Source organism: Cervus canadensis, chromosome 5 (assembly GCF_019320065.1).
Source record: "Cervus canadensis isolate Bull #8, Minnesota chromosome 5, ASM1932006v1, whole genome shotgun sequence".
Classification (NCBI taxonomy): domain Eukaryota; kingdom Metazoa; phylum Chordata; class Mammalia; order Artiodactyla; family Cervidae; genus Cervus; species Cervus canadensis.
In genome coordinates, this window is record NC_057390.1 from 68,431,028 (window position 1) to 68,646,972 (window position 215,945).

General features: G+C 46.8%; 15 protein-coding genes across 35 annotated transcripts; 9 read left to right on the plus strand and 6 right to left on the minus strand.

Annotated features, from left to right (window-relative positions):
- Positions 1-1,123: 1,123 nt before the first annotated feature.
- Positions 1,124-24,824, minus strand: GCKR (glucokinase regulator). The gene is given in 28 exon segments (XM_043469067.1): positions 1,124-1,377; positions 1,380-1,428; positions 1,431-1,470; positions 2,068-2,186; positions 3,129-3,140; positions 4,525-4,623; positions 4,625-4,675; positions 13,851-13,934; positions 14,027-14,065; positions 14,067-14,131; positions 14,330-14,426; positions 15,102-15,181; positions 15,501-15,585; positions 15,828-15,955; positions 16,631-16,731; positions 18,138-18,242; positions 20,530-20,624; positions 21,501-21,502; positions 22,104-22,155; positions 22,343-22,409; positions 22,718-22,741; positions 22,743-22,768; positions 23,124-23,173; positions 23,610-23,622; positions 24,026-24,100; positions 24,276-24,385; positions 24,388-24,430; positions 24,765-24,824. Coding segments are annotated over 28 exon segments (1,854 nt in total). The 3' UTR covers positions 1,124-1,294.
- A 3,357-nt stretch (positions 24,825-28,181) lies between these two features.
- FNDC4 (fibronectin type III domain containing 4) lies at positions 28,182-31,437 on the plus strand. The gene is made up of 7 exons (XM_043469068.1): positions 28,182-28,667; positions 28,840-28,984; positions 29,071-29,186; positions 29,434-29,638; positions 30,117-30,206; positions 30,534-30,658; positions 30,832-31,437. Exons 2-7 carry the CDS (start codon positions 28,864-28,866, stop codon positions 30,865-30,867), a joined length of 693 nt encoding a protein of 230 aa, XP_043325003.1. The 5' UTR covers positions 28,182-28,667; positions 28,840-28,863; the 3' UTR covers positions 30,868-31,437.
- Positions 31,438-33,257: 1,820 nt separating this feature from the next.
- Positions 33,258-68,850, plus strand: IFT172 (intraflagellar transport 172). 3 transcript variants are annotated; one of them, XM_043469071.1, is made up of 49 exons: positions 33,258-33,437; positions 36,032-36,175; positions 36,416-36,528; positions 36,971-37,010; positions 37,315-37,380; positions 37,592-37,671; positions 37,891-37,978; positions 38,979-39,193; positions 40,096-40,219; positions 40,638-40,733; positions 41,616-41,777; positions 42,135-42,188; positions 42,414-42,517; positions 42,693-42,778; positions 47,889-48,001; positions 48,858-49,025; positions 49,776-49,912; positions 50,150-50,257; positions 52,072-52,156; positions 52,455-52,547; positions 53,031-53,108; positions 53,324-53,572; positions 53,753-53,831; positions 53,995-54,115; positions 54,306-54,450; positions 55,662-55,751; positions 56,347-56,444; positions 56,608-56,743; positions 56,832-56,948; positions 57,285-57,427; positions 59,280-59,373; positions 59,535-59,599; positions 59,792-59,972; positions 60,204-60,313; positions 60,504-60,633; positions 63,190-63,288; positions 63,485-63,594; positions 63,721-63,784; positions 63,885-63,971; positions 64,259-64,375; positions 64,903-65,013; positions 65,208-65,327; positions 65,832-65,927; positions 66,148-66,207; positions 66,293-66,391; positions 66,697-66,850; positions 67,053-67,144; positions 67,365-67,493; positions 68,643-68,850. In XM_043469071.1, exons 1-48 carry the CDS (start codon positions 33,399-33,401, stop codon positions 67,452-67,454), a joined length of 5,250 nt encoding a protein of 1,749 aa, XP_043325006.1. In that variant the 5' UTR covers positions 33,258-33,398; the 3' UTR covers positions 67,455-67,493; positions 68,643-68,850. The 3 variants fall into 3 exon arrangements, with proteins under 3 accessions (XP_043325006.1, XP_043325005.1, XP_043325007.1); XM_043469070.1 differs by lacking the exon at positions 68,643-68,850 and having other exon boundaries at positions 67,365-67,505; XM_043469072.1 differs by lacking the exons at positions 64,259-64,375; positions 68,643-68,850 and having other exon boundaries at positions 67,365-67,505.
- On the minus strand, positions 67,584-69,284 carry KRTCAP3 (keratinocyte associated protein 3). Of its 3 annotated transcripts, none has more exons than XM_043469077.1 (7): positions 69,152-69,284; positions 68,828-69,012; positions 68,673-68,732; positions 68,276-68,482; positions 68,014-68,148; positions 67,797-67,910; positions 67,584-67,677 (listed from the first exon to the last, which is right to left on the minus strand). In XM_043469077.1, exons 1-6 carry the CDS (start codon positions 69,186-69,188, stop codon positions 67,803-67,805), a joined length of 732 nt encoding a protein of 243 aa, XP_043325012.1. In that variant the 5' UTR covers positions 69,189-69,284; the 3' UTR covers positions 67,584-67,677; positions 67,797-67,802. The 3 variants fall into 3 exon arrangements, with proteins under 3 accessions (XP_043325012.1, XP_043325014.1, XP_043325011.1); XM_043469079.1 differs by having other exon boundaries at positions 67,584-67,680; XM_043469076.1 differs by having other exon boundaries at positions 67,584-68,148.
- Positions 69,285-69,333: 49 nt separating this feature from the next.
- On the minus strand, positions 69,334-80,774 carry NRBP1 (nuclear receptor binding protein 1). 2 transcript variants are annotated; one of them, XM_043469074.1, is made up of 18 exons: positions 80,618-80,774; positions 77,513-77,742; positions 76,853-76,975; positions 76,562-76,663; positions 75,598-75,687; positions 75,415-75,455; positions 74,943-75,037; positions 73,357-73,440; positions 73,135-73,193; positions 72,879-72,977; positions 71,381-71,513; positions 71,087-71,192; positions 70,896-70,946; positions 70,664-70,799; positions 70,433-70,486; positions 70,281-70,344; positions 69,967-70,022; positions 69,334-69,878 (listed from the first exon to the last, which is right to left on the minus strand). In XM_043469074.1, the coding sequence occupies exons 2-18, from the start codon at positions 77,720-77,722 to the stop codon at positions 69,774-69,776; spliced, it is 1,608 nt and encodes a 535-aa protein (XP_043325009.1). In that variant the 5' UTR covers positions 77,723-77,742; positions 80,618-80,774; the 3' UTR covers positions 69,334-69,773. The 2 variants fall into 2 exon arrangements, with proteins under 2 accessions (XP_043325009.1, XP_043325010.1); XM_043469075.1 differs by lacking the exon at positions 70,281-70,344.
- A 14,856-nt stretch (positions 80,775-95,630) lies between these two features.
- Positions 95,631-113,937, plus strand: PPM1G (protein phosphatase, Mg2+/Mn2+ dependent 1G). Its single transcript, XM_043469073.1, has 10 exons — positions 95,631-96,006; positions 108,404-108,473; positions 108,926-109,011; positions 109,373-109,505; positions 110,210-110,625; positions 111,210-111,344; positions 111,680-111,914; positions 112,283-112,412; positions 112,922-113,024; positions 113,326-113,937. The coding sequence occupies exons 1-10, from the start codon at positions 95,887-95,889 to the stop codon at positions 113,527-113,529; spliced, it is 1,632 nt and encodes a 543-aa protein (XP_043325008.1). The 5' UTR covers positions 95,631-95,886; the 3' UTR covers positions 113,530-113,937.
- Positions 113,938-114,152: 215 nt separating this feature from the next.
- ZNF513 (zinc finger protein 513) lies at positions 114,153-118,074 on the plus strand. Of its 3 annotated transcripts, XM_043469086.1 has the most exons (5): positions 114,509-114,787; positions 115,030-115,188; positions 116,225-116,812; positions 116,903-117,579; positions 117,791-118,074. In XM_043469086.1, exons 1-5 carry the CDS (start codon positions 114,733-114,735, stop codon positions 117,845-117,847), a joined length of 1,536 nt encoding a protein of 511 aa, XP_043325021.1. In that variant the 5' UTR covers positions 114,509-114,732; the 3' UTR covers positions 117,848-118,074. The 3 variants fall into 3 exon arrangements, with proteins under 3 accessions (XP_043325022.1, XP_043325021.1, XP_043325020.1); XM_043469087.1 differs by lacking the exon at positions 114,509-114,787 and adding an exon at positions 114,153-114,501 and having other exon boundaries at positions 116,903-118,074; XM_043469085.1 differs by having other exon boundaries at positions 114,510-114,787; positions 116,903-118,074.
- A 105-nt stretch (positions 118,075-118,179) lies between these two features.
- Positions 118,180-124,097, minus strand: SNX17 (sorting nexin 17). 2 transcript variants are annotated; one of them, XM_043469089.1, is made up of 15 exons: positions 123,830-124,097; positions 123,293-123,367; positions 122,171-122,288; positions 121,469-121,533; positions 121,077-121,187; positions 120,869-120,959; positions 120,627-120,714; positions 120,323-120,392; positions 119,935-120,027; positions 119,636-119,839; positions 119,367-119,492; positions 119,125-119,202; positions 118,923-118,997; positions 118,788-118,829; positions 118,180-118,694 (listed from the first exon to the last, which is right to left on the minus strand). In XM_043469089.1, exons 1-15 carry the CDS (start codon positions 123,890-123,892, stop codon positions 118,581-118,583), a joined length of 1,413 nt encoding a protein of 470 aa, XP_043325024.1. In that variant the 5' UTR covers positions 123,893-124,097; the 3' UTR covers positions 118,180-118,580. The 2 variants fall into 2 exon arrangements, with proteins under 2 accessions (XP_043325024.1, XP_043325025.1); XM_043469090.1 differs by lacking the exon at positions 123,293-123,367 and having other exon boundaries at positions 123,830-124,036.
- On the plus strand, positions 124,051-128,759 carry EIF2B4 (eukaryotic translation initiation factor 2B subunit delta). Of its 5 annotated transcripts, none has more exons than XM_043469081.1 (13): positions 124,051-124,297; positions 124,680-124,723; positions 125,046-125,181; positions 125,361-125,567; positions 125,839-125,921; positions 126,120-126,211; positions 126,447-126,561; positions 126,759-126,835; positions 127,027-127,129; positions 127,365-127,492; positions 127,631-127,808; positions 128,214-128,394; positions 128,520-128,759. In XM_043469081.1, the coding sequence occupies exons 1-13, from the start codon at positions 124,267-124,269 to the stop codon at positions 128,717-128,719; spliced, it is 1,575 nt and encodes a 524-aa protein (XP_043325016.1). In that variant the 5' UTR covers positions 124,051-124,266; the 3' UTR covers positions 128,720-128,759. The 5 variants fall into 5 exon arrangements, with proteins under 5 accessions (XP_043325016.1, XP_043325017.1, XP_043325018.1 ...); XM_043469082.1 differs by lacking the exon at positions 124,051-124,297 and adding an exon at positions 124,311-124,472; XM_043469080.1 differs by lacking the exon at positions 124,051-124,297 and having other exon boundaries at positions 124,482-124,723.
- Positions 128,760-132,356: 3,597 nt separating this feature from the next.
- GTF3C2 (general transcription factor IIIC subunit 2) lies at positions 132,357-153,137 on the plus strand. Of its 3 annotated transcripts, none has more exons than XM_043469091.1 (19): positions 132,357-132,836; positions 140,001-140,271; positions 140,434-140,755; positions 141,347-141,626; positions 143,459-143,553; positions 143,977-144,054; positions 144,204-144,302; positions 145,423-145,650; positions 145,823-145,934; positions 146,132-146,240; positions 147,500-147,525; positions 147,710-147,839; positions 149,652-149,796; positions 149,861-150,052; positions 150,229-150,316; positions 150,575-150,703; positions 150,991-151,143; positions 151,294-151,401; positions 151,700-153,137. In XM_043469091.1, exons 2-19 carry the CDS (start codon positions 140,025-140,027, stop codon positions 151,916-151,918), a joined length of 2,760 nt encoding a protein of 919 aa, XP_043325026.1. In that variant the 5' UTR covers positions 132,357-132,836; positions 140,001-140,024; the 3' UTR covers positions 151,919-153,137. The 3 variants fall into 3 exon arrangements, with proteins under 3 accessions (XP_043325026.1, XP_043325028.1, XP_043325027.1); XM_043469093.1 differs by having other exon boundaries at positions 132,360-132,836; positions 149,891-150,052; XM_043469092.1 differs by lacking the exon at positions 132,357-132,836 and adding an exon at positions 132,913-133,314.
- A 1,977-nt stretch (positions 153,138-155,114) lies between these two features.
- On the plus strand, positions 155,115-165,739 carry MPV17 (mitochondrial inner membrane protein MPV17). Of its 5 annotated transcripts, none has more exons than XM_043469096.1 (8): positions 155,635-155,790; positions 156,267-156,339; positions 162,576-162,691; positions 162,909-163,001; positions 163,096-163,191; positions 163,442-163,474; positions 163,732-163,784; positions 164,793-165,739. In XM_043469096.1, the coding sequence occupies exons 2-8, from the start codon at positions 156,270-156,272 to the stop codon at positions 164,860-164,862; spliced, it is 531 nt and encodes a 176-aa protein (XP_043325031.1). In that variant the 5' UTR covers positions 155,635-155,790; positions 156,267-156,269; the 3' UTR covers positions 164,863-165,739. The 5 variants fall into 5 exon arrangements, 4 of the variants coding, with proteins under 4 accessions (XP_043325029.1, XP_043325031.1, XP_043325032.1 ...); XM_043469097.1 differs by lacking the exon at positions 155,635-155,790 and adding an exon at positions 155,794-155,850; XR_006269509.1 differs by lacking the exons at positions 163,732-163,784; positions 164,793-165,739 and adding an exon at positions 163,785-164,785 and having other exon boundaries at positions 155,115-155,790; positions 163,442-163,663.
- Positions 165,740-166,588: 849 nt separating this feature from the next.
- UCN (urocortin) lies at positions 166,589-167,762 on the plus strand. Its single transcript, XM_043469100.1, has 2 exons — positions 166,589-166,667; positions 166,934-167,762. The coding sequence occupies exon 2, from the start codon at positions 166,947-166,949 to the stop codon at positions 167,334-167,336; it is 390 nt and encodes a 129-aa protein (XP_043325035.1). The 5' UTR covers positions 166,589-166,667; positions 166,934-166,946; the 3' UTR covers positions 167,337-167,762.
- A 134-nt stretch (positions 167,763-167,896) lies between these two features.
- On the minus strand, positions 167,897-188,991 carry TRIM54 (tripartite motif containing 54). Of its 2 annotated transcripts, none has more exons than XM_043469099.1 (9): positions 188,460-188,991; positions 172,622-172,794; positions 171,927-172,098; positions 170,047-170,142; positions 169,133-169,366; positions 168,819-168,838; positions 168,579-168,703; positions 168,352-168,444; positions 167,897-168,049 (listed from the first exon to the last, which is right to left on the minus strand). In XM_043469099.1, the coding sequence occupies exons 1-9, from the start codon at positions 188,625-188,627 to the stop codon at positions 168,033-168,035; spliced, it is 1,098 nt and encodes a 365-aa protein (XP_043325034.1). In that variant the 5' UTR covers positions 188,628-188,991; the 3' UTR covers positions 167,897-168,032. The 2 variants fall into 2 exon arrangements, with proteins under 2 accessions (XP_043325034.1, XP_043325033.1); XM_043469098.1 differs by having other exon boundaries at positions 168,819-168,841; positions 188,460-188,989.
- Positions 188,992-191,127: 2,136 nt separating this feature from the next.
- On the minus strand, positions 191,128-193,045 carry DNAJC5G (DnaJ heat shock protein family (Hsp40) member C5 gamma). Its single transcript, XM_043470485.1, has 4 exons — positions 192,933-193,045; positions 192,219-192,432; positions 191,876-192,020; positions 191,128-191,180 (listed from the first exon to the last, which is right to left on the minus strand). The coding sequence occupies exons 1-4, from the start codon at positions 193,043-193,045 to the stop codon at positions 191,128-191,130; spliced, it is 525 nt and encodes a 174-aa protein (XP_043326420.1).
- Positions 193,046-207,341: 14,296 nt separating this feature from the next.
- On the plus strand, positions 207,342-215,636 carry LOC122442643 (zinc transporter 3). 2 transcript variants are annotated; one of them, XM_043470487.1, is made up of 8 exons: positions 207,342-207,682; positions 211,117-211,298; positions 211,896-212,042; positions 212,139-212,292; positions 212,984-213,182; positions 213,411-213,516; positions 213,820-213,897; positions 214,810-215,636. In XM_043470487.1, the coding sequence occupies exons 1-8, from the start codon at positions 207,588-207,590 to the stop codon at positions 214,956-214,958; spliced, it is 1,110 nt and encodes a 369-aa protein (XP_043326422.1). In that variant the 5' UTR covers positions 207,342-207,587; the 3' UTR covers positions 214,959-215,636. The 2 variants fall into 2 exon arrangements, with proteins under 2 accessions (XP_043326422.1, XP_043326421.1); XM_043470486.1 differs by having other exon boundaries at positions 207,348-207,682; positions 213,763-213,897.
- The last annotated feature ends 309 nt before the right edge of the window (positions 215,637-215,945 follow it).

A 215,945-nucleotide genomic window follows, 5' to 3' on the forward strand; every position in this document is an offset into this window, starting at 1 on the left:
GGGAAATCTGTGGGTAAAGAGAAACTGAAAGCCTTTGCAGGGCCTTTTCCTGACTTTACCCATCTTGACTTGTAGGGTTAGGAAGAGGTGTTTGTGGAGGATAAAAACCAAATGGATGACCATCAGAAGGCCCTATAGAAATGATGTTGAGGAAGGGGACATTGGTTAGAGACCTGAGGTAGCCACATAAATGTAGAGCAAGAAAAGGAGTTCAAATAGAGGCTGGAGGCCCACAGGTATAGAGCAGGCCCTTATGGCTGTCTTTAAGGGGTTGAATACTCTATTCTCATAAAACTGAAATCTATTTGGCTCCTTAGCATTCACCCTTGTGCCAAAAGTTTCAAGTGAGCTTCAGAGAAGTTTTGTCCCCTGAGAGTTCCTGGGTATCTAGCACCAAGGTACTCTCTGGCCACAAGGGGGAGCCAGCTCTCTATTACAGGGATCATACCTCATAGGCACTGAAGATCTGGCAGGGGTCTGGGATGGGCCAGGGTGCCTCTGGTTTGTCAAAACAGGTGATAGTTGAGGTCTAAAATGTACTGGGGTTTCTAGTGTGTGTTGGGTCCACCATCGAAAGGTGTTCAGCACTGTCAGAGTTTCCTACATTCCTTTGCAAACACTGGCTAGGAGATGCAATGCTCACTTCATGCTAAAATGTGTGGATGTAGGATTCATTCTAGTGATGAGGATCCTGTCATGCCTAACTGGGATTATTTTCTGGATGTCCTCTGTTGGGGACACAGTTTCCTCTCTCTTACCTTGGATTTATCTAAGTTCCTACTGCTCCTTCCTTGTGTGATCCTGTGTGGGAGTGAAATATATGTGTGTGTGTGTGTGCATACGCGCACTTTTGTACCTACATGCTGGAGATGGGGGGATATAAAGAAGCTGGAATAAGATCTGGGTCAGTGGCCACTGAAAATGGAATTGGGAGGTAGGTGGAGAAGAACAGAAACAAGCCTGTTATTGGGACCAACACATGCCATTCTTCCTGTTCCCCTCTGATCTATTGACTCTGATCAACTGAGAGTGGAAAGTTAACTTTTCAGAAGAAGACATTTAGTTTTACTTCTGAAATCAGAATATGCCAGGGGAAGTGGAGACCACTGGCTCCAGAACAAGCTCTCCCCAAAGGAGAGAAACCATCTCCCCACCCTGGACAGCTGGTGTTCCTGAAGAATGGGCCTCTCCTCCCACCACACTTGCTGCTGGCCCAGCAAGTCTCCAAGGGGTGGGCTGGGTTGGGCTGGGCTGGGCTGGGCTGTGCCCCCTCCACACGCCCAGAAACACCAATTCACGGCAGGGCAGGTTTTAGGCTCTCCAGCGGGTCTGCCTTGCGCTTCCGACTTGGCCCAGAGAGGGCGCTCCTGACAGCCCCACAGACGGAGCTGCAGCCACATGTGCCTAGGCCTCGGGGATGGAGCACTGGAGCACTGGAAGAGGAGGCTCAGCAAGGCTATGGGGATCACCCATAGGGAAGAGGCAGGGAGAACTGAAGCCTGGGAAGACAAGGTCATCTGAGGAAGAACCCTGGAGGAGCTTGCGTATTCAGTGTGGGAGTCAGAAGCTACCAGGTTGGATGAAAGAATAGAAGGGAGTTTCCAAAGACTAGAAATTAGAATGAGGTGGGTCAAGAGCAGAGAGAAGCCTTCATCCTGATCCAGAAAACTCCTATTAATCCAGGCCTGGTTCATGACCCAGTTCAAAGACCCCTTCTCCCTCTCTTTCCTAACTCCCCTCCAAGCAAAACTGAAGACTCCTTTTCTGCACTCCTATAGTACCTGTTTCACACTTCTGTGATACTTGTCACAACCCATGTTGCCTCCATGAGCAGGGAACTCCTGGCAGAGTGTCACTGAGCTTTGTAAATTCAGTGCCAAGTCAAGTTCCTGACACACCATAAGTACTCAGAGAAATGAAAGTGAAGTCACTCAGTCATGTCCAGCTCTTTGCGACCCCATGGACTGTAGCCTGCCAGATTCCTCTGCCCATGGGATTCTCCAGGCAAGAATACTGGAGTGGGTTGCCACTGGTGTTTGCTAAATGACTAGCAGTTGACGAGTTACATGTTCCTTCTCGTGTGCAACCTGGACATGGAAGATGGGAGCTTCCCGCATATCATCCAACAGTGGCTGAGGGAAGTGGATCACCTAAAGGAGGCTCTTGAACCATCATGCTTGGGCTGTCTGGAGAACCGCTGTGGAAGAAGCAGGAAGGTCAATGTTGGGCTAGAACGCCAGGGGAGCTGAAAATGGGGCCAAGGAAGGAAAAGCAATCAGGAGATGGGGAGGATGGGACCTCGAAGACCAGTCATAGAGTATTCATCCCTGTAAGCAATCCCAAACTCAAATCCCCAGATATAAAGGAAAATTGGGCTAAAAGCATTGGTGGTGGGTCTTGATTGGCTGGGTTAAACTGGAGAATTAATAGCAAATTGAGCACATTTTTGGCCATGTCCCACCAACCCCAGAGGCTGATCATCTTAAACTGAACTCATTCCCTCTGGTTTCCTCCCAAACCACTCCATCTTTTATGCTGCTGCAGGACTGTTCATCTGCAAACTTTGCTTCTATTTTTTTTCACCACCCTTCTCCTCTCTATGTAGTTCAGTTCTGTTCAATAGAAATAAAATGTGAGTCACATATGTAATTTAAAATTTTCTAGTACTGCATTAAAAAAGGAACAGGTGAAATCAATTTTGGTCATTTTATTTCGTCCAATATATCCAAAATATAATTTCAACATGTAAACAGTATTAAAAATTAACTATGAGTGAGGTATTTTATAATATTTTTGTACCATGTCTTTGAAATCCAGTTTTCATTTTACAATCACAGCACATTTCAGTTCAGGTGCTAAATTTCAATGCAAAAGTGAAATATAGTCCTACCAAAAGAATAAAGTTGTATTTCATGAAAAAAATTATACTGTTTCACTTTTTAAACAAAATGTAGAGTTCAGTTCAATTCAGGGCTCCAGTAGTCATGTATGACCAGTGGCTGCCATCTTGGACAGCCCAGATCTAGCTACATTTGGCAAGTCTAAATTCCTGTCTGGTTTTTAGTCTTCCACAATTGATCACCTTCCTGCTCCCGCATCACCCCTCACCACCACTCTGTGAAAATGACTCCAGATTGTTTCTCCTACATATCATGCCTAATCCCCATTCTGGGCCTTGGCTAATGTTTCTTCTCACAAGAATGCCCTTCTGCCTTTCACCTCTCCCGAGCTATAACCTGTAGGCCTAGCTCAAACATCGCTTCTTCTGTGAAGCCTTCTGCCTTGCTATAGTGCCTAGATCCTACATTCTCTGACATTCTATTGGACTTCAGTAAGGATCATGCAATTTGACACTTAATTGTTCTCTGTTTCAAGTACTGGCTTTGTCTCTCCTCCATTAGCTGGGCGATACTGGGGTGGCAAGGATTGGATCATATATACTCTGGCTCCCCTGACCTGCCCCAACTTTGGAAACAAGAAAAGCATGAAGGATTTTTTTTTTCCCAGTTGACTGGTTGGCTTTACTCGTTTTAAAAAGTTGTTTTGGGGCCCTGGTGGTTGCTCACTAAATGACCGTTGATTGATTCCTTTCATGTAGAGTTACCAGATTTAGAAAATTAAAATGTTGGAATTTCAGATGGGTAATAAATATATATGTGTGTGTGTGTGTGTGTGTGTGTATAGGGAGAGAGAGAGAGAGAGAGTGTAAGTATGTCTCAAATATTGCATGGAATATACTTACACTAAAAATTATTCTTTATTTATCTGAAATTCAAATTTAACCAGTGTCCTGTACTTTTCTTTGCTATATCTAGCAACCCTACTTTCAGGACCATCTGTTGTGCTATCTGCTCAGCATCCGTTTCTCCTCCTCCTGGCATCAGCACCTTGATTTTCCTCTGGGGAATTATTGTTCCCCCATTCTCATAGACATGTGTGACCTATGTTTGATTGATGCTCACTTCCTGCCCCTTCCTCCATTGGAACACATGACCCAGGCCTGGGCAGAGGGCTGCTTTCCCCTAAAGAACAGTGATTGGCTAAGGGATAGGCATGTGAGCCAAGACAAGTCAATGAGAACCCTCCCCCGGGTATTTGCAGGAATCACGGGGACAGATAAACACTCCTTCCACCAGGGTTGCTGGACGGGTAGGATGTTAGGCTGGCACTGCTGGTGGCCAGTTTGCCACCTAGTGGAGAACACCTGCCTAAGAGTAAGAGTGACCCAGAGGAAAACAAGCTAAGGGCTGACAGTTCTAGAGCACATCATTTTGCGTATCTGGATCTAGCTACCTTGGGACTCTTGCCTAATAGTTATAATTTCACAAACACGCATCCATGTGTGCACGTAGACTTCTTAGAGAGGATGATGGACTTGATAGGAAGAGGAGGAGAGGCACAGAAGAAAAGTCAGCCCTCACATCTACACATCTCCATACTTCTGAAACATGCTTCCTATGGCAGCCTAGGCACTGGGGCCAGGCCCCACCCTGCCCCACCCAGCCCCACCCCATCACATCCTACCTGCAGTATGGCCAGGGCTCACCAGAAGAGCTTGAAGTTATGAATGAGGAGGTCCAACATGTGGTTTTGGAGGATCTGCCCGAAAAGCACATGCACCCCCTGTACTCATTGCATTCAGCACCCACTTGGTGCTTAGCTCATGATGGAACTTCTAAATAGGGCAGCTATATGGGAATATGAAAAATGAGGGATCAGTAGAGCAGCAGAATAAACAGGGCCCTATTATAAGACAGGAATCCAAGGATCAAAAGTGCAGACAAAATTTGCTTTGGTAATGGCTAATACATCGTTACTGATCAATACCATGGTTACTGTGATGTTTATTGAATAATTAATTCAATTCTTAAAACAATCCTATGAAATAGATTTTTTTCTATACCCATTTCTACATATATGGAAACTAGAAGTCAGAAGTAAAATAACTTAATAGTGAAACATAGAATCAGGACCTAAATCCAGGTCTTCTGATTTAGTGATGAGCCACGATCATTTCCTGGATATGAAATCACAATGAAAATTGAAAAGTTGTACAAATACATGGGACTGTGTTAATTATCACCTGTTCCTGGTCCTCATATCTTGCATTTATAACATCTTTGAGGGTACCAGGAGTCCAGTAAAGGAACTGAGGGGATTAGGTACTTGGTTCTAACCAGGCTGAGGAAACAGGCTACTACTACTACTACTACCTCCTTATTCTGCAACTCTATAAATAGCTGGTCACACAAACCCCTGGCAAGGTCTATATTGAAAATACTTAACAAGTGATCAACAAACACTCTTGAGTTTAAGAAAAGAAATCTGACCAATCAGAATAAAGCTGGCCAGTATGCAGTACTGATGCTATCGGCTACATGTCAGACTATGCAGCTGGGGAGATATCAATCAAATCTGAGTTATATCACTAACCATTTGGAATAGGAAATGACAACCTACTCTAGTATTCTTGCCTGGGAAATTCCATGGACAGAGGAGCACGGTGGGCTACAGTCCATGGGGTCACAAAAAGTCTGACAGGACTGAGCACACACAAATAAACATAAAAATACTTTAAGTTTTACATATTTGAACCTAGGCAGGTTCATTTTAAAGTTCATGTGGAGGGCTTCCCTGTAGGTCCAGTGGTTAAGAATCTGCCTTGCAATGCAAGGGATGCTAGTTCGATCCCTGGTCCAGGAAGATCCCACATACTTCAGATCAGCTAAGTCCATGTGCCACAACTACTAAGCCTCCGCCCTAGAGCCCATGCTCTGCAACAAGAGAAACCACCATTAATGAGAAGCCTGTGCACTGCAACAAAGAGTAGCCCCAGCTCACCGCAACTAGGGAAAGCCTGCATGTAGCAACAAAGACCCACCATAGCCAAAAAATAATAAAGATAAATAAATCTTATAAAAAATTAAGTTCATGTGGAAAAAGGGCAGTAGTTATACAGAAGAGTATTGAAGAAAGGACTAGCCCTTATCAGACATTAAATATACCATAAGTATCTATATTTAAACAGTATGATATCAGCACATCGATAGACAGACACAAATTTCCAGAAATAAACCACTGCACCTGGGAACTGAGTGTTTGATACAGGTAGCATCTCAAACCACTTAGGAAAAGATTAACTTTAAAAATATATACTGGGACAATTGGATAGTCATTCAGAAAAATATAAAATTGAGTCCATACCTCACCCTATACATAAGAATAAACTCCTAATGATAGTTTGGGATTAACATTTAAGCATGTCTATATATAAAGCAGATAAGCAACAGGGACTTACTGTATAGCACAGGAAACTACATTTAATATCTTATAATGATCTATAATGGAAAAGAATCTGAAAAAGAATTATATATACTATATAATTTAATCACTTTGTTGTATACCCAAAACTAACAGAACATTGTAAAATAAACAGACTTCCACTTAAAAAATGGTTTTGATAAAAGAGAGCAAGAGAAAGACCATTTTTACTAGAAGAAAACACGTACTAAAAGAAAACACAGATGGAGTTCCTTTCCAGTCTGGGGGTGGGGGTAAGGTGAGGGGTGCTTTCTGTTCCTCAAGATACAGATTCAATAAAAGATAGACTGATAAGTTTTACCCCAGAAATATTAAAGCAAAGACTTTTGTATTGTTAAAACTCATAGAAAATATAATATATAGAGTCCCTTGAACAACATGGGTTTGAACTGCGAGGGGCCGCTTATACATGGATTGTTTCAATGGTAAATACACAGTACTACAATGTTCCTATCCCAGGAATGTGGATAAGGAGAAATCATGGATACACAGAGTCGACTATAAGTTATACCATTTTCCACTGTACAGAGGGTCAGTGCCCCTAACCACTGCCTTGTTCAATTGTTAACTGTATATCAGAAGTAAAGGACTAATATCTCTAATTTATAAAGAATTCACAATCAAAGGATCATCAAGACCACCAAATCATTAGAAAATGAGTGTATTTCATATATTTACAGAGCTTCCCAGGTGGCACTAGTGGTAAAGAACCTGTCTGCCAATGCAGGAGACAAAAGAGACTTCCTGGGTGGGGAAATCCCCTGGAGGAGAGCATAGCAACCCACTCCAGTATTCTTGCCTGGAGAATCCCATGGACAGAGGAGCCTGGCAGGCTACAGTCCATAGGGTAGCAAAGAGTCGGACAGGACTAAAGCAACCTAGCAGCAGCAGCATGTATATACATAAACACACAGTTCAAGTGCCCTGCAGAAGAGACTACCCAAATAACCTTGCACATGTAGAGCACACCTGAATGTGAAAAATAATGAGGAGGAGTTCTATAGGAACTTCCCTGGGAGTCCAGTAGTTAGGACTCCATGCTTTTCACTGCTAAGGGCCCGGGTTCAGTCTCTGGTCTGAGAACTAACATCCCACAAGCCGTACAGCATGGCCAAAATAGTTAAAAAATAAATTTATAAATAAACCACTTTCTTTTAAAAAATAAAAATAGAGATGCTTTTCAAAAAAGAGTTCTATAAACCAAAGTGCAGTTATTTTCAGTATGCCTCACAAAAGCACAGAAGAGTATATATAGTAAGCTGCCTCCTGTATAAGAAAGAAGTGCAAAGCATACACGCACACGCACACTTTTTTGGTAAAAAAAAAAAAAAACACAGGAGGAGAAATCAGTCACAAATGAAATTGTTACTTGCAGGGATGAGTGGGAATGGGAGGGAAGGAATAGAAAAGAAGACAACTTTTTAAGTTCTGACTTTTAAATCATGTTATATTTCCCTTGTGGCTCAGCTGGTAAAGAATCTGCCTGCAATGCAGGAGACCTGGGCTCAATCCCTGGGTTGGGAAGATCCCCTGGAAGAGGGAAAGGCTATTCACTCCAGTATCCTGGCCTGGAGAATTCCATGGACTGTATAATCCATGTGGTCACAAAGAGTCAGACACAACTGAGTGACTTTTACTTTCACATTTTACATATTCAAAAGACAAAATTAGATCAAACACTGAAAAAAAATCTGAAATTGAAAACAAATAAAAACAAATGAACCTAACTGTATCTCACATTAATAACATAACCACAAAGAAAAAAAATTACTACAAGTGACTTTTGAACATTTTATCTATCTTGAGTGGGATGTGACCAAAGGACAAAAAGAACTGCAAAAATCTTGACCACTTCTTGGTAAGTTTGTTGATGACAGTGGTACGAGGGTAGTAGTTCCAAAACTGGTATTCACTGCAGGACTGAACAGATGCATAAATATACTGATGATGTTGGAGCAGAGTACATGTATATATATGTGTCTTTGAAAACATATGTCTTTATATATTTCCTTTTCTTTCTACTGAAAGGGCTTGGAGGCAAAACAAGCCAGGAGCAGTGAGCATACCAAGTACCTAGCTCTCTAAATATCAGTTTCTACTAACAATCAGGGTTCCTTGGAAAATGATTGATTCCACGGCTGGAATCAGGGAAATTATAAGGTGAACTTGGGCCAACATTTTTGTGCCCCTACATCTTGTGCTCCTACATGTGGAGAGGGGCTTTCCTGGTGGCTCACTGATAAAGAATCTGCCTGCTAATGCAGGAGATATGGGTTTGATCCCTGGGTCGAGAAGATCCCCCAGAGAAGGAAATGGCAACCCACTCCAGTATTCTTGCTTGGCAAATCCATAGGACAGAGGAGTCTGGCGGGCTACAGTCCATAGGATCACAAAAGAGTCGGACATGACTGAGTGACTAATAACAACATGTAGATAGGGAGAAACCATGGATACAGAGAGTCAACTGTAAGTTATACTATTCTCCCCTGGGTACATAAACACACACACACACACACACACACACAAATGTAAATAATGAAGAAGAGATTTATAAACTGGAGAGATTTTCAGTATATCTTGTTAAGCAAAAATGCAAGGCATAAAAGAGTATGTATGTTGCATAAGAGAACAGGAAAAAAATTTTTTTTTGCAAAAAGCAGCACAGTAGAGTGTCTAAATGCTAATGTGGATAGATATGTCACAAGAACACAAGGGCCAGCTTGAATGAGCTCACATTTTGAGCATTAAAATGAGTAATAACAGGAATAGATTAAAACACACTGAGCAACAAAAATTCATGAGTTTACATCAATACTAAATAAATGTAGATAAGATGGGGAGAGGAGAGAGATTCTTCTTCACAGAAGAATGCCAACCAATAAATGTAGACAGAAGGGTAGAAATAGAAAAATCACCATTTGAAAACTGTCATAGTAATAATTGATTCAATGAAGAATCATCAGTGGATGCTAAAATCATGGGTGAAAGATGCTGAGGAATAACATAAAAAGAAGCCTAACAGATACCACCTTGACCAAATGATCAAACATAGCACCACCAAACAAAGGGACAAACTGATATCAGGAACCTCCCCATGTGATACACTGATAAAGGAGCAGCCACATTTATGCAGGATTCCTGCCCCCAAATTTAAGGTGAATATAATGAAAAAACAATCAGGCAAATCCAAAGTGAGGCACATACTGGGAAACAATTGGTCTAGACTTCTAAAACATCACTGTTTTGATGAAAAACATAAAAAACGACTGAGGGACTCAGCCAGATTAAAGGAAACTAAAGAAACATAATGAAATGCAATGCAACACATTGTTCTTGATCAGATCCTGGATCCGGAAGATAAAAACAATACAAGAATAATTGGGGGAATCTGAATATAGTCTGTATTGAGATAATCATGTTGTATTAATTGTCATTTTCTCGAGCAATAATTATGTGGTAATTATGGAGACAAATGCCCTTTGTTCTTAGGGAACACAGTAATTTGTGTCAAGTATCATATCTCCAATTACATTTCAAATGATTCAGGGGAAAAAAGAGATGAAGCAGATGTGGCAAAATGTTAATGACTGGTAATCTAGCGAAAAGCATATGGGGGTTCATTGTACTATTCTTGCAATTTTTCTGCAGATTTGAACGTTTTCAAAATAAAAGTGTGGGCAGATTTTACATCAAAAATATTTCTACAACTAAAGATTTATAAGCTTTAAAAGAAGCCTCTTTATTTTAAACAATGTCGGTACATGTAAAAGATAAAAAACCAGAATCAAGCAAAAGACAAAAACCACACAAACACACACAAAAAAACTGATAGATCTGACTATGTAAAAAAAGTGTAAATAAAATGTCTCTACATCAGAAACATAGAAATTAAAAATGATAAACCAGGGGAAAATATAGAATGGGAAAAAAGGGCTACCATCCTTGCTATAAATACTCCCTCTTATAAATTAGTAATAAAAAAATACCCTAAAAAAGAATGGGTGAATATGCCCAAAAGATATGAAGAAGCAATACAAAAAGATAAAAATATTCAGGAAGCAATAAAAATTGCTTCTAATGCAGGGGGGTGTGGGTTCAGTCCTGGTTATGGGAACTAAAATCCCACATGCTGCAGAGTGCAGTAAAAAAAAAAATATATATATATATATATATTCAAAGGCAACCAGATATCTTTAAGCAGCCAATCTCCAAAGTAATGAAATATAAATTCACACTTCAATGCCTTTTGTTTTTTCCTTTGCTGATTACTGAAGATTATAAAGAACAATGCTACCCAGTATTTTAAGGGTATGGGGGAACAACCAATTTTACCCTCTATTTACGAACCTTTTTGGAGATACCAGTATGCATCAAAAAGCCTTAAAATTTTAGACATACTTTAACCCAGTGATTCCACTTTTGGAGGTTTATACTAATGAGAGTGTCAAATGTGTGTATAAGGATATTCTATGCAGCATTTTAAGAAAAGCCATAATGTTGAAACCATAACATCTGATGACTAGGGTTAGAATAAAAAAATGATGGTCCACCCATTCCAAGGAATACTATACTGACATTAAAAATGATGAAGCAGAGAGCTTCCCTGGTGGCTCAGTGGTAAAAAATCCACCTGCAAATGCAGCAGACATGGGTATGATCCCTGGTCCAGGAAGAGTCCATGTCCCTCAGAGCAACTAAGCCCGTGGGCCATAACTACTGAGCCTGTGCTCTAGAGCCCAGAGCCAAAACTACTGCGCCCACATGCCACAACGACTGAAGCCTGAGTGCCCTAGAGCTGGTGCTCTGCAACGAGAGAAGCCACCTCAATGAGAAGCCTGCACACAGCAAAGAAGACCCAGCACAGCCATAAATAACTAAATAAGTAAATAAATAAAAGTTTAAATGATGAGGTAGGGACTTCCCTAGTGGTGCAGCGGATAAGAATTCACCTGCCAATGCAGGGGACACAGGTTCAACCCCTGGTCCAGGAAGATTCAACATGCCATGGATGCAGCTGGGCCCGTGGGCCACAACTACTGAGCCTGTGCTCTATAATCTGTGTTCCGCAAAAGGAGAGGCCACCAGAGTGAGAAGCTCATGCACCACAGCAAAGAGTGGCCCCCACTCGCCGCAACTGAGAAAACTCATTCAAAGGAACCAAGACCCAGCACAGTCATAAATAAATAAATGAAATTATGAGGTAAATAACATTAGTACAGAAAGGTGTTTATAATTTTAAATAAAGAGAAGCAAGTTAAAAACAGCATGCCGAGTATGATACTGTTTTTATATAACTATTTTACAAATGCACTAAAAAATAGAGGGATATTCTCTAAAATTTGTCTGAGGGGTTTTCCTGGAAGAAGATGGATTATGGATGTTTTTTTTTCTCTTTGATTTCTGTATTTCTGAAAGTTTTGACAATAAAAAAAACAAATTGCTACCATAGTTACAATATTCTTTAAAAATACAGTTCTTTAAAATATCACAGATTGTCATTCCCTACTATATCCCCTATCCCTGGGATAGTACCTGACATGTGACAGGTACTCTAAAACTATTTGCTGAATGAATAAATAAAAGAATCTCACACAACTCATGAACATGGTTGAAATTTATACCATATGGTGAAATAAACCACGGATTTAGAGTCACAAAACCTGGATTCAAACTGGGTTCAAATCCTGACTCTTGGACTTCCCTGATGGTGCAGTGGATAAGAATCCACCTGCCAATGTAGGGGACATAGGTTCGATCCCTGGTCCAGGAAGATTCCACATGCTGTGGAGCTTCTAAGCCCTCACACCACGACTACTGAGCCTGCACTCTAGAGCCCACACGCTGCAACTACCGAGGCCTACAAGCCCAGATCCTGTGCTACACAACAAGAGAAGCCACAGCAATGAGAAAGCTGTATATCACAATGAAGAGTAGGCCCCACTCGCCGCAACTAGAGAAAACCCACCTGCAATGAAGACCCAGTGCAGCAAAAAATAATAGTAATTGATTTTTAAAAAGCCTGATTCCTGTCTTAGTTGTGTAGTCATGATTACAACCCCTTAATGTCTTCATTTCAGCTTTCTCATTTGGGAAATGGAGACATTAAACACACAATCCTTAGGAGATTGTTAAGAGAACTGAGATAACATACATGACATATTTTGTAAAGTGCAAAGGCCTCTGTGTATGAGGTATTATGACTATGCAATGGAACCTATAAGTGTAAAGAAGTATATAACGTAAAAGGAAGGGGTCTAGACAAGGTGGGTGTAATTGGAAAAGACTTCTGAGAGATGTGAGAGCTCAAAAGCAACAGTGAATGTGGAAAGCATGCCAAGAGAAATAGGGATATGATGAATGAACACCATTTAGAAGGAAAGACAAAGATACACTTTGAAAGGGGTGTGGATTCCCTGCTCAGAGAGGGACCTCCTTTGAGTTCTGAGGGCAGGTAAGGAGCACGCCAGCTGTTGTCTGGTCAAGTTGGGAAGCTTCCTGGAGGAAGTGGTTTGAATAATGGATGAGACCACATCTCTCCAGCAACACCACCACTTTTCAGGAGCCTGGTTCTGCCCTTTGGAGGATAAGGGATGTTGTGTGTGAAAACTGAGGACCAGAGATGTGTAAAACTGCTTTTTCTTTTGGGCTGCAAAGCAGAGCTGAAGTGGCATCCAGACATCCTGGTGCTCACTCCAAACCCTAAACTGCAAAGTGCACCCAAAGTGATTACTATTTCTACAGTTATTACCAGTGCTTGTACTGATCATAATTTCATTAGTGAGCAGGGACTGTATCAGTGTACTGTTATCTGCAGTGAACTCATAGGACAACTTGCAAAAAAAATATGCCTCAAAGGCTTCTGCATAGTGTAGATGACTGTGGTATTGATAATTAACCTGTGAAAAAGGATAAAAGAGTATCTGTCAGCTGACTGGTGGCCCATCCTGTATTTTTGCATTTTTCTCAAGAGAACTGAGTGCAGCAGCCCATTGACTTGAAAACTCTGATTAGTGACCTGGTAACACAAGAACTTGCCCAGCTGGCTTCGTGGAAGTCAAACAACCCTTTCTACCCTCCAGCCCTGGGTTTTCCTTGTTCTTCTGGTTTTTTGGGGTTTTTTTGGCCATTCCACACAACATAAGTAATAAGTGTTAATGGCTCAGTCATGTCTGACTCTGCAACCCCATGAACTGTAGCCCACCAGGCTCTCCTGTCCATGGGATTCTCCAGGCAAGCATACTGGAGTGGATTTCCATGTCCCTCCCCAGAGGATCTGCCTAACCCAGAGGTCAAACCCACATATCTTACGTCTCCTATATTGGCAGGCGGGTTCTTTCCCACTAGCACCACCTACACAGCATGTGGGATCTTAATTCCTCAACCAGGGATCGAACCTGTGCTCTGCAGTAGAAGAGCAGAGTCTTAGCCACTGGACCACCAGGGAAGTCCTAGCGCTGGGTTTTCTAATTCCTGGGATCCCTCCTTTTCTGTGTCCCTCACTGTAGACGTTACCTCCTCATCCCTCATACCTGGATGAAGTTCCCTTGATATTCGAAGAAAAGCAGTGGCCATGTGATGCTGATGATGGAGGGGAAGAGCTTCTTCAGAGGGATCTGGAGAGAGAGAGAGGAGCAGGAGCAGCATCTCCAGGAAGACCTGGCTGTCACTGCTCCCCGGGGTCCCCTCCTCAAGGCTGGCCCCCCACTGACAGGGACTGCCCCACGGTGCTGTGTGCCAAGGCCTGGACGTTGGATGTTGGAGGTCTTCTCTTTCACCTGCTGCACCAGTGTCTGCACCTCTGTGAGGTTGTCTAAGGAGAGGGAGAGGCCATCAGAGTGGAAGGGCTGGCTCTTTGGCAGTTCTTCCTCCTCCCCTGGGGCCCAGTCAGGATACATACTGCTGCCCCCACCTCTGAGCAGGCACCCTAAGACCTGGACAAATGATAGTTCCTCTGAGTCACTCTGCTGCCTCCAGCCCCTCACCCTACCATTCCCACCTTCCCTCTCACCATCCAGGGTGAAAATGAAGAGCACAGTGTCAGTTTCTGTGAGGGACGGCAGGATGGGAGTCAGGAAGTCTTCCTGGGAGAAGGAGAAATGGGGACCCTGGAGCAGAAAAAGAGGAGAGAATGCCTCCCATGAAAAACTCTGACACACAGACTTGGAGACCAAAGAGGCCCTTAGAGGACATTGAGTCCAGAGCTTTTATCTACGGATGTACAATAAAAAACCAAGACTCAAAGAAGTAAAAAGTGTTTTGTCCAAGATGACGCAGCTGATGGAAGAGCTCTGGACTACAGCCAAGTTGCTGCTACTGCTGCTAAGTCACTTCAGTCGTGTCCAACTCTGTGCGACCCCAAAGACAGCAGCCTACCAGGCTGCCCCGTCCCTGGGATTCTCCAGGCAAGAACACTGGAGTGGGTTGCCATTTCCTTCTCCAGCGCATGAAAGTGAAAAGTGAAAGTGAAGTTGCTCAGTCGTGTCCGACTCTTAGCGACCTCATGGACTGCAGCCTACCAGGCTGCTCTGTCCATGGGATTTTCCAGGCAAGAGTACTGGAGTGGGGTGCCATTGCCTTCTCCGTTAGAGCCAGGTTAGAGGGGTGAATAAAGAGCTTCCCACACTGTCCCCATGCTGCCCCAAGCCTCACGACCTTTAACCCATTTCCCCTTCTCTAGAAAGGAATCCCATGGTATTCCCCTGTTTCTAACTTCCTCTTTTCTCCCACCCTCTGCACACTAGTTATCTTCCCAACTTCCCCACATCCCATCATCTTTCCACCTGGTTGATAAGCTCAGCCTCCTGGTTAAACATGCCACTGCGATCAGCAATGAGAAATCCATGGACATCCCGGAAATCAGGGAGAGAGGAGTGAGAGGCTTCATAGGACAGGAAGGCTCTAGGCTTGGGAAGGTGTCAGTGGGACTGGGAGGAAAGTGGCAAGTAGGGTGCAGGATGTGGAGTAACACACATGGGAGGCCATAGCTAAGCAAGGGATCAAGGACTGAGTAAAGGTTCAAAAAGAAGGAGCATTTGACTGAATGCCTACCTAGATAGAGCAGGATGAAAACTGGATAAGGAGCCCCGCCATGGGTTGGAGTAGGAAAGAATTTGGATAGCAGACCAATTGGTTTGGATCAGGAAGAATCAGGAGGAAAGTCTGGACAAGAGTCCCATCGGCACCAAAGGCATGCATGCACTCTACTCCATCCATGATGGCAATGATGCCCAGGGTCTGCCAGCCAACCAGGTACACTCGGCCTTTCTCGCCAGGCTGAGGGTGGGTCAGAGGTCAGGACGTGAAAGGAGAGATCACGGTGAAAAAAGTCCAGAGATCAGAGAAAAATACACATGGAAGAGCATAGGAATAAATGAACCAAAAGCCTATCCTGACCCTCCAACACACAGGCCCCCATCCCCAGACCTTCCCATATTAACATATCCCATAGATTCTCCCCTGCTCTCAGAATATTCTCTGCCCAGGCCACTTCCTCCCTCCAAATATACATCTACACACCTGGTGCTGGCCTGTTTCATCAGGGTGGCAATCTTGGGGCTTTGACCATAGGTCACTTGATAAGCCTGCTCAAATGTCTGCAGGATTTCCAAAAGTCATCTGGGAGAAAGGTGACCATCTCCCAGGGCAGGCCCAGTGCACCCTTCAGAAAACCAAGGTCCCTCCCACCCAATTCAAGGGACGGCACAATTCCCTTGAAACTAAGTTCTGCTGGTCCCTGGTGGAGGTGCAGAAAGAAGGGCCAGATTGCATTCAAGAGGGGCAGGAAGGGCTTTGGTGGGAAGAAGACTAAAGAGCAGAGAGTGGGAGAGAGCATCCAGAGCGCTGAGAGGAGGATGGGATCAGAGAGTTGACAAGGAGGTAAGTGAACCATGTGGAAGCCAGGCAAGAGACCCTGGGGAGCGGACCAGGCACACAGCAATATCACCTCTACCCCACATGGCCTGGACCATCCCCACAGCAAAGACTCTCAGAAGCCATGTTAGCTTTGGATGTCTCAGGTGGGCAAAGGGATCAGGTCTGGACATGAGGAACTCAGGGTCCACTGGGAACAAGTCAGATGCCTTGACTGTGTCATGGGACCACCAGTGTCCCCAGTCAGCTCCCTTCTCAGGGAAGGACCAGCAGGGCCTCAGTCTTGCTGCTAAGCCCAGTCTCCAGGTCTGGATCTGCCATTCTCCACCTGCACTGTCCCACCAACTGCCCAACTCTGATCTCTCTCTGGTCCAGATCCTCCCTACCTTGGAAATGCTGCAATGCCCCATCTACAATGGTCCAATGGTCCTGATGCTACAATGGTCCACAGTCTTGTGGGCTGCTGGCAACAGGGCTTCCAGAAGGATGTTGGTGGCATTTCAACCTTTCATCCAGAAGGAGTCACTGAGGCCCTCAGGTTGGGGAGTGATGATGACACCCCAGAGAATCTGGGAATGGAAAGAGGGTCCTAGAGTTTATTAGTTAGTGACCACTGTGCATGCAGTCTGGTTACAGTGGCTCTTGGACATGTGCTCTGGTTAGTGGCCACTGCACAGGTACTAGTAGGACTAGTGGCCCCCAGTGTGCTGTGATGAGGAATGCTGGGTTGAGAGTTTAACTGAGAGAAGAGAAGAGAGAGAGAAAGAGCCCCCCTTTGGTCATTTCTATGGTACATTCAGGACTTTGGAGACAAAGCCAGAATAATGGGTCTTCCGTTACTTGGGGATAAGGGTTTTCAAAGAGGGTTTTTCTTTTTCCCAAGAACTTTCTCCCTCCTACATCCTCCCCTTTTTAAATAGCAGTTTACTAATCCACATTTACTAACACACATTTACTAACCATTAGCATTTACTAACCACATTTCCTGTCCTTTGGACAGACCGATGAAGCAGCCACAACATGATATGTAACATGACACACCAAAGAGATAAAGAGATGACAGCAAAGAGAATGATAAAAAGCAGTGTTTGAGAATAGGAGATTAAAAGTAAATAATTGCAGAGAGGAGGAGAGATGAGTCCCTGGGAGATGAAAGATACAGAACTTTTGGGTGATATGGAATTCCTGCCTTCCAATCTCGCAGAAGGAAGGTCAAGGAAATGTCACTGATGTGCCCATCCCTGGCAGAGAGGATCAGGGATTTGGTTAAGATACTTTGTAAGGTGAAAAGAAGAGAAGATGATGCTAGTGAGATGCAGTCACAATCCAGAGACAAAAGGAACAGGAGCACAGGAGGCTTAGAAAGCCCAAGTCAATTTTGGAGACTTTTAGAAAGGCAGAAGAGTGAAACTGCATCCCATTGTTTTTAAAATCCCATATTTGAAATTTAAACATATAAAAGAGACATAAAGCAGTTCACCACTCTACTTGATACTTTCTATATGGTAAGATCCCCTGGAGAAGGAAATGGCCACTCAGTCTGACATTTCTGTCTGGAGAATACCCACAGACAGAGGAACCTGGCAGGCTACAACCACGGGGTTGCAAAGAGTTGGACATGACTGAAGGAACTTAGCAAAACACACACAGACATACACACACACACACACACACACACAGATGCAAAAGAATGTCTTTAAATAGAAACTTCCCCTAGACCATTTAGGTATTTAACAATTACTGATTTAAGCGACAGGGCCACAATGGAAATAACACATCTTAAGATGAAAAACAAAATGAGAAAATAGGATGTGATTTACAACATTTCAGTAGACACACAATGCCAGGAATTCAGACAAAATGTAACGGAAACTAAAATCAGAGGCCCGCAATGGCAAACCATCCTGAGTTGGGGGCAAGGGGTAGGGGCAGTGGCAGATCTCACCCCAATTGCAGGATTGAGCACAAAAGCTTCCTGTTGCTCTTGCAGTTTCTGCATCTGCTCCACAATTTGTCAGAATGTTGAACTCTAGTCTTCAATAGGATCATTTCTAGGGCCCAAAGAGAGACAGAGGGGGGATTGTCTGTAAGAATCTAAAGGAAGGACCTTAGATGGGAGTTGAGATCAAAGACCACATTGGGATTGGGGTCAGAGGTCTACAATTTCCTAGAGAGATGTGCTTTGATGCCCATAGGAGCACTGTGTCCCTGAACCTCAAGGATGAGGGTTAATAAAACATTCAGCAATTGAAGCCCAGAGCAAAACCGACACTCAAACGTAAAGTTCCAGCCTGAGACCAGAACTTCCTCATGACCTGGTCCTTGAACAGGTCTCGTTGCCATGACCACACTAGCTACACCCTCTGCAGGTACCTAAGGGAATGCCTATCAACCAAATGTCAAAGTCACCACCTATTCAGTTTTAGGGTCCGTCAGAAGCTTTTCGCATTCCTGGAAATATATTCTGGAAATTCTCCAAATAGTGAACCCCTCACTAGCTGAAGTTCCTACTGAGAGAACCAAGCTACAAGGTCTGAAGTGTAGCACCTAACAGTTGGGAACCTCCCTTGAATAAGTTAATCAGGAACATGACGAAGTGTGGATGAGGAGAGCAACAGGTGCAACCACGGAATCTCAAAGAATGGGGATCTTCTGTAGTTGGCTCTCCAGGCTTTGAAAGGGGATAATTTGGGAATTACTCACCATGGCAAGAGCTCAAAAAGTTATTTCTGTCTATGGCTTCCCTAACTTCCTCTTATCATGGCATTCCTACAAAAGTTCCATCCCTTCTTGAACTATTTTAATATGTTTTTCATCTGCATTACTTCTGGGTCAAACAAGTTTTATATGTTACATACCTACTGGGTAAAGTGTTTTCTATAACTTGTCCTCAAACTACTTCTGAAACTTTCTAGAGACCTCAGACAGAGGAGACCTAAGCAGAGAGAGGAGACAGTGTTTACTGTGTGGTTGAAAACTGAGATTCCCAGACTTGGCTGGTCATCAAAATCACCTGGGGAGCTTTGTTTTTTTTTTTTTAATAATTACCCATTTCTGGGTTCCATGCCCACTCTGAGAATCTGCTTCAGAAGTTCTGGAGTGGAGCCCCCAAATCTGTATTTTTAAAAAGCTTCCCAGACGATGCTGAAGATCAGCCAAGTTTGGGAGCCACTGATTTAAGGAACAACTGGAAGATCTCCACGCCTACATTGTTTGAAATCCTTCATTTCACTTAGTCACAGTGCCTGAAATTAGCATCCACTGCAGCAGAAACATTTTTGGTAAAGGAAGGTCCTCCATTAAAAGAGATCATTTATACCTTCATATTAATTACACCACATGCCTGGAATCTGAGAGTTGAAAAAGTCTCTGAAAGAATTCAGCTGTCCCTCTCCCCAAGACCACCACTAGATACACAAAGGAGCTGTTGAGTAATCAACAAGCCTTTGCCGAAATACCTCCAGTGACAGGAAACCCTCGGCTTCTTCAAGAGGCCCACTCCAATGGTTTATTTAGCAGAGTTTCCCCAGCCTGGCTGTACATCAGAATCTCCAAGGATGCTTCCAAAATTTGGATATTTCAGGACCTTACCTCAAGCCTACATCAGACCTCTCCTACAAAAATCTTTCTTACGTTTTTTTTAATACTCTCAAGGCAGTGCATCCACAGAATTACAATTAGCATTATTGGTTTAATATGCTGACCTTCTTGAGATCAAAGTGGCCATTTAGACAGAGAATAAGAGGGAGGTCATCTGGAGGCACAGGGATCTCAGGAAAGGGAAACAGGATGGGAATGTGAGTAGCCAGAGAGAGACCAAAGGGGCTCGTGGAATGAAGGAGAAAGGGCTCTAAAATAAGAAAAATAGGCAAAGGAGAGAGAGTAGGACGCCAGTCAGCACTCACTACTTCTTCTTTGAAAAGAGGCTTGGGGCCCATAGCAGATGAAAGTACTGGTCTTTGTGGGATCATTTTCCTGAACTCATTCTGTCCTCTGACCTGTGTTTTTCTTGCCTCTTCCCTCTGCTTTCAATGTATGCTTTTGTATATTTTATCTATCCTTTGTAAGCTGCCTTCAGTCCTTTCTGAAATAAGAGAACAAACCAACCAACCAACCAAAAGCTTTCTAAGCTAGAAACACCCTTTATTTACTTTTTTATTCTGAGATTTGGTGAACAAGGCTATATTCGCCCTGCCCTCTCTTTTGTGATCATCCTGTAATTTTCTTTTTTTTTTATTATTATTTTTTTTTTCCAGTGGGTCATCCTGTAATTTTCATAGGTTCCCTCCTAACCTCCTCCGGGGCTCTGGACATGACTTTTCACTACAGAAGGCTCACCTGGCCATGCTCAATGGGTTGAAACCAACCAGGACTGGCAAAAAAGACGTCTGGGTTATCCACGCAGTAGTCCATCTGGCCTGCACAAAGGGAGCCTAGAGAGGGAGGAGGGCACAATAAGGGGGTTACTTTACTGCTGCCCAGGGCCCATGTGCATCAGAATACCCCCAAATGCTTATTTAAATGCAATTTCCTGGGCCCATTTAAAATCTACTGGATCTGAATTTGAAGGGGAGAACCCCATGAACCTACACTTTTTTGTCTTATTATTTTTATTTTTGCCTGCACTATGTAGCTTGCAGAATCTTAGTTCCCTAACCAAGGATTGAACTGTGGCCCCCAGCAGTGGAAGCACTGAATCTTAACCACTGGACCACCAGGGAATGCCTTGGACCTACATTTTTTAAATTTTCTTTTTCTTTTAAATTTTACTTATTTATTTTTGGCTGTGCTGGGTCTTTGTTGTGAGGGCTTTTCTCGAGCTGCAGCAAGCAGGGGCTACTCTCTAGTGGTGTGCAGGCCCCTTACCATGGTGGCTCCTCCCGTTGGGGAGCACAGGCTCCAGGGCTCGCAGGCCTCGGTAATTGCAGCACATGAGTTCAGCAGCTGCGGCTCCCGGGCTTCAGAGCACAGGCTCAACAGTTTTTGGTGCACAAGCCCAGCCTCTCCGCTGCACATGGGATCCTCCCTGATCAGGGATCAAACCCATGTCTCCTGCATTGGTAGGCCGATTCTTCACCACTGAGCTACCAGGGAAGCCCTGGACTTAATATTTTTAACAAATTCCTCTGAAAAATCTGGAGGAAAGTCTGAAAATACTGAACTGAAAGCTCCATGAGGTCAGTGTCCTGCTCTCCTCACATGCCTCATTTCACATCCAGCCCTTGCTGGGGCCCAGGCTCTACTGAGTGAATGCTGAGTCAGAGTCAAAGCTGTGGAGCTGAGAGGAAACTCGGGGTCCTCTAGCCCACTGCTTCTCAAACTACCTGGGAATCTTGTTAAAATGCTGATTCAGGCTCAGGAAATCCCAGGTGGGGAGGACTGATATTCTGCATTTCTAACAAACCCCAGGTAATACTGATGCTGCTGGTGTAAGGACCACACTTTAAGTAGCAAAGGACTAATCCTGGGTCAGCTTTTTCTGTAAAGAGCCAGAAGGCAAATTTTTTAGGCTTTCTGGGCCCTATGACCTCTGTTGCACAACTCAGTCTTTAAAGCATGAGAGTGGCTATGGACAATATGTAAACATAAATGGCTGTTTCAATAAAACTTTATTTACAAAAACAGGCAGCAGTTGGACTGACCTACCAACATAGTTGGCTGACCCCTGGACTTCTCTGTTTTGGTTGTGAAATGGATTGGTACACAGTTATTCTAAGATAGGATCCCTTTCCCTTTAACCACATTCATACAACTGGATCCTAATTAACCATAAAATCAAACTTCCTTACGAAAAATCCTTTCTGTTTTCGAGCTAAATCTACATAAATCTTGTCAGCATCTCTTCCATGCTATTCCACTCCTATGCCTGCATTCCTGTAAAATTGATCCATATAACCCTTTTTCATATTCACAGAGTCCCACCAAAACACCAATGACAATCACCCTCTTCTTCCCAGCAGCCACCTAGGAGGGGAGGCCACCAAGAGGATTCCAGATACAAACCTACTGTGAGGATGTCAGGGCAGGGATTTGTGTGGGGGAGGGGTGGCAGAGGTGGGGGATGGGCTTTGGCTGGATGCTGGGGCTTTGATGTCCCCATGAGAAGGAAGGGACAGAGGACTCTGGCTGAGTGTCAATGGAAAACACAGACCTTCTTCAGTTCCTCAATCCTGTCCAGGGCACTATCTTCTGTCCCCTCCCTAGAGGCCATCACAGACCTAAAAGGACACATGCAAGGTCAGTGGCACTGCTTGGGAAGCAGAAGCCTATGGTTTATTAAGGCTGCTTCTGAGAGGAGGAAATGAAGGGAAAACTATCACTGAGGAGCACCTACTATTTGTTGAGCACCATGATAAATACTCGGTAGGGTTGAAAAACTTGAAATACCTATGAGGGTTAGTCAGGCAACATAAGAATGCAAAGCGGAAAGCAAACTGACACAATCTCCGCCTAAAAGCATTCAAATTCAATTTCTAAAAGAAGTTATTCAGGTCAAACACAGTAGTCATAGGCCAACTTAGCTTACCTGTCACCACCAACAACAAGGTAGACCTTTCATCAGCTGGTTAAAGGAGACCTGCCAAGGGGGAGAGAACATGAAGTAGTAAAGACAAGGAAGGAACAATTATCTTGGATTTTCAATACCTGGAAAGGAGAGGTTGTATAATGATTCTCTTAGGTTAGTGTTTAGCCAGTACTGCTTGGAATCTGACACTTAAAGACACTGCTTGGAGATGACTGACTAGGGGTGTGTGGGCCATAGAGACACTGGCAATAGACTGGTGGGGCTCAGATGGGCTTGGAAGAAATGGGGCTCCATAGAGTCAGAGCTGGAGGGGGTCTGCCTGGGAGCTGAGCCATGATGAGTTTTATGGTCCTGAGGGTCACCCCAAGAAGGCAGAGAGAGCAAAACCAGGGACTGAAATACTCACGGACATGAGGAATGCCATCCTGCCAGAGGTGCCCCCTTCACTCAGCACCACTCAGCCTCCCGCCCCACCCCAGGCTCCTGAGAAAAGAAAAATGCCTAGGTCTCCAGGCCCCAGCCCATTAGGAAAAGTATGCTTTCTTCTTTGTTGATAAGAGAACTCTCCTGTTATCACAAAAGTGAACAGAACACGGAGAGTGCAGTGCAGTAGAAAGAACCTCGGATTTGAAAAAATTAATTTTAACCCAAAACTCTTGCTTAGCTACTTATTCAAACCCTTACTTAATCCAAAAAAGGACTGAAAGCAGTTTTGTCCTAGATAGGTAGATAGATAGAAGTGCATTATCCAGCAATTATTAGTTGTGTATATTTGGGCAAGCTACTATGGGCTTCCCTGGTAGCTCAGTTGGTAAAGAATCTGCCTGCAGTGCAGGAAACTTGGGTTCACTCCCTGGGTCGGGAAGATTCCCCTGGAGAAGGAAATGGCAACCCACTCCAGCATTCTTGCTTGGAAAACCCTATGGACAGAATCCTACGGACAGAGGAGCCTGGTGAGCTACAGTCCAAGGGGTCGAAAGAGTTGGACATGACTTAGAGACTAAACCAGCACCACTATGATTATCTTAAGTCTTCATTTTCCCATCTGAAAAAAAAAAAAAATGGAGACAATAACACCCATTTCACAGGTTTTTGTGAAGGTAATGGATGTGAAAGTGCATGGTCAATCATAAAGTAGTATGCAATAATATTTATTATAATTACTATTGATTGATAAGATGACAATAAGGATCCAAGAGGGAGGACTGGAAGAAAGGAGGACTAAAGTCTATAAAAGTGAAACATAGAGACCAAGAAAAGAGAAATGTAGAGGGAAACACAGATTTAAGCAGGGAGGAGATGGAGAGCTGGTACTTTCAGCACTTTCTGAACTTTTTCAGCCACTTGTTCCATGGTGGTCAGAGTTGACTCATTGTAGAGTCACTGGAGGCAACAGGTGGGCATCAGCAGCCAAGGAAAGGACAATGGATTGGGGGTGGGGGTGGAGAGGCTCTCAGGGTTTCAAAAATAAGGAACCATGGCCTGAGAGGGCAGAGGCTGAGGTGGGGTTGGGGTTGGCATCTTTATTTGCAGTGTCCAGAGGATGGGTCTGGGTCACCTGGTATGTGGGCATGACTTGCCCCTCCTCCTGGGAAATCTCAGCATCACATTGCCCCAGCAATCGAACAATTTGCTCAGCATCAGCTTTGTTCATGTCCTGGGTCAATGATTTGACTTCACTGTGATTGGCAGGGCTGCCTCATACCCAGACAAGGAGAGGGAAGCGGGGACAAGGATAAGGGCAGGGAGCCAAAGCTTCATTCACGCCTGCTGAACTGGAGGTGGGAGTGGCTGCAGGCACAGTGTTGAGACAAACATACACACATGCACACACACACTCACACACACACACACACACACACACACACACACACACACACACAGCATTTAGCTTGCAGTTGGTACTCTGGGCCTATCCATGAAAGAAAATCAGGAAGGAAGATAGGAAGGAGGGCAGGAACAGCAGAAACTCAGGGGGAAGGGAAGCCTAGAACAGACAGGATTCTAGGAATCAGCACAGAAGGCCGACATGGAGAAAGTGTCTCACCTCCCACTTGCCAGGCTCCAGGGTCTCAATCACAAATTGAAACCGTTTTGTGCCTGGCATGGTCTGATGCTGTGGACACACGGTCTTGTGTGCCTTTTCAGCCACACAACCCCTTGTGTCACACTGACTGTGCTTCCAGTTGGCAGGGCCTTACCTGAGGCACAGTCAGTTCAGTCACTCAGTGGAGTCCAGCTCTTTGCGACTGCGTGGACTGCAGCATGCCAGGCTTCCCTGTCCATCACCAACTCCCAGAGCTTGCTCAAACTCAGGTCCATTGAGTTGGTGATGCCATCTGACCATCTCATCAGACACAGTGTTAATGAGGCACAGTGATGATTAACCCAAGTACCCTGGCCTCTCTGAGCACCACCCCCTCTGAACACCTCTGCCTGCATCCTTTCCTGATCACTAGGCCCCCAGCCCTCTGGTCACCCCCAGGGACCTCCCCAAGTCCCTCTCTAGAGGCATCCAGAGTCCCCAGCCTCTGCTTTGCTCCTGAAGAGGAAGACCCAAGGTTCATTACTCTTGCCCTTCAGACAATGGCCTCTTCTCTGGGAGGGCCTGGGGTCTGGAAGGACAATACTCAGGCCCAGGGCAGAGATAATCCCTGGGTATCAGTGCTCTGGAACTAGGATGCATCAGGAAGCCAGAGATCAGGGTCCTCAGGGTCAGCAAAGGTCAGAAGACCAGGTCACACAGTCTTCCCTGATCACACAGTCCTCCCTGCCCCACATACACCATTTCACCCTCCTCTCAGAAAGAAGGCAACAGAAGCTTCAGAGCCCCAGGGGTGCACACACTGAACTGGATATTACAGGGGAAAGGGCCACAGAAATAGAAATAGTGCAGTGAGACTTAGAAACCAAAGTATCTGCCCTAAATACAAGTTTAGCCAACATTTATTTACACTGAACAATGTACTTTTCACATAAAGCATCTCCTTTGATACATTAGAAGATGATATTAAAAAGAATGAAATAATTCCATTTGCATCTAGAGATTATCTTACTAAGTGAAGTAAGTGAAGTCAGACAAAGACAGATATCATTAGATATCACTTATATGTGGAATCTAAAAAGAAAATGATACAAATGAACTTACAAAATGGAGAAAGACTCACAGATATAGAAAACAAACTTATGGTTACCAAACGATAAAGGAGGGGAGGGACAAATTAGGAGTTTGGGATTAACAGACACACACTACTGTGTATAAAATAGATAAACAATAAAGATCTACTATATAGCACAGGGAACTATATTCAATATCTTGTGATAACTTAGAAAGGAATATATATTAGTGTGACACACACAGTAAAGTAATGTGATACACACAGTGAAGTTGCTCAGTCGTGTCCGACTCTTTGTGACCCCATGGACTGTAGCCTGTCAGGCTCCTCTCTCCATGGAATTTTCCAGGCAAGAGTACTGGAGTGGGTTGCCGTTTCCTTCTCCTGGCAACCCACTCCAATATTCTTGCTTGGGACAATTCCATGGAGAGAGGAGCCTGACAGGCTACAGTCCACAGGATCACAAAGAGTCAGATATGACTGGACTGAGTGACTGAGCACACTGGCACATATACATATGAATCACTTTGTTGTACACCTGAAACTAACACATTGTAAGTCAACTATAATTCAATTTTTTTTTTATAATTCAATTTTTAAAAAATGATGATTTTATTATATGTCAAGGCTGTATATTGTCACCCTGCTTATTTAAATTATATGCAGAGTACATCATGTGAAATGCTGGGCTGGATGAAGCACAAGCTGGAATCAAGATTGCTGGGAGAAATATCAATAACCTCAGATATGCAGACAACACCACCCTCATGGCAGAAAGCGAAGAACTAATGAGCCTCTTGACAAAGGTGAAAGAGGAGAGTGAAAAAGTTGGCTTAAAACTCAACATTCAGAAAACTAAGATCATGGCATCTGGTCCCATCACTTCATGGCAGATAGATGGGGAAACAATGGAAACAGTGACAGACTTTATTTTTAGGGGCTCCAAAATCACTGCAGATGGTGACTGCAGCTATGAAATCAAGAAACACTTGCTCTTTGAAAGAAAAGCTATGACCAACCTAGACAGCATAATAAAAAGCAGAGACATTACTTTGCCAACAAAGGTCCATCCAGTCAAAGCTATGGATTTTCCAGTAGTCATGTATGGACGTGAGAGTTGGACTACAAAGAAAGCTGAGCACCAAAGAATTGATGCTTTTGAACTGTGGTATTGGAGAAGACTCTTGAGAGTTCCTTGGACTTCAAGGAGATCCAACCAGTCCATCCTAAAGGAAATCAGTCCTGAATATTCATTGAAAAACTGTTGAAGCTGAAACTCCAATACTTTGGCCACCAGATACAAAGAACTGACTCATTGGAAAAGACCCTGCTACTGGGAAAGATTGAAGGCAGTGGAGAAGGGGATGACAGAGGATGAGATGGGTGGATGGCATCACCGGCTAGATGGACGTGAGTTTCAGCAAGCTCTGGGAGTTGGTGATGGACAGGGAAGCCTGGAGTGCTGCAGTCCATGGGGTTGAAAAGAGTAGGATACGACTCAGCAATTGAACTGAACTGATAATTCAATTTTAAAAAAAGGTGATATTGACATGCTCATTTTTCAGATGATGAAACTGAAGCTCAGAGAGGTTAAGTTAGTTGCTAAAGATTACACAGCTGAGAGAACTGGGACTCACACCCAGGTTCTCACTCCAGGCCTCATGCTCAACCAAAGCGTGAAATAACTTAAGGATTTACATGTTTATTGAATAAATGAAGTAACTAACAAACTGGTGCAAATTAAGAATAATCTCTCTTCACACAGTGTCATGAGATTTTTAAAGATCGTTCCCCAATATTGTGTCATTTGATCCTCACAGCAGCCCTGTGAGGTTTTGCATGCTCTGATTTACAGGTGGGAAACCTGAAACTTAGATTAACCTATTTGCCTAAGGCCACATAGTAAGTCACAGAGCTGAGACAGGTTGTCGCTCTTTAAATTTCCCCTATAAACCCAGAACCCTTAATAATCGCTGTATCTCCAACTATTAACATGCCAGACACATAGAGAAAGCTCTATAAATATTTGCCTAATAAGTGGAAGAATGAATGAGAGAAGGAAGGGAATGAATATCAGATCATGAATGGGGAAGAGAGTTAAAAGCTGACGCAGTCTACAAGTAGGAGACTGTCAAAATAATTATTATCTCCATGACTCTGTCCCCTCGCGCACCGGAGGTGGAATTCCTCTTCCCAACTTGGCTAATTCCATCTGGGGAGGAGGGGCCTCCCAGATCCCGAGACCCTCGCACCTGCGCCTCTCCGGACGTCCCCTCCCCCCAGCCCCCTGCGGGGGCTCAGCAGACGGGAGCCGGGATCAGGAGGGATGGGGGGCCCTGGAGGCCGCCAATGAGAGGGTCGTGGGAGGAGCCCCGAAAGAACCGGGTTGGGGGGGCGGTGATGACGGCGGCGAGAACCCCAGCGGGGCGGGGCGGGCCCGCACGTCCCGGCCGGGCTGCGGCTGAGCGACCGAGGCCAGCTCTGCAGAAGGCGGCGGCTGGCGCGCCGGGACGGTCACATCGCGCTGCAGGGGCCGGCGGGGGCAGCCGCACTGCCTCGCGCCCCGGGGACCCAGGCCAGCCGCCAGGCCGCGCGGGCACCGCCCCCTGCTCCTGGACAGACTGAGCGGCCGGTCCGAGCTCTGGGGGCTCCGGGGCCCCGCGGCCCGCACCCGCTACGCCTCCACTCTCTGCCCGCAGCTCGGTCCCGCGCTGCCCGCCTGGCCGGGCCCGCGCCGGGATGGGGTAGGGACAGCGCCACGGAGTCGGCGATGGGCCGCCCTCTGGGCACCGAGCAGCCCCCCGAGGCCTGACCCACCGCGAGGACCGGCGGAGGTGGGTGTGGGCAGAGCAGAGGCGCGAACTGAGGGCTGCGGGGGTGGGCAAGGCAAGGGGAAAGGGGGGTTCTGGGGCAGCTGTGGGCTGTGGGGAGCAGGGAGAGCGGCTGCCCGCTTGTGCTTTCTGGCAAGTCCTTGACCACCCCCCCCCCAACTCCTGCCACCTCCAGGAGCCCCGCCTGGATGTCAAACGGATGCCCCGGTGCCTCCCAGCGGACTCGGTGGGGACCATGGCTTCGCTAATGCCCCTCTCCCCATATCTAAGCCCCACGGTCCTTCTGCTGGTCAGTTGTGACCTGGGCTTTGTGCGAGCAGGTGAGTAAAAGGGGAGCGGGTGAGGAGTCACCAGAGCTAGTCTGAGGGTGGACCCTGGTAACCTGTTCACACACTGGCCCCCGCAGACCGGCCTCCGTCTCCTGTGAATGTGACAGTCACTCACCTCAGAGCCAACTCGGCCACTGTGTCCTGGGACGTCCCAGAAGGCAACATCGTCATTGGCTACTCCATTTCCCAGCAAGTATGAATCACCCTTCTGCTGCCCCAACCTGTGTCCTTGGATCTCTGAACATTCCCTCTGGTAGCCGCCCCCCACCCCCACCAGCTCCTCTCCCTGCCCTGGGAGACAGGGAGCTGGGGTTCCCTGGCTCAAGCTACCCTTTCCACCCCAGTCCTCTGGAGTGCTTGGGTGTTCAAGAATCCTGGGCTAAGCCTTGTGGCCTGGGACCAGGGTGAGGCTGTCTTCCTCTCTCATCATCTCCCTGCAGCGACAGAATGGCCCTGGGCAACGTGTGATCCGAGAGGTGAACACCACGACTCGGGCCTGTGCTCTCTGGGGCCTGGCTGAAGACAGTGACTACACAGTGCAGGTCAGGAGCATCGGCCTCCGGGGAGAAAGCCCCCCAGGGCCACGGGTGCACTTCCGAACTCTCAAGGGGTCTGACCGGCTACCCTCCAACAGCTCAAGCCCAGGTGAGAGTCTCGATTATTCCTCAACCCCTAAAGCTTTGGATTCTCTGACTGTTTACCTGGTCTTTGGCCTCCTGTTTACTTCCTGAAAGCAAGCAGCAGTCTAGCTTAGATGAGTAGAAGGATGATATAATTCATTGTACTGCCAGGAAAGGAAGGAAAGCAGGTTGGCAGGAGACTGAGTATAGACAGGCTGGTAAGGAATTGTTTTGGGGGAAGGGCTTTAAAGCTTCCTTTTACCCAGCCTCAGTTCATAGCAGCTGCAGCCTGCATGAGTGGGCACCTGACCTGCAGCCCTCCTGCTGTTTGGTCTCTAACCACCTGTCCACCAACAGCTTCCCAGAGAGGGGCTACCAGCAACAGTGCTGCGACAGGTCTACACTGGCTTTAGTCCCCAGCATCTCCATCCTGAACTGTCTGCACAGGCATAGCTCTCTAGTTGCTCCCCAGAACCTGGGGTCTGTCTTCTTTTCCTTCTCAGGTGACATCACAGTGGAGGGTCTGGATGGAGAGCGACCACTGCAGACGGGGGAGGTGGTCATCATTGTGGTGGTGTTGCTCATGTGGGCTGGTGAGTAAGCAGCTGGACGGGGGACCGTGGATTGAGTGGGGCTGAGTGAAGGCAGGAGTTGGTGAAGGTTGTCGGGAGAAAACAGGGTGAGAGCAATGGTGTGGGGAGATGTTCAGTTGTAGGAGATAAGCAGGAAAAGTTTGAAGAAAGGGAAAAGGAGGCTGTTGGGAGCCCAGAGAGGATGATGAAGAATATAATGTGCATGGGAAACAGGAATTCAAAGAGTTTCTTCTTTGATTTTCTAGAAACAGCAGGTATCTCACTGCCCTTCAGGGCTATGAGTGGGGAGGTCAAGATCAAGGCTCAGATTGTATGATTGTGTTTCAGCTGTAATCGGGCTATTCTGCCGTCAGTATGACATCATCAAGGACAATGACTCCAACAACAACCCCAAGGAGAAGGGGAAGGGACCGGAACAGAGTCCTCAGGGAAGGCCAGTGGGGACAAGACAGGTAATGTGGGGCCAGTGAGGGCAGGAAGGTGGGGGGTGGGGCTTGTGTCTAGAAGCATCAAGGGAAAGGGAGAAGGGTCACAGAGGGGCAGGAGAAGAGGGAGAATGGAAATTTGGGATGGAGGAAACTATCACTTTCCTGAAATTAGAGACTCAGGCCATCTTCTTTCACAGAAAAAGTCACCATCCATCAATACTATTGACGTATGAGTGAAGAAGCAGAACCAGAAGACGGATGCCCTAATAATCTGGGGCTGGGGCTGGGGTCAGGGAGAGCCCAAGATGGTGATCTGCCCAAGACTGAAAGATCCCACAGTCTCCCAGAGGGTAATGGCACTCCCACAATCTCAGGCCTGGTATCCATCCTCTTTCCACTGTGAGCAGGGCCAGAAGGTAGGTCTGTTAGGCTCTGAGCCCCTGGACCTGGGGAGTCAGATGGGATATATCCTTCCACCCCCCAGGTCCAGAGGAGGGTCACTTGTTCAACCCTATCCCATTAGGTCCCAAATGGGGCCCCCATTTCACCTACATCAGGACCCTTGGCATCCCCTGCTGCCCCCACATCTTGCCTCCGGGTCTCAGAGAGCAGTATTTCTGTGGGTACTCCCCCTCCCCCAGAAAATAAAAGGAACTGTCTGGGTCTGGAGGCAGACGCTGCACTGCACTACTCCAACGTCTTCCATGGAGCCTCAGGTGCTCCCCCTCTCACGGGCAGCCCCTCCAGCTGCTGGTGGTCTCACCCCTTGGACATTTTTCCAATAAAGGTTCTTGGACAAACTGCAGCTGACTGTATGCAATACTGTCTAGTATGCTGAAGACACTTCTCTACTGCCTCTCCCCTGACCACAAGGGCCTCTCACACCACCACTACCAACTTGACAGGAGCAGACTCTTATTTGAAGGTGTTTGCTTTGATTCTTCATCTAGAATGGGTGGAGAGGGGCCAGAAAGGAGCATAGAAAACTAGGGCCCTCGATTCTTTTGTTCGGTAAAAAGGAGGAACAGGGGAAAAAATGGAGGATATAAATTCTTTGTGCACCAGTGGAAAATAAAGTTATGTTACATGAGAGGGCCAGGAGCCTTTTTATCTCCACTGTCCACATTGGCAGCCCAACTTTTCATCATTTATTCCACTGACTTCATCAACCCTGAGCTAGTAATCAGTAAAGGACTGAACAGGGTTTTGGAACAAATGAAAGATTAATGGATCCCCGGGGGGCCAAGTGTTTCTCTCCTGTGCATTTCTGTGCCTATTCTGAATATCCCTGTCCTTGCTTTCCCTTTTGTCTGTCTGTATGTATCTCTGTTCACTCAGTCAAAGCCAATAATAATTATAAAGAATAAATGAGTTTATATTTACTTTCTGCCATTATATCCAGAGGAGCATTCTGGAAATAAAACTGGGGTTGGGACTCTCCTGTCAAAAGAATTATAATTTGGCCTCTGGGGCCTACTTGTTTCCTGTGAAAATAGGGACAGTCCTCCACTTTTCCCCAAGTTCCAAGGGGAGGTTGGTGCCAGTGAAAGAAATACCTGTTGACATCTGTAACACTAAGGGGGAAAGACTTCAGAACCCAGAATCTTTCTGGACAGCACAAGCTACACTGTCTGGAAGGTAACAGTTTTAGTGTGATCAGTCAATGTATGACCCTCCCAGCGGAGGCTTATGAATAACTTCCCTTTTCTGCATCTTGATCACTCTTACTTTATTATAAGAAATTACGTAAATAACTCTGAAAGGGACCCCAACCCAAACAAAGTCAAGAAGTATCGTTGATACTTATCCAAGCTCCAACCCCGGTTATCACAAGACTAAATTTGTGAGGTGAGCCAAGCGTTGGTCTGCCCTCTGCCCTAAACCATAAAAGCATCCTGATCTAAGCAGCAGTCTTAAACCCACCGTTTTTCAGTTCAAAAGTAGGGTGCTTTACCTCCCTCTGACCACTGGTTCCAAAGCACATATCTCTCAGACTCTGGATACATCATTTCTGGGGATGAGAGTGTCACACGATATACAGTAGCATGGCACGGAGATAAGGAGCTAGACACTGAGAAAGAATCCAAGGGTGTATAAACGTACCAGCTCTGGCTTGAATCCCAGTTCGTCCTTAACCCGCTGTATTAGGTTAGACAAGTGAGCCCTCTAATCTTGAGTCTCCTGTTATGTAAAGTGGGACTAATAATGCTATCCCCGTCAAAACGTGGCTTTGAAATTAAGTGAGACATGTACAACACTTCGCACGGTACCTGGCAGACACATGCTGAGTATTCATTATCAGCCTTGTGATCCTGTGCAAGTTATATAACCTATTTGGGTTCAATTCTGTCAACTGTAAAAGGCCTATAAGAGCAACTGCCCTGCTTTCATCCAGGGTTGTGAGGATTAAAAGAGAGCGCTCAACTGCGTTTACGTACATCAAACACCGAGAGAGACTACGATTACGTAGGACCCCGGAGTTTGCGGAAGGCTTGTGGGCGTGGCTGGAGTTTGGGTTTGCATGCCGCGACGGGATTGGTCGAGGAGAGAATTCAGCAAACCCTCTCAGGGGCCCGCCCTAGATCTCAACGCGCCTGCGCGCGCTCTGTTTGCTAAGCTGCGAAACTGCGTGGTGACCTTGCGACGCGTGTCGCGCTCAGGTCGCTAGTGCGTCAGCGGCCGTCGCTGCGGCTGCGTGGCGGGTTGTCCAGGTAACCACGGGAGTTGTCGCTGTCTGTAGGCATCTGAGAGACAGGTGTTCGTCATGCAGTTGAAGCACCTGAGGACGCTGCTGAGCCCTCAGGTGAGGAGTCGCGTGCCTCTTCCCTCCCTCTCCAGCCTTAGTGTTCCACGGAAAGTGGGGGGTTGAAGTTTAAAAACGGTCAGCGCCTACTGTGTGCAGAAGACCGAAGGCTTTAACGGTGATACGGACTCTGCTCCGTCGATAGAGTGTGAAGTAGGCGAGATGGGCTGTTGAGCACCATAGCTTTCGTTTCATTTCATTTAACGGATCAGTTGTGTACCAGGTCCCATGCTGGGGCTCCAGGGGGTCCAGAACTTCCTCAGTTGTTGCCTTTGCCTTCGAGAGGCTCGTACTAGAGAAGGAGGCGCGTGTGTAAACAACTAACAATAATCTACATCGCTTAAATGAGCGCTCAAGGTGCATGTCCCACCGAAGGGAGTGCAGGCGACCACACCGTTCGTTCTGATGGTGAAAATCTCAGATTCAGAAGAGGCTGGGCACTAGGGATGTAACCCTAGAACATGTTGAAGAAAGGCTGGGTTTTGGAGTTAGGAGACCAGAATTCAAGTCCTAGCGTCACCGCTACTTTAAATCAATGACCAGATACCCCTGACTTTAGCCTTTATCTCACAGGCTCTTTGAGCACTCACCCAAACTTTTACATTTGGAAAATGGGAATAATAGTAATCGCAGCTTTAGGGGATTAGGGGAAAGAGTTAAAGGCAGTAGAATACACAAGAGAACCTTGTAAACTAAAAAGCAGCATGAAAACTGTTAGACAAGAGAGAACGATATTCAAAATTCAAAGGACAAAAAAAAATTTCAAAGGACAAAATAATACAAAGCAAGAATATCTGTCATAACTGAATGTTTAATGTGTACCAGGGTGGCATAAATAAAGGAGTTGTGGATTATAGAATCAGATACACGTGGAATTAAATCTTGATACTGCCACTTAAACTCTGTTTGTAAACTTGAGCAAATTACTTAGCCTTTCTGTGCCTCCATCTGGAAAAGATGCATAAGAGTAGCATCTACCTCAGTAATGAGATATAGTGAGATAGTGCATATCATACACTTAGCAAAGTGCCTAATCTGTAGTGCTCATTAAAACTTAGCTATTATCCTCTTCTCTACTCATTTAATCCTCACAACAGTCCTGTGAGGTACATATTGTAGAGAAAGGAGAACTGATTGATTATGGGAATCAGGAAGGCTTCACAGAGCATGTGGCTTTAGGAAACTAGAAGGAAACTAGAATGAAAGAGAGGTGTACTCATTGCTTTGAATCTGTATTTTGAAAACTCCTTTACACTAATGGAATAATTGGAAATGAAATCTCCCTTCAATCTTTCAAAATAAGATGATGTCAGATGCTGGAAAGGACTGAGTGCCCAGGATGGGGCAAAATGATGAAGGAAGATGGTCAGCAACAATTGACGAGGAACCCTCAACACTCCTAACCTAATTTAGTCAAGAGTTGGAGAACGCTAAAGGTGGTGGGGTGACTATTTTCTGATTCTGGTTTGAGGATTTTGATGGGAAAAAAAGCCCTTTTTACCTCTGATGTTGAAAGTGGGTAGGTTAGGAGTAAAAATTAACAATGTTTTAAACCAGGGCTCTACAGCCCAAGTAGTTAATCAAACTGAGCAGAAACTAGATTTTCTTATTTCTAGGAGGGAAATCCTTAGTGCAGAACCTGCTGCATAGACCACCAGGGCTGGTGGTGGAAGGGACAGACATGGCAAGAATAATTCACCAGGAGTTGATCGCTTCTAATTTAGACCTCTGTGAAGTGGATTGTTAAGGGAAAAAACAATGACAGAAATAAAAATAAAAAACAAAGGCATTTTTTGAATCCTAAGTCTCAACTGTGATGATTTTACTTCCCATTCCAGAACTTTTACTGTCTCTCCCTTTCCTCCCAAATAAGCCCAAACTCAGCCTGGCTTCAAAGAGCCTTCCTGAACTGGCCTCCATCTGTTTTTCCTGCCTTACCCCTTTTGTTCTGCTATTTACAATATAGTGTCAGCTAAATTAAATGACTGTTTATTCACCAGAACTTGTTATCATGCCATTTCTTTTACCTCAGAGAATTTCCCTACTTAACTGTATCCATTCTTCAAAGCTTAGTGTTGATCATTTAAATGGAAAATTATCTCAGGCTTTTCAAAACTATTATAGTGCTTTGTATGTGCCTCCCTTATGGGTCTTTTCCCATTTTTAGATCTTTGGGCAGGGACCACATTTTGCTCTTTGTCTCTACGTCTCAGCCCTTGGCCAAGAGCCTTTTTCAGTATGGTACTCAAAAACATTAATTGAATTAGTGGCTAAAGACCAAAACTTATCAGACCAGTTGCATTTATTTCAGTAGCAGAATGAAGGAATAAGAAGGCCACTGCAGGGACACACTGGTACTTACTTACTGTGTCACCTCCTAGTGCATTTGCATTATGGTTTCTAGAAGCAGTTTGTTCTCGCTATCCAGGGCTCTGAGGCTTCAGAGACCTGGATAGATCATGGGCATCTCTTTGTTTTAAGGACTGTGCTAGAAGGAAAATTGACCAAAGTCACAGTAGAAGTAATGGAACTAGAAATGCTAATGGCATTCTCCACCAGCATCTGGATTATTTTTGCCCCCTCTACCTCTGCAGGATGGAGCTGCAAAGGTCACCTGCATGGCATGGTCCCAGAACAATGCCAAATTTGCTGTCTGCACAGTGGATCGCGTGGTCTTACTGTATGATGAACATGGGGAGCGAAGAGATAAGTTCTCCACCAAACCAGCTGACATGAAGGTGAAGGGAATACTCACGGGTACCTTAATCTGTTGATGGGACCTTATAAACCTAGAAGGCTTCCTTGCCTGCTTCCTAGCCACAGGCATAGGAAATGACCTGCCCTTCCTTTTCTTAGTACAAAGCCCTCAAGCCCACTACCATCACACATGCACCTTTTCTTCTTTTTTCAGTATACTCATTACTTCTTTTTTCTGTCCTTTTCTTTCTTATTTTTTTTTCTTCTTTTTTGACTCTTAGTATGGCAGGAAGAGCTATATGGTGAAGGGCATGGCTTTTTCTCCTGATTCCACTAAGATTGCCATAGGACAGACTGACAACATCATCTACGTCTACAAGATTGGAGAAGACTGGTGAGGATAGAGATTGAGAGATGGGGTGTCCCAGAGAAGAAGGGAAAGGCGGGAAGAAATGCCTCACTGGGAAGGGGGAATGGAGCGGATAAGGAGCCAAGCTGGGGCTTGGAAGGCAGGGGCCTTCTGGAGTCTGTTGCTGTTGCTGCCCTCCCTTTGCCTGCACTGTGTGTCCTGTGATCCCATCCCTGGAGGAATCAGTCTTGGATCAACAAGGAGGCCCTCTGAGATCCTGGGGAGCCAGGAGTGACATTCTGTTTTTATTATTCTTCCAAAGCTACTCTGGCTCCTTCTTACGCCTCCTCTGAGGGCTTCTGTGGAGTGACAGGCAACACTGGTGGGCCAAGGATGGTGTCTGCAGCTCCTTCCCCTCCCCCAGCATCATTTGTGGCAATTATTCGTGGATGTGGTTTTTAGTATGCTTCTCTCCTTTATTTGGCAGGGGTGACAAGAAAGTCATTTGTAACAAGTTCATCCAGACGGTAATGTTCTAACCAGTCCCTGAGAGATTAGGAGGAACAAACATATCAGCATATCTGCTTATAAATACAGCCAGAAGTTGGCATTTGTTAATATCTGGCTCTGACTTTTCCTGCTGCATGAATGGTGCTGCCTGGCTGCTTACCCCCTATGCCTTCCTCCTTAGAGCCCAGTCATGTCCCCTCCTCTCCTTCCCTATGGGCGGTTGGGGTGGTGGCATGTGATAGGCTGTTCAGATTTAGATTGTCTGTCCGTGTGCTCATACACATAGACAGGCTTATCCTTTTCATTCTTGCTTTCTTCCAGAGTGCTGTTACTTGCCTGCAGTGGCCAGCAGAATACATCATTGTCTTTGGACTGGCTGAAGGAAAGGTAAAGGAGGGAGAGAAACCAGGAGAGGTTGTGGATGAGGGTAATGGTTCTGGAAAGAGGTATATGGTTAATCTTCTCCCTGAGGGTCAAGTTATGTATTAGGGGGAGACCACACAGGGAACAGTTTTTGTGTTTTTATTTCTCGTTCCTTAGGTCCTGGGTCAAGTTGAAAGTAGCCTAACCTGACTTGTGTCCACTCTCCCATTTTCAGGTTCGTTTAGCAAATACCAAAACTAACAAATCATCTACCATCTATGGGACAGATTCTTATGTGGTGTCCTTGACAACAAAGTGAGTAAGGAAGAATGGTATCCCAGAAGCTTGGAAATGGTAGGAAAAGCTCTAGGGGAGTCTTGGCTTGGGGGACCATAGTGTGAACGATGGAGAGGGCTGGGAGCAGGAACCACAGGTAGGGTAGTGTCTGACGAGGAAGGGGACTTTCTTGGGGAGGCAGGATGTTCTAACTGCTTCCTTTATGTCTCTCCTTTCTTCCTTTTCCCCCCTTTTTAGTTGCTCTGGGAAAGGAATTCTCTCTGGTCATGCAGATGGCACCATTGTTAGGTATTTCTTTGATGACGAAGGCTCAGGAGAGTCACAGGTATGAATAAAGGGTGCTCTGGGAGAGGGGAGAAGGAAATCCCAAGCACTGTCCTAGGGGAGGTTGGACATCTCAGGAATTTAGATTATGGTGCTCAGGGAGGAGGCTGGAAGGGTGAGGCCTCAGGCAGAGAGACACCTGGATGTGGCTGCAGAAGAGGATTTGTTTTTAGGAGGCCAGAGCTTAATAGTTACAGGAAAGGATGAATCAAGTGGAAGGGACCTTGAGGCAAAGGGAAATAAAGACTCTGAGAGAAATGAAAATTGAAAATTATTCTCATTTATGTAAAATGTTTTACATAGGTATATAAATTCAAAGGAAAAAAGTTGTTTATGCTTGAAAGGGAAAATACAGAGGAATAAAGGAAGGTTCATATTTTAATCCTCTATTGTTTGAATAATTTACAATAAGAATTATTGGTGTAATAATTAAATGTGCCCTTCCTAAAATAAAGGAGTCGTATACTCCCTGTGGGCCTATACAGTTTTGGTTGATGTATAGGTCAGCTTCCTTTGGGGGCCTTATTAGGTGAATATTGAAGATCTCCAAACAAGTATTTTGAGGTTTCCTTTTAAACATAAGGGCTTCCCTTGTGGCTCCTCTGGTAAAGAATCCACCTGCAATGCGGGAGGCCTAGGTTCGACCCCTGGGTTGGGAAGATCCCCTGGAGAAGGGAAAGGCTACCCACTCCAGTATTCTGGCCTGGAGAATTCCATGGTCTGCATAGTTCATGGGGTCGCAAAGAGTCAGACATGACTGAGCAACTTTCACTTTGAACATAAAATTGATAAGTGCATATATATTAAAATGTCATAGATGTGTGTGTGAGTATAAGACAGATAATTTGTGAAGTCTTCAGATTAGGATGTATTATGGCAGGAAAATGTTGGGGAAAAGATTTCCTCAAGTAGAATGGTCCAAGGGAGAGTGTCAGATGCTAGGAATGAGAAATTTCTGAGGTGGTGTCCTCAGAGTGACGGAAACCCTCTTCTACTCTCAGGGAAAGTTGGTGAACCATCCGTGCCCACCCTATGCCTTGGCTTGGGCAACCAACAGCATTGTGGCTGCAGGTTGTGACCGGAGGATTGTGGCCTATGGAAAGGAAGGCCATGTGCTACAAACTTTTGACTACAGCCGTGACCCTCTGGAGCGGGAGTTCACCACAGCTGCAGCAAGTCCTGGGGGCCAGTCGGTTGTGCTGGGAAGCTATGACAGGTAGGTCCCTGTCCAGCTGTGGCTTCTGCCTACTTTCCCTGTGTACACTCTTCTTTAGCTCAGTTTTGCTTCCCAACCAGAGTGGAAGACTGGTTGAGCATCAGAATCAAGTGATTCTCAAGTTTTATTTCATGCACATTTTCCTCTTCCTGCTCCCACCATCCATTAGCATGCCAGCAGTTCCAAGATGCACTGTGCTCTGGTTGTGTGTCTCTGTCTCTCCCCAGGACTCCACAGCAGACTTCATCTCTACTTTCTTTGTATTCCCATTGCGCCTTTTCAGACTACTGGCTTTGTGTTTATCACACTGTATTATCCTTTGGTGTTTGTGTCTAACTGGCTAATTTGAAGAGCCCTTAAGAAGAGAGCCTCTATTACTTATTTTTTTTAAGTCCCCAGAGCCTAGATTAGCATCTAGTATGTCATAGATGCTCAGATGTTTGTGCATGAATGCATGAATGCTGGGACGGTGCATAAACAGCTGGATTCTAGGTCCTGTCTCTTCCTGGAGTGCTTTTAACCTCAGCTTTGTCAGTACTGTCTTTGACCCTTTCAGTCTCATGTATGTCTCTTCCTTTCTTTCTTCTCTGACTCCTAGCAATTCTCTTTTCTTTTTCTGTATTTCTCTATACTAACAGCTCATTTTTCTAAATACTCACAATCTCTTTTTATTTTTTCACTCCTATCTCTCTTACTCCATTTTACTTTTGACTTGATTTTCCCAGTTTACTTCCCTCGAACATTTTTGTCCTCTCCTACTAGACACCCACCCCCCGACCTTGTCTGTTCTTTTTTATTTCCTCTGTTCTCTGATGTAGCAAAACTCATTTCCTTCCATTACAAGCCCATTTTCACTTTTTCTCAGCCTCCATCTCTTCTAAAAGCCACATACTTAATTTCAGACTTCGGGTGCTCAACTGGAGTCCTCGGAGAAACATCTGGGAAGAGGCAAAGCCCAAGGAGATTGCCAACTTATACACCATCACTGCCTTGGCCTGGAAGCGGGATGGCTCACGACTCTGTGCGGTATGTAACTAGTAACCCCTTTCTGCTTTGGTGACTTTCTTCAAATTAAGAAAAATCCCACCTATCCTAAAGCATTCTCTCCTGGCACTGGAGAATCTCCTCTTCCCTTTTGATCACAGTCTAAAACTCTGATGTTCCAGGCAGGAAAGAGAAATCCATACTTTATTGGAGGTCACATGGGTCAAGAGTTTTATAGGCAGGGCTAGTTTCTTCCTCATATCCCATCACTAACTATGTGATGCTCTTGAGTCCTGCAAGTGCCACCTCTTTCCTGCTGGTACTTCTAAAAACTACCAGCCCTTTCACTGCCAACTCTTCTGTAGATTCTAGAACCTAGGGTTTGAGAGTATCTCTAAATACCCTCTTCACGCCTCTGTACTGTGTGTGTTACCCTTTATGCTGCCACTTTCCCTTCCAGGGCACACTTTGTGGTGGAGTGGAACAGTTTGACTGCTGCCTCCGAAGGAGCATTTACAAGAATAAGTTTGAATTGACGTATGTGGGACCTAGCCAGGTAAGCAGCTGATAGCCTACCACACTGAGGTCATGCCATGGCTCATTCATCCTTGTAGTACTACCCTGCGGTCTGGCCACAACATAGACTCAAATTTAACCTCTGGCAGAGCTGTTCCGAGGAACAGAATGTGTCTGACAACTTTCCCACTGTAGTTCTTCCAGCTTATTGTAAGAGAAGGATTAAATACCAGGTTTAAGGAATATAGAGACTGCCATTTACATCTTCCTGGTTTAAAACTTGACTGCCTATAGGATGTCAACTGGGGAAGTTGATAAATAGGATTATAATTCTGAATTCATTTGTTTTAGGGCCTCTGAACTCACTGTATACGATGTTGCAAGCTCATGCCTTAGTTCCTGAGCCCAGTTTTATCTTTTCTCTACCTCTACCCTCCTTTCCTTCATTTATTATTCATTGATTCCTTCAGTCTTTCCGTTTCTCCAGAAATATTTGTCTTTTCTTTATCTGTCAGCACTGTTAGGAGTTGAGAATTCAAAGATGGTTATCTGTAATACATTGTCCCTTAATCGAGAAGATCATTCTAGTGAAGGAGACACATGTATCAAAAAATAATATAACACACATGGTAAAATTATAAGTTTGTACAGAGAGCTACAGGAACACAGGGTGAGTGATTAGTTTAACCCAGTGGAACTTTCAGAATCATTTGTATTATAAGCATCAAAAGAGATAATAGATGAAAGCATTTTATAAATAGTAAAAGCATTATAAATGTGAGATGTCCTTTTCACCAAGAATATCCCAGGCCAGGCAAGGAAACAAGATGTGCTTATGCTTAGCATTGTGGCAGAGGGCAAAGGGCACAGCCCATTCCGCCCACTTTCGGACTGGGGGAGCTGAGACTCATCTCCTACCAAGGTGATTGTGAAGAACCTCTCATCGGGGACCCGAGTGGTACTCAAGTCACACTATGGCTACGAGGTGGAAGAAGTGAAAATCCTGGGTAAGGAACGCTACCTGGTGGCCCACACGTCAGACACACTGCTGCTGGGGGACCTGAACACGAATCGCCTTAGTGAGGTAGGAACCAAACAGAGAGAGGTGGGGAATGGGGCATCCTGAGGTGCTGCCCAGGTGAGCCAGGGTCCCTGGGGAAGGTCTCCATGGGATGCTCTAACATTCCTGTGTTGGGGACCTGGTTTCAGGGAGTGAGACCCAGGAGGTTTAGAATCCTGGAATATGAATTGCCGCTGTTGGACTTTTTTTTAACACCTTCTCCCAGAAGCACAGGGACCAAGGCAGAATCTGACATAGCATCCCTCTTGTGCAATGTCAAACCTCCCCAGATTGATCTCTCTGCATCCCACCCTGTTGTTCTTGCAGCATTGCCTCGGGTGGTTATCCATGGGTTCCTTATGTCTTCTTCCCTTTTAACAGGTAGCTTGGCAGGGATCTGGTGGCAATGAGAAGTATTTCTTTGAAAATGAAAATGTGAGTAGAGCTTGATTCACCATAAACCTCCTTCTAGCTTCTGTGTCATAGGATGGCAAGTGGCAAGGGGTTGAAGAAACAGCAGATAAAATGGGAAGGTGAAATAGAGGAACAGAATAAAGAGAAAAGTGGACTTTGCTGTGAACTCACAATGTATCTCCCTTGACTGTTTGTCTCTTTCTTCGTGCAATCTTTCCACCATATAACAATCCCATTCATCCCCAGGTATGCATGATCTTCAATGCTGGAGAGCTCACCCTGGTGGAATATGGGAGTAATGATACCCTGGGTTCTGTACGTACTGAATTCATGAACCCCCATCTCATCAGGTAACCCCACTTAGTTCTCTAAATTTTTGAAACCCAAAAGAATTCCTTTTTGACTTCTAACTCCTGTATCCTTGAGTTAATCTAAAGTCTTCATCCCATGTCTTGTTTCAGAGCTCTTGTTAAACATCCTAGCTACCTAAGCCCATTTTGCCTTACCTGACCTTTCGTATTTCAGTGTCCGTATTAATGAGAGGCGTCAGCGAGGAATGGAGGATAATAAGAAATTGGCTTATCTTGTTGATATCAAGACTATTGCTATAGGTGAGTAAGACTCCCTCATAATTGTAATAACAAAATTGATATTTATAAAGCACTTCCATATCACAGGATTGTGTGCAGTGGAGAATCCAAGAATCTGAGAGACAGCAGGTAAATGTGTGTCTTCATTCTTACAGTGGATATGTGAAATGTTTAAATTCCTTTGTGTGTCTGTGTCTAGAAGTCTTGATATAGATACCTTGATATGTATAGGCCTGCCCATATAATTATTCATGTTCTCTAGGCATTTATCTTAGGGCTGGAAAATTGTGAATTGTAGAGAAGAACCATTAGCAAATTTAAGAATTTTCCTGTTTAGACTTCATAGGATCACAGATTCTTAGAACTGGTAAATCCCCTTAGGAAGGGGACTTACTTTCTGTATAGTTTGTCATTAATAAGTAGTGATGACAAATTTTATGTACATTTCACAAGTGTTCACATTTATAAATTGTACTTTATATATTAATAGTTAATTTTGTATCATGAAATGTTTCAAGGATAGGAAAAAAGTACAAAAAATAGCATGATATTCTCTAAAAAGCTTATTAGAGAATAACGTATCCAGGTAGTGTAGTTGTTAACAGCAGAGCTCTGGAGTCAAACCTCCCCACTTCTTTACTTACTACCTGTGTGATCTTCAGATAAATTACTTACCCTTTCTGTATCTCAATTTCCTCATCTACAAAGTGGGGATAAAAATAGCACCTACCTCATATGAAAAGCACTTAAACTAGTGCCTGGTATATGATGAGTGCTTAATAAATGATAGCTATTCATAATAATAATATTATTATTACTTGTATACCCATAATAATATTATTATTATGAATAGCTAACATTTGTTACATATTTATTATATACCAAGCAGTAGTCTAAGTGCTTTTCTTATTATTATTACTTGTATACCCATGGGCTTCCCTGATGGCTGAGTGGGTAAAGAATCTGCCTGCAATGCAGGAGACATAGGAGACAGGGGTTCAATCCCTATGCTGGGAAGATCCCCTGGAGAAGGAAATGGCAACCCACTCTAGTATTCTTGCCTGGAAAATCCAGTGGACAGAGGATCCTGACAGGCTACAGTCCATGAGGTAGCAGAAGGGTCAGACATGACTTAGTGACAGGGAAGAGCTCTATACCCATACCAAATTCTGTCAAATCTTTAATGTTCTATTATATTTTCCTTGGATCTTTTCTCTCTTCTTTTATTGGTGGACATTTAAGTTGTTGGTTTTTCCCTGTTACAGTATTTCACTTCTCTAAGGTTCACACCCAACATGGAATTGCTGAATCATAAAAGAGATATATCCTCAATTTCACTAAATATTTCTAAATTGCTCTCTGAAGAGGTTGTACCAATTTACAGTCCCACCAGCAGTTACAGTTCCACATCCTCTCCAATGCTTGAAATTGCCTGACTTCAAAATTGGCTCAATCTGATGTATTCAATATATGAAAATATATTTAATTGTATTAAGTTTTTGTTCATTTGTTTATTGGCATTTTGGATTTCTTCTTCTGTGAATTGCCAGTTTATATCCATTGCCTCTTTTTAAAATTAGATTGTCTTTTCCTTGTTTGGGCTTCCCTTGTGGCTCAGCTGGAAAAGAATCCACCAGAAATGCGGGAGACCTCAATTTGATCACTGGGTTGGGAAGATCATCTGGAGAAGGGAAAGGCTACCCACTCTAGTATTCTGGCCTGGATAATTCCATGGACTGTATAGTCCGTGGGGTTGCAAAGAGTCGGACATGACTGAGTGACTTTCACTCAGTTCCTTGTTTACTTGAAGGAGTTCTGTGTGTGTGCAGGTATAGACTTTGATGGTTATTTGCATTGCAGTTATTTTGTCTCAGCCTGTGGCTTGTCTTTTCTCTCCTTTTCAGCATCTTTTAGTGTTTAGGCATTTTTAAGTTTAATATAATTCATTTCATCACTTTTTAAAAATTGAATATAGTTGATTTACAGTGTTGTGTATCATTTTTAAATAAATAGTTTGTGGGTTTTGAGGTCTTTTTTAGGAAATCCCTTTCTACTCCCTCCTATATTTTGGCACTTAAAATTTTTGCCTTTTACCTGGAATTTATTTTTGTGCATAATATGAGTAGGAATCTAATTTTATTTTTCCATATGTGTAACCATTTATTGAAAATCCATTCTTCACCCAATAATACACCTATGTCATCTCTCATAAATCATTTCCATATACATATGGGTCTATCCTTAAGATATTTTTACATTTCAAGAATTTTATATTACATATGAGGTTTCTGAGCTCAGAAATATAAGTATAATGCAAATGGTAACACAGTCCACTGGCCTAAGTTCTAATAGCAGTAGTGAGCCATATGACTTTGGACAAGTCACCTCACTCTGTAGGTCTCATCTTCAGTGTGCATTGACAGACTTTATCTCTTAACTTTTTTGGGTCACCAACCCCGTATTATGCACAAAAATAAATTCCAGGTAAAAGGCAAAAATTTTAAGTGCAAAATTATGTGTGTAGTTATTTTTGTTCCCAGAAAAATAACTACACACATAATTTTGCATGTAATTTCAGGGTGCTCATAGAAATAGGGTCCCCACAGCTTTAGCATTTTCTAATTGTACTTATAATTGAGGCATTAAAACATGGATATACTATTTTGCTTTTGAATTAAAGAAAAATTCATTTTTAAGTTGGTCTTCCCAGTTGTGGATATCAGCTGGCATTTGGTCTTTAGCTTAAGCGTATATAACAAAAGCAGGCACATTGCTCATTGATAATGTATAAGATAACTGACAATGTATGTTGCTGCTGTTGCTGAGTCGCTTCAGTCATGTCCAGCTCTGTGTGACCCTATAGACGGCAGCCCACCAGGCTCCCCCATCCCTAGGATTCTCCAGGCAAGAACCCAGGAGTGGGTGGCCGTTGCCTTCTCCAGAATTGACAGTGTATCAGTTCAGTTCAGTTCAGTTCAGTCGCTCAGTCCTGTTCTACTCTTTGCGATCCCATGAACCGCAGCACACAAGGCCTCCCTGTCCATCACCAACTCCCAGAGTCCACCCAAACCCATGTCCGTTGAGTTGGTGATGCCATCCAACCATCTCATCCTCTGTCATCCTCTTCTCCTCCTGCCCTCATTCTTTCCTAGCATCAGGGTCTTTTCAAATGAGTCAGCTCTTCTCATCAGGTGGCCAAAGTATTGGAGTTTCACGTTCAACATCAGTCCTTCCAATGAACACCCAGGACTGATCTCCTGTAGGATGGACTGGGTGGATCTCCTCACAGTCCAAGGGACTCTCAAGAGTCTTCTCCAACACCACAGTTCAAAAGCATCAATTCTTTGGCACTCAGCTTTCTTTATAGTCCAACTCTCAAATCCATACATGACCACTGGAAAAACCATAGCCTTGACTAGGCGTACCTTTGTTGACAAAGTAATGTCTCTTCTTTTTAATATGCTGTCTAGGTTGGTCATAACTTTCCTTCCAAGGAGTAAGCGTCTTTTAATTTCATGGCTGCAATCACCATCTGCAGTGATTTTGGAGCCCTCAAAAATAAAGTCAGCCACTGTTTCCACTGTTTCCCCATCTATTTGCCATGGAGTGATGGGACCAGATGCCATGATCTTAGTTTTCTGAATGTGGAGCTTTAAGCCAACTTTTTCACTCTGCTCTTTCACTTTCATCAAAAGGCTCTTTAGTTCTTCTTCACTTTCTGCCATAGGGGTGGTGTCATCTGCATATCTGAGGTTATTGATATTTCTCCCAGCAATCTTGATTCCAGCTTGTGCTTCCTCCAGCCCAGCGTTTCTCTTTTTTTTTTTTTTCAGCCCAGCGTTTCTCATGATGTACCCTGCATAGACGTTAAATAAGCAGGGTGATAATATACAGCCTAGACGTAGTCCTTTTCCTGTTCGGAACCAGCTGTTGTTCCATGTCCAATTCTTAACTGTTGCTTCCTGACCTGCATACAGGTTTCTCAAGAGGCAGGTCAGGTGGTCTAGTATTCCCATCTGTTTCAGAATTTTCCAGTTTATTGTGATCCACCCAGTCAAAGGCTTTGGCATAATCAATAAAGCAGAAATGATGCTGTGAAAGTGCTGCGCTCAATATGTCAGCAAATTTGGAAAACTCAGCAGTGGCCACAGGACTGGAAAAAGCCAGTTTTCATTCCAATCCCAAAGAAAGGCAATGCCAAAGAATGCTCAAACTACCGCACAATTGCACTCATCTCACGCGCTAGTAAAGTGATGCTTAAAATTCTCTAAGCCAGGCTTCAGCAATACGTGAACCTCGAACTTCAGATGTTCAATCTGGTTTTAGAAAAGGCAGAGGAACTGAAGATCAAATGCCAACATCCGCTGGGTCATCAAAAAAGCAAGAGAGTTCCAGAAAAACATCTATTTCTGCTTTATTGACTATGCCAAAGCCTTTGACTATGTGGATCACAATGTATAAGATAATATATAAGAACTGTGAATGAGCTTTGTTCAGGAGACTCCCTGAAAGCATCCTAGCCAACCCTGAGTGGTCTGTTCTAAGCATGATTGTTTCTTAATGTTGTCTACAAAATTCAGACCCAGCTAATATTTATCCTATGCACTGACCCGCCTAACTTTAGTCAGAAGTTCCTCCTATTGTGTCTGTGCTCCTTCTACACTGATGGACCCTCTATGTTTTCATGTCACCTGTACACTCAGGTGTACAGGTAACTTCTTGGAGCACCTGTGATCACTGATGTCATTTTGTTCATCAGCTTTCTCTCATTGGTATGCTTGCTGTAACTGGGGCTTATCATGAGTAACAGAAGCCATAGTTCTGACCTGCTATGAGAGAAGTCCCAGAGTCCCTGAGAGGAATCAGATTTCTTGGTGGGTCTGGATCTTCTAACTTAACTGCGGAGTTAAATGAAATCTCTAAATTTAGAAGAAACACAGCATCTGAAGCAACTTAGCAAAATTATATTATACTGACCATTTGTGCTCCTGAGTGACATGCTGTAGACTAATGCAACATTCTTTTTTTTCTTTTTTGCAACATTCTTAAAACTAAACTTTCATAAGCTACCTCATGCTTTGTATGTGATTATGTGGACGCTCTTTTTCACTCTGTTTCCTTTACTCTCTAGTGGACCTGATTGGCGGCTACAACATTGGCACCATCAGCCATGAGAGTCGTGTGGATTGGCTGGAACTTAATGAGACTGGGCATAAGCTTCTCTTCAGGGACCGGAAACTTCGTGTGAGAAGGGTTATTAAGGCCTTAACCACTGACTGGTCCATAAAGGATGTGGTACTAGTTGCCACTAGGGACAGTGGGAGGCAGAACGGCAAACATGATTTCTTGGGGCTGTGCCATAAGCATAGCGAACAGCACAGAAGGATCAACATTTTTTACGTCTAATATCACCACACATCCCATTTTACCCTGAGAGGTTGTATCATACAGGCACCAAAGTCACGAGGAGAATTTGGGAGTTGATGTGTCTCTCACTATTCACAAATCTGTGACTTCATGAACCATCCTCACCCCACACCCCTGCATTCCCCTTGCTCAGCACCCAGCTGACCTTTCCCACACCTACTGCTCCAGGGCTCTTCGACCACACTTGCCTGACTGCTGATGCTGGCCTGAGGACAGCCTCCCCCAGCCCTGTATTCATTCTGATCTCTGTGGTATCGCCCGTGAGTTTGACCTCAGGGACTACCTGGTGATTTTTCATTTCATTTTCACTGTGATGTAAAAGCCACATCACATATTTCCAGGCCATTTAATTTGTCTCATGACCTTATTTTTGTAATCCAGACCGATAACTCTGGCCCAGAGTTCTTCTAGGAATGAAAGTCTGACCTGCACCTAACTTAAATTCCTAGGGTGTAGCCCTTTGCTCTTTTGGTCATCTCTTATTTGGCCAGTGTCAGAATATACCAACTGAGCATGAACTTGAAGGGTTTATGGTTGAAGTTCAGTAAGCTTTGAAAGTCAGCATGTACCTGACCAGTGGGCTAGCTCACCACATTTCCCCATTAGGAAATGGTCCAGATGGGAAGATACCCACATCTTTTCTTAATTGTGTATCTACTTCTTCTTCCTCCAGTTGCATCTATATGATATTGAAAGCTGCTCTAAGACGATGATCCTCAACTTCTGCTCCTACGTGCAATGGGTCCCAGGAAGTGATGTGCTGGTGGCTCAGAACCGAAACAACTTGTGTGTGTGGTACAACATTGAGGCACCTGAGAGGGTCACCACGTCCTCTATCAGGGTATGTCAACATCAGGGCACCTCACACGTAGTGTGAAACTCTGAAGGCTGCTTGGTTTCTCTGCCTGCCACCCATAACCTCTCTGATGGAGTTGGCAGGTGATACTTAGACTGCTTCCCACAGTGGTCTGGGCCCCAGAGCCATCCTCGTTCAGATTCCTGACATTATATTAGATCCTCAGAGTACTGGTCCCTATTATAGTGGGAATTCACCAAGTCGAATTGTGGAGTTCCCTTAGACTGGAAGATCCCCAATTGAGGAGGAGTTCCATATCACACCTCCTTATGTGCTGATTCTCTGTTACAAGCCATTCAGAGTTCTGTTTTTTTCAGACTGCTGATCACACCCTCTGTCTTACCCCATGACAACATCACACACACAGTAATATCCCAAATCTGGGAGGAGCCTATGGAAACAGAAAAGAGGCCCCTGTGCTAGGCTAGGATGACTGCCGCGGTTTAAATAGTAGATTAGACAATGATGAAAGTGAATTGATGAACTGAAAGATGTATCTTAAGAAATTATCCAAAATGGGAGGGGAGTTTGGGGGAGAATGGTGTACTTTAAAGGATATTACCATAGATGGGAAATTTTTATCTGCCTGAGAGAAGTGTCAGAAAAACAGAGAGTACAGTCATTCCCTCAGGGTGTGAGCAGTAGGGTTGGATGAGGGTGGGTCTTTTCTGCAGTTGAGCCTGTGGCAACACTTACCTGGAATTCTGGTGGGGTGGGGGGATTGAATTTTTACAGGGTGATGTTGTAGGTCTCGAGCGAGATGGGGGAAAGACAGAGGTGATGGTGACCGAAGGTGTGACTACAGTTGCCTACACCCTGGATGAGGGCCTTATTGAGTTTGGAACAGCCATTGATGATGGCAACTACACCCGGTGAGACATGAGGCTGATAACCAGCACGGTGGTGGGAAAGTCTGGGTCTGAGGACCTGCCTGAGGTGGGTAGTAAAACCAGTCATGTCTGAAAAGGACTTGGTGGTCCTGGGAGGAGATTAGACAAAAAGGGCAAATAATTGCCTCCCCCATCCTCTTCCTGCCCCATCACCAATATTCCTTAGTGTCTTCCTCATCTTGGACTCATTCCTTGTGCTTTGCTTCCTTCCCTCTCCAGGGCCACAGCCTTCTTAGAAACTCTGGAAATGACCCCAGAAACAGAAGCAATGTGGAAAACCTTGAGTAAGCTGTCACTGGAAGCAAAGCAGCTTCACATTGCTGAGAGGTGAGCCGGGCTTTGGAACCTAGGTGCCAGGCAGCTTGGAGGGAGAGATGGCCACACAGTGTCTTCCCCATGGGCTGCTCCTCCCCAGGGTTAGGGCACCTCTTGCCTTCCCATGCCAACAGAGAACCCTTCCACAGTGCAGTTATTCCAAACATCCTCCCATCCTAGAGTATTAGAGTATGGCTTTTATTTATTAAAAAAAAATTTTTTTTTTAAATTTTATTGGACTATAGTTGCTTTACAATGTTGTGTTAGTTTCTTGCTGTACAGCAAAGTGAATCAGGTATTCATGTACATATACATAAATCCCCTCTTTTTTAGATTTCCTTCCCATTTAGGTCACCACAGAACACTGAGTAGAGTTCGCTGAGCTACAGTGGGCTCTCATTAGTTATCTGTTAGATTAGATCCATTACTAGTGTATATATGTCAATCCCAATCTTCCAATTCATCCCATCCCCTCTTCTTCCTTTGGTAACCATAAATTTGTTCTCTACAACTGAGACTCTATTTCTGCTTTGCAAATAAGTTCATCTCTACCATTTTCTAGATTCTACATATAAGCAATAGTATATGATATTTGTTTTTCTCTGACTTACTATAAGAGTATGTCTTTTATTGTTTTCACTCCCCCATCTTGTAACTAGGTGCCGCTTCCAAGTGTTTAACGCTCCTACCCTACAATCTATGTGTTGATGTGTATATTCCAGTAATGGTATAGGAGTGTAATTAACAGGAAAAACATGGGACTCCAGACTCTCCTATTTCAAATCTTGATTCCATTTACCAACTGTGTAACTTTAGAGAGATTAACTTAACCTTCTCAAGCCTTGGCTTCTCCATGTTCTCTATGAAATGAGGATAATAACAGTATTCACCTTACAGGATGGTAAAGAAGAGTGGCAGAGTGGCGGTGATAGGGGAGACTTAGTGAAAGGATCTGTGCAAAGAGCACAGACCGGAAGTGCTCATTAAACATCAGCTGCTGTGGCTTTGGCAAGGATTCATCCTTGGTCCCTTTTATCCCGTCCCCCAAGAGCTAGACTCACTGCAAGTCATAGGGACAGTGATCCAGGGTTTTTATAACATACCCCAAATCTCTTATTTGTTCAACCCTACTGTCTCCACCCTAGAACAGACCACCATCTCCTGCATACAGTGGTGCAAAAACCTCTTAATTCTTAATTAGAAACTGCTACTTAGACTCCTACAATCCTTACAACCATAACAGCTGTGGTAGTTTTTTAAAAACATAAATTAGATTAAATCATTTTCTTGCTTTTGTACTTTGTATAAAACACAAACTCCTAAGGCCCCACAAGATTTGACCCCGCTTCCTTCTCATATCAGGTGCTTGCCCATTAGTCTCCAGCCACACAGGCATCCTTTGTCCCTTTGAGCACACCAGGCTCACTCTTGCCTTGGGCCCTTTATACTAACTTCTCCCTCTGTCTGGAGTAATTTTTCTCCATCTTGCCATGCTCTTTCTTGGATTCAGGTCTCAGCTCAGATGACAGCTGCTGGAACAAGCCTTCTCTGACAACCAACTTAAATAGTCCCCTTAGTTTCATTTTCCATTATTTCAATTAATCTTTGTTTATTTGTTTACTAATTATCTGTTTCGACTAGAAAGTAAGTTCCCTAAGAGCCAGGCCCTCATCTTTGTTTTTGTGTCCCCAGTGGACCCCTTTGTGTCCCCAGTGGCAAGAACAAGTGCCTGGCATATAATAGATGCTCATCATATATCTGCTAAACCAATGAATTAATGGTGATTCTATAATAATATTATTATTGTTATTGCTTCCATACTTTAGGTGCTTTTCTGCTTTGGGACATGTTGCAAAAGCTCGGTTCCTCCATGAAACCAATGAGATTGCAGATCAAGTGTCTCGGGAATATGCAAGTATTCTCCTCCTGATTCGTTCACTTTTTTGAGCTGAGATTTCTCTTGGCACTCAGACCCATGACTCTTAGCTTTCCAGCCATGGCTAATTTCCTCTACTCTGCCCTCCCCATCACCACCTTCAAGTCAGGCCATTCTGGAGTTGTTTGCCAAACCTCAAGCCTCTAAGCCCCAAGTTTTCAGCTTCTTAAGCCTTTAGCCTCCACATCTCTCTGACCTTCCTGTCTCCTCTTACACAGACAGAATTGTTCCTGGGCACCAACAGAATAACCAGAACCTTGTTTTTTTCCACAGGGTGGAGAAGGAACAGACTCTTATCAGGTCCGAGCACGACTAGCCATGCTGGAGAAGAACTACAAGCTGGCGGAAATGATCTTCTTAGAACAGGTAATAGGAGCAGAGTAGCTGGATGGAAGAGGGGATCAGAGGGGAGAAAAGTGAGGCAAACTCAGAGGAAGAATGAGCGCTGATCAGCTGGGCTATCAGAGGCCTGGAGAGAAACTTTAAAAAGGTTTATACAGTGAATTTCACTGCTCCGTAATTTCCTCCTCTGGGTTCGTTCTGACAGTCACTTCTTTACTTCATAGAAAGTCTACCATCTCCTGCTGTTCTCCACAATTCTTGTGCATGGAGGTAGATCCCAATTTTGTGAGGCCCAAAGCTTATTCAGTTTGAGGAACCCTCTTGAAGAAAAGTTGCTTTGGAAGGAGCCTGTGCAAATAAGGTGCCCTGAAGTTTAAGCTTCTTTTAGTTTCATACTAAGGAGATGAGGCTTTCAACCCACACAGGCTGGCATCTCAGCCAGGCTGAGGAGAGCTTGCTCATTTCTGATCTTCGTGTCTTCCTGGTGTCCCTTCTCCCTCTGCCTAGAATGCCGTTGAGGAGGCCATGGACATGTACCAGGAGCTACACCGCTGGGATGAATGTATCGCTGTGGCTGAGGCCAAGGTACCAGTTCTGTCTTCCCCACAGTTGTTCAGAACTAGGGCCCACCAGTATCAGAAACCCTTCTTGTCAAGGGGCTGCAGGAGCTGGAACAGTGTCATAGTGCGGGGAGTTGGGCTGCTGGTGACTGGGAGGATTTCGGCTGTTACAGTTATGATGGGAAGCAGCAGGGCAGGAAGGAGGGGCGTGACTCCTGATTCTCTTCTGCTGCATGTCAGGGGCACCCGGCCCTAGAGAAGCTGCGCCGGGGTTACTACCAGTGGCTGATGGACACACAGCAAGAGGAGCGGGCAGGCGAACTTCAAGAGAGCCAAGGGGATGGGCTAGCAGCCATCAGCCTCTACCTCAAAGCTGGGCTCCCCGCCAAGGCTGCTCGGCTGGTGCTGAACCGGGAGGAACTGCTGGCTAACATGGAGCTGGTGGAGCACATCACCGCTGCCCTGATCAAGGGCGAGCTGTATGAACGGGTACCCTGGCTCCCAGTTCCCATCCCTTAGCCCCCAGAGCCCAGAGTCCTCTCCTACCCAGCGGCGTCTTGGAGTGCACAGCCCTCCCTGACCGCTGGCTGAATCCCCCGCCTTGGGGGTCTGACAGTTGATTTTTGTGTAGTAGGGGTATCTTTGAAGTAACATGGGATGTGTTAACAGGCAGGTGATCTCTTTGAGAAGATACGAAATCCACAGCGGGCCCTGGAGTGCTACTGTAAAGGCAGCGCATTCATGAAAGGTACTGGCCACTCCACAGTGTTGTGGACTCCTGCCCCAGCAGTCCCCCGACACCTGGCTTCAGGGATCCCCCATCCCTCCACCCTTCCCTTGTACTCCACGCCTCACTTCTCTGCCTCTCTGTGCCCGGAGCCTGTGCTGAGTGCCCTCTCTGTCTCTGGCAGCGGTGGAGCTAGCTCGGGTGGCCTTCCCAGCGGAAGTGGTGAGACTAGAGGAGGCGTGGGGGGACCACTTGGTGCAGCAGAAGCAGCTCGACGCGGCCATTAATCACTACATCGAAGCCAGGTGTGGTGGTCCAGGGGTGCAGAGGGCATTTGGACATGAGGTGAGAGGTGATGGGACAGGCAAGGGCACCAAGGCCTTACTAAAACAAGGGAAATCTCCGAATGTGGGTTGGAGTATGCTTGAGGTATCTCTACTTCCATCCATTTTTCTCTTTCCCCATACACATTTACCCCTTTTCCAACTACGCCAGGTGCTCCATTAAGGCAATTGAGGCTGCCCTGGGTGCCCGCCAGTGGAAGAAGGCAATTTATATATTAGATCTGCAGGACCGGAACACTGCGTCCAAATACTATCCTCGCGTGGCCCAACACTATGCATCTCTGCAGGAGTATGAGGTGAGGGACAGCCCCTTTCTGCAGCATGAAGCAGTACAGTACAGGAGGATGAGGAGAGAGCCCAGAAGAGGGAGTGGGGGCCACCTCACCAGATCCTTCTTACTGGGGCCCAACAGTGTTACCACCGTAAATGAAACACACCACCATTTCATTCTGACATGACACAGAACCCTCTCCCAGACATATAAACCAGGTCTCTAGCATGAGAGATGCTTCAAGAGTAACTTCCAACATTAGCAGATGCAAACTATTATATATAGGATGGATAAACAAGGTCCTATTGTATAGCACAGGGAACTATATTCAATATCCTGTAATAAACCATAATGGAAAAGAATATATATATAATATAAATATAATAACATAATATATATAATAAAAATATGTATATATAAAACTGAAGCAGAAATTAACATTGTAGATTAACTATACCTCAATAAAATTATTTAAAATTTAAAAAAAAGCATATCGCCAACATATTTACAGTATAGAATCGTCATGGACTGCAAAAACATGAAGCCATCTTAAGTTCAGTTCAGCTGCGCAGTCGTGTCCAACTCTTTGCAGCCCCATGGACTGCAGCACGCCAGACCTCCCTGTCCATCACCAACTCCCGGAGTTTACTCAAACTCCTGTCCATTAAGTCGGTGATGCCATCCAACCATCTCATCCCCTTCTCCTCCTGCCTTCAATCTTTCCCAGCATCAGGGTCTTTTCCAATGAGTCAGCTCTTTGCATCAGGTGGCTAAAGTATTTGAGTTTCAGCTTCAGCATCAGTCCTTCCAATGAATATTCACCACTGATTTCCTTTAGGATTGACTGGTTGGATCTCCTTGCAGTCCAAGGGACTCAAGAGTCTTCTCCAACACCACAGTTCAAAAGCATCAATTATCTGGTGCTCAGCTTTCTTTATAGTCCAACTCTCACATCCATATGTGACTACTGGAAAAACCATAGCTTTGACCAGACAGACCTTTGTTGGCAAAGTAATCTTAAACTCCCACTGTATTGTCCTCATACTGTTTGGGGGCTGGTCTTTTATCGAAACAGAAGAAAGCCTGAGACACCTACAGTCACCTTGTCTTCTCTCTGACTGTACGCTAATGGAGTCCCAGGTTCTGCTCCCTCCCAGCTGAGGTTTGTTCTTTCCTCCTCCAGGCTGCTTTCACTCTGTCACTCTGATCTTTTGCCTCTCCCTGTCTCATCCACAGATTGCAGAAGAGCTCTACACTAAGGGAGACCGGACAAAAGACGCCATAGACATGTACACCCAGGCCGGCCGCTGGGAGCAAGCCCACAAGGTGGGCAACGGGTGACATTCATGAGAAGAGAATGTCTCCTTCATGGCCGTGTTGTCCCTTCCCCTAGTCGCCAATCTCCCCGCTTCACTGGGCTCCCTGAAAGCTGAGGAAGAGTACCAAAGTACGGTCTGGGTAACTGATGTCTAGCCAAAAGGAAAGGCAAGGATCATGAGAGGCTCTAGTTCCCAAACCTGCAATTCTGAAGAGAGAAGATGGCCTTGAGAGCTGGGAATCTGAAATACCTCTGCTGGAGCTCTAGTCACACTGGTAACTGTTCTCGTTCGTGCTCCCAGAGCCCAGTGGGTGCAGTAGGAGTAAGTTAGTGGGATTGGGTGCCCCCACCCAGCACAGGGCATCTCTGACCCTCCTGCCTTAGCAGAATGTAGTTCTTACTCTGCTCCTTATGGGTTTGGGATCCCTGAGCTGAGTAGGAGAGTGGCAGTAAACGAACTCCTGTGCTTATTGGGAAAGTTCAGAGTTCCTGTGAACACAGGCTTCCTTGAAGAAACCCCACTTCCCTGTCCGCTCTGTGTTGCCCTCTGCTTCCCTTGGGAATTAGTGCCTGAGGCTGCCCTGACCCTGTGTGTCTGCACAGCTGGCCATGAAGTGCATGAGACCAGAAGACATCTCGGTGCTGTACATCACTCAGGCTCAGGAGATGGAGACACAGGGCAAGTACCGAGAGGCTGAGAGGTGAGCTGTGGCCCCAGGGGAGGTGTAGCGGGAGACAGGGCTTGAGGGCTGGGTCTGCAGATACGAGCCCTCTGCCCAGAAGGCAGGGACAGGATCCCTTAGGAATGACTCTCACAGCAGGAATCTGGGTCTAGGAGGCCACAGGTGTTTCTCCTGTCCCCAGGCTGTATGTGACCGTGGAAGAGCCTGACCTCGCCATCAGCATGTTCAAAAAGCACAAGCTGTATGATGATATGATCCGCTTGGTAGGGAAGCACCACCCAGATCTCCTCAGCGACACACACCTGCATCTGGGCAAGGTGAGCCCTTCTCCTGCTGCTGCCCATCTCTCCCCCAAAGCGGCTCCATCTGCCCCCTCCCCATCCTGACTTGCCTCTCCCTCCCCAGGAGCTGGAGGCTGAAGGCCGACTCCAGGAGGCTGAGTATCACTACCTTGAGGCCCAGGAGTGGAAGGCGACAGTGAATATGTACCGGTCCAATGGGCTTTGGGAAGAGGCTTACCGGGTAAGGAGGTCTTCCCCTTACTGGGTAAGGATGTACAGAGTCCATCCATCCTGCTTTCCCAGGCTCAAGTAACTATCTAATTTTAAACTGGTCATGGGTATGTTTGAAAAAAGTCCACACCTATACACAAAATTTCACATACAATTTTAATGGTTTATGAATGACCTGAAATCCATCCTTGGACCCTAATCAGGTGAATAGGGCTGAAATTTAGCCCTCTTCCTACTGCTCTGGGGGGTACCTGATCTTTTTCCAAGCTGAGGTCAAGTAAGTGATGATAAGGGAGCAGCCATGTACCCCTGTATCGGAGGGTTGCCAAGGGGCTTTGCCTTTCAGGTGGCCAAGGCTCATGGAGGAGCTAATGCCCACAAACACGTGGCCTATCTGTGGGCCAAGAGCCTAGGAGGAGAGGCTGCTGTTAGATTGCTCAACAAGCTGGGACTCCTGGAAGCTGCTATTGACCATGCTGCTGACAACTGGTGAGGCCCCAAGCCTTCTCTCTGGGGGCCCCATTCCAGACAGCCTCTATATAGAGAAAGAAAATTGTTGTATAACTGAAAAGCATTTCTAGAGGCTAAAGCAAGAGTGAAGAAATGTGGTAAGGAGAGATCCTTGGAAGAGCTTGATAGAGAGGCAAGAATGAATTAGTAATTCTGCTCCTGTTCCCCTGGGGGCTCAGAAGGGTGTTTAATCTTTGGCTGTTCTAAGGAGAAAGAGGGAAAGAGAACAATTTTTAAAGCTAAAATGCTCTAAGCCAGTAATTTACTGCTGAGTAATGTGTGATGTGAGTAAAGTGTGGGTCTCTCCAGTGGCTCAGATGGTAAAGAGTCTACCTGCAATGCCGGAGACTTGGTTTTGATCCCTGAGTTGGGAAGATTCCCCTGGAGAAGAAAATGGCAACCTACTCCAGTATTCTTGCCTGGAGAATCGCATGGACAGAGAAGAGCCTGGTGGGCTTTAGTCTATAGGGTCAGAAAGAGTTGGACATGACTGAGCAACTAAGCACATACATACACAGTGGAAATGTGATTCCATTAAATGCAAAATGAGCTTTTTTTTTTAAATTAAGTTAAATTATTAATTTTCTGCAGTGTAGTTGATTTATAGTATTAGTTTCAGGTGTCCAACATGGTGATTCAATATTTTTTATAGATTACACCCCATTTAAGGTTATTATAAAACATTGGCTGTATTCCCTGTGCTGTGTAATGTATCCTTGTAGTTTATTTATACCGAATAGTTTATACCTTTTAATCTCCTATCCCCATCTTGCCCTTTCCCCTTTTCCTCTCCCCACTGGTAACTACTGGTTTGTTCTCTATATCTGTGAGTCTGTTTCTGTTTTTGTTATATTCATGTTTATTTCATTTTTTAGATTTCATATATAAGTAATAACCTATAGTATTTGTCTTTGTCTGACTTATTTTACTACGCATAATACCCTCCTGGTCCATCCATGTTGTTGGAAATGGCAAAATTTCATTTTGTATTACTGAGTAATATTTATGTGTGTGTGACATCTTCTTTATTAGTTTATCTGTTGATGGACACTTGGTGGCTTCCATATGCTTGGCTATTGTAAATAATGCTACTATGAACATTGGGGTTCCTGTATCTTTAGTGTTTTTGTTTTCTTCAGCTATATACCCAGGAGTATAATTGTTGGATCTTATGGTAGTTCTGTTTTTCAGTTTTTTGAGGAACCTCCAAACTGTTTTCCATAGTGGCTACACCAAATTACCTTCCCACCAACATTGCATAAGGGTTCCAACTCTCACATCCATATGTGACTACTGGAAAAACCATATCCAGTATCTTTCCACATCCTCACCAGCATTTGTTACTTGTAGATCTTTTTTGATGATAGCCATTCTGACAGATGTAAGTTGTTATCTCATTGTGGTTTTGACTTGCACTTCTCTGATGATTACTGTTAAGCATCTCCATGTTTTCATGTTAGCCATCTGTATATCCTCTTTTGGAAAACATCTACTCAAGACTTCTGCCCAAAAGTGAGGTTTTCTTAAGCAAATGTTAAGAACACCAGTAGGAATCCTGCAATGAGTCAAATTGCTATGGGTGATTTTACTTGTTTCAGGAAGATTATTTTCCTGCTAGTGCAGCTGTGGCTCTGGGAGGTGGTGGAAGCACCAGGGGTCCTTCCTGCCTGTTGGTATAGTGCTATGCTTCTCTTATCATTTCATTGATTTTTTTTTCATTGATTTTTTAAAATCTGTCCCTTTTCTTCCCCTCAATCCTTGCCCTCTGTTTCTCTTCTCTTATAAAAGGAAGTATAGTGTAGACAAACCTTGTTTGCACCTCCCATTTCAGCTCCTTTGAATTTGCTTTTGAACTCTCTCGGCTGGCCCTCAAGCACAAAACCCCTGAGATCCATCTCCGATACGCTATGTACCTGGAGGATGAGGTATGGATGTGGTTCTTCCCCATTGCTTTTGACTCTGACCACAGAGCCCTCCTTCCCATGCCCTGGTCCACTGCTGCCAGGCATCCAGACCTTCTGTCTCACGGCTGCCTGGGGTGCCAGTCTCCTTCTCGTCGTGTATGGCTGTTTCCCTCTCCCTCTAGGGAAAATTTGAAGAGGCTGAAGCTGAATTTATCAAGGCCGGTAAACCCAAGGAAGCAGTCCTCATGTGAGTTACCCCATAAATTCCCTAATCCTGTCCGCCCAGACTCAGCCCCAGGACCGCTCATTGTCATTTTCACCTTCATCTAAACCTACTACCAATAACTCTTATCCCCCCTCAGTGACACGGTGGTTTGCCTCTCATCACTGAGGCCTCAGTCCTATACTCAGTCTCCTCTCTGTCCTCATCTGGGAACAGGTTTGTCCATAACCAGGACTGGGAGGCAGCTCAGCGTGTGGCCGAGGCCCATGACCCTGACAGTGTCGCCGAGGTGCTCGTGGGGCAGGCTCGGGGGGCCTTGGAGGAGAAGGACTTCCAGAAAGCAGAAGGGCTGCTGCTTCGGGCCCAGAGACCAGGCCTGGCCCTCAATTACTATAAGGTGGGGCAGCAGATTCAGGGGAAGAATCCCATGAGGGAGGGTGAGAGGTAGGAGAGCCCATAGAGCACTATACTGAACCCTGGTTTTGAGAAGGTTAACCCTAGGGGAGGGGGAGGAGCAGAGAGAAGGAGGAAAAGAGGTCCAAGGACCCAGGGACCAGCGGGCTATAGTGGTGGGCCTGTGTGCAGTGGGAAGCTGTCATGCCATCCTGATACCTGGAAATCTGAGCAGGAGGCCGGACTATGGAGTGATGCCCTGCGGATTTGCAAGGACTACGTGCCCGGCCAGCTGGAGGCGCTGCAGGAAGAGTATGAACGGGAAGCTACCAAGAAGGGGGCCAGGTATGAAGCCAGGGCTCCAGGAAAGAAGGGGGCCAGGTATGAAGCCAGGGGACCAGGAAAGAAGGGAGCCAGATATGAAGCCAGAGTACCAGGAAATGTTGGCAAGACTGGGGGTGGGTCAGAACGTGCACACAGGCTCAGCCACGCTGCCCCTCCCCTGTCCTGGTCACAAGGGCTCTCATCCACACAGGGGCATGGAGGGTCTGGTGGAACAGGCTCGACAGTGGGAACAGGCTGGAGAGTACAGCCGTGCAGTCGACTGCTACCTCAAAGTGCGGGACGCAGGAAGCAGCAGCCTGGTGGAGAAGTGCTGGCTGAAGGTGAGGTGCCACACCCGCCGGACTCTGCTCCCCGCCTCCATTCACACCCAGCATTCCTTCTCAGACTTGAGTGCCTGATGGATGCTAGATCAGAATCTATGAAGGCTATAAAAAGGGATATAAGACAGAACCCAGAGAGACAGAAATTGGGGGAAGGTAGACTAACACGTGGCTCAGTTGGTTAATATTGCAGCTTAGTGAAGACGGAAGTTCACTAGTGAAGTTCAAGTAGAGTTCAGAGAAGGGTGAGATCTCTGTGGCCTGGAGGGGTCAGGGAGGCCTTGTGAGGGAAGAATAGGCCTAGGGCCTGAGTTGGAATGGTAAATCCAGATCCTGAAACTGGGCCAGATGGAGGCTGTGAAAAAGCAGAGGTCCCTCCTCCATTCAGCAGATTAAGCCTCTGGCAGATTAAGCCAAGCTAGTATGTTTCATCAATTCTAAGATGGATTCTTAGGGTCTTTGTGATGGGGATACATGTATATTTTAGTCATGTGCCTCAGATGCAGGGAAATAGGGTATTAGAAGTTATGAAGGGGTCAGACTGATCAGCCCCTGAATAAAATGTTGTTGTGCAGATGCCCCTGCAGAATTTCCCAAAGGTTTGTGAGGCCTTGTCACCGAATAGCCCCTTGAAGTTGGAGGGGAAGGAAGTAGAAAGGACTGAGGTTGGTTATGAGAGTTTAGCAAGTTTTTTCAGGTATTAAGCATCTGCAAGCTGGAATCAAGATTGCTGAGAGAAATAGCAATAACCTCAGATATACAGATGACACCACCCTTATGGCAGAAAGCGAAGAAGAACTAAAGAGCCTCTTGATGAAAGTAAAGAAGAGAGTGAAAAACCTGGCTAAAACTCAACATTCAGAAAACTAAGATCATGGCATCCGGTCCCATCACTTCATAGCAAATAGATGGAGAAACAATGGAAACAGTGACAGACTTTATTTTTAGGGGCTCCAAAATCACTGCGGCCATGAAATTAAAAGATGCTTGCTCCTTGGAAGAAAAGCTATGACCAACCTAGACAGCATATTAAAAAGCAGAGACATTACTTTGCCAACAAAGGTCCATCTAGTCAAAGCTATGGTTTTTCCAGTAGTCATGTATGGATGTGAGAGTTGGACTATAAAGAAAGCTTTTGAACTTTCTTTGATGCTTTTGAACTGTGGTGTTGGAGAAGACTCTTGAGAGTCCCTTGGACTGCAAGGAGATCCAACCAGTCAATCCTAAAGGAAATCAGTGGTGAATATTCATTGGAAGGACTGATGCTGAAGCTGAAACTCCAATACTTTGGCCACCGGATGTGAAGAACTGACTCATTTGAAAAGATCCTGATGCTGGGAAAGATTGAAGGTGGGAGGAGGGGATGACAGAGGATGAGATGGTTGGATGGCATCACTGACACGATGCACATGAGTTTGAGCAAGCTCTGGGAGTTGGTGAAGGACAGGGAAGCCTGGTGTGCTGCAGTCCATGGGGTTGCAGAGTCAGACTTGACTGAGCAACTGAACTGAACGGATGCATCTGCTGTACCTTACTCTAGGGCATTGTTTACCCAGGTCTGTGCATGACTATACCTTCTTTAGGTTATTCAGAGAGTGGGCTTTCTGGATGGGAGCACTTTAAGCCTTGAAGGGTTTGGCAGGTAAAGAAGAAAGGCAAGAACAGGTGGGGAAAGACCAGGGAGGATGCACATAGACTATAGCTGAAGTGGACTCTGTGGAAGTTAAAATCTGGTGAGGATGTCAGCATCACAGCAGAAACGGAGTGAGCTTCATGGAACACTTGGATTTGTAGAATTACTGAGTTTTAGGGTTGAAAGGGGTCTCCAAAATCATCTAGACCAACACTGTCCAGTAGATATACAATGCAGGTCACAAAGGTCTAAGTCATATATGTAATTTTAAAATTTTCTAGTAGCCACACTCAAATAAGTGTAAAGAAAAAGGTGAAAATAATTATATTCTGCTTAACCTATTATACCAAAACTATTATCAATATTTCAAGGCAAAATCAATGTAAAAATCTATTCGAGATTGTCTACATTCCTTTTTTCATACTAAGTCTTTGAAATATATAAGGTTAGAGCACATCTCAGGACTAGCCACATGTGACTCTGGCTGCTGTTCTGGACAGTACGAATCTAGACCAACCATCACTCTGATGGATGAAGAAACTGAAACTCAGAAATGCCCAACACAAATAGTTGCAGAATGTCCTGGGCTTCTGCTTTAGGGGTTTTTTCTCTACACCATGCTACCAGGGTTCTGTTTGTGACAAAGACCTTGAGAAACCAGTTTGTCAAAGGTGACAGAACCAAATGCAGTGCTCTCAGGCAGCAGTGAGTGTCTGAAAGAGGAAGAGCTGAGAGGAACAGTTAGGTCCTCTGATGGTCATGTAAAAGCTCTGATGGACCATGAGGCAGGATTTGCCCCACAGGGTGGAAGGTGAGGGAGAAGGCAAGAAAGTTGGCATCTGGAGGTAAAAATAGAGCAGGTCAAGGACCCCTGGGCAGTATTTGTCTCTCTGCCCACTTCTATCTTCTGTTCAACCACTCAGGCAGCTGAACTCTCCATCAAGTTTCTACCTCCCCCACGCAGTCTGGAAGTAGTTCGGGCTGTGGGACCCCAGCTGATTGGAATTGGAAAGCACAGTGCAGTAAGTAGGGCGCTGAGACAGAGCAGAAATAGATTCCACAGAGATGGGTAGAAGCCGTGTGAAGTCGGGGGCGGGGGGTGGTCTCCTGGCAGGCTCGGCATGCACTTGTTTCCCCAGAGTTCCCAGAGTTCCCAGGAGGGAGAGGGGGGAAGAAGGGGAGAGAGACATCTCCAGTCTCAGATTTTCCCCTGTGCAGGCTGCAGAGCTCTATCTGAACCTGGACCTTGTCAAGGAAGCGATCGATGCTTTCATTGAGGGTGAGGAATGGAACAAGGCCAAGCGTGTCGCTAAGGAGCTAGATCCCCGGTAAGCTCATGACCCCTTCTCACTAGAAATTCTTTTACTTCCTTTTGTAAAGGCTGAGAGGAAGTTCTCATGGGACGGGTGTGCTTCTAGCGCTTTGATGTGTGAGCTTTCTGCGTGCCTTCACAGGTATGAAGACTATGTGGACCAGTGTTATAAAGAGTTCCTCAAGAGCCAGGGCAAAGTGGACTCGGTGAGACTGGCATAGGCAGCAGGAGGCGAGCACAGGGAGGCTCAGAGACTCTTTCCCTCTTCTTCCCTCGTGTAACTCTGTCTTTTTAACTGGTCCGTAGCTAGTGGGTGTGGACGTGGTGGCTGCTTTGGACCTGTATGTGGAGCAGGGCCAGTGGGACAAGTGCATTGAAACAGCCACCAAGCAGGTACTGGTCCCTTCCTCCCACGCCAGCCCCTCTGGGTATTTCCTCTGATTCCCCACCTGTCCCAGAGAGTGTCTCTCTCTTCCTCCAAAGCCCAAACCCCAAAGATCCCTAATCAGCATCTGAGAGCTCAGTCTTCACGCTCTGACATTGGGTCAGAGGCCTAGCTGGGCCTGGCATGCACATGCCCTTCGCCTCCTAAACAAATCCATGGCCTCAAGTCATGACCCCACCCTCACAGCCTGGTTTGACCCCAGCCTCCCCCTGCTTTTCCTGCACCCCTCAAACAGAACTACAAGATTCTGCACAAATACGTGGCATTATATGCAACTCACCTGATCCGGGAGGGTGGCTATGCCCAGGCACTGGCCCTGTACGTGCAGCATGGAGCCCCTGCTAACCCACAGGTACCAGCCTGCTCCTCAGGGTGAATGTTTCCCCAAAGAAATTCTTACCTTCTCCTCGACAACTGCTCACCCCACTCAGGATCTGTCTTTCAAAGGGTTCCTTAGTTAGAAAGCATCATGCCCAGAGACTCTACCTAGGCTCTTCTGAACTGTACAGCTAACACAAGGAACAGTCTTTCAGAGCAGAGCCCTGCACACACCTCGAGGGCCTGACTAACTTCCTCCAGAGTGTGAACACCCCTCTCCTGTCTGAGCATCACAGCTCTCCGGGTGTTATGCCGTTAACACTGTGACTGTGCATTCCCAGTCACACATCTGCCCACACCCACAGAGCACCAGTTAGGAAGAAATGGGTGTTTTCTTACCCTCCTTTCTCTTCCCTGAAAAACAGCACTTTCTCCAGCAGCGTCCCATAGCTCCTCCACATGCCATTTCCAGCCCAGTTTTCCTCTTTGGCCCCACTTCCCCTGACTTTCTCTTGTAGTTGTATTCCTCTTGCTCAACTCCCCTTCCCCCTCCACCTCCAGAACTTCAACATCTACAAAAGGATCTTCACTGACATGGTGAGCTCTCCTGGGACCAACAGTGCTGAGGCCTATCACAACTGGGCTGACCTCCGGGACGTCCTCTTCAACCTGGTGAGGAAGCCGGGTGGACAGCAGAGCGGGAAGGCTGCTCGGTCCGCCTGGCCCTGCCCTCATCTCTCCTTTCACACCCAGAATCCTTCACCCTCGGGCTCTACCTTCCTCTCTCCAGATGGCTGACTATTGACCACTCTGTCCCTGGCACTCCTCTGATCCCCGACCCAGGCTGTGTGCTCTTCCCACTCTAGTGTGAAAACCTGGTGAAGTCCAGTGAGGCCAACTCTCCAGCCCACGAGGAGTTTGAGACCATGCTGTTGATTGCTCATTACTACGCCACCCGCTCTGCAGCCCAGAGCGTCAAAGAGCTGGTGAGATGGAGCAGGGAGGGGCACTCAGCTTCAAATGGCTGAAGCTGAATGAATGCAAGTTCAGGACACTCTCAAGCTTGGCCCACTTCTCTCCTAGTCTCTCTTCCATTTAAAGAAATCTTTAGCCCTTGCTGAGATGGTTTCCTTTCTGTATCCCTTTGACTGTCTTAGGGCTCTGTGCCCACACAGCTCCAGCCTCGTTATGCTCAAACATTCCAATTCCATGATTTCTGCATTGACCTCTTATAATAGATACATACTTTTAGCTTATTCATGATACTATATTGAGTTACTGTAGTTGGATGATGGAATTCTAGAGGTGGGAGGAAATAATCTAGGCCCAGTTCTCTTGTGCAAATGAAAAAAACTCAGAGCATGACCCAGAGCAATTTAATATTGATCGTTGATCTTCTGGTTCCATGGCTGCTTTAGTTATAAGATCATTGGTCTGGTAGGTCAGTCACTACAGTGCCAGAATCGTAATGCTTTGACTTTAATTCACAGGAAACTGTAGCTGCCAAGCTTTCTGTTTCACTCTTGCGTCACACCCAACTACTACCTGCAGATAAGGCCTTCTATGAAGCAGGCATTGCTGCCAAGGTGAGCAATGGGGCCAACCAAGGGTGGGGCTGAGAGAAGGAAGTAAAAGTTGGAAGGTAGACTGTCCCAGCTGCTCAAGTTAGAGCAGAGCTGAGTGTGGGCCTGATGTCGTGGAAGATACCATTTTCCTCCATCTTCCTGGATTCTGCCCCCTGCATCCTGGAAAAACAACCGCCAAGGCCAGCTGCTCACTCCTACTGGCAACATTTCTCTGTTGCAGGCAGTTGGCTGGGAGAACATGGCCTTCATCTTCCTCAACCGCTTTTTGGATCTGACTGATGTGAGTAGGGCAGTTGTGCCCAGAAGTTGCAAGGTTTGGCCTGTCACAAGCTGTGCCCATCTCATGGCTGCCTGCTCTGCCATAGGCAATTGAAGAAGGGACCCTGGACGCCCTTGACCACTCTGACTTTCAGGACACAGACATTCCCTTTGAGGTGCCACTCCCAGCCAAGCAGCACGTCCCGGTAAGGGCACAGAAACAGGAGGCCTCACAAGCAGGAGTCCTCACTGGAAGGGAGGACACTCTTAAGGATGGTCCTCCCAACACTCTAATGGCGTCAGTCAGCAATGTCTTTGGAAGGGCCCCAGCCCTCACTATTCCTTCAGTGAAAGTAGCAGCAGAGGAAAAAGCTAAGGCTGCAACTGGCTGCCAACGCAAGGAGTTTCATTTGTGGGTGAAAGATGGTACATGGGATGACAGCTTAGCAAACCCCTTCCTTACCACCCTCCACTTGCCCTGCCCTGTGTGAAGCTGCTCTGTCCTTCCCAGGAGGCCCAGCGAGAAGAGGTTCGAGACTGGGTGCTCACGGTCTCAATGGACCAGCGGCTGGAGCAGGTTCTACCTCGGGATGAGCGTGGGGCCTACGAGGCTTCCCTGGTGGCGGCCAGCACTGGGGTTCGGGCCCTGCCCTGCCTCATTACAGGTATAGAATGCTAGAGCACCATATTCTGTGCTGGGTGGAAAGGAGAGGGAAACAGCAGGATCAAGAGACTGTTTTGCTGTGATCAGTAAAGGATGCAGAAGACAAAAACATCCTACTTTCTATCCCTCACTTTGCTCTTTGTTATTCCCTCTCAATCCCTCTCATACTCCAATTCATCTTTTTCTCTCCCTCCAACCCCCAGGATACCCCATTCTGAGGAACAAAATTGAATTTAAGCGGCCAGGGAAGGCAGCTAACAAGAAGAACTGGAACAAGTTCCTTATGGCTATCAAGGTTAGAGAGGAAGGCTTGAGGGAAGAGGGCAGGGAGAACAACACTGAAGACCAACCAGCACCAACCACTGGGGTGGTGTTGGGAGCGGGGTGGACTGTTAAGAAGGCAGGTGCAGGCCCCACAGCCTGCTCCCCACACTGAGATGGAGCTGGTTTTCCTTATATCGGGAATGTTCTTCCCAGTACTGCTGAGTCCCTCTCATGCTCTTGTTTGCTCACAGACCTCCCACAGCCCCGTGTGCCAAGACGTGCTGAAGTTCATCAGTCAGTGGTGCGGGGGGCTGCCCAGCACCAGCTTCTCTTTCCAGTAACTGGGAGAGTCAGTAGGTTCCATCCTTCATTAAAGTCTTGTAAGTAACCGAGACCACTGTATTCTTTGAACAAGGTCACCCCCAGCACTAGCCCAGCACCCCTTTCCCCCAAAAGGAAACATAATCAAGTAGAAGAGACATCCTTTTATTACAGTTGTTACTATATAAACATATCCTAGGGGTCAGTGGAAAACCCTTGTGGACAGAGCCTTCGGACCTGCACCTGCTTGACAGAAGGGAGAGCCTGGTCAGAGGGCCAGCAGCATAGCAAAGGACTCAACCCAAAAGGGCGTGCTCCCTACCACTGCCCTCTCCCAGGCCACAGTCCTCCTGGCCCATTACCTGGCCCTAAACCCAACTTTTCTGTGAGGTCCGGATGTCTCGCGTTTGGTCCAGTAGCTGCACATTTTCCTGCCATTTACGTTTAGGAAATTCAAACTCTGTCAGCTCCTCCAGCTACAGAAGAGGGCAGGGTTAGTGCTCCAGCCCTCAGCTGTACCATCCAGTCTCTTCCACACAGTCTTGTGTTGAATGAACCCTTGCTGTTCATCTTCCTTACCTGCTCCTGCAGCCCATCCTTCCTACAGGGCCCTACCCCACGCAGGGTGAGCGCAGCCACACAGCAGTAAGCAGAGAGAGCAGCCTCGGCTGCAGACATGAACACAGAAGGGATCCAGAGAGCCAAGGCTGTGTCCTAAAAGGTGAAGGAAGGGCGGGAGACAAGAAGAGGAAGCCGGGCAGGAGTGGCAAATGCTGGCGATTAAAGGGCAGTACCTAGGCTCTGTGGACCGCAAAAAGGCTGGGGAGAGAACTGGACTCACATAGATTTTCGTGGGGTCAAAGGGGCAGTCAGCATGTCCAGACCCCTGGTCCAGCGGTACCAAAGGATCCAGCAGTCCTGGGTGGCAGTCGGCAATGAGACGGCGGCCGCCATTGGCCACAGTGAGGGACACAGCGAGGAGGAGGCCCAGGGAGCAGGCAGCAGACAAGAGAAGGTTCACCAGCGCTAGCGCCAGCAGGGCCCAGTGCTGGCAGGGGCAGGAGGTCCGGGTGAGCAGCCTGGGGGGTGGCTGCCTCGCCCACTGACCAGACACCTCGGTTACTCTTATTTGGGGCTCCCTCTCCCACTAAAGACGAAGCTGAATCATCCCCCCCACCCCCACCCCCACCCCGCTTCCCTGCCACCAGGCCTCCTCCTCAAAGCTCCAGAAACCTCACCAGTCGTGGGCGAAAAAGATTCCTGGACGCCAAAAGGGCCACAAGTCCCAAAGAAACGCTCTGGAAGAAACGAAACCTGAGGCCCGCGCCGCTAGGCGGCCCCCACCGCCCGCGCCCCGGCCCCGGCTCTCCCCGCCCTGCCCCGCCGCGCTCACCAGCAGCCCTGAGCCCACGGAGATGACATTGGCGGTGGTGTACTCCGGGGTGACGGCGCCGCGGGGGTTGGCCACGTGCCGCAGGACGGTGCCGTGCAGCACGGCCCCCAGCAGCAGGTTCACGTGGCCCACCAGGATCAGCGCCAGGCCCACCCGCATGAGCCGCCGGGGGCCCCGGGCCGCATCTGCAAGGCACGGGCGAGGGGCAGGATGAGCCGGCTGAGGAGCCGGAGGCCCCGCACGGCCGCCCCAGGTCGGCCACAGGCCCGAAGGTGGGTCCAGGGTGGGCCCTCGGGGATGAAGACCGGAGGGGCCGGAAATTACCGAAAGCGCAGAGGCGGCGGCACTTCATCCGGTCCATTGGCGCTCGCCGCGGGGCAGCTCTTACCTGCCGGCCCCGGCTCCGCCCCCGCGCCCCAGCTGGCTCCGCCCGCCCGGCACACCTGCGGTCCGGCCTCCGCGCCCCCTGGCGGACAGCGGGACACACAACACACACACTACGCGCGTAGCAAAAAGTAGACTTTTATTACAGCAGCAACTGAGGCGAATCGAATGGCCCCCCGGGGCCACCCCTGCAGCACCACCCTTCTCTCCCGCCCCGTCCGCCCCAGCGGGATGGTAGAACTCAGCTCCCCGTGCCCGTGCGCCTCCTTCCACACAGGCTGGGCGGGAGCGGCATTTCGGCTACTAGCCCCCGACTAGAAGGCGGCTGCTGAGAAGGCCAAGGCCCAGGCCCACGTCTGTGCAAAACAAGTAAACAAAGTGCAGAGGGATGGAAGAGAAGGGGAGGGCTGGGGAGGGTGATGCTCAGAACCAGGGAGCCCAGAGCCCTCCTGAATAACAGAGGAGAGCGGGGCTTCACGGGGGTAATACTGACTGGGGGGCGGGGCGGGAGCCGCAGCCTCTCCAGAGGCCACAGCGCGGAGGAGGGGCCGGCCGAGTGGCTCTAAGAGGAGACGGTGACAGCGGCTGAGTTGAGGGTGCTGTTCCTGGCGAAATTGAACTTGTTCAGGGTCTCCTCCAGCAGAGAAGTCAGTCGGCTCTGGTCAGCCTGGAAGGGAAGGGCTCAGTGAGCTCCGGCCGAGACGACAGAGCGGAGGGGCCGCCCTACCCCGGGCGGCGGAAGGCAGATGCCTCACCTCACTAATGAAGCCCAGCTGCACCAGCTCAGCCGCCAGCTCCGGGATGTTCTCATCTGACAGAGAAACAGGACAAGGTGAGCACAGTGCGCGAGTGAGGGGCACGGGGGCCCTTCCAACAGCCCCGGCCAGGTGACCCTGGCTGGGACACAAAAAACTGTCAAATCAGATCCACCCTCCAGATTTACGGGCGAAGATACTCATTCTAAGTGAGTCCGCGTGTTGCTGCCAGGTCACCTTCCCCACCCCTGAAGGTGTCCCTCACAGGTGAGGCTCACAGACTCTCCATCCTCTGAGGGACAGGAGAGACTCACTTGGCATCAGGTCACAGCTCAGGTGCCGGTTCAGTTTGTCCTCCAGCTTCAGCAGAAGCGTCAGCTGGAGAATAGGACAGTCAGAAAATGAGGCTCCCCTTCCCCACCCTCTGGCCACCCAGTGCTACACAGCCCTGGGCTCTGAGCCTTACATGGTGTTTGACTCCCTCCTCCACCGACTCAATGTTGCACTGCATCAGCACTACCTAGGGAGAGGAGGCAGAAAGGGTCATTAGATTAGAGACCAGTGAGCAAAAAGCCCCCAAGAGCTGGGGTTTCCAGCCCACAGGACACGGGTGCCAGGGAGCAGACACACATTCCTGTCTTTACAGGACAAAGCCTTATTTGACATGTCCCTCTCTACTACTCCCACACAACCATACCTTGCGGGTCTCCACCTCAGCCGGCTCGGGTGTTGGAGTCTTGACAGAGGGGGGCACCACAGGTGATGTCACCTCCTCCTGTTGCGGCTGCTGGGGCCGAGGCAGCCCAAAGGCTGTCAGGGGGTAGATCCCATTCCTAAATGGAGATCAGACAGGTCAGATGGGCTCTGGACACCTTCAGATACCCACCCCTACCTCCTAAAGAAGTTTTTTTTTCTTATTCTTCTCTCACCTGACATCTTCAAGGAATTTATCCAGTTCCAGAGCTGGAGACTGAGAGTACCTGGAGAAAAAAAAAAGAAGATGGAAGGAGAGAAGCAAAACAGCAGGTTCAACCATTCCCAGAGAAAGGACAGTTGACAGAAACCTCCAGATGGGAGTGACTGATCCGTCCCTTTCAGAACCTATCAGTTAGTCACTCACAGAGTCTGAACTGGTTCTCTTCCTGGTCCTGCAGGGATTTCAGCCAGTACAGCACTGGTATCCATGTTTTTGGTGATCTCCTCCAGAGCATTCTCTGGGATCATGTCTGGAGGGCAAGACGGAATGGGAAGTTATGGAAGAATAGTTCAGATTAATATTATAGAGGGCACAGGGGTCCGGGGGGAGGGTGGGAAAGAATCCTTTTGGAAGTAGAAGAGGAAAGAGAACATGCTAGTGAGAGTTACAAGGCTCCAGACTGGAAAAAAAATTCCTAGGAGGGTCAAGAGGACTCACGCTGGTGTCCCACAATGCAGTGGGCAGCAAGGAGTTTGAGCGAGGGCACTTCGAACAGTGCTGGGTGAAACAGAAGTTCTCTGGCTGTTGGTCTGCGAGCAGGTTCAGACTGCAGGCACTTTTGAATGAACTCCTAGAAAAGGGAACAAGGGAGTGGAGCAGGCATCTGGTAAGCAGCCCACTGTGTTTGTCTTATCTCTCTCACTATATCTAGCACAAGACTTTGTTCATACTAGGTGCTCAGCACGGGCTAAGGCAACAAATTTGAAAAGACTTTGAAAACTATAATGTATTATATATGAAATATCATTCACTGTCTTTCTGGTTTAAATTATTTTTTTTGCTTCCTAGCCACAAGCTTTCTCTTTCCTTTGCTGTTCAAACTTATGATATCTTTTTCCTTATTTTCTATCTCTCTGCTTTATTAGCCCACTCACTGCCTACCTTCTTCTCCAACTCTCGCCAAATTTACCTCTCTCTTTCCAAACTCATCCACTGTGGACAGTAATATTCACCATCTTTTTATTTCCCAAACCTACTATCACAATTTTCTTTGTCTACTACATCATTTATTCACTGGATTTCCCCATGTTTATCTAACCCCTACTTATTTACCTCTCTTGGGTCCCATGACAATTAACCTGCTTTCCTCCTTTCCCTGTGGAAGGCCAAAAAGCCATATACCTTTTACTTGAACATCACACCCTGAAACTGAACTAGAAACTTATTCCACACTAGCCTCAAGATTCCCACTACTTTTCCTTCTTTTCTCTTTGGTCCCTTTTAAATGCCTATAATGACTTACAAACTAACCTCCTCTTTGGACCTTTCTTTCCAGACTCTACTCACCGTATCTATTACCTGATTCAAAACCCTTATATCCTTCCAATCTTAGCTCATTTATTTCAGGGCACTTTCCCTAACTAAAACTACATAAATATACAACCTCAAATGACTGGTTTGAGAAACTCACACCGATTAATTTGTTTAAAAATATCAAGATGGTTGTTTAAGAGTATGTATCAATTACTTGAGGTAACCATCAAATCAGTTTGCCTTCATGTAGAGACACCTAAGTTAACATACCACCTTAGGACTCAACCTTATTATCCATCTTAAACCCCTGACCTGAGAGAGAATGTGTATGTGTATCAAAAACACCTAGGGAAATGCTCACTACTTTGCCTTTCTGCTTTATATTCTCTTGCTCTTAGAAGAGAGTATATTCCCAGTGGGTGAAATTCACTCGTGTCTGACTCTCTGCAACCCCATGGACTATACAGTCCACGGAATTCTCCAGGCCAGAATACTGGAGTGGGTAGCCTTTCACTTCTCCAGGAGATCTTCCCAATGGAGGGAGTGAACCCAGGTCTTCCACATTACAGGAGGATTCTTTATCAGCTGAGCCACAAGGGAAGCCCACCCAGTGGCTACAAGGAATAAGAACCTAAAAACATTTCAAAGTCTGTTAAGGAGATGTGATCCTAAAGATCCTCACCCTCTGTAATGGGTCTTCTAGAAGCTGAATGGCACTGCTGATGGCTTCTTGTGGCACATATGAGGACTCTCCATTGCCCTGAATCTCCAACACTGCCATCTGCAGAGACAGGGAATAAAGAGAAACGGAGACCTAAGAAACCTCAGTGTTTCCACAGTCACTCCCCCAGACCAGTCACCTCCCTGTCAACCCTCCATCCCCCCTGCTATCTTCTGATGTGACCCCTTTCCAATAGCCACCCTCCTGGTCTCCTCACCTCCAGTGCACACATGCCGAAGGAGTAGATGTCCACTGCTGTTGTCACATTAGTGACTTCTAGGGAAAACATAGCAGCTTTGGTGAATCAGAGATTTGGGGCAGGGCATGGCAGAGATGTCTTAAAACTTTGCACATGCCAGTAGAGAAGGACAGCAGTTTCAGGTATGTTACCGCTGACCCTCAGGGATGGGCACAGAGCAAAGAAACTGAGATGCCTTACCTCCATATTCTGGTGCAAAGAAGTGGAGGTTCTTCTGCTCTTCCCGACAAGTCTTCACATGATTGTTGATAGTGTCAGGAGCCACTGGGAGTAGGGGAGATACCCACAATCTGACCACCGTCAACAAAGCACAGCTTTGCTCCAGAGAGAGGCCCCCAAAAGACAAATTCTCTCCTGAAGTCTCTAACCCTCAACAGGCATAAACTGAGCCCTGAAGTCCAGACTAAACATGAACACCACCTGCCTCCCCTTTCTCAAGCTACCACTTCTTATCTAAGGTCTCTAACTCAGTAGCAGCAAAGGCTCTGCACTAAACTAGCAGGTACCTAGGGGCTTTGGGCTGGCAACGTATAACACAGCCTAAGGAAAAACTTTCACTTGTGACCTGCTTACCTGCCCCAAAGCCCAGGTACATCTAACCCCTAATCTCATGAAAATATTTGCTCTAGTTCTTTCATCCACCCTGCATACCACATAAAAACACTAGCAGCCCTTCCTGGAACAATCTGGAACAATTAAGAGACCTTAGAAACTTGGATGAAGATGGGTAAGAAGGATTAACATACAACCATAAGAAGGACAGCCTCCTTCTTATCCACCTTAACTGACTGAAACTTAAAACGAGCTCAAAATTGAACCAATACCCTTAAATCAGTTTCACTTGGAATCCACCAAAAACTTCAGACCCCTGCTCTACCCTCTCATTCCTCAACACTGCCTGCCACAGGGCTGAACGAGGAACCAGGGCCGGGCCCAGTTTGGACTCACTCGGATCATAAACAATGACTACAAGTCACAGAGGGTCTGGGAGCACAGTATGACTTAAGGAACCAGCCTGATGATGAGGGGGGAGTAAGAATCCAGGACATAAGTGGCCAGCCAGGCAGAATCCACAGGAAACAAGCAGGTTATGGAAGGGCAAGCAGGAGAAGGGTTGGTAGGGCAGAAGCCAAGCAGGCATAATTAGGCAGGGGGACAGGGTTTGCTCCCACGACTGCATGCACTGGGCAGCCGCAAAGGGGAGCAGAGGAAGCACAAACAGCGCCCCACATAGGGCAGAGGGGGCTCTCACCATTAGCAAAAATCCTATGAAAGACTGTTGGGAACAGAGCAGCCCGTAAGCGGGAGGGAGGAAAACAGAGAAAAGTTGTGAGCGATGGAGCAGCCAAGCCCCAGACAAATGGACACACAACAACACACAGACACAGCACACAGAAATGTTAAACACTGCACACGTGTACACAGCAAATGAAAGCACTCACAGCAGGCACAGCCTGGAACCTCCGTTGGTAGGTCTAGCCCCAGGGGCTCAAGTCAGACCTTGCACCCAACTCTTGCCCTTTCCCAACCTTCTATTGAGATCTCTGTATTAACCTCAAATTCCCTACAAAAAGGTTCAAGATTAGGCCCTACCCCTTTTTCCACTACTTGACTAGCCTCTCTATAAATTGCCCCTAGTAAGGTCCTTTCTCTTATCACCAGCCCACACCTCAGAATTTTCCTCTTTTCCCCCATTCCTTTCATCTTACCCCCATGGTTCCCAAATTCCCGAGGCTCCCCTGCCCAGAACCTCTCCCTCCCCTCACCAGAGCCAATCTTGATGAGTCCGTTGTGCTGGATGAAGATGGTGTCACAGGTCAGGTTCCCATGGATGATGGGGGGGTCACACGAGTGCAGGTAGCTGTGGGGGCACTGGGCTGTTAGAGGGGCCAGTGGGAAATTAGGGCAGGGGGAACCCAAGGGTTAAGAAGAGCAAGGGCCTGGTCTCCTGCTGGTCATCACAAAGGTAATACCCACACTCTGAATCTCCATTATGCCTGATGAGTTAAATAGCTGGATAGGAACTAGGAGAAAGAGGTGGGAGACAGTATCATGGTCAAGGCATTGGGATGACCGCTTTAAAAGACCCATAGGGGCCTAATCTTGAGAACATGGTTCAAAGAAAGTGGGGAAGAAAAGAAGTGGGGCAGAAAAGAACGGCAGAGTAGTGCCCTGAAATTTGTTTGGAGAAACTAATCAGGAATAAATATGGGAAAGACACTACCAGATCTTGCTTACCTTAGGGCAGAGAGGATTTGTGTGCACCAACGCTTCCAAGCCTGGAACAGAGTTTGATCCAAGGGTCAGCAGTTATCCACTCTCTTCGCCCTCCACAGTTCCCTCCATCCCTTTCTTGATCAGATTCATAATCTTTTTTTAAACTTCCAAACCAGCCTAAAGCTTTGTCTGCTCTCTCTGTACCTTTTCATTCATAGTCTTGTGGTTTTTTTTGGTCTTCTTCAGAAATTGCTTAAGACTCCCAGATGACATGTATTCTGTGATAAAAATGACCTGGAGAGGCAGAACACACAAATAAAGCCTTACAACAGAAATTATCCCTTATCTGGGTAACTTTTATATGACATACCCATAAAATTTGGAAGCCTGGTGTTTTTCATTTTTCCATCTCCCACCCCGTCCCACTCCTCTAGGTTGTCACACCCCGTGTCATACCGCAAATTCCCACTGGATATCTATTTTATATATGGTAATGTATAAGTTTCCATGCTACTCTACTATGTCCCCACGTCTGTTCTCTGTGTCTGCATGGAAGCCTTGTATTTTTAATAAAGTTTCTCTCTTTTGTTCTTAGTATTACTTCCTTAGATTTAATAGGGCAATGAAAATTACTGAGCAATATGAGCTATTGCAAGGAAGAAACAAAAATTCACTCATTTTTGCCCCAACTATAACCAGACAAAAGGCACAGGTAATAGTCATAGGCATACCCTTGGACTGCAAGGAGATGAAACCAGTCAATCCTAAAGGAAATCAACCCTGAATATTCACTGGGAGGATTGGTGCTGAAGCTGAAGCTCCAATACTTCGGCCACCTGATGCGAAGAGCTGACTTACTGGAAAAGACCCTGATGCTGGGAAAGACTGACGCCAAGAAAAGGAGGTAACAGAGGATGAGATGGTTGGATGGCATCACTGACTCAATGGACATGAGTCTGAGAAAATGTGGAGATAGAGAAGGACAGGGAAGCCTGGTGCGCTGCAGTTCATGAGGTCGCAAAGAGTCGGACACGACTTAGTGACCAAACCACAACATCTCAAGACCAGCTGATGATTCCAGCTGTTTCAATATTACCTTTTTCTGAATGTAAAAAGAACAATAAATGTAGCTAGTCTGTTTCCAGTAAGCTCAGGAAAAAGTTCTTACCCTGGCCTTGTTCTCTTTAATGTCAGCCCAATACTTATGAAACTTGACAATGTTGAGATGTTCCAACTGAATCAGATTATCAAACACAGCACGGACCTTTTCCTGGAAGCAGGGGAGATGTTGGGATTACAATGTTCAGAAAGCATTATCATCCTAAAAAGCCATTTCCTGTCCCCACTAGAAATGATCTAACCCCAACATACTCTTCTCCTAGTAGCTTCCCAACATCAATTCCTCTTTAACACCAGGATGCTAACAACCCACAGGCTGCATCCTTTCACCATTACTTACCTCCTGCAGCTTGTAGTTCTTGCGCTCTGAGAACTGTACCTCATTCCACACAACCTCTACACCTTCCTCTGTATCCATGGCCAGGTATGCACTGTCAATACCTGGTACATTCCGCTGATTCACCTGAGAAGAAATTCAAATGAAAGGGAATTAAAATTACCACATGAACTATCTGTTGTAATGCTCCATACAGTCATCTTCTCCCTGCCTCTGACCCGTTCAAGTTTGGTCTGCCCCTTTGAGACTCTGTCCCTCCACTTCTCACCTCTTAGAATTCACTGTGAAGTCACACTCCCACTGTGCTGTGCTTAGTTGCTCAGTCGTGTCCCATTCTTTGTGACCCCATGGACTGTAGCCCATCAGGCTCCTCTGTCCATGGGGATTCTCCCGGAAAGAATACTGGAGTGGGTTGCCATGCCCTCCTCCAGGGGATCTTCCCAACCCAGGAAGCAAACCCAGGTCTCCCGCATTGCAGGTGGATTCTTTACCATCTGAGCCAGCAGGGAAGCCCAAGAATACTGGAATGGGTAGCCTATCCGTTCTCCAGGGGATCTTCCTGACCCAGGAATCGAACTGGGGTCTCCTGCCTTGTAGGCGGATTCTTTACCAGCTGAGCTACCAGGGAAACAACACTCCCACTAAACACTCCCACTGCCTTACCTCTTCTCGCCTCTTCTGCCAGCGCCCACAGGGTGACTCTTCCAAGATCTCAGACTCATCTTCACTTTCTTCTTCTTCCTCTGGGGAAGCAGCCGAGGTTGTGGAGGTCACAGGAGGTGACACTGATGTCAAGCCAGGAGCTGAGGATGAGGATTCTACCTTTGGGTCCGAACCACTGCTGAGTACTGTCTGGGGCTCGCCTTCCGACATGCTGGAACAAACACTCAGGCCTGCATTGGTTGGAGCAAGGGTGAAGGGAGAAGGTGGAGAGGGTTAGAATAGATTCTATAAAGATTCCATCCTAATAACATAATCTGGGGTTTAAAAGTAAATAAAACATATACCTCCCTTGTTTCCTTTAAGTCCAAAATCAGAATTAGTCCTGTATGAACCCTAAACATTAACTACTCTCCTAGTCTGGAGAAGGGTAGCTATCTCGGCTGAAGATGACTCACCCAGGTCAGTGACCAACTGAAGTATACATCAAGCTTAAAGAATATGCTGCTATGCATAAACATGTTAATAAACATATTTTGTCATGTAAAAAGATGATTCACCCAAGAGTGGCAAACAAAAGATTTATGGTTGTACAACTCATGTTTAGTAAGGTTCAACTAGAACAGCAAAATCAGGGGCCTCATTCCTTTCCATCAGCAAATATCTACCCAATAGCCTTTCCTTTGAATTCTCATCTGCCTCTTGCACTATGCTCAAGAACCAAGCTACATGGGCACTATGCAGGGCAGATGACTCCAGATCCCCAAATGTTCCAATGAACCAGCTCTAGAGTTAGAGCTGTAGTATTCTCAACCAATTTGTCCAACTGAAACCCTAAGATGATTTATTCCACTTGGACTAACCCTGGCACCCACTCTCCATCCCTCCTATGCACAGAATAAGCCTGCCAGTCCATGATGAGACTACCCTTGGGCCAGGTAACTGGCAGTGGTTAGTGACTTCATTCCTGATGACCTCACCTTCCCTGTGATGTGAGTGTGGTAAATGGGTGGGTACTGGTTAGCAACATTTTTTTTCTATTCACTCATTCAACAAATGTTTATTAAGCACCTATTATGGGCCAAGCATTGAGTCAGGTGCTTGAGACAGCATAGTGAACAATATAAATAAGATGCCGATACTCAAAGCCTAAATTTAAGGCACAGCTAAGATTTTAATCTTCCAGTTTTCATTTCATTCACATGGCTCAAAGGCTCCATCCTCTGAGGCACTGGATCTGACACAGGTATCCCTTTTAAGCACAAATAATTCAAGACCAAGCCATTACAGGAAAAGTACTATATTACACTAAATAGTGTACAGTAGTATATACATGAACACGGCTTCTTGGAAAAGATTCTCAAAAGCTAAATATCATGATCATGAACTTCAGAGAGTCACAGGACAACCGATGAATGTTATTCCATATCTCTTAAGAATGAAGGCTGTAAAGAAGTTTGAACCTGTGTGTGCTAGGCTCAAGGGGATGCTCCCCAGGATGAAAATATACTGTAGATTTGCTCCTGTAAGTCAGTTCAAAATACAGAAGCTCCTGATCAGGATCTTTTGAAAAGCCCTCATTTCGTTTTAGAACTCTCAGATGCCCTCTTCTGCCCATCTCTGCCACCCAACCTACACTATGTTGAACTCAAGTCAGGAGATTTCCCTGGTCTTTTTAAAAAAATTTTTTCATTTTGGAGGAGATTTTTATTAGATGACATTCCAGTAAATATCAGAGAGCAACAAAGCACTACAGAGAAAATCTGGCAAGATGCTTTTTCACCTGTTTTTTCTCTTGCCTATCATGGATTTCAATCAACAGTTTTAGTAATTTACCAGAAAATTCAAGTTACAGATCATTTTCCTTCTCCCCTTGAAAAGTAGCTAAAAGCACACAGGGATTACTTTCTAGAGTAACTTTATTTATAGAATGTATCCTGAATCTGAACAGCTAAGGAAAGTTCCCAGCTACATTATAAGAAATATCAGTGGAATTGAAATACAGGAAGCCTGTGGCCAGTGAGCTCTAAAGAAACTTCTGGACCGAGGGCACAGACAGTTAATCCACAGTATGGCACGAAATGCCAAACTTTCATCAGTCATAGGCGCTCTTCGAATGTGCTTGTCTTCTCCCTCTCCAATCTCTCCCCAGTAGGCAAGATGATGGCAATGCCCAAGAATCCCCAGGACCCCTGCTGCTGATGAAGAAACCTTTGCAACACTGGCAGTTTTTGTCTCAGGGTTAGTCGTTCAGAAATTTAAATGATACCACAGACGGAAAAAGGGAATCTCCTCGCCGCCTCCACCCACCCCAACATGCACACTCATGTTGTGTGCATGCACACACAACATGCACAGCTCAGAAGTGAAGACTTCTGAGCTGTGCAGGTAAAACATTGCAAAGTTTTTCCTGCAAAGTTTTTCATTTTTTGGACTGCAACTTCTAAGCATCTCAGCTTCTCAGCATCTCAACTCCTCGGCAACAGCTTGCAGGCCACAGGCCTCTCGCCCGCTCTCATCCTGAGCGGACCGAAGAGGACCTGAGACCTGCAGGACTGACCAGTCAGACAGATATAAACTCGAGGAAGAATTTAACACTCCAACAGGTCGCCTAGCCCGCTGACTGCGAGTGAGCGTCGGGGCCCCAGGCAGGCCCTGCAGCCAGCGGCGGCCACCTCACCAGAGGCCGGCCCCGCGGCGCCGTCAGGGGCGCAGGCCACGCCCCCGCGCAGTCGGCGCGCCGGCCCCGCGAGCAGGCGCGGCCCCGATGCTGCGCTTCCGCAGGCCTCCGGGCCTGCGACCGCCGCCCCCACCCCCGCCCCCGCCGCCGGCCCCGCCTCTCGGCAGGCCGAGTTCGACACGAACGCCGGGGCCTCGCGCCCCGCGCCCGCAGAATTCCGGGCGCCCTGCCGCCACTCGGGGGCAGTCGGGGAGGGCCGGGTAGGAAATGTGGGGCCGACGCGGCCCCCCGGCTCCGGCGGGCCGGGCCTTGGCCACCGAGTGAGCAGGGCCGCCTACAGACACTCGCCTGCTGGGGTCCCAGATCCGGGCCCTAGAGGCCGATCCGTCGGTCCTCTCGCTGAAACCTTCCCTCCCGTAGGCGCTCACCTCCTGACTCCGCTCCCCGCAGCCTGCGCTTCAGTTCCAGCTCGGGTTCCGGGGCCCCGGATCAGAAAGACTCGCTCACAGCTGCGCTCCGCGGCGCAACCGAACTGCGGGCCCCGCCCTCGCGGCGTCCTGACCAACAGTGGGCGGTGCCGCACTGCCGTTGGGTTTCCATTGGACAGGGCGGCCAGGGTGGGCGGTGCCCCGGGTGTACTGTCGCTCGTAGAGGTAGCCTTCAACCCGGTCTCCTCCCGCTGCGCCTGTCCGGCTGAGACCTCTCGGAGGATTCGGTATTTTCGGTCTCAATGAGGCTCGTCTCTCTGTCTACCCCTCGGTCCGGTCCTGGTGCCCCGGATGATTCTGCTGGGCGAAAGGAAGGCCTTGCCCCTCTTGAAGGCGCCATGACAGTTCTAGTACGACTGAAAGACAAAAGGAGCGAAAGATGTAGCCACAATCCGAGTGGAGCGCCCACCCGCTTTCAGTATTTGGGGGTGAGACTGTGCAGGGCAGCTATTCAGAAAACTTTCTTTAAATTACTGTTACATTGAAACTGAAAATTAATAGTTAACGCTTCGTAAGTGGATAGTACTGACGTTGGCCAAAACTTCCTAAGAGGTTTTCACAGATGTTATCTCTTTTGATCCTCATAAGAAATTGAAATTTTCTTTCAGCAGTAGTTGTCAAATGGAAAAATACTGAATCAGAGGCATTAAGCTATTCACCGAAAGTTGGTAAGAACTAAATTAGGATCCGAAACAGTAAGGTTTATCACAGATTTCCTTGAAAAGATGTTTGGAAAAAATTTAGATTGAAGAGAACCCAAAGGAAAGAAATGATCTCGGCTCTTAGACACGTATTGTGGAGGGAGGAGGGTGAATCAATCAGTACTTGGGAATGTCATAATCACCAAATTTCACTATCCTTAAAGGGCATCTGTAGTCCTGTTTAAAGTGATAGAAGACTGGCAAAAGTCTTCTCATTTTCCATCTCTTCACCTCAAAATTTTTAAAATCAAACTTTCTTTGTTCCTTGATGCTCTTTCATCTTTGAAAGAGAGGGCTCCAACACGCTTAGAAATCTGGACCTTGTTTTAGATATTTTAAGAAAGCATTTGCCCACCAAATTTAGCATATAATTTCAGGGAGTTGAGGTTAAGAATCTTTGTTCTCATCTCAAAGAAAGAATGTTCCTCCTCCGATCCAGATTAATCTCTTCACTTTGTAAATTCCAAAGCACTGAATACCTGGCCCACAGTAAACATTAAATATCAGTTGATACTACTATTGCAGTTTCCCATTATCTCCTGTCTGGGTCTTAGTATCATTTACCTTTACCTTTCAACTAGCTCCTTTCAAATCTGCATAAACGACCTATTGGCATCCTTAAGCTCCTATTTGTTTTTAACCTTTCATTCCTGGTTTTTTTGTTGTTTTTTTGCCCAGCTGCATTCCCCACTGCCCTTGCAGTGGAAGTTGAAGTCTTAACCACTGGATTGCCAGGAAAGTCCATTTTCATTCATATTTAAAATGCCCAAGGGGGCTTCTCTGCCAGACCAGGGGTTAAAACTGCCCTTCCAATGCAGGGGGCATGTGTTCCAATACTGGTCAGGGAATTAAGATTCCCATCATGTTGCAGCCATGCTGCCAAAATAAAAATGGTCAAATGTTGCCCGTGTTTATACCACATTATCTTTTATTATTTTTTTCTGCTTAAAGAAATAATATGTACTTATTGTAATAAACTATTTCAGAAATAATAGTGTAAAGTAACTATAATAGCTTGTATGTGCTATATCCCACTGTTTTAATTCCTTATGACATATTAAATCATTTAATACAACTATCCTATGAATATTGTGAATTAATTGCTATAGAAACTGAAAACCTCTTATCTTCACCAAAATAATTAAAAAAGACTTTGATGTATATTTCTCCATATGTATATTTCCTATGTATATATTAATATATATAGTTTAAAATAAAAGCAAGCTTATGCCACATAATCTTTTTCAGTTTACGCTTTTTACTTTTTCCCCCACAGCAGCACATATAGCATTACTTTAATTTTTCAACCATTGTAGAGTATTCCATTATCCAAATATGCCATGTTTGATTAATAACTTACCAGGGAACTTTCAGATTATTTCCAACATTACTTATTTTAGATAAAGCTGTAATGAACATTCTGCTACATACACGTTTGCCTACTTGTGAAAATGATTTCACTCATTCTTAAAAGGAGAAGGAAATGGCAACCCACTCCAGTATTCTTGCCTGGAGAGTCCTGTGGACAGAGGAGACTGGTGGACTGCCGTCCATGGGTTCGCACAGAGTCAGACACGACTGAAGCGACTTAGCATGCATGCATGCATTGGAGAAGGAAAATGGCAACCCACTCCAGTATTCTTGCCTGGAGAATCCCAGGGACGGAAGAGTCTGGTGGGCTACCATCTATGGGGTCACACAGAGTCAGACACGACTGAAGCGACTCAGCAGCAGCAGCATTCTTAAAAATGGAATTGCTAAGTCAAAGACTAAGAACATTTTGAGTAGATATTGCCAAGTTGCCCTTCAAAAAGATATCAAATGATAATACCACCAAGAGTATGTTAGGGTTCCTGCTTCCCACCATCCTCACCAACATTGGGTATTACCGATCTTTTCAACTTTGTGATATATTAAGGGATAAACAGATATCTTACTGTTTTGATTCACATATACTTGATTAGTAGTGAAGTTAAACATTCTTCTATCAAAACTTTTTAGAACAACTTTACAACAAAATTGAGAAGAAGGTACAGAGATTGCCCACATACCCCCAATTCCACATTTGCACAGCTTCCCCATTATCAAATCACCAGAGTGGTATATGTTGTATCAAGTATGAATCCATCATAATCACACAAGCCCATAGAACCTTAAGGTTCTTGGTGGTGTACATTCTGTGGGTTTGAACAAGTGTGTAAGGGCATACAGAATGTTTTTACTGCCCTAAAAGAACTCTGTGCTCTGCCTACCCATTCCTGGCAACCACTAATCTTGTCTCCATAGTTTTCCCTTTTCCAAAATGTCATAGAGTTGGAATCATACAGTATGCAATCTTTTCAGAATAGCTTCTTTCTCTTAGTAAAACACCTTTAAGTTTCCTCCATGTCTTTTTATGGCTTGATAGAACATTCCCTTTTAGTGCTAGATAATATTCTATTGTCTGGACGAACCATAGTTTGTTTATCCATGTACCTATTGAAAGACATCTTCGTTGCTTCTTTCAAGTTCTGGCAATTATGAATAAGCTCCTATACACATCTGTTTACAGGGTTTTGTGTGGGCATAAGTTTTCATCTACCTTGGGTAGATACCAAGGAGTGCAATTTCTGGATCATACATTAAGAGTGTGTTTAGTTTTATAAGAAACCACCAGTCTTCCAAAGTGGTTGCACCATTTTGCACTTCTACCAGGAATGTATGAGAGTTCCCATTGCTCCACATTCTCACCAGCATTTTTCTTTTGTTCTGTTTTTGGCCATTCCAGTAGGTATGTAGTAGTATCGCCTTGGTTTTTGTTGTGTTGTTGTTTGGTGGTATCTCTTTGCTTTAATTTTCATTTCCCTGGTGACATATGATGTGGAGTATCATTTCATATGCTTAATTGGCATCTGTATATTTTCTTTGATAAGGTGTCTCTTAAGATCTTTGGCCCATTTTTCAGTTGAGTTGTTTTCTTATTGTTGAGTTCCAAAGGTTCTTTGTGTATTTTGGATAACAGTCCTTTATCATATGTGTTTTTACCGAGTAATATCTTCTCCTAGTTTGTGTTGTCTTCTTACTCTCTTGACACTGTCTTTCACAGAAAAGGAATTTTTAACTTTACTGACGTTCAGCTTATCAATTCATCTAAACAAGGCCTCATCACACCCAAGATCATCTAGATTTTCTCCTGTGTTATCTTCTAGGAGTTTTATAGTTTTACAATTCACATTTAGGACTGTCATCCATTGTGAGTTAATTTTTGTGACATGTATAGAGCCTGGGTCTAAATTCAATTTTTTGCATGTACATGTGTATGTGGATGTCCAGTTGCTCTAATACCATTGTTTTCATTTGTTTACTGCCCAAAAGCATTTCATTTTCAGTTTCTTGCCTGTATATGTTCTTTGCATAGTATTTTTAACTGGGTTGATCATTTTTTTCTTATTGGCTTTTAAGAGCTCTTTGTATATTAGGAAAACCCTATTGTTTTCTCAATCTTCTACAATGTGAATCCCATCCTTTCTCTATCTCTACTGAAACTTTGCGCTCAGTTTACTATAAACCTCTGTTCGAAAAGCCCTTTCTCATTTCCCATTCTCCATGACCTCTTTGGGCTTCCCTTGTGGCTCAGCTGGTAAAGAATCCACCTGCAATGTGGGAGACCTGAGTTCAGTCCCTGGGTTGGGAAGATCCCCTGGAGAAGGGAAAGGCTATCCATACCAGTATTCTATCCTGGAGAATTTCAGTCAGACAGGACTGAGCAACTTTCACTCACATGACCTCTTTAGCATACGGGACCACTGAACAGCACATTCTTAAAATGCCTCTCTTTTTTTAAAATGCTTCTCTTTTCATAATACTAATTTATTTCTCTCTCAACTTCTATTTTTCTCTCCTTTACTTTCTGTTCTTCCCACTTTATTTGTTTCACACCACGTGGCTTGGGGGATCTTAGTTCCCTGATCAGGGATCAAACCTGGGGTCCTGGCAGTGGGCACACCAAGTGCTAACTACTAGATTGCCAGGAAATTCCCCCTCATAACTATTAATGTGCCTATCTATCAGTGTGTCCAAAGTTATAGTCTTTGTTCTCTCTACACCATCCTTTAGAAACTACGTCCACTGATGAGCTTCTGATATATCACCAGGATGACAGTTATCGCGCCCAGCCTCCAAGATAATATTGGATGCTCCACTGTCCCTTAAGTTAAAGACTTAACTTGCCTAAAGGTTTTTATTTCAGGTTAGTAATCCACCTCAAGAACTAATTTATTAGGAACAGAAACCAGATGGCTGGGTGACAGAGTGGGAGGGAAACTTCTTATATGGCCATTTATGCCTTTGAACTTTGCAGTATATGTATTTTTTTTTTTTTAGTTTATTTATTTTTGGCTGCACTGGGTCTTTGTTGCTGTGTGTGGGCTCCTCACTGTGGTGACTTCTCTTGTTGCAGAACATGGGCTTTAGGACACAAGGACTTCAGTAGTTGGGGTACACAGGGTTAGCTGCCCTGCGGCATGTGGAATCTTCCTGGACCAGGGATTGAACCCGTGTCCCCTATATTGGTAAATGGATTCTTAACCACTGGACCACCAAGGAAGTCCCCATATGTATGTCTTTTTTATTCAAAAAAGAATATTTCACAAATAATTTATTAAATAATTGTGGGACAAAGAAAGACAATGCTTCTAGACTATCCATATCTAAGCTTCCCAAATGACCTACTGACCTCATCTCCTAAGTGTACTATAGGTTGGATTGTGACACAATGGTTACAAAACTCTGTACATTTATTTTAAAAAATTATTGAGTTAACAATGAGTGAATCTTAAAAATGTGAAAATCGTAACTCAATAAAACTGTCCAGAATCTTTCAGATCTTGGTTTCCATAGATCAGGGCAATTAGAAAATCAATTGGGTTTCTGCTCAAAGCTTTTCTTCCTCAGTGTGAAACTCACCGGTCACACTTCCAATCTGGTCATTCTTCTGGGAATGTGATGTGGATCCTTTCTTCCAAAGGAGCCTCTTTCAGAATGAAGGCATAATCAAAGGTATAGAAATGTTCCTTTGCCTCAATGTTGGCACTCACACTTCTGTCAGTTCAGTTCAGTTCATTCGCTCAGTTATGTCCGACTCTTTGTGACCCCATGAATCGCAGCATGCCAGGCCTCCTTGTCCATCACCAACTGCCAGAGTTTACTCAAACTCATGTCCATCAAGTTGGTGATGCCATCCAGCCATCTCATCCTCTGTCGTCCCCTTCTCCTCCTGCCCCCAACCCCTCCCAGCATCAGGGTCTTTTCCAATGAGTCAACTCTTCGCATGAGGTGGCCAAAGTATTGGAGTTTCAGCTTGAGCATCAGTCCTTCCAATGAACACCCAGGACTGATCTCCTGTAGGATGGACTGGTTGGATCTCTTTGCAGTCCAAGGGACTCCCAAGAGTCTTCTCCAACACCACAGCTCAAAAGCATCAATTCTTCGGCGCTCAGCTTTCTTCACCGTCCAACTCTCACATCCACACAAGACTACTGGAAAAACCATAGCCTTGACTAGACGGACCTTTGTTGGCAAAGTAATGTCTCTGCTTTTAAATATGCTGTCATAACTTTCCTTCCAAGGAGTAAGTATCTTTTAATTTCATGGCTGCAATTATCATCTGCAGTGATTTTGGAGCCCCCCAAAATAAAGTCTGACACTGTTTCCACTGTTTTCCCATCTGTTTCCCACTAAGTGATGGGACCAGATGCCATGATCTTAGTTTTCTGAATGTTGAGCTTTAAGCCAACTTTTTCACTCTGTAGGACCTCTTAACCATAGACCTAGATTTTGTAATAATTGTGAATTACCTAAGGTGGTTTAAGCAGGACTTCCCAGGTGGCTCAGCAGGTAAAGAATCCACCTGCAATGCAGGAGACGCAGGAGATACGGGTTCGATCCCTGGGTAGGGAAGATCCCCTGGAGAAGAGAATGGCACCTCACTCCAGTATGCTTGCCTGGAGAATCCCATGGACAGAGTAGCCTGGTGGATTATAGTCCATAGGGTCACAAAGAGTTGGACACGACTGAAGAGACTGAGCACACACAAGGTGGTTTAAAACACCTTCCCAGGACCCTACCTAAATCAACTGAATCTGAATCCAGAGGACAGGGAGGATTTGCGTATCTATATGCCTAAGAATCTGCCCAGGTGATTCTGATGTAGGTAGCCTGGCTCATCACTAGGCTGAAAGGTGGTAACCATCATTCCAGCTCATGTTTATTCCTGTCCAGGAATGATTCCTGGAGACATTGCCTCATAACTTAGGCCTCTGAGCTTCATCATTTAAGTTATGAAATGGAAACATGATTTAGCTCTACACCTTCATGTCATGTCATAAGAAATTGAGTCAACTTCTAAAATAAACATAGGGCCCTGGGAAATTAAGAAAAAAAAAAAAAACCAGCTCATCTAAATTAAGAATTCATCTGTGACTATTAGATGTCTGCAACTATATTCAATTATGTTCAAATCAAGTTTCTTTATTATTTATTTTGCTCTATGTTTTACTGGCTGAAAGGTAATACCTATTTTATCTCACAGGGATGTTGTGAGTTTAAAATAATTATCAATGTAAAGTAATTAGCCTCCAACTAATAAAAATAAATGGAAAAAAAATATTTATCAAGTCATTCCACAACTTTTTCTGGGCTAAAACTCCTAATGTAAACCTTTTGTTTGTTTTCATATACTTAATTTACCTTTGTTGTAGCAACAGAGAGAACTTTTCTAAATCTAAAATTATTTCCTGAAAAAACAGATTCAGACTTTTAAGGAAAGACCTTTGGAGATCCCTTTTAGCACTAGTAAAGTAGATTTCATTATTTCACAGCTCACAACTTGGCTGGAATCAGAGAACAAAATTCAATTTAACTAAGCAAATATCTATTGGCTTGTAAGAGTACATGCCAGGTGCCATCCTAGGCAGACAAATGAATAAGACAAAGTTCCTATCCTTAAAGAGCTCAGATGTATTTAGGAAGATATCTGTGTAAACAAAAAAAGTGACTACTTAACAGATACAACAGAAGTATATATAAAGTTCCGTAGGCTGAATAGAGAAGACCTGCTTGACTTCACGGAAGGAAAATACAGGGGAAGTTGTGGAAGGCTGAATAATGGCCCCAAAGATACCAAGGTCCTAATCCTTGGAATTTGTGAATGTCACCTCATATGGCAAAAGTTACTTTAGATGCAATTAAATGAAACATTTTGAGATGGAGAGATTATCCTGGATTATCAGGATAGGCCCTTAAATATAATCACGAGTGCCCATTAAAGAGAGTGGCAGGGGGAAATTTGACTACAGAAAAGAAAAAAATGTAACCACAGAAGCAAGAGATTGTTATTATGCCAAGGAATGCAAGCAGCCTCCAAAAACTAGGAAAGGAGAGGAAACAGATTCTTCCCTAGAGTCTTTAGAAGGAACCAGGACTGCTGACACCTTAACTTTAAACTAGTGAAACCAGTTTCAACCATCTGACCTCCAAAACTGTAAGAGAATACATTTGTGGGGTTTCAAGTCACCAAGTTAGTGGTGGTAACTTGTTTTAGCTGTCATAGGAAACTAGTACATAAGTTTTCCCAGAGAACAAGAGTGATATCTGCCTGACCTGGGTTTTAAAGGATGAACAGAAATGTTAAAAGAAGAAAGAGACTTCCCTGGTGGCACAGTGGATAAGAATCCACCTGCCAATGCAGGCTCCTGGTCTGGGTAGATTCCACATGCCAAGGAGCAACTAAGCCCGTGTGCCACAATACTAAGCGTACATGCTACAACTACTGAAGCCTGAGCGCCTAGAGCTTTTGCTGCACAAGAGAAATAGAGAAATATTGCTCTCCACAATAGAGAAAGCCCATGCAAGACAACAAAGACCCAGTACAGCCATGAATTTTAAAAAAGAGAGAGAGAAAGAAGAACAGTCCGAAGAAGACTGAACCCTCCTTTTCTCTGACTCTCCAGTCTCAGAAGATAGGAAGTTGGACTGTAAGATTTATGATTCTCCACCCCAAGTTTGGTGACATATGCCTCATTTTTTAGCAGTAAGAAGAATGAAAGATTTCCAACATAGGTGTTATTTTTCTTCCCTTCACATCAACCTCTGGCTTTTCAGTTTGAATTTTAATCTTTGTTTTTACAAAATTTCTTACATCTCAGACAGAAGAGACTTTAGGAGAAACATTCTTCAGAGAGCAAATGAAAAGCTAGAGAATCTGATAAGGACACTTGTTTATTATTGGAGAAAGCTTGGAAAGAAAGTGACAATACGCTCTCCAAAAGCAAGCAAAGAAAGAGACTCCTTGCTTGATTTGTTTGGGACTAAGAGAAAAAAGATAGTGAAAATAAAAAGTTAGCAAAAGCTCTAAACTGGGTATAATTGAATAGAGAGAATAAGTTACCCAGAATATAGCACAGACACAAGGATATATAGTTAAGAGAGAGGTTAGATAAATGGAAAGCCCCAACATGTATGTTGAGAGTTCTAGAAGAAAATAGCAGAATGATGGGTGAAATAGTGGTTGAAAATGTAAGAGATAAAATTTTTAAGCATTGATGAAAGACATCAGTCACCAAATTTTAAGAATAAGCTTTTAGTATTAATAAAACAAACACATGCTGTGGCACATTATAGGAATATTTATACAACATTAAAGATAAAGAGAAAATTATAAAAAGCTACCAGAGAAGACAGGGGAAAAAACAAAACAAAATAGATTACTTATGAAACAACAGTGATGACTGATAGAGGACTTCCCTATAAACTTAGAATTTTATCCCCAGACAAGATATCATTAAAGAGTGGGGGCAAAGTACATTTTGATATACCAGAAAGAATTAAGGAAATTTTTTAAAACCACCCATGCAATATCACTGAAAAACATAAATGACAATTTATAAAACTGCTTGGGGGACTTCCCTGGTGGCCAATGATTGGGACTCTGTGCTGCCAGTGCAGGGGGTGTGGGTTCAATCCCTGGTCGGGGAACTAAGATCCTACATGTGGGCAGCACAGCCCAAAGATTTTAAACAGAAGTTTAAAACTGCTTGGGAAACTCTCATCTCTGGCCGTAATGGTATTACAGGGACTACATTTACCCTCCTGCCTTAATCATCTAGGAAACTGGACAAAATATACGAAGCAACAGTTTTCAGACATCAGACAACAGGCAGCACAGGACACTGATCCCTAAGAGAAGGGAAACAAATGAAATGAATCTTATTGGTAACCCCACTTCAGGTCACTTTGTAGAAAGAGGAAACCCAAGCAGAGCCTGACAATCTCACTGCATTGGGAAGACAGTTTGGAGTTCAGGGAAGCCAAGGTGGCTAACATTTTCAGGGAAGTACTTGTGCCTAAAAGCATGGAGATAAACACGGAGAGAACGACAGAGCTCTGCAGGAGCCTCTCAAGATCTCGGCTAAACATACTCGTGATGAAACTATCAAGGCTGAGGAAAGAACCATTTGAAAGGAGGAGTTGGAACAATCTTCCAGTGGTGCGAAAGCCATTTTGGTGGAGAGGGTAGCAGGATTCCAACTGGCAGGTTTCCTATTACTACCGGGTGTATATGTGTTAATGTGCTCAGTCATGTCCTACTCTGCGACCCCATGGACTGTAGCCCACACCAGGCTTCCCTGTCCATGGAATATTCCAGGCAAGAATACTGAAGTGGGTTGCCATTTCCTACTTCAGTGGGATCTTCCTGACCCCCAGGGATCAGAACCACATCTGTTGCATCATTAGCATGTGAATTCTTTACCACTGTGCTACCTGGGAAGCCTCTTAGCAAATCATAGAACCAAGAGATTACAAATGTGAGGTCATTTGTTACTTTGCATGTGAGTCTCAGTTAAGAACTTCTGTCCTCATGGTGACTACAAGAACCAGCAGAACTTTTCTTTTTTTTTTTTTCAGCAGGACTTTTCTAAGTAATACTCTAGTTCTCTTGGGTCAATCTGTCAGACTCAGCTTGTAAGTCCTCAGTTCTCAGTAGCCAACAGAGCAAAGGAGTTCTTTAAAGGATACTGAGGAATCTCTAAGGAATGTTTAAGCGTGACACAGATCCTCCCTGGAAATTACTATCACTTTTGCCAGCTGTCCCTGCTCCAAACCACTGTGGCTCTTGAACTTTACCACCACCTCTTCAGTCTCCCCACATGGCCCCATCCCAATGAATACATATCTTCTCATTTGATTCCTCAAAGCTCAGTTTAGTCCAGACACAGAGGCACAGATACGAAACACAAGGAGTAGTCCATTGACTGCCAATCAGTTCAGTTCAGTCACTCAGTCATGTCCGACTCTTTGTGACCCCATGAACAGCAGCACGCCAGGCCTCCCTGTCCATCACCAACTCCTGGAGTCCACCCAAACTCACGTCCATTGAGTCGGTGATGCCATCCAACCATCTTATCCTCTGTCGTCCCCTTCTCCTCCTGCCCTCAATCTTTCCCAGCATCAGTGTCTTTTCAAATGAGTCAGCTCTTTGCATCAGGTGGCCAAAGTATTGGAGTTTCAGCTTCAACATCAGTCCTACCAATGAACACCCAGGACTGATCTCCTTTAGGATGGACTGGTTGGATCTCTTTGCAGTCCAAGGGACTCTCAAGAGTCTTCTCTAACACAACAGTTCAAAAGCATCATGTTGCTGCAAATGGCATTATTTCATCCTTTTTAAAGGCTGAGTAATATTCCATTGCATATGTACCACATCTTCTTTATTCATTCCTCTCTCAATGAATATTTAGGTTGCTTCTGTATCTTGACTATTGTGAACAGTGCTTCAGTGAACATTGGGGTACATGTCACCTTTCAGATTGTGGTTTTCTCTGGATATATGTCCAGGAGTGGGATTGCTGCATCAGTATAGGTACTGTTGAAGCAAGCACTTCTATAAGAATTTTAAAAAACTGTGCTTTAAGTTTACAATAAAAGCTTGTTAGCATATTTTGGATCATCTGGATTAACATGTGACATTTTTGAGTGATCCTGAATTAATGTTTAAGTTTAGTTTAACTAGTGTCACATTATACTCTGAAATTAGCATTTAACTTTTAAGGCAATGTTGCCCAACCTTGGCATTGTGTGTGTGGGGTCCTTTAAATCCCTCAAAATCTGCAGATATGTCTCAGTGGTAGACAATTACTCATGCCTGAAAAACTGGCTTAAACTACTTTCTTCTCTTTCCTTATGAGAGATAACTGGAAAGAAGCTCATGAGAGGCTAACAGAAACAAACAAAAGTTTTTAAAATGACAAGTATTTGTCAGTTTATTTTCAATGTTTGACCAATTTGAGGGACAAGAAAATATAAGCAATCTAATTTTAAATATAAAAGTTGAGAATTCCCAGGCAGTCCAGTGGTTAGGCACCCCATTCCAGTACTCTTGCCTGGAAAATCGCATGGATGGAGGAGCCTGGTAGGCTGCAGTCCATGGGGTCGCTAAGAGTCGGACATGATTGAGTGACTTCATTTTCACTTTTCACTTTCTTGCACTGGAGAAGGAAATGGCAACCTGCTCCAGTGTTCTTGCCTAGAGAGCCCCAGGGATGGGAGAGCCTGGTGGGCCGCCATCTATGGGGTCGCACAGAGTTGAACATGACTGAAGTGACTTAGCAGCAGCAGCAGCCAGTGGTTAAGAACTCAGGGCTTTCAATGCTGTGGCCAGGTTTCAATCCATCCCTGGTCGGGGAACTAAGATCCCACAGGCAGTGAAGCGAAAAACAAAAACAAAACCCCAATAAACTATTATTTTAAAAAATAAGTCAAATTGCAATACTGTGATACTGTGAATATATAAAGAAATTGCCAAATTCTTAGAATTATTTTCTACCAACAAAAAACTAATTCCATGCCTTTATCCCTTTTTATTGAGTGAACTTGGTATATATTTTAGAGATTTTTTTTACATTCAGGCCAGCCCCTAAAGTACATGTTCAGAAGCTGCTTCTGCTACCATGTGTGATTGGCCAGATTTTTGAGGCTCACAGTTTACAAACTCAGGTAAATCAATTTGGAAATACAGTGTTTTGGAGTATTTTTAGTAAAAAAATTTTTTTTTGCTCCCTATCAAAGCATGAAACCTTTGTGTCCTCAGAATTGTAATGTGGTGGTTTGGGGGGAAATGGAGGTGAAGAAGGAAGAAAATCTTTATATTCATTGCCTCTTCCCTATCTCCTTCCATGAGCCACTAAGTCTCCCCCATTTCTCCTCTCAGGGTGACCACTACCCTCCCAGTGCCTTACTTTTTCTTTTAATCATATTTTCTTTCCCACATTTTTCCTTATCTGTTTTTCTCCCATTTTGTTTCAGGCTGTCTTCTATTTTTGTAAACATAATTTAATGTTATTTCCATTCTATATTTAGCTTGTATATATGCATACTTAATAAATGGTAGATTTTTGGTTGACTAATAATACAACATTTATGCAAACTTTGGCATTTTATATTTAGCTCCTCTTAGCCTTAAAGCAATCTGGAAAAGTAGATACTGTATTTCTTTTACAGATGAGGAACTGAGTCTGAGACAGAATAAGTAAATTGTGAAAGACCACATAGGCAGGCATTATCTATCAAAACTTTTTTTTTTTCTTTTCACAACGTCACATTCCATTCTTAGAAGAAAAAAAAGAGGTTGAGTAATTTTACATTCCCTTAACACTGCCTTGGTAAATAAGAGATCTCATCCAGGTTCATGATGACCAACCGGCCTAATTAACATCTTCTACCCTCATAGCTTAACTTCAAGCCAAGGTTTCCGATGTTTGCGTATCTAGTTGTCTCCCCAAATTAGCACTACCCCACTTCCCCATCACACCATTTTCTGTTAATGGCTGCACCAATTTTTGTCATCCAGGGTCAAAACCTTGGTTATGTTCATTCGTTCAACAAGTATTTAAATGCTATTGAGCACAGATAAGAAGTGTGCTAGGGATGCTGGGGTATAGAATGTCAAAAGTTTGACATGAGCTTCTGCCTTCCCGAAGGCTTATAGTCTATCAGGAAAAGACAAGTGGGGATCCAAACCAATGTAGGGATATTAGAAAAGAATTCTGAAAGGAAGTAAAGATGGGGGTGGGTGGGGAGGTGTATTCCATGGGTGAAAGCACAGGAAGACGAAGCATGGAGAAACCCAAAGACATATTGCTGGAGCACTGGGTGGCAGAAACGAGAGCAAGTGGGAGAGACATGCAATAATTGAATCAAGTGTGAAAGGTCTGGTCAATTATGTTAAGGCATTAGAACTTTCTGAAGAGGAGGAAGCCATTAGTTTTGTATTTTAAAATAATATGTTTATCCTGAGAATTTTTCCTTTCTCTACCATCCCCTGAATCCAACCTATTACTAAATCCTGTCCATTTTTTTTTTTTGTCTAATTTGCTCTTTTATCTGTTCCCACTGCCACCAATTTAGTCCCAGCCTTTCTCTCTCACGCTTAGATTAAGAGCCCCTTAACCAGTTAGTCTCCAGGCTTTCTCTCTCCAAACCACACTGCACACAAGACTAAACCAATAATCTCCAAAGGCTCCACCAGGATAACACTGAAGTCCAAGCCACCCATTTTGGCACTTACGACCATTCTCTATCCTATCTAATGTTACTACTTAAAATCACTCTCCAACGAGGCAAGCAGCTTCCTCAAAAACCCTCCCCAAAGCAGTTCACTTTCTTCACCCCTGCAACCCCGTAACATTTTTCCCTTCTCCCGGGGCATAAAGCACGTCTGGGCATCCTGAGGACCTCAAGCAATAGCTCTTCCACTCCCTTTTCATTTCTTCTCCCCCCGCACAGACTGGGTCACAGAGAGAGGTCTTCATTTTCCTTGGTCAGAAAGACTATCTCACATCCTACTCGCATAGGCCTCACAAGGGTACTTCATGCGCTCAGAACAAATTATTAATATTAGTCAACTCTAATTGAACCGCATCGGGAGGATGTGTGGGAGTCCGAGGGCGCGGCAGTGAGAGAGCTGACACTTTAGAGGATGAACCGGAAGTGCCCAGTCCCACACAAAAGAGCCTCAGACAAAACGCGAGAGGCCAAGCTAGGGGAGCGGAGGCGGGGGACAGCGGGGGACAGTTAGTGAGAGCTACTGGTTAAGAGAAACCTACCAGGCCGCCCTAGGCAGGCCGCGGCCGTTGGTGGGCGTGACTCCGCCAATCTCGCGGGAGCGGCGGTTGGGCGGGCCGTTGTCCCCGCGGGCGGGGCGAGTTGCTAAGGAAATGACTGCCCGGAGCGCCGCGCCGCGCCGCGCCGCGCCGGCCGGGCGGGGTCTGAAGCGGCGCCGTTTCCGCTTCCGCTCCCTCTCTGCTCCCGTCCCGTTACCGCCTCCTGGCCCGCCTCGCGCCTTTCACCGGCACCTTGCGTCGGCCGCGCAGTTCAGCTAGCTCTTGCCACGCGCGCACCCGGGGCTCCGGCTCCGGCGCCGGCACGGGTCGCGCTTCGTTCGCCTGCCCCTGAGGCCACCGGTCAGCCGCCGCCATGGGTGCCTACCTCTCTCAGCCCAACACGGTGAAGTGCTCTGGGGACGGGGTCGGCGCCTCGCGCCTGCCGCTGCCCTACGGTTTCTCCGCCATGCAAGGCTGGCGCGTCTCCATGGAGGTGAGGCGGGAGGGGCCCGTAGGCTGGCGGCTGCAGGGCGGGAACCCGACGGAGAAAGGGAGCGGGGGGATGGGGTCATTCCCGGGGGAGGGTCCTAAACGAGAGGCTGTGGCCGCAGCGGCAGTTTGTGAGGCGACAGCGAGAGCGGGGTCGGGGCCAAGAGCGACTTGCTGGTGCTCGGGGACCGTATGACGGTGGCCAGCTTGGCGGCGAGCGCTCAGCCATGTGGGGAGAGGCACCTTCCGCCAACTGACCGACCTCCCCGTGCCTTCGCGCCATCCTCTCATGCCAACCCAGCTTTCCAGGCTCGTAAACGGTGTGAGGTTTAGTGTAGGAGTAAAGAAGAGAGGGACTATTTATCCACTGACTTTTGCCCGGGAGAGGCGGATAGATGTGAATGACTGTACTTTAAGAAAAAATGTGGTATGAGAGCTCTTTTTGGACGAGGAGTTTGACAGTGAAAGGAAGCCAGGCAAATAGTCTGTTTCAAATTCACATTACCTAGTTGCCTGGTTCTGGGCACCACATGTTAATTTCAGAGGTTTGACTTGACCTCCAAGAATTGTCACTCGTTTGTTTTTTCCCTCAGGGCATTTCCTAGCCTTTGGAAAACTTGAATAGTGTCACTCACTCTAATTTCTTTTAGAATTATGCCTAATTATTTTTTTCTTACTCGGAATTCCTCTACAACTTAGTAGTTGTCATTTGCCTGTGCTTGTTGTAGTTTATAATTTCCTTGATTTTCAATCAAAAACTTTTTTAAATCTTAATCTACAGAAAACTTATTATCCTTTTATAGAAAATTGCACTGTTGATAAAATGGAAAAATTCTGGATTAGAAGGAATAGTGTTGGGCAAATGGATATGAAACTGCAAAGGAGAATAGAGAAAACTATGGTAGGAAGGAAAGGGAGAAAGACATGTGTAAAACCTGTTTTTGTGAAGCGTATTGTGAGGTCTAGGCAGAGGAGCCAGGGAAATGCTCTAATTATGTCTGGGATGGAGGGTTTATCCACTTAAACTAGGTGGGCTTCAGGTAGCAGCCAAATACTGTCTCCCTTGGGAATTTCTTCAAATCCCTCGCTCCTCCCTGTGGTTAGCTGTGGAATGACAGTATAAACTTAAATGGTTTGTTCTCAGACTCAAATTTTATACCTCTAGCAGACTTTATCATTAGACGTAAAATCTTGAAAAACAGAGGATCCTATAGTTCGTCTCACCAAGTTTGGCTCCCACATTTTACAGCTTAGAAATTGAGGCCCAAAGAGATTAGGATAGCTGTGTCTTGGTGGAAAGAATCTGTAGGATGGAAATTGTTTGAGACACTGTTCTCATTTGTGTCGACCTGAAATGAAGCATTTATGTTTCTTTATGGTGCACTGTATGGAGCTTACCAATTCAGCTGGGTGCTTGGAAGATGTAATTATCTGGCTGGTGAAAATATCTTGATGGAGCTTTGAAAGGAAAGGCTTAATGTCAATCTTGTTTTTGGGTTAGTTGGTAATTTGGAGGTTCCAGTTCTATGGCATTTTCTGTTGATACTGTAAGATTTGAGGTGACTATCTCAGAGTAAGGCTTCTCCTTTAAGTTTCTCATTCTGTGTTTTCCACTTTTCCTCTCTGCTGTGGTTTTTTTTTCCACTTTTCTGATATTCTTTCTAGTTTTCTTTATAAATTGAGTTGCTTGGATATTCAATTTTCCAAGTCATTTGCCCAGTGATTCTGTACTGTTTGCTTCTCTGTAGGGCATTTCCTTTTATTTTTGGTTTCTCCTCTGGTAATTGGAATATAAGTGTTTCATGAGAGGCTGTTTGGTTTGTAGAAATCTTGCTAGACTATTCCTTAAATCCTAATCTTCCTCCTGAGAGATAATCACTTAGGGTTTTAAAATCTTATTATGCTGTTTCTGAATTTCCCTTTGTTTGAATAGTTAAATATACCTAATCAAATCCTCTTGAAGTCCTGTTTGGGATCCTGTTCTGCTGCATCCATAACATTTGCTTCTGGCTTTGTTTCCTTTCTCCCTAAAGTATAATAGTTTCTTTGCTATGGCAAGAAAAGAACTTTGACTTCAACCTCTTGAGTGAAGAGCTACCTCTTAGCTTTTCAGAAAGTATACTCCTGTTCCTTTTAACCTTTGGGGCTTAATTCCACCAGTTTATTAATTCTACTGACCTTATTTGCTTAGTCCTAATGATTTAGTTGAGGTAAGTTTATCATAGCGGCACACATAATATAGGTTATTAAAATCCTGATTGATGCATAGATTCAGCCTTAGAGAGTACTGTTTATCCCTTTCCTTGAGGCAAGATGGCAACTACCAGTAGCTGGCATTTTATACTTTCTGCCTCTCTCTAGCCCGTCTTGCTGTGGAACCAGGGTGTTTTGAGGAGGGGTAATCAGATTACTACAGTTGATATTCCCTTCCCTTCTTCCTTCTCCATGATTTGGAGGGACCCTTAAGCTGCTGGTGGTGGTGGTTGTTCAGTTGTGTCCAACTCTTTGCAACTGCATGGACTGCAGCACTCCAGGCTTCCCTGTCCTTCATCATCTCCCAGAGTTTGCTCACACTCACTTCCATCGAGTCAGTGATGCCATCCAACCATCTCATTATCTGTCATCCCCTTCTCTTCTGCCTTCAGTCCTTCCCAGCATCAGTATCTTTTCCAGTGAGTTGGTCATTCGCATCATGTGGCTAAAGTATTGGAGCATCAACTTCAGTATCATTCCTTCCAGTGAATATTCAGGAGTTGATTTCCTTTAGGATTGACTGTTTTGATCTTCTTGCTGTCCAGGGGACTCTCAAGAGTCTTCTCCAGCACCATAGTTTGAAAGCATCAATTCTTTGGCACTCAGCCTTTTTTATTGTCCAGCTCTCGCATCTGTACATGACTACTGGAAAAATCATAGCTTTGACTATACGGACCTTTGTGGCAAAGTAATATCTCTGCTTTTTAATATACTGTCTAGGTTTGTCATTGGTTTTCTTCCAAGGAGCAAGCGTCTTTTAATTTCATGGCTGTAGTCACTGTCCGCAGTGATTTTGGAGCCCAAGAAAAGAAAGTCTGTCACTCTTCGTTGTTTCCCCATCTATTTGCCATGAAGTGATGGGACCAGATGCCATGATCTTAGTTTTTTGAATGTTGAGTTTTTGGGTTTTTTTTTTCTTAGTTCTACCAGTTTATTGGTACCAACCCATTTCCCTCCACCCTCATGCATGCATGTTCAGTCTTGTAATCCCATGGACTGTAGCCTGCCAGACTCCTCTGTCCCTTGACTTTTCCAAGCAAGAATACTGGGAGTGGGTTACCATTTCCTTCTCCAGGGTGAATGAGTTTTAAGCCAGCTTTTTCACGCTCTTCTTTCACCTTCTTCAAGACGCTCTTTAATTCCTCTTTGCTTTCTGCCATAAGGGTAGTGTCATCTGCATATCTGAGGTTATTGATATTACTCCCTGCAACCTTGATTCCAGCTTGTATTTTGGGAGTTAACAGGTATGTTGTGGAAGGGTGCCTGAGAAATATTTATGGAAAGGCTCTTGAGTTTCATGTGTCAAAGAGACTAGGGTAATTTTAGTTTTTGGTTATCAGGGTCTCTGAAGTGACAAGATCGTTTCCTATTAGGAAGTTAAGATGTATATGTTTATATATGTGTGTATGTGTATATTATAAACACTTATATTTACCCTCTTTTAAAGGCAGTATCAATGCATAAAGTATAATTTTGAGTGGGATAGCTGTTGCCATATAGAAGCTGGCTTATTAATGGTCAGAGTGGGTCATCTAGAATTGAATGTACATAATGTTGAGCAGAAAGTTCTTAAGATACATGTATGACAGTTTCAATCATTATATTAATGGGGGAATATAAAGTGAAATATCACAGGCATGCTGTGGGGTTCCACTGGAGAGCAGGCATCTGAAGCTGAGGAACATTTATTGTTTGATCCTCAGATTAGCGTCTCATCTCTGTGACTTAGAGCACTTTTTACTTGTTGAACCAGATCAGAATTCCTTTGTCTAGGAGATGGTTAAGCAACTTTCATAAAAGGGCATTCTTTTCATTTGATCAGCGTGCAGTACCTTTTCTTCACAAGTCAAAGATAGTATGAAATGATATCAAATGTATGCCCTTGAGTACATAGAAGTTGTTTTCTACTATTCCTTTATAAGTTTTCAAACAATTGTAAGGTACAGTCAGAATGTATTTCTCAAGATTTCAATAATATTTTACATAAATTATTTTTATTGCCCAGTCCTCTAGCAATTAATATTACTCTCAACCCCTGACCACCCTCTATTGGGTTATCTACTTAGAATTGTACGGCTTGAATTTGAGTGTAGAAATTAGATCAGATCAGTAGTTCTTGCCATTATTAGCTACCGTTAAATTTGTGCTGTCTGGAAGCTCGAACTGAACTAATAGCATCTCTGATGTTTAATGACACATTGTCATCTCAGTACCAGTTACAGTGGAGTTTTCTGTTTCCCTCTAGATCTAGTTCAAAGATGGAGTATATCAGGATATCAGTAGTCCCTGAAAATGTATATTCAGGTTCTTTTTAAACAACTTTATTGTGCCATGTCCATTTAAAGTATACATTTCAAGGGTCATCCAGGTTGTGCATGAATCAATCACTACTTCATTCCTTTTTATGGCTGAATCATCTTCCATTGTACGCATATTTTGTTTATTCATCAGTTGATGGATGTTGGGATTTCCACATTTTGACTTTTTTGAATAATGATGCTATGAACAATCATGTTCAAACTTTTGTGTGGAAATAGGTTTTATTTCTTTTGAGTGTATACCTAGGAGTTGAATTGCTGGGTCATATAGTAACTCCTATGTTTAACATTTTGAGGAACTGCCTAACTATTTTCCAAAGTGGTGGTTCTGTTTACATTTCTACCAGCTGTATATGAGGGTGTTAGTTTCTCTACCTCCTCCTTTTACCTGTTGCCCTTTTTTCCCCTGATTATAGTCATTCTTATGGGTGTGAAATGATATTCCATTGTGATTTTGATTGTATTTCTCTGATGGCTAATGATGTTTGACATCTTTCCTTGAGCTTATTGGCCATTTAGGTATTCTTGGAGAAATGTCTATTCATATCCTTTGTATTTTTTTTTTTTTTTTTTTGCCATGCTTAGTGGCATGCGTGCTTCAGGATCTTAGTTCCCTGACCAGGGATCAAACCTGTGCCTCATGGAAGCATGCACAGTCTTAACCACTGGACCACCAGGGAAGCCCGTGTTGGTGGCCTTTTAGGCACCAGAGTTTTTAATTTTGATGAAGTCCATTTAGGTGATCCATTTTGAGTTAATTTTTGTGTATGGTGTAAAGAAGGGGTCCGACTTCATATTTTTGCATCTGGATATCTGTTTGTCCCAGCATCATTTATTTAGGATCCTATTCTTTTCTCTCTTTGAATTATCTTGGCGTCATTGTTTAAGATCAGTTGACTATAAATATGAGGGTTTATTTCTGGACTCTTCATTCCATTCCATTGATCTGTGTACCACACTGTCTTAGTTACTACAGCTTTTTTTTTTTTCATTTCTTCTTTTTGAGTCCCTTGCATATCTGTATGAACTTTAGGATCAGTTTGTCAGTTTCACTGCAAAAGGCACCAGGGATTTTGATAGAGTTTATTATGAATTTGTAGATCAGTTAATGAGTATTGCTATCTAAAGAGCCTCTTGATGAAAGTGAAAGAGGAGAGTGAAAAAGCTGGCTTAAAACTCAATATTCAGAAAACTTAAGATCATGACATCCGGTCTCATCACTTCATGGCAAATAGATGGGGAAACAATGGAAACAGAGACAGACTTTATTTTCTTGGGCTCCAAAATCACTGCAGATGGTGACTGCAGCCATGAAATTTAAAAAACACTTGCTCTTTGGAAGAAAAACTATGACAAACCTAGACAGCATATTAAAAGCAGAGACATTACTTTACCGACAAAGGTCTGTATAGTCAAAGCTACGATTTTTCCAGCAGTCATCTATGGATGTGAGAGTTGGAGCGTAAAGAAGGTTGAGCGCTAAAGAATTGATGTTTTTGAACTGTGGTGTTGGAGAAGACTCTCGAGAGTCCCTTGGACTGCAAGGAGATCCAACCAGTCAATCTTAAAGGAAGTCAGTCTGGAATATTCATTGGAAGGACTGATGCTGAAGCTGAAGCTCCAGTACTTTGGCCACCTGATGCAAAGAACTGACTCATGAGTAAAGACCCTCATGCTGGGAAAGATTGAAGGCAGGAGGAGAAGGGGATGACAGAGGACGAGATGGTTGGATGGCATCACCAGCTCAATGGACATGAGTTTGAGCAAGCTCCGGGAGTTGGTAATGGACAGGGAAGCACAGTCCATGGGGTTGCAAAGAGTCGGATATGACTGAGTGACTGAACTGAACTATCTTAATGATATTAAGCCTATAGTTTTCTTGTGATGTCTGTCTGGTTTTGGTATCAGAATAATATTGGCCTCACAGAATTGAGTTGGGAAATGTTATCCCCTGTCCTTTATTTGGGAAGAGTTTGTGAAGAATTCATACTAATTTTTTAAATATTTGGTAGAGCTCATTGGTGATGCCATCTGAGCATGGGCTTTTGGTAGGAAGTTTGTCTGGTAAAATACACATAAGATGAAATTTGCCATCTTAACCATTTAAAATGTACAGATGAGTAGTGTTAAGTAAATTCACTTTGTTGTACAACCAATCTCCAGAACTCTTTTCATCTTGCAAAACTGAAACTCTATACCCACTAAACTACTCCCCATCCCCCTCCCGTCCTGTACACGGCCCCTGGCAACCACTACTATTCTACTTTCTGTCTATGAATTTGACTGCTCTGGATACCAAAGTACTGGCTGGCTTATTTCACTTAGCATCATGTCCTCAAGGTTCATCCATGTTGTATCATGTGTCAGAATTTCCTTTTTAAAGCTGAATGATATTCCTTGGCCCATATATACCACGTTTTTTAAAATTCATTCATCTGTTGGTGAACATGTGAGTTTTTCTACTTTTGGGCTATTGTGAACAATGCTGCTATGAACATAGGTGTGTCAATACCTCTTTGAGACCCTAATGGGAAGATTAAGATCAAGTTGTCTGGAGAAGGCCCTCTTGGTGCTAGTTCACAGTGGCTGTGTTTAGCTGTGTCCTCACAAGGCAAAGGACTCCGCTGGTGTCTCTAATCTCATTCAGAATGAGAGCTTCTTCCTCATGACTTAATTGCCTCTCAAAGCCTGCACCTCTAAATACCATCACATTGGCAATGAAGTTTCAATATATGAATGTCGGGGGGACATAAAACATTCAGTCTGGAACACAGTGGTAATACGTGCATATGATTTTTAAAATCAGACGGTAACACATGACTTTTTAAAATAAAAAATGTAGTTCTCTTTCCAACCACTTTCAAAATTTTTTCCTTGAATTGAAAAGATTTAGAGAAAGTTAAGTATCAGAAATCTAAATGGTTGATCCAGTAACAAAGGAGCGTTTGTGGATGTATTTGTAACCTTAGGAGATTGACATCAGGAAAAATGAAAGTGAAAATTGCTCAGTTGTGTCCGACTCTATGCAACCACGTGGACTGTAGCCTGCCAGGCTCCTCTGTCCATGGAATTCTCCAGGCAGTTCTTCTGGAGTGGGTAATCATTCCCTTCTCCAGGGGATCTTTCCAACCCAGGGATCGAACCCAGCTCTCCCACATGCAGGTGGATTCTTTACTGTCTGAGCCACTAGGGAAGCCCACAGGAAAGGTAAGCAGGAGTTTATTAATAACAGATCCATTGTTTGTCTAGATGGTCAGAAGGGGCTGTGTGATAAATGATCTAATAAGGCAAGACCTGAGAGTCCTGATTCAGGTGACCTGTGTATTCTACATCATTTCTTTCGGATCATTTCGGTTATTGTGTTATGACACATCTCTAGGTTTAGAGTAGTAAACAAAGGAGGAGTTATCCCTAAGATATTTGTAAAACAGCCTGTTTTCATCATGTTTTGGACCTACGACACTTTTCCCCTGTGGGATTTGGATAACAATACAAGATAATATATGCTGAATGCCAAATTACTGATACGGACAGTCAATATTAAGAGAGTTCAGAAGGGGAATGATCACACAGTATTGGTGTGATTGAGAAAGATCTTTTGGAGGTGGTGAGACTAACTGGACCTTTAGGAAACAGTATAAATGGTAACAAATGGGGAGGAGAAAAGTGAGAGAAGGAAAAATATTAGAAGGGATAGGAGGAAAGACTGAGGTAGGCATGCTTACTATGCCAGGGTAGAGTGTTCTAGTATCAAGAGTGCCAAGAGTAGTTTCTTTTGGGGAATAGTATGAGTTAAAGACATTAGGTTATGGAGATGGATAGGAATGATTACTGAGTGCCTTTAGTTGCCAGTAAGTTGTATGGAATTAATCTAATGTAGTAGGGTTCACTGAAGGTTCATCTAAGTTGTTGTTTAGTCGCTAAGTCTCCTCTGATTCTTTGCAACCTCATAGACTGTATCCCACCCACTAGACTCCTCTCTCCATGGAATTTCCCAGGCAAGAATACTGGAGTGGGTTGCCATTTCCTTCTCCAACGGATCTTCCCCACCCAGAGATCAAACCTGTGTCTCCTGCATGGGCAGGCGGATTCTTTACTGCTGAGCCCCCAGGGAAGCCTTTTTTCTGCTAAGAGTGAACAGAAAATATCCGTGAGAACTTGAGTAGTGTGGAAAAGTTTTGTGACTAACTGTGGTTCATGTATTTAAGAGCCAGTGTAGAATAGAGAAAAAAATTCTAAATGGAAGTAGTCACTGCAGTCAACATGATTTCATGACATTTTTATGATTAGCAGTACTTAGTGGCTCAGATTCAAGGGTAAAGAAAGCAGTTGGTCGGGTTATACAAGGATGGATGAGTTTTTCCAGATTGCCAAGAGACAGTGTTGAAATGCTTAGCTCTGACTCAAAGGGACAGAAAGACAAGGGTAAATAAAGGTAGGGAGGCTATGGTTGAAGATACCAGTGGGGAACTGAAGTGCTTAGAGCAGGTGGAACAGTTCAAAGTGACATAGGTCCAAAGCCTTACCAAAAAGTGGAGGTGAATATAATGTGGAGAGTTCTAGGAACTGAAACCTCAAGGCAGAAAATGAATCTTTATTGTGGGCATTCCTTTTTGAGAAAAAGGATAGAGAAGACAGATGTGAACCGGGTACGACATTTCAGAGCAGAATATATGTATATACCTATGTACTACATCCCAATTTCCAAAGAATTTTTATGCATTTTACATCATCCTCATGAATTCCCTGTGAGGATATGAATAATGCAGATACTGTCATTCCATATTGTAAAAATAATTATCATCCAAATCTCACCTTCCACTGATTGGTATGCAATCTTATAGATTTCTTACTTACAGATAATTTATGTTTTGCTTTTTATCACTTAATATGTTGTGAACTCATTTCTAAATGAACACATATTCATCATTTCTAACAACTGCATATATTCCGTTGGAGAGATGTACTGTTTGTGATCTATTCATGGAAATTTAGATGGTTATAATTTTTTTATTGTAAGTAATGCTATAATGAGCATTCTTTGTATCTTTTTATCCTTGTGTTAGTACTCCCATAAGATAAATCTAGAAGTCAAATTTCTAGATCAAAAGACATGCACATTTTAATACATATTACCAAATTGCCTTCCAGGAAAACTGCTAATTTATATTCCTGTTGATCAGAGTATGAGAATGTGTTTTTATCTTCACTCTTATTACTACTGGATACTGTTCATCTTTTTCATCATTTTAATTTGCATAAAAAGATAATTCCTTGTTTTTTTTTTTTTCATTTATTTTTATTAGTTGGAGGCTAATTACTTTACAATATTGTAGTGGTTTTTGCCATACATTGACATGAATCAGCCATGGATTTACATGTGTTCCCCATCCTGAACCCCCCTCCCACCTCCCTCCCTCCTTGTTTTTTTTTAATGTCCATTTGATTACTGTAGAGAGTAATTATTTTTCCAGTGTTCACTGATGGCTAGATCTTCTGCTTCAAAATCACATGATCTTGTGAAGAGCAATGAGAAGTCAAAGAGATTTTTTTAAATAGAGGTGTGGGTTCAAAAGAGGTGTGAGGAGCAATGAGAAGTCAAAGAGATTTTTTTAAATAGAGGTGTGGGTTCATTACGGCTGTGATTTAGAGTGGTGTTGTAGGACAGAGAAAGACCAGCTGATTCTCTTGTCCACTGGGAAGTAGTGGACAGGAAGAGTGCTAAGCTCCTCTACTAAAAAAGTGCAATTAAAAGACATTTAATTTACTTTCGAAAAGCTAAACATTCCCATGGTTCCCTCTTGCTCCCATTCATCTGTTGGCACCCTCATGCCCTCCCACAGTTTATTTTTATTAGTTTTCTGTGTGTCCTTGTAGTATTAAAGTATGAGAAGACAAATGTCTATTCCTGTACTCCCTCTTACACAAAAAGTGGCTTACTAAATAAATATATTATTATGCGCTTTGCTTGCTTTATCTAACAAAATATCTTGGAGATCGCCCATGGATTTTTTTCTTTTTTTTTTAAGGAAAGCAATATTTGTGGGTCTCTAGTATTTACTAACATGATTTTAATTTACTGTTACTTCAGTGTGTACAAACATAGACCTGGACATAAATTCCATGCCAACAAACCAAGCTGCAAAATCAACAGAACTAAAATCGACATTAATGTGACACAGCTGTTTTGCTGAAACTAATCAGCCAGCACATCTTGGCACATAATGGATACTCAGATATTTGAATGAATGAACGAATGAATGAATTCTTAGGCACGTTAAAGTCTGAGAACCACTGTAGAGACAATCATAAAAGGCAAGAAAGATGTTGGTGAAAGGAGAGGAGGGGGCAGTATGATAAACCCTGGCTTAGAGGGATGGTAGGTCAGCATGGCTGGTGGTAGAGTCATTGGTAAAGTGGGGGAGAGGAGGAAGATGACTGGTGTGGGTTTCTCTAGATCTCTAGGGATTTCTTGGGATCTCTAGCCTCTAGGGATGAGGCTAAGAGGCAGTTGTGTTGATGACCACACAGGCCATCACAGGCCTTCTGAGCATGCCCATTAGCTTCTGGGGCCCTTTCTCCTGGACACAATCAGAGGGAAATAAAAGAGTACCTTCTTTTCAGTGCTCTTTGCCTATCTTAAAACCCTAAGTTTAATTTTCTAGCAGACTTGTATAATGACAGCATAGTCTTATTTTAGGGACAGCAGAACGTATGCACTCCGATTTCCTCTATCAATATAATTAAAAAAATGTAAATACTAAATACCTGAAAGACAAAGGGAACTATTAACTTTACTAAATTAATCAGAATAAATAGATAGTTATATCCTTTCCGTCTGTAGAGAGTATACCTATAAGACCATTGGAAATTTCTTTTCAGATGTGCTGTGCCTTCCAAATTAAATGGTGTCTCAGTTCCAGCTGGAGGTGGGAGGTGGGATGACTCTTTGTGACCCCATGGACTATAGCCCTCTATGTTCCTCTGTCCATGAGATTATCTAGGCAAGAATACTGGAGTGGGTTGCCATTTCCTTCTCCATGGGATCTTCCCGACCCAGGGATCTAGCCCACGTATCCTTCATCAGCAGGCGGATTCTTTATCACTGAGCCACCTGGGAAGTGGCTGATTTAATTGTAAATTCCAGTTAACAAGTACTGCACACAGTGTAGTTTAATAACTATTTGTTGGAAAGATTTTCTTTTGTAACTGTATCCTCCACCTAGCCTGGTGGGTTAATCCGTTTTGGTGGTGCTTTTCTGGGGGTGGGGGGTGGGGTGGGGATGCTTCCACTCAGGCTGTCTTAGGATTCTCCTAGAAATTTTGCAGGTAGGTAAGGCTCTTGGGTCGCTTTGTCGCTTTTTGCTATCCTCCCTAACATTTTCTTCCTTGAAGTTCACTGATTCATAGAAGGGGTCTGGAAGTGACTTTAAAGATCCTTTATTCTGGTTCTTCCCATAGTTGCCACAAATCCAAAAGGGTCAGGTCTAGAGTTCCAACAGCCAAACATTCTGCCATCTGGACTGAGATCTCCTAGGCTGAGGCTGCTAGACTGCAGAGGTAGTGACCTGATTCATCTCTTCCCTTCTTCCCTCCCGCCTTCCTTTCCTTTTGCTCTCTCCCTCCCTTCCCTCCTTCCTCCCCGCTTCCTTTCTCCCACCCTTGTGCTGTTCTTATCATCCCATCTTCCTTTCTTATTTTTAGGCCATGTAGGTCAGCCAGGGAAGGGTTTAGTGAGATTGAGATGTGAAGGCGATCCTTCTGACCTGAAATGCACAAGGAAGAATATCCTTTGACCTTGAGAAATGCTAATTATGCTCTTTTTTGTAGGATGCTCACAACTGTATTCCTGAGCTGGACAGTGAGACAGCCATGTTTTCTGTCTATGATGGACATGGAGGTAACTTTAGCAGATCATATTGGTAACATTCTGGGAACCCCAGTTCCAGGTCCTTTGTTCTTTTCTTTTCCAGAGTTCTGGTCCTCAGGTACCATTTCCTGCCTAGTCCTGTTTTTCTCTATTCTGCCATTCCTTCTTCCCAGTAGGATATTTGATTTGTTCTTAATCTTACCAGGCCTTGTTTTAATACAAGAAGCCTTTCCCTGTATTTGTCTCTTTTTCACTGAAAACTAAGTATACAGGTGAGAAAACACATGGGCAGTATTAACATAGCCCCAAGAGAGGTGATGGTGAAATCCATTTTCTTGGTCAGAACTTCCCAAAACATTGTCGTTCAGATAGGTTTCAGATGTGCTAAGATATTCATCTCCTCAAGCTTTGGGATTCACTGGTGTGTTGATATTATATCACTTTCTGTGTGTGCAAAGCTGTGCACTTTACCTTTCTTCTAGGGGAGGAAGTTGCCTTGTACTGTGCCAAATATCTTCCTGATATCATCAAAGATCAGAAGGCCTACAAAGAAGGCAAGCTACAGAAGGTCTGTCTTCCCACACTGTTCGTTCTCCACTTCTGCAGACTTTCCCTTTTTCTCTCCCCCCACCAATCCTTGGCTTTTCTGATTGCCACCCAGCTGCCTCTTACTGTATTTCTTAAAGAATTCTGTACCTAATTTCTTAAAAGAATTCTGTACCTAAAATGAGCTTATTCCCACTTGGTCCTTTTTAGAGTGTCTTATTGATCCCCAAGTCTCTGAACTGTTTGTCTCTGAGTTATCTCACAGCTTGGTGGATCACTCTGATTTGCATCCCATCCTTGTGCCCAGGATTGTGTATAGGCAATTCATTTTGTACCTGCATAGTTTTCCTACATTTGCTTTATACTATTTTGCTTATATTTAGGCTTTGGAAGATGCCTTCTTAGCTATTGATGCCAAACTAACCACTGAGGAAGTCATTAAGGAGCTGGCACAGATTGCAGGGCGACCCACTGAAGATGAGGATGAAAAAGAAAAAGTTGCTGATGAAGATGATGGTGAGTGTGGCACCTCTTGTTTGAGAGGAAATCAGCATATTATAGAACCTATTCTTGAATATGCATATAAATTACGTGTCAACTCTGAGAGAAGATGGCTTCCTCGGGCCCTGGGAAATCCCCTGTATGTTAAAGAATCCCCTGTACTACAGGTGGTAATGAACAGGAGAGAGAGGATTAACCTTTGTTGAGTCCATAGTGTTGTAGTTGTAAGCTGTATTTTTGTATACATTATCTTTTGTCATTGTGATGGGGTCTTTCTGGTTCCTTGTTAATGTTTATGTGATCTTTTTTTTAAAGATTGGAACTGCTGTTAGCCATACCAGCCAGTCATTAAGCCTGGGCCCTAGGCCTGGACTGGCATTGTAGACTTCCTGGGTCCTCAGTCAGAATAGGGTTTCCAACTTACCCATAAAACATGAGAGGTAATAGGCGACACATACAGGACTACTATTCCTTTGACTAAGAAGGGAGTGAAACACAAAGACCAAAGGAAATATATGGAGGCTGATGTTGCTTGAGGAAAAGGAAGTAAAGGGCAGTTTTTCTGTTTTTCTGAGTTGTGATAAGAGACAGGAGCTACTTGAGAAGGGGAGGTGGTGGGCAAGTAAGTCGGAACTCAGGTCACAGGGCTGTGGAGGTAGTAAGGGACTGCTTCCTGGAGGAGTCTGGCATGGGGCGCTGATGTAGCATCTCCCCTGCAGTGGACAATGAGGAGGCTGCACTGCTGCATGAAGAGGCTACCATGACTATTGAAGAGCTGCTGACACGCTACGGGCAGAACTGTCACAAGGGTGCTCCCCACAGCAAATCTGGAGCTGGGACAGGCGAGGAACCAGGGTCCCAGGGCCTCAATGGGGAGGCAGGACCTGAGGACCCATCTAGGGAAACTTCTACAGAGGAAAATGGCCCCACAGCCAAGGCTCACACAGGCCTTTCCTCCAACTCGGAATGTGGGACTGAGGCAGGCCAAGGTGGGGAGCCTGGCACTCCCACTGGTGAGGCTGGGCCTTCCTGCTCTTCAGCCTCCGACAAGCTGCCTCGAGTTGCTAAGTCCAAGTTCTTTGAGGACAGTGAGGATGAGTCAGATGAGGCGGAGGAGGAAGAGGAAGACAGCGAGGTAAGGGCCCATGGGGTCAGACAGATGCTGAAGTTGTAGAGAGGGCCTGGTTGATCTCCGTGCATAATTGCTTTCTACTCTTTTCTGTCTCCTATTTTGACAGCATCCCACAAATATAGTTTAAGCTTTTTGAAAATTATTATCTCTGCTAACACAGGTACCATTAGTGCCCTCTTACCTCTTCTTTTGTTGACATTGTAACAAATAGATCTAGTTCTAGCCTTTCAGAGTCTGTCTCCTAGAGAGATAACAAGATGGTGTTCCTTTTGGATAGTTAGGTGTTTCTTTTTTCTGGGCAGCTTATTCTCTGGTCATGTTGCTGGAAGGTGCATTTGGCTAGCAGCCCTGGCCTTCCCCAAGGTTTCCTGCTAGTGACCACTGAACCTAGTTCAGGAAACCAGTATATCCATGCTAGCCCTCTCTCCCTTCCGCCACATTTTTTCCATCAGGATATTATATATATGCATCTACTAGTGTTTTGAGAATCTGTGTTCAGTAAAGGCCTCTTGGTTCTGAGTGTGAGTTAGGGGGAGGGGCAAGGGGGTCACCCCAGCCTCAGTAGCCTGGGGTCGTCCCTCTGGCAGGAATGCAGTGAGGAAGAAGATGGCTACAGCAGTGAAGAGGCAGAGAATGAGGAAGACGAGGATGACACTGAGGAGGCTGAAGAGGATGAGGAAGAAGAAGAGATGATGGTGCCTGGGATGGAAGGCAAAGAGGAGGTGTGTGGGGAAAGGGGGGCAATGAGTCTGAGAAAGCCAAGAAGCTAGGTGTGGTGAATTCTCTGATTGTGATTTTGGGAGAAGGGTCCCCTTTCTATCTTCACACTGAAGTCAGTGGTCATGGGGGGATTTACTCTACAAGGGGAACTAGGTCTTTTGGGTAGAATTGTCTCAGAAAAGGGGGAGAGCATGCTGTAATTTCCGGAGAGATTAAATCTTTGACCCTCCTGTCTGTTAAAGCCCTCTTGGTGGTCCTAGTGAGAGGAGGAAATACAGGAGAATGATGAGAACTGTTATCCAGGAGCTCCTGTGATCCTCCCTTTCTTCCTTTTAAGCCTGGCTCTGACAGTGGTACAACAGCGGTGGTGGCTCTGATACGAGGGAAGCAGTTGATTGTAGCCAATGCAGGAGACTCCCGCTGTGTGGTGTCTGAGGCCGGCAAAGCTTTAGACATGTCCTATGACCACAAACCGGAGGATGAAGTGGAGCTAGCACGCATCAAGAATGCTGGAGGCAAGGTTACCATGGATGGGCGAGTCAACGGTGGCCTCAACCTCTCCAGAGCCATTGGTAAGGGCCAAGAAACTATGGGAAAGACTTCTGGGGTCTTGGTCTCTGTTCAGATGCCTATAGCAAACTTTAATCTTCATAGCCCTTTTATTTTTCAAACTACTTTTGTATCTACTACCTCTGTCCCTTAAACATCTCTGTGAAATAGGTGAGATAGGTATTGAAAAAGACAGGTTAATGACTGACCTAAAGTTCAGCAACCCAAAGATAGGGCTAAAACCAGAAAAACTAGAACTCACTTCATCCCACGAGATAATGGAACTTTGTAAAGAAGAGAAATGAACGGCAGGGTTTGATTGGCCTCAAGCACAAATCTGTGGGAGGTGCTCAGACTACTTGTTCATCAGCCAGCCATTCCTTTACTTCAGGAGACCACTTTTACAAGAGAAACAAGAACTTGCCACCGGAGGAACAAATGATTTCGGCCCTTCCTGACATCAAGGTGCTGACTCTCACAGACGATCATGAGTTCATGGTCATTGCCTGTGATGGCATATGGTGAGCACTGGCAGAACACCCTAAAATTCCCTTTTTCCCCTGCAGCGTTACTTCTCATGTGGGGCTCTGAGCTTCTATATCTTCTTACTAATGACTGTAGTCAGCACCTCTTCTCTGGTTGCTCTAAGATTAGAGCCTATATAGATAACTTGGTGTCAAGATCCCCAAGGGGAAGGCAGAGCTGACAACAGTCTCTGTGGGTGTTTACATTGGCCTGGGGCATCTGTCAGGCTTCCCAGGTGGTGCGGTGGTCAAGAAGACACCTGTCAGTGCAGGAGACAGGTTCAATCCCTTGTTTGGGAAGATCCCCCTGGAAGAGATATTGGCAACCCACTCTAGTATTCTTGCCTGGAGAATGCCATGGACAGAGGAGCCTGGTGGGTCCATTGAGTTGGACACACTTGAGCAACTGAGCATGCACACATGGGGCATTTGTCATCTCTATCCATATTCTTCTACTCTGCCTTGGTGGGACTAAAAAAGATTCTTACTGTTGTTTATGACCCCAGGAATGTGATGAGCAGCCAGGAAGTTATAGACTTTATTCAATCGAAGATCAGCCAGCGCGATGAAAATGGGGAGCTTCGGTTACTGTCATCCATTGTGGAAGAGGTAAGTCCCAGGGTGGAAAGAGGGTGTCTGGTTTGTGTATCCAAAATTTTCTCTTTTAGCCTGAGTTAAAATCAGAGCCTGGGAATACTGACATACTAAACTCTGACTAGAAAGATCGACTTCCCCTCATTTCCCTGACTTTTCCTTATGCCTTATGGACTAGCATGTAGCCTGTTTTGTGGCACCTGTTGCCTGTTCCCTTCCTTCTGCCACCCTGTCTCAGCAAGGCCAGCCCTCTAAGACTTTAGGTTTCCAGCAAGTTTTCAAACTCTGCAGCTGAGCTGCCCCTTCCCTTTTGTAGCTGCTGGATCAATGCCTGGCACCAGACACTTCTGGGGACGGTACAGGGTGTGACAACATGACCTGCATCATCATTTGCTTCAAGCCCCGAAACACAGCAGCGCCTCAGCTAGAGAGTGGCAAGCGGAAACTGGAGGAGGTGCTGTCTACCGAGGGAGCTGAAGAAAATGGCAACAGCGACAAGAAGAAGGCCAAGCGGGACTAGCGGTTGTCCAGATCTCTGCCCACCTAGACTGTTTTCTGAGCCCTCCAGACTGAGACTGAGTTTTGTCTTTTTCCTTTAGCCTTAGCAGTGGTTATCAGGTGTGCAGGGGGAGCTGGGTGGCTTGGCTCAGCCCATTCCAAAGAGGGCTCTCCCTCCACACAGCAGCCTGGGAGCCTCTGCTGTCCTCCCCAGCCTCCTCCTTGCTCCTTGGGGCTCATCACCGGTTCTGTGCCTGTGCTCTGTTGTGTTGGAGGGAAGGACTGGTGGTTCTGGTTTTTACTCTGTGAACTTTATTTAAGGACATTCTTTTTTATTGGCGGCTCCATGGCCCCTAGCCGCTTGCACCTGCTCTCTGTTGTACACTTTCAATCAACACTTTTTCAGACTAAAGGCCAAAACCTAATCGTGCCCATGGTGTCCTTTTTTCTCTACTGCCATCTTCACTCACCCAGGGTGCCCTGGCTCCGTACTTATTCCCACCAGAGTAGTATCTATGTAGCTCTTTTCCTGCGCGGGCGCGCGCGCGCGCGCGTGTGTGGATGGTGTGGGTGGGTGTGTGTGTGGGTGTGTGGGTGGGTGGGTGTGTGTGTGGGGGGGTGTATCCGCGCGCGCCTGCCTGTAGTAGTATAAGTTTGGGAGAAGGGGCCTGGGTGTTGTAACTCCCTGAGCTGCTGACAGGCTGGCCTGCCGTCGCAGCTCATTCTCACCCCCTCCTAGAGTTAGAAATGATTTCCTTGTTCCTCCTGCGAGGAGTCAGGATCGGGCTGGTGGCCTTTAAGTTTAAAGCCAGGGGCAGGGTTCGACCTGCCCTCCTTGCTGGCCAGGTTCCACCTGATTCCTGATTGGCTCTTCCGCTTGCCTTCGTCACAATCACTTCCTGGTCACACTGTGGACGCCTTGGCTGCTTCTACTTTTCACGGACTACGCGTCCCGTGTGGCTCTGCGGCAGCGGAAGCGGAAGCGAGTACGGAGGTACCAGCTGGTCTCCGTAGGGGGGGTAGGGGGCTCCATGAATGGACGCGGCGGCGGCGGCGGGAGCGGCCTGAGCTGGGCGCCGGGGCCAGGGCCGGGGGCTGCCCGGGGCCCGCGCCGCTGTATGGGGGCTGCCTGCGGGCCCTGAGAGGAAGGGCGGGCGGGCCGAATTGGGAGGGGCGGGGTCGGGCGGCCGCAGGCCGGAGGCGCGTCGGGCTGGAGCCGGTCACGATGCCCCGAAGGAAGCAAAGCCACCCGCAGCCCGTGAAATGCGAGGGGGTCAAAGGTCAGGGGTCAGGGGCCGTGGGGTGGGGAGGAGCGGGGGTGGGGTCAGTGGCGAGGGTTCAGGTCTGGGTGGAGGGCGACTCCTGAGGGATGGGGTGGGCGATCTGGACTCCTAGCTTCCCATCAAGGTACCCGAGAGGGTCTGCGAGTGCGGGAAGTACGGTCTGCGAGGGTTGGCTCCCCAGGTGCGGATGATGGGCACGGTTCCTGAGGGAGAATCTACAAGCCCCCTCCTCTCTCCAGTGGATACCGAAGACTCCCTCGATGAAGGACCCGGGGCCCTGGTACTGGAGAGTGATTTGCTACTAGGCCAGGATCTGGAGTTTGAAGAGGAGGAAGAGGAAGAGGAGGAAGGTGACCGCAACAGCGACCAGCTCATGGGCTTCGAGAGAGACTCTGAAGGTGGGTTTGGGGTCACTTACTTAAGAAAGTGACCAATGGAACCCCAGCCTTTAGAAGGCGGGTTAGGTTTAGTGCTTCTGAGCAAAACATGCTTTACTGCCAGTGCGACTGGTTTAGTGTAAGTTTAGATTTGAGCTAGATTTCATTTGTCTGATGGTCCTTCACTTTGTTGAGGTGAAGTTTTAGGGCCTGGTTCAAAGATGTTATGAATAGTACAGTGGAGAAATCACAGAAAACAACTGATTACAAGTAAATGCCCTTTTAATAACCTTGTCTTGCTCCCTAGCCCATTCATTAAGAGTTTAAGAGGTTTAGGGAAGCAACCTCATTCATGCTGGTACTTCTAACTCCGTTTCACCTGCAACATAAACTCCTTTTGCACTGAGGTTTTAATTTCTACCCTCAAATATCCTTCCACAGTCTTCCCTGTGATCTTAGCATCACCCCATCCTAAGTTGCTGCACTACCTATCCACTTAATGCCACTTCTGGAAGATGCTTTTGAAAGTCATTGAAGGGATCCACACAAAAAGGAATCCATCCTTTAGGCTTAGAAGTAGTATTACATGCATTACTTTGTTTCTTCTTCCCTCCAAATTTTGTCTCTTGAGATAGTATGGAGCTGATTATAAATTAAAAACTGAGTCCTCACTGACGGGGGAATTAGAAAAAGGTCTCAGGCCTCTGCCTTGTGTATTTTTGCTTATCCCAAGAATTACTTAATTGTTGATTGATTTCCATCTGTGGTCCACTGTAAACCACACATTTTTTTCATTCCATGGACCTATGTACAACTCTATCATCACTGGGTTAGTCCAGGCTCAGCGGTAGCTAATTCATGTTGAATGTTTAGCTGAATTGAAGTTGAATGTTAGCCGAATTGAATGTTAGTTGTTAGTTGAATGTTAGCTGAATGTTAGTTGAATTGAAGAGAAAGGGTGGAGCCCAGCAAGTGGTGAGGCCACAAGTGAGAAAAAGGGAGTTTTGAGTCTGGTTCTGCCCTGTGTTGATGTCTCTTCTCATGTCTGTCTCACCAGGAGACTCTCTGGGGGCCAGGCCTGGGCTTCCCTACGGGCTGAGTGACGACGAGTCTGGGGGCGGCCGGGCACTAAGTGCGGAGAGTGAAGTTGAGGAGCAAGCCAGGGGTCCAGGGGAGGCCAGGGGTGAGAGGCCAGGCCCAGCCTGCCAGCTGTGTGGGGGGCCCACAGGTGAGGGGCCGTGTTGTGGGGCAGGAGGACCGGGTGGGGGGCCCCCGCTGCCCCCACGGCTACTGTACTCATGCCGCCTCTGCGCCTTTGTGTCCCACTACTCGAGCCACCTGAAGCGGCACATGCAGACACACAGCGGGGAGAAGCCGTTCCGCTGTGGCCGCTGCCCCTACGCCTCAGCCCAGCTCGTCAACCTGACACGACACACCCGCACCCACACTGGCGAGAAGCCCTACCGCTGTCCCCACTGCCCCTTTGCCTGCAGCAGCCTGGGCAACCTGAGGCGGCATCAGCGCACCCATGGGGGGCCCCCCACTCCTCCCTGCCCGACCTGTGGCTTCCGCTGCTGTGCTCCACGTCCTGCCCGGCCTCCCAGTCCCACAGAGCAGGAGGGAGCAGTGCCTCGGCGACCCGAAGGTAAAAAGCCAGGCCTAAAGAACCTGGGACATGGGTGGGTGGCCTTAGCGGGTACCTGCATTCATAGCCCAGGTCTCACTGTCCCCACAGATGCCCTGCTGCTTCCAGATCTGAGCCTCCATGTGTCACCAGGCGGTGCCAGCTTCCTGCCGGACTGTGGGCAGCTGCGGGGTGAAGGGGAAGGCCTGTGTGGGACTGGGTCAGAACCACTGCCAGAGCTGCTGTTCCCTTGGACCTGCCGGAACTGTGGGCAAGAGCTGGAGGAGGGGGAGGGCAGTCGGCTGGGAGCAGCCACATGTGGGCGCTGCATGCAAGGAGAGACTGGAGGTGGTGCCAGTGGGGGACCCCAGGGCCCCAGTGACAAAGGCTTCGCCTGCAGCCTCTGCCCCTTTGCCACTCATTATCCCAACCACTTGGCTCGGCACATGAAGACGCACAGCGGTGAGAAGCCCTTCCGCTGTGCCCGTTGTCCCTACGCCTCTGCTCACCTGGACAACCTGAAACGGCACCAGCGCGTCCACACAGGAGAGAAACCCTACAAGTGCCCCCTCTGCCCCTATGCCTGTGGTAACCTGGCCAACCTCAAACGTCATGGTCGGATCCACTCTGGGGACAAACCTTTTCGGTGTAGCCTTTGCAACTACAGCTGCAATCAGAGTATGAACCTCAAACGCCACATGCTGCGGCATACAGGCGAGAAGCCCTTCCGCTGTGCCACCTGCGCCTATACCACGGGCCACTGGGACAACTACAAGCGCCACCAAAAGGTGCATGGCCATGGGGGGGCGGGAGGGCCTGGCCTCTCTGCCTCTGAGGGCTGGGCCCCACCTCACAGTCCTCCCCCTGTTTTGAGCTCTCGGGGCCCAACAGCCCTGGGTGCCACCAGTAGCCGAGCTCTCCATACAGACTCACCCTGAACTAGGTCCTTCTGTCCCAGGGCTCCATGCAGTAGTCCTGACCCTCCTGTGTTTTATACAGACGGACCAGAAGCCACCTTCTCCTTCCTCCCCCGCTGGCCAGGGGGCTCCACACTGACTCACCTAGGCACTGTATGGACCAGCCCAAACCCCATGGGCAGGGGACCCACATGGACCAGGGGGCCTTGCCTTGACTGATGCACTTCATAAGCTCAGTGAGAAGGGCCCTGTATTCATCTCCACTGCTCCCAAGGGCAGTGGAGGAACTGGCTGGGGGACTGTCCAGCCTCGCACCTGTTTATTTAACTTATTTCAGTGCTTTATAATAAAGGAAACACTAACAAAGCCTTGTCTATGCTGAGTTGGCAGCGACAAGCACGGCTCAGGCTCACCCTTAGCACAGCAGTGTGTGCTGTGATGGGGGGAGCAGGGCAGAGAGGGAACCAGAGGTAGGCAGCAATCAGGCTGAGTTTAATGATGGGGAGCTGGGCCAGACCGTACACAGACCTCTGCCCATCCCCTTGGCTCATGGCCCTGAGAAGCCAGAAGCAGCCTGGAGGGAACTGTGGTTCCTCCCCAGGCAGGTAGCCATGGTCCCGTGGACTTTGTGCAAAATACTAAATGCTAATTTGGCATTGAGGGCCAGCTCTGGGTGATCCTTTGTGTAGCCAGCCCCAGGATGGGGGGGGAGGTGGAGGGAGAGGTGGGTTAGGAGGCCCCTGGCTGAGAGGAGAAAAGGGGACAAGAGAAAGGAAAATGCCCCCTGTTTGGGGGTCAGGACGGGATACAGGCACAGGACAAGTTTCTGAACATTCTCCCAGGGCAGAGGGCAGACATCCGAGTGCTGGAGATCACAGGTCCTCGTCTCCAATGCCCTCGAAGGCAAAATTGCCGTGGACGTCACTGGCACTGGCATCTGTACCAGAAGTGCCAATCCCCCGCAGGCTCACAGCACTCAGCTTGCTCTGGAATAAAGGCAGGGTTGGGGGTCAGAGCGCTTGAGCCTCCCTGAGATCCCCTAAGAACACCAACCTCACCAAGCCTTGTGGGAAACTCACTGAGAGTTTGACCATGGACTCCCGGCTGGCGTCTGGTGACTCCTGGGGAAGATGAGGCAGCGGCATCAGAGACCTTGTAGGGAGATGAGGCAAGGGTGGGGTGGGCTGGGGCACTGATCAGGGAGCAGTACTTACAAGCAATGGTGGTGACTTCACGGCTTGCTGGCTGTCTGAGCGTCTCAGGGTGCCCCCAACCCGCCGGCGCAGCATCTGGGGATGGAGACGTGAGGCGCCGGTAAGGGCAGGATCACTCCCATAGGAATCCTGAGCCTTTCCCCTCCCTCTCAGAAGCACCAGCCCTAGGACAAAAGGCAGGGAGAGCACAGCCACCACGTACCTTCCTGAGACTGCCGCCAGATTTCTTCACCATCAGTTCATCTACCATGGACTGCAAGCAGATACTCATCATGATAGCCTGAGGGCAAGGGGAGAGCTCAGCCTGACTAGAGTGGTCACCCTGAGCCCAGCACCCCTAGGACAAGGGCTCCCACTCACATGGAGTCCTGGAAGCCCTAGACTTGGGTATCTAAGAGAGACGGTGCAATGGGCTCCAGAGGAGGCCTGAGGGTGGGCTCACACCTGGGGGCTGGTGATGGTGACCCACTGTAGCCGGTCCTTGCTCATGAGGTATTCAAAAGCCAGTTCCAGGCGCACCTCACCCCGGCCCCGGCCGGGGCTGCTTGTGCCTCCACTGGGCAGTGGCACCTGAAGAGGAAGGGGAATCAGGCTGAGTTCATTCTCAGCCCGAGAGGCTGTGCCTCGTGTCTTGACCTACTCCAGCCCATTCCTGAAGCTCAAGGCTTGCCAGGCCTCCATCCCAAAGGCCTCCCCTTCCTACCCCAACTCACAGAGGAGGTGACCCGCCAGCACCGCATGCGGGTGACCCGGAAGGAGCCTTCACGGAGCTGCTGGCCAGGCAGGCGGAGCTGGAGGCTGAGCTCACTGTTGCCTGCGCTCACCACCACTGGACAGTCCTTCTCGGGGAAGTCAGCCACACAGGCGTCGAAGCGCAGGTAGCCGTAGTGCCGCAGCGTCTGGGCCAGCCGCAGGAACTGAAACCCAGTCACCATGTGGGCGAGTCACGAGGGGAAGCAGGACAGCCCAGAGGAAGCAACCCCTTGGAGGGAAACAGGGAGGCAAGGCTCACCTCCTTCTTGGAGACTTTCTCCTGCAGTGATTTGAGCTGCCGGTGCTGCTCCTTGGTGACCAGGATCCATCCACGCTCAATGTCTGCTACCGTCTACAGTGGAGACATGGTGTGAGGGGCTGCTCCCAGTCAGAGGTCCAAAGAAAGTGTCCAGTTACCTCTGTCCAGCCTGACCCCTAGCCCCACATCTGAGCCAGCTCTTGGCAGTGAGTCTTCTTGACCAATCAGCTTACAAGGCAGGGAGAGTACAGGTTGTGCCACATGCCCTCAGAGCATGCTAGGAACTTCCCCGTGAACCGGCAGTAAAGACACGAAAGTAGTTTTCTCGGCAGAGTAGGACACCAGAGCCATTTTCAGGGGAAGGGTTCTGAGGCAGCTCCAAGCTCACCTGAGCATAAAGCAGGTTCAGGCCAACCCGGTTCTCCATGACATCGTCGTCATAGGCAGAGTCCCAATAACTGTGAGGCCAAGGGGTGGAAAGGGGTAATGGGGCTAAGCTGGGGGAAGGCAAGAGGTAGAAAGGAAAGGGGGGCAAAACGGGAGCAATCTGGAACTGTGGGGTGAAGGGTGATACAGTTGGTAGGCCTGGTAGAAAAACCCAGCACTACCCCCTTGCCCAGGTCCCTCTGTCTCAACACATGGCCCCATAATCCAACCCAGCACTCTCTCCCTCCTCCCAGCCCAGCCCTGACCTCTTCCTCAGCACAATCTTATATTCTTGACTCCGAAGACTGGTAACAGACACATAAGGCAGTTCAAACTCTTGCAACTTTCGTACAACTATGGGTTTAAAAAAAAAATGAAAATGTCAGACTCAGGGGAGGGAAAGCAAGAGGGAAGCCCTGGGGAAATGCCTGCCACATTCTTGGGGGCGACAGGGAAACAAATTCACTACTCGAAACAGAGGGAAGTTGTAGAGTCCAGAGAAACTCACATGAAAAGGCTCCATCCTCTTTTTCTCGAACTAGAAATAGACTGAAGTAGCCAATCAAGTCATCTGGAAGATCCAGCTTTGCAGCCACAGCCTGGGGACAAGGAAGGAAGTACAGTTCATCAAATGGGGTGGTTCCAATCACCTCAAGCCCAGGAAGAAGTGCAGGGGGTATGGGGGAAGGAACGCCAGTGCAGAACAAGTGCCTCACCTCCAGGACATCCTCAGTCTGATCTGAAGTTAGCACGTTGACCAGAACTTTCTGCCCGTTGCTGAGCAGCACTTCCAAAGAGACCTCTTCTGTGGGGACCTGCTGTGTCTCCTGGTTGTGAACAAACATGGGAATGGAATGGGAGCACCGTTAACCACATGCCCGGCGTCCAGCTCTGACCCCTTCCCAACTATGTATTTCTAGGTCCTTCCAATGCCTTTATTCGCAGCGGCTTAATTATAAGCTGTGTTTCCTTGATTTCACTAGTACAGCAGAAGCCCCCTTCCATGAAGAAAGATGCCAGAATAACTCCTCTGTACCCACCTGATTAAAATGATATGGCCCTACAGGAAGGTGCTTCAACCTTAAATCTTGGTCCCCCAAAGCCTCACCTGCTGTGCCCGACGCAGGAAACTATTGAAGGTCTCACTGCTCCCAAGCAATGGGTCTTGCCGAACTGTGGGGACAAGAGATTGATGTTCTAGTAACTTACAGTTCCCTCTTGGCTCCCTCCAGTTCTCTTCTTGGTAGGCTCCCTTTCCTTGGCTGATGGTGGCCTGTCACATCTCCCAGCTGGCCTCACCCCACTCACTGTTTGCATAATTTCTTTTTTAACTTAATTTTTATTTTTTGGCTGACCGTGCAGTATGTGGGATCTTGGATTCCCGATCAGGGATCAAACCGGCACCCCCAGCCTTGGAAGTGCAGTCTTAACCACTGGATTGCCAGGGAAGTCCCCTGCATAAACTCCTCACCTGCCCTACCCTTAGCTACCATCTAGTTAAGTACCGTCTACAGAACTTAATGTTCACCTAAAGCACATTGGACACAAATGAAGTATGAAGTTCTGCCCACTAACTGAAAATGCTTTAAGACTGTTTAGTGCCGTATTAGTATTTCTTATAGATGTCAGGGCCAAAACTGCTTTTCTGGTACCTAGATGCTAGAGCATCCCTGCATGTTATTTACTTTTGCTCATTAAATAACAGATCAAACAAGAGGTTTCCCAGCAGGGCCTTCTACAGAATCAGCTGTTTTGATTCTCTCCCCATAATCCTCAACAGAGTCAGCCTCTGTTCCCTCGAGCCACTCACCAGCTTGCATGTACTTCTCTAACTGCTCTCTCCTCTGTTCCACCTCAGCAGGTGTCAGAGAGAAAAGCTTCTTTGGGGGAAATGCAGGAAGTACATTCGCCCCATATTCCTTCCGAAGCTATTTGGAGAAAGAGATACAACTCTTTACATAAACATCGAAAGTGACAAGAGGCAATCCACATTCATAATGTTCTCTTGGGCTCCCTTTCCTTTTCCTCAATCTCTGCTCCCCTACCGACCCTGGTCACCCAGGAAATGATTCCTTTGGCAAGGGCAGCCATTCCTCTATTCTAGATATATGCCCTTTACAATCTTACAGTGTGCGAGTCAGCCTCTTCACAGGGTGGGAAGGGTTTATATAGGGCCAGGGCCTAGTGAGCCCCTTCATTATCTAGCAAGGCTGTATTCATTGAACCCCTACAGGAAGCAAAGGGCTTTGTAAGGAGAGTTTATGTGCACGGTCAAGTAATAGCTAAGTATATTCACGAAGCATCTTAGGACTTAAAAGGGACACTGCAGATCAATGAATCCATTTTTCAGCTGGAGTAGCTGAGGCCCAAAGAAATCAGGGAGCTTGCTCAGGGTTGCACAACTAGTAATCAGTAGAATCAAGGCTCTACTGAATTAAATACAGAGCTCACAATCTGGTGAGAACAGAAACATTACATCACAGACACAAGATAACTGGAACAGCTACACCCACTCAGGTGCGTCAAGGAACACAGACCCAAACTGATGAATGGTTTGTATGAACCGGGAAAAGAATTTCAAGTTGCAGCTCAGCTGACAGAAGGAAAGTGCTCTGGCAGCGGAGGGGGAAGGGGGGGCGATCTATCCATGCACAGGCACAGGCAGTGTACAGGCTGTGTAAGACGGGGGCAGAGAAGCAGGAAGGAGGACGTGAGTATAGACAGGGGTGGTTAAGAGTGGCAGACATTAAGCTTCCTAGGGAGTTCCCCGGAAATGTCACACGACCAGATAAACCACTAAATCCTCCCCTGCGGCTGTGATTAAAAGGGAACTACAGCCTACGGATAAGCGACGAGGCGGGAAATGGAGACGCTGGTGCCCAGGTGGAGGAAAGGGCTTGACGCTGCCACAAGGCAGGGGTGCCAGTCCCACCTGCTCGTGCAGCCCCAGGAGCTGGCTGTAGCGCACCCGACAGTGCAGGACTCCATTCACGTGAATGTTATAGGCCTGAGGACACAAAAGCAGGCAAGCATTTTAGGGTTGCGGTCTGGGCGGTCCCCTTGCGAACCCTGGCCGGAAGTGGCCTGGCACAGCTGCGCTGAGAAACGCGCCGAGATCTTCCGAGGATTGCCAGTCTATCTCCCTCAGAGCCAGGTCCCAAAGCAGAAGGACCAGTCGGGGCAAACTCGGGCGCTCGGGCTGCAGTCTTCTTCCCCCAGAGGCCAGTGACGCCCACCAGAGTAGCCGCGGCCCAGCCGAGGGAGGCGATGCGGCCGAACAAAGGACCTACAGGAGCTGGGGCAACCGCTGGACGGATCTCAGACGTAATATAAACTCCCAGCGAGGCCGTCGGGAGTCGGCGGCCTGTGACCAGGCCTGAAAGGTGGCAGCCAGACCTCGGAGGCCGCTCGGAGAGGCTCCGGCCCGTTATCCCCGCCCCTGCCCGATCGGGCTCTGGCCGCTCCTCACCACGTAGGCGGAGCCGCCGCTGTCCCCGCTGCGGGACTCGGTTTCAGGAATGGAAAAGTGCATATTCCCTGCAGCAGGGCCCCGCCGGGCTCCGGACTATGAGGGCCGCAGCGGCTTTGCACGCTCGCCTCCGCTCCTCAGCGCGTCCCCGCAGTCCCGCTCGCCATTTTCGGGGGTGGGGTGGGCGCGAGATCGGCGGTGGGAAGGGCTGGGAACGTCCGCTCTGGGACGCAGCGCCGCCTGGCATCCTGGGAACTGTAGTCTAAGGAGTTAGGAGCCTAAAATTAAGATGGCCCTTATCGCGACCCGTAGCCCGGGGCGGGGCCCCAGAGCACGCAGGGGCTTGTAGTCGGCCTGGGGCTGCGCGCCGCGGCTGCCGACCCAGGGGGCGCTATAGTCGCGGTGACCCCGGCGGGCGGAGCCTAGAACGGAGGGTGATGGCTACCGTGGCTGTGGCTGTTCTCGAGGGTGAGTGAAGGGCCGGGGGCACAAATAAGTACGTGAGCCAACGAGCTCCAGACGGCTATTGCTGGGCCCTGGGTCCCTCTGGGCCCCGTCATTTGGTTCCCGCGCCACGACGGACTCTGGCCGCGCTGCCTCTGACGCACTCCGCGCCGCGCACCGGCTTGTTTCTCCGGGAAGAGTGCGTGCTCGCTTCTTTCCCCCGCCCGGCTTCCCTTTGATCCGGGCGCGCACTGCGTCCCCACGCGGATCCCAGGCTCACCTCCCGCCTGGTGGCGGAGCCGAGCTCTGGTCATGCCGAGCCAGCAACCAGCTGTGCCGAGTACGAGTCCCCCCAAACCTTCCCGGAGCCTCTCTAGTTCACTTTGTGCCCTGTTTTCTGATGCAGACTCGGGATCTGGGATGAAGGCGGAGCTTGCTCCTCGGTCTGGGGTAAGTGAGGGTGCCCGCACAAGCTACCCTGTCAGGCGGTACGCAGGAGCCTGTATCAACTTCATTCCGCCCCAGCTTCCATCCTCGTTCCACTTTATTTTTCGGTAAAGCCAGATTTTTACAGAGTTTTGTCAGCCTTAATGGTAGTGTGACTCTGACTTGAAGGAGAAACTTCGATCCCTGTAGGCTCTTAGCTTGTAACAAGGAGCTGGTGAGACTCAGGAAGGATTGTGGACCGTGTGGGAGTCTAATAAGTATCCAGTAGTGTTTATTCATTTTTGGAATTATTGGGGAAGAGAAGTATTGTGTGTCTGTGTCTTAGGCAGGGGGGAGGGAGATGACCCAAGAAGAAAAGCTGCAGCTTCGGAAGGAAAAGAAACAGCAGAAGAAGAAACGGAAGGAGGAAAAGGGGGCAGAAGCAGAAACTGGCTCCGCTGTATCTGCAGCCCAGTGTCAAGGTGCGGGGGCTTTTCAAAGGGCTGGGGTGTGAAGCTGGTAAAGGGATGTGGTGGGAGAAAAGAGGGGGAGACAGGATAAAGTTGATTAGAATAAGTGAAAAGGAAAAGAGGCTTTGGTTGGGGCATAGCTATTACTTACCTGCCCAAGAGGCTTGGGCACCTCCTCCTTCTACCTTTAGGAGGCCCAGCCAAACACCTGACAGGACCGGACAGTCAGTTGGGCACTACCAAGGAGAAAGTTCCAGCAGGTAGGAGTAAAGCTGAACTTCGAGCTGAACGGCGGGCCAAGCAGGAGGCTGAGCGGGCCCTGAAGCAGGCGAGAAAAGGGGACCAAGGAGGGCCACCTCCTCAAGCCTGCCCCAGCACAGCTGGAGAAACCCCCTCAGGTATTGTCCCTTCATTTCAAGATCTCCGTTGATTCAAAGGCCTGCCTATATTAGCTCAGGCTTTCCCACCAGAGAACAGCTGCCAGTTTTTACCTTGGTTCCCAGAGTTCACAGTTCTCCCCTCAGCCTCTTCCTACCCCTGTTTCTTCATCTACGTTTTTTCTCCGATTTTCTACCCCGCCTCAGATTTCTCTTGATGTCCCTTATGCCCTGAAAGCATATTTTTTTTAATCACCTACAGTGTCTTGAAGATATGATTGTTTTCTTCTAGGAGTGAAGCGTCTACCTGAGCATAGTCAGGTTGATGACCCCACACTTCTGAGAAGGCTTGTGAAAAAACCAGAGCGACAGCAGGTAAGAAGTGGGTTTGGAGTATGGCCAGAAAGAGCCTAGGGAGATGGAATAGAGGGAGGAAAGTTGCTTGGGGCAAAGTGAGACCTTGGAAAAGGATGAGAATTTGGGTCAAAGCTGGCTCACTGTCCTCTTCTTTCCCAGCATCATCCCACAGTTTTAAACTCTGGGCCCTTGGTCCTGTCCTCTTGTTTTGTCAAGGTTCCTACACGAAAGGATTATGGATCCAAAGTCAGTCTCTTCTCCCACCTACCCCAGTATAGCAGACAAAACTCTTTGACCCAGTTTATGAGGTAGGATTTTATGAAACTGTCATATCTTTTAAGTCTGGGGAGTTTTAGTAGTTCTGTTTTCAAAATGACTGGAAACTGGGGGTTGGAACTGTGGAAAGAAGTATGAACACAAGGCAGAACTCTTGAGGAAATGGGGGTGTCTGTGCTAGTGAAGGAGGTTCATTGTCATCAGGGGCAGGTGGGCGGTAGGTGCTCAAGTTCCCTTGCAAAGTGTGTGACACCGCCATCCCATCAGCATCCCATCCTCTGTGATCCACCCAGCCATGGTGCGGCTCGGCCTGCAGTACTCCCAGGGCCTGGTCAGCGGCTCCAATGCCCGGTGCATTGCCCTGCTTCGTGCCTTGCAGCAGGTATGTCCCATCCTACTTCATTTTATGACCTAGCCTCACCTTCCCCAACACTACCCCAGCTTCTCTCAGCCAGAGTCATCTCAAGGGGAACATGAAATGATGCCATCCTAGAAGACTCTCCTCAGAGAAGCTTACCCTATCCCCCTTTCAGAGACTTGTCAGGGGGCATTTTGCCAATCAACTTGTGTACCATATAGGTGATTCAGGACTACACAACACCTCCCAATGAAGAATTGTCAAGGGACCTGGTGAATAAACTAAAGCCCTACTTCAGGTGAGGATGACCACTGCACGTCTGCTCCCACTCTTTACCTTGCTCCGTCCTTTTCTTGAACCCTTTTTCTTGCTCTTCTATCTCTGTTTTTAATTTTTCTGTCTTCTCTTTCAAAAGATGTTTTTAAATATAAAAGCTTTATGAGCTGTGAAGCGTTGCATGGATGCAAGATGTTGTTGTTGTTGTTGTAGCTTCCTGACTCAGTGCCGTCCCCTGTCAGCAAGCATGTACAACGCCATCAAGTTCCTTAACAAGGAGATCACGGTTGTGAGCAGCTCCAAGCGGGAAGAGGAGGTGATGAGTATGAGGCATGAGCAAGGCATGCATGGGAGGATGGAGTTGGAAACCTATTTGGGACTCCCAGGAAGGGCAACTCTCTGGTCTGCCTGGGCAGGCGTTAAGGAGGTGGTTGGACTGTCTGATCTGGGCCCCCTTTAGTCCCATTGTTATACACATGTTCAAGTATCCGGCATGATAATCAAAGGAAAAAATGTCCATTTCTTGTTCCTTAAGTGTCTTACTCCATTAGGCCAAGTCAGAACTACAAGCAGCTATTGACAGATATATAAAAGAGAAGATTGTGCTTGCAGCTCAGGCAATCTCACGCTTTGCTTATAAGAAGATCAGTAATGGAGATGTGATCCTGGTATACGGATGGTATGGGCCAGACCCTACGACTGAGAAAACTGGGAAGTGAAATGATCTGAAGAAGGGACTGCCCCTTTGCCCTTTAGGAATGAGCTGACCATCAGTCAGTGACATTTGTAACTGAATCCTCCTCTCCCTTCGCTCCAGCTCATCTCTGGTATCACAAATTCTTCAGGAGGCTTGGGCTAAGGGCCGGCAATTTCGCGTGGTAGTGGTGGACAGCCGGCCACGGCTGGAGGGAAAGCACACGCTACGTTCTCTGGTCCGTGCTGGGGTCCCTGCCTCCTACCTGCTGATTCCTGCAGCTTCCTATGTGCTCCCAGAGGTGAGGGCAGAGTAAAGGGACTCGAAAGTGGAGTAAAAGGGTACAGTAGTATAGACATAATCTTATTTTCCCAACATTGCAGTTACCTAGAAATCCTAAAACTCTATAATCTTGTTGATAGCTAATAGGAAGAACATCTCCAGCACATTACACAGCATGTCTACCTATGACAGGAACCTTGTATTAAACTAGCAGCCACCAGGAGGGAACCAGACAAAAGTAACTTCAGAGTGTAGTCTTCCTGTGGGTGGTGCAGTGAATCAGTGGTCAGGTGTTTTCCAAGGGCCATTATTACGATTTGTTACTCATTGTCTTAATGTTGCTATCCTGGGTAGGAGTTGGAAACCTTATTCTGCATTGGTCACACATGATGTTTTTTTTCCTTCCTTCTACTCTTCAAAATAGGTTTCTAAGGTGCTATTGGGAGCTCATGCTCTCCTGGCGAATGGATCTGTGATGTCCCGGGTAGGGACGGCACAGCTGGCCCTGGTGGCACGGGCCCATAATGTACCCGTGCTGGTCTGCTGTGAAACATACAAGTTCTGTGAGCGTGTGCAGACTGATGCCTTTGTTTCTAATGAGCTAGGTAAGGAGGCCCAGGTGGGCAGAAGAGGAAGTTCCGGGGGCCTGAGAAGATTTGGGAGGGAGAAGGGAGGTTGAACTATAACTTATTTTTTAAAAGTACATAAAAGGGTGCACCTCCCATTGCAGATGACCCTGATGATCTGCTGTGTGAGCGAGGAGAACATGTGGCCCTGGCTAACTGGCAGAACCACTCGTCCCTACGGTTGTTGAATCTGGTCTATGATGTGACCCCCCCAGAACTGGTGGACCTGGTGATCACAGAGCTGGGGATGATCCCTTGCAGTTCTGTACCTGTTGTCCTACGAGTCAAGAGTAGTGACCAGTGAGTGGCGGAACACAGGGCCAATAAATGACATACTCCCTACACTCAGCGACTCTGCTGCCTGTTATCTCTTTTAGCATCACCACCACTTAGGAGTCCAAACTCTCCAGTCCCTCTTAGCACCTGCTGCGAACCTCAGACAAACCTTTATGGAAGTGTTCTCAAGTGATTAGGTCCATGCCAGTGCTTTGGGGCCAAAGTGAAGGTCAGTATGGAGACCAAAAATTATCCCAAGTCATCAACCATTTATTGAGCATCTATGTGCCAGACACTGAGCTAGATATGAGGAGCAGTATAATAAGGACAAGTAAGAGTCCTATTCTTAGTATTTAGTGTTATTACTATATTAATATTAAATGAATACATTGATATTTGTATTAAATAATGTTACACATTAATATATTAATATTTTATATTCTTAGCACTCAGTACTTAACATGTGTTGGAAACTGTTGGCCCTTTCTTATCATTCAGGAGATTAATACCATCCTATGAAGTAAGATTTTACAGATGAGAAAACTGAGGCACAGAGAGGTGAGGTTACTTGCCCAATGTAATGCTAAGTAAACTGGCATGCGATCTCAGGCATCCTGGATCTAGAGTCTATGCCTTTAATTTTTATGCTATGTGCTGTTAGGGAGTACTCATCATGATGGAGGAAGACAGACTGTATCTACAGTATGAGATAAATTCTACTAGTAGTGATGAACAGAGTTCATTGGAAGCAACTCAGGAGATCTAGTGAGGTTGGGCAAGACTTCACAGCTAACATCTGAGCTAAGCCTTGAAGGAGAAGAAATTTCCCAGTTGGAAAAAGGATGAGAAGGCAGATCAGCAGAGGAAATAACTTAGACTACAGAATAGGCCTTAAAATGATCAGCCAGTTCCAAAGTGTCAAGTCATGTGGTAAAGCTAGAATGGAGGCTTATGTGGAAAATTAGTGATAAAGCTGTTAACATAGGTTGGATTAGGTTCAGATTGTGAGAGTCTGACCATTATGGTTAGCCTAAAAACACAGAAGAGTCATCCATTTTGTGTGTATATGTGTGTGTTTTATTGAAAAATTTCAAGCAGCATAGAAGTACAGTGAACTATATAAAGAATCCCCCTCACCAAATGCAGTAATTATCAAGATTTCCCATGAATGCTTTCTGTTTCCCCTTTTTTTTCCTTGCTGAAGTTGCATTAGAGCAAATCCCAGTCATTATATTTTATTCCTCCAAACATCAGCATATCTCTAAAAAATATGGAAATTTACCATGTTATTACACTTGTTAAATTTTTGCTTATCTTTGTCCAATCCATAATCAAATTTCCTTGATTGTCTCAAAAGTGGCTTTTTACAGTTGAATCAGGATCCAAATACATCCATACATTATCTGTGGTTATTATGTCTTGAATTTTTTGTAATCAAAAGCAGTCTCCTCAGCCTCCTTTCTTTTCTCATGACATTTAACTTGTTCCAGGAACTAGGCTGATTATGTTTCACACTGCCTCACATCAGGTTGGTTAGTCCATTTTCAGTGATGAATGGATCCGTTTTTGATTGTTGCCTGAATTATTTCATTAGAGGATGCAACATGGTAAATTTTTTTTCCTAATTACATCATTCAACACTTAGTAGCTGATAATCTTCTATAAAGAACTCTCTCATCAGTTCATTTCAGTCTCTAAGTCGTGTCTGACTCTTTGCAACCCCATGGATTGCAGCACGCCAGGCTTCCCTGTCCATCACCAACTCCTGGAACTTGCTCAAACTCATGTTCATCGAGTCAGTGATGCCATCCAACCATCTCATCCCGTGTCTGTCATCTCCTTTTCCTCCTGCCTTCAATCTTTCCCGGCATCAGGGTCTTTTCCAATGAGTCAGTTCTTTGCATCAAGTGGCCAAAGTATTGGAGATTCAGCTTCAGTTATTAGTCATCAGTTACTATTCTGAATTACTAATTCATACTGGAAAGGCAAGATAAATGCTTAATTTTTTTAATTGTCAATTTTCAGGAATTGATCACTAGTTACTTCCAGTGGCATGCAATGAGAAGTTGAATTTTTGCTTTTTCTCTATAAAAATCATTATGAATTCATTTTTTAAAATATTGAGCATATCACTCAATCATCGAAATTAAGCAGAGCTAACTGGTAGAGATTAGAGATGGAGAAACAGATCAGTAAAAAAAGATTGTCCATCAATCAAAATCACAAGTGCGCCTAAATTTTGGTCCAGCAATTCTGCTTCTAGGAATTTATACATATGAAGTAACTTAGATACAAGGTTATTTACAGCAGCATCTTATTTTCCCCCTTTTTGGCCCCTGTGAGGCATGTCGTCTCCAGTGGAAGCAGGGAGTCTTAACCACTGTACCAACAGGGAAGGCCATATGTAACAGAGCAGGACATCATGGGACCTTCCCAGACAGGCTTTCCCCTGCATCCTCTGCTTGAGCTCCTCTCAGGTAACTCAATAGTAGTATTTGATACACATTTCCTGAGTTGTTTTGCAGATGTAAAAAATCTTCCCTCTCCAACAGATGGAAGATGTTAACTACCATGAGCACACAGTTGAAACCTTTTGGGGCATTCAGGGCTTTCAGGAATAAGCCACTCGGCTCCTTGTATGGCCCTGCAGTAAACCTTTTTTTGTTCCAAACTCCCACGTTTCAGTTTGTTTGGCTTCATTGTGTATCAGGCACATGAACTGGCACTAACACATACAGCAGCATTGTTTATAATAGCAAAAGGCTGGAAACCACCTAGATACCCATTAATAAAAACAAGAGCTAACACTACATTCCTATAATTACATACTAAGCAATCATAGGGGCTTCCCAGGTGACTCTGTGGTAAAGAATCTGCTTACCAATGCAGGAGACTGCAGGTTCTATCCCTGGGTCAGGAAGATTCCCTAGAGAAGGAAATGGGAAACCCACTCAAGTATTTCTTGCCTGAGAAATCCCATGAACAGAGGAGCCTGGTGGGCTACAGTTTATGGGGTCTCGAAGAGTTGGACACGACTTAACAACTGAGCACGCACAAGAAATCCTAACAATAAGGAAGGTTTATATATATAGCAATGGAATAGTCTCCAAGGTACACTCAGTTAAAAGTAAAGCACAGGACAGCGAAGATGCTGTATGAATTAAAATGGGGAAAGATGTATATCTGTTTGCATGAGTATAAATACAGAAAATGTCTTGAACCTGTAACAAGAAACTGCCTAGGTAGATGTGGTCTGGGAGACTGGAGAGAGAAGTGGAAAAGACTCTTCCCTATACCCTATGCATCTTTTGAATTTTGAATCATGTGAATGTCTTATCTCCCAAATAGATACAATTATTAATATAAGAAAGATTTTGCAATAGTTGAAGTCAAAGATAATCTAATCTGAGGCAACAGGGATGGAAAAGTCAGGTTTGTTCATTAGAGAAATAAATGCTTGAAACAAATCTTTTAATGAAGAGAGAAATGCTTGAAATTGAGAGGAAACATTGAACATATGTATTAGAAGAACCACAGCCTCCACTGCACCCACTTCAGCACTCTCGCAAAGCCTGTCCTAAGCCACAGCACAGCCTTATCTTGTCTTAGGCCACTTAAGACGAATGGGATGGGAGTCCCCTTGCTCTAGCTTTTAAATCTTGGCTAGCTTCTCCCTTGCTTTTCATAAACATTTTGTGTAACCAAGGGAATTTAATAGATGAGATTATCTGGGAAAAGATTGGTTTACCCCATCCTTTCCTGTCCATATTTCTACATCCTGAACTCTCCTATTCGGTATATGCAGACCTGTGTGATTTACAGCTTTAAATGCCTCAGGAAACGGCAGAAGTTTGTTACATTCTTTCTCCAACCACAACCGACCACCCAGGGAGGGAGTGGGGAGAGGCCTACGACCAAGGGGAGGGTCCAAGCCTGAGGATCATTTGAGTAGAGCGTCTCCAAGCCAGGCTTTTCTTCTGCTCCTCCCCTTCACTGTGTTTCGGTCTCGGGTCCATCCCTGGCTTCACTAGTGGCTGGATCTGCTGGGGGCTGCCCTGGGGCGGAAGCCGGAGTCGTCCCCCCGCGGCCCGAGGCACGGATTCCTTTGTCTCCCAGGCTTCCGCTCGACGGCGCGGGGGTTGCGGGTAAGTACTCTCTGGTCTGCCCGGCCCTGCTCGCCACGGGCCAGTAGTCTCCACACAAAGCCAGGATTCAGCGTTCGGGAGCGACACTCGGGCCTGGGCGCCCGCACTCTCGAGGCTCACATAGAAGCCGCGTGGGAACCCGCGGGGGCGCGACGGCCGTCACCGCGCAGGCGTCAGTCTTCCCTTCGGGACACTGCAATTCCCATAAGGCCGTGCCGCTTCCCCCGCGCCTCGGAGGCCCGGGAGCGGCGCCCGCTGCGACGGGCTCGGGGACGCTGGCCGCACTGCATTATGGAATACATAGTCTAATAGAAAACATTCTGGGGCACAAATTCCCGACCAAGCCCACGTGTTTACCTTGTGCACTGGGGGGTGGGGGGACGTCAATGAAGAGTAGCTACTAGATTTCGTCATAAAACGGCGACCAGACAGGCGGCGCCATCTTCGAACTTGGACTTCCGGAAGGACTTTGGTGAGGGTGAGTGTACCGCAGCGGGGTGTGAGGGGCCCCACGATTACTACCCGCCCCCCTTCTTTTTTTGGTAGCACTAAGACATTGGGAACCAATTCCGGCTCCGCTTTTCCGCCTCTGCTCAGCATCGAGACCTCCAGCCCCCAAGCTCCTACGGAAACCGCCGTGCTCCCCACCTCCCTAACCCACGGTGGCAGCCCCTATCTCTGATCTCCTCGGGTTTCGCCTTCTTTCCCAGTGAGGCGTCCGTAACATTTTACCCTGTGTCCCGGCCCCGGCGCTGCGAACATTGCAAACCTCGAACTCTGCGAACCTACTGTAGTCCTCAGCCTTAGGAAACTCACGGCTCACTTCCCGAACAGGCTAGTAGTGGTGAAAGCTAACCCCACGCCCAGGACTGAGAAAGGGCAAGCGGTCACCCCTAGAGAGGTGGCGGGTCAGTCTTCTCCTTGTAGTGTGTTCAGCCTCTTCCTCGGCGAGGTCCTTCTAACCCTGGGGGTTGTGCCCCGCGCGCTGCAACCCCATTGGCGCAGCCAGGGGCCAGTTATGTTTCCCAATCTAGTCCTTTTATCACGCAGCAACTTGGCTTTCTGTTGGGGAAGGGAGAGGTGGCGACTTCAGCTTCACCCGCGAAACTCACTTTGTTAAAAGTGTGCAGGGTGCAAGCCCCGTGGCCCCAGCGGTATATTGTTATACAAACGTCATTCCTGTGTCTTCGTTCCTTTTTGCCACCCTTTCTTATCAACTGTAGTACTTTCTTGTTTTCTTTAAATTGATTTAATTTTAAGGTTTAAGTGCTTTAGTCTTGATCTAACTAGTCCATGGATTTCATGGACTAGTTACAGTTTTTTTAAATACAAGTTAAAATAAAAACGTAATTAATCAAATAAAATTGTTCAGTTTTGTATCAGAAGTCATCTTGCATACCACCAGTTGTACCATAGGAACACTTTGGAAACAATGTATTAGACCATGCAGTGTGTGTAAAATAATTCCATACCTGCAGAACAGTGTTACCTAATCATTTTCTGTGGTTGGGGAGATCAGGCTGGCGGCCTTGGAGCAGCGTGGGAACCAGACAACTTGGGGTGCAGATGTAAAATTTTATGAATCCTGGTACAAATTTACTAAACCTCTTTTGCTTATGTCCAAAATTTGTATTGTAAAGTCAAAAATGGAAATTAACCACCACGCCCTGCTGCTGCCTTCTCTGAGAAGTGAATCCTTATAGAGATTCTTGTACCTTGAGAAGTTATCCTAAATCAACAAAGGTTAATTATTGCACTTACAATGTACCAGTTTCTGGATACAATAATGAATCAGACAGACAAGGTCCCTATCTTATGAAACTTATAAAGAAAATAGATATGGAATAAGTAAATATTCATATCTCTTACTAAAAAATTCCAGATGGACTAAAGAGCTAAAACTAGAAAAATCGTTAGAAAAAAATAAAAGAAGATATTTTATATTCTGATGTTATTATCAATGGGGTAGGAAACACCTTTTTAAAGACACAGGAATTTCCTGGTGGTCTAGTGGTTAGGACTCTCCACTTCCACTGCAGAAGGCAGGGGTTCAATCTCTGGTCTGCAGCTATGATCCTATGTGAGGCAGGGTGGCCACAAAGACAGAGAAGCCATAAAGGAGAAGACTGAGAAATTTAACTTAAAAAATTTAACCTTAGTTTTGCAAAAAAACATTATAAGTAAAGTTAAAAAAAGGTAGATACAGAGAGAAAATATTCACACATAAATAACTCCACAGATCAAAAAGAAAATGATCAACTTGTCCTATAGAAATGGGCAATTCATAAAAGACATAGATATCCAACATATAAAAAAGAAGTTGCTAACCTCAGTTATTATCAGGACAATGCAAATAAATGGGCTTCCCTGGTGGGTAAAGAATCTGCCTGCAATGAGGGAGACTTCACATGGGTTGTCCCTGGGTCAGGAAAATCCCCTGAGGGGGCGCATGGCAACCCACTCCAGTGTTCTTGCCTGGAGAACCCACATGGACAGAGGAACCTGGCAGGCTATAGTCCATGGGAGAGCAAAGAGTCCGACATAACTGAGTGACTAAAAGCACACACAAGGAGGAATTTTTTCACCCATCAGACTGGCAAAAACCAAAGATTGACAAGGGTAGTAAAATGCGTATATCCATTTTTACAGTTAGTGAGAGTATAAATTGATTTTCATCTTGGTGACCTGTTTGGAAGTGTCAAATTTTGAAATGTGTGTACCCTTTAACCCAGTAATTTCACTTCAGATGATTATTCTAGAAAAATCATTTCTCATTACTGAAGAGATCTATACTTGAATATTCATTGCAATAGTATTTGTAATAGTATTATAATCCAATTGTTCATTAAATGGGAAATATCCAAATAAACTATAATCCTATGGAACACCACATAGTAACCCAGAAGAATGAGATAGGTGTATGTGTACAGATATGGAGAAATCTTCAAGACATATAGAAGTTCTCTTAACTGATCTTCATTTAACTAATTCCCTCTGTTAACTGACATTCTCCATTTCCTCTATAAAGCATACAAACTGATGCCCATGGCACACTGACTTCTCGAAGCCTATAGGTTTTTTTTCCTGTAGGTCTGATTACTCTCACTAGCTGATCTGAGTGCTTGCCAAGAGTTATTGTATTGGTTCCCATCATTTTTAATGTCAATTGATTTGTCACTATATTTATATATTTGTGACATATGTTTAAATTTTAAGGAAATTTGAGTATGTATGAGTTACATTTCTATTAAAACTGAGTTGAAATATGGCAGATACACAGGTGTTTTATTGTTATTTACATTCTACACATATTTATAAGTATTTTGTATCAATTAGAGGTTTTATACAAACCTAAAAAAGAAAGCAAACTAAATTGAGTACTTTGGAAGGACAAAAGCAGTGAGTTTGCAAATAAGCAAAAAAACTGCCAAGTAGCTGTAAAGACAAGAAACAAGTGAATTGTTAAATTTTAGAAGGCGTTTGCTCCAATTCAGAAGGAGGCAAGGGAAAGGAAAAGGATAAGCATCTCTAGTTCCCTTGGGTGGGCCCAGAGGGGGCATGAAGCTAGAACGCAACTGGAAAGCTTGACTTGAGAAAGTGGATGAGGGACTCAGAAGCTGGGAGTGTTAGTTATTTGACAGGAAATTGAAGTATGGCTTTTGGTTGTTTTTTCTTTTTAAATATTTGTTTGACTCTGTCAGGTCTTAGTTGCAGCACACAAAATCTTCCTTGTGGTACACAGATTCTCTGTGGCACGGGGGCTCAGTTGCTGTGTGACACATAGAGTCTTGTTCCTTGACTAGGGATCGAACCTGCCCCTGCATTGCAAGATGAATTCTTGACTGCTAGTTTTTTAGTTTTTGTTTCAGAAATCTAAGACTTAGTCATTTGCTGAAGACTATGGGATTAGACATTAAAGGAGAGGGTATGGGAGCTGACAGAAAGTGTGACTTTAGTGCCCAACCAGCTTAGATGCGCTGGTTGCAATAGGTGATTGGTTCATCCAGGGATTGAGTTTTGCCAGGCCTATGAAACAGATGAAAAGAAAGGAAGTTTGTAATATCAACAAGAATCTGATTAAAATAAAGGAGTCTAAACTAGATGGGATATGGCTGACACAGGGAGAAACTGGAGTGATCAGTGGATAGAGTAATTAACATGGTGAAGAGTAGATATAGTGATCATAGTTGGGCAACCTGGCTGTAATGATGGGAGGTCCTGATCAGATAGTGGGTGTCTTAGTGATTTTGAAGGTTAAAAAGTTTTATATGTTGGCAAGGTCCAGGCTGTGACAGTGGAGTGGATACCAGTGATTTAGCCAAATGTTACGGGCTTGGAAGGAAAAGGTTTTACAAGATGGGGAGGACTTTTCGGTCAAGAATTGGCACTGGAGAGGAACTGAGAAAACACTGATCCCATTTTCTACCCTGGGGTAAGTGGGATTCGAGAGAATGAGCAACCTCCACTTGAGAGCCTGGAAAGCTAGAAACTTCATTTCCTGGAATTTTTCCATTCAAGATTCTGAATATGATTTAGGTCTTGCAAATCAAATATGCTCTTGAAGAACTCAAATTTAGACTTGAGTTTAGAAAGGAGGCAGGCCAGAGGGCATGCATTTTGCTATTGCAGATTGTGGCTGTGACACAGTTCTGGATCTGCAAGCCAGAGAAGAGTCTGCCTCAGTTGGTCACTTTCTGATTATTGCAGAGGCAGCTTGTTTATGGAGCCATCACCTATGGTAGGGGCTTCTTGATTCAGCTGTGACTCCCCACCATGGCAGAGGAGAGGCCGTGTGGTTCTTGAACCAGCAGCTATGAACCACTTCTCAGTTTGACAAGTACTTGTTCCTAAACTTTTTTTTCCCCTAACGCTTCCTCTATTCGGGGGATTACTTTTGTAATTTCTAGAAATTTGTATATTTAGAATGTCATCCTGTTACCTTTACATGAATGATAATTAAGAATTCTCTTGATCCTTTTGTTTCTTTATCCTCTGGCATCAAATGTTTCTAAGAACTCCCTGGCCGACCTGATTCTCTCCCACCCCCACTTATAGGAGAAATTTAGTCTTCATTCAGATATTTCTTGATGAGTCTTTATTGATTTTTGTGTCCTTTTTATACAATAAGCCCTTTTAACTTTAGGCTGAGATCTTCCTTTACTTCAGGGAGGTACACATTCTATTTTTCATTTCAGGAAATTTTCTTTTGTTAGGTCTTTGAACATTTTTTTCTGTTCCCATTTTTCTTCTCTGTTCTTTAGAAATAGCAATTATTCATATATTGGCTCCCCACTTTCTGTTTTCACCCATACCATCTTCTCACTAGTCACCGTTATCTCTTTATAGTATGCATGGTTTCTCTCAAACGCCTTTCATACCACTGATTGTCTTTTCAGTAGTTTCAACATTTTGCTTCTCTGATTTTCATTTCTTTGATTTTATTCTTTTATTCAGTTTCTTTCCTTATGACTACCAACTCTTTTTTTTGCCTTGCCATTGTTTTATCTCTTCTTTGATCTCTTATTTCTTCAATTTCACATCTCTGGCTTTTTTGAAAGTATATAGGTTTTTGTTGGAAAATTTCTTGTGTTCTGGAGACATTCTTTGAAACGGTACTTTTCACCTTTTTCATTTGAGTCCTTTTTATTCTTTCTATAGCAACTATACATAGGTCCCATTGGATCCTTTTTGCTTATTTCTGATTTTGAATGGAGTAGTTCTCTCAGGGTTTGCTGTTTACCAGAGAACAATGTGGGCTTCCCTGGTGGCTCAGTGGTAAAGAACCTGCCTGCCAATGCTAGAGATGCAGGTTCAATCCCTGGGTCAGGAAGATCCACTGGAGAAGGAAATATCAACTTACTCTGGTCTTCTTTCCTGGGAAAGAAGGGAAAATCCCAGGGACAGAGGAGCCTGGTGGGCTACTGTCCATGGGGTTGCAAAGAACAGGATACCACTTGGCAACTAAACAGCAACAAAGAGAACTATGTAGGTGGAGTCTCATTGCCTCTATTTACCTTGATATTGTTATATTGTATCTTTAGCATATGGTGTTATAATGTTTCCTTAGCACCTGAGTTAGAGAGTTGGCTGTTGCTATAGTTTATAAGGATATCTTCGAGAGAGAGACAACTGGAAATTTTAATTTGTATGATATTTCTTATGGTATTTGTATCAACACACTTTCCACTGAGGCTGAAGAAATCTTCATCCTTAAGACCTATACATATCTATGGAGGGATTCCTTATTTGATCTGAGTTATTTCTTTCCTTTTGTCACAGACAGGTAGGTTATTCTGGTCGCAAACTGGCCCTTTGCAGAGTTCTCTGTTGCTCAGGTTTTTGGTGTGGTGGTCAGTGTTTTGTTTGTCTCTATCAGTTTACTTTGGTCTGTGGTTGCATAGCTGACTTTTTGGATTTGAAGAAAAAGAAGATCCGTGACTATTTTTTAGTCTATTATTCAATGTCTAAATAGTTTCTTAATGTAGTGGGATGTTCCTTAATTGTCTCATAGGCTACCACCTCCCCCATCCAGCTGAAAGAATGCTAGCAGGACACTAGAAATTACCTATCCTTAAATAAATCTGCACCTTGACTAATATTCACAAAGATGGATGTTAGCTCTAGTCATCCTGTCCTCCTTCAGTTTGATCTAAATTTTATAGTATCTGGCAGCTATACTTTATAGTTTATTTTAGAAACTTGTGGCCCTTTCCTTCATTCATAACAGGTGATTTTTTTTTTCTCTTTTTTTTTTTTTAAAGAGAGGAGTGATTTATTTCATTGGGTTTCAGGGAGAGGGGTTAAATAATTGTTCATTCACTTTAAATCACCTGAATAAAGCACTTAGAATAGTACTTGGCACATAGTAAACATTTACCAAATGGTAGCTTGTTATTGTTTGTTCATTGTCAGTTTCATGAGGTCAGACACCTTGTCTGCCTTGCTTATTGTTATGTTACCAGTTCCTAGAGTAGTGTCTGTTATATAGAAGATGCTTAGGAATTACTGCTGAATGAATGAATGACCAGAGTTTGGGTTTCTGGTTGGTGGGGAAGGTGGGGGGAGATTGGAGGAACAATGATGAGAAAGACAGGAAAGTGGAAAAATCTGAGCTCTTACCAGAAGCTTTTTCCTTCTAGTCATCTGTATGTCTCTTGCATGCAGGGGCAGCCATTTTTGGGGGTGCTGATGGATACCTACGGGGTCGGCTATATGGCTCTGGAGGAGGCCGGCCCCGTGGGGAACATGACTGTGGTAGACTCTCCTGGACAAGAGGTGCTAAACCAGCTTGACGTCAAGGCCTCCTCAGAAACAACCAGTGTGGAGGCTTCCATAGAGATGTCATTACCTACCCCTTTTCCTGGATATGAGGATTCTCTTGATGAGAGGAGGCTCCTTCCAGAACAGGAAAGCCTCTCCAGACTGCAACAGCAAGGTATGTCCCTTGACCTTTCAGCCTTTTAGCCCCCCATGCTCAGCTTAAGATGAATGAGAGCAGGTCAAGCTCATAGGACTTTACAACCTGGGTATGGTGTAATCTGTTCCAAAGAGGTTTGAGCTCTGGTCCCATCTCACAGACCCATATTCTTCTCTACAGATCTTTCTTCAGAGATGTCAAAGGTCCCAAAGCCTAGGGCCTCAAAGCCTGGCCCGAAGAGAGGTGGTAGGACACGGAAAGGCCCCAAAAGGCCCCAGCAGCCTAATTCTCCATCAGCCCCTCGGGTTCCTGGTCTCTTAGATCAATCCAACCCTCTGTCCACCCCCATGCCTAAGAAACGAGGTCGAAAGTCCAAGGCAGATCTGCTACTGCTGAAGTTGTCCAAAGGCCTAGATCAGCCAGAGTCTCCACATCCAAAGATGCCCCCTGAGGACTTTGAGACCCCTCCTGGGGAACGACCCCGCCGAAGGGCTGCCCAAGTGTAAGGATTGTGGGGCACAGCTTGGTGGAGGGGGGCTGGGGTGAAGGGGTGGAGGTGGGGCAGATGCTGAAGAGATGAGTGGACTGTGGTGAGGTGTCAGGTAAGCAGGGGTGGTGCTGGGTTCTGGGCACTTAAGCAATCTTCTAAGTCTTAGCACAGCAGTTTCTGTCTGTGGTTAAATTCTGTCTGTGGGAGGTTTCTTTCTGTACCTCATCCTATCACATTTTTCGCTATTTCCTCCAAGTCTTCACTGCAGTTTTACTGTCCTGTATACGTCAGTATATATGTGTCCTTCCATTCTTTCCATTTTCCCTCAATGATTTCTGACTGTGGTAGAGTGTGAAGTGCTTCAGACTTGGAATCAGAAGACCTGGGTTCAGATTCCACATATGTGATCTGAATCATCTTGGCCAAGTCACCTAACTTTCCTGGATTTCTGTTTCTGCATCTGTCAAAGGGGAAGGGAAATTAATAGCCATTTCACACGGTCACTGGGAGGATCTAGTGAGATGAGAAGCAGCCAAGTGTCAGGCAGAGTGGGCTCTGGGTGAAGTGGCTGTGCTGTGGCTCTGACTCCGCCCTGTCCTGCAGGGCACTTCTGTATCTTCAGGAACTGGCGGAAGAGCTCTCAACAGCCCTGCCTGCTCCAGTGTCCTGTCCGGAGGGCCCCCAGGTGAGCAGCCCTACCCAACCGAAGATAATCCAGCCTCAGGCAGCCTGTCTCCGTGGAGAAGGGGATAACACCACACGGGATGAAGACTTCGTTCTCCAGGTTGAGGCTGAAGAAGCAGAAGAAAGCGAGGCCCCAAGTGAGAACTCTTCTGACCCCGAACCTGCAGCACCCCGAAGCACTGCCCGAGGATCTACTCAGGTAACCTGAGTGGACAAGAAAGTGGAGGGGGAAATAGGAGGATTATTGGGAGGATCATCAGGGTGCCCAGAATGCAGGCTTTAGCCTAGTAACTAAGATGGCCAAAACAGGGGAAAGTTAAGAAAGAGCAAGTTCAAACACAGATGAGATTCTGGGAGCTGAGGGTGTTACTAAACAAGATTATTTGTTCATACATTGAGCATCTCCTCTGTGCTAGGAAACACAATCATGAATAAGACAGGGTCCTCCATTACAAAGCTTACAGTGTAATAAATGCTGCACCAGGAGTGAACAGAATGCTTTAGGCATATAGAGGAAGGATGGTTAACTGCTTAGACTTCATAGTGAAATGCTAGTTGAGTTAGGTCTTGAAAGCAACAGAAGTTTGCCAGAGAGGATGATTTCTTAGAAATTGGTTGTGGCCTGCAGCATAGGGCCTGGGTTAAATTGGGGTGGATTAGGCTAGAAAGGATGAAAGAAATGAAACTGGTAGGAGCCAACAAAGAGTATGTACATGTATAATTATAGTAAAATAGATGTAACAAAATGTACTGTTTTAAAATGTACAATTCAGGGGCATTCAGTGCATTCACAATGTAGTATAACCATCACCACTATCCATTTCCAAGACTTTTGTCATCCCAAACAGAAACTCTATACAGCAATGGTTTTTAGGTAGGAAAAGAACGTGATCAGTTAGGAAAATAGGTTAATTTGCAGGTGACAAGAGAAGTCAGCTTCAGTTCTCTAGGTGAGAGGTGGTAAGGGCCTAAACTAAGCAGTGGAGGAAGAAAAGATGAGGAGACAGATACAAGAGATATGTAAAAGAATTAATAGCAGTTGGGAGTTGAAGGCGAGGAAAGGGTAGGAGTTTCCAACTTTGATGATGCTCTCATACACTGAACTTGGGAACACAGAAAGGGTGGGGTATGCAGGAAGGGTGAAGGTGGACAGACGAAGTGATGAGTTTACTTTCTGACATGTCAAGTTGGAGGGGCCAGTGGGTTAAGGGCCATCCTCCTGGAAACATCTGGTTGCCAGTCAGATATACGGGACCAGTGCTTTACTCCTCCCAGGTGCAACATTTAAGGGAGCACCAAAACCCTCTAATAAAGATAAATGTCTCAATGCAACATTTTAAAAGTCAAAATTAATGCAACAAATCTATGATGAAGAAAATTTAAAAATTTTCAATAAAGGCAGGAAGTATACTAGTGATATTCACTTTTGCCTCAAGTTCTAATAAGACTCAGCACCACATTGTATGAGTCTAGATTTTGTAGAAAAGTTGAGACTGAGTAAAGGTTTCATTTGCTAAGATGCAGTCAGGCATAAAAATGGAGGTCAAAGCCATGAGTCAAAGGATGAGATTACCAGGAGTACACATATTGAGTGAGGGTTGAGAAGACAGAGGAACTCTAGGAAATACCATCAGTGACTAAACATCAAAGGAGGGAGAGACTACAAAGGTATAGCAGGTGAGGAATAAGGAGAGACTACCCCCAGGGCAGGAGCTTCAGGAAGCAAATAGGAGTGCTCTGAATCGAGTGCTGTAGAGACGTACCAAGGAAGATGAACAGAAAATAGAGAGCAGGTTTTGCTGGAGAAGTAAGAGCAAAAGATGGAGAGGTCATTGTAATGGTTAAGATACAAATCTTTTAAGATGCTGATAGGGGAAAAATTAGAGAGCAAAATCTTTTAAGATGCTGATAGGGGAAAAATTAGTGAGCAAGTAGTACCAGGAGAAGAAAAAGCTGGGAAAGCTCTGTCCTGGGAACTTTCTCTAGCCTGTAAAATTCTCTAACTTATATTTTCTTCAATTCGATCCTCAGAAGCAGAAGCCCCACGTCCGGGGAATGGCTCACAATGGCTTACCAAATCACATCATGGCCCCTGTTTGGAAGTGCCTTCATCTCACCAAGGATATGTGAGACTTGGGAAATGGGAGCTGGGGATGAAAGGTAGGGGTGGAGAGCAAAGGAAACCAAGGACCCAGCCTAGCAGTGGGGCTGTAAGAAGCGGGGGCAGGCACCCGCAGGGTAGAACATGGGGAAGACACTTGTAGCTCAAAGGTACTGCTCCAGAGGCAGAAGCTCTCAAGCTGTGCCGTCCGATATAGCAGCCACAAGCCGCATGAAGCCATTTAAATTTCATTTAAAATTAATGAAATATAATTAAAAGTCCAGTTTCTCTGTTACTCTAGCCACGTTTAAGTGCCTAACAGCTACTTGCAGCTCGTGTGTTAGATTAGCACCGATAACAGATCGCTCCCATCCTTACAGAAAGTTATGGGGCAGCGCTGCTCTGGAATTTCTCTCCTCCTTCACTAATGCTACTTCTGCTTCTCCAGCCGAGATCAGAAGCATTCATACTGGGAGTTTGCGGAATGGATTCCTTTAGCCTGGAAGTGGCGCTTGTTATCTGAACTGTAAGTTGAAGGGGTATCTTTGAAATCTAGGAGCAGGTGACACCCCTGGAGACAGAAGGGTAACTGAGGACTCTAGATTGATCATGGGAATCCCAGTATAGGTGAAACTTTTCCTCATTTAGACTGTTGTTCCCTTTGCCATCCCACAGTGAGGCAGCTCCCTACCTGCCTCAGGAGGAGAAGTCCCCGCTGTTTTCTGTACAACGTGAAGGACTTCCTGAAGATGGCACCCTCTACCGAATAAACAGGTGATGATCGCATCTCTTTTTTTCTGATTCTGGGAGACAGAAGTAGGAAAAATGGATGTCAAAAGGGATGGGAGATTGGCCCTGTTCCTCCCTGAGTGCTGGGCCAGTTGGTCCCAAGGCTAGGAGAGATACCTGTATCTGCTCACCCCCTCTAATCTTCAGCGCTTATCTCTGCTGGCCAGACTGAGGGAGCCTAGGGAGGTTGAGGGTGGAACAAGTTTTCAAGGTCACATCTACTCAGCTAGACCTGGACAGACTGGCCCTAGAGTGAACACTGTAGTGAACCAGAATGCATGGCCTGTCACCTTTGAAGGTGAGCCTGGAGCTAGACAGACTTCGGGAAGGAAAGGAGGAAGATAACATGGTGGCTAGGACTGGTCTCACTTGTAGACTGTGAGTGATGTTCTGGTGCTTGCTTAAGTCAGGAGCTCCAGGTGGCGCTCCCATTCTGTCTGCATTTCTTTTTTTTTTTCTTTTTTAAGAGCAGTTTTAGGTTCACAACAAAACTTAGAGGGAGGTACAGAGAGTTCCCATATACTCCCTCTCTCCCCACCACCAGCCTCCCCCCTCCCCTGACAAGCACAGCCTTCCCCATTATCAACACTCCCTCACCAGAGTGGCGCATTTGTTTTGATTGATGAACTTGCACCAACACATCACAATCACTCAAAGTCCATAGTTTTCTTTGGGTTCACTGTTACTGTTGTACATTTCATGGGTTTGGTTAAAGGTTTAATGACAGGTATCCGTCATTATGGTATCATACAGAGTATTTTCACTGCCCTAAAAATACTCTTGTGTTCTGCCTGTTCATCCCCTACCTCTCCCACCCTCAGCCTCTGGTTATCACTGATCTTTTTACTGTCTTCATAGTTTTACCTTTTCCAGAATGTCTTATAGTTGGAATCAGACAGTATGTGGCCTTTTCAGGGGGGCTTCTTCACTTAGTAATGTGGATTCAAGTTTCCTTCATGCCTTTTCATGGCTTGATAGGTCATTTTTTTTTAGTGCCAAATAATATTCCGTTGTCCGGAGTATCACAGTTTATTTATCCATTCATCTGCTGAAGTCCTTACTGCCTTTTACTAGCTCCTTGTTTTCATCTTTGCCTTTTCTCTAGATTTAGCTCTATCACAGCACACCCAGAGCGCCTGGATGTGTCTTTCTTCACGGGGGGCCCACTCTGGGCTCTGGACTGGTGTCCCGTGCCAGAGGGGTCAGCAGCCTCGCAGTATGTGGCTCTTTTCTCCAGCCCTGACATGAATGAGACACACTCACTGAGCCAGCTGTATTCGGGCCCTGGGCTGCTCCAGCTCTGGGACCTGGGGACCTTGCAGCAAGAAAGCTGGTGAGGTGGGGCTGGGACACTGCCAGGGGAGAGTGGTGGAGGAGGAAATAAGGGTGGGTCTGGGCTGGGGGCAGGGGAAGGCTCAGACTGGGTTGAGACAAGGAGAACACAGGCTCTGGAAGCTCCAGACCCTTCCTTCCTACCCATTCTCTGCACATGCTCTCTCTCTCAGTCTTGGCAACAGAGCCCACTTTGTCTACGGGATAGCTTGTGACCATGGCTGCATCTGGGACCTCAAGTTCTGCCCCAGTGGAGCATGGGAACTTCCAGGCACCCCTCGGAAGGTACTTCCCACTCGACTGTGGGATGGCCCTTGGCCACAGCCAGAACAAAGGGGCCCTGGGTCTTCCCAGAGTTGGAGAGTGGGGGGTGGAGTTTTTCAGCAACTCCACATCAGATTTTCAGTGACCAGAAACTCACACATTTTCTGAGACATGCCTGCCAGCAGCAAGTCTCAGTGCAGATCTGTCTCACCCTCTAGGCGCCTCTCCTGCCCCGACTGGGTCTCCTGGCTCTTGCCTGCTCAGATGGGAAGGTGCTGCTGTTCAGTCTGCCCCATCCCGAGGCCCTGCTGGCTCAGCAGCCCCTAGGTGAGTATCGTAGCAAGGAGGCTGGGGCTGCTGGAGTTGTGGCCAGAGCATAGAAGGGCCTGTCCACCCCCCACCCCAGCCTGAAACTCCTCCAGGCCCAGCGTCTCCAGTGCAGAGCCTTGCCCTGTCCCTCCTCCCTTTCTGACCTCATTCTTCCCCATTCTTTTACTTCTGTCTTTGGCAGCCTGCACGTGGTCCTCTCTTTTGCAGTCTCGTAACTGCCCTCTTTGAGCACATTGTCTTTGATCTCCCCACTTCCGTGCTCTCCTGTACTCTCAGGTCTTCCCCCTCTCACTGCCCCAGTTAATTGGCTGTGTGAGGAGCTGCCGCAGGCTGAGGCTGGTGCCTGGGGCTTGTCTCCTGCCATACTCCTCTTCCTCCCCCAACCCTGTCCTCACCTCTCCTGCCCTCATCACCACACATACACGAGAACACGCTCTTTGTTGTGAAGGGAAGGAGAATTGGAGCTGAAGGTGAGCATGAAGAGGAAGGGGCAGAGAAAGGCAGCTCCCATTTGATTAAATTTGTTTGTTTTTCAACAGTACTGCGTGTTTAAAGAAGAGGGCCCCTAGGTTTGGACCCTGAGAAATCCCCTATTTAGTGGTTTCTGGTGTTAGGCATGGATTGAGTGGGAATTAAGTGAAGACAGAAGTGTACAGACAATTCTTTCAGGATGTTAGGCTGTGAAGGAGATCATAATAAATGAGGGCGGTGGCTGGAGGTGAATGACAGGTAATGGGGGAGGGTTCCTTTGCAGCCCAGTGGTTAAGAAGCCGCCCTTCCAATGCAAAGGAGGACAGGTTCAATCCCTGGTCAGAGAACTAAGGTCTCACATGCCACGAGGTATGGTCAAAATAAGGGGTAAAGGAAGGCTTTGGTTTATTCATTTGATTAACCAGAGACAAGAGTGCATGTTTTACTTCTGTGTTTGCGAGTGACCCAATAGCGGGAGAGAAAGTGGAGAGTGCAGAAGGAGGGAGATCAGATGAGCCATGCTCTGGACAAGGAAAGAGGATGAGAAGAGAGCAGAGTGGAGAGATTAGCCATTCTTATAGGAGGAAGGGCACAATCAGGTAGAACAGGAAGAAAGACGGATCTGGGGGCAGGCAGAGGCAAGTTCACACACTGATGGTGGCAAGAGAAAAGTGAGAAGGAGGGGCATTGTTGAGAGCGCAGGGGTGCTGGTCTGTGAGCTCAGCCTGGTTGGGACCCCAGCCATCTGGATCCAGAACTTCAGTTTCTGCTCTTCTTCCTCACAGATGCAGTGAAGCCTGCCATCTATAAGGTGAGTGAGGAGCCTGCTCCCTTAGCTGAGGCTCCATCTTCTAGAGCCTCCCTTACCAATTCCACAGTGAGTCTCCTCCTACCTCTGGAAAATCTCCCACCCCATGCTGACTAAACACTGATTTGAGCCTTCACTCCAGACAGTAGTTACCCCTAACCCTGGTCTTGTCTCTCTGTCCCTGCAGGTTCAATGTGTGGCAACCCTCCAGGTAGGGTCTATGCAAGCTTCAGACCCCTCTGAGTGTGGTCAGTGCCTTAGCCTGGCTTGGATGCCCACCCGGCCCCACCACCACCTGGCTGCTGGATATTACAATGGTAAAAAACAAAGCAAAACATAGGGAACTATTGCTCTTTAAACTTATATATGCTTGTTTTATGGTGGTTTCCCTTTTGGTTCAGTGTTCAACATTATGTAGTTATAAATATTTGTGCGTGTAGAAAAAATACAGAGAAGAGAAAAATATCACTAGCCTTTCCACTCAGAAAAAAAAAATTTAGATAAACATCATTTCTTGCTGTTCTCTATGGCATATATAAAGATAAAAAGATTAGATGGAAAGAAAGAATTCTATAAAAATGGGATCATAAAGATACTTTTAAGATTAAAAAGGAAAAGAATAAAAAATTATAAATAACATTAAGTAATTGGTATCATTAGGTTGTTACTGTTTTTAATTTTTTATTTGTTTGAATTGGATCTTAGTTGCATCATGTGGGATCCTTCCTTTTGGTGCATGGACTCTAATTGTGCCACAAGGACTCAACTAACTTGCTCTGTGGCACATGGTATCTTAATTCCCCAACCAGGGGTTGAACCCGAATCCCCAGCATTGCAAAGTGAATCCTTAACCACTGGACCAGCAGGGAAGTCCCAGTTGTTACTGTTTTTAAATAACAGTTTCACTTTTAGGCACACCAGTAGACTTTCTGCTGGGGATGAGGAAGTTAGCACTCTTACCCTGCTTCCTCTCACCCTTCTCACCATCTCCTGTGTCCCTTTTGGTGGTCTTATTCTTACATCATCAAGGTATGTGATACTTGATGCTGTTTTGCCCTCTTAATTCCCAGAATTACTTAATCTTAACTCTATATTGAAAAGAGTGCCTATCTCCACCAGACCTTTCATCTCAGGCTTCCCCTCCATGGTTCTGTTATTTATATTGCTTAGCTGTAATTCACTGTCAAGTTTTTTCAAGAAAGGCTCATAGGTGTTACATTTACTGAGTTTCTGTATAAAAAAAGGGATATCTTTTACATTGATCAAAGTTATACTTTTAATTACCTCATCCTCTGCCAGGCTGGTCAGCTTGCTTTGGATCAGCCCAGTTAGTTTATTTGTCCATTTGTTTTCTATTCCTCTACATGTTGCTTTTGGCTCTTTGCCTGTTCTCTTTGCCTTAGAGTAGAGTTGGCAAACATTTCTGTTCAGGTTCAGACAGTGAATATTTTATGCTTTGTGGGCTGTTTGGCCATTGTTGGAACTATCCAACTCTGCCATTGTAAAGTGAAAGCAGACACAGACCTCAGGGAAACAAATGGGTGTGTTCCAGTCAAACTTAACTTACCAAAACAGGCAGCAAGCTGTGTTTGGCCCACGGGCTATAGTTTGCCAACCCTTGTCCTAAAGGGTTTATCCTTAAAAAAAAAACAAAACCCCTTGACTTTTATTTACTGGGTGCATTCAACCTATCTTTCAATGGTAGATCTCAAACTAAGGTATTTTATGTTGATGAGCACCGGAACTAAAAATATCAGATTGAGTCTTCAAATCATGGAGGGAATGTTGGCTAGCTAATCATGATCCCTTCATCATAAGGGATCCGACCTGAGAGTAGAAGACATAGGTCCTAGGAGCCAGAGAAAGAAATCAGAGCAAGGAAAAGAGATTATGTGCTGTGCTCAGTCGTGTCCAACTCTTTCCCACCCTATGGACTGTAGCCTGCCAGGTTCCTCTGTCCATGGGATTTTCCAGGCAAGAAGACTGGAGTGGGTTGCCATTTCCTCCTCCAGAGGATCAAACCCATGTCACCTGCATCTTCTGCATTGGCAGGTGGATTCTTTACCACTGAGCCACCAGGGAAGCAATAACCTGACTTTAACACCTACACATTCTGTCCTGACCCTCAGGCATGGTGGTTTTATGGAACCTTCCCACGAACTCACCCCTGCAGCGGATACGGCTCTCTGATGGCTCCTTGAAGCTCTACCCCTTCCAGTGTTTCCTAGCCCATGACCAGGCTGTGCGTACTCTTCAGTGGTGCAAAGCTAACAGGTATTGAACAGGGGGGGCTATGGAGGTGGGAGGTGAGGACAGGCTGACTTCCAGAGTTGTTCAGATTTGATCTTCTTCTCCCGTCTTCCCACAGTCATTTCCTAGCCTCTGCAGGGAGTGACCGGAAAATCAAATTCTGGGACCTTCGACGACCTTATGAACCAATAAACTCTATCAAGCGCTTCTTGAGTACAGAGCTGGCCTGGCTGCTCCCCTACAATGGTGTCACTGTGGCTCAGGACAACTGCTATGCCTCGTACGGCGGGATGGAGAGAGGATGAGCACTGGGGACAGGCCCTCAGGGTTGGGGTGCACTGTGCCAGATTGTTGTGGGGAGAGGAGGGTTGTTTCACTGAGGGAGTCTGGATTCTGGGGGAAGAAATGAGTCTAATCTTAGAAAAAGGAAGATTGTCTTTTCTTTTTCTCTTACAGTTATGGACTCTGTGGAATTCACTACATTGATGCTGGTTACCTTGGTTTCAAGGCCTATTTCACTGCTCCTCGAAAAGGCACTGTCTGGGTGAGCCCCTCTCTTCCAAACCTTCAGTACATAGGCAAATAGTTCCTAGTGGTGGTCAGAAAGAGGCCATAGGTTTGGAAAGAAAGAGAAGACAGGTGTGTGGTAATTGTCATCAAGGATATGGATTATGTTAAAATGATTTATGCTTGTTTATGCGACTATGTCTCTCCCCCCACAGACTGTGCAGTTGTTACCAGTTCACAGAACTGAATTAATGAGTGAGTGAGTGAACAACAAATATCTGTCTCTTCCTATTAGAGTCTTTCAGGATCTGACTGGCTCGGGACAATAGCCGCAGGAGATATATCTGGAGAGCTCATTGCAGCTATATTGCCTGATATGGCACTGAACCCAACAAATGTCAAGCGACCTTTAGATCGAAGATTCGTACGTATATGAATATTTAATAGCACCATCTGTTGGGTCCTAATCCACCTGACCTCCCAAATTAGTGCTGCCAAGTAGCAGAAGAGTCTCCCAGCCCCAGTATTCTCCCTAGAAGTCTTAGCATAGAGTTGTACATAATCTCCCCTACCCTTGTGTAGCTAAACATAGGTTTAAATATACCCATTTCTTCTACCTTAAAGTCTTTCCTGCTCCAAACCAATTTTCTCTCTTTTACTTTTATCTGGTCTTCAGTATTACAGGACCTAATTTCACATTCTTCTTTCTAGCCTATATATAAAGCAGATCTGATACCATATCAGGACAGTCCTGAAGGTCAAGACCACACTTCTGCTTCATCTGGGGCCCCCAACCCTCCCAAGGCTCGAACTTACGCTGAAACGGTCAACCATCACTACTTGCTGTTTCAAGACACAGATTTGGTAAATTGAGGCCAGGAGAATGGGTGCAGCATTAGAAAACGTAGAAGACGTGAGTCCTTGTATAGCAGGGGATCCGGAGGTGTTGCAGCATAAAGATGCAAAACTAAGAATCTGCTCGCTTTCTCTCTCCTCTCGTACCCTCCTCCCCAGCGTTCGTTCCACGGTCTGCCCCACAGAGAACCAATGCTGCGCATGCAGGAGGGAGAGGGGCAAACGCGGCTCTGCCTGGACCGGCTGCAGCTGGAAGCTATTCACAAGGTAGGAACCTTACCGCTCATCTTCCTGTCCTTCATCTCATCTCCTCCCAACTCTGGGCCTGTGAGCCATGTAATCGGAGAGGAAAAGGCAACAGATGGCGCAGGAAGGGAAACAGCTCCACACGCTCATCCTCTGGAGCATGACAGACGCCTCCTTCACGGTCTTCTCATCCTGCTTCTTCTCACCCCATCATGGTCCTGTTCTTTCATATTGAGGCCCTTCTTTTTGCTCTTACAGCTCGTACTCACCCTGAAGTACCAACTCTGAGCATTGCTTTTGTTTTCTTTTTTTTTCACAGGTACGTTTCAGTCCAAACCTGGACTCCTACGGATGGCTGGTCTCTGGAGGGCAGTCGGGGCTGGTTCGGATCCATTTTGTCCGTGGACTCACCTGTCCACTGGGCCACCGTATGCAGCTTGAAAGCCGAGCCCATTTCAGTGCTATGTTCCAGCTGGCCTCCCCCTCTTCAGGGCCTGGCTTTCCTCCAACCAGCCATTGCCTTCTGCCCGGTCCTTAGTCATGGTCCCCACAGGACCCTTGGAAGGAAGTCTGCCGAGAACAGTTGGCTCCGAGCACACAGCCATAGGAACTGGGGCCTTCCTGGACAGTGATGCTGCCAGGCCTGGATCTTTAGACCTGCCTCCCCAGGACCCCTTAGATCCCTCTCCTTCCACAGACTTCTCTTGTCATCATGGCCCCCCGCGGGCAGGGGGGTTCTCCCTCCACAAACTCTCAAGTCTCAGCATAAAACTATGACTCACAAGAAACACTCAGCCTGACCTAGGCTTGGGAGTCAAATTGCTCATATTGAGCATATTGTGAAGTGGGTAAAGCTAAGTAAAGGTACTGGGTGTTTTTGAGACCACATGTGAGTGGGTGTTTGGAGAACTGGAAAGGGTATCTGCATGAAGGCTCCTGTCTGACTATATTCTGGATCCAATATTACTGCCTTCCTAACTTCCTCTTTAGAGTACCCAACACACAGGCCCACGAGCAGGTGATGGTAACTCATTGGACTGAAGCTGCTTATAGGACTTCCTAACACACCACAGACACCCTGCCAACAGAAGAGTGGCTCAGATCTTACTTGCTCCTGCTTATGAAATATTCCCAATCACTGGTCATCTGACCCTTCTTGAGCACTCCTAGACAGTCATGTTTTTAAAATCTTCCTTTATATCAAGTCAAAGAGTATACCTCTATACATTTTACCATGGGTGTTAGGAAATCTAGTCACTCTTCCCTGTGATTGCTCTTTTAAGTATTTAAAAATAGCTATCATGTGTTTCCCAAGTCTTTTCTTCTCTAGATTAAATATCATCAATTACTTTAACCATTCTTTTACCCGTCATGATTTTTGACCCTTTTGTCACATTGTTGACTTATTAAACATATTTAGCTACTTTATTTCAGTTCTCTGTATAGGAAGTATTTAAAATCCAAGCACAGTAGTATATTATATCTCATCGTTAAGAGTCCTCTTGTGGGATGTTGCAGACTCTCAGTGACTGTAATATTGCCTGTTAAGCAAGGATGGACCACCCCCGCCGCCAAGGAGAACTAGGCAAACAACAGTCTTCGAATGTATGAGTATAACCTGAGGTTTGGTTGTGGGGGCAGGGGAAGAGTCAGATGACTTCAGGAAATAGAGAAAAGCACACAGCCAGCTCCTATTGAAGGGAGTGGAGATGAGTTCAGTGCCTTCTTGGAATAAAACCCTAGACTGATTGGCCAAATATCTGGGAAGAACTTTCTGCCTCTTCAGTGAAGAATTTATCATATGTCAGAAAATTTCCTTTAGGGGGAAAGGAATCAAGTAGTTCAATTCCTTCCCTGTGCAGAAGAGGAAACAGACCTGGAGGCAACCCAGACCATTAGCAGCAGAGGGACCACAACTCACGTCAGTGCCAAGTATTGCACCATCCTATTGTGCTAGCTCCGATTATGCCAGTTTGTTTTTGTGAAGGTTGGTAGGGAAGTGCTTTCCATTGCAGCATTGCTTTGTTCATTCTACACAGCAGCCCCTTGGCACTACATCATGAAATCCCACTTTCAGTGGTAGAAAGATGGGGCCTGGGGACCCTTGTCATTGAGGCTGTAGGCTGGTATCGGCAGCCCTACCCATGCTGCTGGTTCTGCCCTCACCTCAGCCTCCAAAAGAAAATCAGGAAAATGCTCTCATCCCTTGCTTTCTTTCTCTACCTTAAACCCTTTACTCCCCAGGCCACTCCCCTTCCAACCGTTCCTTATCCATGGGTTCCTGCACTCCTTTGTGCCTTTGCTCTTACTAGTCCCTCCTCCTGGAATGTCCTTTTCCACCATCTCCCCCTAAGTACTATTCACTGTTCAGGGTCCCAGCTCAAATTCCACCTTCACCAAAGGGCTTCCCAGATTTCTCCAGTAAAAATTATTCTCTCCCATGTGTTCCCAAGAGGAAGGAAATGATGCTAAATGAATATATGTTAGGCACTTGATCTATTTCAAGTACTTTAACATATATTACTTAATTTAACCCTAAAAAGTCAATATTGCCCCATTTCACTTGATAAAGGTTCTGAGAGCTTAAGCAGTCTGAAGAAGGTCATAGAACTGCTGAGTGGTGGTAGTCTGACTTCAACTTTCCAACTTGGCACATTTGGTCTCCAATTACATTTACTAGTATAAATTCCTCTAGCATGGTGTTTTGTGTATAGAAACCTTTAGTTAAAAGTTTGTGACATCGAATTCTCTTGCTTCCTAACTGCATTACTCCAGTATCTCTTACAGGATTCTCCCTGCCTTAAACATACAGGAATTGTGTAAATGGGGGACTGGAGCTAGTCAGGTAAAGAGCCTGAGTCAGACAAGGCTGCCTCCTGAAGTGTGAGCTCCCTGGGGATAATTAAGCAAAGGGTGCCAGGCTGACATCTGCCAGGGATCTTGCAAAAGTTTCCAATACCCTAGAAAGAATGTTGCAGTATATTCACAAACTGTTACAAATGTTAGAGCTGGAAAGAGATTAGGAAATCACCTAATCTATTGGTTTCCAAACACTTGTAGTTGTGGGCCCGTTTGTTTAAATGTGGGTTTTCTAGAAATACATACATATTTTTATGTGGGTAGCCTTTCCCTTCTCCAGGGGATCTTCCCAACCCAGGGGTTGAACCCAGCCAGGTCTCCTGCATTGCAGGCAGATTCTTTACCAGCTGAGCCACAAGGGAAGCCCAAGAATGCTGGAGTGGGTAGCCTATCCCTTCTCCAGCAGATTTTCCTAACTCAGGAATCAAACTGGGGTCTCCTGCATTGCAGGCGGATTCTTTACCAACTGAGCTATAGGGGAAGCCCTTAGAAATACATACATATTTTTAAAAGTTGAGATAAAACCTGTGATACCCCTATCCCCAAACATCTATAAATCCGTAAAACTGAGGAGCCCTTGGACTGCAAGGAGATCCAAGCAGTCCATCCTAAAGGAAACCAGTCCTGAATATTCATTGGAAGAACTGATGCTGAAGCTGAAACTCCAATACTTTGGCCACCTGATGCGAAGAACTGACTCATTTGAAAAGACCCTGATGCAGGGAAAGACTGAAGGCGGGAGAAGGGGTTGACAGAGGATGAGATGGTTGGATGGCATCACCGACTCAGTGACCATGAGTTTGAGTAAGCTCCGGAAGTTGGTGGATGGACAGGGAGGCCTGGCGTGCTGCAGTCCATGGAGTCACAAACAGGTGGACACGACTGAGTGAGCTGAACTGAGTAGCCCAGTGTGAAAACCATTTCACAGATGAGGAACTTCAAATCTAGGGATGACCAAGGCTGCAAGCCCGCTTAGTTATGAAACCAGCGCCTAAACCTGAGGTTCTATAATCCTAATGCTTTCCATGGAAGAGTCATCTTTACACAGCATTTCTAAAGGCTATTGTGGACAAAACTTTGAACTAGTTGGCTAGGAGAACGACAAACCCGAAACAAGACCCAGTTCCACCCATTCAGGAGTTCACAGTTGAGGCTAGTGAAGAACTTAGATTTTTCAAAAAGTAACACACGCACATAAAATTATGGCTAACAAGTTTCCAAAGTGATTCCTGAGACCTAGAACTACGTCTGGACCTTGGCCAGTTCCAGGCCACGGGAAAGGTGAGGGTCTATTCAGGTAAAGAGGCCCTGACACCGAGGAGAGAAGGGGCAGAGGGAGGTAGAGGGACCCTGGTGGGCTAGCGGGCTCAGCAACGAGACCCGGCGCAGAACGAGAAGGAATCCTCCGCGGTTTCAGAGACTGGGTCCACTCCTGTTTCGGCCCCGGACGCAGGGAAAGCCTAGCAGTCAGCCGGGCGGACAGGGCGGGACTTGGGGCGGAAGTCCCTCCGCCCGCTCAGGTCACGTGGGAGAGGCCGCGCTCGCGCCCAGGTGAGTAGCTGGAGATCCTCGGTCACCGGTTCATAGAGACGCGTCCCGCGAGCGCCTAGGGTGCGTGGGACCGTTGCAGGTTCAGGGAGTCAGGGAGCTTATTTCCGGTGTGGAGTTGGGCTCTGGAAGGATGCTGCCTGGTGCCAACTAAGAGTCTGAATCTGGGGACCCACAAGGCTCTGGATGAAAGTCCGAGCAGATGTGTCCTGTGTGGTCCGGACGGAGACACCAGATAGCTCTGCTCCAGGGATGGGAGTGGGGTGGAGGGTGGCAGCCCCGGGGATTCCATAGCCGCCTATAGTCTTCTTCTCTTGCCCGACTGTCAAAGGCGACCCCTGTGACATGAAGCTGTCCAGAAAGCCTCTGTCCCTTTAGAGCGGGTGGGAGAAGGAGTGGTCACAAGGGAGAAACAAAAGTCTCTTTAACTGTGATGAGGGGCAGTGGGGGTGACCCCCCCTCTCCTCTTGGCTTGGCAGGAAATGGCACTTTGGCGGGCCTACCAGCGGGCTCTGACTGCTCACCCGTGGAAAGTACAGGTCCTGACAGCTGGTGAGTGTCCTATGGGACCTAGGTGGTACCAAAGCAGACTGATTTGGGAGGCAGAAGCTTGCTGCACACACTCCCTCACCTCGTTTCTTGCTTCTATTCAACCTCCTTGAAAGATTGGCTCTCACCCCAGTCTGTTTTGGAGGGAGGGTCCCCAAGGCTGTTCATAAGGAAAGGAGTATGCATAGGTGACCTTGCTATAACATAGGATCTGAAAGTCCTCACAAACCTGAAGGGTCATCCCTTTAGGACAAAGGCATTAGCCGCAGGAGCCCTTATCTTAGAAAGCGAACAGTAACAAAGGCTCCTTTAACAATTCACAGTGTGCAAAGCACTTTCAACACACATTATCTTACAGGGTCCCCACAAAGTCAGTGTGTTAAGATTACTTGAGTCCATGTTAGATCCCACACCTAATAAGTGCTAGAATCAGACTCTTACCCCAGTTTATTTTTGTTAGTATTGTTCTTATTGGGAAATATATCTTAACACACAAAAGAATGATGAAGATATGTGTGTGCCATTTAAATAAAACTAAATTGGAAACTCCTGAATCTGCACCCAGCTTTGAGACCCCTTGAATGCCTGTCCCTTATTCATACACCCCAAGAGATAATTACTTTCCTGAATTTTGTTTAATATCATTCTTTTGCTTGTCTTATAGTTTTACTATCTATGGATGTATCCTCAAACAATATACTAATCGAGGTTTTATTATTACTCTAAATCCAGTGATTGAGTAGTGACCTCACAAAGGTAACCCAGTGATTTACCTGTATTATCGTCTTTATTTTGCAGATTAGCTACCATGAGAGGAGATGTCATGAAGCTTTGTTTTATGGTGGGAGGGATTGGAAGGCCTGTGACTGTCGGGGCAGTGCAGGGGTCACAAGGTTATGGTGAGGTCTTGCCTATGTTTAGAGGAAGAGAACAAGATTCTGATGAGGACCGTGGGCTTCTGAGAGGAAGATTGTTAAAAGGGGTGGGGGATGAGGGAACTACTGAAAGCCAGGGTACAACAGCAGTCCTGCTGCTGGAGCAGCCCACGTCAGCACTAGAAGCTTCATTCAGTGACTGGCCAAGGAGTCTTGCCCCTCCCTGGGCCCCTCTCCAGACTCCTGTGCCCAGCTACCCTCCATCCTGTCCTCGGAGTGTCCGTCAGCCGGCATGACTCACCTGGCTGCGCGTGTGGTGACTCATGCTGGACTGGGTGGCTGTGATGGGAACTGACACGCTGGGCCCTTTGCCCAGCCTCAGATTCCCTCGGGGACCCTAACTGCCGGAAGGAAGGTTCTCCCTCTCTCCCTCGTGGCCATCAGGAATAGGGAGGGGAAGGACTGTCCTTGTGTTTCCCTCCCCAATGGATCTGCAGCGGATCAAGGTAGGAGCTAGAGCTCCAAGAGGTCCAAATGCAGCTATGTAGCCGAGCTGGGGCTACTGGTGGTTGGCGCTGGAGCCCTGGGGCCCCTCACTCCCAATCTTCCTGAGGCTGTACCAACATCTCAACCCAAGGCAACCTCTAGTTAACACTTTCCTCAGACTTTCCCAAACCTTTCAGACTCTCCCTTCCCTGCTGCTCAGTGTATTCAAATCAAACTGCAAATAAAGAGGGGCGGTGGATTTAGCTCACTGAGCTGTTTTTAGATCCCAGCACAGTAGTTCCTAAGGTCCCTTGGGACAGTTCATCACACTGGAAAACAGAATAGAGATTTCAGACTTGGAGCTCAAAGACCAAGATTTGAATCTCTGAGCCATAACTCTTAGTAGCTTTGTCAGTCAAGACAAGACGATAAACCTCTCTGAGCCTTTTTTCCTCATTTAGAATTTGAATTTAGGTATATGACCTCACAGAGTCAGTGTAGGGATTGCCTCTGTGAAAAGGCTTTAGAAATCAAAAAATGCTCAAGAAACTTAAAAGGTTCCAGGAGTTGGGCCTTTATTTGAGTGTTGGCAGGCCAAGCACAACAAGCTCTTCTTTTTGTAGTGGTGTTTGGGTTGGGTTTGTTCCACTTGCTGTAAAATTGGACTTAGATAGCCATCTACCTTGGTTCTCCAGAAAGTAGAGTCTGAAGCATCAGTGCAGGTAGTTTGGTAGGAAATAATCCCATAGGGGGAGAAGGGGAAAAGGGACAGTCAATATAAGGATGCTTTATCAAATGGACATTACTTAGGGCCCATGGCTACTCACCCCCTTGTAACTGACTGAGGGGCTCTTTTGAAATGCCTCTTAGGGTCTGTGGGTGAATAGTCTTTTCTGGAGATGAGGAGAAACCTTTACCCACCGGCTCCATCCTACATTGGTCAGAGGTTTGCCACATGGAGTATGGATGCCCGTGTTCTGTGCTCTACCACACTGCCCCGGCATCATCCCCACATCAGTAGCTCTGCCCGAGGAATGGAGCCTGTCTCAGATGTGAGCCCCTTGTCTCAGGACAAGGACCTATTGGGTGAACTGCAGTGATGACTGAAAGAGATGATTGAATCAAAAAGATCTGAGTTGATTCAAAAGAAGTGTCTGATACACCCAGTTTGGGCCAAGTCATAGTCAGGAACAGGGCAGCTGGGGCAGAGTCTGAATCAGCCTTCTCCCCTCCTTTTTTGAGGGCCCTTCCAGCCTCCAGTGGGCCCAGGGCCCCGCTCCATCCATCTCAGGCCACTCTAGTGCTGCTGTGGAAGCTTCTGCAGACACTGGTTTCCCTGGAGTCTGAATGTGCAAGCTCTGCAGACATAAGAGACCATTCAGCCCCATCCCTGAGACTAAGAAGGAAACCGAGGCATAAGGGAGGAGGGACATGGGTGAGGTTTTGTGGTCGGTGGTAGAGCTGCCATTAGAAGGGGGCACCCCCAGGGCGCTAACCCTGCTTGGTCTGGGCTTAGGTTCCTGAGAAGCTGTGGAACTCTCCATGTGTCTTATTTTCTAGCAGCGAGAAGGGCTCAGGCCATGGCGGGGGAGGGCACTGCCCTCTCACTGCTGGGCTTCAGCTCCCTCGGGGCTCTGCCAGACCAAGCCCCTACCCCTAGGCAGCTATTTAATTGTGGGAGACTTCTGGAGAGAAGTGAGATGGCCCTCGGGCCCCCTGCCAGCAGCTATACCTGCTAACCCAGGCCTCTCAGCAGGCCTTCCTGCTCCTCATTCCAACTTCCTGCCCCTCAGTTTTTTCATTTTCCATTCATACTTTAGTTTCCTGCATCCAAGATTCTACACACAGAAGCCAGGAGAGGAACAAAACAGGGGAAGTAGATAATTTACCTCCACCTGTGCCTAGGAAGAGGGCATGGGAAGTTGGGGTTTTTCCACTTGCTGGCAGAGGGTGGTCCCAGATAGATCTGTGCTCAGAGGCAGGTGCTTCCAACCCCTGCCCCCTCACCCTGCTCAATCTGGTGGCGAGTGACGGCATGAGAACTGGCACCTACCCAGGGGCATGATGTCACAGCCGCGCCAGCGTCTGCCCACTGGGCTCTGTGCCCAGCCTGGCATTGGGGCATCACTGCCCGGCAGCCCCTTGTCCTGCCCCACTGGGGCTCAGGCATTATGTCTCTGCAGGCCTCCAGCTCCAATCCCCCAGAAACAAGTCCAAGGAAAGGAAAGCCAGAGCACTGGAGGGTCCAGAACAACCAAATGGGTCCAAGAGGATGCCCCGAGCCTAGGGTGGTTTGGGTCTGTTTGGATTTTGGGTTGGGGAATCCAATGCCAGCACTTCCTGCTCACACAATCACTTGGACCAGAAATTCAGGCTTAGACCAGAGCCTTAGACTGCGCTAGAGCTGCTGTTGGCCCAGGGGGCCTGATGATCCATATGCAGAGAAGGAACTGGGCATGCTTCTGTCTGAAATGGACAGAACAGAGAGGGCCACACGCTCTATACCACCTCGCTCCTGCTGCTGCCCTTTCACTTGGTAACATCTCAGGCCTGATGGTCATGGTCTGGGGGCCTGGAATCCACTTCTCTCCAAGGCTGCAGGCTTCCAGGACCTGGCTACAAGTCAGGGACTTTGGTTTTCACTCCTGCTGTGCCTTTAGCGTGTTGTGTGATTGTGGTAAGCCACAAAGAGTGAAAACACACATCTCTTTGAGACTCTTTCCTTCCCAAGGGTATTGCTGCTTATTCTCCCCACAGGATGACAGGAAGCAGAGGGGTTCACATTCTGGGAGTAGAAGACAGGAAGTGTGTTAATCCAGGAAATGTCTGATATGCGGGCCTTTGGGCCCTTGTTTGGGCAGGAAGCTCCTGTGAGTTGAAGCCACAGGAGCCTCTCTGTGCCTACTGGCACCTGAACCCAGGTCTCTGCCTCTGCTGGGAATTCCTGGCCTCCCATTTCCCCTTGAGAGAAGGCCTGTGTTCAGGCCCCAGCTCCCTTCCTTACCAAGTCACCTCATTCTCAAAGACATTCAGTGGAGAGGTAACCTCTATCTTCCAGACCTTTTGTGAAGATTAAATGTGTGAGAGTCCTTTGTATACTGTAAACATCTTACCAAAGTAGAATGTCAAACTGTTAGTCCTTTCATTTAAGCAGCAACTCTATTCCTGTTCCACCCTCCCTGGGCCTTTTCAGGGTCACATGGCCACAGCAGCTCCCTCCTTTCCCTGAGTGTTCAGCTGGTGACCCCAGGTTGTTAGAGGGGACAGGGAGCTAAGTGCTAACTGCATGGAGAGGGAGAAACTTTCAGCCCCACTGCTTCTCACACCTTGAGCCGGTGTGCACCCTTCAGGCCAGACTTAGCATTCTCCGTGTCCTTCCCAGGGCAGTCCTGTTGTCTGGGGTGGTCCATTTGACTTTTCTCCTTGGTTATTTTCTGAGTCCCTGCCAGGCTTGATGTGGGGGATAAGAGAACAAACATGTCTAAGATTCTGTCCCTGCTAGCCATGTTTTGGGAAGAGTCTCTATCACTTCAGGAGTTTCAGGGAGAGGAGAGGCAGGGCTCCCTTGATAGGTGTGCTCGGGGTCCCAGCAGCTGAGGCCAGCAGCCTCGGTCACTGTGGGCGCCCCAGTTCGCAGCCTTACTCAGCTGCCTCTGACGAGGCTGCATGGGCAGGGCTGTTCCGGGGGTGTGTGTCGGGGGGTGGGGAGCAGTGAGTATGCAGCCAGCACAGACGTCAGCACCAGCTCCGGGCCAAGAAGTGGGGTTGAAGGATGAGGATGTGTTTGCCCAGGGCTAATTGAGGGCACAGGGAAAGTGGTGGCTGCGGGGCTGGAGGGGGCTCTCATTACTCAGTGAGATGGACGGGCAAGCTGGAGGTCATACGGTTGCTCGCAAGTGGCCCTAGAAGTGTGTGTTTGCTAGAAACCATCACCCACCGTTACCGATGGGGCGGGGGTGGGGGGGGCTCTGTAAACAGTGATGATTTCTGTCTTGGTTTCTGGGTGTGGGTGTCCAACTGGTGCTACTTGGAGCTGGGTGTCTGTGCAAGTGGGGGGGTGGGCAAGCAGGTGTGAAGACCTGAGGAGAGATGCCCTTCATGCCTGTTGGCGGCTCAGTTTGAGACTGTGAATGGGAAGTCTGGGTCAACCTGCCTGTGCTGGGAGGTGACCAAACCCTTCCTTGCAGGGTCTCTTAGCAGCTCAGCCAGTCATCCCCTGCCTGGGATCATTTGAGTACTTCAGCTTTAGAAAGTTATTCTTGCTGTTCTCCACAAAGAGAACTCCCAAAACCAAGATGAAGGACATTGGCCAGGGTCCTGCCTTCAGCGGAGGAGGAAAAAACCACAGTGTTCCTTATCATTCTGCACATGATCTGTTCATAGTACAGCATTCTGGAAGGAATACCGTCTAGGAAATCAAGCCACCTGGTTCTTCTTGGCTCTGCCACCTAATGACTCTGTGAACTCCTGGGCCTTCATTTCCAAGCCTCTGGAATAAGGGGTTTGCACAAAAATATCTGGAAGGCCTTTCCAGTTCCTACAGTCGGTACTTCTCAGCCCCCAGCACCTCGGATTCTCCTTCCTCTACCTGTGGTTTCTGAGGCTAACTTCTCTTCACTGCTCACTGCAGGGTTCTTGGCCCTGGCCTGCTCCAGGCTGCTCAGCCCAATTTCTAACAGGACACATATGAAGTGTCACCATCCTTGGGGAGGTGTCACCATTCTAGAAGCAGTGGGAAGGGACTGGCCACTTGCCCCAGATTGAAGCCCTTGGCCTTAGAGTGCCAGAGCCTTATTCATTCAGTAGACTTACCTCCCTCCTCGGGATGGCAGCTTGTCCCTGGGAGGTGTCCTGATGACACCTGTGTACCCCGCACAGGGTCTCTGATGGGCCTGGGTGACGTGATCTCACAGCAGCTGGTGGAGAGGCGAGGTCTGCGGGCACACCAGGCTGGCCGGACCCTGACCATGGCCTCCTTGGGCTGTGGCTTCGTGGTAAGTTTTGCTGACAGCAGGGCAGCCGGTGTGTTGGACAGTGGTCTCATTTCCTTGTCATCCTTTGGTTTCCATTGGACCCTCTCACATCTAAGCCATCCTCGAGTATCTGCTCCCCTTGGGGGTTGCTTTCTAATATTTGAGGTTGCAGCTTTGTGATGTAAAATCCTGGTGTCCCCTCCACATCCCCGCTCACCTCTCTGGGGGTTCCTTTCAGGGCCCTGTGGTAGGAGGCTGGTACAGAGTTTTGGACCGGCTCATTCCTGGCACCACCAAGGTGGATGCACTAAAGAAGATGCTGCTGGATCAGGTGAGCAGAAGGAAAAGGGATTTGGGAAGGGTGAGCTGTGTTGCAGGAGGGCGGGGGTTTAGGTCCTCACAGCACTTTAATTTCTCTTCCCTAGGGGGGCTTTGCCCCATGTTTTCTGGGCTGTTTCCTCCCACTGGTTGGGACCCTCAATGGACTGTCAGCCCAGGACAACTGGGCCAAACTCCAGCGGGTGAGCTGGCCCGGTGTGGGGATGCTTTCTGGCTGGTGAACCGGCAGACCCGGAGGAATGAGGCAGGGAGGGGTGGAGATGCAGGCAGAGCCCAGCTCTGGAGGAGAGGAGCCGGGGGGCTGTGGTGCAGGGGTGTCTTCTCTGAGCCAAAGTCTGTGTGCGATACTCATGCCAGTTGGCAGTCAGCACTGGGAGGTCCGAGGTGCCCGGAAGTGCCAGTGTTCACTTGTTCCTTCTCTTGTCTCCTCAGGATTTTCCTGATGCTCTCATCACCAACTACTATGTAAGAGCTGGCACCTCAGCTGCCTCTTCTGCTTTCTTGAGTCCAGAAATGCCCAGGGATTGGGGGATCCTCCTGATACAGAAATTCCTCCATCAGGATTACTCCCTCATGCCCATATGGGCACTGTAATCAGGGAAGCACTCACCCAGTGCCACGTGTTTCTGCCTGGAGAAGCTGGAGTCAGACCAGGCAAGGCCGTGAGTCTGGCGTCGCGTGATGGAAGCAGCCCCCCAACCTTTCCCTTCTCTCTCTCGTAGCTCTGGCCTGCCGTGCAGTTGGCCAACTTCTACCTGGTTCCTCTTCATTACAGGTATGCCAAATCCCCACCCCACCCTTCAAGGAAGATGCATATTATGAACAGTTGGAGACAAAGTGATCCTCACTTTTAACCTTGAACTACCTTAGAACACGCCACCCCGCGCCCCCACCCAGAACACCCTGCCCTGGTCAGAGCTCCTCAGACTCCTGAGCACTTTGTTCAGAATCTCTTATGTTATAGAACATCCCAGAGCGTCTGCCTGCTGACCTCTCATCTTCCTAGGGAGGATCTTGCTCCACAGCCCTCGTCTCCATCCCACCTGGGCTCTTTACCTTTGATGGCCTGACTGTAGGGACAGTACTACAGCCTAGGTTAGGCAGAAATGTAGATCAGAGTCAAGTAGGAACATGGTCAGGTTAGTTCCACTGAAAAATATTATTTTACCCTACATAAGCAGGATAGTGGCTGAAAACTCAATAAAAATAAATATAGTGGAAACAAGATGAGTGGTTAAAATTATTGGAGGTGAGGGGGCTTTGGGAACGGGAAATCATGAAAGTCTTCAGAGGAGACAAGGTCAGAATGGACATGAATAGCATAACTAAAAGGAATACAGACTTGTGAACCAAATCAAACTTTAGAGTCCTGGAAATGCTCTTTGAAACTAGAGTGAAATATATTTAAAATAGAAGGAGGTACTACTTTAAATGGCAGGCAGCACATTTTTGGAAGATGAGATCTCAGCTGTACAAGACAGATGTGTATTTAGAAGGAGCTTGGATGGAGTATGGATAAAGAGCCATGCATGGCAAAATGGCTGCTGGGGGCAGTTAACTTTGAGGCTCTTGTCCAGGAGACGGAGCTCTGGGCCAGCACCAGCACCTGAGCTGGTTGTCCTCTCATCTGAGCCACACATCCATCCATGGGGGCTGAAGGAAGGAGACCTAGATCTGGACATTCTTGGAGATATTCGCTCTTTGTCTGCTATACTTTCCCTCCTCTCCCCCTGGCTTCCTCCTTATACTTCCTCTTCTTCATGGTGCCGTCCCTGTTCCTTAGGTTGGCTGTGGTCCAGTGTGTTGCTGTTATCTGGAACTCCTACCTGTCCTGGAAGGCACATCGGCTCTAAGTCAGCTTCACTCCATCACTTCTACCTTGTAGTGATGCACCTTGACCCTGGAAGGGCCACTTCCTCCTCGGACCACCTCCTCAAAGTGGGCACATTGGTCTTCACAGGGTTCGGTGGCTGGTCAGAACTTAATGGGATTAGCACCCTGAAATGGCCCATTTCACTCTAAAATGTAACCTGACTCCTATTGAAATGGCGAAAACCCACCACACAGTAGGCACTCCGTAAATATTTGTTGAAACATATCATTTTGTCAACTTTAGATTATACCCACATCCTGGCAGACGCCACTTTTCCCCACTCTTCATAGACAGCTGTTTTCTTAACCCTTCCCAGCCCCAGTGTAGCTCCAATTTGGGGGAGATCCCCTCAAACTCTTTATATGGTGCCTCTGTAAATATATTTCTAAATAGGTAATCTGGAACCTGCAGAGGCAATGAGTAAGATCCAGCAGAAAATGACTGGGGAGTCTCATTTTCCAGGGTTTGGAAAGAAGTCTGGAGACCCCCAAACCCTAATCTTCTTTTACAGATGAGGACACTGAGGTCCATAGAAGTGAAGTGACCTGTCCACACTGTGAGTTAGTGGCAGAGTAGAAACACGAACATGTGCTATTATTGTTTGAATGTTTGTATCTCTCCAAGTTGATATGGTAAAAACCTAATGCCCAAGGTGATGGTATTAGAGGTGAGACTTTGGGGAAGTGATTCGGTCATGAGGGTAGGGACCTGATGGGATCCGTATGCTTACAAAAGAGGCCACCTGAGGAGACAGCAAGAAGCAGGTCCTCAGCAGACAGTAAACCTACTGGCACCGTGATCTTGGACTTCCCAGCCTCAAGAACTGCGAGAAATAAATGCTTGTTGTTTATAAGCCACCCAGCTTATGGTATTTTTGTTACAGCAGCTCGAACAGACTAAGAAGCCTGGAAGTTTTCTTACTTCCTACTCAGTGATCTTAACCTGGAGGTCAGCAATAAAATAATATTCCTGCTGTGATTCCCAGGAGAAAATTTAACTTGGCTAAACTTCAGCTTTGAGGCAAACCAAGAAGCAGATGGACCAGCCTTTGTTATCTGAAATCACCCCGAGTCGAGAGGCCCTCTTTTTTTGGCATGTCAGTCAGACAGCCCTAGGATTTAGATCCTGGGGCTGGAAGAAGATCACGAATCCTGGCAGCTCAAACTGCCTCTTGGGTAGGGTACCACGGTGGTAGCTGAAGGCCAGCAGTGCCATCCTGATTGCCTCCATTTATAGAACAGATAGCTGGGGCAAGGAACTGGATCTGAGCAGCACAGCATTTTCCCCAAGGTCTCTGGCCCCTTTCAGAGGCTGAGGACAAGGTCAGCACCATGGACAGCACCACAGTCCTGCCTCCCTTTCCTGTGCCAGAGAAGGTTGGAGATCTGGACTAGTCTGGTCTAGGGACTGGCCGGCCCCCTAGTCCCTCCTGGCGTTCTAAGTGAGTGAAGGACTCTCGTGGCTCCCAGAGCAATCTTTACGCCCCAGAAGGCTTCTCTTTCTCTTGAGTCCGGTGTCATTTCCAGAGACACAAAGTCTGGTGTCCTCTGGCGCGCTCCTGGGGTCTCGAAGCCGTAGGGTCGGACTCAGAGTTGCGGCTGTCATTGCTCTACAATCAGTGCATGTTCCTCGCTGACGTCAGCCGGAGCTGTCCTGGCACTATATAAGGCTGGCGTAGGTCCCGGGACAGACCCCGTGTTCCCCGAGGCGCCCTCAGCCCTCCCCAAGGGACAGAGACAGGAGCTCCGTCCTGCAGGTTGCAGAGGCTCTGCTCTCCTGCTAACTGTGAGTGGCTCTGCCCGTCTGCCCAGACTCCCTCAGCACCAGGACAGCGCTCAGCTCACCCAACGCGACACCCCAAGAGGGAGGCAGGGCGGGAGAAAAGGGTGGCACCGGGCTGGGAACCGCTGGGGCTGGCGGGAAGGCTGTGGGCAACGGACGGCAGTCGCAGGGGCCGGGCAGGAGCGCTGGATGTGCTCGGGAAGGGGAGCGGCGTCCCCTGAGGCTGCCCGAGGCGCACCTCACACACTGCGCTGCGCCTGTGTGTCCAGGGCCGGCGGGACCATGAGGCCGGCGGGACGCGTGGCGTTGGTGGCCGCGCTGCTGCTCCTGGCACAGCTGCGCCCGGGGAGCAGCCAGTGGAGCCCGGAGGAGGAGGCGGCGGCCGCCGGGGTCCGAGATCCGAGTCTGCGCTGGAGCCCCGGGACACGGAACCACGGAGGTGGGGCCCGCGCGCTCCTCTTGCTGCTGGCGGAGCGCTTCCCGCGCCGCCGGGTGGAGCAGGGCCAGTGGGAATCCGGGACCGCAGGCGAGCGGCCGCGACGGGACGACCCTCCCCTGTCCATTGACCTCACCTTCCACCTGCTACGGACCCTGCTGGAACTCGCGCGGACGCAGAGCCAGAGGGAGCGCGCCGAGCAGAACCGCATCATATTCGACTCGGTGGGCAAGTGATCGGCGGGTCTGGGGCCCCGAGAATCTCGACCCCCAATGCTCCACCTCAGGGTTGAGACGTGAGCAACAGGAACTGACCAAGTCCTGCGGGGCTAGAGCGGCCTAGGGATACCCTGAGCAGTCTCCGCGTTACCGGTTTTTAATAAAAGTGCTGAAGAGCCGTTGGCCTCTGTTGTGGGGGCGCGGGGAGCCACAGCAGGGTGTGAACCCGTGGGAAAGTGGGGTCTCCTAGGCCGGCGAGAGGGAACCAGATGCTGTGGGAGGGCTCCGTGAGAACCGCTTTATGCCAGGGTCCTGGGGTCCCTATCGTCTCCAAATCTCCCAGGAAGTCAAGCCCCAGTGTCGCCGCACCACCCCCGACTCTCTTCTCTTGGCACTGGGCTCGAGAATCTGTGCCTAATATCAAGGAGGTGCCCCAAAAGGGTTCGTTCGCTTCACCCGCCACCCCTACCCGTCCCCGCTTCCCAGGAGGTCCCAGATTTGGAGAAGGGCGGGATGGATGGTGATGCTATGTCTCCGAAGCAGAAGCTCAGAGAGTGAGCAGTGAAAGGAGCTGCGGGTCGGGACGCATTAGCTCTTTATTGAGCCCCTCCCCCGCGGCGGGGCGCCGGGCTGGGTGGCACTGTGGTCTCTGCTCAGGTCGTTTACCATCCGAGCGCCAGGACCCGGGTGCGCAGGATCCGCAACAGGAGCGAGTCAGTGCTGGCCTGTGCCTGGGAAAGAAAGCTCAGTGGGCGGGCGCTCCCAAGAAGCAAGGCAATTCCGAAGCCCAGCTCACTCGTTTTCCAGGCAGGAGGGTTTCTCCTCCACTGCCCCACCTAACCCGGTCTCCCACCAGCCCAGAGAGATGGTTAGTGTTAAAGAAAGTTGTACTTCGGCCGGCGCGCTAGGGGGCGCGCCCCTCCTGGTTGAGGTTGGGAGTAGGGGTGCCAAGCGATCCCTGATGCCCCGGAGAGTACGATGGCCCGACGGTGGAAGGGGGTCCCCGCCAGACCCCGCCGATGTCCACACTCACTTTCCCGCCCATCCGTCCGCTCTTCCTCTGGTCCTGCGTGGCCCTCTTCCCCTTCCACCGCGACCTCCTCATCTTCTTCCTCCCCAGAAGTGCCTAGGCCAGGAGAAGGCTGGGTGAGTTGGGGTCCCTTATTCTCTGGCCGTCTTACTCCCATCCCTCCCCGACCCAGAGGGTCTGGACTCCCAGTCCTAGCGGCCGACCGCTTCCTCACATCCTGTCTTCCTCACCTGGCTGGAAGTCGATGGTCCTCAGCATTTCGGCCACATGCTCCACGCTCACGGTGAATTGATCCATTCTTTCATAGCCCGGCTCCGGCCGGCCGGCCAGCTCCACCTTCGACATCGTCCCGACCCTGCAGCAGCCACAGCGGCTCAGCTGGAGACTCCCAGTACCACCAACCCCTTCCCACCCTTGTCAGTGGAGTCCCCGCCCACCCCTTCCTCTCCCTTCCCACTCCACCTACTCACTTATTGATCAACTCCTTGGCCTGCTGCAGGGAAGAAAGGAGAGTGAGAGTAAGCACTGTGCCAACCTCCGGCAATATCCCATTTCTGATGCCCACCACTGTCCTGCGGGTTGCCGGGGGCGGGGTGGGGGGGGGGAGAATGCATGTCCCAATTTGTTAAGGAAAAAAAAAGGACAGAGAGGGTGACTTGCCCAAAGCCATTGGGCAAGTAGGTGCCAGAAATAAGACTTGAACCCGGCTTCCCAGTGCGAAGGCCCCCACTGCAGCCATTAGGTGGCCTGCCACCGCCCGCCTCCGCCTCCCCCCAGGGCCCACCTGCAGGTAGAGCGCCATTTGCGGCTCCTCCATGGACTGGATGGCAGACTCCACCAGCTTAGAGGAGGCCTCCAGGTGGTCTCCATACTGGCGGATGAGGCCCCTGACTCGCTGCAGCTTCTCCTCCTGCTCCTTGGCCAGCGCCTGCAGCAGCTCACCCTTCCGCTCCTCCAGCACCGCACACAGGCCCTCAAACCTCTGGTTCAGCAACTGCTTCTGCCTCCGGCTGTTTTCCTGAAAAACCAGGAATAAGGATGAGACCTCATAGCTGGGAGAGCACCAGGCTACTTGTCCCACTCCCCACTTAATGGAAGTCTCGGGGAGCCAAGAAGAGATGTGACCTGTCAATTACAACCACAAATTAGTGGCAGAGACCAGACTCCACCCAAGGGCTTCTGGTTCCCAGATCTTTTCAGTAATAATACTTTGTTGAGGTTTAATTGACATACAACATATTAGCTTCAGGTGTACAACATAATGATCCAATATTTGTATATATTGTGAATTGATCACCACAATATGTCTAATTAACATCCAACACCATACATAGTGGACAAAAATTTTTCCCTGTGATGGGAACTTTTAAGATCTACTCTCTCAGAAAATAACACTATATATTTAAAGGAGTTTCATGAGTGCTGCTGCCTAATTCTCTGACTCTGGTTTTTATATATATTATCTCACTTAATTCTCAAAAAGCTCCATGGTGGTAGCCATCATATCATTCTCATCATCACTGTTTTACATAGTTAAAACCAAGCAAACCCAAACACTGAGAAGTCAAGTCACTGGACCAGTCACAGGGGAGGACAGAGCTGGGATTCAAACCTAGCAGCCTGGGTAAGCACATTCTACCACTTGTGATTCACCTCCAGGAGCCCAGCAACTCTCCCTCCCTCCCTTTCCAGGCTCACCTCAATGGTCTGGCACACCTCCTCCATCTGTGTGATCACTGCTTGCACACGGTCATTGCCGGCCACCAGCATCGCGATGCCATCGCTGAGCTCACTCTGCCACACACAGAGGCCAGCACTCAGGGCTGGAGGACCTGGTCTGGAGCTAAGTCCCTCCCTCCCTGTCCAGGGCTACCCAGGAGAGGACTGTCCCCTCCACTCCACCATCAGGGCATCCTCAGGGCAATTCTGAGAGAGATCTAGAGAGTTTGGAACCATTCAAGAAGTTTGGAAGCACAGTCTATAAATTCTGGAAGTGGAGAGAGGAAGTCCTCCACCACCAAGTGAGGAAGAGACATTCACCAAATATCCGCCAAATGCCAGGCACTGGGCTGCGTGCTTTATCATCCACCAATTTTGAAAAGGTCTTCAGGATTATCTGTTAAGATAATATTGCCTCTTCTCCATTCTCTTTATTCTCTCATTCTGGGACTCTGGTTAGATATATGTTAGACCTTCTCATTTCCAACCTCCTCATCTCCCAGGGCTATATTCTAAGATATTTTTTCAGTCCTCTCTTTCCCTTTTAAAATTTTTTTATGTGAAAAAAATTTTTTTTTCCTGGCCGTGATGTGTGGCTTGTGGCATCTTAGTTCCCCAACTCAGGCCCTTGAGAGTAAAAGCACAGAGTGCTAACCACTGGACAGCCAGGGAATTCCCCAGTCCTCTCTTACTGAGAGGAAGTTGTCATTTAATTCGTCCCTTGAATGTTTTGTTTTCTACAATTATATTTTCATTTCTAAAAGCTCTGTTTGGTTCTTTGTCAAATCTGCACTTTTGATAGTCTACTATTGCTTATTTTTAAATTCCATTTTTAAAGCATTTTATACAAAGCTGACTTTACCTTCTTTAATAATACCAGTATCTTAATTTCTTAAGGGTCTAAATCTGAAAATTTTGTTTCTGCTGACTTCACTCATGAGTACGTTTCTTTGTTTATCTTCAATTGTGAGCTCATCTTATGTTGATCTTAATCCAAGAAAAACCCAAGGCCTAAATTGAGGGTTTTTCCACCAGGGAGAATTTGCATTTGCTTTAGTCAAAAGCCAGGTGGCACAACTGACCACTCTAGGGATTCCTGGGATTCCAGTGTATCCTGTGATCCTTGGGGGTCTTTGTTGTAGGTCCCCCAAGTTTCAGGAGTTTGTAGGCATAATCTCATCTGTCTAGTTCAGTAATAATTTGCCTGTGGGAAATCCTACCTTTCCCATGCTTATCATTCAGGGTTCTGTTCACATCTCACTCCCTCACCTTCTCTCCCTACCTCACCCACACTTGGAGCTTTCCTTTCCTTTCTTTTTTTTCTTTTTCTTTTTCCTTTACTTTCTACCTGTCTACTAATTTAATTTTTATTTTATTTTTTCAATTATTATTTTTAAAATTAACTGATTAATTTATTTTTTTGACCATACTGCATGGCATGTGGAATCTTGGTTCCCCAACCAGGGATTGAACCAGTGCCCCCTGCGCTGGAAGCTTAACCACCAGACAGACCTCCAGAGGAATCCCTTAATTTTTAAATAATGTTTTATGTAGAATCTACTTGTATGACAGTGAGATGGCCTTGAGAGTTCACCATACTGCATCCTTTTCTCATATGATCCTTACAACTCTCAGGTGTAAGCACTTTCATTCCCATTTTACAAGTGAGGAAGAACGTCAGGGCCAGAGAGGTCAAGTGACTTACCCAAGGTCACACTCTGAGCTGGGACTTCAGCCCTGATCTGCCTGCCTTTGAAGTCAAGTGGAGTAAGAGGCTGCAGTTTGAGATCCCATCCTGCATCCCCACCGCTCCCCCCGACTCCCGCCACCCCATACTTTCTCCCTCTGCTGCTTGATACCTTCTGGCGTTTGTAAATGGTGGGCAGTGGGGCCACCTCACAGTCCTTGTGGGCACCAAAGACCTTGCAGAGAGAGCAGGTGGGCACTTCACAGCTCAGACAGTAGATATTGATCTTCTCGTCTTCATGCTCCTCGCACATGAGGTGCTGCTCAGCCTTGGAATGCAGGGGACTGCGGGGGAGTGGGCAGGGTGGGAGGGGGGATCAGGGGCCAGGCAGGGGGGCCAAGCGTGTGAAGCCCCCTGAGCACTTTTCCTTCCGCCTCCACCAGCCACTGACACCCTCTGTGCCCCAACAGCTGCTGCTGTGGCTGGGCAGGCGGGTGATTTCCTCTTCACTTGAGGAACAGAGCTACATCCAGGGTGCAGGAGGCCTAGATCCAAGAGTAGTTTCTATTCCAGGGGGCAGGGAAGTCCCACGGGAGGGAGGTCATGGAGGGTTGGCAAGGACCTTGCTGGTGGATGGCCAGCCCCTCCCAGGTGAAGAGGGGGAAGTGCTGACCTGGAATCAGAGGCCGCCTGAGCTGGTGACCTACCGAGCTGGGGGCAAGTCCCTCCTCCTCTCAGGTCCACTCCTCTCATCACTAAACTGAAGAGGCAGGTTGATCGTTTCAGCTTCTCCCTGCTGGCCCTGATGGGCTCCCTTGCTTTGTCCCAGGCCCTGCACTTTAGAGAAATGAGACCCTAACAGCTCACCGGGAGGACTCCTGCTTGTAAATGTCGATAATGTTCTCCACGAGCAGGTTCCGCTGCAGGCCGTAGACGCCATGTCTGTCCAGGACCACCTCGTGCCTGCAAGATGGGCAGCGGAAACGGCCCCCTGAAGACACAGTGGTGGAGCTCCGGGACTGCCACAGAGGGTTCGAGGCCTGTGGGTGCAGAGAGCGTGAGAGGAAGGCCCAGTGAGTTATGGGGGAACTGGAGGGGGCGGGAGGGAAGGTCACAGGGGCTGGGGAGTAGGACAGTGATGGAGGGGGAGGCAGCAGCTCTTTTTTTTTTTTATTGGCCATGGTGTGCTGCATGGCATGTGGGATCTTAGTTCCCCAAGCAGGGATTGAACCTGTGTCCCATGCACTGGGAGCACATAGTCTTAACCACTGGACGGCCAAGGAAGTTCCCACCCACTCTTTTCTACGGCTGGGCGCTCCTCTGAGAGCAGCCCCAGGTGGGTGGCCATGGAAATCTCTCCCATCTTTGTCTCCTTACTCAGCCCACCCCTTTGAGTGTCCCTGCATCCAGAGCCTAGCTTGATCAGGCCTTGTCAGGGCAAGACCTCCTCAAAGGGGCCCAGCTTGGAGCTGTTGACCTCAGCAGGAAGACCAAGAAAGGAAATGGACTCTGAGCAGTGTAGCCAATAGCCTCCAGCCTAGGGCTCTTGTGGGCCACGTCTGGGGGAGACTCTTTGCAACCCCGGGCAGGGGCACAGAGACAAATGCTGAACAACAGAGCAGACACATAGAGCTGGGTAATCCAGGGAAATCTCTCCAGGCACAGGGAATCAGGGTTCCTGGGTTCCCATGCTGCTCCTGTCGTGCCCTACCGTGCATGTCTGGGCAAGCATTCAACCTCTGCACAATTAAGGACTAGACTGGATTATTCACTCTACCACAAAAGTTGAGTGTGCCAGGTAATTGCTAGGCTCTGGGGAAAAGATGACTATCCTTGCCCTCAGGAAGAGCAAACTGACAAACTGCATCCAGTGGGCTGGGTGTTATGACAGGAGGAAGCTTGGAAGGAAGACTCACCAGGTGGGATTACCAGTTCCTCCCACTTACACCCCTGAGAGGACCTGTTCAATCCTGTCCTAAAAGGGAGAGCCCTGCCATGGCTGAGGCCGCAGAGGGTTGGCTCAGAATTGAGGACATGATCACCTGACCCAATAGGACCAGTTTTTCTCTCTAGGAAATTGGAATGGAGACACAGAGGCTGAGGTGACTAGACCATGTGCAGCTTTTGAACTGAAAAAAGACCTGTGGAATTGAGCTAAGAGCCGACATTGTGGCCATCCCAAAATCTGTACAAGGGGGCCGTGTGAGGGGTCAGACACTGTGAACAGAGAAGCCTGGTCTGCAGGGAAGAGAAAGAACCAATCTGGGGAGATAAGTAGAGATGAAAGACTGGTGGAGACTGCTTGTTGTTCCTCAATATTCACTTCTTCTTCTACTTCAATAATAGAGACCCTAGACTTTTAGTAAGACACACAGAATAAAGACCATGCAACCAAGCTTCCCTTCCAGCTGGGCGTGATGAGGTGACTGTGTTCTGGCCAATGGGATATAGATAGAAATGTTTTGTGCAATTTCTAGGAAGTATCTTTAATGTGAAAGGCATGCCCTACTTCTCTTTTCTCCTTCCTGCTAACTGGAATGAAGATGAAATGGCGCAGGTTGAAGCAGCCATCTAGAGCCAAGCAGTAGCCACATGCCGAGAATGGCAAGATAAAAGGAGTCTCTGATGAGGTAGAACTGGACTGCCCACCTTCACTGGAGAGAAAAAAAGTTTTACCTACTTGAAGTCACTGTTATTTTTGGTTTCCTGTCTTTTACAGCTGAACCTAATCCTAATTGGCTGGAAGAACACTCAATCCTAGAGAGTGATGGAGAGGGTAGTCACCTGTGACTTTGTGTGTTTAGATGTATTTCCCACAGTTGGGTTCTATAAACTTCTCCAAATCCTTATCACATTTTGGCGGGATTTCTTTTTTTTTTTTTTTAATCTATTTATTTATTTTGGGGTTTGCTTGATCTCTGTTGCTGTGCAGGTTTTTCTCTAGTTGTGGCAAGAGGGGCTACTCTCTAGTTGTAATGCACAGGCTTCTCGTTGCAGAAGCCTCTCTTGTCACAGAGCACAGGCTCTAGAGTGCTTAGGCTTTAGTAGTTGTGGCTCCCGGGCCCTAGAGCACAGGCTCGGTAGTTGTGGTGCATAGGCTTAGTTGCTCGGAAGCATGTGAGATCTTCCTGGACCAGGGATTGAACCCGAGTCTCCTGCATTGGCCAGCAGAGGGAAGCCCTTGGCTGAATTTCTTGAAAATTATAAGAAGTTAACATTTCAGCCCATCATAAAGCTAAAAAAGATTAGCTTGAGATTATCCCAAGGCTGTGTTTGTGTAAATAAACATAAATCCTTCTTAGTAATTGGAATTGTATGAATATTGTTAAGTTTAGCTTAAAGACTGGGCTAAAGTGTGAGATCGCTGGCCCTTTGTTTGCTTGATACAATTATCTTTCAGTATTTAGAATCCAAGTGAGCAAGGTGGTGTTAGAAAAACTCTAAGCCTGCAAACTCCTGGAATCTTACTTCTCTTTGATTGGCTGGTGGCAAGCATTTAAATCTGCTCAGTGTCTGAATGGGAGGAAGGGGGCGTATTACTTTTTATATAATTAAATTATTTTATCTTTGGCTCTGTCAGTCTTCACTGCTGCACTTGAGTTTTCTCTAGTTGCAGAGGGCAGAGCACTCTTCATTGTGGTGTGTGGTCTTCTCATTTCAATGACTTTTCTTGTTGCGGAGCACAGGCTGTATGTGCATGGGCTTCAGTAGTTGCAGCTCAAAGGCTCTAGAGCACAGGCTCAATAGTTGTGGTGCATGGGCCTAGTTGCCCTGTGGCATGTGGAATCTTTCCAGACCAGGAATCCAACCTGTGTCCCTTGCACTGGCAGGAGGATTCTTAACCACTGGACCACCAGGGAAGTCCAGGGGGCATATTCTATAGTCTTGACCCAGAGCAAAGACAGACTCCTAAAGCTTCTGCTAACCTCTGCCCCTCACTGGACCCTTCCTCCATACTCATTATTTAACAGTCAACACATGTTTTGAGGACCTATTATGTGCCAAGCACTGTGCTAGGGGTTTTCTACACATTCTTGAATTTAACCCTCAAGAATTTCTTGTAAAGACAGTGGAAAAGGGCCTTCCCTGGTGGTCCAGTGGCTAAGACTCTGAGCTCCCAATGCAGGGGCCCAGGTTCCATCCCTGGTCAGGGAACTAGATCCCACATGCCCCAGCGAAGATCGAATGATCCTGTGTGCTGCATCTAAGACTCAGAGCAGCCAAATAAATAAATAAAAAAATATATTTTTTTTAAAGATGGTGGAGGAGATGAACATTTACCCTCTAACCTGGACTACAAGAAATATAGTAAGAAATATACAAGTCTAACACTTATTGAACACTTAGTTTATGCCAGGCTTTGCTCTAAATCCTTTTATTTGTATTAATTCATTTCATTTTCATATCATTAGCTCCATTTCAAAGATGGGAAATTGTAGCCCAGAAAAGTTAAATAAATTTGCACATGGTCATCAGCCAGTTGGTAGCAAAATCAATATCTGAACTCAGGCACTCTGACCTCAGGGTCAGAGTAGTCATTATACTCTGAATAATCATTATACTACATTGTCAGATACAATAAAATTTAGGTGCATTGAAGAATGATGCCCAAAGCTAACATTTTTCTCCCTTAGCCTTAGGTGAAGTGTTTTAGTAAAAGAGTCATGAAGGACCAAGCATCATCCTTTCATATAGGAACCTTTCACATAGGAAAGAGAGGACAGCTTAAAAGTCAACTGCACAGCTGTGGATTGAAGTTATTTCAACAGAAATAAACAGAAGATGACTCATCATACCAAAACCCCGTGTGCCACAGAGTGCAAGCTGGCAACCAGAGTGACCTTCTTGTCTGTGGAGAGATAGTTCAAATCTCACAGGAGACCTCCTCCCATGGCTACACAGACCCCCATGGTAGATAATTCATCATAATTCATCAGATTTGTGTGAAAAATATTCTGAGGCAACATAACCAAACTGAGACACTCAACTGCCTACTAAGCCATGTCATACCCCTCTATTCATCCAAGAAGCCAAAGAGGTAAACAGAGATTACAAACCAATGACAACATCCAGAGAGCCAGTCTGCTTTTGGAAGGAAGCCAGGGTCAACAGGGTTGAGTGATGAATTTACCCTCAGTACCAGATAAAGCTATCCCTATTTAAAGAGGACTGATAAACAGAAGAGATCCAACAGGAGATGCAAGCCAAGATTATACAAAAAGGAAATGGAAAAGAAAGCATGACAAGGGACAAAGGTACCTTCTGGAAGAACTGCTTCAACAAACAATTCAATTTCAATTAAAGAAATGAAGAAAACATTTGTTGTTCAGTCACTAAGTTGTGTCTGGCTCTCTGCAGCACCCAGGGCTTCCCTGTCTTCACTATTTCCCGGAGTTTGCTCAAACTCATGTCTATTGAGTCAGTGACGTTATGTAATCGTCTCATCCTCTGCCACCTCCTTCTCCTCCTTGACTTCAATCTTTCCCAGCATCAGGGTCTTTTCCAATGAGTTGGCTCTTCGAATAAGGTGACCAAAGTATCGGAGCTTCAGTTTCAGCATCAGTTCTTCCAATGAATATTCAGGGTTGGTTTCCTTTAGAACTGACTGGTTTGATCTCCTTGCTATCCAGGGGACTTTCAAGAGTCTTCTCCAGTACTACAATTTGAAAGCATCAATTCTTCGGTGCTCAGCCTTCTTTATTCTCCAACTCTCAAAGCCGTACATGACTAGTGGAAAAATCATAGCTCTGGCTAAACATACCTTTGTCAGCAAAGTGATGTCTCTGCTTTTAATATGCTGTCTAGGTTTGTCATAGCTTTTCTTCCAAGAAGCAAGCGTCTTTTAATTTCATGGCTGCAGTTACCGTCTGCAGTGATTTTGGAGCCCAAGAAAATAAAATCTGTCAGTTTCCATTTCCCACCCATCTATTTGCCATGAAGTTATGAGACCGGATGCCATGATCTTCATTTTTTGAATGTTGGGTTTTAAGCCAAGTTTTTCACTCTCCTCTTTTCCCCTCATCAAGAGGCTGTTTAGTTCCTCTTCACTTTCTGCCATTAGTGTGGCATCATCTGCATATGTGAGATTGTTGCTATTTCACCCAGCAATCTTGATTCCAGCTTGTGCTTCATCCAGTCCAGCATTTCACATGATATAATCTGCAAATAAAAATAAGCAGGGTGACAACATGCAGCCTTGATGTACTCCTTTCCCAATTTTGAACCAGTCCATTGTTCCATGTCCAGTTCTAGCTGTTGCTTCTTGACCTGCATACAGATTTCTCAGGAGGCAGGTAAGGTGGTCTTATATTCCCATCTCTTTAAGAATTTTCCACAGTTTGTTGTGATCCACAGGGTTAAGGACTTTAGTGTAGGCAATGAAGCAGAAGTAGATTTTTTTTTGTAATTCCCTTGCTTTACTGTGTCCAATGGATGTTGGCAATTTGATCTCTGGTTCCTCTGCCTTTACTAAATCCAGCTTGTATATCTGGAAGTTCTCAGTTCATGTACTGTTGAAACTTAGCTTGAAGGATTTTGAGCATTACCTTGCTAGTAAGTGAAATGAGTAGAACTGTGCAGTTCTTGGAACATTCTTTGGCATCACCTTTCTTTGAGACTGGAATGAAAGCTGACCTTTTCCAGTCCTGCGGCCACTGCTAAGTTTCCAAACTTGCTGGCATATTGAGTGCAGCACTTTCACAGCATCATCTTTTAGGATTTTCAATTGCTCAGCTGGAACGCCATCACTTCTACCAGCTTTATTCATGGTAATGCTTCCTAAGACCCACCTGACTTCACACTCCAGGATGTCTGGCTCTAGGTGAGTGACCAAACCATTGTGATTATCCCGGGCATTAAGACCTTTTTTGTATAGTTCTTCTGTGTTTTCTTGCCATCTCTTCTTAATCTCTTCTGCTTCTGCTAGGTCCTTGCTGTTTCTGTCCTTTACTGTGCCCATCTTTGCATGAAACGTTCCCTTGGTATCTCCAATTTTCTTGAACAGATCTCTAGTCTTTCCCATTCTACTGTTTTCCTCTATTTCTTTGCATTGTTCACTTAAGAAGAAAGCATAGTCTCCTTCATTAAAGAAGAACCAGTCACAAAAGGACAAATACTGTATGACCCCTCTTATATGAGGTACCTAGAATGGTCAAACTCACAGAGATAGAAGGGTGGTTGCCAGGGGTTGGGAGAAGGGAAATGAGTTATTATTGAATAGGTATGGAGTTTCCATTTGGGATGATGAGAGTTCTGGAGATGGACAGTAGTGATGGTTGAACAACAATGTGAATATTCTTAATGCCACTGAACTGCACACTTAAGAATGGATAAGATAGTGAATATTTATTTTATGTGTACTTTACCACAGTGCTACAAAAGAGAAGAAAAAGTAATCAAGACTTGTTGGGTTATCTTGGTCAAGGGTCCTACTTCAGATTCCCCACAGTGAGTCCTCACCCCAGAGATTGACCTGAGGTGGGCTGGTGAGGCACGGTACCTCATCACCGCTTCCACACCTGTTAAAGAAATTTCCTTGGTGGCTCATCCCACTGGCTAATCCTGGCTAAAACTTTCTCCCAGGACCAGGGCCTTTGAGAAGCAATCAATGCTTAGACAGTCAACCTCGGTCCCTTGTTTGAAGAGCACCTTTCTTGGAAGCTAGAGAGCACATAGGGTAGGCTAGGGGGAGGGTTACTCCTCTCTGGCCACAGGCTGGCACTGCTCCCTGGAGTAGATGCCACAGCTGAGCACAGCTTTGCCACTCATCCCCGGGTTCCGGAGTCCTCCCCTGTTCCACAGCTCAACTCCTCCTGCCATATTCTACCTCTGGTTGGCTTTCCTCCTAACCTCGAGGGCACCTCTTCCTTTTTTTTTTCTCACCTCTTCCTTTTTGTAATGGTTTCAGCAGTGTTTCCCCTACCCAACCTCACATCCAACTTCCTTTGCTAGAGTAGACCCTGAAATGTGTATGTGGTGTGTATATATGTCCTTTGGTACTAGGGCTAAACTTGACTACTAATAAACAGTAAAGTTTTTCTTTTGGATTTTCGGAGTCTTCTAGCTCATGGCATGACGTGTTGCTAGCTTATGTAGCTCAGACACCCTCACTGTGCTACCCGAGTGTGCACTGTTTCCCAAAATGTGGTATACATACTGAGAACAGTCATGAAGATTTCAGGCGGCCTGGGGATGGACACAAACATTTCTTAGGTGTTTGGTGTTTAGTCGCTAAGTTGTGTCTGACTCTTTTTGCGACCCCATGGACTGTAGCCCAACAGACTCCTCTGTCCATGGGATTTTTCCAGGCAAGAATTCTGGAGTGGGTTGGCATTTCCTTCTCCAGGGGATCATCCCAACCCAGGGACTGAACCTCCATTGGCAGGCGGATTCTTTACCACTGAGATACCAGGTAATCCCTCTTATGTGTTTACCTTAACGTATATTAGAAAAAAATAACCAGCCTATAAAACTGGTGATTTTTCGTGGATTTTGTCATTTAGAATTATAAATATTTCATCTTTAAAAGTGAGTTCTTTTTTACAAAATTATTTATTTGGCTGTACCAGATCTTGGTTGCGGCATGCAGGTTCTTGGTACATGCAAGATCTAGTTCCCTGACCAAGGAACCCCTGCACTGGGAGCTCTGAGTCTGAACCACCATGGAAGTCCCCAAAGTGAGTTCTTTTAAGTAGAAATACTCAAGCATAGTACAAGTGGTGCACACAGTTTTGGCAAAAATCAGGAAGATGACAGAGAATGAAGTCTGGGACATTTGCTCTAACCCTTTCCTAACTCCCTCCCATAATCAAAACTTGTGTGTCTTGCATCCTAAATGGTTTGCAAATGCCAAGTGACTACCTTGAGAAAGTCATCTGTACTAGATATGCAGATAAAATTATTCCCCATTCTTGGTAGCATCTCTGTATTTTAATTGAGAGCATTTAATGCAAGATGACATAGGGAAAGTAGCAGTGATCTGAAGATATGGTTTGGGATTTACCATTTATGACCTTGGGAAAACAATTTCTCTTATGGCTCAAATTTCCTCAGATCTAAAATGAGGATTTGTACTTAGCAGTAGCTCCATTCAAAGGCTGATGTTCTCTGAGCAATGAGCCTTAATGGATATATTTATGTAAGAATACTGACCAGTGTGGGCGAAGGGAGTTGTTAGTTTTTATAGCAACCTTCTCCTCTCACGTCTTGCAGGTCACCATGTCCCTGTTTTGAATCCACTATCTCTCGTTTGTGCCTTCCTCTAGCTGTCCCTGGAATGCCCTCTTCCTGTTTGATATTAATAGTTCCTGAAATCCCATCTTCTCTGAAATAGCCCTAGTGTGTTTAGATGGATTTATACATTCTATAATTTTATATTATTTATGAGGCTTAAAATCTACATAATACAGGAGCTCCCTGGTGGTCCAGTGGCTAAGACTCCAAGATCTTAATGCAGGGGACCTGGGTTCCATCCCTGGTCAGGGAACTAGATCCCACATGCTGCAACTAAGCCCCAGAGCAGGCAAAAAGAAAAAAAAATTCATAATACAGCTGTACTATTTTTGTAACCAGAATAAACAGTAAAACTATTTTTTCAGATAGTTAACATGCTTGTTATTTAATGCTGCTGCTTATTTGCTTCAGTTGTGTCTGACTCCACAGACTGTAGCCTGCCAGGCTCCTCTGTCCATTGGGATTCTCCAGGCAAGAGTACTGGAGTGGGTTGTCATGCCCTCCTCCAGGGGATCTTCCCGACCCAGGGATCAAACCCACGGCTCCTGAACTGCAGGCAGATTCTTTACCACCTGAGCCACCAGGGAAGCCCAGTTATTTAATAGTAAAGACTAAATGAGTTACAATGGTATCACAATGCAACTATCTTTAACATGTTCTTAACATGGGCAGAGACTCATGAAAAAAGCAGGATGTAAGTCTATATAGACAGTAGGATCCAAATTTTGAAATGGGTGATGGGAGTTATAGGATTTTAAAATTTCTTATTTGTAGTCATCTACGTTTCCCAAATTTCTTTGTATAAACCATGAATTACTTTATAACATGCATAAAATGAAAACTAAATATTTTTGCAATAATTTCCACTGAGTGATAGAATTGTGGGTGATTCCTTCCTTCTTTTTTAAAAAAATGTATTTTTGAAATTTTGTACAAAGACCTCATGTTTGGGGAAATAAATGTTTACTTTTTAAAAATACAATGCTCAATCCTGCCGTGAGTGAACAGGGGGTATTAGAATGCCAGAAGCATTAACAGGAGAAAAGATACTTAGCAGACCTATGTTAGTTTACTCCCTAGTTCATACACTACAGATGCCCTATCTCCTGCAGGGTATTCAGGCTCCATCACTTCGTTACATCCCTAAGGGGTTCTTATGGTCAACCTCAACCCTGGGGGCCATTTCCCCATTAACTACCCCTCAGCCCAAGGAAGGGTGAGGAGAGAAGGACTGTCAGTTATATTAAGGGGGTTGTTCTTGTTGTTTTAAACAACCTGGAGAAGCATAAATAAATAAAAGGGTTTATCTAAAAAATTAAAAAAAAAACTGTGTTAGTTTAAGGAAAGTGTTTAAGAAAATACCACTTGAAGACAGGGTAGACAGGAAGCAGGAGATGGTTGTTAGAAAGAGTTTTAGGAAACCAAAGATACTATAGGAGTTCAAATTACAGATAGAGGAGTCATGGGACAGAGGAAACTTGAAAGGTAGATTTTTACCATGAAGGGCTTTTTTTAAAAAAAATTGTAAAACCTTAGAGGGTTTTGAATCCAAGGGTAAAGAGCTGAACTTAATTTTGTAGGCAAGGTTTCTAAACTGAGAGACAAAATCAGAGTGAATATTAATCTAACAGAAGTGATTTGGATACATGGGAGAGAAGACTGGCCATTGCTTCTGATGTAAAGGCCCAGGCTTCCCTGGTGGTCCAGTGGTGAAGACTCTGCGCTTCCACTGCAGGGGGCGCCCTTGGTCAGGGAAGTAAGATCTCCCAAGAGTCCATCCGGCCAGATAGACACACAGATCAGAAGCAAGGTACAAGCACTGTCACCGGCTTGCCCTCAGAAACAAAAAACCCTGCAAAGAGCAGGGATGCCAGAGATGGAATCTGGCCAATCGCGTGGATGTGAGTAGGCTGCCGGAGAGAGGAGGGAGTAAAAAAAAAATCAGACCTTTCAAGACCGGTGCTTGGGAAGACATTGGTGCCTGTGACGCTGGAGACTTAAACCTGGGGGCCACTGCTCCCCAAATGAGTAGAATTCAAGGGTTCTGTGAACCTTGATGGGAAAAATGACATCTTTATTTTCACTGACATCGAGAAATTGAGCACTGTCCTTTATTATGAAGGTAGGAATTGGGGTGTTGGAGTTGGGTGGGGGAAACATTGCCGAAGCCATGAGCTGTCTCTCTTTTAAGCTGTATTTCTTTGGTGATGGTCTGCAGCATCCAATGGAAACATTCCATCTAGAAAGATGCTCTGTGAATGCAGTTCTTCTATTGAATCTACACTTCTCTCAGAATGTTTTCCATCTTTCCTGGCTACCCAGAGTGACGCTGATTTGGGATACTGGCCCAGGATGTAAGGAGGGTTGTTGGCAGCTATCTCCCCTAAACTGTTGGCCTGGCCAATGATGAATAGTGAACCATGCAGGTCCTCTGAGACAGAACCTCAGAATATACTAGAGAAACTGTGGGAAAACAGGGGCAGAAGACCACACATTTGAAGCAAGCTGAAGACCTTTAGAAGAATCCAGACATTGTCAGCAAAAGCTGAGTTGTGGGTGGGGGAGGGGTTTTGATGGGAGAGCTTGCTCTGCCCAGCAGAGCCTAGCAGTGAGCGTGACACAGGGATTTGTGAAAGGAGGCTGGCTCAGAAGAGGCCTGGTAAGCAGGAAAGTGAGCCACGGGACTTCCTACTCGGTCCAGCAGTTAAGACGCCATGCTGCCAGTACAGGGGGAGTGGGTTTGATCCCGGGTCAGGGAACTTAGATCCCACATGCCAGTGGTGCAGCCAGGAAAAAGAAGAAACAAAACAAAACAAAAGAGTGAGCCAAGATAGGACACTAGTAACTGAATGCAAAGTCCTGAAAGAATGGAAATACATGATGATGTTTCTTCAATTTGTGAAATTGGATTGTGAGAATTACAAGGATGTTAAACAGCAACTTAAAGCTCCTCTTTATCCAGGTGTGTGTAAATAGGCTTGAAGAGGTGAAACAACCTGCTTTACAGTCATGGCCAATTAAGGAAGAAACTGGTAGGACTAGAGCCCAGGAGTGCTGAGTCTCGGTTTATGATTTTATTTCCCAGTAAATCCAGTTTCTTTCCTCAAATAAGATCCTAAGCCTGCTACAAGATTAACATAGTTCATAAAATTTCAATCAACCAGTTCCCCATAAAAGAGACCTGCCCAAGTCTGGGCTGGGGAGGGGACATCTCAGGCCCCTCAGCAGCAGGTGGAAGTGGCTGAAGAGGAAGGCTGTGTAGGGTTTTCACCAGCTGGCCTGTACTTGATGACAGCAGCCCTAACAATTAGACTGTAAAGAACTGGAATTTGGGGGATTTCCCTGGTGGTCCAGTGGTTAAGAATCCACTTTGCAATGCAGGGATCAAGGGTTTGATCCCTGGTCGGGGAACTAAGATCCCACATGCCATGGAGCAATTAAGCCCTGCAGACCACAACCACTGAGCCTGCACACCACTACTGGGGAGCCTGTGCACCACAATGAAAGATCTCACATGCTGCAACTAAGACCCAAAGCAACCTAAATCCTAAAAAAAAAAAAAAAGAAAGAAAGAAAAAAGGAACTTGAATTTGGGATGAAATAAAAGAGGTCATTTCTTTCCCAGTTTGCCCTTTATGACAGAATGAGACCCCTTTCTTGCTATTCCCATCTCTGTAACTCTCTCCCTAAATGGACACCCTCCAGAAAAGCTGTTTCTGAACAACCTTCTCACAAGGCCTTCTGGTTGTCTGTTAAATTACAACAGGTTGCAGCTCATAAACAAGTGCCCACAGTGAAGCGGGGGCAGGTATAAAAATAAACCACAGGCTGTTTTAAAGCAGTTTAGGAAGGAATAGAGTTTACAAATTCAGAAACACATGGGAAGATGTTTGTGTCAAATTCCCACACCGACAGCTTTCCCCTAGCCAAAATGCTTGGTAGCTGAGTGGGTGCAAGTGTGGGGAAAGAGAAAGAGAGAAATTAAAGGGGGTTAATGTGGTGTTTTGGTGTTTTATTCTGTTTAAATTCAGAGAGAGAGGGAGAGAGAAAGAGAACTGTATCACAGCTCTAAAGAAAATGAGTTAAATTGTGATGGCAACTATGTAAAAATATGTATAGAGAAGAGCATAATATGCAAACATGAAAACAATTGCATTGGGGAAGGTGGGATTATGGATAATTTCCTCCCAAACCTTTAATACTGTTCAACGTTTTCAATGAATTTTTTTTTTTTTGGTGCCGCCATGGGATCTTAATTCCCCAACCAGGGATTGAACCCAGGCCCTCAACAGTGAAAGAGTGGACTAACCACTGGACCAGCAAGTAATTACCTCAAAGAAATATTTTAATTTTTAAAATTTTGTTTCCTGACTCTTTTATTAACCTGATGTTCAGTTCAGTCGCTCAGTTGCATCTGACTCTTTGCGACCCCATGGACTGCAGCATGCCAGGCCTCCCGGTCCAGCACCAACTCCCGGAGTTTACTCAAACTCATGTCCATTGAGTCGGTGATGCCACCCAACCATCTCATCCTCTGTCATCCCCGTCTCTTCCCGCCTTCAACCTTGCCCAGCATCGGGGTCTTTTCAAATGAGTCAGTTCTTATAACCTGATGTTTTAAGGTCACAATCCATCAAAATTATTTTTTTAGTATTTTTAAAATTATTTGGTTATGCTGGGTCTTAGTTGGGGCATGTGGGATCTTGTTCCCTGACCAGGGATCAAATGCAGGCCCCTTGCATTGGGAGTGCAGAGTCTTAGCCACTGGACCACCAGGGAAGTTTCTCCTTCCAAATTATTTTTTGTTGTCTATCACAGTAGTTTTTTAGGACAGCAAAACATGGAGCATCATCTAAATGTTTCAGAGCATGGGTAAAATAGACTGTGACTCAGTCATAACAATGGACCACTATATAGCCATTAAAAAGGAAGATGCATATTGGAATGTGTGGCTATGGAACAACAGCCAAGAGAGTAAACCAAGGCAGATATAGGATAAATTTAGCTTAAATATGTGCATACACACACACACACACACACAAATGTGTACCTAACCATGGAAAATTTCTGCAAGGGTACCCAAGAAAGTTGGTAATGGCTATTTCCATCTGGAGAAGGGAATGAGAGGGCCGAAGGTGAAGATTCACTTTTCATAATATACATTCTTATAGTGTTTGAAAAAAATATGTGTGTGGGTGTGTAATATACTGGTATCACTTTTCTAAGTCCTATTAACTTTCTAGGCAATGTTCTAAGTGTGTTCTTCCTAAGTAGTTTCAAGATATAGAAGTCCTATTCTGGTCCCCATACTTAGAAAACAGTATCTGATTATGCCTAGAGTTGTCAAAATGTGGAGGCAATGTGTGAAAAAACTAAATATGCTCATCTTTCAGAGGGAGGTCTGCTGAGATGTATATACATAAGTGCAGCCAAAAAACTGGGTCAGCCTCCCACCAGGCCATCCCAAATAAAGCAGCAAGGAAATGACCTGCTTCACTCTTCTCTCTTTGGAGGGCTAGGGGTGCCCTGTACTTCAAAAGATACACATTAGTCCAGATCCACAGAACCATCCTGAAGCCCTGGGAATCATGTTATCTCCCAAATATTCTTCACAGGGTTCGACCCAAACAATTCCCAAGTCTCTCTGGGCTCAGATCAGTATTCCAGACCTTCAGGGAACCAAAACAGTGTGTCTGGATACAGAAGACTGACTTGGAACATCTTCTGGGGGTGGTTTAGTTGCTAAGTCATGTCTGACTCTTGCAACCCTGTGGACTGTAGCCCGCCAGGCTCCTCTGTCCATGGGATTTTCCAGGCAAGAATACTGGAGTGGGTTGCCATTTCCTTCTCCAGGGAATCTTCCCGACTCAGGGATGAACATCGTCTAGTTTCCATATATAGGACCCTCCCTGCGTCCCTCTGCCCAGTGATACTGTGTGCCATGCACTTTAATATTCTGACCACTCTTTTTTTTATAGAACATGTTACCTTCACTTTCAAAAGTTTGCTTTCACATATTTCAGGCTCTAATGAAAGAATGTTTAACTACAAATTCATGAGACGGGATGGCAAAACCTTCTGTCATTCCCCGTTTGGCATCTCAGCCTGAAGGATGTTCAGACTTAATCAGACCAAGGAAAAAGCCAAGACGGTGGGGTTGTACATGACTGAATGCCCGGGATGATCAGACCCCAGAGAGGGAAAACCACTGGCTCTGAGGTTCTCTGGAGCCAAATAATGACAGGTTTGGAGACTTAGAGGAACAGGAGATGGCAAAAGGCCTCGATGGGAAGATGGCAGGAGAGACCATTGAGCTCAGGGAAGACAGCAGACAACAAAGGGTAGGTTGTGGGCACAGCTGTAGAATGACCTGAATCAGCCAGCCAATTATTTTCCCCCAAACATGCTGCCCCCAAAGAACTTAAAAGGGGAGCATTCTCTTGGTTAAGTTAAAAATTACTGTGTTCAACACGTTTCCTCATAATTTCTGATACAGATGAAGACTGCGTGCTCATGATGTTCCTTATCGCTGCCATGCCTACTAAGTCAGCCAGCTCTGGTCTATTCTGAGCTTTTACTTCATTGGTAAGGACACGTGTGTTTGTGTGTGCCTTTATCCCTCACTCTCCCTGATTTTTGTTCTGTTTTAGAGATTATTAGAACCTACACCAGGGCATGGGGCAAGAAAGAAAGCCCATTTATATAAACCATTCTCATACGTGCTGCTTTTAGTTCTGAAACCAGGAGCTAAAATGAGATCTGTGAATTTGATTAGCTATGCTTTGCTCCGTGACCACACACAAGCCAAAATTGGTTCCGTTTGGGGGAAGTAAAATGTATTCTCTGCCTTCTCCCCGCTTAAGTGACCTCGATCCCTTTTAACCAGCAGGTCTCTTGACTCACCAATCTGGGGAGGGACACAAATGTCACCTCTAGTGGGGGAGAATTCCCAGTGTTCTGTCCACTGTCTAACTTTGCCTGCCCACCCCCCCAAGATGGATGCGCTCAGTCTTTGGCTTTAAATACAAATAATTTCACTGTCATCATGGACCTTTCTCATTTTTTAATGTTTCATTATCTCATTGCTATTTTCTCCAGATTTTCCACATTGTTCTTGAAATCTCAACTCCAAGTTGGAATGCAGAGTCTGGCACAGACTGTCACACAGCCTCGTTAGAGGATCACTTCCCTGTCCAGTTTCCATGCGGGTCTCCTTTTCTCTGTAGAGACCAGCATCCCAGGGCTGTCCATGCACAGGCTGTATGCTCGCCAGCCTGCAGAGCAGCTGCTGACTCATGCTTACTTTGGGATCTGCTAGGACCCCTGGCTCTCCTTCTGCCCTTCAGCCAGGACAGCCACCACCAGCCACCTTGTAGCGCCTTCCTCCCATCACCTTCTGGGTGCTCGGCGCTGACCTGACAAAGAAGCCTCTCACCAGCCTGCCCTGCCCCGGCCCGGCCCTGCCCCGGCCCACCTGGAAGACATCGTTGGCGCACTTGCGGCACAGGTTGTGCTGGCAGGGTAGGATCACCACCGGTTTGGAGAACATCTCCAGGCAGATGGGGCAAATAAGCTGCTTCTCCAGGTTGTCCATGCTGTGTGCATCCCCTAGCAGCGGCTTGAAACCCACCGTGAAGTTCATCCCCTCAGCGATTGTGCCTACCCTGGCCTTGGCCCTGGTCTTGGCCTTCTCTCACTGCCTCTGGACCCTTCCTCGTGTACTTTCGACAGTCTTCCGACTCCTTGTGTTCCCTTCTGTTGCTCACTCCTGAAACAGCTCTGCTACGTCTCCTGTCCCTTCCTCAAAACAATTTGCCTCGTCCTTAGATAACTGTTTTCAGACACTTTGCCTCGCTTTAGTTTCTGCTCTGTACCCTGGCCAGGCACATGTAGCTTTTTCTCTTCCTCTCTCCCTGAATGGCTCTGTCCCTGGAAATTTCTCCTTTTGTTTCCCAAACCCCTCTTGTCCACTCTGCGGGCAGCGCTGTTTGTCTCTCACTCCCCAGAGAGGAGATTAGTTTTTAACGTGGGGGTGGGGAACAAGGAGCATGTGTGTGTGACATTCCAACTCCCAATTTAGCTCCTGTAAGGCGAGCCACAGCTGTCACCGAGTGAGTGACCCTGACTCATTCGGGAACGGGTGACTCCCCAGAGCGAGTGTGGGGTGAACTTCACTGCTGTGGTGGAAGCCGAGGTGGGCAACAGAGGTGCTCTCACTCAGAGGGCTCCTGTGAGCCCCCGACCCCCATGCTTGGGCCTGGGTGCCTCTTCCAGGTGGTGACACAGAATCTGAACTGGCCCATGTGACAGGCACCATACATGGCCTGGGTGAAAGGAGAGATCCTGCTGGACCTATAGATAGAGACAATGAAAGTTTTTGCCGCCAAGGCTTAGTCAGTGACTTTGACTGTCTTCTTCTGAATCCTATGATTCAAAACAAGGGCACCAGAGATGACAGAGAGGCTCTTTTTTGTTCTTGCCCAGATCTTTCTTATATCCCCCGTCCTAGGAAAAGAAGCCCAGGAGGCTGGAGCTGGCAGGTGCGCCAGGGCCTGAAACGACCTCATGAGCGTATCCCTGAGAAAACATAGGATTCTGGTCCCTCAACACATCACTGGAGCCACACCAAGGACATCTCTTAATTTGTTAGGAAATCTAGAGAAGCTGAGTTGGGCAGAAAGGACCTGGATGCCAGGGACCTATTTTGGGCACAGCGGGAATCGGTCTACAGAGGGAATTTAGAGCATTGACAAAGTCATCATCACAAGGCTCTGGGAAGCCTCTATCCCAGCTCCACACATGTCCTGATCTCTGGCTCCCTGAGGCAGGCTGATCTCAGATATGCCCACTGGTCCTCTACCTTTTTCTCCTTCTTCTTCTCTATCCCAGGCATGATTTGTCTTTTGGGGGCCCAACATATGCACTGGGATTGGATTAAAAAAAGCTCTTTTATTCACTGACATTCCTTAGCCCTTCTCCCAGTCAGGAGAAGTTTGAGGAGTTACTAGGTTCTGACCCTGTGAAGATGGGGAATGGTGTGATGAGGATACCAGACAGACAGTGCGATGAGGCACACATGGGGGAAGGGCCTGGAATCATTCAGTCTTTACCCTATCAAATTTTTCATGCCCCTATTTTAAGCGCAAAACACATAGTGATCAGCTTGTACAACATGAGACCGGAAGGATGGAAGCCGGCAGGCACTGCTATATGAACTTTGGTCAGCCCACAGGCCCCATGCTCATGGATGCTGTGCTAGCAGCTGCAGTCCAGGGAGAATTGAAAGGTGGGACCACAACCTCTAAGCCTCAAATGCACTTATGCTCTTCCTGAGTTGTCTCATGGTGGTACAGGATGAGGCTGGCAATGCCAAGGGCATGGGCACCAGAAGATGAGGCCAGCCCCCAGAAAGGTGTACCCGCTGGCGAATGAGGCTGAACAAAGAGTTCCTGGCACACAGAATTGCACCAAAGGCGGGTCACCTAATACAGCAGCTCCAGGACGGGATCCATCCTGCTTGGTTTTCAGGATCCTGATGGAAGTCTCATAAGTGGCTGACACTACCGCTGACACTGGCTCATTTTCCAAGGAAGGCACAGGAAAAACAATGTTCAGGAAAAGACTGTCACCCCTGCCTAAGACCTCACAAGGGTTGGGTAGGAGGGCTGCACTCTAACAGGTTAAAATTGGGACTAGAGCTAAAAAGAACAGCTGGATGACCCTGTATGGCCAGGGTCAGTGACAGCATCAAGGACAAAGATGGCATCCTCACTGGCATGGAGGCCATCAATGCTTCTGAAAACGGGAGTCTTACACGTAGAAGGGGCAAATCAGGGTCAATGTTAGGACAAGGCTACTTGCTCCTCTCTTCACCGAGTCCAGTGGACTGGGCAGCAGAAGTCACCCTCATTGGGTCAGCATCTAAGGGCAGAAGAAGATGGCATCTTATTAACTAGAAGGAATGATCATGCAGAATTAAAGCAAACCCCCTACAGGTAAGGATACAATACCTGTAGTCCACACTATAAAGATATAACTTTCCATTAAAGACTCAGCTGAATTGTTTTTAGTGTGTATTTTTTTCTTGCCCTTTAATTATTGCTGCGTTTCAGTTTTCATACCTCACTCTTCTTCATCTTTTACTAATTATCATCACTAGAACCATCTTCCTCTCTTCTAAAATGTTCTCTGCGTCCTATGATGGATTGAGAAACACATATGTCAACATCTAGTAACAATTTTTTAGTCTGTTGTGTAGTTGCTAAGTTATGTCTGACTCTTTTGTGACCCCATGGACTGTAGCCCACCAGGTTCCTGTGCCCTTGAGCTTTCCCAGGCAAGAATACTGTAGTAGGTTGCCATTTCCTTCTCCAGGGGATCTTCCTGACCCAGGGATCAACCTGAGTCTCCTGCCTTAGCAGGCAGATTCTTTACCACTGAGCCACCCGGGAAACCCATTTTTTAGTCCACTGGTGAGAAAAGGGTTACCGTGCAGTTATGTATTCCTGTCACTAGATGGCACTGGTGTGAATTTCAGTCAACCCACACCTCAGTGAATAATCTCAGACACTACCTCTCTCTCAAGTAAATGCAAAGAACTGCATCCTCTAACTTGTCTTCAACTACTGCCTTTTCTAGGCACAGTCTCCCACCCCATTCCTTACCTTAATGCTCACCCCATTCATTAAGCTTAACAGTCATGGAAAGCGAACATTACATTTAAACCGTCAGTTTTTGCCATAAGCCCCTCAGAAACCAAGTGTACCCTCTTCTCTTTCTTCACTTGGCCCCAATCCTGACTTGAGAGTTGGGGGTTCACAGTTGAGAGTTCAGGGTGTCACCCACAACCCTAACTCAGCTCTCACCCCAGTCCCTGCCTGTGGTTCTCACCTGACCTTGGAGGCTGATGCTGGACATTTGACGCATATTTTTTGTTAGTCGCTTCCTCAGGTGGTGGCTTCAGTGTTCCACAGCAAAAGCAGCAGCAGCAGCAGCAACAGCAACAGGTGAGCAGAGCACACAGGAGGATAAGCGTCTACAAGGTGGGAAAGAATGGCTTCAATCCAGCAGTTCCTGGGTATTTCCATTCAAGTTCCACCCCGCCTCAATTCTTCCGGCACCCAGTATATTAGACAATAGAAGCATTTGTTCTAGGAGAGGCGAATCAGCCATCCTAAGAGTGGAGGGGTGCCCCTCCTTCCATATTTTTAAGGGACCAGAAGGAATTGTGTACCTTGAACCAACAACTATTCATCGTAAAATAGTATGTGACTCCTTCTTCGCCAAAGTGATCGTATATATATATCCCCAATGAGCCATGCCGGTCATAAATTTTCCGCTTCTTAGGGTCACTCAGTACGGAGTGGGCTGTGTTGATCTCCTTGAAGATTTCTGCTGCTTGAGCGTCCCCTGGATTCTTGTCTGGATGATACTTCAAGGCCAGTCTCCTAGCCAGGCAATACCCAAAAGAAGGGTGGGCAGAGGATGGGAGTGGTGGGGGTGGGAGGGTTACGATGAATGACAGGGATAAGTCTCTAGAGGGTGAAGAAAGAATGCATGAGAGGATGGAAGCAAGCAGCCCAAGTCTATATTCCTTCACACAAAAGAGGATGATGGCCCCATCTGGCCCCAAAGCGGAGGTCTGGGGATTTAAAAATTGGGTCAGGGGACTTCCCTGTTGATCTAGTGGTTAAGAATCTGCTTTCCAATGCAGAGGACGTGGGTTTGATCCCTGGTCAGGGAACTAAGATCCCACATGGCACAGGGCAACTAAGCCAGTGCCTTCTAGAGCCTGCATGCCACAATGAAAGATCCTACATGCCACAACAAAGACCTGATGCAGCCAAATAAATAAATATTTTTTTAAAAAAGGGTCAGAAAGCAAGGTAGGAGGAAAAGGGCTTAAAAGGGAGAATTGTGAGATTTAATAAGGGGCTGATGTCTGAACCTGTAGGCCTTCTTGACGTCTTCAGGTGAGGCACCCTTCTTAAGCTCCAGCACTGCATAGAGGGTTGACCCAGACTTGGACAACCGGCGGGCGGCCTCGTCCACATGAGCCATGATCTGGGTGGAAGGAGGGGAAACGTTTGTGAAAACTTCCAGGGGTGGGGGCCACAGAGAAGTTAACTTCCAGTGACAGGAAACTCATCACCTTCAGAGGCGAGGCAGGAAAGTGGCTACCATGGGACAAATATCAGACAATGGCGAGTGGCACCTGTGACTAGCAGGAGAGTGCAGGTGACAAGACATTTGAATTCAAATTTTACAGAGGAAACGTCTTCTCCTCAGCTTCCCCAGTGTCCGTCAGATACACAGAGTCCAGACACCCCACATTCTACAGAGGTGAAGTAAAAGGAGGTCTAAACCCTGCAAAAAGATCCATTTTGTCCAGAGCTACAAGGACTGTACAGAAGGAGTCCTGAGCCTGTCCAAGTCCTTGCTGGGTCTGAAAGCCCAGCAGGATCCCAGTCTCGGAACAGGCTGGGTGGGGAATCCTGGCGATCCACAATCCCCAAGGGAAGAACAAGTCAGACCAAACCATGAGCTACCTAAGAGAAGCCAGGCATCTAGAAACCAGGCCAGAAGGCAGTGCCTGCACCTAGGCCAGACACTTTCTACCTCCTAGCCTCCCCTCTCAAACCATCCCACCCCTGTCCCTCAGGGAGAACAGGGAGATGACTCAAGGGATGAAGGAAGAAGTGAAAACCGGGAGCTGTTGGGGCTGACCAGAGAGGTAGCAGGGAGCAGGACCCCAGAGAGTGGGAGAGAGCCTGGGAGACCGTGGTCTGGGAAAACGAAGGCGACAGCTCAGAAGGGAATGCTCTGGTTCCTCAGGTCCCCTCTGGCTCTGTGTGGGCCCCTCATCCGGCCTGGCATCTACCTCGTAGTCACTCTATTCAGCCGGGAGGCCTCACGCAACCTCCATGAAGGTGTGAAACTTCACACGGCAGCGGTCCAGTGGCCGACTGAGCCTGCGCACTGCGTCAACACTACGGGTCGCTTTTTGGCGCTGCGGGTAGGTCTTGGTGGGGTCTGGGGTGGGACTTATTTTGCTCGCGGAAGGAAGCCTGAGCGTAGGGATCTTCCCGGTGCCCACCGCCAAAGGCTGTGGGTGTCAGTTTCTGCCCCACCCGCGGGTGCAGCCTCCAGGGGCGTCCCTTCTCCCGTGGGAGGGAGAATCATTCATCCTGATCCGGAACATGACTCATCGACTCACTTAAGGAAAGATAACAGGGCTTGCAGACCGTGGCTGTATGAGCTGGGTGGTTGCTGCGAACCTTTCTCAAGAGGTGTATTACCTTCCTAATCTTCTTTCACAGAATTCAGAGGTCGCCACTTGGTCCTTTTTCTTTTCCAGTCCACGGGAAACTCCTACACATGTTTTAAGACCTACATCAAATGTCAGTATTCCTAAGAAGCTTTCCTTCATTTCCTCAATTGTTCCCACCTTCCTCTATAAAAGCATTTATCCTATCGTATTGTAATTTACCTTGCATCTTCCTTTAAAATGATGTCTTGAACATTTCCAAAAGTCATGCCTATTCTTCAGAAACTTCCTTTAAATGCTATTACATTAGGAGGATGTACCATAATATAATAACATAATCCAGATTGGATAATTGTTTCTAATCTTGATATTAATAGTATAATGACCTTATGAAAATTCTTATCTTTAATCTTTAAGAAAATCTTTTTTTTTCTTTAGTGTAGATTTCTGGAAGTGGAATTATTGGGTCAAAGTGAATTGTTTTTGAGGCTTTTGATCCTTATCACTAACTTTCTTTCCAGAAGGTTACCGAAAGTACCAGTTTATCTCCCTAATTTACATGCCACTTGCAGGGCATGAGGGCACATATGGGTGCTTGGCCTCACTTCCTATAATCTCTGACAGGCTTGCATACCTGTAGTTTACTACTTCGTGATATTGGTTTTCGTAACTAAGGAACACCCAATGGTACCTGTAATGTGTAACTGAGAGAACTTTATTGTTTCAGTACTCTCTCTGTTACCTGTCTTTTGGCTTTTATTATCTCTTCCTTTTATTACTGTCATTTATGCACATTTACCTCCTCTTCTACAGATATTAATCCAGTGGTCATTGTGCCGGTTGCACGTGGATTCAGTTGCACACCAAAGATGTGAGTCATCTGAGCAAACTAAAGAGTCCATGTTCAACATGCACAACGACCACTGGATTAATTTATTTCTGTACATCTGTGATCAGTGTAGGGGTGGGGATGAAAACCTTTGTGCTGGGGTCCAGCCTCGGCAGGATCCAGGGGGTACCCTCAGGATGAACGGCGTCGGCGAGAGAGAGAGAGAGAGAGAGAGGGAGAGAAGACACTTGAGACCAGCCTTGATAGGGCTAAGTCTGTGAGGGAGCTAGAGAGAAAGAGAGAGAGAGAGAGAGAGAGAGTGACCAGACGGGGGGGTGCAGCAGAGTCTGGCAGGGTCTCGCAATGCTTTATTTTTTACCGTAGCTTTTATACCATAAGTTAGTACATCTCTAAGGGGAAGATAGTTTAACATTACATCAGCTTGTTCTTCACGAAACCAGGGTGTTTTCTGCATACTTCTTTGTTTATGAGGGTCTTGTACTTTATCTTCTGGCCTTGGGACCTATTAACATTTTATGCAGGTCAGGTGAATGTAAACCTATTTTCCGTTTCTATGGTGACCTTAACTGAAAGCTCTCATAGGGCAACAGTACAGAGTAGAAGTATAACCTTGTTAATATAAAAATTAATCCTTCTGCAGAAGTTGTCAGTTGCATTTATCTAAGAAGTTTACCCTACATTGACTCTGCGACTTTGGTGAGGCAGCCCCTGCCTAGCACTCCTGGCTGGCAATTAACAACCATCTCATTGTTACCACACTAGGGCTAAGCTCTTATTTTTCTAGATCTATAACTACATTAACAATGGTTTCTATAACACAACCTTAGCATATTAAGAGCAAAAACACAGCAAGCAAATGTTAACCCAATAGCCACTTTTAGAATAATTTTTCTTGTGTTTTCTAATAGGGCTTCCTCACTCCCCGAAGGGCTCTATGTCCATTAGGGCCTTTATATGATCAGGTTCTTTATGCTGTTTTGTGATTAGGGTATTATAAGCAGTCATGCATATTAGTACCAAGGGCATAGATACATTTGCCAAACAAACTAAAATACCAGCAAAGGAGTTTAAATTAAAACACTCCTTTCAGCCTGGATAATCTCATAAAATACCACCACCCGGGAAACTTATTGATTAAAGTTCTAAATTGATTCTTATTTGGAAAGAGATTGGGGAAGGCCTTCTGCCTGTGTCACAGAAATTAGGGAGTAGTCTATTGAAGCAAGCATCAGAAAGACAGATATCATCTTTAAGGTGAGCGCCGGAGGCAGCTTTTCAGAATCCCTGAAAACCTGATCTGCCTTGCCTGTCAGGTTTTCTCCTCATGACCTTGTCATGGGTAGAATCTCATGTGTTGGCTCCCTGCACCTTTGGTATCACGCATCAGTTCATAGGTTCTGGGTTAGATGAGATTAGAGGTTAGTCACCCAAAGTAAAGGAGCTAAAGTTGACATTTTTTTTTTTTTACTATAGTATATTGTTTCAATGTATTATTCTATTTTATTACTGTTGTTAATTTTTTTTAATTTAAATTTTTTAACACTAAAAACATTTTGTATTGGGGTATAACTGACGAACAGTGTTGTGGTAGTTTCAGGAGAACAACAGAGGGACTCAACCATACATGTAGGTGTATCCATTCTCCCCCAAGTCTCCCTCCTATCCAGGCTGGCACATAACATTGATAAAGTTGGCAATTTTTTGATGGTTTGTTCTCTAACTAACCTCCAGCTTTTTGTCACCATCATGGGATGACAGAAATAGTAGAACAGCCTGAGTCGTTTCTTCACCAGCACTGGGAAGAGAGCAGAAGGCACTGGAAGTTCACTGTACTTACTTGAACTCCTTCTCTCAGCCTACAGGCCCAGTGTGGTCTGGCCCCTGCCTCTCCCTCCAACTCCATGAGTACCACTGTCTTGCTTGATCAGGTCTGCACTGCACCACTTTTCTGTCAGTTCTTTGAAGACACTGTGTTCCTTCCCCCTCCTCTGCATGGAGGACTCCTCCCCAGGCTACGTGCATGGCTGACTTCTCATCCTTTGTGGCTCTCAGCTTCATGCCTCCTTGGAGAGTCCTTCTAAATTGAGTTCCACTTCTCTCTCCCCATCTCAAAACACCCTCACCATCATTTGTGAATATATATTTATTTGTTTAAGGTCTGCCTTCACCGGTAGACAGTGAACTCCATGAGGGCAGGACCTTGTCCATTTGTTCACCATTGTGTCCCCAACACCTGGAACCATGCCTGCTCATAATAAGGGAATGAATGATTTGCTGAATGAGCAATAGCAGAGGGAACCCTCTGCTGGTCCAGTGGAGGTCCAGAGTTTGGGCCATAGCAAGAATTCCCTGTGACAGAAACTCTTAGCTGGAGAATTGGACAGGACTCAGAGTCAGCCTTTCCTCATATAGCCTGAGACAAGAAGACAGACACATGAGGGGTAAAGAGACAGAAGCATTAGGAGAGAGAGTAATGGCAATTCTGGGCTCCTTGTTTCTTGTTTGTCTTAGTTTTCTTCCAGTTCTTAACATAGTTTCTGGAATATTGTAGATGCTCAGTAAATGTTGGTTAAATTGAATGAACAAACACACTTGTGTATCTTTTCAGAAGCACTTTTACCTTATTGTCTCCTTTGATCCTCATAACCCTGGGAGGTGGTGTGATCACATCCATGCTTTATAAAGCGAGCCTGAGAAAGAGGATAAATTGGGTTCAGAGAAGAGTTAGTAAACATCTTTCACATCTTGTCAGAGGTTCCAGAATGTTATTACTTCTTATCACTGCCCTCTGACATTCTAATTAATTCTAATCATAGTTTGTGGCTCTTGAAATAGCCATTATCTTTAAGCCCTCTGCTCTCAAGGAGATGACACGGCAGCCAGCAGGCTGCAGAGATGGGAACAGAGCAGTCAGGCTGATCTGGCACTCTCTGGCCAGGGACTCTCCCCTAGAAACAGAGCCCTTTCGACTCTCTTTTCTATGCACGGGGTCTCTTCTAACACCCAGCACAGAACTAGGAAGAACACCCAAGACAGGAGTCTGAAGCCCTAGGTCTTCGTTTTGGCTCTGGCTCTAAAAGGCTGTGTGATTTTGGACAAGTCACTCAGTCTCTGAGTCTCTTCCCTCTTCTGTGAAGCCCTGGGCTGTTTCACAGGGTTGAGATCAAGACTAAGTTAAATTTGGTTGCAAAAGTAATGGAAACAATTTAAGTAACTGCTAAAGGATGATGACAGACTCAAATTTTTTCTGAAATCATTTGCCCTCCCACCATGTCTTGAGTCAATGATCTCAGAAATTTACTACCTCATAGAGCCATGTGGTCTTTCCTGGAGAAAACCAAGAAGCATCCCTTATTTACCCACAAACAACTGAAGTTTTAGTCATATAGCTGGAATATACACATACAGACAGCACACATTGGCATATTTATACCCAAAATATCACGCTCTCGAACATATGTGGTGGGAGAGAGAGATCGTAATTTGTCATACCCAATTCCCAGGTTCTAGAATTGTACAAATTTTGAGCTGGAAGGGACCTCAGAGACTTAACTCTTAACCAATGCCTTGATTTTTTAATGAGAGAAGTGTGGCACAGAGAGGATTAACCTGTACAAGGTCAATCTGTGAGTTCTAGACCTGTCTTCTGACTCCAAGTTCAGTGCATATACCATGTCGGCTCCTTATACACACCAGCTCCCTCCCCACTTTAAAATCTAGGTGTAGAAATGGACCAAAGTTGTAGCTGATATTCACTTGCTTTCATGATGGTGTTAAAGTGAACTGCTTTCGCTCCCCCCAGTTGAAGGCATATGTACTACATGTGACTGAAAACACCTTTGACCCAGTTTGTTTGCTGGTCCTCCCCAGGGCCATCTCCCATCCTCCCAACATCTCATGGTGGGAGGTGGAGGGTTTCCAACTGGAGAAGCTGCTTTATACCCCTATGCTCTCTGCCCTGCAGCCCCAGACTCTGCAGACATAAGGGCAGGCTAACAGGGCACATGGACAGAGGAGCCTGGTGGGCTACAGTCCATGGGGTCGCAAAGAGTTGGATGACTGAGAGACTAACACTTTCACTTTCACACTGACAGGGCACACCTGCCCTACCTGTAAAATGGAGATAATAGTCTGCCCTTAGGGTTATTAGGAAGATTAAACATTTAATTTGAACAATGCTTGGCACGTGGTAAGTGCTATGTCATCGTTGTCATCATCATTGTCGTACTTTCTATTCTGTCTTCTCCCAATTTTATAAAGAGAGAAATTGCTTTTCATTCTGTCTCTGGGAATAAGGGGTAAATCAAGATCCTCCTCTAAGAAGATTTGGAAATTGCCATTGGGATCCTTCCATTCCCTTTCTATATTCTTTCTCAGCCTCTCAGAACTCTATTTTCTCATTCCTCTACCCATTGCCCTCTGGCTATCCAAAATATCCCCCACAGTGCCACAGTATTCCCCAAGCAGTCAAAACTCCAAAATTACCCCTCTCACTTCCTCTCCTTTAAATGTTTCTAATAAAAATGATCACCTCCCTAAAATGATCTCATCTCTAAGGGTTAGGTGGGAAGCAATTTGATTAAAACCCTGTAATTCAGTGTACAGTGACAGCAACTATTAGAACCTCACCCCCTTAATTCTGATGAACACAAAAGGACTAACCGGCAGAGTTTCAGTCAGTGTGACTGAATGAAGTGAAAAATATCAGGCTATATTTTGGGAGGTGACTTTGGGCCTTAAATCACTTCTTTCTGTTCAACTCTACCAATTTCATGTCTTTTCAACTCTGGGGTTGTTTCAACTCTGGGGTTGTTCTGAGTCTCCTCCTCCACCTCCAATAAGTTTCCTGTCCCCTTTGCTGGCTCCTCTCCCTTCATCTCCTGATTGTGGGTATTCTGTATGGTTTGGTCCTTAAGCTCCTGCTTCTGCGCTTTCCTCTCTACTTCAGAGATGCAGTCTGTGGGTGTGGCTTCAGCTGGTACTGCTCTGTTTTAGCTCACCTTAGAGCCATCCACACACCAGTCTCCCATTGCCTCAAAACCCCACTCTGCAACCTGAGCTCACGACCTTGCCCCCAGATTGGTTGTTCCTCTTGCTTTCTCCATTTGCAGTAATGTTACAACTCTTTCCAAGATAATGCTGCTCAAAACCCAAACATCAGTGGGCTGTGGGCCATTATTTCCCCAAATTCAGGCCAAAAATTCTTACTCATTTCTTTTTTCTGTTTGTTTGTTTTAAAATTTTTATTTATTTATTTTTGGCTATGCTGGGTCTTCGTTGCTGTGTAGGCTTTTCTCTAGTTACAGTGAGCAGGGCTACTCTCTAGTTGCAGTGTGAGGGCTTCTCGTTGCAGAGGCTTCTCTTGTTGCAGAGCCCCGGTTCTAGGGCCCTCAAGCTTCAGTAGTTGTGGTATAGGGGCTCAGTAGTTGTGGCTTCCAGGCTCTAGAGCACAGGCTCAGTAGCTGTGGCCCATGGGTTTAGTTGCTCCGCAGCATGTTGGATCTTTCCAAACTAGGGATCAAACCCATGTCTCCTGCATTGGCAGGTAGATTCTTTACCGCTGAGCCATCTGGGAAGCCCAGTTCTTAATCATTTCTTTTTTCAAAATTGCTCTCTAATTTTTCTCTTCTTTTCAGCTTCCACAACCTTGATGCACCTCAGTTAGAGGGTTTCCATGTCACACTAACTGCTGTTCTAGCCTCCTAACTGTTCTTGCTACTGCCAGTCTCACGATGTATACTTCTACCAGATCTTTGTTTGTAAAGCAGTGCCTCAGTCATTACTACTCCTTTGCTCATAGCCTACAGGGTGCAAAACAACCCTTTAAATATGACAATGGGAACTTCCCTGGCGGTTCATTGACTAGGGCCCTGAGCTCCCAATGCAGGGGCCTGGTCAGGAAACTAGATTCTACCTGCCACAACTAAAAGATCCTGCATGCCCCAATGAAGATCGAAGATTCTTTGTACTGCAACTAAGACCTAGTGCAGCCAAATAAATAAATACAGAAGTCTATATGCCAGGATGGCTGCAATACTGCAGCAGGAAACAAAGGGTAAAATGAAACCAACCTATATAAGTAAAACTGTTCTAAGACAATTATTGGAAAGCAGAGACTAACTCAGAAGCCAATGAGACATGGGGGCAATAAAGAGAAGGTGAGTTAAGAGTGGGCCCTGTGAATTACCAAAGACCAAGTAATATCCACAGCTCTGAATTTTCATTTAATGCTAATTCATTGATACACTGGATAATCAGTACCCAACATTTTTAGAATGTACATACTAACATTCAAATAAAGCAGTTATGTGAATGTTTACCATAATCCTTTTTAAAAGCTTCAGTACATTTTTGAAAGATCAATACTGAACTTTTAAAAATCAAAGAAAAGTCAGGTTTTTTTCCCCACAAGAACATAAGAATCACTTGGTAGCATCTGTATTTTCAGTGCCTGGAATAAAATGGGCCAAATTTCCAAAGGCAGTTGGTAACAGCTTACACAATGACTTCTTTCATTTAATCTAGCACCAAGTAAGAGAATTGAAGATATTGTCAGATTTCTCCTTCACCTCTCATATTGCCCCACTCTTCCTACCAAGCTACCACTGTACATAAGCATGCATCCTGTTGCCCCTCTAAGGAATCAAATCATTTTCATTTTAAAATGGCTGTCCAGGTTACATTCACTGGCAGAGTTCTTCCCCATTAAGGAAGGATAGCAGTGAACATGAGCAGGTGTCAACTTCTTTGATTAGGAATAAAGAACTCTTCTAAGCAAAATAAAAAAAAGAAACAACAACAATAAAAAAAGAAGTCTATAAATTATGGCAATTAACTCTACGATTTGCTACCAAGTTGCCCATCCAAACGCATTGTGTGCTATTGCCCTAAACCTTCTGTAACCATCAGTCTTTTTTCCCTCCCTGTTCTTTTTTTTTCTTTTTCCTCCCTGTTCTTTCTATCCTCTATACCATTGCCCTCACACCAGTTCCCCTCATGAACTGTCCTTTTAATTAATCAGTTCACTTACTCAACAAATACCTATATAGCATTGCTCTATGCCTAGTACCTTAGATACGATGATAATCAGTTTTCATAGATTATAGCTTATTGTGGAAGATAGACATTCATTAATATCTTCATCAAATATTTATTAGGTGCTATCAGGTGCCAGATACTCTTCTAGGTACTGGGGATATAGCAGTATACAAAACAGACAAAAATTTCTGATATCATGTAGCTTAAATTCTGGTGAGAGGAGATAGACAGTAAACAAGTAAAATAGTCAGGATGTTGGGTAGTAATCATCACTATAGAGAAACATAAAGCAGGGGATGGAGATGGAAATTTTTTGAGGGAAGAACACAATTTTTAAAAAGAAAAGCAGAGAAGGCCTGTAAAAGTGATATTTAAGTCAGGACCTGAAGTAGGTCCTCAGGTGAGTCATGAAGACATCTGGCAGAGTGTAGATGAAGACATCTGGTGTGTTGTAGGACCCACCTGCACAAAGGCCAGAGTGGCTGGGGATTGAGGTGAGAGTAGTATGAAATGAGATCAGAGGGACTGGACTGCATAGGGCTTTGTGGGCCAGTGGAAGCCCTTTGGCTGATACTGAGTGAGATGGAGAGTGAGGAAATAGATCTAGTTGCCTAGCCTGGATTGAGGCTAGACAACAGGGCAACAAAAGCAGAAAAAGGAAGACAACTAGGTGGCTACTGCAATAATCAAGAAGGCAGACAATGGTGGTTTGGAAAAGGATGGGAGCAGGATTTGCTGACAGATTGGATGTGGAGTGAAAATAGAGAAGTCAAGGATGATTCTAAGGTTTCTGGTCTGTGCAAGTGGAAGGATGGAGTTCCCATGTTCTGCCTGGGGAGGACTGCTAGAAGGGAACGTTTGGGATGAGGTGACGATCAGGAGCTTGGTTTTAGATGAATCTTGAGATGCTTTTAGACATTAAAGAGGAGAAGTCAAGTTGACCTGGGTGTATGAGATCAGAGATCAAGTGAGAGAGAGATCTGGGAATCATCATGTAAGATGCCACTTATTTTTTCAAGTTTGTTTTTAATAGAAAGTTTCAAACACATATAAAAACAGAATAGTCCAATGATCCTCCATGTACCCATCCCCAAGCTTCAACAATCATTTACTTGCTGTTTCCAGGTAGTCTTTAGAACTTGTAGACTGGATGATATCTCCATGGGACAGAGTGTAGAAAGGTAAGAGAAGGGGGTGACCAAGTCCTGGACTATTCCAACATTAAAAGGTTGGGAAGATGAGGAAGAACCAGCAAAGAAGGCTGAAAATAAGCAGTCAATGAAATAAGTGGAAAACTAGATTATGGCATCCTGGAAGCCAAGTGAAGAAATAAATAATCCCTGAATAACAATTTAATTATGGTATGATAAGTGCTAAGGAAGAAAAAGAAGTATGCAATGAGAATGTATAACCTGCACTAGCCTGGTTTGGGAGAATCAGGGAAGGCTTCTTTGAGGAGGTGACATTTAAGCTGCAGCCTTCCTTCATCCTCTGTATCTCCAACTAAATCTTGCTTCCTCCATCCTGCTTCCTCTGACAATCAGCTCTTCCTTTCTGGGATGGCTTTACGGAGGACTGTGTATCAAGCCGGGGACACAGTGGTGAGAAAGACAACACCTGTCTTCAGGGAGCTCGTGCTCCAGTGAAGAGACAGACAAACAAATGATTTTGTTATCATGTGGTGAGTGCTCCCAGCACCTAAGCACAGTGGGGCCTTGAGATCAATAGGGAAGAGCAGGTAACCCACCTGGGACAGGGGGTGAGGGGATCAGGAAAAGCTTTCTGGGGGTAACACCTCTATATATACCCTTCAGCTTGACTTGGCCTTTTCACACATTAACCCTTGCCCAAAGGCTTGGACTCCAAATCTTGCCCGAGATCTCTGGCTCAGCCTACATGCTGACCTCAGCACTGGGCTTTGCTCTCCTTCTCTCCCAATGTGAACTGGTCCAACCTGAGGCCCCCTGAAGCCCCCTTTTTGAGCTGCTCTGTCACCATGTGCTCTGGAAGCTGGCACTGACCTGTTCTTTTGAGAACCTCCAGGGCTGCCTGCCTCATCTCCTCTGGGACTAAGAATAGCCTAAGGACACACCTTAGGGAAAATTAGTATCTGAGGAAGAAGTAAGAGCATCAAGAGTGGGTAAATCAGTAACCCAAAACTGCAGAAAAGAAATCAAGTCATGGAGAAGGAAATGGCAACCCACTCCAGTATTCTTGCCTGGAAAAGTCCATGGACAGAGGAGCCTGGCGGGCTGAGCATGTGTGCACAAGGGTGGAGGGAGATTGGTTGGTAGCAATAAAGTGGTAGACCTAAAAAAAAAAAAAAAAAAGAGAGAGAGAGAAATCAAGTCAAAGCCAGGAGGGGAGAAAACGCATCCATCTTTTTTACCAGGAATCCCCAGGTGGGAGAGCAAGGGTCATGGCAGGAAATTAATGTGCAGTGAAGGTTGAATGAAGTGTTCCATACAGGGCACCAGCCCTAAGCTGTCCTAACTCCTGCACAATCTCCCCATCTCCTGTCCAGGTGCAGAATGTCTTCCTCAGACCTGGCATTCAAGAGGACACTTTGCAAAGATTTTCACAGGGCCACTTGATGGTTTCTTGAGAAACAGGTGCAAGCTGTCTGTTTCAAAGCCAAGCTTTTCTTGCATAAATTTCCAAGCAAAAGAAACTGTTGGTATTCTCCCAACCCGTTGCACTCAGCTTCCCCAGGCAGCATGTTCCAAGGCCAGGGAGCCGAGGGGAAGGGCAGCCCAGTGATCCATCTGCTCCGACGTCTCTTTCCCTTCCTGCCTTCTCGCTCCCTGCCGGGTGGCGGGTGAGCACGTGCCAGCGTCTACGCTCCCTCCCGGGCATCCGGGGCTGCTGTCCACGGGGCTGAGCCATGCAGGGGCTGCCCAGGAAAGGAAATCAGAGGAAGCCATTGTTGTTATTATCACGTCCCCGTTGTCGTCATTGGCTGAGGCGTGCCTAACGGCCCCTGTCCCGCACAGGCTCCCGCGGTGTCTGCCCATTTTCCAGCTCGCCGGCGCCGGCCGCTCCGGGAGAGGTTACTGCATCCGAGCCCTGGAGGGAAAGGTGGCCCCTGCGTCCCCTCTCCGAAGGTCTCAGAGTTGGCCAAGTCCCAGGCCCGGTGCGGAGCTTCAAAAACAACAACAACAACAACAACAACAACAAAAAACCCGACGGCGCCAGACGGGACTTGCCCGGGGACCTGAGTGAGGACATGAGTTGCACCCTGATTATAACACGGACGAACAAGGTGACCTTGGCAGGTGGCTTCCCTTCGCGCCGATTCAGTTTGCCTCCCCATAACCCACAGAGGAAGCTGAGGCCCCATGCTTCTCTGAGAGATTGAGGGAAGAAAGCCACCCCACCCTCGCTCCCTTGCCGCGCGTGGACTGTGGGCTGGGTCTCGCGCGGAGAGCTGGGGAGAGGCGAGCGCGTGGAGAGGCTGGCGCGGGCCCCGCGCAGGGCGTGGGTGGACGAGCGGCGCCCAGGGCGCGCGCAGACCCTTTAGTGCTTCCGTTCCGCACCGCTTCCCAGCGCTGTACAATCCCTCGGCACTCGCCGCCCGCAAACCTTGGCACGAGCCGCACTCTCCCCCGCCAGAACAGCCAGCCCGCCGCCCAGTTTGCCTAATCCGTTCAAGCCTCACCTCCTCCGCGAAGCTCTCCCGGGTTAACCCCATCTCTTCCAACCACTCAGTCTGGCAGGTACTCCAGTTTTGTTGTTGTTGTTTTAGGAAGCGCACACGCAGTCTCATTGTCTGGAAAAACAATGTTGGGGTTAGATGTCTATCACCAGAACCCTAAATTCATTCTGACGGGTGTTCACAAGTCCGGTGTATTCCGAAGGGTGCGTTTGATGGGTTTCTTGCCTTGGCTAACTAACCACTCCCACCCTCCACCTTCCGCATCCATGCTCACTCTTTGCCCCCCTCCTACGAACCCTCCTCTTCACAGAGTGTCCCAGCTTGGAGTGCACAATCCATCACCATCCCCTTTTCATTCCACATTGGCGGCAGGTGTGAGGGGCAGGGAACATTGTGCATTTGAAGTTTTAGCTCCCAGCTCAGCCACCGACTTCGCTGTAAGCCTCTCCTTCCCCTGGGCTTTAGTTTAAATGAGGCAAAATGAGGTAATGCCTGGGAAGGTGCTATAGCTTTGGAAGTAAGGAATCCACCTGCTGGCAAGCTGAGCGCTGCCTCCATGAACTTGGGGCTTGTGACCACTGAGAGGTGGCGCCCTCTTCCCTCCGGCTACCCCAGCCTCTGAGCGACACAACTGCGGCCAGTCTCTCCGTCCAGTCGCCCGTGCGACACCCTGACCCAGGAGGGAGAGAGGATGCGGCTCCAGTTCCGGTCCTTTATTCACTGGTCGCATGACTTTGGACACCTCTTCCTCTGGGACTCAGTTTACTCATCTGAAAAAATAGGGATAATAACTGACTGAAGGAGAGTTGGAAACTTTTTGTCACCCCATGTCTCTGTATAAAAATAATCATGAGCGGTACAGTGTTTGGCAGCAGACTTGGCTCGCGAATTCCGACCTCACATGCTTCACAGAGGGGTGTCGGGCCAGAGTCCCTGGACTTCTCCCCAATTTGCCATACTGCTCACCCCACATCCTTTTTCTAGTTCTCTCCTCCACACCTGTTTCTGCCTCCGTGTGTGGGGAGCTGGGGCCACGAGGTGACGGATGGCGGAGAGAGGGGTTGAGATGCCCTTTGGTGGACCTGCACAAGTCGGTGTTCCTTGGGCAAAGATTGGCTGAGAGGTCCCCAAACTTGAAAGTGAAAGTCGCTCAGTAGTGTCTGACTCTTTGTGACCCCATGTACTGTAGCCTACCTGGCTCCTCTGTCCATGGGATTCTCCAGGCAAGAATACTGGAGTGGGTAGCTGTTCCCTCCTCCAGGGGAATCTTCCCAACCAAGGGGTCGAACCCAGGTCTCCCGCCTTGCAGGCAGATTCTTTAGTATCTGAGCCATCAAGGAAGCCCCCCAAGCTTGAGGAGCTCCGTTTAGGACTGGTGAGCGGGGCTAGGGCGGGACTAGTCAGCCTAGGGGCGTGGCTATGGAGATTAGCATTCTCCAGAACAGGGTCGGGGCGCAGAGCGCTCCCGCCGCCCCACCTGGCCCTGGCGCCGGGAAATAGAGCCAGGCCTATGGGGACAGGGCCCCGGAGGCGGGGCTTAGGCGTGGGGGGAGAGACTGGGGAGTCTGGAGGCGGGGCTTGGGGAGCTCGCCCCACGCGGGGCGGGGCTCCGGCAGCCGCGGGAGCCGCAGTTCGGAATCCCAGCGCCACAGCCGCCGCAGTTGCCTTCACTCTGGTGGCCCCGCGGCCCTGCGGGGAGTCTGGGGGTCGGCCCGCCGCTAAGACTTGGCGCGGGGCCCGCCACGCCTCTTCCTCCCTCGGTGGGGCCTAGACGGTCGGGGGCCGCGGAGAAATGGAGCCGTCTCCCACCACGGGGGGCTCGGAGACCACTCGCCTGGTGGGCCCCCGAGACCGCGGCGGCGCTGGTGGCGGCCTGCGTTTGAAGAGGTAGGACCGATCTGGGTCGGCCCTCGGCCGAGGAGGGGCGCTACCCTTTGGCTTTCCGTCTATTTCGTTGTCTCTCTGGGCCGGCTGGCCTTCCCAGCGCACCGCGACCCCCTTGGCTTCGTGGCGGCCGGGCTTTGCCTCTCTGGCCGCGCAGACGCCCCCAGCTCGCACAGCCAACCCCGGCTCCCGCAGGTGGACATCCCGCTCTGGCTCCTGTCGGCCACCCTCCTCCCGGTCCCGAGAAACTGCTCCCAGGCCCGTCCCTCCAAGTCCCTCGACCTTCCCCGCGAGCGACTGCCCCTCCGTCGGGCCGGAGTCCGCTCCAGGAACCCCGATGTACCCATTGCTCCGAGGGCCCTGCAGTGGGAGCCCCTCGGAGTCCCATCTGCAGGCCCCCGGCCCTATCCTCCGAGCGCCCGGGTTCGGGGAGCCGCCTCCTGCTGTGGACACCCGGGCTGAGGATGGGCCCGGGCTCCGCAGCGGGTCTTGCCGGCTCCTGGGGGCGCGGGCGGCCGCGGGGAAGCGAGGGGGCGGTAAGGAAGGAGCAGGTGCGGTCTGGGCGGCGGGGGTATTCCCGGCTCCGCACAGACGGGGCCGGGGGCGGCGAGGTGTGAAATGAGGCGCGCCGAGCAGTCGGGACAGCGGGCCGGGGGCGGCCGGAGAACCGCCTCCGCGTCCCGCCGGCTCCGTCCGCCTTGTCCCTCCGAGCGGCCGCGCTGGGCCCCTCCCTGGTCACCTCCGCCGGCCTTTTTGTCTGTTGGCCCACCGTCCTTTTATCTCGGGAATTTGACAGAGTCTCCGGCCTTTTCTCTTTCCTCATCTCTCCTTTTCCCTCCCAACCCGTGTCCCTTTGTCTCTGATGCGGTGCCTCTGTGTGTTTCTCGCTCCTTCCCTGGGTGGAGGCCTTAAACCTGGATGGGTGGGCGAGTGGATGAGCAGAAGGGAGGGAAGACCCCCTTCTGAATCCCTCCCACGGAGGACAGCAGTTGTGGGAGCTCCAGCCGTGGCCCTAGCATGTCTTCACATCCCTTTTGACTCTGCTTCAAGACAGTCTCCCCCCTCTACCTGTCCCCTCTACCCCACTCAATATTATTTGTCGCTTGTCTGGGGTTTCAGAGGGCCAGGGAGAGAGAATTGTCTTTCCTTCTCTCTAAACAGCAGGTAGCCCCACTACCACCCACACACCAGCAATGAGGCGTCTTTAGTGCCCAGTTAATGCCAAACAAAAGGGAGCAGCCTGTTGATGGCTGACTACCTTGATGCCTGGCTGCACTGTGTCTTCCTGGGCCAGGAAGGGCATCTTGCCCACTGCCCCAAAGCCACTCACCCTCTGTTTGCTCTTCAGACCCGCATCTCTGACTCCCAGTTTCACCTCATTCTCATATGACCATTAGTCACCAAATCCTGCAGTATTTTCTGAAAGAGGTTCTTCCCTCCCTACCTGCTCCTCCTCTAAAATTCTGCGCAGGGAGCCTCTGGCCTGGTCTGCTCTGGACCATTCCATCTCCTCTCCTCTCCTCTCTTCCTCCCAGACTAGTGCATCAGCAAGGTCATTCATCTCACGGCTCAGGAAAGATCAAATCAATTAGCGCATATCCCTTTATGTCTCTTTGAGCCCATCACTTTCCTCCTCAGTCCTTCCCTTGGTTCCTCACACTTAAGCTCCAAGCTGCATATCTTGTCATTGTCATTCCACATGTCTGGAGCCCCATTGTTTACCTCTGTGAGGGTCTCCTTATTCCCATTAGAGCTGGTCACTCCTTCCCCTGTGATCTGAAGTCCTTTGTTCATAACCCTTCCGGCCCCAGCTTCTCCTTGCAGAGTAAGTCACTTGTGACACATGTCTCCCACCAGCCTGAGCTTCAGTACATGTACACTGCCCAGTATATCTTGTTGAAGAATGAGGACAGATTTCAAAGCCACCCTCATCTCCTGTCTCCTCTGGAAACACACCTGTATCATACCCATCTAGATTCTAAGTCTTAGAAGGGGATTCCAAGAAGTTAATCTACCTGCCAGCCCTCCACTTTTCCCTAGAAGCACCAAATGTGCCCTCTCCTCCCTCCCACCTAAATTCACCCATTGGCAGAGCTTTCCTCAACCAGAAGACCCCCAGGCACCCCTCCCCACTTTACTACCGGGATTGCCTTTCTGTCATCTGGAGCCTTCATCTTCTCTCAAGGTTTTTCTTGTCACACCTCCATAGAATTCACAGGACTGTAAGCTGTAGAAGGTTCTATTCTCCATCCCCACCCACGACCCCCCGGACTTTAGGTTGGGTGGTATCAGGGTTGAGAATTAGGCCAGAGTGGACCGAAAATTCAGTCAGTCGGAGCTCAGCCTCTCACATCCCCAGGTGATGCTAGAGGTGAGGCCCGCCCCCAGACCCGTTCACGGATCCAGGGAGGCTTACAGTCCTGTGCAGTTAAGGCGGCCTCTGCTGGGTGCTTATGGTCCCACAGGTCCAGCTAATGCATGACAGACTCCCAACCCAGCTCTTGCTGCTGCCACCCCAGCTACAGCAGTCTGCACTGTCTCCTCCCCATGACAACTCAGCTCTGGAATCTGGCCAGTAATTCTCCGTGCCAAGAACTTCAGACTTTTTGGGTCCCCACATTCTACTCCTCTCTTAAAGGGCCAAATTCAGCTGCATGTCTAGAAAGGGAAGTGGAAGGACCAGGAATGGAGGCACCCAGAGGTAGGTCCAGAAGGAGGCTAGGTCTGAGCCCCACCCGGCACTTTCACACCACTTCCCCATTGTACTGCCTTCACCGACATATGCACCTCCTCTTTGTCAAAAGCCTCTCCATCTGCCCAGGCCTTTCTCAGGGCCTCCTTCGGTTGTTTCCCTCATTAGAGTTTTGTTTGTCCTCATTAGAGTCAGTGTATCCCACTATCTGAGCCCTGATAGCACTTTGTTTTAGCTGCTCTAAGGCAATAGCTACCTTCTAAAACATCTCACAGTACTTAGGTAGGCATTTGTCTTGTTCACCAAAGGCTTCCAGAGATTAGAAAGGATACCCAGTTCATTTGTATTCCTCGTAATGCCTATCATAATGATTTGGTTGGAGTCGAATCTCAGCTCAACCACTAACTAGCTGTGTGGCCTCCATAAGTTCCCTCCCTCTCCGAGCCTCGTACGTGTAATTCCTTAGTAAGAGGTAGACTCTAAGGTGCTTTCCTTTGTGCTGTGAGACTCTACAGCTCTGTATATGAAAGGAAAAGGGAGGCTGCGATCTGAGTCGTCCGTTTAGCCCCCATCTCTCCTGTGGCCCTCTGTCTACAAGGCTCCTGGTTTTGACCAGGACTTGGAAAAGGAGAGAGAGATGGGACATCTGATGAAGCTAATCTAGGGGACCCAGGACCTGGGAGTGAGGAAGGAGCAGGCAAGCCCTTGAGCCAGGCCCCAGATTGAACTGCGTTGCCTGCCTCAGTCTCTTCACAGAGGCCCCTGAGCCCCTCCCTGAGGAGCCCAAACCCATGGAGATGTCCTTCCACCACTGCCACCGGGACCCGCTGCCACAGCCGGGTCTCACCCCGGAGAGGATGCAGGCGCAGAGGCAGCTGTGCACCGCCTGTGCTGTGTGCTGCGTCTTCATGGCTGGGGAGGTTGTTGGTAAGTTAGAGAGCATCTCCTCCAACTCCATCCTCAGGATGCCTGCCTAAGTTCCTGGGGGGAGATGCAGACAAGATGGGGTTGGCTGGGACAGGGGAGCCGGGTGCCCAGGACTCAGGAAGTAGGAGAGGGTGAGGGACAGGCAGTACCAGGGTGACTCAGGACTGCTTATCAGTACAAACGGGTCCTTTAAAAAGCCTATTTTCTTATTATTAAAACATGTTATTGTTGGGACTTCCTTGGTGGTCCAGTGGCTAAGACTCCATGCTCCCAATGCAGGGGCCCTGGGCTCAATCCCTGTCAGGGAACCAGAGCCCACATGTTGCAGCTAAAGATCCCACATGCCACAACAAAGATGGAAGATCCTGCGTGCTGCCACTAAGACCTGGTGCAGCTGAATGTTTTAAAATAATCTGTTATTGTAGAAAAACTAGAAAACGCGAATGAGTGAAAAGAAGATGTGTGATCCCATCACCAGAGAAAAACCACCATTCACATTTTGGTATATGTCCCCCCCAATCTCTTTTCCATGCCTCCACACGCACAGCATGATATTTGCTTAATGGAACCAGATGATACGTCACTTCACCCTTGCAGGTGGGTACTTGGCGCACAGCCTGGCCATTATGACTGACGCGGCCCACCTGTTGGCAGACGTGGGCAGCATGATGGGCAGCCTCTTCTCCCTCTGGCTCTCTACCCGTCCAGCCACCCGCACCATGACCTTTGGCTGGCACCGCTCAGGTAAGGTGCCTGCATGGCCTGAGGACCCTTTGACCTGGTCAGAAGGTACCTCTCAGGGTCCTGGGCCGTTCTCTGACAGCTTGTCTCCCCCTGCAGAGACTCTGGGGGCTCTGGCCTCTGTGGTCTCCCTCTGGATGGTCACTGGCATCCTCCTGTACCTGGCCTTCATCCGCCTGCTGCACAGCGACTACCACATCGAGGGGGGTGCCATGCTGCTGACCGCCAGCATCGCGGTCTGTGCCAATCTGCTGTACGTTCCAGTATGGAGCAGGCACCATGTCGGAGGCGGGGCGAGGGGTCCTCCTGCAGGCTGGGAGAGCAGGCTCTCTCCGCCCAGCAGACCCACAGCACATGCACACAATTCTCGCCTTGCCGCCTTGGGGATGTCTGAGAAGGGGCTGGGGTGGAGACCTAAAATTCAGGGTCAATAGATTTGATTAAAGGCCTGCTGGGTACTGGCCCCTCTGCTGGGGACCATCATCCATGTTGTCCCATTTAAAGCACACAACCACCCCTACGAGGTAGGTGGTGTCACCCCTGGCATTCAGTTAATGAGAGATGGTCAAATGGTTAGGATTCCAGCTCTCATGGATAAGAGCCTGGGGTTTGATACCCGTTCGGGGCGCTGAGATTCTGCAAGCTGTGCGGTGTGGCCAAAACAAATAACGAGAGGTGACAAGGGGCCTTGCCTGTCCAGGGCACGTAGCAATTTCAGTAGCAGGGCCAAGATCTGTATCTACATCTCTAGTACCAAGTATTCCTCCTTCCAGGCAGCTCTGTTTGTCTCTCTTGGACAGTATTGCTTTCTTCTGGGGATTGGGAAAATAGGGAGAAAACAGGTGGAGAAAGGGCTCCTGGGAGGTGAGAGGAGGGGGCATGGAAGTGGGTGGAGGAGGCTGGGAGCAGGCCACCTGGGCTGAGCTGCTCTGCTTCCCCCTCAGAATGGCTTTTGTGCTGCACCAGGCTGGGCCTCCCCACAGCCACGGGTCTAGGGGGGCAGAGTATGCACCGCTGGAGGAGGGGTCCGGGGAGTCCTTGCCCCTGGGGAACACCAGTGTCCGGGCGGCCTTTGTGCACGTGCTGGGAGACCTCCTGCAGAGCCTTGGGGTGCTGATTGCCTCCATCCTCATTTACTTCAAGGTACCATGTGTGCAAGTCTGCCCCAACCTTCCACTTTCCTCTCTACACCCCAGCCCTGCCTTCCCTGGGTCCCCATCCCCATCCTACTCCCCCTCCCAGCTCCATAGGACCCCTAGCCAAGGGTTATGGTCCCTTTCCCCTCTCAGGCCCTGTTTGTCCAGGGTGCCCCTAGATCTTCCCCTGAAAGGTTCCTGATTCCCAGGCTCTTAGGGCTCTCTTTCTCTGCAGCCTCAGTATAAAGCAGCTGACCCCATCAGCACCTTCCTCTTCTCCATCTGTGCCCTTGGATCCACAGCTCCCACCCTGCGAGATGTTCTCCGTGTCCTCATGGAAGGTGAGTCCGATGATGCTGCTTCCCTGCATCCTCCGCACCGGGCCCTCCCTGACTCCACTCCAGGACTAGGCGTCCCTCTTTCCTCTGAAGAGTGTGTGGGGAGAAGGCTTATTGCTGGAAGGAGGATTCAGGGGTGGGGTGAACTGTGGGGATCTACAGGGTGAGTGGTACAGGATGGGGAGGTGGGGTCCTGACCTCTGGGCAGGAGCAGCTTTGGCAGTAAGGTGTGGTGGGTGCTACTTGCAGGGACTCCCCGAAGTGTGGGCTTTGAACCTGTGCGGGATACCTTGTTGTCGGTGCCAGGAGTCCGGGCAACCCATGAGCTGCACCTGTGGTCCCTGACGTTCACGCACTACGTTGCCTCCGCACACCTGGCCATTGGTGAGTCCACACTAGCCCCAGCCAGTTACTTCCCAGAAACATTTCTCCTTTCCCCTCCCACCCTCCAAACATAGGAAGCTGGTCTGAATTACTGGGACTGTTCCCGTCTCTCTGGCTTTCTCATCCTCTAGCTCTGTCTTTTGTATCTTTCTCTCTCTCTCATGCGTGTTGGAGCCCTAGACAGGGTGTTCTGGGGGAGGTTTCACCCTCTTTAAAGTAGTACAGGGCACCAGCAACCCTTTAAAAGATCACTGGTACCCACAGGTCTAAGTGATGGGGCATATCGAGGTAAATTGTGGCTCCTCCGCTCCACGTAACTTTTAAAAATGATGATTATGAAGACTGTATGGCAACTAGGAAAAATGTTTATGGTATAATGCTAAGAGAGAAAGCTGAATATAAAATTATAGCCACATTATGATTCAACTATTTAAAATATATAGGGTGACTCACAAGCTGACAAAGGATTTTTGAGTTTCTTCCAGATGCAAGAAGCAATCAGAGACTTGCAATTTGGATGCCAAAAATATTATACTCTGTAGGATATTTGATGGTAACTCTAGAGGGACAATGGGAACAGAATATTTGACATCTGGATCGTTGTGGAAAATCGGGTGATGTGGCTGCTGAAATACACAGCTGTACACTGACACCCAAAGAGAAGAAGCGAATAGCAAAATAAGAACAGTTTAGCCTGTTAGCCTAGTCAGTTAGGGATGAGTCTCCCCAACCTTTTCTTTGAACAGTTGTACACTGTTTGTACAACAGAGAGAGAGAAAATAAAGCTCCCATTCAATCCTGGCTTTCATGCCATGCAAAACCCCTGGGTCCCCCTTCACCCATCCTTATCTGGACCCTGGTCTGGCTCCCCACTCCCTTGGGAGCTCGCTGCTTCTTATCACTACCCCGCAGACTCCGCGGCTGACCCCGAAGCTGTCCTAGCTGAAGCTACATCCCGGCTCCACTCCCGGTTTGGATTCTCCAGCTGCACGCTGCAGGTCGAGCAATACCAGCCCGAGATGGCCCAGTGCCTGCGCTGCCAGGAGCCCCTCCAGGCCTGAGCCCCGGCCCCAGCCTCACCCCACTGCCAGACCCAGGCTCTGCCCTGGACTCTCCTGCCTCCCTGCTCACGGAGAAGGGACGGAGCTGGGCCCGCACCCTTCCCCTCTCCCCCGCTTCCACCTGCCACCTGCCCCCCCAGCCCCAGTGGGCAAGACCAAAGTGTGTGTGTCGGGGAGTGGGCCAGAGTCAGGCTGAGCAGGGAAAACAGTGCAGTGGCAGTGTCGCGGGAGTAGAAGTCCTGTGGTCCCCGCTCCCCATGGTCTGGGGAATCCCCAGTGTCCTTTCTGTGCAGTTCATGTGTCTGCGTGGCAGCCTGGATGGCTTGGGGCATCTGCCTGTCTGTGTGCTGTCCATGTGCCTATGCCTGGGGGAGGTCAGCAGGGGCCCCCTCCCCACGTGGCCCTCGCTCTGTCTATGCAGGAGCCCCAAAGCCCGCACTTTGTCCACATGTTCTAGCCTTGTGGTTCTGTGTCTGTGTGTGTTTCTTGGTGCTGTGGCCTGTGTGTCTCTGTGCCTTGCGTGGCTGTGCTGTGATCTTTATGAGTCTGCACCATCCGTGTGTCCATGTGGGATTCTGTCTGTCCATCCTTCTGTTGGTGCTGTGCCCTCGGCTGTCCCAGAGAGAGGGAGACTCCGCCGAAGCTCCGCCAATAAACTTGTGTCAACTGCACCTCTCAGCCCTGCGCCAGCTCCTCGGGAGGGGGACGTAGAATTGGTCATCTGGGAACTGAGGGAATCCCTCGGCCAGAGTGACCTTGCACAGCCCCCCTGCCCCCTTCCCAGCCCCTCCACCCTCAAAGATCTGTTGCAATGTTGTGTAGGCCGAAACCCACCAGTCTCTTTACTACCTTCCCCTACTTGGCAGCATGGAGTCTGGGTCCTTGACACAGGGGGACACCCACACATTCTGGGCTTGGTTGTAGGAGAAAGACAGATGGTGAGGGGCCAGGAGATCCCAGAGAGTCATTCTGACAGGGATGGCTCGT

Coding starts and splice junctions, on each gene's coding strand:
- SNX17 (XM_043469089.1), bottom strand. CDS start 123,892: ATGCACTTTTCCATTCCTGAAACCGAGTCCCGCAGCGGGGACAGCGGC. Junction 120,393..120,626: donor AAGATTGTGCTGAGGAAGAG/GTCAGGGCTGGG, acceptor TTGGCCTCACAG/TTATTGGGACTCTGCCTATG. Junction 119,493..119,635: donor GCTGGCGGGTCACCTCCTCT/GTGAGTTGGGGT, acceptor CTTCCTCTTCAG/GTGCCACTGCCCAGTGGAGG.
- DNAJC5G (XM_043470485.1), bottom strand. CDS start 193,045: ATGGCTCATGTGGACGAGGCCGCCCGCCGGTTGTCCAAGTCTGGGTCA. Junction 192,433..192,932: donor GACGTCAAGAAGGCCTACAG/GTTCAGACATCA, acceptor TTGCCTGGCTAG/GAGACTGGCCTTGAAGTATC. Junction 191,181..191,875: donor GCATCAGCCTCCAAGGTCAG/GTGAGAACCACA, acceptor AATCCATCATAG/GACGCAGAGAACATTTTAGA.
- IFT172 (XM_043469071.1), top strand. CDS start 33,399: ATGCAGTTGAAGCACCTGAGGACGCTGCTGAGCCCTCAG. Junction 53,573..53,752: donor AGGGCGAGCTGTATGAACGG/GTACCCTGGCTC, acceptor ATGTGTTAACAG/GCAGGTGATCTCTTTGAGAA. Junction 59,600..59,791: donor CCCAAGGAAGCAGTCCTCAT/GTGAGTTACCCC, acceptor ATCTGGGAACAG/GTTTGTCCATAACCAGGACT.
- UCN (XM_043469100.1), top strand. CDS start 166,947: ATGAGGCCGGCGGGACGCGTGGCGTTGGTGGCCGCGCTGCTGCTCCTG.
- FNDC4 (XM_043469068.1), top strand. CDS start 28,864: ATGCCCCGGTGCCTCCCAGCGGACTCGGTGGGGACCATGGCTTCGCTA. Junction 28,985..29,070: donor CCTGGGCTTTGTGCGAGCAG/GTGAGTAAAAGG, acceptor TGGCCCCCGCAG/ACCGGCCTCCGTCTCCTGTG. Junction 30,207..30,533: donor GGTGTTGCTCATGTGGGCTG/GTGAGTAAGCAG, acceptor ATTGTGTTTCAG/CTGTAATCGGGCTATTCTGC.
- NRBP1 (XM_043469074.1), bottom strand. CDS start 77,722: ATGTCGGAAGGCGAGCCCCAGACAGTACTCAGCAGTGGTTCGGACCCA. Junction 75,038..75,414: donor CAAATCCTCTCTGCCCTAAG/GTAAGCAAGATC, acceptor GTGCCCCCACAG/CTACCTGCACTCGTGTGACC. Junction 70,345..70,432: donor AGGAGGGAGTCAAACACCAT/GTAAGGCTCAGA, acceptor CCTATTCTCCAG/CTGACGCTTCTGCTGAAGCT.
- KRTCAP3 (XM_043469076.1), bottom strand. CDS start 69,188: ATGGACCGGATGAAGTGCCGCCGCCTCTGCGCTTTCG. Junction 68,733..68,827: donor CCGTGGGCTCAGGGCTGCTG/GTGAGCGCGGCG, acceptor CGTTTCTTCCAG/AGCGTTTCTTTGGGACTTGT. Junction 68,149..68,275: donor TTGACCCCACGAAAATCTAT/GTGAGTCCAGTT, acceptor TTCACCTTTTAG/GACACAGCCTTGGCTCTCTG.
- TRIM54 (XM_043469098.1), bottom strand. CDS start 188,627: ATGAACTTCACGGTGGGTTTCAAGCCGCTGCTAGGGGATGCACACAGC. Junction 172,099..172,621: donor TACAAGCAGGAGTCCTCCCG/GTGAGCTGTTAG, acceptor ACTCCCCCGCAG/TCCCCTGCATTCCAAGGCTG. Junction 170,143..171,926: donor CCATTTACAAACGCCAGAAG/GTATCAAGCAGC, acceptor TGTGTGTGGCAG/AGTGAGCTCAGCGATGGCAT.
- EIF2B4 (XM_043469080.1), top strand. CDS start 124,586: ATGCCGAGCCAGCAACCAGCTGTGCCGAGTACGAGTCCCCCCAAACCT. Junction 126,562..126,758: donor TGCTTCGTGCCTTGCAGCAG/GTATGTCCCATC, acceptor TGTACCATATAG/GTGATTCAGGACTACACAAC. Junction 127,493..127,630: donor GTGATCCTGGTATACGGATG/GTATGGGCCAGA, acceptor CCTTCGCTCCAG/CTCATCTCTGGTATCACAAA.
- MPV17 (XM_043469094.1), top strand. CDS start 156,270: ATGGCACTTTGGCGGGCCTACCAGCGGGCTCTGACTGCTCACCCGTGG. Junction 162,692..162,908: donor CCTTGGGCTGTGGCTTCGTG/GTAAGTTTTGCT, acceptor GGTTCCTTTCAG/GGCCCTGTGGTAGGAGGCTG. Junction 163,002..163,095: donor AGAAGATGCTGCTGGATCAG/GTGAGCAGAAGG, acceptor TCTCTTCCCTAG/GGGGGCTTTGCCCCATGTTT.
- LOC122442643 (XM_043470486.1), top strand. CDS start 207,588: ATGGAGCCGTCTCCCACCACGGGGGGCTCGGAGACCACTCGCCTGGTG. Junction 207,683..211,116: donor GGCGGCCTGCGTTTGAAGAG/GTAGGACCGATC, acceptor TGCCTGCCTCAG/TCTCTTCACAGAGGCCCCTG. Junction 211,299..211,895: donor CATGGCTGGGGAGGTTGTTG/GTAAGTTAGAGA, acceptor TCACCCTTGCAG/GTGGGTACTTGGCGCACAGC.
- ZNF513 (XM_043469085.1), top strand. CDS start 114,733: ATGCCCCGAAGGAAGCAAAGCCACCCGCAGCCCGTGAAATGCGAGGGG. Junction 114,788..115,029: donor GAAATGCGAGGGGGTCAAAG/GTCAGGGGTCAG, acceptor TCCTCTCTCCAG/TGGATACCGAAGACTCCCTC. Junction 116,813..116,902: donor AGTGCCTCGGCGACCCGAAG/GTAAAAAGCCAG, acceptor CTGTCCCCACAG/ATGCCCTGCTGCTTCCAGAT.
- PPM1G (XM_043469073.1), top strand. CDS start 95,887: ATGGGTGCCTACCTCTCTCAGCCCAACACGGTGAAGTGCTCTGGGGAC. Junction 110,626..111,209: donor AGGAAGAGGAAGACAGCGAG/GTAAGGGCCCAT, acceptor TCCCTCTGGCAG/GAATGCAGTGAGGAAGAAGA. Junction 113,025..113,325: donor TGTCATCCATTGTGGAAGAG/GTAAGTCCCAGG, acceptor TCCCTTTTGTAG/CTGCTGGATCAATGCCTGGC.
- GTF3C2 (XM_043469091.1), top strand. CDS start 140,025: ATGGATACCTACGGGGTCGGCTATATGGCTCTGGAGGAGGCCGGCCCC. Junction 141,627..143,458: donor CTGCCCGAGGATCTACTCAG/GTAACCTGAGTG, acceptor TTCGATCCTCAG/AAGCAGAAGCCCCACGTCCG. Junction 143,554..143,976: donor CTTCATCTCACCAAGGATAT/GTGAGACTTGGG, acceptor CTGCTTCTCCAG/CCGAGATCAGAAGCATTCAT.